Source organism: Aphelocoma coerulescens, chromosome 4 (assembly GCF_041296385.1).
Source record: "Aphelocoma coerulescens isolate FSJ_1873_10779 chromosome 4, UR_Acoe_1.0, whole genome shotgun sequence".
In the NCBI taxonomy this organism is placed as follows: Eukaryota; Metazoa; Chordata; class Aves; order Passeriformes; family Corvidae; genus Aphelocoma; species Aphelocoma coerulescens.
This window is the reverse complement of record NC_091017.1, coordinates 27,203,476-27,476,437: the sequence shown is the minus strand read 5'-3', so window position 1 is coordinate 27,476,437 and position 272,962 is coordinate 27,203,476. Positions and strand designations below refer to the sequence as shown.

The 272,962-nt window shown below is 39.2% G+C and overlaps 1 protein-coding gene and 1 long non-coding RNA gene across 4 annotated transcripts; both read left to right on the top strand.

Annotated features, from left to right (window-relative positions):
• The first annotated feature begins 72,326 nt into the window (after window positions 1–72,326).
• On the top strand, window positions 72,327–253,370 carry PPP3CA (protein phosphatase 3 catalytic subunit alpha). 3 transcript variants are annotated; one of them, XM_069013249.1, is made up of 14 exons: window positions 78,982–79,002; window positions 82,433–82,517; window positions 152,522–152,722; window positions 203,855–203,979; window positions 212,600–212,711; window positions 213,936–214,081; window positions 216,016–216,155; window positions 222,559–222,636; window positions 224,475–224,569; window positions 232,666–232,791; window positions 235,418–235,492; window positions 243,098–243,182; window positions 246,982–247,079; window positions 253,014–253,370. In XM_069013249.1, the coding sequence occupies exons 2-14, from the start codon at window positions 82,457–82,459 to the stop codon at window positions 253,205–253,207; spliced, it is 1,536 nt and encodes a 511-aa protein (XP_068869350.1). In that variant the 5' UTR covers window positions 78,982–79,002; window positions 82,433–82,456; the 3' UTR covers window positions 253,208–253,370. The 3 variants fall into 3 exon arrangements, with proteins under 3 accessions (XP_068869349.1, XP_068869351.1, XP_068869350.1); XM_069013248.1 differs by lacking the exons at window positions 78,982–79,002; window positions 82,433–82,517 and adding an exon at window positions 72,327–72,410; XM_069013250.1 differs by lacking the exon at window positions 82,433–82,517 and having other exon boundaries at window positions 78,379–79,002.
• On the top strand, window positions 74,802–77,903 carry LOC138109585 (uncharacterized). The gene is made up of 3 exons (XR_011150625.1): window positions 74,802–74,869; window positions 75,509–75,602; window positions 76,136–77,903. It is a non-coding gene; the product is annotated as an uncharacterized lncRNA (long non-coding RNA).
• Window positions 253,371–272,962: the final 19,592 nt, after the last annotated feature.

The window sequence follows — 272,962 nt, the reverse complement described above, 5'->3', positions numbered from 1 at the left end:
GGCTTCTCCTTTGGATATAATTAACATTCAATACATTGCCAGTATAATTTCCTACACATATTACATATTTGTTTTCCACAGGTCTGCTATGGTTTGAAAAGCCTTTTATCTGTTAAAGAGCTTGAAATGGTTTTGAAAGCTTTATTCACTGTTCATTACTAACTTAATTTTACTTGCAGGTTTCATTGTAAAATCCACTGACAGTATTGCTAGGTTATACTACAATACAGATAATATTGCTATAATCGCTAACATAATCAGTTGGAAATGTTGTGTGTCAGATGATACTGTTAGTTTTTGTATCTTAGTAGGGGTTTGCATGTATTTTAGATTCAGGCTGTGTAGTCATGTTAGTTTTTCTTCCTGTGCACACAGATACTGCATTTTGATGTTCGATGTTACTGCAAGAATTAACATGGAGTTAGCTGAGTGTCCACTCTTCTTGTCTAGTGGAAAAAAGGAGAAACTAAGTACCTGATATATTTCTAAATATTGGTTAAATTATGAAGATATATAAAAGAATAAAAGTATTACTCAGTCTGTATGATAGCTTTCAAGAAAGCAAGAAAATTGTGCTTGAGACCTTCATTTTGTTATTTAAGTTCACATCCACTAAAATAAAAACAAGTAGATCTGGCAAAGAACATGACTCCAAGAGAAAATGTTGCTGTACACAGTAACACTCTCAGTTAAGGAAAAAATTGGTCAAGTGAGACAGATCTAATAGCTTCTTTCTTTAGTACCATTCTGATTAAATTGGTTAATGACACAGATGAAGCATAAGAGAATATAAAATAGGTGGCCTGGAACATAAAAGCACTGCCAGTATATCATGAAAATGTTTTGTGTCATTCTTTAATTTCATTCTTATATATATATTAAAAAAAAAAATCTGTTTTTCCTCCCATAGCATCTTCAGTGGTCACACCAGTGTTACGTAGTTTTGAAAAAACTTCAGATGGGTGGGTTTTTTAAAAAGTTTTTTATAGGTATAACCGGGAGCAGAAATAAATTCTTCCCTCCCCACTCCCCCATCTATGGAATATAATTTAACGTCCAATAATGTCCTGTTACTGTGATTTAAGCTTTGGAATGCATGCAAAGGTCACATTCATCCTCAAGATTTTGCTCAACAAAAATCTATGTATTGGGGTTACCACACTTAAGCTTTCAGTAGTAATAAACTGAATTAATCATGTTGTGGTTAGAAACCAGTTGAAATGCTGTTTACAGCATAAGAAAGTCAATGCTCCAGTATAATGCTATCTAGTGAGATACTCTTACAAACTTAGAAAGGTAATACCTGATGTGTCTTGTATGTGTTACAGTAATTGTTGGTAAATATTAATTTTTAATGCCTGCCATCAGGGTTGTTTTATACCTCTATTTGAAAATGTGTGTTGAAGAACTATACCACTAATAAATAACTCGATGCAGTACACAGCAGGATGTTAGAAAAATGTAGATTGAATTGACTAAGTAGACAACAGAGTGGTTTATGGATTATAAGTAGAGCTCGGTCGTAAATGAACTGCTGGTTTGTCTTGCCATATACAACCCACAAACAGAGGAATGACCAGGAAGACAATATTTCTTGAGGTCAGTTCAGACCCCCAATAGCAGTGTGTTTCTCCACTCCTCTGGAAGCATCTCTGGAAGCATCACTGGTTGCATACATACTGGATTTGTTAGACATAGATTACTCACTCTCTTTGGGCTGTATTCTTGGCTGGTGCAAGTCAGGTTTATTCCCTCTTCACTCTCCTCAAGGTCTACGGACATATCTTCCTGTGCATCATTCTTTCTCCTTCTTTTCTCATATTGTAATTTTTTTTTCAAATTATAAAAGATTTGCTAGTATTTCTAGCAAAGTAGTCACTGCTTGAACCACACAGGAGTAATGCTTGTCTCATCTCTAAAATTAATTGTTAAGAATGGTCTGTAAGATAGAGGAAGGCAATACTTGAATTGCATTCTTGAAAAATAGCAAGTGGCAAACAGCAAAGAACTAATTTAAGATGACTTAATGGGATGGTAGCAACATGTGGAGATCTAAAACCAGTGAGGTATTGACTTTGATGTTTGGGAATGCAGAGAGAAATATCCAATAATGAAACCAGAGCAAAGGTGATATATAGTTCCCAACCAATAGTCAGCACTCGCCTCTTATTGATCATCTGTGCCTGAGAGACTAAGGTGACCTATTTTTCTTCCCAGTGGCGATAGAACATTATGCAGTCCTGACATTTTATTTGTGGAGAACTATTTGTTATTTTTCAAAGTGTAATTATTGTAATGTAATGGTTTGTTAAAACAATGTTGATTTACAGCCTCTGCCTGTTGGTTCAGTAATGCTCATACCTTTAACTATTGACCATAGAATTCATTTAGTCCAGATTACAGTCGTCATTCTTCAAGTAAGAATTTCCTTTTCAGATACACTGAAGCAGTATGGAAAAAAAATAACATGTCTATTAAGGAATATTTTCTAATAGCACAAAGTTTAAGTAGTTTGTGGTAGTTTTCAAAGACAACTTGTCAGGTGGCAAATGAATGACAAAGAACCTTTCACTGAAATGATATTACTCACTTTTTAATTGGAGTTACTCAAAAACAAGTTCTAGAAAACACTTCAAAATGAACAGCTCAGTCCTGGCAGAACAGACAAAATAGACCAAGTGACCTAAGAGATTTTTTCTGAAATTACAGTCTAATTTGCCAATATTTTGCTTTTCAATTAATGAGAAAATCCAACAGTTCCTATTGCAGAAGCAATTTCAGCATATATTGCATTTCCATTTGCCTGCAATTAACTACTTGCTAAGATATAGTTATTTTTCATATTTGCCTGAGCTAGAGAGCCTGAGGTTTCACAGGACTTTTTTAAAGATATTTTTTTAGAATGGCTGATAAATGTGATAAAGTAGATTTTTGTTTTCTCAGCTTCTTTTTTCCTTCTCCTGACTTAAAAAAGCAGAAGAAACAAGCCACTCCTTAAACAAAGAAATTGAAGAAAGGAGTCAGACAAACAGGAAATGGAAATTACCCAGCCAGACTTAAAATATCGGACTTGCCTGTAAGGAAACCTGAAACTGGGGACAGATTTGAGAGGAGGAATGATGCTAAGGAACATACATGGAATGGTTCTTTAAAACATTAGAACAGAAAAACTTGTGAAGAAAAAATTAGTGTGAAGCTGATGTCTTCTATCCCCAAAAATCACTTGGTCCAGACTCTGCAGAGCATTTGCTAGTGATGCTGTGGGTGTCTCCTAGTGTCATGGCACTGAATCATGTGGATAGAGCCTGAATTTAGGAGCTTTTAGATAGGATTGCTCTTGAAATATGGTCACTGGCCCAGATTTTGCTGGGACATCTGGCTGGCAGTGTTGATTCCATACTCCTGTATGTACTGTCTCTACTGTTGCAGTACACGTGTGTGCATCCTGTACAAATGGCCAACTAAGTGGTGCAGTGCCAGGGAACTGAATGGGACCTTCAGACAAAGTTTTTGTCTGAAGGTGTAATTAAGCCTTTATATGGCTTTTTCCTGCAGGATTAAGGATGGCAAACCATGTATTCAGTATGAATAAGCGGAGTGCTTTATTTAGATTGTTAATGATACTGATTTGGTAAAAATGAAGAAGATAAAGGTAAAATTGTAAAATAATAAAAAGCAAAAGGACAGAAGGTCAAAAGAACAAAAGGCTGTAATCAGGATTATTTACTGCACAATAAAACTAATACAGTGCACTTTTTATTAAATCAATAATATCAGAGCTAGCTTATCAAGTAGAGATCGATGTAACTGACCCATATCATTGACTGTGGGCAAATCTCTTTGCTCAGCCTCGAGGGTTAGCCTTGAGAGGTGTCACCACCCAAGGGAAGGATCATCACACACCTTAGGGAGGAATGCAAGAAATCCCCACTGTGTTAAAGTGGGACTGGTCTGTTATAGTATAAATTGATTGACTGTCAGTCATACACATCTTTAGAGTATGTGTTGTCATGCCTGCTCAGCAAAAGATGCTTTATTGCTTAAAGAGCTGCTACCAGGTCTTTGGTTTCTTCTGCTTGACACTTCTGACTGTCACTTCCATCTCAGTGCCTGCACATCCCTGCTGTTGTTTGCCTAAGTCAGAAGTACCTTGCCTAAGTCCAAGAAGTACCTTTCTTGGACTTCTTGTGATGTTTGTGATTTGAGATAGTTTGTTCAAGCTGGTCTCAGCACTCTTCAAACCAGCAGGCCCTCCTTGCTCAATCCATCACTGTTAAATTATAATTTATAATCATTATCTATTAAGTTCCCGGACAACTCAGCAGCCAAACTACATGCAGCTAAATAGGCTAAGCTGGTATTTTAAAATTGAGCTGTACTGTCTTCAGTCCAAATCAGGTGTTCTGGATGTTTAATGGTGCTCTGCAGCCATTCCGACTTGCTTTTTTCCATCTTTCTGCTGCCAAAATGATTTGCACTGCTTGTTGCTGTGTAGTAGTGAAAAAATGTGTGTTCCTGTACCAGTGGAGGCCATTGTATCCACCTTAAATCCATCAATAGCTCTGGCAGTTCATGTGGCACAAGTGACTGGAAATGGACTGTCCCTTCTGGCATGTTTTTACACTAAGAAAGAAGCAATTTCTTCTCAAGGTTACATTGTCTTACAGATGGTGACATTTTGGGTCACAGTGGGATTCTTCCTGCCAGTTGTAATTTTAACCTTCTAACCTTCAAAATGTTCTTACTGGGTGCTGGGATTTCCCAGGCCTGGCTGGATGGGGCTTTGAACAATCTGGTGGAAGGTGTCCATGCCCATGGCATGGAACAAGATAATCTTTAAGGACTTTTTCAACCCAAACCATTCTATGACTTCATAAAGGAAAGTGAAGTGTACAAATCTCAAGGATTTATGTTTCTCTTCTAGATTGTTTGCTTGTAGGTCACACTGAAATGTTTTGTTTTCTCCAAAATAATAGTGTTAAGGTAATAAAGTTTAGATGGTAACTTTAAATCCACATTTTAAAAATTATAATTTCTATACCTTCCTTCTCTGTAGGTTGATACTCCTCACTTTGCTGAAACTTGTCTTGTGAATTCTGATCACCGTCTCACTACATACAAACATCATATGTCTGATATGATCTGGACATCATATGTCCAGATACATCACAAATATTAATTGATTTATCATCTCCTTGCCTTTATGAGATTGGAAAATATTTCTTATCTCAGTTGGACTGAATCTCTGTTGAGGCTGTATGGTTTTCAGTACTTCAGGAGGAAAAAAAGTAACAATTTTTTAAGAGTGTAGAACATGGAAGACGGGCAAGTCTGAAAAAAATACACGGTGTACTTTGGTTGGTGCCTCATCCACTCCGGTGGAGCTGCAGCAAAGCAATCGTAAATATGAGTCATTTCCCTCTGTCCTGGAAATAAAGAGTCCAGATGGTCTGTCAGACTGCTGGAACTTCCAGCCTGCCAGAAATGACTTCTCCATTACCTGAGGCAGGAGGGAGGGCTCATTTGATCCTGCTGGTGTCTTGTCTACATTGCTTTGCACATAAAAGTGCAAGACTGAGGTGCAACAGAGACTGACTTTCTTTGCACCATGTAGCCTGATATCACTATTTTAGGCTTTGTGGCTTGATAGAAAGAGGAAGAAAACACAAGATTTTTTAGCTTTGCAGCTTGCTAGAGACAGGGAGAAAATATAGCATTGAAAGCAACTTTTAAGACTTGCATGTTTGGTATATACAGTATGCATTTTTTTATTTTTCCTTTTTGAAGTGCCCATAAGTAGGTGGGTGCTTGGAAAATAGGACAGCATGATGAGAATGACTGTTAATATTCAACATGCTTTATATGCAATAGCTTTGCATATATTTGTATTTTAAAAATTACTTTTTTGGCCCTCTATTTTGTAGAACTCTTGTGGTATATTACCATAATCAGTTTTTCTTAAGTCCAGCTTGGAAACCCCTTATTGTTAAATCATATCCTCCCATTTTGATAAACTTCTTTTTCTCACATTATCTGTCCCTCTGTGTACTCTATGGGTAAATTAGCATTTATCCAAGAAGGGGCCTGATCATTTTTGAAAGCCCAATAGAAGAGATTGTGAGATGCTCAGTGAGTAATGCTTTTGCACCTTTAGCCTCTTGTAGCAAAGAGAACCCAGTGGAACCTGGCATTTTTGAGAGCTATAAAGCTCTGGGTAGCACTGTTCCATTTTGAAGGGAACATAGTAACATCTTACACTTTTTATTGGAAAATAAAAGCGAGATAATTTTCTGTCTGAATATATAATGTATGAATGACTGCTTTTGAGACACTGATACATAAATTATAGATAGCCTTTCAGATTCTGCACTATGTATTATTAATTAAAAACTGAAGATCTTCATCTACACCCTGATATCTAGGCCACTGGAGAACATATTTTAGTGTTGGGGACGATATAGCCCAGGCAGAATGCAATAAAATGCTGCCATTTTGTTGTTTATGGGTAGCATTTTGGTAGACAAAATGGCCAGAACCTTCTCCTATTACACTGGACAGCAGGTGTTCTGCTCTATGAAGAGGAGGCGTGAACAAGAATGGAGCTGATGTTTTATTTTCCTTTGCACGCACACAAAAAATATGAAGAAATATTTGAATCAGGCTTAGCCTAAATTATATGATTTACCACATGGCACAGTATGCACTAGGAAATCTGTCTTTCTGTCTTTCACTCTGTTGTCCCATCCTCTCTCTTTGCAACAGATTTTAATGTTGTTTGATGGGTGTTGTAGCTGCCTGTTAGAGTCATTCTGAATTACAGGTTTAGAGGGCAACTGATGAAGACGATCAAAATTGCCTGATATTCTTAATAGCTGAGCTTCTAAAATGAAATCAAAGAGGTACATAACAAGACACATAATCACAGCAAGCCGTAGTTAGCAGCAATTCCATTTAAATTAAAGTGGAAACAGCCTATCATTGACAGTTGAGGTGTTGGCTAGTGATGGTAGACCCATACTGAAGAGTGAACATGGAGAATGTCCATTGCTTGTTTCTAGTAATCTGAGGGTGTGCTATAGCCTTGAATTTGAACAAATAGCCTTTGTTGTGTAAGGCACAATTGAATAAAAGCTAATATCTGTCATATGTCTACAATCACAAATTTAACAGCAATCAGAATATGTCTGCCCAGTTCTGCACTTTATTTTTAAACTAGTTTTACGTGGAGAATTACAGGTGGTTTTGTGTGTTTGCATTCTATGAATCAGTTTTAACTGCTACTGTAATGCATGTTCATGTAGCTTTTCATTCTTACTGACAGAATTGTTCATGCTGGGACTGTTGCACAGCTGGGCTATGAATCTTATGCAAAAGGCAGGCAATACAAATGAAGATAAATGCAAGATAGAAATCCCAGACTAGAATGAGAGTTTCATTCATCCTATAGCTTATGCACTGGGAACAGAGAAATCATTCTCTGAGGAAAGGACCACCTTTAGAACCTGTACAGATCTGTCTCACAGACCAGATCTTGTCACAGCTTCCTTAAGCAAAATTTCCAGAGATCCAGGGGAATTATCACAGCAAGACTCAATTTCCCGATGTGCATACATGATAAGTTACAATAAAAATTGATGTATAATTATTACTTATCTCAGGCAGCAAGAGTAACAACCATTAAATAAATGTTTTTTAGTGATAAGAAGGTAAAATAGGTATCATCTGCTGATGATCCGAACAATTTCCCCCCCATCGAATACTCCTGAGCTTGGAAGTAGCTGCCTTATTGAAGCCTCTCTTAAATGCAGACAGCTTGTTTATGAATTGGAACCCAGCTACCAAACAGCCCTCATGTTAATATTTGAATGAGTTATTTTCTGATGAATAATCTCCTTGCATTTCATTGCTGACTAAATGAAAATGGAAGGAAGGAGTTGGGGGAGAAAATTTGTGTGATTCTGTTGGACTGTAGTGGGGTAGCTGCTGGGATTTATAGGTTGCTTAGCCTCATTTTCCTCAGAGAAGGAGCTGATTCAGCAGTGTCTCTTGTGATTTATGCTGATGGGCTACTGCCTGTGCAGTCAGCACAATCAGAACAATGTGATCACCCAGTGATGCTACTTGGATGGACTTTTAACTTTGACCCACGAGGTACCCACATTTGGTTGCTTTGCAGCGGTTGACAACAGGAGGACCCCCAACCAGGCAAAACCCCCAGGATTTCCAAAGCTTCCAATGATGAAGCACAATAGTTGTCTCCATCCCTCACTATTCTGCTCCCATCTGCCTTCTTTACTCATTCTTAACTGCTACCTCCTTCTGATGCCTTTTAGAGAAACTTGTAGATCGTGGCTGCCAGGGTTGACCTACCCCAAGTGTGGCAGTGCATTGCTGCTTGCAGGTTCAGAGCAAGCTGTGGTGCACCAGGGCATGAGTGTATGAGCAGCTCAGGGAAGAGGGCAGGGGCTGTGTCAGAGTGAAAAAGGATGTGGCACTGTAGGGCAGAGGAAACATCTGAGCTTCTTCTATTTCCAGATTCTGGGAAGTTCATGTTTCCAGAAGGTGTCCTTGTCATACCCTGTGAGTAACCCTCAGAGGCACAGTGATTCAGAGCTACCCCTCTGAGTCATAGGTCAGCAAAGTGACTTTCATTAAATACTTCTCATGCAGCTTCTAGCTAGAATGGCATCAAGGTCAAAAATTATGCAGATCTGAAAACTGAGGGAAACACATCTGAAGTTACAGTACTTAGAAATAAAAACTTTGGAAATGAGATTGAATCTGGGATACTGAACTTCGGACAAGACTTTAGATACAGACAATGCATGGTATCTGTCACTTTTATTTCAAAATTCTGATGCTAACTACTATCAGGGGCAGTGTTCTGGACTGGATGTACAAAAGTCAAATACAGACTTACAGTACCTTTCTTTGCTACTTTTCTGTGCTCCAGGGGACAATAGAAGTTCATTTTTCTCCCTTATCAGTAATACATCACACCTTCTTGTATCAGTTCCTACATGCAGGAATATATACACATATGTATAATCTTGTAGTGGAGCCAAATTTCTCACCCACCTATCCTATAAACAATTTATGTTATTTTCTGTCTCATATGCAGAGTTTTATGGTGCATGTGCAGATACAAAATCAAAGGACTCAGGCAATGCTGACTTTCCTGTCATGTTGCCTTGCTTCAGGATAAATTGTGCCATTTTTTCTGTTAGTATAGAGCAGTTCTGTGGGCCTTGCCTTTTAAATATACTGTTTCAAAACAGGCTTTTTGGAAATAACTATTGTGGCAGCAGGATGCTGAGTGGTGTGTGGGCTGTGTGAAAGTGGCTCGGGGATATGAAACTCCAGCATCATGGCTCGTAGGGATTATTGGACACCAAGCAAATAATGCAATAAAAGCTATGCAGTGAAAACAGTCAGTTGCTGACATTTATGATAGTGAAAAATAATAATTATTCCTCTTAGCCCTTTCACCCATTATGCTTGTGCAGAATGGGGAAGATGAGACACAATGCTCAGCAACTGTATGCAATATTGTGTATTTGAAATCCTCAAAGCCAGGATTTTGTCACCAGAATTAGAATTCTGGTGCATAATGAGGAGCCATTTAGTCGTATGGTTTTTGGCTGTGGTTGTGGCCAGTGCTGTTTTCAGAGAAAGAATAGTAATTATTGTTGAGGTGGATGGCTTAGGTGGAAGCTGTGGTGGAATGTCGGTTTCCTGGTGTTTGACTAAAGCAAGTAAAAATGAAAGATTTAGCTTAAAAAGCCAGGCAATAGTAAACCTAAAAACAATGGCATACTTGTATTCCAGACAGCTGTTCTTTCTGGAATTTTGCTCTATTGATCATTCTATTTCTCTACTTTCTCTTCTCTTTTCTTTACTTTTAAAACATATGTAGTTAACCAAGTCCACTGACAACATATATGTACTCAGAAGGATGAAAAATTAAATGTCAAAATATAAAAAAGTATATTTATGTATGTATGTATTAAAAAAATGCTTATCCACATGCATATATACATATATTTATTCAGATACACTTCTTTAAAACAGTTTTGAAACAATTGTGTAGGATAAATGGTGTTTGTAGAATAATAGTTTTAGTGGCAGCCATTTGTTATAGTTTAATTGCTATGCTGTTCATGAATAATTTGGTGCATTTCTTGCCATCTAAGCTCATGTCACACCACACATCTTACCTATTTTGTATCTGAACCACTCATGTTTGGACAATACCTGGAAAGTGTTGTAAATCCTTGTAACTGATTTTTTTCTTCCTATATCTTTGACTAAATAAAATCAGGGCTCAAAACTGAAACACATTAGAGGTGTTTTGGTGTTTGAATTGACCCCTTCTAAGTAGTTTTATGTATTAATTTTGTTTCTCATAAAATGTCAACACTATATACGTAGATTTATGTTATCTGTGGATACTGCATAGATGTGCTGTACATATATGCACACAGGATCTTTGGTTACACATAATGATTTTGTGTGCCTCTTCTGTTTATCCTCTAAAAATTGAACAGGAAAATGGTTTTGGGTCAGGCAGTTAGAATTATAGATATGGTAGACAATTATGTTTAAGTAGAGATCTAAAAAAGAGAAAATATGAAGGCTATAAATATTGGCCATATTTTTAAATGAATAGACACAGCACTCCTTCCCACATACAAAGCTGTTACTTTATATTTGGAAAGAAAAGTGATACCTTTATGAAGCACACACATGCATCTCCTTTGCTGAGTTACCTCCTTACTAAGTGAAGACCATATTCTGTCCCCTTTCCATTTCAGTTAAACTGTAGGGGAAAATCCTTTCTTTTTTAAGTACAGCAGACAGGTCCCATTATTAGTATGTTGTAATAGGACCCAGCAGGTGTTTCTCTCAACAAAATATTTCATCTCAGTTGGATATTCTTGTATAAATATTAAAAATCCATGCAAATACAATTTGATATCAAAACATAGCAGTACACTGAAATACTCTGGTCACAAGTGGGGCAAAGGGTTTAAACTTGAAGTTTCTCTCTCAAACTTAGAGAGTTCCAGACTCCAGCCTAAGTCCAGAGCCACGAGTAAAATTTGTAATGTGAAACTAGTGCAAGTCTTAGGAGATCATCTTATTATTTAAACATTGCAAGTAACAAAAATTTTAAATTTAAGCTCCAAACTGTTAACTTTTTCAATTCACCTATTGCCATTTTTTCCTGTTTGAAAATTGATGCTTTTTATTTAAATGAGTTGATGGCCGTAGCAAGGCAGGTGGGGATCACTTATGCTGTATGTTATGTGGGACACAGGGACACAACATTTCAGTGTTTTAGTGCAAGGGAAAGAACAGAACGACCCTATAAAATACACTAAATGTGCAAAGAAGCATCATCTGGGTGAAGACATATGAATGTCTCACCGAAAAGTGGCCATGATGTTGGATCTCAAATAGACAGGCTTGTGTTCATATGGTTTGGGGCCCTTAAAATACCTCCTTTACTGCCTTCAAAGTTCTTTTATTACTTGGATTAGGAAGGTAAGAACTGAAGATACCACTTGACTTGTCTGAGTCAAATCTTTTCATCTGAACAATATATGTCTGCCAATGGAACAACTAAAATACTCAGTGAAAAGCATTCTTTGGTTTCTGTAAAGTTTTTTATTAATGTGGCCAGTTGAAATGTCCAACAGAAGAGTGAGGTGGAAGAAGTGTAAGAAATCCTTTGCATGGTGTTTGCCACCCTGGGGAGGCTCCAAATCCTGGACTGCTTTGGGTAAAATATGTCAGAACTGCACCACCACCCCCAACAACAAAAAATGAAAAGCATCAGAAAAGCAAACTGGCAGAGAGGAAGCCCACAGCTTGTGCCTGGCCCATAAGAATCACATGAAACTTAAAGTGCACATGATCTGTTTGAGTCTTTGTAATTGCTTTCTTTTCTAATCCTGGATGCACTTAGAGGTAAGTCAGAACTGCACCATGCAAATCTTCAGTTTTTTGAGAAGTGAAAACTATGATTCTCATGGACTCTACGGACTGCAACACTTGACCCATAAGAAAAAGCTATTGAATACTATTAATATTTTCCAGTAATGCCACAAATTGGTAATGTTGCAGTAGCAATTAAACTGAGGCTGTTCTAGTCAGGGCACAAGGGATGTCCTGTGGTTAAGGTGAGCCATTATTGGACCATTTTTTTGGATTGAAGCTTCTTAGCTCTCATTCTGCCAATCTTTGATGTTGTAGCTAGTGGGAAATGGAAGAAATATGCTTGAAATTATAGTTTCCCAACAGATTGAAACTTTCAATTTGAAAACTGGCCCAATCACAGTGACTATTTCTTCAGAGGGGTAGAAACCTTTTAACTTTCTACAGCCTGTAGCAATTCTTCTAATTACCCGAGGCATTTCTAGTGTGGGATGACATTGGGAAAGATACATAAAGGATTGGAGGACTTATGAAATAGAGTAAGCAAGCATATTTTATGGCACTCCAGGAGCAGCTGGAGTCAAAGGTGAGTGAAGACACTTGACTGTAGGATAGCTCTTTTGTTCCCACTAATTGTCTGACCCAAGACATTTATCTTTAGATTTTTTCCGTACCTCCAACAGTTACTGGATTGAGAAGAAATCATAGCCTGGATGCAGGCCTCTAATGAGCTTAGTTGCCCTCTGGCATGCAGAGGGGGGAGTACTTGGCCATCTATTCATACTGCTCTGTTACAGTCAATAAGAATGGTTGTATTGGCTGTCAAGTTGCAATTCAAGAAGAAAACAGGCCTCTCTCATCAGGTGTTAGAAGCCACCAATAGTTTCACTGGTGGATGTTGTGTAATAATTGAATTCAAGATGCAGACATCTCACATACTCATTGTCCTTTCTGTTTCCTCTTTTACTGCTGTACATAGTTTCTGGTCAGTGGCCTTTTGCCATCATTTCCCTTCCATCCTTCATCTCTTGCCCCCTTTCGTCACTTCCCTTTTGATGTTTCTTCATTCCCGTGTTCTGCAGGAAAACACACAGTTGCCATCATAAGAACCATCAATACTATTAGAGAGATGTTTCTTTGATCTTTTTCCAATAAAGTCATCACAGGAAATTTCTAATTTGTTCTGAAAGAGCACTCCATAAATCTTATCACTTTCATAATCATCAACCTGGCATTTCACAGGGCTGCTTGAGAAATTACTGAATGCATTTAGAATGCTATGGCTGTAAATATAAGGTATTCAAAGGACAAATCTTCTTCAAAAAAGCATCCACTGATCAGTAGATGGTGAAAGTTGTAAATGGATTATTAAGCTGTGTTCAGTTTTCTTATTTTTAGAATAATTAAAAGTATTTTTTTCATTCATAAAGACATTTTTGAGACAATATCAAATATTTGGAGAAGTACAAGTACAGAGAGTCCATTGCTTTGTTTCTTATTCATTCTACCCATACTGTGCCTATAAGAAGTGAGAGAATTCCTTTTCTGAAGTCTCTTCCAGTGTAGGCAGATTAGGCCGTACACAGACAGAACAGAAACAGAAATATGATGGAATTAATGTAATAAATTGTTCTTTTCCTGTTTTACTAATTTTATATAAAGCTGAAATAGTTAGCTGTTTATTGTCTCCTTTTTAAAGTGATTACTGCAGCTTTTTTCACTGTCTTCATTCACTTCGAATAGCTTCCTATCTTTTCCACATTGAAGCAGCAAAATAATGCCCCATGAAGCCTGGGTTCTATGTGAAAGGTTTCAGTGGAAGTGGAACCTGAGAAGACTTCAGTCGTCCTCTTCAATCTAAAGGATCTATAGGAACAACTCAGCCGGTTTTCCTTTTGTCACTCTCCCTGTGCCTGTGCGGTTTGTGAAGCTGTGCAGGCTCCCTCTGGTGGCCCAAGGCCACTGGCCATGCGAAAAATATCGTCTGCAATAGGGAGGTAGAACATAGGAATTTGATAGAGCGGGTTTTAGATTTGGCTTTTTATTTGTGGGGACTGTCGTTAACAATCTAAATTTATATAAGCATATGAATACAAAAAGTATTACATATAATTAAACATAAATATAATAAATTTAAATTTGTCATGATAGTCTAACAGTCTGTAAGTGAAGACTGCTGTTTCATTTAAAAATATTTCAGTATCTTCGTTGTTATCCAGAAAACCAAGCATTGTTACGTCCTTCCAAAGATTGCAAGACCAAGAAAGTTCATTTTAGCAGTTTTTATCATCACACACTGATATGAGGGCCGAAAAGGAAACAACCATCTTGCCACTGATTCACATTTCCATTGCTAGTGCTGTTCTCATTTCTTTTACATTTGCTGTTATGCTTTGCAGAGCTGGAAAGTTTAGTGAGTTTAGTCATTTAGATTCCATATCAGCACATTTGAGTGTTTGTCCTTCCCTCTGAATGGCAGCTGTGTGGGCCACATGCAACCCTTTTTGTTCTTTCCTGCTTGGGACAGACTGTGAGTGGGATCCAGGCTGAGCCCTCACTTGTTCACAGTTTGCAGTACAGATAAGACCTAATTTGTAAAGCAGGGCATGGCAGTATTGACCAGAATAAAGCTCTCAGGGCATCTTGAATGCTTTCATTTTTACACAACGTTTTTCTAACATTATGTTCTTTGTATCTTTTGTTATGTAAGTTTTAACAGCAGAGTTCAAAGTCTGAATCTAAATTATGAACTACTTCTTTTATAGTGTTTTCAGGCTAATTCAGTATTAACATCAGTGGTAGCTATGGTCTTCATCAAAAGTAAATCATGCTCTTATGTAACATATTGAGAACAGAAAAGATAAAAGATCACCTCCATTCATGTTTTTAGAACTACAAAATATGTTATTATTTTTCTTACAGTGATTTACTTTTATTCTTTGTATGGAGTAGTGTAAAAGTCAGTGTTTCCGACCCTCTCCAATACTGGATTGTATCAACAGGTACTTTCTTAATAACTATAAATTCTGTATTGGCAATCACAACAGAAAGGAAATTCAGTCTTAACAGCAAGAAGTACATGTTATTCCAAAAAATATGTCAGGAGTCCAAGGTCCAAGAAAAGCAATTTAACCTAGTGAAAGGTGTTTTGTAGTGGGTTTCTTATTGCTAGTTTTTAAATTTCCCTAAAACTGGTGATGTTAGTCCAGTGTCCTACTAAGCATAGACTGGTGTTGCCTTTCCTGTAGCCAGGACAGCTGGTGGAACAAAGTCTGTAGTGATGCACTTCTGGGAGAGGATGCTCAGCCTGCAGTGGGGGGAGAGGAGGGGAACAGACTCAAGGGCATGACAGAACTGTTAGGGGATGCCAGCACTCAGGCTCTGCACTCAGGCTCTGCACTCAGGCACTGCACTGGCTAGCTCTTTCAGAGCAGCACAAAATGTATGACTTTTGCCCATATTCAGTGGAATTCACCCCAGTTGTTGCCTGCCACCCAGGATCAGCAGCCCTGAGCCTGCAAGGTGGCACTGCACTGCAGGGAGTGACTACACTTTCATGAGTGTGAGGACAGCTCAGCTACCTTTGCCATTATAGCTATCTTTTCCTCTTGTCATTGTCATCTAGAAAAGCAAAAGCAAACAGACAGAAAAACAAATACACGCAAAAAAACCCCACCAAAGCAAACACCAATTGCTTATTTTCACAATTATCTAGTGTAGGGCATCCCTGTTAATTGTTTACCTTGGCTCGCAAGTGATCTGAAAGCACATTGATCAGTACACTGATAAAACTTCAGAGAGTTCATTGGTGTAATGACGCCAAAATTCTGATTGTGATGAATCCATCAGGTATGAATTGACCATAAACCAGACTGAACAGTTCCTGAGGCTTTTATGAAACATTCTTTGAAAGAAATTCTAGGGGGGGGGGGAAATAACAAGACTGAAAGAGTATATGTGACATTTTGAGTCTCTGCATGCTGCAGTGTTTCTGTAATGTGTCTAGGTTTGTTTTATGAGAATTTTTCTTTGCTCCTAAACTCTATTTTTAATGAAGCACAAAGAATTAAATAAACAGACCTAGAACTATACTATATTTTAAACTCTTGAGTGTGGGAAATAACTCTGATGAGTTCTGAGCATTGCCGAAGATTTTAGTGTATGTTAGCTGAGAAATTTTGTTTTCCAAGCATGTTAAAAGATCTCTGGTTGGTTCCTGGACTTTTTTGGAAAAATGAATCTATGAAGCCAGTAAGGCACAGTGTGTCTAGATATGTTTAAAATATGGGAAAACATTTGATCTCCTCCTTTCCTTAAAACAAATGAGACAGCAGCTCTGTGTGGCATAGGATCATCTTCTGTGATGTTCATCAACATGCACCTATACCTACATGAAATCTGATCTGCTTGTCAAAATAATTCAGGTGATTGCCACCAATTTCATCAGCTTCTGGATAGATCCTAAACTTCTTGAGTGAAACTTACTTTTTCACAAGAATAGATTTCTCCTGGCATTTAAAAGCCTGTTGGGATAAGTAAAATCTAATATATTTACTATTATATTCAAAACATTTAAAGAAATTGAGAGTGAACTCCAGAAAACCATCAGCCAGGGTCCACCTGAGCTTCTGTTTTTAACTCCTAGGTCCACAAAAATCTCATCTCATAAAGTAATGAGCTGGTTTGCTACAGACAACCTGTAGAAATCTGAATGTGGTCTACAGATCTTCATCAATTCAAAAAGGAACATTTCCAAATCATTTTAAAGTCTCTTCCACATGCTAGCAGAGGAAGAGCGATCTCTGTGAAGGACTATATCTAACTCATACTGTTTATGAGAGTGAATGCTATCAGCTCCAGCTCTGCTAGGTGCAGTAACTTAATTTACTGCTCTTGCAACACACATCAAATCAGAGTCCAGGTAGAGTGGGCATGTCTTCTTAGGTAATCTAATATAAAAGTAGTTCTCCATGGAGATTTAAAAAAAACCCTGTATGCAATTTATACAGAAGTAAAATTCTTATCTATACTATGTTGAAACCTTTCTTAAGAAAACCCTCTGTGTGGCCATAGTTCTTCATTCTGTGAACAGTGATGTAGAAAGAAGAAAGCAGGGGAAGTCACATCAAAACTGCCAGCAACAGCAGGAGGACTGAGACAATTTTGCAGCTAGTTTCATACACTCATTTCTTTTTTAATTGCTTTGATCTTTTGAAAAGTCCATGTTATGCACTGAAAAGCTGGAAGATAGAGCACTTGCACTACTGCATGAATTTATCAGCTGTAGTAGAGCTGACAGAGATAAGCACTTTTGTGTGCGTGTGTACTTTATTTACAGAAGAGCATGGAAAAGTGAAAGTAAATATACTTTTATTAGAAAGTTAGATTTTGTGTTTTATGCTACATTATGAAAAAATTATTTTCCTGACTGTAACATTGTGATTGGTTAGGAATGTTGTTTGTTAGGGGATAGAAGAACAGGGATGAGAAAGGGATATAAATGCTATGGTGTGCTACTCCAGGAGTGTTTTCCCAGCAGCACAGCAGCACCAGTTGGTTGCTGTAATTGGCCCGGGGAGAAGCACTCCTGGTTGCTGCACGGCCTCTGGAGTGGCATGGGAAAGAGAACGCTTGGTTAAGCAGCAGGCTGAGGGTATTTCTGAGACGTGCTGTGTGGCAGCTTCAGACTTACATGATTTACCAAAAATAATTGCTGTCAGAGTGTTTTACTGCTTGTTTGCTTTGCCCTCTACTATATCCTTCACTGAATTAACATTGTATGACAGGAAGGAAAAGGTGCCGCCTGACAGGTAGAGCACTGTTTATTAAAAGGAAAGGAGAGGCAGACACGGACTCTAGTCCTTCTATCCAGAATTCTGTATTGTTTCATGAAGGTTTAATAGAAAACTGCAGAACAGGGCACTTGAGTGAGAGCTGGGCCTGTACCTGCTGCAGGATTGTGTTTGTTCTGAATTCTCTTTTTCTTGCTGTGTTTCGAAGATGAGAGGCCATGCAGAAAGCGGTCAACTATAAACATCATAGTGGTCAGCACACTCTTAGGAGAGGGGGGCATCTGAAAAGCTTCCCAGGTGTTCAAGAACATAGGAGACCACCACCAAATTTCCAACACGCAATGAGACCAAGGTGAGAGGGAAGGCTTAAAAAGTATGTACCATGTATTTTATGAATTATGTGCCTTAGGAGTGTATTACTTTAAGCAATGTACCTGCAGTAATGCCAGTTAAAGCCAAAAATTTGAGCAGAAATATTGGGCAGATAATACTTTGCCAGGACTTGTCATGATAGCCTTATAGTGCACAACTTACAGAAATGAATAATTACCATTGAAAATCTTTTTCTGCACTGCACAGGTCTGAAGGCATTCTTGCATCACCTGAAAAAGCATTGCTTTCAAATGCCAAGCACTCACTGAAAGAATATAACCATTCAACATATTTTTAGGTCATTGTAGGGACCAATAAATCACAGTTGATAGGTCATGTGGAATTCTTGCTGGAATCACAACCTTTCCACTTCATATAAATCCTCCAACCACATGGTTCCTGGCCAAAGTCATAGAGAACATGAGCCAGGCTTAACAAGCAAGAGTTATGAGGGATCCTATTTCTTTCTTTAGGGAATAAATGAATAAGCCAAGAAAACAACTCAGCATGTCGCAGGAGAGCAGATCCTGGAGGAGTTACCACCTGTCAGCAGATATCTTGGCTCACAGTTAGAAATTAGAGTGTATGTGCGAGATCAGCATTTGGTAAGTTAGCCAGGAGACCACCTCATTCTCTGTCAGCAATTGGATCACTGGATTAGCACAAGTAATTTATCAAGAGTACTTCAAGAAAACCCTTAGAGGAATGTTAGATCAGGAGAGAAAAACAAAACAGGGTGAGATGAGGGTGTTACGTAGTTTTTAGACAAAATACTAAAGGGGTGTTATTCTGCAAGGGGTAGTCTATGGAGCCTGCTCACCTAGCAGGCCAAATAATTTCACAGAGAGAATTATCCCACAGGGAGCAGATATTTTCCTCCAGAGAACAAATGAGAAGGTAAGGACAAAACAGAGTTTCTGAAGTGATATAAAAGAGTTATATAAATATAAATTTCATGTTGATGTATAAATCTTTAGGACTGCTCACAGCTTATGCAACAGACAGCAACATGAGCTAGCAAGAGAAAAAAGCCTTTTTGTAAGAAAAGATGCCTTCCTGGATATGCTCAACCACCTCATGAATCTGGAGCACTAAGAGGAAATATTGCCACTTTAGTAATGCTGAGGCCTCCTGTGTGCAAGGAAGTGGTTTGTAAGCCCGGATATCTAAGTGTTGTCTTGCAGTGGCAGCTTTTTCTTATCTCTTCTCCATGGGCTCATGCTGGGAATGTTTTAGAGCAAGGAATGAGGTGTTTTATTGGCTCAAGTTTTTGGAATGCTTTAGTGGTTTTTGCTGAGGAATCAAAGCCCTGGCAACGAGCTCTGTGTCAAGCTATGCTGAGGAGGTGATGATGCAAACTGGAATGTGGATTGTACAGAAGGTTGTGGAGAGGTGCCATTTTCCTGCTAGATGAAGTATGGGAGAGGACCTCCCCTGCCTCAGGGAGACATAGAATGGAAGTCTTTATTCCTCATGGCTGTCATAAAGGTGTTCCTACATGTTTCCCAAGCACATAAATGAAGAATGGCCTCTGTGATAGGCAGAAACATTGTGAATGTCCAGGTTATAGGAAAATAGTCACATTCATTACAGTTAGTCATTCAGTATAATTCTTTAGTCAGAATTAGTGGTTACAATTCCAGATTCATGAAGGTAATTAAAACTGCAGCCTAGCTAGGTCTTGGTTGCCTTGTCTTCTTGCTCTGTTTGGCAAAATGAAATTTGCAAGATTAATTTGCCTCACACATGCTAAATGTGCTTTGTTTTTTGCACAGCTGGGCAGTTCCTGAATGGCTGAAGGCACTGAGCCTTCACTGCAGCACACACAAAATATAAAGAGACAGCTGGGTAACAGGCAGCCTGTTAGGCCGTGTTGCTGTGTTCTCTCCATGCACTGCAGTAATCCTATGTACAAACCCTTGATAATGTTAGAGGGGCCAGCATGCAGTGCACAGTTTCATTCTGGAAGGAACAGAAAGGAATAGTTCCTTGTATCTAACTTTAAATATCTTGGTTAATGTTTCACAAAAAGAAGTAAGAGTATTAAGTAAGACTAAATTGAACTAGGAATGACTTTTTTTGTGTGTTCTGTTATTAAAGGAGAACAATTAAAAAGGGTCCTTTCTGCAAACTGGTAAAATTATATTGTAATTTACATTCATTATTAAACTCACACCAACTGGTATTACAACAAACTTCATACACTAGTCCACTTGGAATTGTGTCACTGTTTTAATTACCAAACTCATCATGCATTTTGGTCATTTATGTCTGTATTATATATCAGGAAAAATGGGCTTCATCTGAGGTTGCATAACTGATGATTGTTATCTATAATTATTTGTAGTGAAAACAACTAGTGGGCAGTTCCAGTCTGTTACTACTGTAAATCAAATTATTTCAGCTTGCACTTCTCTTGTTCTTGATCTCTGTATTTGGGATGAAGTTTTGGTGTGCTTTTTTCCCAGAATAATTTCCAAAATATATGTTTGTGGGAGGACATGAAATGATAATCCAACTGTTTATAATAACAAAGAAATAATGGCATTAAACCTAACAGAGAAATTCATAGGAATTTAAACTGAGAAATAATTGCAGTTTGCTAAAATCAGGGCAAGAATTCTTAAGCATGTTTTTAAAAGTCTTCATTCACTGCTATGTGGTTATAAATACATTGTATTCTGATGTTGTGATGTTTTCTGACAGAAGTTGCTTAAAATCTGCAATATTAGGAAGATTAGGAAGATCTGTGGGCTTCAACAACCTGGTAACAGTAGCTGTTGTAAATAAACACAGTAGTGCTTATGTAGTGTTGAAGAGTAAGAAAAAAGATGAAATATATATACACCTCAGTTCTATTATAATGCAAAGGTAAAATTTAAATTTATGGGAAGATACAGTTCAGCTCATGAAGTAAGGAGATGCAAAACAGATCTGCGATCTTGCAGTGAATTTGCTCAAGCCAAACAGTGTTACAGACATAAGCATTTGGAAGTTTTCAGAGGTATAATATTTTCTTGCAAGCTTGAACCTGACCTATTTTTTTCACTGCAATTTAAAGCACTTGAGACTGCAGAGGCTAAAGGAAAGGTTAGTGTTTTTTAAATGATAACATTCCAGAGTTGCTGAGACCAGCAGTAAAAAGTAGACCTTTGAGACAGGGCCTATCAGGCTGCAAGAAGTTTCTTAGGGAGATCATTTCCACTTTTGTCTGTCAAATTGCTTCTGCTGCTTCTACTTTCCTCACTCAGTTCACCAGCTCTTTCAGGTACGCAGACCTTTCTGGCATAATAGCTAAAACAAACTCCACACCTTACCCTCCCTGAAGCAAAACTGTATGAATGTGTGAACACATGGCATTAGACTGTGTATGTTTGCTTTATGTCTGTGTTCAAAAGTAAGTGTGGGGATGAAATGGCAGATAGAAAATACTGACCAGTACAACCTGTACAGAAAAAGCAGCTTCCTTGGAGGTGCAAGACAAGAAAACTAATATTAATGCTATGTATGCTCCTAGGCAAATTAACCATGGTTTGTTTGTTTGTTTGCTTCTTTTATTGGACGTAAAGGGTTATTAAAATACTGAATGCAGAGAGAATATGTTTTTCTCAGCAACTATGCCTCCAGAAAAAGGTTTTGGCTTGTTCTCTTGCATGTTTTAGAGCATATAATCAAATTATATCACTGGTAGAAAACAGATACCAAGCCTAGTGATCTCCAATGGGGATCCTGTTTGCATTAGCAGCTGTGGTTGTTCTGGAGGCAAAACCAAAAGTCCTGTTAGAGGCTCAGCTCAGTTGGTGCAAGCTGATTGCCTGAGCCAAAGAGTGTGATCTGGGAGGCACAATTTTCTATTACCTTTAAACCTCAGAGAACACAACCCGTGGTGCTCAAAATGCCTTCCAAGAACCATGATCAGGGTTTAAGGAGAAGGAAGTACAAGGCCTAATGCACTGCTTTTCCCATAGCAATGTAAGTCAGTATTTTGTTGTAATTAAGGACAACTGTCTTGCAGCAGCACTGTGATACAATCTGGGAGGTTAGAATCCTGAAGCATTTGCATTTCAAGTTATGTATTTGGATAAACTGAAAAATTGAGTATTCATCCAAAAAGAGAGAATTTGGAATTATTTAACTAAGGGATTTATTACCCACTCTTAGTTTTTATTTATCTTGACTACTGATTTAATAGCTCAGGCAGAATTCTCTAACTTTAAAGATTTAGTGAATTTATGGATTAAAATATTAAACTAGAATGAAACAATCTACACACTCTGTAATTGCAAATTCTCTGAGGGCAGGCTATTGCAAACAGCTTGGAGGTCTGTTGTGCTGCTTCACTCCTCAGGAGAGAGGCTGTGTTTTCAAAAGTTGTGACTTTCAATACATGGATTGGTAGGGAGCTATTAGAAATAGTGAATAAAACTATCTTCTCTCTGCTAAGCTAGTTCTTTCAAACACAGTACTGATCAATGTATTTTTAATTCCTAGGCTGGGGCATTGGTTATATGATTATACTATCACAGCATTAAACTATGAAACCTCAGTAACTCATGCCACATCCAGAAGATGGATTATTTATCAATAAGCAGATTCCCTGGCATGTTGATTGGCTTTCTGGTTTCCAGTGTGCTCAAAGACAATGAAAACTAAAATCTTAGTATTGGTCTTTATAAAAAACCACCACCAAATCCAACAACAACAGCAAACACCCCAAATCTGCAAAAACCCGCCCAGGGTGTCCTGAGTTGCCATGACAAGAAGGGAGATGAAACCCATTGATGGAGTGAAGTGGGAGTGTGTGTTTAAGGGTGTTTTCTGAAGAAGATATGACAGCCTTCTGTAATGCCCTCAGGACAAATATTTGGCCTCTGTAACAACCTTTTGTTGTTGTAAGAATAGGTTGTAATGAAGAGAGAGGAAAATGAAAAATTCTTCTCAAAAACATTCTAGTTCAGCCACCTTTTCATCACTGGAAAAGGAAGGAGTACCTGTGTGGTGCAACTAACTTGATCTGAATTTAACAAATCCAGTTTGCCACCACAGAAAACCAGTTCAAATACCTCAAGTTTAGGTAATTCATCTATGTGCAGATATGAAACCAAGGCATCTAGTGCCATTTTGTATATTTGGGTGGATGCCTGTTATGTTACAAACCCTACAAGGGTTCTACACCTTTCTTGACTCACAGCTAGAGGCTAGAGGGAAGAATGGATATCCAAACACATCTAATGTGTATTTTTATATTGATCCTTAAACCTGGCTCTAGTGTTTGGGAAACTTGACTAAGTCAACCAAATAGATGAACAGAGAACCTCTTTCCACCTAGTGCATACAAACAGAAAGCACATGGGAAATCTTGGACCTCTGTGAGAAATGCACTCTTCACTGCTTCCTTTGGAAAACATTTTCTGCTCTGCATAATCAAGAAGACAGCAGGGCAGAAAGAAATAGTGGGAATAAGATCACTAGTACCCAGTGGTATCAGCTGTATTCCATCAGTCAATGAAGTCAGAGTTATCCTCCAAGTCTCCAAAATATCAGGGTACAGTTAACCCTTTGTCATAGTCTCCTTTGTGTCAAAGCAAATCAAAGGCTTTAGAGAAGACAGAGGTCTAATTCCAAAATGTAAGCATGTACCAAGGAGTAAAATACCTGGTAAAACTGACATCTACTAATTTGTGCTTAATTGTTGCTTGATTGCCACTTTCTTTGAATAGACAGCTCTGTCTCTTGAAAGCCTTTACAGTATAGTATATAGTGTAAGTATAGTATATAGTGTAAGTATAGTATAGTATAATTTATAGTATAAATCTGATTGAGGAACGGGTATTTTGTATTTTCATTTTTTACCCCTTTCCATTAAGTGCACATGAAGTGTCATTCTTTGAACTTGCTGGTTTTGTTTGTCATATATTCAATGTGATTACTGACATTTTAGGACTCTGAATCTCAAAGCATGGCTTTTGTAACTTGTGTATGCCACTTAATATCTGGATGGGAGATTTTCAGTTCTGTTGTTGATGTTTTAACACGGTTAGTCATGTATGCATGACTGAATCCATCTCCTCTCAGGTTAAATGCCACTAATATCACATCAAGGAACTGATTAACATCCCTAGTAGGGGGGAAAATTTAGAATTCAGCTCTTTAATAGAATTACACTGGAACACACTGAAATTCAAGATAATCCCTTTCATCAAGTTACATTTGAACAGATCTTTTTCTCCAAATCAGTGCATGAATTCTTTATAAGAGCTGCGTATTTACTTGTCCCATTTAAAAAGACTAATTTTAACAATGCATGTATTTATGCTTCACTGGCCTACTAAACATCATTATCTTGCAGTTCAATGACTTTTAGATGTGCATTACTCCAAGACACTTAATGGTAAAATTTGTTCAGTGAACTCTCAGTCCTTTATGAAACTTGTATACATGTCCTAATAACTGCCCTACTGTCTGCCTTACATCACACAGATCAAGGAAAGGTGGAACATTGTTACCTGGAAGGGATACTGTGTGTGCCCATGGTGTTCTGCAACATGACTGAGAGAAATTAACACATCTATAGCTAATGTTTGTGGCCCAATATATGATGGGATAGCCATTTTTTGTTTGTTATGATGCCCTAGTCTTTCTACATACTTCTCTAGTTGCTGGCTCCTGTAAAGAGAGCTGTGAGGTGCATACGGGTGTGTATGCCCTGTATAGACCATACCTCTATTTAACATTCTGTCTAAATTGCTTCTGGAAGTGTCTCTGGGGCTCTGTTAACACCTTAAACATCTGTGAAAATGCTTAGGAGAGCACAAGTTACTACAGGGAAAATCCATGCTGGGGATTATTTTAGTTAATCATCTGTAGAGATGAGAAGGAGCCAGGCTTGAAAACATCCTCTGTCACTTCCTATTGCTTTTAGTATAGATTTAATTTTTTAATTTTTTCATTGACCTGATAGGAAGATTGTGGAAATGTTCTGCCCCAAAAGAAGTCCAGTCTTCTCTACCAGCTTGTGGGTGAGTTCAGAGAGCAGGGGAAAGACAGTCCCTGTATTTTTCTTGTTCTTCTTTATGTTTGCTTATTACCTCATTCGATGGACTTATTTACTAAACTGCTTTAACATGTGTGACATATACAGTCTAATATGAAATGTCAAGATTCAACTGCAGTTGCAAGAGTTAGCAATATCTTGTAGTATTCAAGACATAAAATAGGTTCATTTTTTGTGACTAGCCCAAGCCATGCTGATGCAGTAGCATAAGCCTGATCCTTTGTAACAACTAGCAGGTCTGAAGAGCTGTGGAGCAGTCACATACAGACAGGTGAATAGTGCCAGGCTCTTTCCCGAGGTATGTGTCTCTGCAGAGTAGTAAGTGAAGAATCTGTCTCATTCCTGTCTCTCCTCTGTGCCTCCTACAGTAGCTATTTGTCCACTGCTCATAGATCTGGCATTGAAAGCTGAAGCACTGCTTCAATATCAGGTTTATGTCTTGTTTGGTTTTCACAGGGGTGTGAACCTGTGCAGAGGTTGTTTCCTGGGTGTTTGGATTTTTTTCCCTGACAATCAGTAGAGGTCTGAAGGAATGTATTGTTGAATCTTGCATTACTTCTGCACATCAGGAAGGGAAATACAGTGGGAGACCCCATGATTGTGCTGCATGAAGCATATAAGTGACCCCCTTGCAGGTTTCAGAACAATTATAAAAAATACAGGCACATACTCCTCATCCATTTTCTTATCCACAGATCAACTCAGAAAACAGTCTTCTTCAGAGAGCAGCAACTGGTCTAGTCAAATTAAGAGATCACCTATTGGGAATTTAGGCTGAGAGATTCTCTGTTCAGATTTTTTGGCAACAAGTGAACATAAACTTCCTTAATACACAAATTACCAGTTATTGGAATAAATGGCTTATAGTTGAGGTAACATTTCTTAAGACATTTAGAGGGAAAATGAAAGCATAAATTAGTCCTATTGCCAGTAAAGTTATTCCCTGTCACAGCCTTTCCATTTCTCTTCTCCTCTAAACCACTAATGAACACTCTAGCTGTAGAAGAAGCACAAACATTGTGCTCCCTAGCTTGTACTTTTGGCAGTTCACAATATATCAGTGTCTGCACTTTCAAATTCTGCTTCAGATCAGTTGGCCACAGATCTGGCACTAAGACAAATATGTTTAAGTTGCACACAGTCCAAAGAAGTGAGGAACTCTCTGCAGGTTTAGGTATGAATACAGCCCTTTCTTCTGTCAGGTGTTTTGAAATTAGAAGTTTTCACTAAAATTACTGGTATAATCCCTGCTACAAACAGTCTCTGTTTCCTCTCTGTACTGGTAAGGTACTACTCCCAGTGTATAAACACACGGTGATTCATTAGCACAATGACACAGAGCAACAAATGACCTTGCATATGAATGGGTTATTCTTCTACTTCACTTATGGCAATGAATCATTTCCCTCTTGTGCTCCTCCTTCACTTCTACTTGAGTACATTTCTTATTATTCAGAATTCTCCTCTTGAAAGATCAGTTGTCCCTGGAGGTTGAGAGGGGAAGGACAGAGGAACACAAAGCACAGAGGAACACAACTGTGCAGAGTTATCAGGCAGCCTCCTGGTTTATCAGGCAGTTCTCTGGTTATCAGTACCTATATTTACTCTTTTACATTGGTCCATACTTTCCTTTTAACAGTTTGTGTCCTCCTGACATGAGGTATGTTTCATGGGTGAAAGCATAAATTGTCCACCAAAATTCTTTATTCTTCTCTGGGGATCTCATTGACATTTGGAGACTGGGTGAATGTAAATGGAACGTCAAGATTGTTCACTGGAAAATCCATTAGAATAAATGTCTTTTGTCAGTATTTAGAAAGCAGTTAGCATGTTTCAGTTTTCTTATTCTCCACCCCACTTGAATACAGGGAAGCCTTGTTCTGAACTTGCTATCCCCACAAGCCCTTAAGTTTCTTAAAATACCTCAATGTGTAGATTTCCTGAAGGACTTCCACAGACTGGGACTTAGTAGTATCTGGATATATTTTTTCTGGAACTTTGTTGCTTAGGTAAATGTTAAAAACATAATCTTACATTTATACAGTGATTTGGCACCTGGCCATTTGTCCCTGTTGCATATCAGTGGTAAACAGCTGAGTTGGCTGACTCTAACATACAAAAACATTCTGTTCTAGCTGAACCTGTTAATGAAAAGACTCCTGAAAAGTCTGTTGGTGGAAGTTGGCAATTACAACAATCCTATTCCTAGAAGTACAATGGCTGATATTAACAATGGCTTTGTAGGGCCGTGCATTCCCTTTGGCAAGGGGATATAAGCAGTGTGCCACCCAGCTGAGCAATTTCTGAAGCATGGGTTTACACACCTGGACTGTTTAAATAAAGCTAAGGCTTGAGGTGAGAAGAGTGGAGAATCACTGACATTCTTGAAATGCTCAGTGACTTGCTGCAAAAGGAGGACAATATTTCAGAGTCCATGATGGATAAGACAAAAGTAACAGGTTTAAGTTGTAGTAAGGGAGGATTAAGATAGACCTCAGGACAAAAAATATCTTCCTAAAAATTTTCCTAAAGATAAGGATGAATTAATCATAGGAACCTGAGGGTACATCAAGTCCATGGGACCTGATGAAATGCTAAGCCACTATCCATCATACTAGAGAAGTTGTGTCAGTCTGGTGACGTTCCCACCAACTGGAAAAGGGAAAACATAACCCCCATTTTGAATAAGGGAAAAAAGAAAGACCTGGGGAACTACAGGCCAGTCAGTCTCACCTTGGTGCCTGGAAAGATCAGGAAGCAAATCTTTCTGGAATCTGTGCTAAGACACATGGAAAATAAGGAGGCGATTGGTGACAGCCAACATGGCTTCACTAAGGGCAAATCAAAGTAGTACCTCAGAGGCAAAGATCTTCCTTTACTTCCCACATACCAGTTACGAGCTGCAGTAGTAATGGGCAAAGATAAAGTTGTCATCTCTGCTTTTGCCAAGGAGTGTCTTCAAGTTCTTCACTGATCCTCATTAATATTTTTCCATTTATACCTATTTCATATTGACTATTCTGATACTGCAATTATAAGTCTGTAGGCCCTGAGAAGAATGAAGTGCATCTGAAATGAAATACACGAAAGTCATATTTTAATTGCTGGTAATTAGAATTATAACGATTTGTTGTAACTGTGGGTATCTATCTATAAAAGATTGTATTTACTGTCTATATTGCAAAAATTAGAAGGAAAAAAGCAGCTCTTTCTTTCATACATTTCATAAATGAGGTAACGGTTATGGATTTATGTTGTACATATTGAAAACATTTTTCCAGAGTACCAGGATATCATTCAAAGCAGTTTAAACATGTGGCTACATAAATCCATGAAATTCTTCTGAGAAAACATTAGATGAAGGAATTTTTTATTTTCAAATCTCATGTGCAGCCATTCCAAGAAAAAGAGCGTATTTAAATCAGTTAAAGGATTAATCTGAAGAGAAGTACATTATGTCTGAGGAGAATAGACTAAACAAATACTATTTTGATTGCCAGCATCAGGTTCAAATTCACTTTGCAATTATTTTGTCATCATTTAAAGGTTCCTATGGTTGTTAATTATGGTTGTATGGAGAGCCTCTAGGCAGCTGCAGAACCTGATATGTGTGACAAAGGGTTAGACCAGTGGGTGGAGTCAGCCACAGGAATTTTTTTTCTGGTGATGTGTATAATGTCCTAAAGCATGACAGCTTAGGGTCAACAGATCCTTAACAGACAAATTCTAATGGGTTCAGGTAAACAGGCAAAAAAAGCAGACACTATGTGCAAACAACATCTCAGAATGATCAATAAAAGTCAACCTTTGACCCTGCTATTCATTTTTCTTATGAAGAGTGATTAATGGAAGAAGTTACAGATTGGACTGAAAGTATTGACACCCCTCTGTTTTTCTGTAAGGTCATATCCACAGGTATCTGAAGGAAGAAAAATTTAATTGAAAATCCAGTATGAGAAAAGTCCTGAAGATGAAGCTGGGAAAATCATTGAGGAATATACTGTGAAATTATGAAAAGAACACAGAAATATCCCAAATTCTGCTTTGACTTGCACCCCAGAAAAGCAAAATCATTTAGTGGAACATGCATGGCAGGCTTGTCCCTAGAAGTAAAATTTATTTCAGTTCATAAAAACATCTTTAAAATGTTATGTAAGCATTCAAGAAGACATAGGAAATTGTTCTGGGTTTTTTTTTTTCCTTTTTTCTTAAGCAGTCATTTTGTTCTGTGTAGCAAAGGAGTACCTTCAGAAGGGAAACATGCTCTAACAAGCAGAAAATCAGTTTAAAAATCAACTTGAGTCATACCTTCAGTTTAATAGGGTCCTGATTTAAAGTAATTTGACACTTGCCATGTTTCTAGATAAAATATAAATATGAAATGGTATGAGATACAAAAGAAGATTGTCCACATATGTGTCAACCAGATCTGCTACATTTTGGAGGTTTCACAGAGCTCCCAATTCCTGCTTAGGGATAAGGAACATTTGCCATGTGTCAAATGTTCAAGTCAACTTGTTCAATATTCGAACTCTCCCTTTGGTTTTCAAATGTTCTGTATTTCCTCCAATTTCTGTGACCCCCTCCATCAGTTACCAAACACATATTTTTATCCCTTTTGTACTTCCACTTTCGTTGGTCATTTTCATGGATTAAATACTCACCAAGAAACCTGACTCCTGTCAGATGAGGAGTTCATCACTTGCAGGCTGAGCAGAGTATGGAAACTACAAATGCTGATCATGCTACAGGTAAATTGAAGAACTTCAGGAGACGTGCATGATTAGGTAGATGACAACTGGAGAGGTTGATGGGTTAGAAAAAGAGCAATGGCCAGCAGATCTGTCCTCTTATCTTTCTTCCATGATAGAATGAAAGAAACTACAGCTCAGATTTGGTCATATAGAGTGTTTCTGGCTCTACCAAATCTCTAGGAAGTTAATGCCTGAAAATTATTCTGCATACCAAGTGTTAATGTAAGAATGTGAAATGAAGTGGAGGGGGGGGGCAGGAAAAAGCACATTATTGTGACAAAAGAATTGGAAAAATCAGAAGTAGATAAATATAGAATCAGCGCTGCAGTGGAATAATAGGTGCCATTCTAGGATGATGAACAGCTACTTGGGCTGCTGCTTAAGCTCAGAAAAATTAGAATAAACTTGTACTGTGTTTGTCACATCCAAGAGGAGATCAAAGTATATGCTTGGATGTAATCCAATCAGCAATAAAATCATTACAGTTCTTTTTCTAGCAAATCCAGTCAATATGTCGATCATACAGATTAACACTCCTACGATAGCAGATGACAAAGATGCAGTTGATGAATTCTATCAACAGCTTGAAGAGACATTAATTAAAAATGGAGCAAAGCTATCATCCTTGCAACTGGGGACCTAACTGTGGAAGTTTGGCTGTCAGATGTTTGGCTCACCAAAAGAAGTAATGGGAAATGACTACCACCTCGCTTTACTGAATGAAAGGGGCATCTCATTGAACTTTCTTGCCTTCATGTTCACTACTTCTTCATTTAACACCTAGGCTGAATGTCCAAGATATTTGTATAGATGGCTGTGGCACAATGAGTAAGAGCCAAGCGATGCTGAAGGATGAACATATAACAAGCAAAGAACATCCTGAGTCAGAAGATCAGTTTTTGGCTTCTGGAATGTCAAAATATGGATATTCAGCAGCCCGTTGCTTCTTGTCCAGACACAGAAAAATCTTTGTGATGTGTGTCCAAAAGAGGTTGGTGGTATTGGCATGAAGGAGCAGTCAGTTAACCCAAATGGGCTATGAAATAAAATTGCCAAGTGCAAGCTACCAGTAAACACATCCTGGTAAGCCAGGACTGGTCTGAACATCTGTGAACAGCAGTGTGCAACCATTTCATAAGACAGCATGTGAACAGTAACATATGCTGCCCAGGCTTTTTCAAAGTGTACAGAGGATTTTCTTTGAGAGAAGCTCTGAAAGAATTTGCAAACTAAAAAGAAACGGCATGTCCCACTGCCTGCCACCCCCCCATCCCACCCCTGGAAACAAGTCAGATGTGCCAATGAGATAACAAGGCAAGCTGCAGTCCTAGCTAATCAGCAGCAAATGCTGGAGTTAGTGAAACCCACCAGTGGAAACCATGTTAAGGACCTTAATGTGGGAGGGAATGAAATATCTCTACACTGACCAAAGAGAGGATGCAAGCAAACGTTTCCTAGTGATCAGCTACAGAAGAAATAGATAAGGTTCAGTTACCTGGAAACTTTTACATCCAACTACAAAAGGAAGTGGAGGCAGAATTCCAGATCAGCTGTGTCTTCTCACAGAAAATAGCATGAGAAATCTTAGAAACATTTATTAAAGTACGAGGTTTAACAGGTGAAAATAGGAGTGGCTGAGGGAGCTCAGATTGTTCAGCCCAGAGAAAAGGAGGCTCAGGGGGAACCTTGTTGCTCTGTACAACAACCCGAAAGGAGGTTGTGGCCAGGTGGGGTTTGTCTCTTTTGCTGTGTCTCAAGTGAAAGGATGAGAGGAAATAGTCTTATTGTGACAGAGGAAGTTCAGATTAGATACTAGAAAACTTTTTTCTAGAAGAAAATATTTTCTAGAAGAAACGTTTTTCTGAAAGAGTGGTTAGGCATTGGAATAAGTTTCCCAGGGAGGTGGTGGAGTCACCATCTCCGGAAGTGTTAAGAGAGGTGTGGATATGGCACTTGGGGATATGGGTTAGGAGTGATTATGGGGGTGCTGGGTTATAGCTGGACAACAGATCTTGAAGGTCAGTTCCAAAAAAGCTTATTTTTAAGTCCAAGACAGTGAAGGAAAAAGCAGATAAAAGCTTATTCTTCACCTAATTTTCTTCCCATTGTACATGGATCAATACTTTGATAGCTTAGCCTTTATTCCAGGTCTGTCTTCTAAAACATCAGTGAAAGCACTGCCACAAGCAGTGTCTGCACATAATTTATATAGATCTCATTCCAAATTACTTAAACTGGTACTAGAAGGAAGTATTAATGTCATCAGTGTGCAGTATCCACCTTTTGGCAACTGTCTCCCTAAGAAGATCAGGTTAGTTATGTGCTACATGACTCTAATGAAGTAGTACTGAGAGGCAAACAGTAGTTAGCCTTAACATGGATAAATCTTATTTACTTTCAGGTCTCTGAAATCCAGTTATTCTGTACTTTTTACCTCACTGCTTTCACAGCCTATCTATATTGCCCGCTTGTATTTTTCTGAGTCATGCCTACACTAATTTAAAAAAACCCCAAACAACCCAAACATCTAGTTTAAAAAAAACCCCCTAGTTTTACTTTAGATGGAAAATCTAGACAGAGTGAAATACAGCACATCTCTGTGCTCTGCTGCTCTTATGTCCAAACTGAGAAACAGTCACGCAGTTTATCATGCTCATTACATTTTTTTGTGTCTACTGCCATGCGTTTCATTTCCTGCAGACTTAAATACTATACTTAAGTTCAAGAAACCACAAAGATACCTGAACTCACAGATTCAGTAGGATAAACTGGCTCTTATACTTTTTTGTCTGCACACCCTCCCCCCAAAGTAAAACCCCCAAACCACCCATTCTACTTCTGATTCCTGCAGTACCTTCATCCACCCTTTCCATCTTTCATGCATTTAATTTTACTGTTTCTCTTCTTTTGATGCACAGAGAGATCAAATTATACTGGGCAGTACATCATCAAGACAGTGTTGGACTTTGTTCTATGTATTTCAGTTGGAGCTGATCCCATGTGCCCAGAGTCACAGAATTTTTACATGGAATAGTTGGAAGGTACCCACAAGGATCGTGGAATCCAACTCTTGAGTGAATGCCCATATGGGGATAGAACCCATCACACTGGCACTGTTAGCACCCTGCACAAACCAGCTGAGCCAATCTCAGGGCTGATGTTCATTGCTTATGATCTGATCTAGATAATTACTTTTTTTTTTTTTTAAATCAAACTGTTTTCATGCTGTGAGAAAGAAATTTGTAGATGGGAATTCTGCCTTCCAATCCTTGTTTTCTACATCCTAAATTGCAGGTTTCATGCTGATATTACAGAAATAGTTGGAGAAGGCTTCATGATCTCCAGAACGTAATGCAGGATATTAATTCTCTGTCCCTTCCTCTCCCAGTTACGATTTTTGCAGTCTTTGAAATACAATGCAGCCCTGCAGTCATGTTGATGCTGTTCAGTCTCATCTCTTATGTATTTTATAGGGAAAAAAACCCCACCAACCACTGTTTTTTCTGGATTTATTCTTGAAAAATCAAAACAGCATAATACCACAAAAGGGAAAAAAGGACAATGTTGGATGAGCTGATCAAATGCACAAAATAATAACTTGGGATTTTTCCAAAGGACATTTTCCTTTACCCAGACATGCTTTTTCTCCTTGTTTCTGTCATGATTGATTAGTGAAGCACCAAACAATCCATGTAATTATTCACCAACTGCAGACCATCTGGAGTTAGGAATTTGCAGTCTCTTTCTAGAAATGTATCTGCACTGTACGCTTTTGAGCCTAGTACTTAATCACTACATGTGGGAGGTGTTAACTAGGGAATTGCCTTTCCAGTCTAACTACATTATCATTTATATTGTGCTGTAAATGTCTGTAATATTAAGATGCTTTTCCAAGGGTTAGAAGTGCAACAGTTATAACAGCTTATACCCCAAAAAGCATAAAGTTGAAGTGCACAAGTGAATCCTATGAAATAAAAGGCAAATGATGGGGGAATAGTGGCTGCAAGAGAGGTAAAGGAACAGATGTCAGAAATTTTTTTGGAGGAGGAGGTGAGTGAGGAGGAGGGAAACTGTTCCCATGTGAAAGATGATCTAAAATGGCGAGTGGGCGAAGGAAACGATTTGGAGTTTCTTACAAGTATGTCTGCTGTCCTATCAAGAAGTGTTTGCGCTTTTGAAAGGATAGCTAAATTTGACAGGAAAAATAAACCTTTTAAACATACTAGCGTAAAAAGAAATGTAAAACTGTTGCCCATTGCATGGTTTAGACATCCTATGCATTACAAAAGTAGCTGTCATCAAAATAATGCATGTCTCACAACCAGAAACTTGTAAATGCAACATGAACCATGTCTCTCATCCTTCAGAGACCAGGCAAAACAACACAGCCTTAAGAAAGACCTGAAGGTCAACAACTTGGACAGCAAAGTAAACATTCTGGCTTTATGGAGATGAGGCAGGAAGGCAGGAGGCCTGTTCCTCCATTAGGAATAACACAGTGGGTGCCAGACTCTGGCCATTCTACAGTTAAACCAGGGATTGCCCACATTTTTCACTGTGGTGCTTCACATATGCCCAGTCATGACTGAATGACACACCTTAGCGATACGGTCCTTTTGGCTGAGACTTTAGAAACAGCTCTATCATCATTGTTGAAATTACAAATATGTGTTCAGAAGGAATCATTAAATATGAAAAGACATCTATGTCCGGGATAATGTCTCCTGGCTGGGGAAACATCCACCCTGCTTCGTGCACTAATATGCTTCTTCAGAGCTGCTTTCTGCAGCTCCTACAACACATATAGTGAGGCTATTGTCTGTATGGTCTGAAGTATTTTGTCAGTATTTCAGTACATTATCTGTTCCTCCTTCCAAGACACAACAACAACTTTATATTACAAAGAGGGGATATGGATGGATTTGTTGTATACGCAGTTTGCATCCAAAGGCATGCCATAATGCAAACATACGGGCTGCATCTCCTTATGCTAATAAACATTATAAAGCCATGGCCTGGTGTTGCAGTGCTAGGCTTGGTTTAGCAAGCTGCAGCTTTCCTGGAGAGCACAGCAGGGCTGCTTAGGGCAGGGCAGACATTCTGCCCTCCTGTAGTCCTTTTGGACTTCCCTGAGCCCCTGCTCTGCCTAGCTGGGCTCTGCAACACAGTGATAGCAAAGGAGGCAGAGAAGGGACCGTCATGGAGGCCTCAGAGGACTTTTATTGTTGCATCTTGTCCAGGTGGTTTCCTGAGGCTGAGAAACATCCTGATCCCGGTGCAGGGGGTTTTGTCAGATCGCAGGGGTGGTACATGGGTAGAGTTGGGGTACAGGAACCCATAGGGAGAGCCCGAGGGAGTGGCCAGGGCTAGGGGCAAGGGAAAGAGGGGGAACAATGTAGAATAAGAAAAGCAGTGGGTAGACAGACCACCACAGCCTGGTCTCTGGCAAATCATGTCAGAGCTTATAATGGTGTGACTAAGGTCTTCTCCTGGTAGAGAGAGATAATTTGTCCTTGGTATAATCTGTCCTTGCTACTTACAGAAAATGGACCTTGTCCTAGTGATGAGCCATGCTGTCATTGTGAGGGGGAGCACTAATTCCTGTCGACCAAATTCACACCAGAGAGTGTGCTAGCAATTCAACAATATAAACAGTAATGTGCTGAAATTAATTCCCTGTTTAGACACTTGGTCCACTGGTACAGGCATAACAATAGTATATACCTAATTCAGAACTATTTTTAGACAGCAGATAATGACCAGGTAGCCTCCCTACACACCTGACTTTTTCCTGGTTTCTTACAAACCATACCTGAGGAATAGGAGCCACCAAGCAGGCTGGAATACTCTGTGTCTGTTGCTGTTGAGACAGGTACGACCCATACAGACCCCAGAACAGTTCCAGGCAAAAAAACATTTATTCTACAAAGCCAGTGTCATTTATACACTTTTGTATGTTTTATCATTCGTGTCACTTATCCATTGGTCACTTAACTACTACAATAAACTTATTGGCTATTATGTAACTATAATATACTGTTATTGGTCCTAAGCATCCTAAGCATCCTAAGCATCCTAAGCATCCTAAGCATCCTAAGCATTCTAAGCATTCAGAAAAGCACCAGGTGCAAGTTTGTTCCTGTTCTCTCTCTGTATTGTTTAGATTTCTTGCTTCTGTTTCTCACAGGTACAAAGGGACTGTGCTAAGATCAGTGTTGGAACCAGACAGGCTTGCTGACCTGCTGTTAATTCCCACGTCTCCTATTGGGATGTCAGGTAATACCCATATTTTGTCCCACTGATTGTGTCTGGTTCTCTCATTCATTCACTGTGATGCACTTTAATCTTACCCTTAAATAATTTGCCATCCCTTCCCAGCTTGGAGCATCTTGAGTTTGTTCTCAACAATTTCCATCCCATATCAAATTAGTTTAAAATAGTCATTAATATTAGTCTCAGATCCCTGTGGAATCAGTCTTGATGCTGGGCCACAGTTACTTAATGAGCACATTTTTGAAGCTAGTTGCATATGGCAAATGAAGGGGCAGGAAAATTAGGTGAAGAATGATTCTTTCTACTAATCCTGTAATTAAGAAAAGGTGAGAACCAGTAAATACCACCAAAGTTGTCATATAAGTCTTAGCAATGTTTTACATTCTATCACACTTACTCTGTCTCTCTGAGCAGGCAGCTGCTAGACTTAACTACAGTAAGATAATGTCAGAAAACAGAAGCAAAATATTTTGATCTGGGGACTGCAGAGCTGTGGGTGGTGTTAACTGTGGCCTCCTTGTAGATCAGAGACAAACCAGGAAGAACTTCTAGAAGAGTGAGGAGCTAAACTATGCTGTTACCAAATTAACGTGCTATTCTTGCTAAAGTCAGTGGAAGGTTCATCATAGTCTCCAGTGGAATCAGAATTTACTCCCCAGTACTTAAAACTCTACCAGGTTAACAGAAAAAGACACAAAAAACTACTTGCTGTTCATTTTTGGAGACTAGATATATGTATGTGGTTGGTGTATTCCCCTTAGCCACATTGCAGCTGCATGTTGGGTAAGACTCAACATTCTTTAAGTTTTCCACTCCTTGGTGCCTTGATTTCAACTAAGTGGGAATCTTGGCATATATAATAGGTAGAAATCCTGGTCTGTGCTGAACTTGCCTCTAGTCTGGATGATCACAGGATACCTGAGAACATCATGGTGCATATCCACACGTCACTTCAGATGCAGCCCAAGAAAGTCTCTGTCTTCAGAATGAAAGAGGTAGGTACCAACAGATGGAGAAGCCTATTGACTTCCAGTCAAAGTTCAGTCTTTTTACCTGGAGATACTGCTGTTTTTACCTGGAGTTACTGCTGTTAAGTAATGCTCATTGTCTTAGATGTCACAAGAATGTATTCACTCAACACAGTAGGAAAGTGCTTTAACCAGGCTGAAGGGTGAATGGTAGAATGATCTGCACTAGGAAGATAGTGGGAACCATTTGGTTTTACCTTGTCTGATTCAACCTATTCTTCCTATGTAATTTGTATTATTTTTTTGTTAAATTAACACAGGTCCAGCATGAAAAGGAAAGAGGGGAAAGAGAAGGAGAAACAGAAAGAGTCTTTGCATTGGCCAGTCAGGTAAGAGGAATCCCACCTCTGTTACCTCTCCAGGATGTTTCTTCTCTAATACATATAAAAGTCTCATATGCCAAGGAAACAGACCACTGTTGGGGCCATATCTGGACTGTGTATCTGCCAAATCGTAAAAAAAAGGGATTTGATAAGTAGCTCTACCAAAACCCATGTTTTAGAGGAAACCTCATCACAAGCAAATTAGGTAGTGAGGTGAAAACACCTTTATGTTTTCCAGAAGCACCCTACACAGCCGTTAAGGCAAGTCCTCTAACGTGGTGTTACTCATTCCTAAAGGAGAATTTTTCTTCCTGACACACAGTTGTGTCTCCAGGAGGAAGGGAGAGTTTGTAATCTGACCTGTGGTCAGTAGTTCTGTACTGCACCTTTTGTGTACCCAATGAATGACATGATCACTCTGTCACCTTGGCAAGCTGTGATGAAAGCTGTATGGCCACTGACATTCGGTCTGTCCAGTCTCTTGGAGGAGTCTGTAGTTTTCTGTGCTGTGCTGATCCAGACACATCAGACATGATTTCACGAGAAAGGGACAAGGAAGGTAGACAAAGATTTTTAAAATTGGGATGTTCTCCTGCTTCCATCTAAACTAAGAGTGGTTATCAAATTAATTCATAAACACCATCAGCCACTGACAGTTATTTGCTGCTTCCAGATTAAACAGAATTCAGACCAGTGATCAAGAGACGAAGGGTCTGTCGCTCATTAACAACCCTGTGAGCCATCCGTTTCCCAAGAGCACTAGGTTTTATAGGAATGTCAGGAAATACGCAGTAGTGATGGTGTAGTGTATGCTTGAAATGTTAATGAACTTTCTAGTTTAGATGTACTTGACTTACTGTAATTAGATAGCAGAAGACTTCTTTAAGATGCATTCCTAGAGCAAGTTAAACACTGTTTCTGTTACATGTCATTCTTCAAAGACAGCATCTGAAATAGGTATCTGAAGTGTAGCATTTGAACACTGTTTCATTTACCCCAGACTTCACTGTAGCAGCCTTCCCTGCATTTAATAAGGCTGCATTAGAATGAGCAGTGCCCAGAGTAACCTGAGTCAATGAAAAGCAATTTAATTCACTGTATGGAGAGGCACATGGTATCTCTCTCTCCCCCTGCCCCCAAAGTAGATTAAATGAAAAGCTTTCTTACGCATTGAATGAATGCTTTCAGGACTGTGTATCATACTGTGATCTCTATAAAATCTTGGGTAAATGTGTACATTTGGGTCACTGTCTATTTGTTCGCAGATGGAAAGGTGAGTCGAACGTAAATGAATACACCCCCCTAAACATACAGAAAGACAACTATTTAATTTACTGAAATTGAATAAAAATGAAAGGAACAAAATAGCTGAAGCACAAGTAGTACAAACAGGATGGCTGTGATAATCTGTGTGTATGTGCTTCTATTCTTTGCAGTTCAGTAACACCTTCAATGCCATTTATACAGGGCATGCACTAGGAAATCCTGCCACTACTACACAGAGCTGGGCTCTCTGGGGACATGGCACAGTGAAATATCCTGGGCTAGTGTAAATACATGAGACATATTATTTAACATGACAGTAATACTGTCCCTGACGACTGTGCATTCATCAAGACCACGAAGAGTGGGCCTGTACCTCGCTGAACAGGCATGTGGCACAGCACAAGTTGGTGTTCTCAGCAGAGGTCACTAACAGACACCATCCTTCGCTGCAGGTACAGAAACTGTGTTTTTGTCTTCTTTGAGCTGCAAATACTCAGAAATTGCACTAGGTTGTAAGCTGTGCTTTTATTTCACGTTGGTATTTGATCTCATCTTTTATGTCTATTTCATATATTCCAGTTAGCATGTTGAGGTTTTCTGCTAGCAGTTTGCATCTTCTTGAGATGTAGATGTTAAAATCAAATGCCTGAGTGTGGAGGTCAGCATTTGTTATTATCTGATTTGGACTGTATGTGTTAACATTTAACAGCAAAACTGAAGTACACAGGATGCAGCACTAAGTGTTTGAGTTCTTCTGGCCTAGAGAGCATCTGTACTTCAATTTTTGCTACCAAGACAACAGTTTAGCTTCAGGCAACAATTCATGAAGTTACTGTATATGCTAATAGGAGATCAAGCTTCTTCAGAAAATCAAACTATGTCACCATGTGATTAGTTTTAAGAATGAATTAATACAAGAATTGCAAAGCTAAACATAATCTCTGTAACACCAAATTTATTCCTGTCTCTAATAAACTAAGTTCATGTTTGAGAGACAAATTAAAAACCAACAAGCTTAACTTCTGTAACAGTAGGAAGAAAGGTCAGGAGGAAAGTGAGATTCATTCAAACAGATGCCCATACTTTTCTTATAAGTAGGTTTAGAGGGAAAATATTTCACAGCTGTATTCAGTGTTCGTTCATCAGAAATTATCTCACAATTCAGAGTACATAATTCCAGGTGTTGTTAACATCTGTACATACTATAAACAACTGATGTATAGTTTCTTGATACCTTCTGCGGTTTGAAATTGTTGTGGATCAAGCTTGAGCAGCCATTTTGGAAGATATACAAGGTTTGTGCATCATATATGCCCTGATTCTCCAATCTGCTGTGAAAGTCGTGGATAGAAAATGGAAAAAAAGATTTACTATGTGCTGGGAATAGGTAAATGATTTAAATAAGAAATAGTGGGCTGGAATATTGCACTGTGTATGTGCATGTAAAAGATAGCAGTACTTATCTGTGGAAAGAACTCCCAGCAGCTATTTACTGGTTAAATTGGTTGGTGAGTCAGTCAGAACTTTTATTGCCAGCACGCCATACAGCTACAGTGCGTGCGAATCTCTGTAATTTTTTTTTGTTTGTTTTATTTGGGAAGGTGAGCTTCCAAACCAGTCCTGTGTGTGCTGTGCAGGACTTGAGCAATGTTTGGGCAATGTGTGGGCAACCCTTAGGGGAGGTTGAGTACTGGGCAGGGCACCACAGTGTTGGTGTGTTCTGTAGTGGAGGTGGTATGGGGCTGGTGGCTGTGGCATGTGGAAGGAGCCACATCCTTTTGCAGTGACAAAACTCCAGGCAGAGTGCTGGTGGGGACTCTGAGCTCCTGCTTCCTTTTGCGTATTTCTGCCTGCATATTCCATGGGAAAAGGATCTTTGAGACTTATATTTTTCATATGTTATTATCGGTAGAGCTAAGGTGAAGATAGCAGGAAGAACATTGCTGTATATATGTGCATATATACACACAAATTTATATATAGTATATGTTCTTTTAGACACTTTGTATTGAGCTATTGTTACCTAGAACTAGAATTCAGTTTAATGGCTCCCATCTTCTCTTACTTAGCCTCATGTCTTCTGTGATGAAAGAGCAAAGTCTTTCAGAGACAAGAATTGTTCCCATCAATAAAACAATTGGGACAACTTTTTAGCAGACCCAATTCTTACCCTGGCTTTCTAGCCATCAGGAAAAAACAAAACAGAAAGACAACTCTGGGTCATCCCCATCATCCCCTTTCCACCTTTTTTCCCATCTGGTTTTATTTAAGAGACCTAAGTAGAACTTTGTAGGAGTGGATAGACAAATATAATAAAACATAAGAGCACAGAGACAACAGCAACAGATCACGGAGAGTGTGGGCTGACTGTTCATTCTCCCTTTCGTTTTCATGGGAAAATCTTTGACAGTACCCAAATAGCAGGAAAGTACTAAGAAAGTTCAACAGCAAAAGAGAGGCAGTCAGCTTTTGAAAATATACTTGAAATTTATAATTATGTTCAACCAGCATCTCAATGTACATATGCATCCTGAGAGACCTACCAGATTACTTTCAGAATGATCATCCCTCTCAGCCTGGCCTCTACAGAGGGATCCTCCACATCAGAGTCTGTGATAATGTTTTCATTATGATACTAATATGAGAATATATATGAGCAGATCCACTGCTCTTGTCACCTGGGATTTCCCATGCAGAACCTTCTTCAATCAATTCAGCTTCCAAAAATATTTTCTGACTCAGTATCAGAAGCCTACCCTTTATCTGATTTGTTCTCCCTTTTGGTCTAAGAACAGTTCTAGGAGAGATATTCATTGAAGATTCTTTGCACCAGATACTCTCTCCATTCCATCACACACAACTCTGTGGACCATACTATGCAAAAATTTTTTAAGATGCTTTTGACTGTCCTTCCAGCCTTTCTTTCTTCTTGGAGTGGAGTTTAAGCCTCAGATTTCATAAGTACTCCATGAAGTCCCACACACTCTTAGTGTACTGTGATAAACAGGAAGTGTCCCACTTGCCCTGAAATGAATTCAGGATTCTTATGTTTGATTCTTCTAAAAATTCTCATAGTCGCTGAGTCCTACACAATTTTAACAGGAAGCATGAGTATAATTTATGATGCCACTTAGTCCTTGACAAAACATGACTACAGTAGAGATCATCAAAAATTGGCCTATGTTTTCTTCTGGTTTACCCCACAGTAACTAGATTAGAGGAATTTGTCTTTCTTGTTAGATGCATCTCTGTAGCAAAATCTCATGTTGCAGATACAATCTCTCTGAGGATCATAAGCAATGATTCAATTAACCTTCCTCTGAAAAGTTTGTTGGTAGCATTTGAAATTAAGCCACTATATCTAAATTAGGATTTCTCTTCATCCTGTTCTAGTTTTGACTTCTAATGAGTCAAAAGTGGCTCTCTTAAAATAACTATGGATTCTATGGTTCTAATAGAATACTAGAGTATCTATTTTTTCTCTTTTGAGTAAACACATATTTCACCTACCTCTTATCACAAATCCTTTGCTGAAGAAGATAATGCTTTAAATACAGTAGAAAAAAAAAGAGGATAGCTTCAAAGAAGAGATGTGAAAAGGAGTATCAGAAGAAAGCTTATTATTGAAACAATAATAAAAACAACATTCTTCCTAAGAAGCCAAAGTTTTTATAAAATGTTCTGTTGACTAGGCTTGCTTGGAGAGTTTTTGGTTGCTTACTCTGTCTTGATTCCCAGACTGTGGACAATATGTGTATGTTATATATAATGTATTTATACCTCATTTTTCAAAAGAAGGGGAATGATCTTTCTTGTTTAATTCTCTATGTATATATTCTTCTTAATATATGATAATATGCCTGTTGGGGTTTTTGTGGGGATTATTGGGTTTTTTCCCTCCAAGAATTAAAATTCCTCATGATGTTAAGCAGGAGTCTTGTTTTTAGCATCATTGTCTGGTTCAGCATTTGACCAGGTCAGAGAAGTGTTGAATTTTGGACATGAATGTTTTAGTAATTTCAGTTGCTACTGATTTGTATGCAGAGACAAGACTACTAGAGAAATGAAAATTTGACATTTATCTCCTCATATAAATGGAATGATTTATTCTTCAAATCAAAGTAACCTACTTTGGTTACTTTGAAAGCCTTTCTTCATTTTTTTCAGCATCTGATTAAGGCACATTTTCTTTAGCAAAGGAATTTTATGTTCAGTGAGTTCAAGTTTACTCAGTCCTGACCTTAAAAACTGATTTCTGCCTAGAAAGTTATATTTCTGAAGATAAAGGTTGACTGCCAGTAGAAACCATGGGTAAATCTTAACAGATGGCAGTACATGCTGCAATTTTATGAAATTCCTGCACAGGACTGTATATACAACTTATTATGCATAGTTGTTGGGATCTGTTCAATTGAGTATGAATATATAGTGTGTGGGATTAGTTCTGCATAGAGAGAAGAACTTGTGTGGACTGACATGGTGACACAATTGCATGTGGTTTTTACATGTGCCTCAACCTTGGACAAAATTCCATGTGCAAGGCAATCCAAGCAGTTTAAGTGTCCAGTGTCTCCTGCCATGGCCTTGGGGGCAGGGGGCTGGTGTCTTTCTGAGATGGTTCATGTACACATATATGTGAGCTGAGCCTGTTGCAAAGGTCGTTTATACTGAGATGCGTGTACAGATAGACAGAAAAATCTGTGGAAAATTTGGTCAACAAAAGAGCAAGTGAAGACCAACAGGTAATTTTGTACTGAAATATTTGTTCTTTTTAAAAAAATTTGATTTGTTCTGTTCTGCTACTCTTCTGTTATGTTCTGTGTCCCCAAGACAAGGTTGGGGTAGTATAAAATTACCTTATGTTTCCTCTGTAAATATTCTTTTACAAGAACTCTGCTACCTGATTCATTGCCAAGAACCTACTCTACCAGGTATTGTGGCAGCTGGACCAGAAGGACTGTGTCTCACTCACTTTTCTTCCTTGGAAATGATTTCTGGCTGGCCAGGGAAGAGCTGGATCTGACTTGCCATGATAAAATATAATCAATTTTGAACTCTAGAGGAGGATTGAGTAGATTTTCAGAAGCTTAGGTGGATCAAATCAGCATATCCAAGTTTGTAAAACTTTTTTGTTTTGTGAAATATGAGGGAACACTCAATACCAAAAAACAGGTATTAGTTGAAAATAGCATCAACATTCTAATGTGTACTGAGGAGAAAAGGTTTTAAGTGTTTAAATAACCTCTCCACAAATGAAATAGTTGCTGGCTAGCATAAAAGAGTTAATTACAGCTCACTTTCCAGTAAGTAAGAACTTTCTAATACCTTCAGGTGTCCAGTAGATTCTTTTATATCAGCTAGCCATAAGGGGTAACATGATCCTGCACGATATCCTTTTGAGTGGAAGTAGACACATTTTGTAAGGTAATAGAGAAGATTAATAACCACATTGTTATTGAAAAGAAAATGAACACCACACTGAAATGCCTTTCAACTTTTTGGAAGTTCAAACTGGGCTCCAGCAGGGCTCTAATCTGCCTTTTAACTTAAACTGAAACACTTCAATTGCAGCTGCTTTGTATGTTTGGATCATTGCTATACAGCTGAGCTTCAGCTCCATCCTGTTGGAAATCTCCATGCCCTGTTGGTCTCTGCCTGCTGTATCCTCACTTGATATGGCAATCAACCTTTTCTTGGCAGCTCTCAGTAAAAGCCAGCTACCAGCTGTTTCCTGTGACAGAATGAAGCCAGTGCTCACTGCTGCTGCTTTCTTTAGAGCTTTAATGCTTTTTATCAAGAGTTTTCTTTTTATTAAGAAGACTACTACAGCAGTGCACATTCAAAATTCCAATAGCTTTAGGTAAGGAAGAGACTTCAAATGTTTGGTGTCTCGGTGTCAAAATGAGGACAGCAATGGCAAGTGCATTCAAAAGCTACTCTGAGGTAATGCTTTTGCTGTGCTACTTGTGAACCCATTAAATCATTTGCAGAGGACTGCATTCCCTCTGCTGTATCATGACTTTTGGAGGAAGAAGGGATTGAGTGAAAAACCTTTCTCCCCCTCAGTTACAGATCTAATGTTGAGATACTTCTTTCTCCTGTAGACATTTCTGACCACAAAAAACACTTCTTGAATCTTCAGATGTCCAATATCCTTAGAAAATGGGTTCAGATGTCCAATATCCTTAGAAAAATAGTGCCAGTACACTTTGATTCAAAGGTATATTAAGATACAGCATTGCTAAATTGGACTATAAACTCACTTTGAGAACCTTCTATCAGCAAATGGCTTGATACAATCATCATGGAACTAAAAGCTATAAAAAGTAATTTTATCAGTCATTAAGCACTTCTCGGAAGGGATCACATAGCAAAAACTTCAGCAATGCTAGGATAGCCATCCTACATAATACTGTGCAGAAGTTACTAAATGTCTTCTTTTTGAAAAGTGCAAACTGAAACAAAAAAACAGTGGTGCTTTTCTGCTTCAGGGGTCTGCTGTCCTTTTGCATTGTCTTTTTGGCCTTTGTTCATACAAGATACTGTTAATTATCTTGTCTTATATATAAAGTATATACTGAAATACAGATGCTTGCAGAAGCACTTCTTAAAATTCAGGATTTTATTTAATTAATGAGATGGACTTACACATGCTACTGCTGTGTGCATACATACAGCCATTGGGAAACACTTCAGTAAAAATGGGACCTATGATCAATACCCCAGGCATGTTGTCTTTATTGACCTAAATAAATAACATGAAAAATCTTCAGACAAGTCTACAGCAATGCTCCATTTTCTTGAATGTTGCAACACCATCTGAAGGCATGAAACCTATGACTTAGCAGGACCTGACTCACAGAAGGCATCTAAACAAAAGATCATACAAAGGTCTATTTGTTTCTTTAAAGTAAATACAGCAATCTGTAGATTACATCATAAGCTGTCACAGAGATTCCAGCTTGTCTTCCCTCCAAAACACTTGTCTTCAGCTCCTCCTTCAAAAACTACCAACCATGGATAATTCACCACAGCCCTTGACAATTTGTTCCAGTGCTTAGTTATCATCACCTGCAGAAAGACAACTTTATTCCCCATCTAGACCAGTCCATCTGCCCCTTTTCTCCAGTTACACTCGTGTCTACTAATCCAAAGAGCCTTCTACTCCTGTTATTACTCACAGAGAAGGGTTAAATTGCTTCTTAATCTTTTCCACTATAAGCTGAATAGACCAAGCTCATAGTTCTTCACTGATTCAGGACCTTTTGTAATCCTTTAAGAATTCTCATGGCTCTTCTCTAAATTTTTTGCATCATTTGCATTATCCTTCTTAAATTGTCAATATCAGAGCTGGAGATAGCCAGCCCATAACTGCAGCAGGAATGCCAAATGCAGGGGGTTATACAAGCTTTCTTCTCCCACTAGGTTCTTCTCATTATCTACCCATTATGCTGCACATATTGATGCTTTTTGACAAAGGGAAGTTAGGAATCTTCTATCTATCCTCAAGAAAGCTCTCAATGAGCAATGAGCATTGCTACTCAGTGCTGTGTGCTTTGCTCATAGAATGAGGCAGGAAGTCACGGGCTTTTGCAAACGCAAGCTGGCCACCAACACAGAAGAACCCAGTTTGGGCAGGTTTTAAAGAAACAGTTGTTTTAGGGACTGATGATTCATCTTTTCCTTTACCTATTAAAAAGCCTGACGAAAAGTATGTATTAGGTGCCCAAGGATATGGTCTCAACATCAAGCAATGAATTGCAATAATGTGAAGGGTCGATCTTGAAAGCAGACAGTGAGGAACACATGCTGGAGCTGTGTTCATCCCACCATGCAGGGGGCAGCTGGCCAGGTGTGCCAGAGGGGGACATTCTGTGTGCCTCCCATGTAGGGATTGTGCTGCTGGATGCATCATGTGGCTGTGTGGGGTACCTTCTCAGTGCCAGCTGAGTGTCCGTCTCTCAAGGTTTGGAGTCAAACATCAATTCCTACACATGCAGCTCGTTTGCACAAGGCTGCAGGCCAGTAATGCTAATGAAAAGTCGATAGCTGTTGACAGGTAAGCCTGGCACATTTAGAGCCAAGGATGACAAACCCATACAGTGCACCACTGTGTCCTGGTAATTAGCCTTGGAGATGGGCTGTACGATTACCCTGGAGCCGCCTACGTGCAGGCCCGTTTCAAATCACGCTGATGCTTTGAGAATTCAGGGCTTTTGGAATCAATCTCAGAGCTGGAGCACAGCCTGTGGTTTGAAAGGAGGCAGTGGGAAAGTAAACAAAGATGGAATAAAGTAGATTTTTCGTTCAGTTGGCTGGTTTATTTTTGTTTGTTGGTTGATTCACCCTTTTTTTTTGGACCCCTTTTGCCTTAGTTACTTTTTTACACCTCCTACAATGTGGCATCTTCACAAACATAAGACAAATTGTGAAGTGTAACACAGCAAAATTATGAGGCATGTGACATCAGACAAGGCATATAAATTAAAAACACTGAAATTACTCACTTTGTAGCGCATAGACACATATGTCGGCAAGGGATATATGAGTGTGTGTTTGTGTGTGTGGTTTTAAACAAGTTCCAGAATCTCACTTTTAACTTTGCTTCTATTGTTTTCTGTAGACGCATTCTAGCTTTGGTAATATTTGGGAAATGTTAACCTTGTGTTATTTGGTAAGTAGCCACAAAGTTAATCTGATGCATCTAGAGTATAAATAGAAAGTCCAGTACTCCACTGCACTTAAACTGGGCTGAGGTGATGGTCTAAGAAAAAGAGTTCAAAAATACCATGGAGATGTAATAGGACATCTGATCCCTGCAGCAAAGTGACTAACACTAAGTTTGGAGCAGTAGGCTGAAATGAATACCAAGAGAACATGTTGAGTTTCCTAAGTAGATAATATTTAGGAGTTGAAATTGATTCAAATAAATGGATCAGGTGGGAAATAATTAAAAAGAGAAAGAGATATAGATCATAATTATGGAGGGTTATGGCTGTATAAGCAATTTAGAAGTTTCTGTTTCCCTTTCTAATAGGGAGGGAGGCAGTGGGTGAAACTGGCAAGAGAATTGCTAGAATGAAGCCCTTTAGAAAGGGAGATACAAAAACCGTTCTTCATCCTTTATCACAGAAAGTGGCAAAAATTCTGGGAAAATGTGATTATAAATAACCTGAAAGCTCCAGAGTAGACTGTATGTCCCATGGACTTAGGGATTTTAGAATTTCATTTCATCCTTTCATTGGTCACCCCATAAGCATTTTCGTTTCTAGTTTCCATATGATAACATTCTCACCACATCCAAGAGATTTAAATAATGAATTTACTCGACTTTTGCAAAGACAGTCTTTGAGAAAATATTTTTAAAACCCAATGTAGCTGTCATTTTTCAATAAATGAGAGAAATGATGATGTGAGAGAAGCACATGCAGACAGAGGAAGCATAAGGAGCAACCACCCTCCTTTTACATGTCCAATTTGTCATTCTGATGCCAGATGTCTTTTAAGAAAGATGTTCATTGACAATGAATCTCATTCTCCCTTTGCACATCCACAGTAAAACCGGTGTGCTTACATTTTTCTTCTTGCATGTGTGAGCTGAATGTGCCTGAATGAGCATTACTGAACAAGTGCATAGTATTTGTGAGCTCTTGCTAAAAGAGACAGGCCTTTAACTTCTACGTTGCAAAGGAAACCTGAGTGTAATTTTAGGAGAAGTTTCATCAGGTGACTTCTGCCTGCACAGAGCAGAAGAAGGCTCTGCTAAGGTCACTGTGGGGAAAAGCCAAAGCAGGTACTAGTGCTGCTGCTGCAGAAGTCTTGAGGTGATTCATGTGCATTGGATTCAATCCACCATGGAAGTTTACCCCATTCCCTGTCTGTGAAGGAGGGCTCCTTTAACTTTCTTGCCATGTGGAAATCATGCTGACTTAACCATTGAGGCCTCTGTAGTCAGCCTTTTACAGAAGTCCAAGGAAAATGCAGACTGTGGGAGTAAGGATAAGGAGAGTGGGAGCAAAATTCCAGAAGCATGCTCTATGTGTTAATTGTTTTTGGCTTTTTAGAAGATGTTAGAAAATGAGTGAACTTCCACAGAAAACTGTCTGCACACATAAAACACATTAGCACTCCAAATGTAGGTGCCTTATTGTCAGCCTCAGCAAGAGGGTCTGATGGCAAACTTTCAGTCTTAGTCTGACCATGGTTCTTCCACAGATGTTGTCTGTGCAGCTGGTGTTGTGCCCACCTGATGAACGTCATTCTCCAGTACTTTCAAACCAACCTCTTCTAAAAACTCTATGTTTAGCTCTAAAAATTACATGGAATTAAATACAACCCAATTCCAGCACTGTACAAAATATATGCTATTAGAGTTATAATCCAGTCTGTTACATATATATGTATAAAGTTTGGTTTAAAGTTTGGCTATAACTTCAAGGAAGTTGATATGGTTTGGTTTGTTATGTCATTTTAGTAAACAAATGCAAAATGTTTATTTAACTTTCAGCAGCTCTGAAACTTGCCTACTGTAACCCATAATCCTCTGATATTTTTAGACAAATGCTTTTAGCCCAGACACCCTGAATGCAGCAGATTCTACGTAGCCTTCTGTGGTTTCTTAGCATAAAAATAATCTAGGACTAAACAAGCACCAAGGGGAAAAAAACCAAAACCCCAAAACCACAGAACAGAACTATTTCTACAACTTGAAGAATTGTGTCATGTTGTTAAAAAAAGTTCATGCTTTCATTTTTGTCATAAGGAACTTTTCTTAGCAAGGATCATCTGACATTACTAGAACTAATGTGCCATCTTGCCTGTATGGTATTACAATACCCCTGAGTAGCTAAGTACAGCTGCTTCTCACAGAGATTCACAAGAAAACCCAAGTGGGTCCTTTATACATTTTAAAAATGATGGACTTGCTCACTTGAATAACAAGAAGGATATCTAGCAAAATAGGATAAAAAATTTAGGAAAACACCTTCACTGCCAATAGTGCCAAAAATCTGGAGGTGCCATCAATAACTCTGTCATCACTGACACGTGCCAACAACTCAGGATATAAAAACATACATCTTATACATTTCTTTTCATTAGTCTTCAATGCCCTATTATGTATTTTCCTTTCTTATTTCCTTTTTCTCCCCATCACCCCTCCTTGCCTCTCCCCTTCCCCCACTTTGCAGCTCTCAGAAACGATCCTGTCATCGTTAACACATGCCTTTTTTTTAAAATTTCCTTTTCCCAAAACCTGCATTTCACCTACAAGTGTTCTGCATCTGTGTAGCTGTATAATTAGCTGGAAGACTCATTATTTTATATGAAAACAACGTTTCTGCTCATTATTGTTGTAAAAGAACATAAACCTCAAAGGTTTTAGGTCCAAAATAAATATTAAGAAACCCCTCCAAAGTTCAAGGGTTGTCATGTTTTTAAGCCAACCTTTGCATGTTGGGCGCCTTTTACTCATGTTTTCAGTGTTCATATTTAGAGGTACTGCAAACAGAAAAATTAAATGTTATCAGAGGAGCAACTCTATGAATGAATGTCAAAAAAAATGGAATGCAGGGCTATATCAATGCTGCGACCTGGAAAGGTTTCTTTCTCCCCCCTTAAGTTTCTGTTTGGAAATCTCCGTCCTCCAAAAAAAAAAAAAACAAACCCACAAAAAAACCCAAAAAAACCCCACATGTTTAGAAACAGAAGGCACTCTATGCAGAAAAAAATGTTTTCTAATCTAATAAAACTATTTATTTTTGTTCATTTAAAAGCAACTGAAGATGCAGATCAGTACATACTAATATAAATGCTCCAAAGAGGGAGTGGAGAGTTTTCCATTGAAAATAGAGAGTATGAACAACTTTATCAAATATGTTGAACTGAGAATTTGTTCTATTACTGTGTCATCACAGCCTATCTGCACAGCACAATATCCATCTATAAATAACCTCACTTATACTGCTATTGTGTATTGCCTATTTATGTTGAAATTTCCCTAGAATAGTCACACAGTTTTTCTGCTTCACTGTTCAAACCATGCATGATTTCATCTTTCAGTAACATTCAGAGGAAACACACATTTTCAGTACAAAATTGGCCTAACACGCCTCTTAGATGCATGGAAGAAAAGTCTACTTACAGAATTCAGGTCTATCAGATGAAATACAGTGAAACATTTTGACTTTAATGAAAAAACATGGGAATGCAATTTTAAATTACGTATAAATGCAAATTAAAGGTATCTAAGAAATCCTACATAGTATGATGCAGTTTTTGTATGGGCACATGTTCATGATAGACTCAGCAGAGGCCTGTAATGTGGCAGCTGATTAAGCTGCCTGGTCTTCACTACAGTCTCAAGCATCCCAAAGAACTGTAAGGTACTTCACAAGCTACTAAAATTCAAAAATCTAATCAAATGTACTTGCCCCATCAATACAAGAAGCAGTGAGTACCCGTGCACAGGCACAACCCTTCTTATTCCAACACTGACAGTGGTGTGCACAATGTCAAAAGGCTTTGATTTTGATTTCCCTGGCACAATTATTTTTTCCTCATAATTAACCAACTGGATATTTAAAAGTTTAGCCTGATTTGTTCTGGCACAGAACCAGATTCAACACAGATTTGACTGAAAAATTACTCCCCTAGTTACTCATCTGGATTACAACAGTGTAAACCACCAGAAAAATATGGATCAATACTACACCAAAGTCCATTCTGATGGCCAGCCCAATGACACTATGCATTCATTGATTGAGCAGAAAACATTGACAAAATAAAGCAATTAGTTTAAATCTTGGCGTAAAATTCCCAATGTCTTTCTTCTCATCACTCTCAACAACTCACTTGTGTGTCTTTTCTGTGGAAAAGTGTCACATTCTTCTAAGTATTTAGGTGCTAAACCTATTGTGAAAAAAACCAGTGGGGCTCTGTTCTCTGGGGCTCTTTGCTGAGCTCTTCATATCCTTAACCAAGCAGCTACTCATAAAACATTAGAAACCCAGGTAAAACACTCCCAGTACTCATATTTTGAGAATGCCTAACTGAAAATGTACCACTGTAAGTTTGATCTGCAGAACCGAAGTTCCACTCTTATCAGGTCAACATTTGGTTTACTGATTATTTTTTTCAACAAAATAGTCACATCAAGGTCTTAGAATGGTTTTAGGAAGTAGAACAGGAATTCCAGTGTACTCTAGAATGCTGGTGAGGCATGACAATGCCATTAGTAGTGCTCTTAGGTTTATGCAATGTATTAAGCTTACATTCAAAAGAATATACAAATAAATCATAAGTTTGTTTCTTATGAAATTACTTGTTAACAAAGCATAGAATCATGTCATTTTTTACGTCATTTTTTCTCAGCTGATCATGGAATCTGAGTTTATAGCATTGCACAAAATCGTCCCAAAGGATTTAACATTTTTTATAAGACAAGGGAAAAAACAAACAAAACAAGAACATGCCTTGTATTACACTACTATTCAACACTTGTTTATATTACCTGTGCATCTTCCAAGAAAAAAAAGAAAATAATTGTTCACATTATGGAGGGGGTGATGGCAAAATCCACCTCAGTATCTCTTAAGATTTGATCACACACTTTCAGTTCTGCTAGCACTGCCTGTCTGGCTTTGTTGGAGCAGAGTAGCTCCATGACACACCCTGCAGTCCTGCCTCTGTCACCAAGCTCTTTTCAGCTCCTGCCTGGCAATGGCAGGTAGGTTTCCTCTGCAGGAAGTCAGGGTGCAAAGGGCTGGGAAGAGGGTGTGAGTCTGAACACTCACTCTTTGCCCTTGTGCACCTGGAGGCCAGGAAATACTTTGGTTCCAATAGGAGAGAGGGAGATTTTAGTCTACTTATACAAAGGCTGACATTTTTGGGACAAAGTAGCATCAAATTAGAAAGGAGAAGGAGGCAGAGATGTTAAGAATCAGGGACTGAGTGAAGCACCAAAAAGCAATTAAGAAATGATGACAATTATTATCTCCCATTACTGAGAGATTATAATGGCCTAAAGACAAAGATTAAAAAAGTGTTCCCATACAACTTTTCTTGCTGTGATGATGGTTTTGCTGCATAGATCTTACTGACTCTAGTAGGAGTTAGGCGACTCTGGGATGTGGAGCTGTTTTTAGCAGTATTTTATAATCTCTCTTGATATATGTATGGAAATGTATACTACTATTGCTTTTGTTATATAAATTTAGTGTTAAAATTTAGCAATCACCCTTCTCCCAATTGCTCTTTGATATCTGCAGACCACGAGACAGACCAGTGCACTCAGATGCTTTGCATGTAGAATTCCTTGACCACAGATTATTCTGTAATTACTGCCCTGCTGTAAAATGTGATTGTGCACACCTGGCTCACACATGAACCACACACAGTCTTCTTTGACTTTTCTAGGCCTTGATGAAAAGACAGACACATACTGCTACAATTCCCATAGCTAAAGGATTAATGAGGTTATTTAGGGAGTGTTATGCAAGTTATGATTTATCTGGAAGATAGCATAGAAGTATCGCCTTATTTTACAAGGAGCAGGGTAGGGGAGGAGCCTGGCTTGCATTTACAAACATTATCCCTATTCTGTTGGAAATTTTCTTTCAGTTGGAAATATATTGATGTGATAAGGGGGAAAAGGGGGAAAATCAATCTCATTAACAGTTGTGGCACAGTTGCCTTCATTATGAAAAAGAGGTGACTAAGGGAGGTATGACACAGGCCTGTAAAATGATAGATGGTTCAGAGAAAGCATGTAGGCAGTGATTACTCACTATTTCTTACAGTATAAGGCTTCTTCTACACTCACGCTATGATGTGACTTCAAAACAAACAAAAAGGAGGGAGTTGTGCAGGCAACAGAGTGTTAATTCATGCAGCTTGTTAAATCCATGACATTATGAAGACAAAGAACTAAGAATGCCAAAGAAAGGACTTGAATTTCTGTGGGAGACAGGCCAGTAAGTGGCCATTAAAAGTTTTTTTTCAGGTGCAGTTTTCTGCTTGGGAAGGTGGTTAGGAATATGGTTTCGAAGGTGGTTGAATATTTAAAAGAATTGCTGTTTGTCTCACATTTCTGCCTTAGATAAGTGCTAATGGCCACTGACAAAGAGCGAATAGTGGAGCAGCCTTTATGTCCCTTCCTGAACTTTGTAGTTTTCCATAATGTAAGCTGTTCATAACAGTTAAAAACTGTTAATTTTTCATGGCATTTTCTTGGCTTTTACCATCTGATGGGACTCTAATTTATGCCAGTACTTGGATTCTCATTTTGCCTATGCACTGGCATTTGTGATGAGCTGGATGGACTGTCCTGTCAAAGTCACTCTTTCCTTAAGCAACAGTCAGATACTTGCAGCTCTAAAGTAAGTCTTCTTATAAATTGAGACCTGTGTTTAGTATCAGGAAACCCTGACTCAGATTAAAAATACTCCCCTAAACTGGGATTAAATGCCAAATTTTCTGTGGACACCATGATAATTAAAGTTGAGCTATAAACTGGAGTAGTTTTGCCATCACTTCTAATCCAGGAAGGACTTCAGAATTCCTTCCTGTGATGATGAATCACTAGGAATGGATACATTTTCTAGTGCTACAACAGTGTTGCCAGAGTGGATGGTGTATTTTTCCCCACTTCTAAGGTCAAGTCCATTTGCTGCTTAGCGAACTCTTACAAAATGAGCTGCAGTAAGTATTTAATGACTTGGCAGTAGATAGTAGTAGGTAGTGGGCTTTAGAGTGAACAATGGTGGAAAAACTGAAGGGAAATATTTTTTCATTTGTAGGGCTTCTGCTTCCTGCTCCTTAATTTAGGTACAGAAAATTAAATATCAGCCAACCATGAAAATGTGTGGTGCAAACTAAATATTGGGGTAGGGTGGACAGAAGATATTTAAGTAATTATTTCCTGGAAGGTCAATTTTTAGTAAGTATGCATGCTTAAAAATGGAAGTTAATTCCTCAGCATTGTACATTTTAATCCATGGCTGACCTTCCTTGAAACTCCAAAAGCGGCTCTGGGTAACTTTATTAGGTACACATTCCCCCAGCTTCAAGGTTTAACATGAACCCAGCAAGTGATAAATATATGTAGTTACATCAATTTTTCATGGCCATTAAGCATTAAATGGATACAAGTGACTGTAACTCAATTTATGCCCAATTTATATACCCTGTATATAAGGGGGTTTTTTATATACAAAGTTTTTTACTGCATTTCGGTCACCATTGTATTTCTTCAAGTGTAGGCTTGTATTTCCTGATTTCAACAATGCACCAATGAACAGACCAGAGTGGAATTCTATCTGATACTGTGCCTGAGAGTCTGAAGATACATTATATTAGAAATCTATGGGAGAAAATCAATGCTGTGATCAGTAACTCTACACTATAGATTAATTAAAGCCAGTGGCAAGGGATTAAGGCCAGCACAATCCTTTATTCTGTTTGATTGCAAACACAGTGGTAAGCAAACTTCTCTAAGACTCTTCAAAGCTGAAGGTCGAGTTGCACAGCACTGACAAGGCTTTTTGCCCACCAGAATTTCATAGAATCTCTCAGTCTCTCTATGTAACAAGGTGATACTGTAGCCATGTGAGTAAACCTCCAGTGTTGCCTGTGCTGCTCTGATGTGGAATGGCATGTCATTTGTTTGGTGATTTTCTCCAGATTGGCAATTACATTTTAGATTTATAAATCCCTAGACTAATATCATGATAAATCATTGTTATCAGTGCACAGATTCCCTAGGAGGGAACCTTTCCCTGCTGGATGGAGTTCTACATTATTACTTGTCTGTATGACTTCTTATGGTAACTAGAAGAACAGTGCTAAGTAAGTAGTACCAAAAGTGACAGAGGGATTGATTTGGTTCTTCCTCAGACTGCAATCAACATAATCCCTCCTGCACCCTGCAGAGAATGTCCTGCTGCCACCTCATTGCTCAGATGTGGCAAAACTACTTGCAGCATTAAACCAAATGATCAGTAATATTTTTAATTAATGCTGCAAAATTTTGAGGTTAGAAGCTTGTTTTTTAAAAAATTAAAACCAAAAAAGAGCTGAAGTCTTTTTCCAACTTCAGTCAATTTGAAGCAATGCTCAGAGTCATTGAGAAGCCAGAGTCACTAGAGTAAGGGAAAACACATATGGTGTGAGCATGAATGTTCTGATAAAGCAAATAAAATCCCAGCTGCAAACACATGGCAAACCCTTCATTACTAACCTGATCATCTTCATTTCATGGAAAACACCAACTGCTACAAAGCTAGTTAATGATTGTTATGGCAAATTAAAGTGCATAAAGTCATCTATTGTTATAATCCCAGCACAATTAGGAGTAACTGCATATGTAACATTTTTAATGTCTCACTGAAAATGAAGCATCTCAAAGCAAATGCTGTTCTCTGATGCTTGAAATGCAGTTTTCCAGAACTATGTTCTCTGCTGAATGTTTTTGATAATGGTGGAACAAAGACCTTTGATTTTAAGAACTTCATCAGCACATCCCTGTGCAATTTTAGTGCATTGCTCATCCTCCGTATAAAGTAGAAGCATTTCTATCTTTACACATCCCACACCTACTGTAACTCCAAAATATCTCCCAATTTACAGAGTTTCTGTAATAATTACTCTCTGCATAGTGTTTTCCAGGTCAAAAAGTTATTTTAAAATAATTAATTAGCTCTGTTTTGGTTAAACAATTATTCATGACCTAGTCTCAGTTTCCTCTGATTTTTTTCATTAATTGTAATGCTTACCCAGATAGTCCCACTAAAAAACTATGGTTTGTTTGTGAATCACTCACCTTCACTGTGCTTTTATATTTGTTACCAGTGCTAGTCACCTCAATTATCATGGGATGTTTTTTATTTTCTGATTATGTAGTTGACGTTTTTTATGCAAGGCTTTCACAAATGAGCTCTGCTGTGAGAGATGGGGATATAATTATGTTACGGAAACTATGGGGAGGCTAACAGGGACAAGCATTTAATTAGCAACTAGAAGTAGTTTGAATGCTTCAAAATAAGAAAGTTTTGCATGGTTTACTCCAAACAAAATACATTCTTTTGTTAAAAACGCATTATCAAATTGAGGATTAGATTTGTGCTTTTAGGGGGAGGTTGGAATTGTCTGTCAGGCATGTGACACACACAGACACCACAACGTTACTCTGTTGCTCAGTGATGTCTGAGGACAACACAGAGAGTACTGAACAAATTGTACCTGCAGCACAGAAGGTGCCAGAAACCACCACTGTCAGCTTAACTGAGTGCATAAAACCAGAAATTCTTGAATATATGGGAAAGGAACAGCATAAATAAAATGTTATTTCCTAGGAGAGAAGGCGGAATATATCAAACAGACTTGGAGTGAGAAAGAAACAATCACACTGTGGAATCTCCCAGGAAAAGAAAGGGAATTTAGCTTCCCAAGACTGTTCCAGTATATGGTGTTAAACTCTTATTACAATACATTGTTTTACCCAGCTCTCTTCACAAGTAAATCAGCACTGTAGCTTCTTGGGACGCAGTCTGACTGGGCTAGAAATACCTGTCTCTCGGGTTCTGCCTTTTTATATTGGACAATGTCCTTGGCAGTTGTTATCTTCCTTTACAATAGCTCACTGGGGACCAAGCATCATCAACATCCCTCCGTGGTTTGATTCCCAGAGCTAATGTCTGTCAGTTTGGTTCCAGAGACTTTGCAGTCACTTTTGCAGTTTTGTCAGGTGGAACTCCAGAAGTCTCTCCACCTCTCTGCTCCTTTGCCTTTCCAGTCTCCAGCTACGGAGGAGCCTCTGGACTTTGGAATTAACTTTGCCATGCCCCATTTAACACAGTTATTTTATCAGTCTTGTAATGTTTCTACTGAGTCTGTTTGCAGCTGAGGCATAAGGATCTCTTCAGACACTGGCTGATTATGTCCCAGTAGCTTTTGCTGGTTTGTTTAAGCCTTAATTGTAAAGTCCTAATCTTGGGCCATGCAGATGGTGCAGGGCAGCTCAGGACTGCATCAGGACTGCATCAGGACTGTGGAGCTGCAGAGCCTGAGCCCAGCTGGGGTAGGGAGCACAGCTTTCTCCTAGGCCTGTCCCCTGCCACAGGAACCCCTGCAGGTGTGCCCCTGGCTAGCTCTGTGTAAGGCTTAAAGGGCATATGCTGTTCGTAATAGGGTGAGGAGCTCTTTTATGCTAAGGAAATCACAGATTTTGCAACATTAGGGACTTGTCAAAAGTGTGAGGATGAGACATAATTTTCACATTCATCCACATAAATGTGCAAGCATTTTCTACCTGTATGTACAATAATGGATACAGTAAAATTAAAGCTATTTAATAGCTTCTTTTGTAAGGTACCATCTGCTTCAGTGCAGTATTTAACATTCAGGACTCTATTTATAAACAGGAAGAGGTGTAGACTTCAAAGCTGGATTTGCACATCCCAGCACTATGGCCACCTCACAAGCTATATATATATATTTAACATGATACAGATCTACAGACCAAGCCTTGTATGTTTAACTGAAGGAACAGAATGTGAAAGTGAAGGCTTATACACCCTCCTCCCCAAGCTTAAACTAGAAGCAATCAGTGGGCGATAATTCTTCTTATCATTCTATTTTCATTAAATAGTCACCAGCATGTGAATGTATATTAGAGAAATAGAAATTGCGTAACTGCTTTGCTATGATACAGATGTATTTATAAATAGACACTGCAAAAGAATTCCTATTATATTGATCCAACAGTTTAACTTCAGTTTTGCCACTAAAAATTGTTCTTTACTGGTCAAAATATAAAATAAATTGTCCATGACATGTTTGCACATATGGTATTTGGATTTGTTCCAGTTTCTGCCTAAACCAAATAGCTGAAAGAGTGAAGGAACAGTCCAGAGAGATTTGTGGCTATCTGTCTGAGCTAAGCCATTAAGCAAAGCAAGCCTAGGTTTGTCTGTTTTCTACACAAAGGCAAGAGAGGATGCTAATACCAGCTGAGTAGATTTGGGGTTGTGTTATGTCTTTGTATTTTAATGATAATTTTTTCTGTGAAGAAAGGACCTTTAAAGAACACAGTTACGGTGTTTGCCTCCCTACTTTGTGAAAGAGCCTGCCAGGCATGTCAACATCCACACTGAAATAGTCAGCAATTTCTTTGATTTTTTTTGTAATAATGATTTCTCAGAATCTCCTTTTGTTTTTTTCTACAATAGCTTTGAATTGGGAAACACAGCTATGAATTTATGTTTGAGATATGACCCAGGGAAAAATTAGTAACTTACAGAGATTTACAATTAAAAAGTTGAATTCTTTATAAGCATGCTCTCATGGTTGCCAGGAGTATCATTTGCTAGCAGTTTTGGTTTCAACCTCTTCAGTCAGACAGAACTCATGGATCACTGAAAGAGTGATAAGCATTGGAATAGGCTCCCCAGGGAAGTTGTGGATTCACCATCCCTGGAAGCGTCCAAAAACTGAGTGCATGTGGCACTTTGCAGTATGGTTTAATGGTCATGGTGGTATTCAGTCAAAGGTTGGATTTGATAATCTTGAAGGTCTTTTCCAACCCTAATGATTCTGTGATCTGTTTTAAAAATTTAAGCCGTCTTTTATTACATGTTCAAATAGGTTGCAGATGTGAAAAAACCTACCTTTTTGATACACCCATGAATAAACTTAAGATGAAATCTAAGTGCAAACAAATGTAGTACTTTTTGTGATAGAGAATAGGAAAGCAAAACTGTCTGAATTGTAAATGGATTTATTTTCAGAACTTATGTTTGACATTCTTGGCTGAAAATGAAAAGTAATTTTGACATTCACGTTGAAAAGGTACATTTGCTTCCTGCCATGGTTGGCTTACACTGCCATCAACGTGTACTGCATTTTCCCTCAGGAGGCAATGTACAGTGCAGACCTTCTGCTACAAGCCTCCCTCTCAGTAGACCCATGAATCTGGGCTTTTATGTAGATTTGGGACAGGAAATGATGTAGAACTGCTTTGTCAAAATATTATATTTTGATGTGTCTTTCATCAAAAACATTACATGGATATTTAATCAAAAGTTTAAAGGGGAAGGAGAGTGTGACTATAAACTTACTCATGTATGTGTTTACTTTGTATGTCATTGGATTGCAAACCAGGGAAGAACAGATCTGTGTTCCTAGGAGCTCAAATGTTAAGTAATGCTGAATTTAATTGTTAAGATGAGGTAATCTCTCCACACTGTGTATATTCTGTCTGTCCTAATTGAATCATGGTATTTGACCAGAATAACATTGACTTGTAAAAGTGATTTCCTTGTAAATAAGGTGTGTATCTTCAAGGCAATTGTTACATGATTAAAGACAATAAAATTGTTGCTAAATGCAAAGAAATTGCCTCCAAGCTAGCAAAATAGAAATACCTGTAACTTGGAACACTTCAGACTTATTTCCCATACATTTGATAGCACCGGTTATTTATTTATTTCCTATTTTATATGCCAGAATTGTGTATGTGCATATGCTTATAGGTATGTACTAATCTGTTTATGAAGAATGAAAGTTATTTATTGCCACTCAGATGAACATAAAGATGAGATCCCTGCTCAGTGACTCATAGGTCTTATGCTGCAAGGTTTTGAATGCACAGAAGAGCTAGGGAGTGTCCCATTGAATCAGTGGGAGGGAGAGGTTTTTTTACTGCCTTGGAATCTGCTTGGGTTGTTGCAGATCCTAATAGGAAAGACATTAACATCCATTCAATTCCACAGGTGTATTAAGTCTGTAGACACATTGGCTGAGGAATAAACCTTTCCACAGGTTTGGGGGTTTTTATATGTCTGATGATAGACATTAGTGAGACAAGGTAGGTGGTTGATTGGGTTATTACAAATAATTTCTGAAGGAGATTTGAGTGTGCTGAGTAAGAACTGGGTACAGGAGCTTTTATTGGAAAACATTCTGGATACTATACATAATTTGGGGGGAAGGTTAGAAATACTTTTTTATTGAAAAATTAAAAAAAAAAAAGAGACAAAGAAATGTTAATTGTATTCAAATAAGACATTTGGCCAAAAGGCAAGCAGGATTCATTATAACTGAACAACTGCAAATGCAGAACTGATGGAAAGGTTGCTCTTTCCATGCAAACATTTAGATGATTGGTTTCAGTAGTGGAAGCTACATTTGGGGTCAGTATCTTTATCTGGGTACAAAAGAGAATCTTTTTAAATACTTCAAAACCAATATATTCAGAGTTATAATACTAAAAGCATAGGAAGTACATAATCAACTCTCAAGTTTCAGAGAACCAATAAATTTCAAATTATTAAATTTTGGGAGGAATTTTTTTCTGGAGGCATATCTCAGAAATTGACCATTGTGTGTGTTTTTTGCCGGTATTAATAGCAAAATGCTAGATTAGATGAACAACAGTGTGTCTTGATTACTCAAATGGCCCAAAGCTTTGAAGTAGATGGCATGCCTTAATTTTTTTAAGTACTTGAGAGTCTAAGACTCTAGTGAAATTTCCTGAATTGCTGGAACATCCAATTAATAAAAACATGATCAAAAATTAAAGGGATTGTTTTCTGTAATGTTACACTTCTGGGATATCTAAAGCCAGATTAAAAGCTGATGTAAATTACAAAAATACTACAAATTGTCCACAATTCCTGCTAAAGCTTGTGAGTTACTATTATTTGGTCATGGTCCTGTTATACTTAGATCTAGGCCTAAGATATCCACATGTGTACCTATATATCACGAATCATTTTGCTTGATTCAGCTATTTTCAAATTCTGCATGAAATCCTTTCCCCTTTTAGGAAAATCTTCTGACATCAGTAGACAAGGAGTTCACCCACCTCATTAGTGCAGAATTACTACTGAATGTGTAAATTTGAATTTAAAAAAACCTAACTGAGTTAATTTTACTGTGAAGAGCACTTCATTCATCTCAGCTGCAACAGGCATATACATGCGGGCATAAGTATCACACACAGGTACATGAGATACATGAGAAAGATTTTGTCCAATTTGTTTGTATACCCAGCCTTTTGTCTTCAAATTGATACTTGATCATGAGGGAGATATTATGAAAGTTGTATGGTTGTAAGTAATGATCAACTCAGTTCCACAATGATTACACTTTGAGCATCTATATACAGAAAGCATGTATGATTTCTCTCCATCATCACTTTTCCTTGCATCCATAGCTATCATTTTTTCAAGTTTAGGCACCTGGATAGCTGATAGTAATTTAAAATGAAGACTAAGAAAGAATCCCGTGTACAAAGAGACCTTGAGTAAAGATTTAAATGTGGAACATAAGTGGAACAATGATAATTCTGGACATCTAAAATTTCTTGTTTTAAAATTAAATCCCTTGCTAATTCAATCTGACATAATAGGCCAAATTTTGCCTTCCTTATTTATCCTATATACGTGGAATGTGAAGTTTGAGTAGCAATGAATGGAGAAAGGACAAATCCTAGGTGAAATATTGTGCAGTCTTTACCTGAAAGAGATGGTTATGGGCCTTCTGTGGAATAACTTGGATTTATGAACACTCAGTAGTTGTATTTCTAAAGTTAATCATTTGTTTAGAGACCATATCAATCAAGGAGAATATTTATGAACCATATTAATTGATAAAAATGTGTCCTTGGGACAATATTATTTGCTTTACCATGTAATATGTCCAGCTCTTGCTCATGGTTTGTTTCATCACTTGATAGTCACTATCCTGGGAGGGGACTGTGGCAGGTTCACATTTGCTCTCTGCAACTCCCTGAAAGGAGAGTGTAGCCAGGTGGGGGTCAGCATCTTCTCCCAGGCAGTGACAGGACAAGAGGACATAGCCTCAATCTGCACCAGAGGAGGCTCAGTTTGGACATCAGGAATAATTTTTTCACTGAAAGGGTGGTTGAGCATTGGAACAGGCTGCCCAGGGAGGTGGTGAAGTTACCATCCCTGGAAGTGTTGAAGAGACAATTGGATGTGGCACTCAGTGCTATGGTTTAGTTGGGGTGGTGGTGTTCGGTCAAAGGTTGGACTCCCTGATTTTGAATGTATTTTCCAACCTTAATGGTTCTATGATAAGTTTAGTTTTATAGCTGCACACTCCTTGATTTACAAGTGGTGAATCTCCATTGAAACCTCCTGATTGCTAAATTGATAATACCATCTGATCCTGACAATTATTTTTGCAAACACTGGCCCTCGAAGCCAGTCAGCCTCCTCTGTCCTATCCTTTCTGGCTGCCAAGTCCCCGTTCTTTACTAAATGTTGACAAAACACTGGTGCTACTGAGTGTCTATTTAATTTTTGACTGATTTTCCTGCTGCATGAGATCACTGGCAACTGCTAGAACACATTCTTGCTTTCCCAAACTTTGTGTTTATTTCCCTGAAGATCTTGCCATCTGCTGTGCTCAGCTGCCCAAATAAGTAAAATTTTCCATGTCTTATAATTTTTTCCTAAAATATTGTCTGTTCTCTCAATATTTCCAGTTTTCATCAGGTTCTTTATGATCAGTTCACTGCTAAATAACATGTATCATAACAGGCTGTGTTACCAAAACCAGGAGTATTGATTTTGGCAGCAGGACAGAGGTTACTGAAGCAACATTCAGTAAGTGGCATTCCAGATATTATCTAGAGGTCAGCCAACAGAACTGTGGAGAAGAGATTCATATATGATGCTGTTCATGCAGTGTGTATTTCTTTGGCCTTACTTAGCATTTACACCTCATTTATTCTGACTTGCTTACTGTTGCCAACCCCGAGTGCTCAAAATCATGAAATTGGCTTGAAAATGATAATGCTTTAAGCAATAATACATTTAGAAGTTCTTAACCCAGAGTGCTTGCACTTTTGAGCATTCTTCTATAGCTGGCAGGCAATGTGCTTTCTTGGGGGGAGGGCAAAAGTGACGGGAGGTATTCACATAAAGTGTTGTGACCCCCTTCGAGCTGAGAAAACACCAAATATCTCACTTTTGAGAACTCCTTCATGCTGGCTGAGTGTCTGAGTTACTCTTGATTTATACTAGCATAAGTAAATCAGAATACTGAATAAATAAGTAATAAAATTACTGTGTGCAAGAAAAATAGTGCATTTTATCACCTGTTAGAGCTCAAATGATCACTGCCCTTCCTACTGGTTCCATATTATTGTTTCACTTTAAGAATCAAGTAAGCAAAAGCTCTTGGAGAGGGAAAGGCACACTGTGCAATTCCATAGAGGACTGAAGCAGTGAAGACATCCGTGCTGCCAGAGTGGTTAGTTCTCACATTAATCTGTTTATGCCCATCATCTCTATTGCTTAATGACATCACAAGATTAGTCTGAGCATACCTTGGGTCAGCCTGAGCCACACTTGAAGTCTTTGCACTATCAAAATGGGAATTGGCCTTGACTGAATGAAAGGACTCTGTTTCTTTGCCTTGAAATGTGTTTAGAAATAGAAATGTGGCAAGGAAAGGCAGGGGAAACAAACAAACAAAAAACAAACACCCAAAACCTTGCATACCTTACAGTCAACTCTTTGAAAACTAGAACTAGGACACAGAGCAGAGATTTCTTGTGAATTTTAACTCTAAATATATTTTGTCTATAGCTTCACCAAGCAAGCTTTTCACATTTTTATACCCAGGTCCTCATGTATTTTTCTCTCTTCGATGATTTCTAGTGGAACGAGAGTGGGAGGTTAAGGGAAAGAGCAGTATGAAGAAGAAATGAGTGTTGCTCCATGTGGATCCTGGGGAGTCCCATAAAATCTGAAAAAGAAACAGTGGAGGAGGATGTGGCTGAAATGCCCTGTGGGCTACATCCTGTCTGCAGCTATGGCAGAACCTGCACACCCTTTTAGTTTGTGTGTGTGTGCTGGGAGCTGAGACAACGCTGGCCACAGCAGCGTGTGCAGCTCACACAGAGGCTGTGCCTTGGCACTGCACCCTCCTGTCCACGTGGACACGCTGAGCACGCCTGGTTTGGGAATCGTCTGCTTTACACAGATGGGAAGCTCACGTTAACCAGCACGATCCTACAAGGATGAACTTGGACCGTGAACTAGGTGAAGGGCTTTTCCTCCAAAACAATCTTGAATTTTCATCCTACAGTACAGCATTTTTCTCCAGCTCTGTAAAACTTTTCTGAAATGTCTTTATATCACTTTGTGTAGTTCAGCAGAGTGCAAAATAACCTCTTGGTGTTTGCTTTAGTTCTGTCATATTCTGTTTACAAATTCAAAAGGACCTAACATAAATAGCTGTCAACACTTACATATTACTGTGATTCACTGACTTCACTACAAGAATTTTCATATAGCAGCAGAAAGAGCATCAGTATAAAAATCTTATCTTGAAAGCCACTGCAGTTGTTAATCTCTCTTTCAATGAGTGTGTGCACAGTGAATCTAATTATGCTACTTGAGATATAATTACACAGCTGCCAGAACAGGACATCAAAATGGTACCTCAGCAGTAGTGTGTGGGCCTGAACAACTGAGAGTGAAGGGCTTTCTTTTTCCTGTACTGCTACAATACATGTTGCTTTGATCATCTGGATTTAAAAACTCATATAAATGGGGGGGGAAAGGAAGAAAAGAGAAGAAATTAGTAAAATCAAAGGATGTATGTCTCTTCTCCTGTAACTTTTGTTTATTCATAGGTCAGATTTTCCTAAAACTCTGCTGAATTTTTTGGTGGGAGGATCAGTTCTGACAGGATCCTACTCTGCAGTTTTCAGGATGGAGGAGCTCAGCTTTAAGGAAACACTGTTTGGGGTCTGTTGTTTGTTATAGCTATTTAATATCTAGCCATAGACTAGGAAATCCTGCAGCACTGATAGCTAGCTGCCCATCTGTGGTCCTGTGGCCTATGACATCTCAAACCTTTCACATGGAAAGACATCAGCAGGCAGAAAACATCGCAGACTGGGATTTAAATCATGTCTGCTGTGCCATGGGAAAGGAGAAGCAGAGAGACTTGTTGATCCACTCTTACATAACCACACGGTGGACAAATATGCATCTGGCGTGTATTACATTTTGAAAAAGCACTGAGCTCCAGGCTTCTCAATTCTCAAAATCAAAAATGTAGAAATACTAGAGCAGAGTTTGTATTGCAGAATGATGAACAACTATCTCACTACTACAGGAGAACTGTGCAGCCAGGACTGTGATGTCCCCAGCTAGTTCGGTTTAGTCTTACTGTCTGGAAATGCAATTCTGGGGACCTCAGTTTGACATCTCACCTAAGAGGTCTGGTTTCTCATAGATCACCATGGTATCTTCCTTCAACGGTGGCTCAAGGAGCTCTCAATTGCACAAGGACTATTCCTGGCAGTAAAACTATACTGGGAGACATATTTAGCTCTTGTGGAAGACTGTGAAGCTTCACTGAAATAAATGGACTAATTGAGGAGTAAGGTAAAACCACTGACTTTAATGGCTTGAATGTTGCCTTCTTTTTTTTTTTTTTTTCCCTGATAAAATCATAAACAAGGTGAAATTTAGGGAAAAGTTCTGGCTAAAATACTCCATCTAGCTAGCCTGATTGGTGAAATTCATCTGACAAATGAATGACAATATTCAAATGAATAGCTGGATAAAGTTAAGCAAAATCATGATGGACTATGACCAATAGCTTGTACTAGTATCACTAGAAAGACGTCCTAAGTGTCAGTGCCATGAAGCAGTCAAGACAGAGACCTTGTCACTAAACGTCTAAGAAAAAGTGCTGTGCTTTCATGCATGGCATCTTTTACTTGCCTACAGATAATCAGTGTGGAGTATTTAGAAAAGACTCGCATAGTCAGCAGGCTGAATTGATAAATTTGCTGGCATAAAATGCCATAAAGAACTTTCTGAATTAATTAGAGGTGGCAGGGCATTCAGCATTCAAATATATGATTCCTAGGAATGAGAAGCTGCCATGGATTCTAGCTCTTTGGATAAAAGCCAAACTTTTATGCAAACCAACAAGGCATGAGCTGTGCAAACTGCTTCACTGCATTCCTCCTGCCTGGTCTTGGTGACCAGTGCTCCAAGGGAAAGCTCCATCAGTGGGAGCTGAAGTTTCTTTCTGGCAATGGCTGATGAGAGCAGAGTGGAGTTTTATTCTTTACACTCTGGGACAAGGATTTTGTTTTGCAGGTGGCTAAGACTGATGGAACTGTAATTATGATCAGGTTTACTGTGGATTATACAAATTAAATGATGACACACAGGTGTCTCAGAAGAAATGCAGACTGTGGTGCTTGGGAGTCTCAACAGCTTGGTGTTGGTCAATGCAGGGTTAAGCAGTGCTTTCCTGAGCTGATACCCTTTCATTCACTAGCTGTATCTGGTCACTGTGTTATTTTTACTGGAATACAGTTCTTCATTTTCAGGCTATTAAAAAGAAGTGATTTTTAAAGATGAATACATAAACAAAAATGTTCAAACACAGGGTTCACATTTAACTGGAATTTTGGTTTGATTGCACTTGAAACCACACTTTCTTCCTCTTGTATACATCCTATCCTACAGTATGACTAGTGCACCCACAGAGAGCTAACTCTAAATTTGAGTGCTTGACGTTCTCAGAAAAAGTGAATTCATAAATGGTGTGCATCACCAGAATTTGTGCAAATTGGGTTTTACACTTGGATGTATTTCTGAGTGTATTTCCTAATCGCTAAAGCCATTGGGACCATCTAGTCCAACCTTCTTCATAGCAGGGCCAATTTCTACTCTGAGTTCAGTATGTTGCAACTGAAGCAGATAGCATCTTTTTATAGACACCCTGACATGATTTAAAAGCTCCAAGTGTCTCAGCATATTCCAGGGCAAGCAATTCCTCTGGTTAATTACTCACAGTGTTAAAAATGTGTGTCTTGTTTCCAGTGTGAATTTTGCTGAGTTCAGCTTCCATGCTCTGCATCTTTGAATGTGAAATGTAAAACTTCTTGTTTGTTATTTCTTATGTAGCTTGTCTGCACAAGGAAAGGAAATGATTCTCTGCAACTGGCAAGTAGAGGGGACAGAGGGGTGTTAGTATTCTTTCATCTTCCTCTTCCATTTGGAAAATCAGCATACTCTTAGGAGAAATTCAGTGTAGTGTTTTTAGCATTACTTCATACAAGTTTTCTATATGCTTTTCATAGAATGGGAATATTATATATGAATGATATGCAGAATATGAAGAACTTCAGAGTAAAATGCTAGTGTCTGCTCCTAGTATGTCAGCAGTTTCTTCTTCCTCAGTTTTGTGCTAGTATTTATTTCATTGGCCTCCCTGATTAACTTCATCCATTGTTTCTGCAGGGTCTCGCCACCACCAATCTTTTGATTACTGCCAAGGCTTAGTAGTTTCTGGAGTGATATTATACAGCTTGTCTGGGAAATCTCAATGCAGATGGAAGCTGGCTGCTATGTGTGTTACTGTTGGCAGTGACTATATATTTAGAGCAGTATTAGCAATTTTTTTAAATAGGAAAAACCCAGATTTACCAAGCTCATCTCTGTTTGTGAGTGACCTAGTCAGAGTTAACCCTAATTTATCTTGGTAGACAGTTCAAAGACAGTGGCCAGAGAAAGCTTGAAGACATTCAAAGTACACACTCTGGTTGGGGGAAATTGGTGACCACTTAAAATAGTGGAGTTTAAAATTAAGAATCTCCAGAATACTTTGGAAAGTGCTTCTGGACACTATGAGAGTACATGCTGGGAGTCTATGAAATGGTTCCTTCCTGGGAAAGAATCACTGGAAAATGTCAGAGCAGTGTCTTAATCATCCCTCCCTATCACTGCCCACCATGGGCTACAACAGAGCTAAGAAGATGGGCAGAAAAAGAAGAAGTGAGGGAGGAGGGGAGGGAAGGCAGGAACAGTAGCTTCAATGCAAAGGTTCTTCTAGAAGAATGTGTATGGTTATTGCAAGGTGCAATCTTCATCCTTAAAGAGAAGCATGCTGCTGTAAAACTTTTCTGAAATACTCTTCCAGGCACTTCCAAAATGAGGGAGGAGGGGGAATAAAAAATCCAAACTAAAATGAGAGAAAAGAAGTGGAAAAAAAAGAGGAAAATTTTGAGGACACAGAAATGGAAGGAGGTGAACCAATCTTTCCCCACTGCCTATTCTCCATCTGAGTCTGTGAATATGCAAATGAGTATCTGAACGAACATTATCACTGACACAGATTCCCTTCCACAGCATATTTGTGTTGCCATGCATATGAATAATTGCATTAGTAAGGCAGAAGGTCTGGTTCCCATATTTTACATGCATCTATATTTTATCTGTGGCTATGCTTTGCAATCTAATTGTATGGTGTTGGAAGCATCCATTTGTCTTGTTTCTTTCCAGTGAACAACACTTTTTTTTCCCAGCTGACCCAGTGACTAAAAAAAATTTGAGCAAGAAAAAAAAGTGACAGCTCAAGCTAAGTCTGGACAGGAAGGAGGCAAAAGGAAAGCATTTTAGTGAAGAGACAGAGGTCAGGTTGTCTGCCATCTGCTAGACTTTGTTTAATTGTATATCTGCAGAGCAGCAAACACTTTCCTCTGTCTCGTCTCCCTTCCCTTTCTCTTCCTGTAAGCTCCATGACTAAAATAGGTAGATTCAGAGATGAGATGACATGACACTCTTTCCCAGCTGGGGGGAACATGACACAAGCACATAGTTCTAGCACTCTCTGTGACTTTTGTGTTTGGCATGAATCACGGTGCCAGGGCTGTTCCCAGCCTTCAAGTATCCAGGGACCAATGTACTGTAACAGCATCCAGATCCTTCACTGGTATAGTTGTCATCAGCCCTCTCCCAGCTGATATATTTAAGTGGAAAACTTCTGAGAATCTGGCAGAGCATGCATGTCCTGGGCTACTCAATTTTGCAAGTCTCACCAATCCCACTCTGAGGTCAGGATAAGCACTTATCAATTTTTTAACTCAGAGCAAACCCATTTTTGCAGATATTAGACTAGCTCACTACTGAGCAGAAGGCCAGCACTGTAGTACTTAAATGTCATTTATGCCTTATCTGAAGATTTTAATGGGACTTATTTGGTAGATGATCTTGGCCTGGCCTTGGCACAAGGTTTATTTTCACCCGAAATGAACTACTGAGGGGCTGACAACATCCTTTGGAAGACAACCAGCAAGAAGTCATTACTCTTGGGATAGCTGTGAACTCCAGGAGAGTTAGAGAAATATTTCCATCTTAGGCAGAAAGCAGTGTCATATAAGGAACGAACACTAGTGCTGGGTTCATTGGCAAAGCTAAGAGCAAGAGTAACTGAGAAGTGTTTACTTACACTCAATAAGAAACATCCTAATAGTTTTGAATAGTGTTAATGTCTGCTCCTTGCCTTAAGTTTAAATTATTTTCACAAACCATGAAAGTCAAGATGATGAAATTGTCCCATCCTATAGAGCACATCTATTGATAGAATGGATGTGTTCTCTACCAGTAAGAATCACAGAATCATTTAGGTTGTAAAAGACTTTAAAGGTCATCAAGTACAACTGGTAACCCAGAACCACCAAGTCCATCACGAAACCATGTCCCCAAGTGCTCCATTTACAAGTCTTCTAAATTCCTCCAGGGATGGTGATTCCACCTCTTCCCTGAGCAGCCTGTTCCAGTGCTTGACAACCCCAGCTCTTCGCCGTGTTGACCCTCCTACAACTGGCCTCAGCCATCAATCCAACCTGTCCAGATCCCTCTGCAGAGCCTTCCTACCTCCAGCAGATCAACACTCCCACCATCATTAAGCTATCAAACCACTCTCTAAGATACAGGGCTACCCCACCACCTCTCCTTCTTGCCTATCCCTACATCCATTGTAGTATGCATTACAACACTCTAGTTACATGAATCCACCCACACTGTTGCCACTGATGATGGTAATTTATGTCATAGTTTTCCTGCTGCACCTTGGTTTCCTGCTCCTCCTCCTGGTTGCCTATGCCACATGCACTGGTGTAGATGCACTTCAGCTGCACTATGGATCCTGCCACCTTTTTAAGGGGTGAAGCCTTAACTTCTACATGATCATTCCCAGGCACTTCCATTGTTTCTAACACATCAGTAACCCTCGTGTCTCTGCTGCAAAGGATACTTTAAAAGGAGTATTTATTATCTGAGTGTTTTTTAACTGTGTTCTCCAGTCCTGTGCACTCGATTGTCATCATCCAGAGCCAAAACAGCCTCTGGGTACCACTTTTTTAGCAATTCAGAAGATTTATGTGTCTCTTGCTGTGCTGAATGCCATTCTTTAAGTAAGCACAGAGCACTGAAATTTCTTTTAAGAAATGAGGGAGGAGGAGGAAAGATTAAAGGGGCTCCTGTGCTTCTTACATAAAACTTGAGGAGCTGATGAAAAGCAATTTGATTAAAATATGATTGAAAGGATGTTCTGCGGCGTGCCCGAGGCTGATGTTTTTGAACGACATAGGTGCATGGGGGAGAAGGGGAGATTGGTTATCAATATTTCTGGGTTTTTTTCAAGAGATTAATACCTAATCTTGCAAACTGCCCTGCAGGAAAGCCTTGTGGGACTAGTAGGGCACTGCTACAGTGACAGAGTCCCTTTGCAGCATTTGGTTAAGACAGCAGCACTGAATTTGCATCCTTGGTTGAGAATGTTTGTAGTCAATTAGAAACCTGGCTTCCCTTACATTAGGGCTGCTCTACATCACCCTGGCAATATAAAATGCATTTTAAGTGAGTGTAAGTGTAACTTACAACCATTAAAAAGCAGCTTTGCATTGTACAGCAGTTTAAAGCCTTGGGGTAAGTGAGAATCTGGATTTCCAATGTGTAAATTATGGTCAGTCTGAAAATTAATTGAAGATTTTTATATTTTGTAGTGCTACCACTAAGCCAACCTGAGTAAGTTATTTACTTCTAATTCAATATTGCAGTTATATTAATTGGAGCTTCTTAAACTGTATGGTAATCTCCAGGTTTCAGTATTTTGCTTTGTAAATATTTGGGAATTTTACAAACATGCATTCAGAGATCAGGTTTTTCTGTCCTTTTTTATCCATTCTAAAGTTCCTCAGAAAAGACATAGCACAGGAGGTCAGTTTGGAAAACACTTTCTAGTCCATTGTTCCTTTTCATATTCACTATGCTTCTTTAAATAATACATCAAAAGATACTTTATATTCTGAGAGTTTTGGCAACTAAATTAAAATTTTCCATGTTTGTTCCTTGAGTATCAACTTATTGTGATTAATTATCTCATTCTTAGCACCAGTTATGGTCTGTTACCACTGTGCCCTCAGCTGGCACTGATGGCACTTGAATAAATCATTTACTCCAGAATGTGTTCCATGCATGTTACCTTTAAAGTGGCAGGGATTTAATCTATACTGTTTTCAGGCCATAAAGGTAGAAAAACTAAATAATAAATCATGGCATCTCTATGAAAACAAATAAGGCTTACTCTTGCAAAAGTAATTACACACATTCCTCTTTGTTCTTGTGTCTCTGTCATCAGCATTACTCCTGAAAAAGGAGGCAGAAAAGCATCCTGGGTATTAAACATCCTGAATATCATGTCTTACTTCAGGATCTGTTCAGCTGCTTCTGTCACTAGTAGTTTTCAACAACACACCAGAGGTAAATCAGCTATGTATAGATGCTTATAGTACAAAATGAATATATATCTTGTTATTCTGCTGTTCCCATTTCCTTCAAATATTGTTCCTTTCTCTCAACAGGCATTGGTCTGTCATGATGTTCGCTACTGCAAGAACATCTTTAAAATGCAGTGAGCTTTCCTTCTATTCCTTTCTTAATTTATATTTTCTGGAAGATTTTAATATTCACTGGGATAACATCTTAAAGCCTCTTGCAAAATCTGTATTCTGTAGCCTCCCATTAAAAGCAATATCTAATTAACAACCAGAGCCCGCAGGATGAACTCCCTGGGAGCAAATGACTAATTCTTGATAGCAGGACTGTGTTTTTAAGCTGTTGCCAACATCTTGAGAACAGTTCGATGCTGGAAGCTGCTCCCAAGGGTCCTTTCTTTCAGTTTCACAACGTATTGGCACAGGCAGAGGCTCGGGAATGTGCACACCAGTAGGGGGAGATGAGGGGATGTCTTTCCAGTTCTGGGAACTTTGGCACTGTTCAGATACAACTTTTTTTTTCTTTTTTTTTTTTTCCTACAGTAAGGGATTTTCACTGCACAAACTTGCAGTACTTAATTAAAGCAATAACTTTAAACACATTTAGGCAAATCAGTGCAGTGTTCTTCTGGATACATAAATTGAGTTAAACCTGCTGCTTGCACCAGTAAATTTATAGGGACAAGCTACTCCTGCAGATCGAGTTTTAAGTCAAGGCATATTTAACCACACTGTTGGGCTTTGCCTGGGCTACTGGCCCTGCAGCTGGATGCAATAGGGCAACTGGGACTGTGGCCCAGCTGTGCAGGAGCTAAAGCTTGGCTAATTTCCTCTAATAGCAGATGTGTCAGGCAACTCCACCAGTTGCTCTTGGCAGCCTGCAGTGCCATTTGGCTGTAGTTTTGCTTCTGACTCTCTTGCCTTTCATTCTTGTTTGCTTAGTCTTGATTCCTGGTTCCTGCTTCCTTTGTGTCATGCTCCTATACCTCACCTTGTCCCAGTCCTGACTTGACTTACAATATGGACTCTTTGGTTTTCAAACTCCTGCCTCTGTGACTTTCTGACTATGCTTTTCAGTTTGAGATTACTCTTTCTATCTCTGGTTTTGATTTATTCTTATGCTGGCTTCACTCTACTTGTATCCAAGCTTAGTTCTTATCTGGTCTTCACCTTTGGGCTTAGTGGAGTAGTCTGATGAAAGTACGTGCTTCTTAGGAAATCTGAAACTGCAGTGCAGGAAACTTGCGTTAGGCTGCTTCTCAGCAGTATTGGAATGGGGACAGATATGGAAGTCCTTTGCATGATTGCTCTTGAGTCTGCATGCTGTGAGGGATTACAGGCATGACTTGTGGATCAGTTTTGCACTAGAGGCTTAATGTGAATGCAAATATTAATTTGCAGCCGTAGATGACCACAGTTACACTTCTTTTATATTGAAACCTGTTGTAAGGAGGCCAGTTTTGGCATGGGGTAAACCATTTCCAGGGTTCAAGGTTATTTTCTGTGTTCTTCTCTTTTACTATTTGTTGACTTTTCAAATGTCAGTCAAGCTCAGTATAACTGTTCATGGCACCAGTTGTTACTGTTTTCCATGTTGATTCAACATCTTGGAATTTGTAGCTAACCTTTCTCTCTTCTGTATTCCAGATGCCATTGCTTGCATTTTATTGCAACACAATTCATTTTGGTATCATCCGTTCCATGACTCTCTGTAGAATTGTCTATTTAGCTTTGCTTTCTAAACCAGGCACAGTATCATTAACAGTGTGTATAAATTCTGCTAAAAGCTTCAGGACCAAATCCAGAACCTGCATGATTAGCCAAGCCAAAAGCCCAACAGATGTATCCCAGGAAAAACATGCAAAGCTCCAGAGAGGCTGATGATGAACAGGTTACATGCCCACAGCTGATCCATGAAGACCACTGTGAGGAAAGTGTGAGGGTACATTTAGTGATGGATTATGTGTCTGTGTTTTGCCATCTGAACTTTCCACCTCTTCACAAACATAACCAGACAGCATTTCAATGATACAAAGAATTGTTACTTGCCAGGCTTACAGGGCTTACAGGCCCTTTATCTATCTTCCTATTGTGTACTGAGGTAGAATAAGAGTGGGAAAACTTTTGGCAAAAAAATCCTTAGACAGTGCCCCTTGATGGTGATTTAAATCGCTACGTGGTCCTTTGTCTAGGCTCTCTACTGGGGTGAATTTCCTCTCTTGGATATGATGGAACCAAATGACACGTGGAGTATTGATAGATTATATTGCCTATCCAAGACTAATATACGACACTTGGTATCAAATTTATTTTAGTCAAATGTAGATGAATCTAGTTCTTTTGAAAGTTTTAGGTGCTTGTCATCAGTATTGTGACAGTGAACTGTAACAGAACATTGATTTCACTATGGAGCATCTCCTCAAGACACACCACCAACATAGACTAGTATGTCGTGGTTTTAATCTTGTAGGTAATGATGCTATAGAGGCTATGGCCTAGGAAATAGACCTAGATACACAGATGTTGAGAATCCCCAGTAATTCTTATATTGAAGGGAAGTAAACCAAAACAATTACACGTCTCTCTTAAAAGAAAAACCAAGAAAATCATCAATTAAGGCAGCACCAATATCCAGACTAACCTTGTTGCACATATTTTCTATCCAGCCATGATAATACTTAAGGGCCTTCCCTAATTCCCCCTTACTTCCAAGATACTGTCAAATTTGTATCTATTACATATGAAGCCAGAACTTCCAGAGGCTAATGCAGGAAGGACAGACTCCCTGTAGCTAGAACATTCATTCTCTAATAATAATGATTAAAATTTTAAATGCTATCTCTTGCAATCAGTACTTTAAAACAGTATCTTAATTGGTTGAGTCAGTGGGCAAAAGTATGGCTACATTTTTATAAAATAATCCTCACTTTGCTGCTGAAATAGAGTGAAGACAACTTGATTGCTAATTTTTCATGGGATCTATGACACAGTTTGAAATCCCTCAGTCTGTGTGTCTTTATGAAAGTCTGGCTTAAAATTACTGTCTTCTCACTGTATGGGCATTTATTCCTCCTTCCACTTCAGCTGGATGCTGCTACTTTCCAGAGCTGCTGTGTGCTTAAAAGAATTGTCATGTCTCAGCTAAAATGGAAAAGAATTGCTCATCTGAGGCAAAGAGGTGGGTACTAACTTATTCCATACTTGAAAAAAATCTCTCTCCCCCAGCTCTCACAGAGCTTGTCTTCAAAATCAGTAGTCAGAAGTGACTGCTCTTTGGAAGATCAGAGCTTCCAATGTGTCGTGCTGGGCTTCTATTCTACTAGGGGATGAAATGACTAACAGTGGTACTAGGGATTAGTGATGCAAGAGGTCAAGTGTGTTAGAATTTTCCCAGAATCCACCGACTGTGTTCTTTTCATTCAAAGATGGGATCTTCATATTCTCCTCCTACTGTTAAATGAGAAAAAGGAATCTAATAGGACTCAGATCCCATGAAAAAGAAATCTCTCTGTGACAAAGGAGTGTGAGAAAAACCTGAAGGACCACCTGTGTGGATGGATTTAAAGGACCGATTTAAGTCATAAGGGATGCTTATACAACCTTTACTATGAACACAGATCTGAAACACAGAGTATCTCTAGTTTGCTACCATCATCAGTGAACAAAGACAGTGTATGGTGACTTCTCTCTCTTCCTTTCTCTCCCTCCCAGGATAAAGATTTTGCTCCTGAAACAAGTTAAGGGGTTAAGATTTCACCACACCATGACAAAGTAGTCATGAGGTCTTATACCTGTGATCTGAATCTTGGCTGTATCATACCTTGCAGAAGTGGCATGATATGTGGCATTTGGCTGTGGTACTGACCTTTGTCTGATGAAAGCTCATCTGAACACTCCTAAAGAAGAAATGACCTGAAATGGGGATTCTGCATTGGAAAGGAAGACTAAACACATACTACAGATGAATAATCAAGACCCTGTGCAAAATAAAATGAAAGAGCTTTATGTAGCTTGGATGGCAGATTATAATTGAAAACTAGAAGCAAAGGAAAACCATTAAAAAAAAAAAAAAGAACTCCTATATAGCTTTCAGAATTAATACAATCATGCTGGAGTTTTGACACTGGATGTCCTTGTATAAGCAGCAGCAACAATGATACTTTCTTGTTAAAAAATCAGAGCTGAAGTCTTGTCCTGTGATTAATGGGGGAACAAATGGAGAGATCCAGCATCTCTGTTATTCCAGCCTATCAAGACAAATCCAGATGACTCATGCAAACAGCCTGCAGTCACAGAAGAACGAATCCAAACTGGTCTTCCACACCTCATGAAGTTGGGGCCCACAATGTGTAAGCAATACTGGCCATGCTGCATTCCTCACATGCTGCTTCTCCTGTGTCCAAGCAGCATGTGCCGCTGGGCAGTGTTTCCCAGCAGTGGCGAGGAAGATGTAGGTTTTTTTTCTGTCCAGATTCTTCTGTGCCCTTGGTGCTTCATGAAGTATGCCTACCACATGGGGAGATTTCTGCTTACTTATCATGGGCTTCAAGATTTTTCTGGGCATGTATAAGACGCCCTTGCTTGAGCCCTAGCTCTGTTTCATATTCTCGTATTACCATTGCAATAGGAATCTCAGATGGCAACTTTATTACCCAGCTAGTCTGTGCTCCTGGGACAAGAGGATGGTCACAGCACATGGAGCTCACCACAGTTGTTGGAACAAGCTGAGAACTCATGCTGTTCTGCTAAATGTCAGTCACATACAATGTCTTCCCATGTTCAGAGAAAATACCACAAGGACGGCCAACAAAATGTCCCCTAAAAATGTCAGGCAAATCAAAGCAGAGAGTATGTGTCACAACTGCCATCTTATATTCTTTGTGGCTTTCTAAAGCAATAGTATCTGCTAAGCAACTTGTACATCACCCCAGAGGGAAATGGGAAGCCGGGTTAGGTGTCTGTTGATTCTTGGCTCATCTACACAGAAGTTATTCAACAACAATTCTGTAAACATCCCTCTTCCAGAATAGGTGTGCCCTATTTTCCTCTTTAATTAAAACTCACAGTGTTAAACTAAACCGGAACAGCTCAGCCTTATTCTGGAAATTAGTCATGAAATTAGTCAGGAATAGCTCCCCCTGAACAACATGTATAAACAAGCCCTAAACAATATTTATGTTGTCTGGAATGATGGAGGACACCTTCACAGATGTAAATTACTTTTCAATCTTCTAAGAAACATGAAGTAAGAGTTGTTGTCTTCCAGCTGGGGGCGGCGAACACTTCTCACCCGTGTTTGACGATTCTGTTTGTTCTCGCAGGACCATTTGAGGGGACGGTGGTGCCCCAGCATTGAGGCCGAGCGCTGCAGGCTGCGCCAGCCCATTGGCCAAGTTGGCGTGTGCCAGGTGCACTGGGCAAGACACACAGCTAGGGGCAATGGATGTATTTTCCCCTTATCCCCGTTTGCACAGGCCAGCTCCGGCTGCGCGCGTGCCGGTACCTGCGTGTCACCTCTCCGGGGACGCCCCAGCCCGGGGCGGGCACCCCGCGGGGCAGGCGTTTGGAGCGGCCGGCGCTCCGCACCCGTCCGCACCTGCGCAGGGTGGCCGGGCACGGAGGCGCGGCCACCGGGCGCGGTTCCCCGGCGCGCAGCCGCCGCGGCCGGTAGCGGCCTCTCTCCCGCGCAGCCACAGGCGGGCCGTGCCGTGCCGTGCCGTGCCGTGCCGTGCCGGGCCGGGCCGGGCCGTGCCGCCGCCCGGCGCGGGATGCGCGGCCCCTGCGCTCCGCGCGGCGCGGGCGGGCGGGCGGGCGCACCTGGGCGGTGCGGCGCGCGCGGGGCGGGGCCGCCTGACAGTGAGTGGCAGCGCGGCGCGGGCCAATGGCGGCGCGCGGGAGCGGGAGCCGGGCGGGCGGGGCCGGGCGGCGCGCGGGGGCTGCGCGGCGGAGCGTGTGCAGCGGCGCGCGGGGCCGCGGCCGGTGTCGGTGCGAGCCGGGGGAGAGAGCCTGCGGGGGGCGGCGGGGAAGATACGGATCCAGATCCCGATCCGGTGCGGCGGCCGCGGCCCTGGTAGTGGCGGCGGCGGGAGGAGCCGGAGCGGCGCGCCGTGGAGGAAGGAAGCGCAGGGCTGGCCGCTGCGTGTGCAACCTGGCTGTTCCTGCTGCCCGCGTCCACTCGCGGCTTTTCCTGCCGGCGCTGCCTGACAGCCGCGCGCCGCGGGTGTTGTCGCCGGGGTCTTCGGCGGGGGGGGAAGAGCGAGCCGTCCTGCACAGCCCGGAGGCGTGATTGAAAGCGAGCAATAATTAACTGGAGGAGGAAGAGGAGGACGGGGGTGGAGGAAGACGAAGGAGGAAGGCACCGCGCGGCAGAGCCCAGCCGAGCCAGCGAGCGGCGGCGGGACGCGGCAACTTCGGCCGCAGCGGAGGAGCCGGAGCCGTGACCGCAGCGGCCGCCGCCGCTTCAGCCCGCGCCTGCCCTGCCCGAGGGGGGAGAGCCTCGCCGCCTCCCCGGCCGCCGGACATGTCGGAGCATAAGGCCGTTGATCCCAAGTTATCGACGACGGACAGGGTGGTGAAAGGTGGGTGCTGCCCCTTTCGGCCGGGTCCTCCCGCCGTGCCCCCGGCTGGGGTCGCGTCCGTCCGTCCTTCCCCGCGCCGGGCAGGTACCGCGGGGCTGCCGGCGGCACGGCCGCTGGGAGCAGTGGGCTTGGCCCGGGGGCTTGCGCCGGGCCCCAGTGGAGGGTTTGCGGCTTCCCTCGCCTGCCTGCCCGGCGCTACATTGCAGCATTTCCCCCCCTTCCTCCCCCCGCCGCCTCCCCCCCTCCGCCTTGAAGGCGCTGCACAGGGCTGGCGTGAGAGAGAGGGGGAGCCCCAGCTTCCTCCCCCGCCCCGGTGCCTGGGGGAGAGGAGGGCAGGGCTCGGCCCCCTCCCCCAGCCCGCCTGCTCCTCTGGGCACCCCCCATTTCTCCTTCTCCTCCGGACTGCGCTCCCCGGAGCCCCCCCGCAGGCTGCGCCGCCGCCGCTTGTCATTGCCGTTCTGCTCCTCGCATGCAGCAAGGATGCCTGGAAACCTCCCCGTGCCAGCAGCCGGGGCTCCGCTCCCACACCGAGCGCCGCTGCTGGGGGACCGGTTGCGCCGCCCGGCTCCCCCGTGCCCCGCTCCCGCAGGGCCGCCCCCGCGGCACCCGCGGCGGGGATGCCGGGTGCGGAGGGGCGGGCCGTGGGCGCGGGCCGCGGGCGCTGTGGGAGGCGGCGAAGGCTGCTTCCTCCTCCTCCTCCTTCTCCTCCTTCTTTTCCTCCTCCTTCTCCTCCTCCTCCATCGCCGTCTCTTGCTGACGGCCCGGCCTGCCTGGATGTGAAGTTATCCAGCGGGCGTACCGTGGCCGTGCTCCCGCGTGTGCGTGCAGATGTGCGTGAGGGTGCTCGGCACAAGCACGTATCGGCTCCATGATTTTTGCTCTGTTCCGGAGGTATTCGTGTGCTGCCAGCCTCGGCCGTATAAACAGATTAGAGTTTGGGTTAACAACACATTGTGCCCCGTAGTACAGACCAAGGTTTTATTTACTGGGGTGATGCCTGATGTAAATTGCACATGTGCATTTCTCAGTGTGTAGGAAGTGCACGTGTATTTAATGGTCTGGGTTTTTTGTTTGGTTGGTTTTTGTTTGTTTCTTTCCGCACTGGGCACACAGCCAAGTGTACCCAGCTCTAGTATATTTCACCCAGTTACGTTATAACCCGTATGCTACAGTGGACAGCACAAATCCTAGGTGCAGCATGCATCTGTCCAGATCCTGGGAAGCTAGAAATGGAAATGGCCTTGAAATATGTGCACTTCTATATTTACATGAGTGTATGCCAAAATTAAACGCTCAGTGTAAATATTATTTGGAAATACGTGTTATTTATGGTTTTGTGTTTATATTTACACTTACCTTCTTATGTCTTTTCCTCTCTTACTTCATTTTATGCCCCTCCAAAGCAAACTGTAGATATTCCGATAGAGTAAGAAACATAATTGCAAGAATTTAAAAAAAATTACTTGTAAGTTTACCTTTATCTTGTAATATCTGGAATATTTGCAATTTAAGTTTTGGTCTGTTATATCATGCCAAGAGTAGGCTTTACTTGTCTCCTGTAGAAACAACAAACGACCATCCTGTTAGGAAAACGTCATTATTATGGTGTGTCTCATTTTTTTTTATTTCCTTAATCTTCTTGGTCCTAATACTTGGCCAAATGTCCTGATCTTTGCTGTGGCAGCATTTCCTTTGGCTTAAGACAACGTTTGTCATGAATAGGAATTATTTCAGTATTTGCAAAGCCTTCAGTGGTTTCAGCTCATCTAAATGTGTTTTGTCAGCAATTACTCCTTGCATTTTTCACACACATAAATGTCTCAAACATCTAAACCCGCTATTTTTAAGAAAACTTAGCAGTATGTATAGTTAAATATTTTTATAGTGCAACACTACACTGAGATCAGGTCTTGAACAAAAAGAGCATAGATGGTGCTTGGGTGTCCATTGCCCCTGCTAACTGTTGATCTCATAATGTCAGTGTTTCAGTGTAGATTGGAAGATCTGCTTAACTGGTTCAGTCCTCTATTAAATATTGAAATCCTTTTAAGGTCTTAAAATAGCATCTGAAGAGTGTAGTACACAGTAAACTGATTGTTAATAGGATTATTCTTTGCTGCATCATAGGCACTTCACACTGCCTTCATATGGACATTAAGGAAATCAAGAAAACATCTGGTGGTAAGAGAGGAAAGATCACTGTTGTTTCTGTCATATAGGACATGATTTGTACCCTCTTGAGATGAACAACTGAAATGGGCTTGCCGTGTTAAATTAATAAAGAATAATTAAAAAGGTATTTTGTGAGCACCTTTATAAGTAGTTGAAGTCTTGTTATTTTATTGAGAAACCTACTATCAAAGGCATAACCTGAGAAAGCAAGTTAGTTAAGTTCTTCTAAGTTATTTTATCATATAAAACCTTACTTGAAAAGGAAATGCTTTTAACATGGATGTAGTCTCTGGATTAAATTTTTCCCTCTGCTTGCCTGTGTGGGATTTTTTTCGTTTGTTTTTATTACATTTTGTTGATTTTTAAATTTATTTTGAAACCCCTTCTGTTGCTGGTGTGTGATAGGAGATGTCTCCTAACAGTAACTCTGGGCTGGCTGGTGAAAATCCTGGCTTGGCACCGTTATGTAACGGTGGGACGGGCTTGGGGGGATTACAGTTCCAGCAGCTTGTGGCTGAGAGCTGCTTCTTCAGGGGGTTGCTGTGGGTTTGGGTTGGGTTTTTTTTTTTTGCTTCTCGTGCTTAAAAAGCTCAAATATATGGAGAAGTGGAGTATTTCCATTGGTGATGATTTTATCTCACACTCATTTTGCTTTCCTTTTTTGAATTGTCTGAGTTTTATTTAAACTGATTTGGTTCAAAAATAAAACATGCTTTTGGGATAAGGGGAAAAAGGCTTGGGAGCCCCTAATGTCTTTAACATCCTGGTCTTTGTTATGCAGATCTTACACTGTCACACAATGAGCAGTGTAAAGAAGAAATTCAAGTTTGTGTATAATGTCAAGTTTTCGGAAGCAAATTAATTCCTGTTAAAGTTGACAAAACCATCTGTTTTGTTGAGCTAAAGGAAAAAGTAAAATTAATCCAGAGAATGCAGTTATGGTTTGAGGGGTACTTTCAATTTACTCTGGTGCTCTCCTTGAGAGAGTATGTATGCTGTGATGCAAATTCACCTTTACTCTCTGGATTTTGTCATGCTGTAGAGGAGCAACACTTTGGTCTGTTAACTGCAAATAGGATAAACCATATGTTCAGGTGCATTCAGGCGCTTGTGGGGTCAAGGCTCAGGACAGCATACTGTTGCAGGAGGTGGTGACTTGATGTACTTAACGAATAGAAATTCCTTGCCTTTTTGTTTAGTGGTATGGTACAGCTTTCACTTGAACAGAGCTGTCTTAAAAGTTCTTGTTCTTCTTCAGGACTGAGGAAGGTACTCCTTATCCATGCTGCTTCTAACTGCTGAGACTTGCCAGCCAGAGCGTGGGCTTGGTTGTTCTTGTGAAGGTAGGAATACCTGTCCAGGAAAAACTGGACTGAGGATAGTAGCTCATTCCACATGGCTCAGCTGCCTGATGTCAACAGCTTTTGCTCACTACTGACATTAGCAAGATTTGAACCCCACCAATGGGGAAAGGAAAGCCGTGTATCATGTTACTTGACCTCCTCAAAGTATTTAGTGTTGCATTAGTGTGTCTGAGGAATACTGCTCTGAAGGAGAGTAATCCTAAATAAAAACTTTGAAAGTCAACTGGAGTAGTTGTACAAAAAAGTGAAGTCAGTATTTCTTGGAAATCTTGTGGTTAGTTAGGTACAATAATTGTTTTGATTTTTCTCTGGGCAGGTAAAATGATTGTATGCTTTTGTGTGGGCTTTTTGTTTGTTTGGTGCTTTTTTCTTAAAAGTGAAGTTTTAATTAAATAATTCCATCTCAGCTGTTTAGAAGGGCTGCAGCTTGTGTTCCTTGGTGTTGGCAGTCTCCTTTCCTCTTGGGCATTGCATGGGGAGGTGTACACAGTTATATCAGCAATTGACAACACACAATAAAACCAGACATGGGTCTCTGCTGTCTCTGAGTTTCAAACTGTCATTGTTAATGGTCTCCTAAAGTGCAGGCTGACGGTTGTTTGTAATGTAATATGAATGCCAGCTCATGATCAATATGTCACCGTCAGTGTTAATTTCAGATTTGTGAGAGTTAAAATTGCTGTCAATAATGGAAATTCTAAACTTCATTGCTAATTCCCGTTAGTCCAGGGAAACTGGTGTGTAGCCACCAAACGCTTGTGCTCCAGGCTGGAATCCAGCATTGGTGAATTGCAGAAGCGTGCCTCTGTCTCCCTCTGAATCAGGTTCAATTTTTCCAGCATAGATGTGTCCTGCAAGTGCTTCAGTGGTTTTTGAGTAATTGTGTTGATCTGAGTGTCTGTAATGCTGGTAGATTTCATATATATTTTGCTGTAAATTTGAGTATTGGTAATGTATGGCAAGGACATGGGTTACTTTGAAGTGTTTTAACTGTCTAATACAGTAGAGTAAATGGGGATGTGCCTGTCTTTTGAAGGTGCTGAAGATTGTGTCTACCTGAGCCTCATGAGGAAAAAGAAGGAATTGCTTTGTAGCTGTTCCTATTGGCATAGGAAAGCTGACTTCACTTTACTTTTAATTAATTTATTGTTGTAGCACTTAGGAATATGTTTGCTTGCTCTGAGGAAGCCTGCATCTGGGTTTAAGGTGTGTTATTAACTAGAGAAAACACCCACAGCTATGCCAGAAAGGTGGCACTGGTATAGCTGGGGATTACCTGCTCTCCCCTATCCACTTTTACCTTCATTTGAAGGAACAGGTGTACATCCACCTCAGTGTTAGAAACTCTGTAGTTGCAAATCTGGTACATTTATGAAACAAGCTGTGTGAGGGGCACCCAAGAGCAGGAAACAGCTGAGTATACTTGGAGAGATATTATGGTTGTTCAGGAAAGACAGCAAGGTTGCTGTGTTACGATTTTTTTATATATGTAACCAACTTGTTCTTACCTCATGTCAAAACTAAGTTGATACTTGTAAGACCAGTATATTTTATGAACTGGGCGACACTTAGGTGTTGCAGTCTTTGTATGTTTTACATTATGTAAACCTGTAGGTGTGTAACACTCATGAGGGATTATGAATGGTGCTGAGAAACTGAAACAAAACCAAAGTACAGTCTTTGATGACTATGTGTTATAAAGCTGGTGATTTGTTTAGATTTATGAACTCACTGAGTCTCTTAGTCATTAAGATCATTTTGTAAATAAGCCCTTTAGTGAAACAAGTCTTTTGTTGTATAGGCATAGGGGGAAAATTGTGCACATGCTGAAGGGTGCCTTTCTTACATAGTTATTGCTGCTCTGCATAGGTGGGAGGCTTTTCTCATGCTCTGTATGATGAGCATGGCATGCTGAGTTGTAGGGCTGATATGATGCGAGGCACAAAATTGCCTTGTTTGTGTGTTAGAAAGTTTTTGTATGCCTTTGAATTCCACACTGGCTAAAGCTGTCTGCTCTTGCCTGCTCTTTTTGACTGAGCCTCTCTAGGGAGCTGGTGCTTTTAATACCACTGGTGGTGGTAATCTTGAAAGAGGAGTCCATACTGGATGATATCAGCATTTAACTTAATTGGAAAATATGAGCCAGTTGAGGTCATTTTCCATAGGGGGATGTTGTAGAGAACAGTTGTTTTCTCTCTGCTGTCCATTCTCAAATTGAATGATATTTACTTCCATCACGTGTATCCCACTTGAAAATGACAGTTTTTGCATGGATATGCTTGCATTTCAGTGCAGGTTATGGCAGTAAGATCAAGTGCAAAATATATTTACCTTTGGTTGTATAACTTGATACTTTAAATTATCTTTTTGTAGTTCTAGACTTCTAGAACTTAGCACAGTGTTTTCTGTTTGGTATTCCTAAAGGGATTTTCTATCAAATGTAATTTTGGGTAATGTCAATAAATAAGTACCCATAGCTTGGATACTCCCAACTCATCTTTCCTATTTTTTTTTCCAGTTTCTTCTGTTTTGCTGAGTGGCTCTTACTTACAGTACAAAAGCAGGACTATAAGTTAAATTTTGTACTCCATTTAAATGTGAATATTAATTTATCTTAGGCTTCTCAGTGGTGTTGAAGCAGCATATAGTGGGGATTAGTTTCTTCTTTATAGCTTCAAGGAATGTGGAAAAAAGTACTTCTTCCTTAAGGGTATTTTAAGGTGGAGAGATACTGCTTAACACTTACTGTAAGTGTGCCATAAAAGAAGCCACAAGTTTCTGAAGTAAAAGCCACTTCAAATCATATTCATGAAAAGGTGCCTTCTTATATTCTTTTGTATGTGGTTTCATGAATCAAATTCAGGCTATGATTTCACAATGGTTCTTCAGCTGAACACTGAAATAATTTCCTCTTCTGATAATCAGTCATTTACCTTGACTTTCCCCATAGGAGATAATTTTATGTCTACTCAGTAATGGGGGAAAGTATCATCCCAGTTTTGAAAATCATTACTGCATGTGCAGCCTAGGTATGTATGTTCACCTGAGTGTGTGGCTCACTGAGTGGTCTGCCACTGTAGATTGAGCTGTATGATTGCTGGAGGTAGTACTGCAGGTTCATGTTTACTGTTTTCTTGTAATTACTGAATGAAGGAAGAGACCAGAGATCGTATGTGGAAAAATGACAATCAGTGGAGACAATAAGTGGTATGATGGTAGGTCATTCTTTTAAAGGTAAAAATTGGAACTAATTCCTACCCTGTTTACTCTTCCTTCAGAAAAGCTGCCACTGTTGAAATAACACCTCCAGAGTAGTACCTCCTTGACAGTCATCTGTGTGTGTTTTAAACTGACTGATACCTCTATTTATATGAGAGCTTAGGCATGGTAACGTTGAAACGGCAACACTGTTGTATGAGGAGAACGTGCCTGTCTTATTTAAGGTTGATTTAGGATGCCAACATCATCTCCAGCTAGTTTCCAGCTAATGCCATTTATGTTTGGAGCTGGAGAGGAAAAGAAGCAGAGTGGAAAGGCACCACACATTAAAAATGGTTTTAATTAGAAGCAAGTTCTTGTGTGTCTGGGGGTGCGTGTGTCTAAGGTGTAGATGGCATCATTTCACTTTAGGCTGTATTTAACCAGTTTTTGAAAACATGTCATTTGAAACTTGCCTATCACTCAGACTTCTTTCTACTTGTAATTAAAAGCTGTGCTGAACTTCTGTTGTAGCTCCTTTTTCTTCTCAGCAAATTGAGTTTTTAATGCTTTCTCCCTCTCATGTTTCAAAATGCCCTTTCTTTTCCTGTCCGTTCCTGCCCTGCATTTTTGCAAACTCTTCTGTCCTTATTGCTCTTACACTTCCTTGCTTATTGCTAAATATGATGATCAGCCTAAGTGCTGCCGGGTAGATTTGGGTGCATGTATTTAATGCAAGAAGTTCATGGAACACCATGTCTTTGCTTTTGGTGCATCTGTAGGTGCCTGGGGAAGCCCGTGAGAATAGGGGAAGTATATTCTGCCTCTTCTCAGACTTCTGTTGTAACTCTGCAGCCAGCTGCTGACTGTAGCTTTCTTTTCAGTGAATAGCTCCACTGTCAGTGTGCTGCTCAAGCTCTTCCCAGCTTGTCACAGAAGGATGTCTCTATTCTGCAGTTCAGCTGCTGCTTGCAGGTTTCTTGGTGGTTATGTTGAACATTCATAGTGTGACTGGTAGTTTGAACTCATGTAGTTTGCAAAAAGCTTTAAGAGCTTTTATGGACAACGTGTTTTTTGGTTAACTTGAAAGGGAAGTGGTATGGGCCCTCGTGCTTTGGTGTTTTTGTAAACAGACATGGAAGTTAGTTAGTAATGAAAGGTAAGATTTGGTGAAGTTGGTAATACTTGAGAAAAATCCTGAGGTTCACCACAAATGAGTGAATTTTAAAACCCCCACTTTAAACTTTAGGCTTAGAAGGTGCAGAACCTAGTCTGTAATTGAGACTGTACCAAACCTTTGTGGAAAAGAAAGGGGAAAACTATACTAAAAATATAAATCTTTGTATAAAATCTTTGAAAATAGGAGTAGCTCTATTTTTATCTTTCAGATAGGCATATATGATTAATAAAATCAAGCTCAAAAAGTGCTGTAATGGAGTTAAACATGTACTGATGGAGACAGGTATTGGTATGACAGTATTCTGTCCTATATTCTTTTTCTCCCGTCTTTTAGAGGCATTTGGCTTAGGCATTCTATTGCATCAGATTCCTGTCAGCCAAAATACTTTGAATTATCTTGACTGCTGCACAATGCAGAGCTGGGGGAGTGAAAGGAAAAAAACTCCAAACTTACTATACAGCAAATTCCGCTACAGTGTTTGTCTAATACTTCCTAATTGTACAAAAATATCAAGTCTGCACAATGTTGCCATAAGAAAGGAAGTGCACTTTGAACTTCTGATTGGAATGGTGAAAATAACATGTGTTAATAATGGGTTATGCAGATGTGATGCTACAGTCTTGTAACAGTCACTCTGGGCATTGTTCAATAGGCTTAATTAATGGAATCCAAACTACAGGGTTTTGGCCTCATGTAGTGTGTGATTAGATTTTTATTTAGGTTTTTGGGAGTGTCTTTGAAGGTAGGGTATACGATTTTACTTTTTTATTATTTTTTAATTTGCTGATAGTGACAGATCAGTAACTGTGTGGCTGCATAAAGTTTCAGAGTTGTTTGTGTTTTAAAGTAACCATCATTTGGAAAGAAATCTTTTGCAGTCTACATAGATGTCCCAAAGTGAAGAGGCTTAGCTTCTGACTTGTTATCTGTTGCTATGTTTGGTTATAAGTACATGTTTAGCAATTATTTCTGTCTTTTCTTTGGATAAGGAAGCTTAGTTTTCACTGGTTGTTTGTTGCAGCTGTGTTTGTTACTTGCTACAGAGTCCCAGGTTGGTGGCACAAAAGTGGCTCTAAGCGGTGTATATTTAGGTGGTGGTCTTTCTGAAGTATTTGGAATTTCTTTGGAAGTGTTTTTGTGTCCTAAAGTGGAGAAACTGGTAAAATGACTTTTAGGTTTCTTCAATAAATTACTGACTTTCTTGATAACTATAGGGAAGATAAAAAGCAGGGCAGGAGCTTGTGATTTCTTTCTGGTCTATAGCTCTATATGGATGATCTTGGAGGGGAAGACACATGGCTAGAGAGGAACCTATACTCTCATTTTCCTGAGACATTACACAAAATTACTTGAAATAGTATGTTTCAGGTTTTGTGAAGATTTTATGTGGGAACACATGCTTTCCCCTACCTTTTCCTCCATCTGTCAAGGAGTAATGCTCCATTAAAGAGAGCTGTATCTGAAAATTCTTTCTGCATCTCAATATATGGGGTTTTCTATTTTAACCTATTCTTTGCATTTGAATCTTTATGAAAAAAATCTGATTTGGTTCATGTATAGTTCAGTTAACAAAACAATTAAAAGCTTCTAGATGGTGAAGCCTACCCTGTTCTTGGCTCCAGAGAAAAGATGTTTCATCTTCTTTGAACTTGAGACTTTTAGTCAGCACACCTCTTTTCAACAGAAGAAACCCTCCAGGATTTATGAGTTGAATTCTCTTTTTCTCACTGGAAAAGGCAATTTTAGTGATTTAATACCTGTTATTTACCATGATTTTTAAAGTAGTTTAATATAATTGACAATTTGAATAAAGAACCATTCATACAAGATCCCTTCCTATCCCCTCAGAACACTCAAAACCAACCCATGAACAGAAATTAAAAAATAAAATCCAACAGAATTAAAATAATTTTTTAGTCTTTTTTTCCATGATGCTTGCCAAGTTTCAGTTTGATGTAGATTACAATGGTCATACTGTGTTACAATTTTTAAAAAGTGCAACTGGTCATTAGCTGCAATGACATGAACAGCTGTAGTGTTCTATGACAACAGCTGGGAACAATCTAGTTATCTTCAATAACTTTCTTTTGTTGTTTCTTTCAGGCCATTTTTAAAATGAGAAGGTGAGATTATTGTATTTGTTCTCTATTTTACACCAGGGATTTCTTCTTAGGCAGTGGTGGCAATTATGTATCAAAATACGGCATTGCTGTTTGTGACTTGGAACATTTCCCTCTGCAGGACCTGTTTCATAACCCACTGAAATCTGTGGGAGTTGGAGTCTTTCATTAACTTGAGTAAACTGTGAATCAAGTTGTCATCCTAGGATTTCTTACTTTGGCCTTCCTTTTTCGGTGCATGATTTCTCTTTGGTTTAAACTACTTTGTAAAATCTGATCTTTTACAGCATTAGCTCTTATTTTAAGAGTGAGCTAAGTGCCTTTCTACTTTGCGATGCTCTCATTTACCCAGTAAGGAGGAACTTGTCTGTTTGTAAGTGGCTGGTTTGCCAAGAAAGTTTGCCTTTCTGTTGCTCTCTCTTCAGAAGTGTAGTTTAAAATGTTTCCTGTGTATGTGCATATGGTTGTTCTTTATTGTTGGAAAACCAAGTAGAAGACTTACGTGTACATTTTCTTTCTGTGTCCTTTTACAAAGGAGTTTTCTTTGGTAATGAACACATTTGGGTCACCTTAAATAAAATCTGTTTAACTTACTTTTTGTATATACCAGAGTAACTCTTAAAATCACCCGAGTGGTACTAAAGATGTACATACCAGATAGGTGTGGGAGCATTGTTTACTTCCCTGAGAGACTGCTATCCTGTGTCACACAAGTGGTGGTGTCTGTGATTACTAGAGGGGAACCTAATGGCATAACATGGTGTATTGGGACTACAGTTTGGGAGTTTGGGAAGAGGAAATGCAGAACACAGTGGGCAAGAGTGTGTGTGTTCAGTGCAGTGAAGTGTTACTAAGGGAATTTAGAACTAAGGTAGTTTAGAAATCCAAAGCAGAGAGCTGTTTTGAGACTGCTTTGCCTCACAAGCCCTCTTGGCTCAGCTGAGTATCTTGGAGGTACCTGTGCAGCGGGGCAGGAAGCTGGGTGGTAGCTACTGGAGAATGTGAACAAGCAGAGAACTAGCAAAGGCAGTTGGTGAAATTTTTAGTTAAGTCATATACTCTGTGTGTATACCAAGTTTGGTTTAGATTATCAGAGAATGAACTTTCTGCATATTTTTTTTAAAAAAAGTTTGCTGAGATAAAGGGCTTATATATTCTTTTAACCATAACTTCTAATCTGTCCTTATGTTATCAGTAACAAGGAGGGGAAAATGACTTTAGGATGCTGTGTTTTGAGCATCCTGAGATAAGGTTACTTTTGGTAGTTGGAGGAAAGAAGTGAACTCAATAAAATCCCATACTTGTACTACAAAAGGGGAAGAACCTGCATTCATTGCAGTTGAGAGATCAGTTTTAGCTTCTGGGCTGTTGACTACCTCATCAGGTATGGTTTGATTTGTTTTCTGGTTTTTTCCTCGTTGTTATTTAATCTTCTGCTTCCCACTTCACTGGAGAAATAGTGTATCTATAATTTTTATGAATGATGTGTCAAAAGTACCTTTCTCAATCACTCTCTGTGAAAAAGCACAAGCTCTGACAGCTTCACAGAAGCCCAGAATTGTTATGGCTGGGAGGGACCTCTGGAGGTCATCTGGTCCATTTCCAGCTCTCTCAGCCTTTCATCATAGGAGGGATGCCTTGGGTACCTTAAGTCATCTTTGTGGCACTTTGCTGGGCTCTTAGCAATTGGTCCATATCTTACAGTTTCTGTGTGACACCTGAAAGCATATGAAAGTTAATTTATACATACAGAGAGCTTTTACATTAGGGAATAGCATACTTTTATCTGTTTAATAAGTTACTGCTCCTTCCCTGGAGCTCTGAATCTCAGGTGACACTTACCTCACATGTAAATACTGTTTGTTTACCACAGAGAAGATGAGGGATAGTACTGTCATTAACAGAAGTCTTAAATGCATGTGAATTTTCTGTACACTATTAACCTTACATCTTTTATCCTGTTGTAACAGACAGTATTTTGCTGTGGGGTATTTGGGGGGTATTTGGCTAATCTCAGAAGTACTGCCCATCAGAAAGTTACTCTGCAGATATCTTTTTGTTTATAATCCAGTTGCTGTAGCTTCTGAAAGTGTGTTAGACTCTTTGCCTTCACCCCTTGATTTATGGAGACAGAGGTTTTTATGGGTCGTCTTAGAGAATTTGCCAACAGCCTTCTGGGCTGCATAAGGAGAATTGTTGCCAGCAGGTTGATAGAGGTGAATCCTCTCCTCAGCACTGGTGAGGCCATACCTGAAGTGCTGAATTCAGTTCTGGTCTTGCCAGTATGGGAAAAACATGGACATACGGGAACAAATTCAGTGCTGGTGCACAGAGGTGGGCCTGGGACTGGCACATCTTTCATATGAGGAAATCTGAGAGAGGTGGGGCCACTGAGTGTGGAGAAGGCAAGGCTCAGAGGGGCCTTATCTGTGTGTGTGAAAGCTGGTTGTAGGAAATTGAGAAGGGGCAGCCAAGCTCTTGTCAGTAGTCCCCAATGACAGGGCAAGAGGTAAAAGGCACTAATTGACAGCTCTCACAGTAAGTGAATTTCTGCTTTTCAAACACTAGCACAGGTTGCCCAGGGAGGTTGTGGAGTCTCTGTCTTTGGAGTCATTCAAAAGCCATCTTGGTGGGGCCCTGTGCAGCTGGCTCTAGATGGCCCTGCTTGAGCACAGGTGTTGGCTGGAGCAGCTGACCAACAGAGGTCCCGTTTCAACCTCAACCCTTCTGTGATCGCTTTTTACTCAACTCTATTAAATGGCTAATTAAAATGCTTGATTGATTTGGAGACCTTTTGACCAACCATGAAGTACAGAAATCTCCCTTTAAAAATGAAAAGTTAATGTTTGCTAATAAGATGTTCTACAGGAAGAATGCTTTATGTGATTGAGGGTCCACTATGTAAATAATTATGTTGGCATAGCAGCAAGATACATTGCATTGGGAAGATATATATATATATATTTGAGTTGATGGATACATAGTAGTGTTGCTGGCAAAATATTTGCACAGATCACTCTTGGCAAGTTTCAGAATCTCCTGAGTGTGTGTAGCTCTGGAGTTTGGTGTAGCTTGAAAGCAGGACAAGATAGTATGACCACTGTACTTCGCTTTGGGCAACTGTAAGAAAAAGGGAAAGAAAGCTTTTATATTAATCTTTTGTAGTTACTGCCAGTGCTTCAGACCATCAGAAAGGTCCATTTTCTAATTAGTGGAAGGAAGTAGTTATCTTTCCCTAGTCCTTGGTTTGTCTGATTTTTCCATAGTGTCATGACAATTGAAATTGAGAGTGATAGCAATTGTCTTTCAGCTCTGACACTCTCTGGCGTTTTTTTTTTCTTTCCTGCTTAGTCATGGTTATTTGTTTCTTAATGAAGGTGAATGTTGCCCTTTAAACCTGACTAGGAAATATGTGAATCTTGCATCTGTAAAGGTAAGCTCAAACCTGAGATAAGGGAGTCTCTTGATGTGGGTAACAGAAAATGAAAATAAGCATTGGAAAAGTTACGAGTATGACAAAATTATGCTGACTGCTTCAGAAAAATTAGTAGAGCAACCATCATAGAAGTTTTGAGCAAGTTCTCTAGGTGGCATCACCTTCATGGGTAATTAATCTGGATAATGGAGGTAATTTTTTTGTTTTGAAAGTGTAGCTTCCAGGGTTGCTCAGTTGACTAGATACGTTTGAGGAAAAAGACAGACAGATACTGTAATTTAAAGCATGAGTTGCCTTGGTATAATATAAATCATAATATAAATTAAAATCTAGGGCAACAGATGAAAGAAGTTTAAATGCATTTACCACCTTTGCAACACATTGAACAGTAACTGGGGAGAGGGCTTGCTGGTGCCTTTGACTTAATTTAGTAGTCTTTGACTTAATTATCTGTAATTAGAAAAATGTGGTTCTGGAGAACTTACTGGTTGCCAAAAGGTGAGTAGAGTGTTAAAGATTTGCCTCAAATATACTTAAAAAAAAAAAGAGACAGAGAGATGGGTTTAACATAGATATCATGACCTGGAAAGATGCTCCTGGCAACTAAACTCAACAGAGGAGCTGAAGAGGTGCTTTGAATACATGGAAATGTAGAGCAGATGGGAAAGCCCAACAAGCTGCAGGTGCTGTTAGTGGCATGTATTCACCTACCTGAAGCGTGAATGGCTGTTCTAGGGATATCTGTCTAGTTGTGCTGCAGGACATTTCTCTTGAAGTGGTTATGTCATCATCTCCTGCTCAGCTACAGCCATGCAAAGAGATGGCTTTTTTTAGCATAGTGGGCACCTTCATGGTCGTAAGTCACCAGAAGAAGTTAATTCTATGGATTATGTTAATGAGAAGATATTTGACCATGGAGGAAAGGTTAATGTATAGATTTTAAAATGTGTCTTTATTTCTGATGGGAGATATGTGGTGCTGGGATTTGTTGTTGGGAATCTACTGTATCCTGATGCTCTGTTAAGTTGAACAAGATTAAAAGTGACTTCAGTTTGTGCCTTACTTTGTCTGAACTGATGATGCAAGCTGTCTCAAATAATTTTATCAGCAAGTACTAACAAATTACTATGGTATCATAAGACTTCAGGCAAAAAAGAAGCTTTAGTATAACAAAACTCTCAAAACTAACCCCTGGTTCTGTCACAATTCTCAAAAAATAAAGTGCTGTGGGAGGGCAGTGGATTCTTTCTGAGCCTTGATGCCGGGCCAGGATTTCAACTGCCTCCCTAAAGGTTCAGCAGAAACATTTTTTGGCTTAAAAAATGCAGGTTTTATTCAAAGATAACTGGTGGCAGTAATAATACTTTCTCTAATGTGTAGAGCAGAACAGCTGAATCAACGGTGAGATTAGATTACCTGTTTTGCCAGAGAATGTTACAAATTCCTTTCAGAACTGTATTTTAACTACAAAGTGAATTTTTTTTGCTTGATTTCATGTTAATCCAGTACCATGGATTATTGTGGTGAAAACAGTTTCTTTCAATGTGTTTTTTTTCCCTCCTGTGCCTCAGTCTTCTAGAAAAATGACCTTTTTAAAAAAGTCTAAAAGATCATTTATAAATAATAATCTATAAACATGAGAATAATACATGACAACTATTTGATTGCTGGAGTCCTTTTTGAAAGCACTGTGTTGGGGTTTTTTTTGTCCTTTTTGTTGATCCCCCCCTTTTACCTTCTGGATGTGCAAAAAATCATATTTCTTGATGAGTACCTGCTAAGCTTTATCAGATGCATTATAAGTAAGGTGAGTCTTCTGAAAGTTTCAGCGTAGTAGGGACCTAGGGAGGAGCAAGCTGGGTTAGCTCTGAAATACTCTATATTATAGGAGGCTGGGAAAGCAACAGGCTAATTTATTACTGATTAAATATACAACAACAGTCGGAAAGGATACTGCTTGAAGCTAGGGAAAAGTCACAAGAGGAGTTTGAATTCCTTTTGTTTTCTGCTTCAGCATCTATACATTTAAGTAATTTCTCCTCAAAGGAGAAAAGAGTATTAACCTTCAGTAGTGAGAACTGCTGAGTATGATAATTGGGCCAGAGAGGATAGTTAGTTATTTATTCATGTTTGTGTATCTGCAGCACTGTAGAAGTCTCTGTCACAGGTCTAGTTTCTCTAGAAAACCACCAGAACAAAAAAGGTTCATATAGGCAATGTGTTTGTACACAGTAGGACTGTAATATCCTACAAACATCTTCCTGAGGTCATCCGGGTGCTTCTAGACTTTACTATAGAACTGGAAATAGAAAAAGCCTGGATGTTTGCTATTGACTAGTAAATACAAGGCATGCTGCTAGTTAGTTTCTGACAGAACAGCATCCCCTGTTTGTGTAAGTGTACCTGTTTCTGGTTCACTGGCACTGCAGCAGAAGAGGAGTATGTGAACCAGAACCAGTCTGTAAGGGAAGGGTGAGTGTTAAAAGCTTTTTTCTTGAAACCCCACCAATTTCCTCTGTAGCGTTTAACTTCCCATTCAGATAGGGAAATAGTTGTGGGTAGTTGTGTTGCCAGGCAGGTCTTGCAGAGGCAATAGCATTTAATACTTTGTGCTATGTACTGAGAAGATTCTGAAGCTTTAGAAGACTCTTTACCTGTTTTCAATCCTGTAAAAGTCTTAGGTCACGGGTTACTAACTCTAATTCCTGAGTTAACCAAAATGAATGCCTTTTGATTATTTAAAAAAAAAAAAAAGGCAACAAACCCCTTCCCCCAATACAGCAAACACCTTAGAAAAAATTATGCATCTATATGTGACTTTTTTTCTTTTTTATTAGCAAATTTGGAGTCTCTGTGGAAAAAAAAGGATGTTTTCTTGCTTTGGTGACCTAACTGCTATAAAACCTGTGTTAATATGGACTGTTTAATGTCATGCCTTTCTCCTGTACCAAGAAAATGGTGATGACTGGAATGCATGTCGTCAACTTCTGTAATCAGGGTACTTGAAATATTTACAATACCGTGATTACAGTAAAGCTTCTTATGTACACATACACACACACTGCAGCTGCCTTATATATTTTGGACTTTCAAGTTTACATCCTCATTTGTCTCCTATTCTTGGGTGGGGTTTTGTTTGTTTGTTTTTTACCTAAGGTGCTTGGCAAAAAGGAATAAAATACAAACTTCTTTATCTGCCATGTGAGGTTTGCCATGTGGACACTTACAAAATATCCTAGTGAAATTAAACAGGAGAAAAGAGCAAAGTTTGAAGCTTTTCACAGGCCAAAACCAAACACTCCAATGTCTACTGAAGCTGCCAAATTCTGTTTTAGGGGGTTGTCTGTCAAGAGTCTAAAACCTTTTCATGGGTCTAGTGAATGGAATTGAGCAGCAGGGGAATAAATCTGGAACAGATTTGTTGGAAAGGCTTCTGTGTGGAAGACACCTCAAATGGCCAGGACCAACCTGCAAAAAACTACCCATCCATGTTACTTTCAGTAGGTATGAGATGCAGAGCAGTTTCAGGGCAAGACCTGTTGGTCTGATATGTTTTGTTTCTGTTGTGTGCAAGAGCTGTGACCAGTTGGTGCCATGCTTGGCTAAAAAAGCCAGTGCTCTGTAGGCACAACTCCTACCTCTTGTTTCAGATCCTGATAGTCCAATGGGAAATAATAAGGTATCCCAGAATAATTACAGCTGTAGTATTTCCTGTCTGATGAGCAATGTTCACAGAAAACCTTCTAAAGCATGACTACAGACTCATTTAATTGAATCTCATATTCTAAACTGGGCGTACCTGGACTGAGTCTGGGGCCTGAAACTGGAGAGCATTTGGTGGTGCTAATAGATGGTGTTCTCTTGTAACTGGATTGCCAGGCCTGTCCAGGAAGCGTGAGGGGCTGTGCCCACCCAGTGGCAGTCAAAGAAACTTGGATTACTCCTTGCTGGGGATCTTGTAGAATTTTTTATGCTGGTGCCTGGAGCTCCAAAGTGAGGCTGTTGTAAGTGGTTTTGCTTCCCTGGCACGAGGGCAATAGCCACAGCAAGAGGATATGGATTTTTGCTTTAGTGCTAGACTGAAATTGTGGCATGAAGTCCTTCTTTTTCCTGCTGGGATGAAGGGTGATCTTAGATCTTTGCTCTGTGCACCTGTGTAAAACATTTAGGTTTGACCTTTCCTTTTCTCATGCAGTCTATAGTCTGTTTAAACCTGGGTGGTTTCATGTAACTTGTACCAAAAGTGAAGTGCTGGTATTTTTTTTTTTGTTGTTGCTTGCCCCCCTCCCTATGGAAAAGGAAAGAGTTCAGGCCTCGCATTGCAGATGCTGATTGTTGTTGTTTAATTCAATTCATGTTTGTTGCGAAGAGAGGATGATATAAGAACAAGAAGTGAAGAAGAAAATACTGATAGAAAATCATGCCCTCATGTGTGGATGTGTGGCCATGTAGCTTTCATCTTCCTTCAGAACGGAGTGTTTCTCTTTCATGCCTGGCTGACTGATGTGCCCTGCCCTGTTGGGCTGTGCAGCCTGTCTTCCCTAAAAGGCTGTAACAGGTTTTTTTAATCTCTTTTTGAGAATTTCCGATTTTGCTGGCTTTTTTTTTTCTTTTTAGGTGTACAGTCCCCTCCCCTAAAGGTTGCCTTTTGTATGCTGATGTACATAAACTACCTCAAGGTTTTCTTAAAGAATAGTGGAAGCAAGCCCACTAGTCCTCCCAGGAGAAAAGTTCAGTGAGGCCAGTGGTATTCCTTTTACTTCCCTTTTGGTTTTGTTCACTCCTATGCCTTGTAAAACAGCCAGGAAGATTTGTCACAAATCATGTTTAATTTCTTCTTGTGCAGAATATAATCCATTGTGGACTTTTATTTTCCTTACAGTAAGTCTTCCAAAATCCCAGCAGTAGAGTCACAAATGGCATTTTATTCTTCTCATTTAGAATCTAGTGCCCCAATCTGTTACATCAATATTGCTCTCAGAATAGTGCCACTTGGTATTACTTGTGTGGTGAAAGCATTGGATTTGGCATGCATATGTGTGTGTTCTCCTTGTACAGTTTTGTCTTTTTCTTAACTTAGAGCATATATATTCCCTGCCACTTCCCCTCAGGTGTGGGAAACATGATCTCCACAACTAGGATTCTGGAACAAAAGCAAGGTTTAATCTTTAAATGACAGTATGAATTGTTACTGTGAAGCCTGGACTCCAGGTATAGTCAGTTTTCGTTGCGTTTTCAGTATCAAATCTCTTCTTCATCTTCTCTAAAGCAGTCACAGCTTCTTTTTGTCCCTTTTTTAAACCGAATATTTGTAACCTTTTGTTTACTTGAATTGCTATGGATGGAAAGTAGTGGAGCTGCCTGCAGAATAATATTTAAAAGTTTACAGTGAGGAAAATTTAAGAGTCTGTTGTTTTTGCAGCACCTTTTGTTTTTGATTTGTCTTCTCTCTGATATAACATCACTGAAATCCAGAGTCTGTCTGGCACTGGGAAGTGTGTGAAAGGCTAAAATGTCTCATTCAGACAATGACTCAGATGTGCAGGCACTTAACTCTCCAAAGGCTTTGTTGTATCTTAAAACAGAGTGTACACTGCTCTGGTATATCCTCAGACCTGGAGGATGTTCATGGGCACTCAGCCAAATACGGATTATCCCAACCCTTGAAAACTGCTTGGATCCCAGTATAGTTTGCAGCAATTTGTTTTTATATAGCAGTGATTAATTAAGACAAATACTCTCTGAAAAGCCTCTTAAATTTTAGAAGATATTTTATTTTCTCTAATACATACCTTCCTAAGGTAAAGTGATTATTCTTTAAGATCTGTATCTCCTATGGTGATTTTTCTCCCCCAAGAAAATCTGTGTGGAATTAATAGAAGAGCTGTGTATAGAGAATAAATTGCTTGCAACTTCTCAGAGAAAGTGTTGTTAAAAATTGAAAGCATCATAAATTTACAGCATTAGGGAGGGCTACTAAGAAGTAATTATTCATGTTTTTACCTTGATCAGGTGGCAACAATTAAAAAAGTGGTTTTGCATTTCAGATAGGAGCTGGCATTGCTATTCATAAAGGCTTTTGACTTGTGCATTTAATGAAAAGAAGGACCGAGAAGATTTGCCCTGTTTGCAGAGCAGCTAGTTCTGTGGGTTAGAGATGATGGTTTGGAGAGGGAGTGGTGGTGGTGGTGGTGACCCTGTCCCACTTTGTCTTTCCTTCCACTTTTATAACCTGCCTCTTCCCATCCTCCCCCCACCTTTTTCTTTTTACTGGACTGTGTCAATTTGTGACATGATCCCAAAGACAATGAAAACAAAGCGCGCTGAAAGGTTTGTGTTCTTTGAGATCTGGTGCCAGAAGGCTTTTGGAAAAATACTTAATTCTAGCACGTACAGAAAATCAGATCAAATATTATGTGAGAGACTACTTCCATTTTGGTCACTATAAAAGAGGAGAAAGTGATATTCTTACAACAGTTTTCTAGCTGAGGTGGCCTGTCAGGAGAATAATCCTTATGGGGATATTTGCATACAGAAGTAAAAAAGACAGGTTGTGTATTTCTAAGTTGGGATTCTTTTTATATATATGTCACTTTTAAATTATTGTTGCTCTTTTACATAAACCAACTTTCATCTAAACTCAATTAGCTGACAATAAGCTGAAGGGGATATTTGTGGATGTTTATAGAATTTGTTCAATATTTCATACTGGAGTATTCCTAAGCCTCTGCATACTGGACTGGACATGAGTGGAAATGGACCACTCTCTTCAATTTTGTCTAATAAAGTACTTGCTTCAGCTGTATGGAGACTGTTTTGCTTTTAATTCAACTAATGTAAGAGCCAGTGAAGGCTGGCAAGTGGTGGGATATCTGCAAGGAGCAGTGGTTTGGCTTCTGAGTGTGCAGCCAAATGGGTGGCTTAGCACAGCCACAGTGGGTCACCTGGACTTTGTGCAAGAAAAACCTCTTTGGGGAAGGGTGACAAGCTTATGGTTGAGTTTGTGCTTTAGCTAGCTAACTGAAGTGACAGGTGCAGCCATTTCTCTCTCCCCCCCCCCCCCCCCCCCAAATTTCTTTTTGTTACTTGCTGATGCAGGTTTGCACTATGGCTGAAGAGCCAGTGACTCCACACACTGGCTCTGGTGCTCCCTGTACCAGCAGTCCGTCCTGTCTAAATGTATCAGATAAGCAAAACAGTTTATAGAGGGCCGAGTAATTCACTTAAAGACTGGTAAATACTGTTTGCCTTATCTCTCTTAACCTAAACAGTTTCTGTAAATGGTTGGTGGTAAATGATCTTCACTAAGTTCTATGAAAAGAAAGCATTTAATTTTAGGTTAGTTCAAGGGGCCAACAGGAGTTTACTTGTCTGTGATGTTAAGTTCTCAAATAAATCACAAAATCATTATGGGTGGTCTTGAGACAGGCTAATTGAATGTAATAAGAATCTTAAATTCAAAGATCAAATTTTCTCTTTTAGATTTTTTGTTCTTAAAAGGTTGGTTATTTTTTCCAGAAATATGTAATCTGGTATTTTACAGAAGTTATTACCAAAACCTAAAAACTTTCAGTATGCACTCTGATAGAACAACAGTTCCAGTGTAGTGCTTTTGCAAACATCTGCAAGAGGCTGGCATTTGATACTTTGTTGTTTTGTAGAAGTGGAGTTGGATGAAAACACTTTTTCCCGCTGATATCTCATTTTCTGTTCCATGGTCAGCTGAATGGATAATTACAAGGCATGGTATCCTGTCTGTGAGGGAGGTACATCCCTTGAAACTTTATTGCAAAGCCCAGATGATGACCTGTTTTCTCAGTGTCTTGCCTAAAGCCAAGTGCAAAATGCTGGTTTAGTAACTTAATGATGTATTTTTGGTACTGGTGCCAGGTCTTATTCATCTCATGATGTCTTGCTGATTAATATAAAAGTTGTAGTTCCTTTTAAACTTTGTCATCCTTTTGCTTTGACTTTGTGATATAAAGTACTAGGAACAGCTCTGACATCCCTTTTTTCTTGATCTGTGAAATGCTTTTGATTTTATAATTTATAAAAAAAGCATGTTTTAAACAAATTCTGCTGCCACCTATCCTTCTGGAGGGGATGGAGGGTGACTGCCCAGGGTTTCTGAACTATTGAATACCGGTAACCTGTGCTTGCCAAGGGCATCTTGCTTGTTGTTCCCCTCCATGTGAGAGCAGGACTTGCTGCTCATGGCCTGGTTGCTTCTGTAGTCTCCCACCATCCAGACAGAGCAGCTTCAGCATTTCTGGTGCTGTTGCCATGATTCCTGTAACATAATACAGGTCAGGAGACTCTCACCTCATGCTAGGAAGGGCCTGTGATCTTCTGCATGTGGATCACTTGGTGTAGGATTCTTAAAAGCCTCTGTGCCAATTTGAAATGTTTTTCTTTCTGTAGAAGGAGGAAAGAGAAGCTGAGGGTCTTCAGCTTTTTGCTTCCCAATGTGAAGCTCATTAGCTGATTGCTAAAACTTAGAGTGATTTCCTTTGTGATACAAGTCACAAGTCTAACTGTTTAACCAACTAAATAACTAACTAGAATAACTAACTGAAGTCACTGTTAAATATCTATTCTAAAATGAAGAATCATAAGACCATTTTGTAGAACATCTGATAGCACATCTGAAAATTGTAAAGTACAGCTATGGATGTGCTTGTCCCTTTTTATTGACTTTTGTATATTTGACAAACTGCAGTAACTTCTTTAAAAAGGTTTCATCGGGTTGAGCATTTCAGCTTTTTAAATGACCAAATGCAGTATATGAACTATAATATTCTCTAAAGATGAAGTGTAAGAAAGAACTCATGTGCATTTATTAAAATCAACAAAGGAGGAAGTGGACTTGCTATATTGCCTTTTAAATAAAATATTCTGTACATTTTGGATTCATACAGAAATCTTTTTCCTATACTGGAAACTCCTGAACTGATGCAGAGTTGCCCTTACATTGGAACATTTGTCCCTGTGTATGTACATTTCCTTGCAAATCTCATTACCAGTGTTGTTGTAGCAGAACTTTTCTCTAGCTGTGTGCACAACATAGGCTCTTGTGACTTTAAAATATAATCCTTACTGTTTATGAGTGCAACACTGAGAATGAGGCCTCTGTAAACAGATCCAAATCCATATTTGTGGGTGGGAACATGTGAGGTTTTATGGTGTTTTTTTAATCCGATATCTTGAGACAAGCAGCTGCAGTGCCTTTAACATCGCTCAAAGGGCTGCAGAATTGAATTAATCAGACATGCTTCTTTGACTGATATTTAGAAATTAATAACAATCCTACCACTGTCCATGGTTAGCTGAATTTTATCCAGCTGGAAATCCTAGTGTTCTTCTCTGTTCATAGTGGAGAAAGCCGAACCACTGGCCAGAACTTTGCCTGTTGACCTTCTGCAGTGGTTTCCTCCTTCCCTGGGGAAGGCTTTCCTGCTCACTGAGGGGTGAATTATTTGGGCCCTGTGTTTGTAGGAATCTTCTGTAATCCTGGACATCCTGACTTAGGGTTTAGAGAGTGGAAGATCATAGACCTGGGCTTCCAGGTTGAGCTTTTTTTGCATCCATCTCTCATTTTTGGGACCAAATAATCCAGGGTGAACAGAAGTTACATTTGGCATGATGATTTGTGCCTTATTAGGATCGTCATTTTTAAAAAAACATAGAGTCTACATGTAATTCAAATGTTGGAAATATAGCAAGGGAACTCCAAGGCAGAAGAACCAAAAAATGAAACTATTCAGCTAATCATGAAAGACCAGCACTGTTTTCTGCTGGAATTACAATGCTGGGAAGACTTCTCATAGTCTCTGTATATGAGTTAGCAGTACTCAGCCAGCCAGAAGGGCCACCCATGTCCTGGAGTTTCTCAGGCATAGCATTGCCAGCCATGCCAAGGAGGGGATTGTCTCGCTCTGCTCTGCACTGGGGTGGCCTTACCTTGAGACCTGGGGGCAGTTTTGAGCACTCACAATATAAGAAGAGCCTCCAAAGAATGGTAACGAGGCTGGTGAAGGTCTGGAGGGGAAACCTTGTGAGGAGCAGCTAAGGTCACTTGGTTTTGTTCAGCCTGGAGAAGAGGAGACTGAGGGGAGACCTCATTGCAGTCTTCAACATTCTCACAAGGGGAAGCAGAGAGGCAGGTACCTATCTCTTCACTCTCAGGACCAGTGACAGGACCCAAGGGAACGTTTAGGTTGGGTACCAGGAAAAGACTTTTCACCCAGAGGGTTGTTAGGCACTGGAACAGGCTCTCCAGGGAAGCAGTCACTGCAGCAAGTCTGTGAGTTCATGGAGTGTTTGGACAGTCATCTCAGTCACATGGTGTGTGATCCTCAGGATGTTCTGTGCAGAGCCAGGAACTGGACTCAGTGATCCTGATGGGTCCTTTCCAACTCAGCATATTCTATGATTCTATGATTTTAGTCACTGACTCTCTTCTTTAAAGTTCATAAAAAATGATGACAGTACTTGAATGTCTGCAGGTGCAGTATGAATGTATTTCACATAATATTTTAAAGTCTGCCAGTTTTCCTGTGGGTAGTGTATTAGCTGTTTTTTCTGACATAGTATATAATCTTGGGAGACCTGAATCTGATGGATAAAAGGCCTTATTCCTTATTTCTGTACTGAATTGTTTAAAGATCCATTGGGTTGTGCTAACAGCAAAACAGAAACAAATACATTTATCCCAGGCTAATGTAACATCAGCTTTATGTACAACATATTGTAACATTCCAAAGTAGCATGAAAAGTGAAAAATTCTTGAAAGGCTGGAGGATGCATAGCAGGTATGGGATAGTGACCACCTTCCTCTGCATCCCTGTGCTTCCTACCACTCCGACAGTGGGGTGGAAAGCTCCTCCAGGGATGGTGCAGTGGCTGTCAAGTACTGTCCAGCTGCTCCCAGGCATCTCCCACCCTTCTCTGGACACTGAGGTGTGCTCTGGTGCCTGTCCAGGTATTTGTGCTCCTGAAGTCAGAAGACGGAAATATTTCCCACACCTGGGTTGTGTGGATGATGCTTCAGTAGATTTCCTCACTCGTTTTTCCTTTACATATGGAGATATTTGCAGATTGGAAATACACTGTGTTTCTTGGTACATAGCTTCTTGTCTTCTTGAGCTGTGGCTGTGTGGCTTTAATTATGGTGTGGAAGTAAAAGGGAGGGAGGGAGGGAGGGAGAGTTGCTCCCATGCAGCGTAGTGTAGCATATGGCTCACCAGCAGTGCCAGTAATGTCGGTGCCTTTTGCCTTGGGTATTTATGCCAGGAGGTGTCAAGCTGAAGGTTCTGTGCCCCAAGAGGATGAGCAGAACAGTGGCAGTGGTGTATGGTTCTGCTGGCAGCACAGCAGGAGCCTCTTGCTGCTCTTGAGGATGTTTTCAATCACCTGACTTGTTGAACATTTGGTCTGTCAAACCTTTCAGATTAATGCAGATGCTGACATGCTCTCAGAGCAGTCTTGGATATTATTAGTTGCACATTTGTGAAAGCCTTCCCCTTGATAAATTTTTACTATGTGGGTTTCGCAACTGGGGTGTAAAGCCCAGGCTCTTCGTTAAGCTTGAGGGAGCCTTGGCATGAAGCATGTAACAAATGAAAAACTTGGCTTGATCCAAAAAGTGGGATTTCATGTCTTTTCGGATGGCTCTCTTGCTGGTCAGTCTGTATAAATGTTGTCTCTCACCTTAAAAGTAAAATAAATAAAATCTGAATAATTATTGCAATTAGTGGTTGACAAGAAGAAGCAGTGCTCTTGGAATTTTTGTGATTGCTGAGATGGCTACTTGTTAGCAATTAAAATGAAGTTTCTAGAAACTGAGAATAGAAAATTTATTTAAACTCTCAGCATGCTTTTGTTAGGTGTTTTATCTTTTTTGCAAGTGGACTTCCAAACCCTGTTAAACAGAAGTATAGTGATATGAAATAGAAACCGTTGAAAAGGAAGACCACTGTTCATGTGTTTCCTGTTTTATCATTATTTTGTGTTTAACTTGTCAGTGGCAAGATTCACATGACCTAAAACATCCTTTTGAAGCAAATTTGCCAGCTTGTATGACTGTGCTTATTTGTTCTGAATTTTGAAGAATGCCCGAGTGCTTTCATGAAAAGGCTTACTTTCATTATGATACATTTTATTGTGAATTATCAAATACTGCTTTACTTTACCTCACTTACGGGAAATGAAGTATGGATGACCTTAATTTAGTTAGTCAGTAGTATGGGATCTTTTTACTTCTTGGTATTTAATTTATAGAAAAAACATGTATGACTGAGGTGTGAGAAATGTGCATTTCTCTTTTTGTATGAATAAATAAGGATTTAACTGCTCCCCTAAGGAACAGGATTTAGTTTATACATGTATGCCTCCTTTTAGAATCTAACAGATACGTTACTCTTCTCCCTTGGTCAGTCTTGCATGAAACAGGAAAAAGAAATACAAAGCTTTTGATTTTCTTCAAACTACAAAATTACTGTACTGTATAAAAGCTGTTAAAAACACTGATGTGAGGTTTTCAGTTTTGGAGACTTCTTTGGGCAGTCTCCAAAAATATGGAGAAGGTTTAGTGGTGAGGTGGAAGAATGAGGAGATGAATTGTGCCGGCACTCCTGCAAAGTGGTGGGATCAAGGGGGCTTCCCAGGTCCTCATATGTGTTGCAGTTACACTGTGACTCCATCTTGGGATGAGAAATTATGGCTAGCGTATTTTTCCCTCTGCCAGGCTCTGTTCCGTTGTATTTTCCAGCAAGAGGAAGCTTGTGCATGGTGTCTGGCAGGGTGCCTGGGTGCCGTGCAGCCTTGCCCTGGCTGTAGCTGCTGGATGCTGGGTGGGCTGCGGAAGGCACCCGCAGCTGGGCACCTGCAGCTGGGCTCCTTACAAGCTCTCATGGTTCAAGAAGAGGTGCTCTAGCGTGTCCCATGGATAAAATTCAGGATGTGAGGGAATTCACAGAGCGGGTTTTGAGCTATGGGAAGGGATATTATTCATCATCTTCTTGTTTTAAACCCAGAAGCAAATCTCAGGGGTTGTAGAGTTAAGAAATGGTGCCAGTAATGGGCATTGGAAGGAAGAACTGAGCATTTGTGTGCCAAACAGAGCAACAGGAAGATAAGCATAGCTCCTGAAAAGCCTGGCAGTTCTCCTGCTGAAGCAATCTGTATAATGTTACAGTAGACTGCTGATGCTACAGAATTTTGATAGATTAAACTGTAGTTTGTTTATATGGATTTTCTTCCAAGGTTGTGTGATTTAAATTGAAGATGTAGGTGTCTTTAATTAGATAAACTTATTTCCATCTCTGTTGACAAAGCTGAAGCTTGCATAGTTTTCTGGCTGAAGAGTAGTTGCTCTTTTGGGACTTCAACAGTAAGTGGTTTTTTTTGTATACCTTTGCAAACATGAAATAGTTCCTCAGCCAAGTGAATAGTCTTCTAATCTACATAGGTGTGTTTCTGCTTTATTTGCAGCACATAGATAATTTAGTATAGTTTTATTACCTGTGTTTTTTATGTGCTTGGAGAGAGTGGGTGGTTTTTGTTTTGTTTTTTCCCCCACTTGGGGGAGCACATGGTTTCGGGAGTGTTGCCTTAGGTCTGAAAACTTGGCAAGGGGTCTTGAGCTCAGTAGCTAGATTCATTCCTTAAATAATGACCACTTCTTCAAGTTATTTTTTTGGTTCCTGCTTAGTTACATTCTTTTGGCACTCACAATGTTCTTTAGGACAGTAAATAGGTATATGATTGTAAAAACAGGTCCTGTTTAAACTCTGACCACCAAAATAAATGTTAGCATTTAAAACCCTATCAACAAACTCTGAGAGGAAAAGAAGCATTCACAGAAATGAGATTACATTAGTTTGGTTAAAGCAGATGCCAGAGAAATTATTTCTTTTCAATGCCTGGATGATGACAGGCAGTGCTTCAGTCCACTGAGAAATTAGTCTGAAATGTTGAGCTAGGCTCGGTTGTTTGGTCTCAGACTATTAAGTTAATTCCTGGAGGAGGGTGGCTTAAGTTGTTTACTAGTCGATATTCTCAGTATTCATCATCTATTTATTGCTGTCAAAGAGGATAATTTGAGTATTTTTGGAAGATGAAGCGGGAAGGGATTATAAACAGTTAGGAGGACAGATTTAGAATTTCATATGATGAATTGGAAAAATGGCTTGAAATCAATGAGGTGAAATTTAATAAAGACAACTGTAAAGTGTTATGCTTAGGAGAAATCAAATGCACAGATATAAATGGGCTAGGCAGCATGCAGGCCAGGAAGGACCCAGCAATCACAGTGGCTTTGCAAACTGAGCTTGTCAGGGGGGTTGTGCATGACACTGAGATTTCATTAGGGCTGTGTAAGTGATGAAACACGTCAGATAAATGGCAGAGGAGATAATTATTCCTCTGTGCTTGGCAGTGTGCTTTTAGCCTCTGGTTTAGACTTCTTATTAAAGGAGGATGTGGTAGATAAAGGGGCAGGGTCTCAATGGCACCAGCAAGGCTTGGACACAAGGTTTGAGAAACTCAGTCTTTAGGGAATATGTGAATATGCTTTGAGGTTTTTTAGCCTAGAAATGAAAAGGGTTTGAGAATGTCTAAATATTCAACGATACAAAAAGATGGTGTAAGAAAGATACAGATGAACTATTCTGTATTCGTTTCTCCTGAAGCTAAAATAAATTTTTTTAATTTGCTTTGGTGGCGCTTTAGCTTACAGAAGATTGAAATTTTCCAATTACAAATATGTTTCACAGTCTGAAAAAAATACTTCAGAGACTTACAAGAGATAGATGAAACATTGATACCATTGCAAAGATGCACAAATAAAAGCTGGCCTAAGTAGGGAACCCCATCGACCCCTAGCCATGGTGTACATCATGGAAATGGAGGTCATAGCTGGACTCTGAAAGCAATGGAGCAGCAAGCTAACCCTGTTGAGAGCCTGTCAGCTCAGCCTTAGAGCTACACTGATGTCACCAGGGGTATCTGCTTCTGTTCGTGTAGCTGCCTGCAATGCTTCTGCATAGAAATTGCACTGTGTGTGGTGGAGATGGTCTAAAGATGGCAGAGTGCGCAGGGGCTGGTATTAGTCAGGGTTTCTCAGCTTTTTCTAGTCCATATCTAATTTTTACTATTGAAAATTCGTTTCTTATTATAGTATGTGGTTCTTGGAGTGGGAAGGTTCTTCGTGCCTCACTTGTCCTCTGCAGCGTTCCAAGGGTGAGTTACACCTCTCAAGTTGGGAAGAACAGGCTCAGATGATTGCCAGAGGCTGTCACTAGCCAGCTCAGAAGCAGGTAAAATAACAAAGCAGGCTGTAGTGAATGCCTCTGAGTCAACACAGGGTGAGCTGCTCAGCTGGGTATATTTGCCTATAGGAGGATCTGTGCTGCAAGAGCTAAATTGGTTCTTGTACCTGAGCTAATGCACTGAGAAGTGGCCTGGGAGTCTCTGCAGCAGTGACCTACCTGAGTCTCGGGCATGTTCCCCAGCCCTGTGGTACAGGGAAAAGCAGTCTTTCCTCTGCCCTGGATTTGGCAGGAATACTCATTTTGAGCCAGCCTGGCTGTGTTAACTACTGTGTTTGGAGAGTTATTAGGTTGTAGCTAGAGTCAAAATGTTTTTTCTTTTCCTGTCCTGATCTATCCAACTGCACAGAGCACTGGACTTGGAGAAATGATTAACTTGCTGTTCAATGTGACCTGTAATAGGGGCTGCTTGCACTGATGAGTAAGAGATCCTACAGATCCTAATGAGACTTTTGCTTTATAAATATGGTGTTTTGAAATGGATATCTTGACACTTGCACACAAATGGAGGAATGAGACATTTTTGGGGGGGAAAGGAAATTAATAGTTCTTACAGAAGGTATGGAGCTTCTAGTTTGAGGCATGCTGGAGATTGGCTTTTGAGCTCAGTGAAGTTGCTTTCAATTTAGGTGCTATTGCAAATGAGAAGAATGCTTATTTTGGTAAATTGAGAAGGGAAGATTAATCTGAGCCTTCTGTGAAATTAATTTATTCTTGAGGGGGAGGGAAGTGCATAAAAGTGAAATGATGTTTATATTATTATTATACTCTGATTATGTAATTTGCAGGGGCTAAAATTTTAAAACTCTAATATTTTTGTAAGTTTGTCACTTTGTAAGTGATTGTCTTAAATGCTACAAACATGAAATTCCTACCTCTATTATTCTGTTTTGGTCAAATGAAAGCGTACAAACCCAAAACATTGACTTTCAACATTGAGGCCATTTGGTATTTCATTCTCAGGGAAGTTGAATTAAAATGTCAGGTATGGAAGGGACATGTTCTTGATAATTTACAGGGGATGACTAATTTTATTTTAGGATAGTGTAATTCCCATGCTGCTGCTGTTAATTCCTTATTCAGGTGCTTCTTGTGGAGAAGGGACCATTTCATTTGTAAAACCATGTTCATTTGGCAGCTGCACCTGGGAGTATTCAGACTGAGTGACTTCTGGCATGAAATGAAGACTAGTCTTAATCCCTACGTTTTTCTCTTTATTGGGGGGTGTCTCTGTATCTGAGCTCCAGATCTGAGATACAACACTTGATATAGTTGCCTCTTCAGTGTGTTCCAGGATCTCCCTGAAATTCCATTTTATTGCTCAGATTAAAATTAGTGATGTAAAGATTTTTCCAGGTAGGCTTAGATCTGTTTTGTGGCAGTCTTGGGATGCAGATTAAATGATAAAATGGCAGTCCTCTTCTAATGAGCTTTTTCAGTGCACTTTCAGCAGTGAGGCTTGTTTCACTTGAACTGATGCCTTCTTTTAGCAGCTTGCATTAGCCTAGTCTGTTTTAATTTCATTTCCTTCCCTGACAGAATACCTACAGAAGTTTCTCATGCAGTTTTTCTCCAGTGAAAATAGCTTTGTTAATTAGCTAACATCACTGTGAGGGTTCCCTTTGCTTTGGTCACTTCTTTTTTCTTCACTGTGTGAAAGTATTAGCTTCACTGTTTGCCATAGTATAGTAATGTTTTTTCAGAAAAACTCAAATATTTAGACAGCTGTTTCCTTTAGTCAGTACAGCACTGAAGAGGATATTTTTACTACCCTGACACTGTACTCTTAAGCTAACTCATTAATTCATTTGGCTTGTTTTGCCATTTCTGTGCTAAGATAGTTGGTTTATGGAGTCTATTCTCTTACTTCTTTATGACACCTTCTGCTCTCACAAGGGGCAGCAGGTATTTAATCAAGGGATTTGGCATGTGTAATATCAAATGGTGTCAGAGATGGACTTGACTTCCCTGAAAACCTGAAGTAATAACTTTCAGTGTTGTAAATTCAGGCTTCAAAAATATTTTATATGTATCTGACACAGGCTTGTTGCACTAAAATGAGACTACTTTTCTCTTGCCAGCCTAGGCAGAGCTCTGCCTGGGTTTCTGCACACCAGCACTTGTGAAAATCCCCCTAAACCACTCGGAGCACTTCTCACCTTAGGTGAAACACATGTGTTACTTATGATCTGATAGGCTTGTATGTACCACCAGTGCTTGCTACTTTCACAGGATGTAAATAGACAAATGTCACATGCCTTAACATACTGATTTAAACTTAAAGCTTGAGACACTGTGTTTCCAAGGTATATCTTTGTATGTCCTAAGAGTCTTATAAACGAGGCACTGCCTGGTAGAAGTTTGCTGAAATTCTTTGTGAGTGATGTTTGCTTTCAGTCCCTCTTTGAATATCATGTATTTAACAACAATTTGCAGTCACCACAGCAGTTGCATAGGAGGGCTTTTAAACCTGTAATTCTATGTAGTTCTCTGCAGCATGTCTTCTAGGCTTTCTGAATTACTAAAACTTTTCATATTTTGAGAGAAATTTTCCCATGTTTACAATTCTAGAGAACCTTAAAAATACTCTTTAAGACATGCAGAGCTAGTGTTTGAAATGCATACCATGCTGGGAAAACAGTACAGCACTCGCCTGAATGAGACTTTTCAGTCTACAGCTTTGTGTTTCGAGGTTGTGAAGCATGGAGTGATGCTTCTCAGTATGCAATATCCCTCTTAGAGATTGTTCTGAATAGCAGATTTGTATGACAGAAGTACATTTATGTGAATATAACCTTATGTACATTCATATTCCTTCATTTCTGGGATTACTTTAGAACGGTGGCAAATTTAGATAATGGGTTTTGTAGTTCTTGTATGGCAAAGGTGTTCCCCCAAAGTTTCTCTTCTTTTCATAAGAATTTTAACTATAAATGTTCAGAGGTGAAGAGCAGTATCTTTTAAAATGTGGATTTTTTTGTTCTTGTTTTTTTTTAGGTCTTCCTCATTTCTTGTTTTCCTCACAATTCCCTAGCTAACCTTGTTTTCCCCAGATAACTATTTATAGCCAGTATCTCTGTTACTGGGAGGACTGAGCTGGCAGGGCTTGAGGGGGATTCCAGGAGGTGACATCATCTCGTCTGCACAGCAATCTCCTGCTGGCATGGCAAGAAGGGAAAACCCCTTTACTACAGATGAGATGAGAGAGCTTGTAAAATGCCTTTTATAGAGAACACATGCAAAGGTGTGGTATCTTACCTACTTCTTACTGCCTGAAGAAATAGTGTCTTAAAACTCTTGTTGTAGGCTTGGTCTTGAATTTTTAAACTGTCCACCCACTCTTTTCTGTTCTAAAGACTCTTTTGTATTTCTTTTCAAGTGGAACTTAAAAGCTTTTTGAAGCAAACGGAAGAGAGAAGATACTTTAATTTCCTTGTTTTCCAAGTGGATGGCACTTGGGAAGTTTCATTCCGACAATAAATGTGCCTTCAGTGGCAAGTGTGGCTAAGGGGGATATGTGTTTTATTGTGTCTTGGTCCTCTTGTATACTCAGCATCTCTCCTTTTGCATATCCAATAATTAGATAGTATCATCAGGGGAAGTGAGTGTATATGAAGCCCATATGTAGCTGTTTGCCACCTATATTTCTTTTGTATGAGGAAGGAAGAGGCTTTCTGGGACAGGGGGAGAGGGAAGGGAAGTCAACATTTTTTTCCTATTCATGGTATGTAATATTTTTTTGACAAGAGATATGTATAGACCTCATTTTCAGGGAAAGTACAAGTACCTGAGGCAGAATGATAAGCCGCCTTGTCCTGTTTTGCAGATAAGGATTTGGAGTGAACAAATCCACGGACATTTTATTTTTTCAAAGAATGATTCTATGCCCCTAAACAGCATAGGATACAGATTTCTGCATTTGATGTTTGCTTTTGCCTTTGTTGCAACCCTGAGCCCAGGTAGCAGAGCTGAGCAGTGAGACAGTGACCACTCAGCAAAAGCAGCACTCGGCATCCCAGAATGATTTTTGATTTCCAGCATGGGAGAGCTGGAGCAGCGGCTGCTGAGTTACTGAACTTGACCAACTGTATCCTCGATTCACTTGCCTGAGTGCCAGAATATTTGAATTCTAGCCCACCTTCCTCTTTGTTGTCCCACAGTGGTCCAACAATCTCAGGTTTAGGGTAGTGCTTTCTCTAGAGATATTGGTTATGATAAATCAGGTTAGGGATAAAGCTGTAGCTAAAACACAGAGAGGACAAGTTTTTTTAAAAATAATATACCTAGAGTGACCTGTGCATTTCAGAAATGCAGGTGAGGAAAAAGTAGTTTGGGAGAGGTGCTTTTTAAAAAACAAACTATTCATTGTTATGATTGATGTTATAATACTGTTGCAGGCAGGATCAGAAGGATATAGATATGTATCAAATGGAGAAGTATTTAGGCAGTTACTTGAAATAGCAAGTATGACTTCCCTCCCCAGTTTGGTTCTGTTTTGAGGCACAAAGTGATCTAGAGAAAAAAAAGAAGTTTGTTTTTAGGATGTGTTTTCAAACTTGAAAATACTGGGTATGTTAATTTTTGTTTGCTTTGAAATGATATATTCTTGTATCTTGATTCTTGTGCAAAGCAAATGGCTAAAGGTGGGTAGGGGGAGAGGTGGTCAGCACTGCAGCTGGAGGGCTCCTCCAGCTCCTGTCTTTCCCTTACAAAACCAAAGGGGAAAGAAAGCGGATTTCTTGGCTGAAAAATACACAGGGGTTTTCTAAAGGCAAAAATATTTCAGTCTCAGCTGTCGAAAACTGATCCTGAGATAGGACTGATAGTGTACTGTTGTGTGAGAAGCCTGAACCCGGTTGCAGGTGACAGCTGACCTACTTAGTCCAGCCGTGTGCAGAAGCAGTGGCCAGCCCTGGTGCCCAACAGGGACAGGGACGTGCAGCCGGCCCGTGGGGACCCTGCCCTGGCCGCCTGCCCTACAAGAAATCATCTGTCTCCAGTGTAATTAGTGGCGGTGTTTAAACCAGCACGCTGGCAACAGTTCAGTGCTTTTAATAAAAGCCTGTACCCAAGAGAGGAGAGATAAAAGGGACACAGTTCACAAAATGCTTGTGTGGTTTAAGCTTGTGCAAAAGGAAGGTGTCTGCTGGCTGAGAGTTGGTAGAAAATGCTGTGTAGATTATACCACTTAACACAGTGATTTGCATATCCTTAAAATTTTTTTCTTTAAATGTCAGAATAAAAAAGCCTCACTTTGCTTTATCCGTTTTTAAACTCTTTCAAAATAAGATTTACTTGTGTAAGGTGAAGTCTGTATTCAGGCTCTTTTACTTCCAGTCATGATTAACTCTTGTCTCTTAACTTGCTAATTACTTCAATGAATGTATTAATTCCCATAAATGTTAGCAGAGCTCTATCACTCTGGGATTCTAATTTACTTGTTTTCAGAATTGCAGTGGGAAGGAGGGAGAAGGACCAAGTAAGCACATCACTAGGGGTTTCATTTATTGCTACTTGTATGCCAGTCTTTTGAGTCAAGTGAAATTGTACATGTATTGCATGCCTTGCACTCTGGCAGCCATCCTGAGGAGGGAAAACAATTAATTCCTCTTCATCTCACTGGGCCATGAGTGTGTGCTTGGAGCTAAGTGCTTTCTTCAGCCAGGGCCATTAGTTATACTGTGCAGCCCAGTCATTTGCTCTGTGAGGAAACTGATGTTTTTATGAACCTTAAAATAAAGGGAATAATGGGCCATGTACAGTGCAGCTTCTTAGAATTTTTTTGGTCAGGCTTTTATCCTAGATCTTCAAGAAGAGGTAAGGAATCAAAGAGAGAAGAGACAAATGTAACTGCCCAAAGCACAGCTTTTATTGGTGTGAGGGCCAGCATTCCCTTGCTGGGACCTGAGAATGTGTGGAAACTAGGTTATAATGCTTCCTGACAAAACACAGGTGTCTCCTTATGCATCTATTTTAAAAATAGACCCTAATGTGTATATTCTAATAGATCTGAAATATTTGTTTCTTTAAAAAACTTCTGCTAGTGGTCCTTCTGTCCTTGATGACAATTTTGTGAAGTCAAGATTTTGTGGGTTTGACCATCTTGAAAACAATGTAAGGCAGAAGACAAACGTTTGTCAATTGGGAAAGGAAAAGCAAGAGGGCTAAGTATTTTCAACATGCTTTAAAGGCAGCTCTTCATTGTAGCTGCTTTGTTAATGAAGACATTGTGTCATGTAAGGCAGTTCATGTTGCTGTTGAGGTGCAAGCTGCTGGTCTGGACTCCGGAATTCAGTCCTGGTACAACGTATTAATTTGTGACTGTTCAAAGGGTAGATACCAAGTAGTTTGGAGATAATACATAGGAGGACTTAAAGTTTCCACTTATTGAAGTAATGGTATGGGCGATTGAGGTTTTTTGTTTTGGTTCGGGTTTTTTGGTGTGTTTTGTTTTTTGGTTGGTTGGTTTTGGTTTCTTTGAGTGAAGTTAGAATCTGTTTTAATCTGATTTTTAAGGTAATTTTACCTTTAGAATTAAGGTTTCTTTTTCATTGCTATATCAGTTTTACTGTGAAAGTTCACAGTTTTCTGTTAATTTAAAACAAACCTCTGTATGTTGTACCAGGACGTCAGGTTCTGATTTTGTGGAAGTCACCTAGAAACTGCCATTTTTGTCCATGGAAGTTGAATACCACGTGTAATATCCAGTGTATGTATTTGTGGGAGCTGTGGTGGAATCCTCAAATGACACTTAACCATTCATATCTCTAATATCCCACTTCACAGTGACATTACATAATGAAGGCTCTGCAGCTCTGAATTCAGTGTTTGGCTTCTCCGAATTCCTTGTACATGGTGCATCATTGAAAACCTTTAAGCTGTCAAATGTCAAAAAACCATAATTTTTTCAACCTCCTTCCCATCCTATTTCTTTGAAAAGTAAGAGGTGTTTGTTCTGCAGAGCTGTTGGTTTTGATTATGAAATTGTATAAAGTGAATGCAGTTAATAGGGCTAAGTAAGCTTTTTGCTATTATTATTAACGTATCATCTGCAGTCTGAAATACTGTAGTTAACTTCTGACCCTCAGACATTTGTAGAGTTGAAATTTTTTTGTGTGTGTTTGTGAGTCAAGCTTACTTTTAGCCAAATAGTTGTAATTTGAAACTCTGTAGTCATTATCAAGGCACTGGCTCCTAGTTTTGTGTATCCTGTAGTATTACATCAGCCTTTCAATTTGTGCTGGCAGTTGAAAATCATGCTTAGAATTTCTGATAATTGTTAGCCCATGCATTTTGAACCATCAGGAGTAGTCTTACCACCTTTCAGTAAGTATCTTACTGCAGTTCTGAGCATATTGCTGAAAATAAGCTAACTTGTAAAGAATATTATTCTAATAAATAATACTAAAAAGTGTTCTAATTGCAACTAAGTTCTCTATTTAAGAATTATCATAGAATCATGATATGGTTTAAGTTGACAGGGACCTTAAAGATCATGTAGTTCCAACCCCTGTGCCATGGGCAAGGACACCTTCCACTAGACCAGGTTGCTCAAAACCCCATCCTGGCCTTGAACGCTGCCAGGAATGGGGCGTTCACAGCTTTTCTGGGCAACCTGTGACAGCATCTTACAGAGCAGAGCAATGAAAAATACTTGTTAAATGTTTCCTCTGACTGGGCAAAATTGAACTTTTGAGTGAAGACAGAGTAAGACTGGATGTAGCCCTTCAGAGATCAGCTTCTGAGATTGTTGAGACACTTGACTTTGTTGACGATTAGTTACAGGGAATAATGTTGGAGCTTTAGTACAATTGTTTTCTATTTGAGGACTTGTAAATATAACACTGTACACCTACATTACTGAAGGTGGAAAAAAGCAAAACTGCTTTCTAGAATTTTTTCAAATCACCAGGTTTCATTTCCTTGATGAGCAAATGCTGTTTTGTCCCAAGTGCGTAATGGGAAAAAGGATGTCAGAGAGCAGTGCTGCTGCTGCTGTTTGTAACAGCATCCTTGGAAAACCTGCACAGCTGCACTACCAGCTGCTAAAAATTGGCAAGGTGGGGAGAGAGGATATTCCTTACCTTGACAGGGACACAAACACTGTCTAACAGTGCCACCCAGTGATGTCTGCCATAACAGCACGGCAGAGCGAGGCGCTCCACGTGCCTGTGGCGGAGGCGGCCGGGGGTCCAAGCCCCACGGACATGAAGCACTCAGCCACATGCAGGATCAGCTCTGCTTGTGCTTAAGCAACCTGCTGAGCTGCATGTTTGGAATGAGGGACAAGATAGTCTACTTCCAGCTTGAGAGGGGCACCTTACTTAAGTGCAAACGTATGGGGCGGAGTGCTGGGCCTCAGGAGAGATGATTTGTGGGGTGTACGAAATGCATTTAGTTTAGCACGCCTCGTTCATGCACGGTGGTGTTAAACTCACAGCGCAGTTCTGTTGCTGCGGCAGGAGCTCGGTGTAGCTCTTTGGCCTGGTTCTAGTTCATATGTACTAAGAACACTGTTGGAGAGCAGCAAAATACAAAAAGTTGCAATTCAGCTTTCAGGTGCGGAGTCCAGGGCTGGAGTTAGGCAGAACTGTCACTTTCTGCCTCTGGAAGGCATGGGGAGAGGTGGAAATAGTGATTAAGCTCTGCACAGGCAGGCTTAGCATTTTAAGACTGTAACAGAAGCTAACATATTTTTAGGAAGGTAATACAGGCAAATCAAACTTCTCACAATCAAGCCATTTGTAATCAAAACTGTAAGGGGAGACATTACATAAACCCTCCCTGCGTATTTAAAAGAAAGAAACCCACTTAATAGTGTGGTAGGGGTCTGAAACTAAAAAGATTGAGTTTTATTATTATTCAGCACTTCTTTAATTTTGAGCCAGATGGAGTCAATAAAAGCCACTTTAAGGCCACAGAAGATGAGCTGCTGCCTTTTATGGTTTACACTTTCTAATTGTAGCTGGCTTTGAAACATTTTGGAAAAAAATTGAAACATTCTGAGTACTGATGATGATATTGGTTATCTATTTTGTATTCTTTAAAATATGAAATGAATGTGTTACTGCTTCATATTACAGAAGGCTTAAATGCATTTTGAAATCACAAGTAGGGGTCCAATGTTCATGCATAATGCTTCCTAGAAATAATTTGAGGAAAGGAGGGATAAAGTAGGTATTTACCTTGTTCCTAAAGTCAATAGTGAAGCTACCACCTCATTTTTTGAATATGAACTATGCAGGATGGTAAAAATATTTCTCCAGCTCACAAAAATGATAGTCCTTTTTGCTGGAATGAAAAAGATACAAATGATCTCTTGATAATCTGTGTTTTCATAATAGTCTTTTACAGGATCAAATACTTAGAATTTACTTGGTCTCACTGCCTGAATGCTGGTGCTTAGCTTTCTTTTGGAATTTGTTCTAAATGTTCTATAACTAAAGTTAACCAAATTTTTCCCCCTTGGTTTTTTAATGTCAAGTTTGCAGTAACATGCTGTGCATGTACCAGGACATGAACGTGTGGGTGTTTTGATCTGTGTTTATTCTTTACTCAGATAATTGTTAGCACTATTTAAGTTTTTGCTTTCGTAGCTTAGATTTGCTCGTTCCTGTTGAGTTTGAAAAAAAGGAGACTGATGCCATCTGTTAGTTTCAGACTTCTGTGTAGTTTGACCTTTGTAATCCTTGTCAGAGGTAGCACAGAGCTGCCCTTGCTGGAAAGTATTTCACAAGGGAGGCCCCTTCTCCTCCTTACCCATTTCAAAAGAAACCTGGATGATCTCATTATTTTTGTGGGGTTTTGTTGTTATTGTATGTTTTGTGAAGGCTTTTCCCACAGAAGGGACTTGGTCTGTGTATAGGCTTCAAAACTGTATCCGCTTACAGTTTGCTGCTGCATGCAGGCCATCATTTTAGTCTGCCATTTCTTTTAGTTCATAGAACTGTGCAAAACATGACAATATACAGGAAATTTGTTCCATTTTTTTCTGCAGAAGTATGGTTTGTTTTCCTTTCTTCAACTGGTAAACCATCATCCTTTTAACCCTTAACCCAAAACATGGAAAATCTTTCCTTTTAAATCTATGTGTAGCCCTTCTAGTGAAAAGGGAAGGAGAAAAAGGAGCTAAAGGAAATATGTGAATTGTAAACACAGAAATGCTCAATTCTGAGCAATTTCTGTTTTCTCACTTGCCATCTTATTAGGGGACTCACCTCAGTGTTATTGAAAGGTTCATCAAAATTTCACTTCAGAAAGTGAACTCTCAAACCACTGGGATGCAGTTTCAAATATATGCCACTATTAAAAATTTAGTTAGAATTAATTCAGGTATTTATAGTGATGATACATTGCCAAGGAAAAGAAAATAATAAAAAAGTCTAGCAAAAGAAATTAGTCTTAAGATGCCTGCATTTTCAAATAGGATGTATTTGGGAACTTGAAATGCTTAAACATGGGGAAAAAACTATTGGCATGAATAAATACTTAATAGTTCTATTCCCTAAACCCGAGGTGTTCAGTGTGCTTCAAACTGTTGAATGCATCTTAGTGGTAAAAAAGTACAATTGCTACAAAACTAAACAAAGCAAAAAACCCCAACCCCCCCAACCCTAAACTTACTACTCTCTGAGAAACATGGCAGTATGTTCTTCTATCCAATTCAAAGCTTTTTATTTTCCCAAGATAAATAGTAGAACATTGCACTTTGGTTTTGTTTATTAAGATTTTTAAGCTCACATCTGTTGGAATGTTCTTTATTTTCATAGTTAAGTGTGAAAAAATGTATAGTGGTAGAAGAAGTTCCAAAATGTTAGACTTAAATACAAGTTGGAAGCAGTCAGTTTCATAAACAAATACCTGTATGAAAATGCTGGTCTTAAGATCATTAACTCTCCCTACATCTGTGTGTTAAATTGCAGAAATAACCCATGTGATAAAATGAAAGCAGGAATAATTGAATAATTGTTCTCTTACATCAGATGAGTTTTTTGAAGTGGAAGTACCTAACACATAGCAGGATTTCATATTGGGAATAGTAGAAAGAGTATCTCTGAGGGTAATGTATTATAAATAGAAAAAAAGAAAGACAATGGTTAGAAAAATTATTCTGTTTTTTTGAGCTAGAAGAGACTTGCTGGCTCAAAAAGCGTCTCACTCAACAAAATGGATTCTTCTATAGAAAGCACTCTAAGGAAAGGCACACAGGGCACAATATTATTTAAACCACATTGTAAAACTATCTATAATTTATTCATAGTTTTATACCTAATATAAGCATTCTTCTTTCAGTAAAACAGTATGTGAACAGTCTTCAGCCTTATATTTAATACAGAGGTCACAATACCCTAGTACTTTCCTAAATATTTATTAACTTTTGGATAAGAATGTATTATATAAATACATAAAGTCATTGCATGTGTATCCACACTATGAAATTATTAAAATTGCATGTGGGAAATACTAAATATAAAGATAGTGACTATCAAGTAAATCTGCTAGAGTGAACAGCTGCCTAAGAGTTGCCTTACTTTGGGCAGTATTACTGCAGCCAAACCATACCTGTAAGCGTTGATTTCCAAGGAAGTTCCTGCCTCTAAATCTGAAGCCTCTGTCCTCTCCTTTCTGCTGTAGTAGTGCTGCCTTTAAATTTTTTTTTTAAAAATGTAAATGGTTTGGGTTGGAAGGGAGCTTGAAGATGATCTGGTTCCAGCTCCCTTGCTCTGGGCACCTTCAACTCCACCAGGTCGCTCAAAGCCCCATCCAGCCTGGCCTTGAGCACCTCCAGGGATGGGACATCCACAACTTCTCTGAGCAACCTGTTCCAGTGCCTCACCAGCCTTATGGCTTATAGCTGTTAGGACTCTTCCCTGTGTTTCTGCATATGTAAATCCTTGGTTGATGAGCAAGCAGGTGCTCGTCCTCTGGGAAGCTGCTCATGTAAACTCTGGGGCTTGTTTGCAAAATCAGAGCACCATACGCAGGACACCACTGATGAAATTAGCAGAGTGATTAGTGGCAGCTGATGGGGAGTCTGGAGGGATTATTTTAAAATTGCAAAAAGGAGGAACTACAGGACTGGGAAGAACCTTTCCTGGAGCACTGAATCCACTCATCTGTCACTTCTAGCATTCTTGCAGCCCTCTCCAGAAATGGTTTAAGCTCCACTTTAACACTGTTGAGATTTATTTCTCAGTCTACCTCGTTTCAAAGACCAAGACCTCCTTAGTGATCATGTCTGGCAAACTTCTTATTGATGACCTAGTTAATACAATTAATACTTGTTCTCTGGTCAGTACTGTCCACCCAGATTTCCTGTATTTCTCTCCAGCCCGTATTTCCCTTGTTGTTGCCTGCAGTAGGGACAACAGAGCCAGCTTCTCACTCTCTTCCCCCCACTTTCATTTTTGCCTAGCAGAATGACGCAAACTCTTTTAGCATTTCATAAAACAGACCCAGGGTTGCAGTAATCATCATCACAGCCCTGCTCTGTACCTGTTATGGGTACAAGTTTATTTCTTGATTGCAGGTCACCAAGACTGTGTATGGTGTTCCCACTGATTGCTCACCACAGCCTTCCCAATTACAATATCTCAAACTTGCCTCATAAAGCTTGGACTTGATGATCTCGGAGGTCTGTCTGACCTTAATGATTCTATTATGTTCCAGGGTTATACACATTAAATGATTTGTGTTGTTTACTACCTTTCTTTCCTCTCTCTTAAATTCTTTAGAAACTGAAAGGCTGAATGGATGTCACTAACTTAAGTGAGGAATAACCTCATGCTGGGGGTCTGGAACCAAGGAACATTTTGAAATTGGAAAGCTTCAGAAATAGAAATATAAAATTTTGACTAATGAAATGAAAAGTTTTGGTGAAGTCTATCAAGAAGAAAGCAGAAGACCCTCAAACCTCTCCTGATAAATTGATATCAGTGACAAGAATAATTTTAAAAGTTACTGCTTGATATTTTAAAATTGGACTGTGCAAAACAGCTGAAATCCTGCCCTGTCAGGAGAATGCTTTGAGTGATGCAATCAGCATTTCCTTTTTTAACCTCAGTATTTCTCTAATGTATCATTGATATTCACTTCAGGAAATCTTCTACAGAGACAGCATGAACTAAATAGACTGCAGTGGAAATACAGCTTAAAAAATGGTCTTAGATGTGATACACCAAGTCTCTTAAGTGCAGTAACCAGCTTGAGGGGAATAATCAACTGATTTTTACTGGGATAGAGTTAATTTTCTTCAGAGTAACTGGTATGAAGCTGGTTTTGGGATTTGTGCTGGAAACAGTGTTGATAACACAGGCATGTTTTTGTTACTGCTGAGCAGCACTTGCACAGTCTAAAGGCCTTTCCTGTGCCTCATCCCACCCCACCAGCGAGTAGGCTGGGGGTGCACAAATAGATGGGAGGGGGGACACAGCTGGGACAGCTGAGCCCAAGTGACCCCAACTGACCCAAGTGATATCCCACACCAAATGGCATCTTGCTTGGTATATGCAGCAGGGGAAAGAAGGAGGAAGGGGGAGATGTTCGTAGTGACAGTGTTTGCATTACCAAGTCAGCATTATGTGTGAGGGAGCTGTGCTTTTCCTGGGAAAGGCTGAACTGCCTGCCCATGGCAAGTACTGAATGAATTCCTGGTTTTGCTTTGCTTCTGCGCATGGCTTTTGCTTTAGCAAAACTATTTTTGTCTCATACTGAGTTTTCTCACTTTTCTGATTCTCTCCCCCATCCTGACGTGGGGGGAATGAGTAAGCCCCAATTGTGTGGGGCTTAGCTGACAGCTGGGGTTAGACCATGACAGTCTTCACTCAGGACTAAGCTCAACGCCTAATACCAACTAAGCTGAATTTCCAGTTGGTATTTGTGGCAGAAAGTACAATTTTAGAAATACTAAAGCACTTCTGGGTTAATTTTGATTTTATGCAGTAGTTTACTTCTTACAGAGAGCTATTTTAGAAGTTGGGGAGAATTTAATGTTGGCATTTAGAAATTAAATATTTTGACATGAAATTTCCATTGGTTCAACTTCTCTTAATTGAAACAAAGCAATATTTACCCAAATCAGACTTCCTAAAGTCCTATTTGCCTTGTTTCACTTGTAACACTCTCACAGGAGGTGAGTTTCAGTGAGGTGCGGGTGAACCAAAGCTTGATTGCTGCCATGATGCTCGCACAACCAGTTCTGAAAATTTTTACTGCTGCTAAAATGAGGACTAGAAAGCACAAAGACTGATGTTTGACATTTAATTAAGAAAAAAAGTTTGCAATCTGCAGAAGTAATTTGTTTCTAGTATAATTACTCAGTAGTAATTATGTCTCAATCCATCACGAGCTTCTGGTTCTTGGGGAGAGGACAGAATTTGCCATTTTTTCGGTTTATAACCCTTTCCTGCTCTCTCCCCCAGCATCCTCCAAGCTGGCTCCCCATCCTTGAGGCTCTTTCATACCCCTGTGTCCTGCACCCTTGCAGTTGTGATGTTTCCATGAATTGCTCTCCAGCTGGCTGAGGAGCACTGAGCAGCAGGCAGGGGCAGCTGGCAGCCGGCATCCCAGGGAGCTCAGTTCCACCAGCGCTGCTCTCCCTGGCAGCCAGCCACAGTGAGCTGCTGTGCAGCAGCCTGGTGAGCTTGTGGACTTGGCACAGCTCAGCTGCAGGCTCAGGTAGCAGAGGAAACAGAGCAGAGCTTTCTGACCCATTTTGAAACACCAAGCTCAGGTTACTGCTCTTAAGAGTTGAGCAGGAGTCTTTGCTTCATACACCCGAGTCAGCATCTTGGGAGGACTTCCTTTCCAGTTTTGTACCTTTTTGTTTTTCTTTCCCACTTCTGTCAGAAAAGTTCAGTAAATGAGGGAGGCAGCTGAAGTAAGGCCATAGATAAGAGCGTGTGGGAGCCCCAAGGAGGAAGGGTGGTATTCTAACTTGAGCTGGTTCTTGCAGAAGCAGCATAGGAGATGTAGACTAGATGACAAGAAGGTAGCCTGCTATCGCTGTAGTAACGCAAGAGACCCGCCCATCAGGGTCATCTTATTCCTCATTCACCCTTAAATATTACTTGCTTAAATAGGTATGTAATAAAAGGTAAAAGCTGTTACAAGCTGACTGAATTTTTTTCTCTGTCTGATGTTTTCTGTAGTCCTTTCTACAAGAGTCTTCCACTGTTTCTTACAGTGGTGGATAGATGTCTTCCTGAATAGGGCTTTGCACAGCCTTCTGTGATTGTGGCATTCAAAAAAAGCTGACTTGATTTTAGTATCTTTTTTCAATTCAAATAGAAGATATACAGGTATTTTATGAGTGCAAGTTGTGTTGCCCTTATGATGTTGCAGATTTATGATTGTGTTGGAGTGAGTGAGAACAACCTACCCTAGTTATTTATTTCCAGTCATACCAGGAAAGAGTATGGCTCTGCTTCAACAGTATCAGTCCTTGCTTTTAATCTTCAATTAACTCTGAATTTGACTAGATCTGCAAATAGCAGATGGTGAAGTGTTGTCAAATTGCTGCTCATCATCTGCTTCTCACATACATAATTTGTAAGAATGTAAGTATAAAGAAAATATATGAAAAGTCCTCAGTACAGTGTTCCCCAATAGCAGGAAGTTGCATTTGTTTTTCTTCTGGCATTTAACAGGGAGCAAAAGCTTAAATAAAGCATTTGCACGAAAAAAGACTTTCATAATTGATTTTTGAGAAACGAGCAAATGGGGCAGCTACTCCAAAACTTTGCATTGTACTAAACCAAATGAATAAATGATCTTTGAGACGTTCAAATGAAATGGAGAGTTGCCTACATATGAAGTATTTTTCTTGTTTCCGGTGCTAATAAATGACGCCTTTTGTTACTTGCACTGGTGCTTCTGAACTCTGGGCTGTAGTAATTGAACACAAACAGGGGAAGAAGAGCTTATTAAATGCAAGAATTCTTATGGGAGGCTAGGTTGACTCTAATCTTACGTAGTAGAAATAAACAAAATTTCTCCTGTCAGCTCTGAGGAAAGCTGGAAATGTAGACTGATTTCTTGACAGCATCTATAAAAACTCTCCCTTTTTGCTGAATATCTGTTGTTACCTTTAAAAGAAAAAAATATCAACACAGATTTGAAAGTAAAGCTGACATACTGAGAAAACTTGCTACTTGGCTAGTCATGCATCTCCTGATTTAAAAATATTTCATATGCAAGGATGGTTTTGTTTTGTTTTCAGGGCATTAGCCTGTTAATGGTACAATCCTCTACTTGAACATTACACTTGCTGTAATACAAATGTGGGGTTACATCAGCAGGTCTTTTTAAAGCAGTGATTTGAAGGTTAACAGTGTTGGCTTGACTGTACTGCTTCTACAGTTCTTCACCATCCTCTTTCTGAGGGCTCATTTAGAGTCCCCCAGCTGGGAAGTGTGTATGTGAAAATCCGTGAGGTGGGACAGAAAGCTGCTTCTGTCCTCCTAGAATTCCTTTTGTTGTAGAAGCTTTTTATACCAGAAGAAGAAATCAGCTCAGATTTTTATCGTAGGAGCAGAGCCTTACAGCACTCAGAATTTAGCAAATGCACGATTGAACAAAATATGTCTGTAAAAAAAGCAGCAGACTTAAGGGAAAGACTTGAGCAAAGAAGTAGGGAAAAAAAAAAGAGTAGGTTTTTTTATCCATTATCTGTACATTTTGACAATATTTTATTCATGTTTTTTTATGGCTTCTTAACTTTACAATTCTATCTAATTAAGTTTGCATTTAGAGTGTACCCATTACCTCTGAATGATATTTATCATACTGTCAGGGTTTTATACTAACTTTTGCTGTCTAATAAAGGAAGTGGAAAACTACATCTTGAGTATATGGGTTGAAAATGAGGGCAGTAATTTTGCCTTCCTCACAGATCAGTCTGTCATGTCACTTGAAAAATCTGTTTTCAAAAGAGTAGTCACTCTGAGCAGTGTTCTGAAGCCTTGGGAGGAGAGAAGGAATTCCTGAAAGGGAAAAAGTAAAATATATTTTGCTGAGTGTGGTTCAGGAGGCTGGTTAACTTGAATCAGATTAAACCTCAGAGCTCAGATGGTGTCAGTTGTGCTGGTGGGAGGCTGGTAGAAGTTGACACTTTCTTCTGCTTGTAGGCATTATGCATGTGGGTAGTGTGGTTGCCATTTTCAAAAGAAATTCACAGAAAAATTCATAGATAGGAGGAAAAAAGGCTTCTCATTTCTCTTTACTGTCATGCAAGAATTCAAACCAAATGGATGGACAGCCCAGTTTTTACACTTAGAGGTTTACTGTACTCCTGCCACACTGTATATAGCCAGAGGATGGACTGTGACTGGTGTATTACAGCTGGTGATGGGGTCAGTGGCTCTGACCCAGGAAGAGGTGACCGGTCTGGGGGCAGGGGCTGGGCATACCCCACACTGGTGGGGTTTTGTTCTTCTTTGGTTTGCTCTGCTGACTCAGATCTTCTAACTGACTTGACTGTGGAAAATGTGTGATGGTAGCTCCTTGGCTGAGAGGCCATTTTATGGGGGATGTGTAGAGACCTGGGTCTGGATTCATTTTACCTTTTGTCTCCACCTTATTGCCTTCTTCTCCTTTTCTAGGCTGTGGAGAGCAACACACTCGTGGGGAACAAATTTAACCTATTTAAGATTCATACCATAGAAAGAGCTCAATTGTGCTGTCAAAATTCTAGTAGAGGGAGTCTAAAGATATTGGGTTAGTTATGCACGTTTGTTGGCAGTTGTATGTTAGGAATGAGATTTGCCTGGACGGTCTTGCAGTTGAAGTCTGTGCTCCAGAACATGCTTCACTTTAGGACAGTGTCTCAGCATTTATTACGTCAATGGAAAATTCAAAGAGACTTGAAAAGATCTTTAACGTAGTTAAAAACGTCTGTCATGGTCACCAAGATGGTTTTGTGATATGAGTTATGGTTTTCTTGGGTTCTCACACAAAATGCAGAGTAGGCAAAGAAAGAGCGTATGGCAAGGTGGTGCAATTTGCCTGCTCTCATGGAGCAGCTTCATCTCAGAGTCAGAAATGTTTAGAGTATATGACAGCCAGTCCTCTGACTGAACAAACTTCTAGGTTCATGCATCTAACAAAGCATAAAGAAACAGGTCGGTCCAACTTTGATGTTCAGTATATTAGGTCATCTCTGAAAGTCTAAATATGACCTAACTATAATTTCATAACTGGGTCAGGCAGAGCTAGAGGAGTTCTTTTTTCATCCTAGTTTTAGTATACTGAATGTAATGAAGTCTTCAGTAAAATAAGGAAGATACAACATTTTGAGAAAAAACCCTGAGTGTACCCCCCTACTCCTCTTTTCTGAGTAAAAGAGCTCAGACCAAACCCTTACTTCCTCCACGTTTTACTTGGAACTGATATCTGGTATGTTCATCTGAGTTTCAGCTGCCTTGTCCTGAGTGCTGTGAAAAGATGGTTATGCTCCTTATGCTAATCTATAGATTAGATGCATAATGTCCTATATTTTGTCTCCAAAATATAGGAGACAGAAAACAGACAGTTTTTGCTACTGTTAGACATAAACCCAAACTGGAAACCTGCATTTACAAGAAAGTCATGGGGACAGCAACAAGCTAAACGGATTTACGGTGATGAAAGCATGTTGAAACCAGTGTACAACCGTAATTTTTAAAACCTGACATTTAATTTCTGCTTTGTAAATCCCTGTCCTTAATGAGGGATAACAAGAGATTTAAGAGATAGGAAGACATCTTTCTTGTAGATTCAGGCATAGTTGGGGTTTGGGCTAAAGCCTCCTTTTCTGGTAGCTTGCCTTTCATCCCAGTCCCAAAAAATCTGACAAGGAAAAAGAAAAAATATGACTGGAATGAACACTATGTTAGATGAAATATTTTTATTTGTGCCTTTGTGACTTGTTACATGATCTAAACCTAATTTTAAATGCTAATGTTTGGCAAGAGATGGAAGTGGGTTGTCCTAATCCCTTGTATGTGGGAATGTTATGGAAGTACATGGGAGGGGAAGAGAACCCTTGGCAAAATCAAACCCACATGTCTGCGTACAGGAGGTAGCAAGCAGCTCTGTCTAAACAGAAGAATCACATAAAGACTTGAAGATTATCAACTTCTTTTTCTCTTTATCCCTTGGCTTAAAACCATCAACTCTGACTCCAGTGTAGTCTTAGAGCGGCAGGAGAGGATGGGTAGTAGTAGGTTATTGCTTTTCCTGTTACCTTTTAAGTTTGCCATTGTGCATTTGTAACCCTGCTGGGTTGCACACAGTGGCTTTATCTTGGCATCTGCTTTGTTTGCTGTAAAGCAGATAAAAAGCTGTGTAATCTATGCGGTTGGCACTTGCAGGAGATTTTTAAAGTAGATGTGAAGCAGCTGCCAGAGGCCCCCCACACAGCTTGTTCTCCCCTTCCATGGCTGCAGCATTGAGAGGGGCAGGAGAGCACACCATTCCCTCATTCCTCTCGGTATTGATTTCTGATGGTGGCCAAGCGAAGGGCATGTGCAGGGATTTATTTTATTGATTGTTAATGAGGGACAGTAATGCCAGTGTGTAGTGGTTTAGTTTAAAGTATCTATTACTTACTTTTTTTTTTTTTTTTCTGTGAGATACAAATTAGGAGAAAGAAAAGCAGGCACAAAACTTAAACGGGTTGCAGTATAAAAAAAGAGTTTTATTACTAATAGAATTAAAAGTAAGGAGAAATAACAAGAAATTAAAGCAAACTCCCTCCCACCCCTTCTAGCACTTTTCTCCTTTTACTCAACTTGCACAAAAGGTAACAGAACATGGGATTTTAGTCAGTGTTACAGTTCTTGAAAAGTCTCTTTCTTATGCTTAAGAAAAAAAAGGGTTTTCTTCAGCTTCACATGGTTCCCAAACTGCCACCAATAACAGACCTGCCTGGAAAGAAACAATCTGCTCTGGTGTAAAACATCTCCTCCATGAAAAATCTCACAGTTCCTTCACACTGACAAACATGGGCCATCACATGGGGCTATTAATCTTTTTAAGGATGAGTTATTTTGACCTGAGCACAAAGGCTTTTTTTTTTTTTTTTTTTTTTCCGCAAGTTTCTAAAAGCCTATCACTGCTTCTATGTAGCCTGGCATAGGCACTTTTCATAATCTTCACGGGCCACACGTGAATTCTCCATCCCCCCATGTACTTCAAATGGATTAAAGAGACAGACAGTTTGTGATATTACAGTTTCTTACCACAGCATGCAAGAAGCTTTTTTTTAAGCTATGCGTGAGAATCGTGGCACCGCCCTCTTTCCTGCTGTCACCATTTTCAGCTCCATCTCACACGACTCGCTTTCTCTTTCTCTCTGACTCTGGAGCAGCCATGTTGAAGTGTGTCCTTGTTCAGGCTTTATGGTGGAGAAAGCCTTGCTCCCTTTGTGCTGCTGGCTGCGTGGTGTCTTCTTCAGTTCAGCACGAAGTGTGCTGGCTGCAGACAGGAGGCTACGCCGGCTCCCGTTGGCTCCGCCGGTTCCGCATGGAGAGGAGAGGGACCCGCCGGTCCCAGGAAGCCGCGCTGGATGGGTTTAGCTGTGTGGCAGTCCATGGCTGGGTTTAGCTGTGTGGCAGTCCATGGCTGGGTTTAGCTGTGTGGCAGTCCATGGCTGGTTTGAGCTGTGTGGCAGTCCATGGCTGGTTTGAGCTGTGTGGCAGTCCATGGCTGGGTTTAGTTGCCTGTGGCTCTGGGACAGTTCCCCCCAGCGGCCCAGGGTCTGTGCCGCAGTGTTGGGAAAAGGGGAGGGGGGTAGGGGCCCTGGCCCAGCCCAGCCCGACCCGGTGGGACCCGGAGGCTCCAAGGCCCTCCCACCTTTCGGCCAGCAAGTCAGGACAAAAGGCAATTCCCACCTTTCTGTGCAGTTTAAATATGTAAATTGTGAGAGGCATCATTAGTCTAAAGACTGTCCATCAACTCAGGTTCAGCCCACTACACAGTGCTCAAAGGAATGAAGTTTCTCATGGCTTCTTGCAGCTGTCTGTTCCATTTAAAGAGAAGTTTATGGTATATGGGTAGCAATATTAAATATGATTAGGAGGGCCGTGATGCTCATCATTGAAGAATAAGGATTTTGGAGGGACTGACTGTGTAAAGGCTAAATATTCAAGTGGTAAAGTTTTACTGTCTTCTGTGTGCATTTGCATCATCCAGTTTTGTGCCTTGTTGACACAAGTCAACAGTGTTGAAGAGAGAGGTTTTGGAAGACCACATCTTATTCTCTTGCTAATTCCTGGATAGTAGGGAATACAGCTCTGTGAAATGGTCCGATACATCTTTTAGTTCTTGCTGTAACTGACTGCAAGGATATGTTAAAACAGAGAATGAGAAATACTGACTGGCCTTATTCTGGAGGTGGCAGTATCACACCTGAAACCTGTCATTACCTAATTTTAATTTCCAATAACATGCTTGTTGGTTTCTTATTTCAGAAATAATACTCCCCTCACTTCATTCTTCTGTAGGTATATCTATATCAAAGTGTCTTTCTCTTTGAATTGATTCCTCCCTCAGTCATGCTGAGTGTGCCCTGTGTAGTTTGTTGATACTAATCTAGGGCTTTTGGTCCCCTTGGAATGAGAACATGGTAGAGTCTCCATCCTTGGAGATGCTCAACACCCAACTGTCCACACAGTCCTCAGCTTCAGAACTTTTCCCACCTGTGAGAATCTAACGATATAAAAGAGAAATAATGCAAGATCAATGAAAATGTTAGAGAGTAGGGTTCGAAATTACAGTAGTGCAGGTTTCTGCTTTAGCTTAAGTTGTTTAGTCACATTTATTAGTTCATGCTGTTGTGCAAGCTTTTCTGCAGTCCCTTTGTTTGGAGTGACAGGAGACTGGAGCTCAGGCTGCCACCTCTTCTGGTTTTCTTTCTTCTTGCTTGACCTCCTTGTGTCTTACCACTGCAGTCTCCCTTAGCTGATGTTCCCCTTTGCTACTGGACTGAAGTGACAGATTGGTGTCGCTAGGGCTGTCTCAATCCACATGCAGGCAAACAGGCATCACTGGGTGACTGTTAGAAGAAGCCTTATACTTGGAGCAAGCAGGAAGAGAACTGTGCCGACACTGCAGCTCTGGCAAGCCAAGGTCTGGATACCCCATGCTGCTTGTGTCCTTTGTACTGTGTGCTTGCAATGATGAGATTTCTTCTCCCTTCCTCCCAGTACTGAAGTGCTGAAAATATTCTGCCTATGAAAATGCACTGCCAGTGAGAGACTGTAAAAGTGTGATGAGTGAAGAGATTTTTAATGATATCATGATAAACATGTTTCAATGGGTTGAAAAATCATTAAAATAAGTATTTTGGCAACCAAATGTTTTATGCAGGCTTCTGAAATGCTTCTGAGTACAAGTCCGAAATGCAATTAGTCAAATGAAAAAGGGGCACACAGAGGTGTAGGACCACTCCTGTCTTTTGTAATTAAGGAGAGGGGAAAAACGGGAAAGGTAAGTTGCCTGTGTGAAGAAGTTAGACCAAAACCAGTGTACGGTTCAGAGTTAGAAAAGGATAAACAGTCTTCATCAAGACCATTTTTGAATTTCTAATTGAGGTCTTGCACTGTCTCTTGCATTCTGCTACAAGCAGTAACGTCTGTTAAAATCTGAAAAGGCAGATGAAACTGAAAAACTGCTAAGAAAATCACAGAAGGAAGAGATTTTTTTAGGAAATATTAAATAAACTAACTTGTAACTTACGTTGGTTGCTCATACTAGCCTGTACCTTCTATCCCACATTACCATTATCTTCCTCTTGAAGTATTTCAGGAAATCTCTGCTAATGAATGATGCTATATGGCTACGATTCAGGGAGATGGTATTATGAAACATGATTAATTTCATGTTTCAGTCTTTAAACCAGTTTCTAGCTATGAGACATGATAAGCAGTAGTGAGTTGGACCCTAGCCCTCCAATGTTGGCCTCTCATATTTTTCTTCTGAAATGTCTGTGTAGTGTGAAGAGACAGCAAGGACAGTTTGAATACTTCATTGTATAGGGGAATATTCACTCCCTTGATTTCCCCCTCACACCCCCGACTTATGCAGATAATTGACAAGGTGTTTACTTACGTGCTCAAAATTTTCCTTTTCTCAGTTCATCTGAGACCTCTTTTCCTCCTGGCTTAGTTGCTGTAACATGTAATATGCACCTTTTACTGTTGTGCTTCAGGCAAACCTCTTACTGCTCTCACTTCCCATATTGTTTTTATAATTAGACCCAGTTTTTAGTTTCTGCCTTCTCTTTACTATGTTAAAAAGTATCAGTTGCTGAAGCCGATGAGCAGGGAGGTAAATCCATTATTATCTTTTACTGTAACTAGGGTATTGCATGAAATCCAGATATGCTGACTGGAAGCTTTATTTCTGGTTTCTGTGGCTGTTAATTTCGTTTCCATCTATTAGGTCTTAGGCATTAGTCTAAGCTTTGGCCATGTACTTCAAGTTTATGAGAAGTTTGTCCTTTTTTAATCTTCAGTAACTGAATTGCAGGCCTCACACTGTCTCCTTACTGGGCATAACCTGCTAAGTTAGATTTCTTTAGAAGTGTAAGCACTCAGCTGTTTCACTGCTTTTCCTCTCTCTTACCTACTTAACATTGCTTAAATGTGTGAAGTCTCACCAGGTTTGCATGTCTGCATTGTGTGTTTGTTAACTCCTGATAGCTCTTCAGAATAAACCTCTGTGCTTCAGCAGTCATCAGGACAGGAGGCCCACCAGCTAGTTAGTTCATCTTGCAGTGAGGCTTCTGTAGCAGGTTGACATGAAGTTTTATAAAAATGGAATGTTAGCAAAAGCCAAAATGTGTATTGTAAACATGGAAAAAGCTTTTTTTGTACTGAAATGACATTTAAACGCGCTTACTCTAGTTTCCTAAGTAGCATGGTGCAGTACTTATCCTGAAGTTGGAGTTCCTTATTTTACATTCCCTTTGAGCCAAGTCCCTCGTAATAGATCAAACTGTCATTCTTAATGGACTCAAGAGCAATAAAATAAGGACAAAGTGTGATGTGTTGTAACAGTGTGAAACTGGAATCAGGTCTGTTACTGCAAGAGTCATAATGGCACATAGCTCATTCCTTCACGCAGGCTGCATCATCTCAGAATAATGATCTCTGTGATGAGACAAAGTGTTTCTGAGAGAGACTGCCAAAAATGAAGAGTATGAGTAAGACAGTGGGGTGTTTTTCCCCTGCAGAAAAGCACTGTGTTCTGTAGCCCTAAATGTCAAATTAAACAGTAACTTTCAAGTATAAATAAATTTTGAAATAGACAGTATCAACTGTGGAATGCTGGAAACGTTGTAATAACATACTGGAAAAAATGAGATTTCTACTCCCAGTTGTGTTGGCTGTATAAATGATTTGGAAGAGCAGGGTAACAGTGAGGTAATGAAGTACTAATTTATTCAGGGTAGTTAAAGGCCAGCTCTAAAGAATTGCACAACACTCTTACAATCCTGCTTAACTAAGCCACAAAATTGTAAATGAAGTTGGATGTAGATAAATGTGAGTGCGCCCATGGGAATGGAAAACATGAGAAAATTATAGTTCTACCATGCTAAGTTCTGACCTGGCTCTTGTCCCTTTCTTGTATTTCCAGGATCGTCTTCCCATGGGTCACTCTGGGAAGGCAGGAGCCTGATGCTCAGTAGGCCTAAGCAGTGCACAGCAAATGGAGTGGCAGGTGTCACTAGGGGAAAGGCAAAGGACAAGTGACAAGACGTTGCTGTACAGTGTGTGCCTACATCTCGCGTGTTTGGAGCAGCTCTGGGTTACCAAACAGCATAGTTAAACTGTAAGGCTTTTCTGAGTGCTGTGGTAAACCGTGAGGAAAGTTCGCAAGAATTCAAAAAGTGAATCTGGGAGAAATCCATTGATAGCAAGTACAAAAAATATATTTGGCTTAGGAAGTTCCTCAACTCCAGGTTTTTCTATTCCTCTTGTTTTTAAAAGGAGGAGGTAATCCTAATCTACTAAAAAGCTTGGCTGTATGATGATGATGATTCTTGTTTATGTAAATGTAGTGAGATATTAGATGTTTGTTTTGAAATGTTAGAACACAAGAAACATCCCCCTCAAAAAAACCCAAAAAACAACAAACCCCAGAGAAACCTCATCCAAACCCCAGCTATTCTCATACCATGAGAGTTATAAAGTCCTGCAGGCTGACATGCAATATTACAAATACTTCTTCCTAAGAAGAAGAAAAATATTCTAATTGAAATCCATATATTAAGGGGGAAGAAATTGTTAAGAATTTTCTTGGTGGAGCCTGTGAGGGTGAATGTTGCCTGGCTCTGTGGCAAACCTTGAAGAGCTGAGCTAATGCAATCTACCAGATGTTGGGGTTATTTTCAATTCTGTAAATGAGTAAGCCTTTCCTTGGGCCCAAGCCTTCATGAAAAGGAATTAAGGGAAGGAAAAAACATCAATAGTAAAAAGGCAAAGGCAGGCAATACAGCCTCCCCTTTGAATGGTAGCCTTTTCTGTGCATCATGGATAAACTTATAGAGCTCCTCAGTATTTGTTTGAAATCAGTGTGTTGTCTGTTACTGTTGCAGGAGAGGTTATTTGTTGTTTCTGGATGTGGTTTTATTTTGCCCTTTTCTATTTTTAATTAATTGTACCAGCCTATTATTCAGAGAAACGTGCATGTCCCTGTTCTGTCCTTGCCTTATAGATGTGTTTATTCTGTGCTTGTGTTTTGCCAAGAGGGTTTCTCAAGTATGTGCTTCTGAACACTGAAAGGTAAGGCCAAGACTGTCTTTCAAATACTGCATTGAAATACCATTTCTCAGGTAACCAGGTTGAGTTAAAGGATGCGAATGGCAGACTTCACTTCATAGTGATGGAAAAAGAAAACGGAATGCAGTGTGATTGCAGCTTCATTTTGAGCTCCAGAGGAGAGGCTTTTAAGCTGTTTCCATTAACATATGTATATATGAGTATATATTTTGCATTTTGCTTGTCATTATTTTCCCTGTGGCAAGATTTTTGCAATAAATACATCTTCAGTGTGTTTCTGTGTTGTATTTTGCTGGAAAATGTAAGAAGTTTGTTCAGCTAAGTGAATTGTTAAGTGTTTCATTCAATGCAGCTCTTCCACACCCTATGAAAAGTGATGCTTTATTCCTTACTTACAGACGTGGTTCCTTGCACAGAGAAGCAGCCCTTCTGTGCTAAAATGTCTGTCAGTTACATCTAACTCATTTTGAAGTTGCTGGATTTGAGCATTGCTGAAGCTGTGATTTCACAATGCTCATCTAATTATTGAGTCTGAAATTCCAAAGAGAAGAACAAATTTGGAAGCAGTCCATCGGGCCTCCCAAAAATTTCAGGGTGAAGTCTGAGGTAAGAGGGACTGCTGTGGAAACTAGATCAGTTCTTTTTTGCAGGATCTCTGCCAAGGTCCTTCATTTGTAGAGGAAGGCATAATATGTTTTATCTGTGTTGTCTCAATTTAAAAAAAATCGCAGTCCCTCATATGGAAAAGATGGATATGCAGTATTTTCTTTCCATTCTCTTGGACTTTGTGGACCTCAGAAAACCCATTCATCATGGGCTGCATTTGCTATAAGGAGCAACATTTTCCTCTTGCTTGCTGGATTAGCCCAAACAGTTTTTACTTTTTTTCTTTTTCCCTCTTGAAAACATAGCTTCATACATTGCTTCTAGCCAGGAAACATTCTGGGATTCCATTTGGAAGGTTTTAAGCTTGGGGGTAGATGGGGAATAGACAAACAAGTTAACTTGCTTGACATCTGCTGCTAAAGTTGATGTACGTAAATGTCTCAAGATTATTTTGGCTGCCTGCAGAAGAGGGAAATACTAAGATCATAAATTCAGTAGTGTTTTGTTTGTCCTGTCAGCCAGGGTTGCTGATTCAACTGATGGTTGCTAGTTAAGAGTTTGTGATTTTGGATTACTGGATTTCCTGCGTATCTGCCCCTGACTATAAGCAGGGTAGATTCTGACAGTGATATCACCAATATACAAAATATGAACGTAGGACTAAAGTAATTTAGAAATATCTTTTTGTGTAAGACTGAGATTTTAGTAAGTAGGTGGGGGTTTTCCCCCCCAAAAGAAGTTAAATCAGAAGCAATTAAGTTTGATTGTAAAGCTTTAAATGTAGAATTTATCCTTCTGAGTTTGCCATTACATATTCATTTTAGTATTTAAGTATCTTTAAATTATTAGGGCAGGAACACAAGTTTTAAGATCTTCAGATAAGGAAAAAAGACTGGCTATCCATGTACTGTGTTTCTTTAATGTATTCCACATAACACAAGCATTAAACAGGTTTGAGTTTGAATTCAGCAGCCTTAAAAGTGTGGTAACTGCCTTTGAGCAGCCAAGTCTGTTGGTTTTCAGATTTTCTCCACAGGCTTTTAATAAGATTAGACCTGTACCAGATACCATAAGGGCAGGGCTCTTGAGATGATGCAGGTTTTGCCAAGGCACATGTGTGATGGTACCTCGGGTAGAAAATAGTAAGAATTCAAGAGCCAAAAATCAATATTAGTAAAAATTAATGTGTTTATTTAACTTCTAAGGTTTAATTAGGACATGCTATACTGAACTAGCATGAGGAAGGTTGGAAACTACAATATTATTTGCATCTAGGGGAGCAGATCTTTTAGACCCACATTCCTCCTTTATGGATGATGTTGCAATTAACCCAGCAATCTTTGAGGTTATTGTTAGTCTAATCTTTAAACCAAGAAAAATGTGAAAGTTATTCTGTGACAACATGATTGACAGTGATAAAACTTGAGAAGCTAGAGTTTGAACTTTCTGGCTTGCTTGCATCTGGATAAGGCATGGATTCTTTGGTGCTTTGGGAAATTCCCGGCGGCAGTCTTGGACTTTGTTAATACACATTCAAGAAATTAAGCACAAAGGATTTTGTTTCTTGTGTGCTAAATCCTACTTAGTAAACATTAGTATCTTTATGTTCTTAATGCTAAGATAATATTAATCTTAGAAAAGCCTTTGTGTCATATGAATATAATGTGTAATATATTTGTATTTGCTTTTCACTTACATGCAGGATTTTCTACTCTTTATCAAGTTCCAGAGCAATTTGAGACTGCTTGATTCTGCAGAAAATGATTCAGTTGAAGTGCACTTAATTTAATCTCCTCTATTTCACTGAGTATTTGATAAAAGATAATTGAAAATGCTTCAACTTGTACTCAGAAAGTTGTAGTTAAATCAGACTTTGGTTTCCTCTTTTTATCCTGCACCCTCTTAAAGGTCAGTGGATCTTACTTGTAATGTGAATTATGCTGGAAAGTAAGCCATTTATGGACTCAATTCAGAGCTGATGGAGCACTCAGTTAAATGTGCATCTAAAATGTAGTTGCTACATTAATCTCTGTTTTACAGTGGGAACACTGAATGGGTAATACAAGGAAGGTATTGCTGGCTTCCAGGTGGTTAATATTTGATTCAATATCTGATGAATTCTAGATTTTCTTAACAAGTGTCTTCTAATTCATTTGTAGAAGTAACTCAGGTTGGGACTGGTTTTGCTGCGAATTCAATAGACAGTAGTTTGGTGGAAGGCAAACGGGTACTGGTTCTGACTTAACAGTTCTTGTCCCAGTCATTACCATCATCTTGGCAGTAAAAAGAGTAAAAAAGATAACTCTTGTCTTACTTGCATGTCCACAGGGTTTTTTTGTTTGTTTTGTTTTGCTTTGTTTTTCCTCAGTGCTTCTTTACTGACTAATTCAGCGTAGGGTGTTCTGTATTTTTCCTGCAGAAGGTAATACTAGAAATACTAACCTTCAACAGAGCAAATTTCTTCCCTTTTGTTCACCACCAGATTTGTTAGGAAGTAAAGTTGCTTCACTCTTGTCTAACAAAGTGGTGATAATTTTACTAAAGACTGTTCTTTAAAGCTATTCAGGAAAACAAAATGTCTCTTCAAAAAAGAAAGATGTGGTTTGAGCAGAACAGTCAAAGATTAACAGAGTTTGAAGGAGCTAGATGGGAGAAAGAAAAAAACTTTCAAGCAAATAATGACTGTAATTAAATCTACTATTTTGTAGTTTAAATGAAATCTAGGTTTTTTGCCAGTTGAGGTGAAACATATTCTTCTCCAAATAGGAAAAAAAACCCAAAACAACAACAGCAAAACCACCCCATCAGCAACTTTCTTTTCACAGACTCCCAGCAGATTACGTGGCCACCAGTGGGGTGGTAGGTGGAATGCATGGAACTAGTTACACTTGGAGTGCTGGCTGGATTTTGGAAAGTAATAGCTATACACACCACCACACACCCAGGCCACAGTAGTTTATTGCACTGTAATAAAAAGATATAAATTAGACTTCAGTGTTCAGAAGATACACAGTGACATGTTTTCAAAACCAAATTAGATGAAAATCACTTAGGTCTTTGCAGCTCCCATTGAAATTTTCTGTGTTAGGTGACATGAATCAGTCCTGTTAAATAAGTCTGGTGCAATACAGTGTAAGTGTTGTGAGAAATACAGCTTTCTTTTATAGTAATTTTGATGTTTTAGTATATGGGGAAGGCAGGAAGCAGAGTAAGAGAGGCAGATTCTGCAGTCTTTTTAGATGGATATTACTAGAAAAGTGTGAAGTGAATGGCAAAAGATAGGCTTTGCTCTGTATTAGAACTGGAACCTGATTAATTGACTTGCTGCATTTTGGTCTCAGTCTTTTTTGTTGTTGTCGTTCTGACAGTTACTGCATAGTCTAGAAGGAGCTGGTTTTAAGAAGTACAGAAAAATGGTTTTGTGTATCATAACAGGCTTTAGGGAAAAAAACAAACTTATTTTCAATTCAGACGTGATTATTGATCTGTATTGACTAATTATAAATTTATTTCTCCTTAAGCGATTTTATACTGGAATATTTTGTCTTTTTCATGATGTTCAGGCAATATATTAATAATGTAACTCTTCAGTTTCATTTACAAGGAAGCAGTGTAGGCTGTTCTGGAAAGCTGCTGTTAAGTCAGGAAAAGCAGACATTTCACTCTGCTTAATATCTGTTTTGTCACAAATGTTAAAAAAGCTATAAAAGAAGTGTGATAACAAGTTTAAATATTGTTTCAGCTCTCCAGTAGCATTCCTGAGGAACACTTAGCAGAATGAGAGGGCTGGAAACTGCTACCATCTCACTAATTTGTTCTGTGCTGGAAAACTTCATAAAAAACTAGATTATTAAGTTGAAAACAAAGGCATTTGGTACGTTTTTGATTGTGTTTTGAAGACCTTCATAACAGGGCAAATGTTTTATACCTGATAAACAATTAGTCCTTAGGGTAAGGCAGAGACAAGCATCTGTCCCTCAGTGGGCCCTTACCTGCAATGTCTGCCTGGGTTTAATTTGTACGGGCTTTTTATGTGGAAGAGGGAGGGCTTTTGCAAGACTCATCTTCTCCCTCAAGTTCTCTGGTGATAAAAGATATCATTTCAGTACTTCAATCTTGGAGCTGCCCACTGACTGCTCATAAAGCTTGAGAGACTCCTGCATTCTCCTCTCAGAGCAATATTGCTTCAGGAGATAATGGCTTTGCTGAAGATAACTCTGTGAACAGAGGCAAGGTTGCTCTAGTGATCTGGCTCCAAATGAATGAATGTAGCCTGTACTGAGGAGTTCCTTCTGCCATACGCTTTGGGTATAATGCATTGTTTTGGAAGGTTCTGAGGATCCAAATTGCCTGGGATACTCACAGCCCTGGGATGCATTTCTTCTTACCTATTGCCTCAAAAATTCCACATGGAATAGATGTTTCTGGTGGTTGTGTGCTTTTGGAGGTTTGTGCTTGTATTTGTATTGATCAAGAGTTAGTGTAGTTTAGAAGTCTTGCAGCCATTCAGTGTGTGTGCTAGATATGATCCTTGAGGCTTTTGGGAGCATGTGGATTAGTGTCCATTACCTTTCGAATTCAGATGGAATTTTGTGTAAAGCGGAGAGACTTTTAAGACACATACTCCCCCAAACTTCTACAAAACTAGTTTGATTTCTTAGGGCAGCACTGTGAGAAGTGACCAATTGTTCACATCAGTGCAGTGTAATGTTACCTGGCAGCAAACCTGGAGAAGCATTTTTACTTTTTCAGCTGTGTGTGATGTGGATTTTTTTGTGTGAAAAGGAAGTCCAAGTTAGTACATCCTTTGGTACTTCTTTCTAGTTCTGTATGGCTTTAAAAGTCTGTAATCTTTAAAGTTTTCACTTTTGTGCACGCAAACACAGGCCAGTGAGTATTTAAGATCATTTCAAGTTCTGTAATCGTAATTCACTCTTTTATTAGTAAACATGTAAGAGTGTGTAACAAGGGTGTCAGCAGTCTGTCTTGATACCACCATGGTGTGTATTATTTCCTTGACAGATTGTCTGTTAAATACAAAACATATCAGAGAGTTTTGTTTAGAATCATTGTGCGTAGATAGGTGTTATAAATACTTCATGTCTATGTGCAGTCTCTGTCCTCCCTACATGTACTAATGCTTTCTCTGCAAGTGGTGCAGGGTAACAAGTTAGAAATCACTTCAGGAAGTGTAATCACTGTAATTTTTGCAATTATTTTTAATGGTGTGGAGCAGAATTTATTTAAAAAACCCTCCACAAACCCAGAAAACCTCTTGATATAGGAAATCTGTACAGCACATTGCTCGGTTTGGGATACCTCTGCAGATTGTGAAGGCTCTTCCTTTTGTTACACTGGTCCCCAGAGTAACTGTTGCCTTGGTCACAGCACACGCAGGGAAGGGGTACTGGATGTGCAAATCTCCATGTACCTTTCAGGTCACTAAGGCATAGATTTTGACTCTGCCTCCCACAGGTTGAGCTTACAACCCACTGAGGCCGTGCCAGGGGTTTTGAAGGTGTGCTGCATCAGAAATTTGCCTTTAAAACAGAATGGAAGCGGAGACAGTTCCAAACCCCTAAATATTCCTACATTTTGAATGCCTTGGGAATTACCAGTTTTTACTTTGGTATTGTTACTCCATTTGATTTCAGAGGCCAGCAGTAGACCAGAGGTCTTGAAGATGGTAGTGTTGTGCACCCAAAATCTTTTTGTTTTGTTTCCCACTGCTTGGTCAGGCTATAAAGTGTTCTTTCTTTATAAAGTGTTCTTTTCCCCGAGCATCTCTGACCTTCCTGCGGACTCTCTTGCAATAGTGGGAGATCTGCATGAAGCAAGAACTAATGAATTCTCTGTCCTTGTACCCCATCATTTGATTAATGAAATGTGCCTTTTATCTTCAGGCCTCTATTAGATACTTAGTGCAAGCCCATTGCTCAGCATGAGAAGTAACCGTGCTCTTGGAAAGATGCTGCTTTGACTTGCAAGTAGCAGGAACTAGACCCTTGAATCTATTTGAAAGAAACAACCCCATGTTCCACTTAAGTCAGAATTGTTTTCCTTGGGTCAGGATGATACACTGAAATGAAGTACTGCATCTAACAGAACAGAACAATGCAGCACTCTCTGAGAGAGAAAAGCCAAGCGGCACGTCATGGACTGTAGATGCCAGATGGCTTTTTGGTGCTAGGTTGTGATTATGGCATGCTTCTCCAAGTCCTGCTTTCTTTCATTACTGTAATATATAATAATGTAGCAGGTCAGCTATATTAGTTAGATTAGTAATGTCAGTATAGTGGTATATCACACAGGTAAAGTCCTGTTCCTTGATAAGGTAATTTAATAAAAAAATTCTGATGAACCTTACAGGTAAGATTGTCTCTTGATAATACAGTGAGTGAGTGGTTTTGAGAGATTAAGAAGATTAAGATTGAGATTAAGATTGAGAAATGTGTAGGCTGTGTCTTGTCATTTGCAATCCATTGGTGAATGGATATGATTCTGTATTTCTCTGATATATAGTGTCCAAGCCCTCTCCTCTGGCTAATGGTGCTTACTTTCATGTATAAGCAGAAATCTAAGAAACTTGAGTTATTTTCTAGAGCGCTTGAATCCTGTTTGCTGCTTTTGGCTTTTTATGGCTCCTTATGTGAAAAATATCTTAATTTTATTTGTCCAAACATTCACTATTAGTACTAACTTCTGTTGGTATTAATTCTGCCATGCTGCAGCAATAACTTGCACAGTTGTCCCTCTGTTTTTCTCCCCCCTTAATCTTGTAGCCACACCTTCCTTTCAGGCTAGATAAAACTTGAGTTCAAGGAGGAGTAAAAGTTCTTTCCTCTGGGAAGGTGCACTAATACTCTTTTATTTCTTCCCGGAGGAGAAAAGTTTCCTCAGCTTGTCTTGAAAAGTTAACTGTTCAGTGTGGAAAATAGAATTCAGACTTCTTAGGACCAGAGAAAAGTTATTCATGCAGTAGTGGAATGTTGCCATCAAAATTCCTGACAGATAAAGCCATTTTTACGTCTAGGGAACGACTGAATGTCAAATGTGGAAGTGGCCTTCATAGCCAAAGGCATGAATTTCGTTTCCCTGATGCCTGCATCTGCATTAGCTGGAGCATCACATTTCCTTTCCTTTCCTTCAGTCTGATCCAGGGCTTTTGAGTTATCTGTGGAAAAATATTTTGGTCTTGGTCAAGGTAGGGAAAGATGGCATTGTGCTTGGGTCTCTCAGCCACAGCAGTTCACTGGGTGAGCTGTGGCTGATTGAAACCTTTTTTGATCTTGGTTTGAAATAATAGTGACCTGTTCTGCATTAAGGGATTTGAGACCGAAGATGTGACTGAAAGTCCGTGATGCTACCTTGCCATTAGCAAATGAGAGAGTCCCATTTTCCTGGTGTCTCTCTGGTAACTGTGCTCCTTTGATGGCTTTTTTTTTTTTTTGGGAAGTGTGCTGGGAATCCTGTTGTACTGTGCTGGTCTTCATAGAGGCATCACACAGTCACCAGGACCAACACACGATGATGCATGACAGAACTGAGCACCCCAGTGCTGAGGTCTTTATGTATGTTCTGCATGTTTAGTCACTGGGAAGTGAAAATTGAATTGCTTTTACACAACAGATCTGGGAATAAAGCACAGGTGTCTGATTCTCTCACTGCCTCATTAAGCTGTTTTTTTAAACTCCAATGTTCTGCTTAAGAACAGGATGTTGCAGAGAGTATGAGCAAAATGGTAAATTTAGACAGATTTATTTTTATCTAACGTTTATTAAGCAGCAATTGAGATTTGAGGGAAGATACGGTTTACAAAAGATGTAAAAGCATCTATAATAAATAAAAGGAGGATTTGGGTTAAATATCCTTTTAAATACAGGACTAGAAGCTTTTACTGAGGGCTTTGAAACTGTTGCTGCCATATATACCCAGAAAAAAAAAACCAAACAAAAACCAGTTAAAAAAAGAGAGAGTGCCTATCAAACTACATAATGTTCCAATCAACATAAATTTGCCTTTTAAAAATGTTAATTTTCTTTTCTTACAAATTCTACATGTGTTTCTTTTAAAATAAAAACAACTTTTTGCAGAAGTCCAGGTTAATTGATGGAAATAAATGTGCTTTGGTGATGAGTCCAAGGCAGAAATTCCATGTAGACATTCCATGATACAAGTGCTGGTAGAGGCAAGCCATGAAAACCAAACAAAAATATCAGGGCTGATTTGCAGCCACATTACTTGAGATTAATGCCAGTGTCACTGGGGTTTGGTTTGGTTTGGTTTTATTTTGACATCATGAATAGGCTGAACTGAGTTTCAAACCTCAGTGTGATCCGTTAATGTTGGATTAGAAAGGACATTTGTTTAATGGCATTACAGCAGCATAGCACAGTGATGAATGTGGTCCATAATCTTTAGTATTGATCTATGTGAACTCTAATAACAGCACAGGAAAATTAGGCCTTTGAGCATGTTGGAAGAAGACCAAGTTGTAAATGAAACTATTCGTAACAGTCTCATGGAAGACTTTCAGTTCTTTTCATCAGGAGGGAAAGGTACCATTGCTTACAGGGCCTGTGGAGAGCTGACTTTGCCTTCTGCTCATGTCCCTTCTGTAAACGAAACACTGAACTCCCCTATTAAATGTTCTGGTTTGAACTGGGGTATTAGTTTGGACTGGCAAGCTGTATCTCTGATATCAGGTGAGAAGAAACAAACTGTACTGAGCATGTGCTGAGTGCAGTTCCATCCAGGAGAAACCAGCCATTTCCACTCTTTGAGTATAGTGAAGACTGAGGTGGGGGGTTTGTTTGTTTGTTTGTTTGTTTGTTTAAAATATGACTCTGCATAACATGAAGTGTATGTCCCTAAATCCTAATGCAGACAAAGCCAAACCATGCTGTGAGGACTGTTGGTATCTAGACAATTAACTGCATAGGAAAAAAAAAAATAGTGCCTTTCTATGTTGTTGTTTTTCCAGGTATATGACCTGACCCCTAAATAAGAAAGGGCTTTTATTGGATGAATAATAGGTGTAGCCTAGCACAAATTAGTTTTATTATATAATCAGGTGCAGATTTTTTTTATACCTGTGTTTCCTGTTTATTGATAATGGCTGAACAAGCAGAATTCAGTTTTAGTGGCATTCTGAAATGATGTTTTTCACACTAGTATGTGCAGAGCTTGGGCCAGTTCCTTGTATACCATAAACCAGTGTGAGTCAGTAGAGATTCACTCATCCAGAAGTATGCTGATTTTAAACTTCTGTCAAAGGCAAGAATGCTACTAAAACAAGCAAAGCTCTCTGAGATTAAAAAATTTTTTAAATTTTCAAACAAAACCTGAAACAAACAAAACACCCACATATCAACTGCTGTTTCCATCTTCTTCTTAACGTTAATTTGGCTCCAGCTACACATGGTCATTACACATAGTTATTTTTGTAAGTCTTATTCCTTAGACTTGTCTGACTGATTTATGAGGAGCTGGTGTATATCTGCTACTTACTGCATGCCTCATGATCAGCAAAATAATAAACCAGGTTAACATTTACAGGTCAGCATAAATTTTTGATTTAGTTCACAGGGCATAGTTCAGAAATAATGGTTCAAATCTTTTTTTACATCCTGATATTTATTGACTTAGGTAAGGTGTTTGAGTTTTTTATTTGTTTGTTTTTCCAAAAGTTTGCTTTTAAAAAAAAATTAAAATAAAACTTACATGATTCAAGGATGCTACTTGCAAGTCCTTTGGTCAGCATTCAACAGCTTAGAACCTGAAAGAGACAGTCAGTAAAGTACCTTGGTCTGTTAGCATCCCTACCCCCTTGTCTTTGTTCGGTAGGCTGCACGTTCTTTGGGAAAGTTATCAATTGCTAGGTGCCAAATAGCCCTAAATTTGAAATGTAAGATGCACTTTTTAAACAATTACTTAGTAGTGCTAGCAGGAATTTTCAGTTTCTCTGCCCAGTGAACTTTCTTGTAGCAGCAAGAGGTGTGCTGGTGTTTCTTGTTCCAGGAATCAGCTTTGCAGGCTGACATTTAAGCAGAGCAATTTCTGTAATGTGGCATTTAAGGAGTGGTAGGAAACAGAGTATCTCCAAATAAAGGCTGCTTTACCTGCACTTGCTCATCTCTCCTACTTTTAGGAGTTCAAAGCCAGGCTGGGTGGGGCTCTGAGCAGCCTGGTCTAGGGGAAGGTGTCCCTGCGCGTGGCAGAGGGGTTGGAATGCTGTTTAAGGATGCTGTTTAAGGTCCTTTCCAACCCAAACCATTCTATGAGTCTATGACTTGTTTTAAGAAATTTGTGTGACAAGGGCCAGACTCTGCAGTGGTCAATTTTTGGGAGCTAGATGTCGATTGTATTTAAACCTTGCCCTGATGGAACAGCTTTGGAAAGGAAATGGTGTTTGCTTCCCTGCCCTTTTGTTGGAAATTTTGTTGTTAGTCCTCAAAGATAAGCTGATTTCTGACCAGAAGTGGTAAAGGTACCTCATTATGCTCGGAAGGTTGGAGAGGGAATTCAGTTTGTAGGTGAGGAATTATTTGCAGTCCCCTTTTAGCTACCTTTGTCACATAATACACTGGAATTTGGTAGTGTCAACTGACTAAAGTTGAACCAGAAAATCAGAAGAAAATGGTGCCATAAATGTGGATTGATACCTGAAGGTTTTCCAGGTCTAAAAGAGATTGTTTGGGTTTTTTTCCCAGTAGATTGAAATAATTTCACATGCAATCACTTCCTAATTGCCTCCAATTAGGAACAATAGTGAAGCTTTACCATAGAAAAGAAATTATCCATCACTCAAGTATTTTGGGAAATGGAGGACTGTGCCTGATTCCTTATCTAAGTCTTGGAAGACCTTTGGTATTTTCCATTGTTACAGGGTTCTTTTTCCCCTGACTCTTTTGTCCAAATGAATTCCTATAAAGGAATTTAAGCTCTGGGTAATTATTGTTCTCTGTTCCAAAAGCTAATAAAAACAAAGCTCAACAGTATTCAGTTCGAGGTCTATGGAAAAACTTGGGTGTAACAAAGTAGAAAAACAAACTTTTCTGATGAGGCCAGGAAGCTATGATCACATTTTCCAATTTTTACTGTATGTGTTGGTCCTAACTGGGAATGTTTCCTGTTGAACTGAATTTTTCCTCTCTATTTTGTAGTTGGTTTTTATCCATGAACTGTGGACAGGAGTGGATAGTAAATGTCAAAGATACTTGTATATGATCTCAAACACAAGGAAAGAATACTCTTTTGTAATATTTTATAGGGATGTGTGTTGTTTGTGCTCTTTAAGACTGGTAGGATTTGTTTGTTTATTCCAGTAGTTGGCCAAAAGATATTCTGGGAATGTTGCCAGTATATAACCACATACAGTACAATTTGGTATTTCATACAGACCCATTTCTTTGAATTAGGAGGCTTTTGTTTCATGCAATTCTTTTAAAGTGTACTTCCTTCCCTTCCCCTTTTCAACCTTTACCTCTTCTTAGATTCTCAGGGTTCCTATGCTCTCTGATGTGTCTGTTGCCTGTAAGTGTTCTGGTAAAGTTCTGATGTCTTTTTCTTCCCCAGACTTTTTCTGAGAAACTCAAAAACATTTTTATTGCTAATTGCTTGATAATGATTGAAGAGTAGAGTTAGATTTGGCTTGTTACAGAAATATACACATTTATCTATGTTGCTGATACCAATGCTACAATTTATTATAAAAGTGTTCACAGTGTTTGAGATGGGTACATGTCAATCAATTCACCAGTCAAGAGTCAAACCACCAAGGGAATCTTGTGTGTTTATCCAGGCCTTGGTGGTTTTTATTACTATTCTTCATTTGAGCCCAGAGTAAGAATAATAGGGCACTGCTCTAACCCCTTTGAAGAACCTCTTTGTGTAAATTCTTCTTTAGGGTTTTTAGAGCTTGCTGTGTTGAATATAAAGAAAATCAAATCCTGTAGTAGTGGGTGTTGTTTGCAATGGAATTTTTTTTTTTTTTGAGGTGACTGAAGGTGACATAGCTACTTACAGTTGTTCTTTCCAAGTATAATTTGGCCTGAGTTTATGAGGCAATTGGTTATGCTCTTTTAAAGAGTTGAAGAAAAATGTTGCTGTATACTTTTCTTATTGTTAGGTACTGTATTGTGGAGGAGGCAAGTAATGCCATGAAAAGACCATAGCAGTTCCTGAAGTGGTGGGAAGTTGTAGTACTGTAGCCTTTCATCTTGTAAGAACAGTCACCTGGCATCCAGCCAGGGGCAACCCATCACACTTGAGCTTGGTAATTAGACAGAAATGACAGGATTTCATCCCCTGTAGTTCCAAGTTAATGGTGACTTTTATTGTCCTTCCTCTTTGCAGTGCCACTCATGTTTTTGCAAAAAGATCCCTGTATGTTCATTAAAATGGCAGAGGCAGTTGAGAGGAGATCATCTGTCAAAAACTTACCCATATGATTGAGAGGTACCAACATAGCTTCTGGCACAATGTGCAAGTCCCAGCTTCACAGCTGGTCAGCGGCAGCCTTCTGTAAAGTAACAAGGTGCACAGGGGTGAGACTTCATCCTTCCCTTGTAAGTTTGAGGCTCAAATCCTGCAAAGGTATTTTGCTTCCTGAGGTATCACAAGAGTTACCCTGCGATGAGGACTGCTTGTAGTGTGCTTGAATGGGTTGTCTTAGAGTGGGACATTTCACTGGAGGAGTGAAGGGGGGGTGAAGCCTACTGATTAGGAGGCCACGGCCCTAGTGTCTGGAAACAGCTTGGCAATACTTTGGGATCAGTATATGGTTGACACAGCCCTTTTACAAACACAAGCATAGCTTCTGTCCAAAGTTAGGCAGGCGCGCTTCTCTGAAGCAATTGTCTTTGCTGTTATGTTCCCCAGTTGTGGTTGAAGTGTCACAATATATTAAAAATAGCCATTGGAACTGGGATATTTGATGAAGTGTCTTTCGTTACTTTAAACATTTTTTTAGCTTGAGCTTTTGTACATCAAGAAGCAGTGCTAGCAAGGCTCATCTCAGTCTTGTGAGAAGCGGTTTCCTTGCCAACCTGTAGTACCTTCTGTTTTTTCTAGGCCACAGGTGTTACTGCCTCATCAAGTGGCCTGTTTTCCACGTTGTCAGCCGAGATATCTGTGAAAGGAACTCCTTTCTCTTTTCTCTCTAAATTTGGTACATGTGGGCTTTATTGAGGAATGAGTCTCTTGTCTGCTCCCAGTTCGGTTCACATACAGGTGCTGTTACTCAAAGGTGTCTTCATGCAACATTCTTTTTGATGGACTCTTTCTTTATGCAGCATTGACTGGCTTGCCCAGTGAAAACCTCAGCTTTCTGTGAAGCAAAGGGCCTTGCTCATGAGTGATGATAATTTAATTACATCTTTTAGCAAATATGGTTGTGAGAGCTTCTGATTACACTGCAAGAACTTGTTGGCAATGAAGAAAAATTCATGCTAAATTTCTATAGGAATCCTCATAGCTCTTCTTATTTTATACTGTAGATTTATTTTCCAGATTCTAATTTCCAACGCTTTCACCATCTGGTGAGCAGCAGATTTAGTAAAAACAGTCCTCAAATACGTCACATCTTAAAATAGCAGGTGAAAGCTTGATCTTTTAGAGAGAGATTGCCAATTCCAGTGCCTGTTCTAATAACAGTAGCTAATGTAAAATGAAACCTGATAGTTTTTGTTAGAAAACATCAGAACATGTGTTCCACTTTTATCTCCACTGAGATGATTTTGGTTTGGCTGTTTTGCTGTTGAATAAATAGTTGGATTTTTTTTTTTTTTAATCAGGTGTAGACATATTTTCCTGCCAAGTACACAAAAAGCTAATAAGAACTTGAGCATGTTACAAATGCTGTAGTACAAAATTTTATATTGAAAAGAAATTTTGTCTTCTGAATAACTCACCCTTCTGTATGGTACTCCTAAAAAGTACCTGCTAAGGAAATAATATGCAAGTTAAAAAAGAGATCCCAGTGATTCGGTGTGTTTGAATGGTTGAATCTATCTCCAGAAAACTTGTGTATGGAGATGAAAGCATTGTCCATGGGGTGCCTGAGGAAATCTGTGGAGAGGGGATGTTTGTCACATGAGAACTCCATGTCCTCCATGGCCAAGCATCTTTGGCAGTGCCCTTTCCTTTTTCCACCACTTTGGTGAGCCCTGCACTGCCTGGGGGATTTCACTCTGTTCCCCATAGCAGCTGTGGATGATGGTGACTCATCCTCTTGTTTCTGCCTGTCACCTGAATTAAGTAGAGTTCTTGAAAACAAAAAATTCATCATTCCTTCCCCTTAGGTTCATAGAAACCCTGTAAGCCAGAAGTTCATAGGCAACTGTGCAGGAATTAGGTATTGTCAAACTAACGTCTTTAGGTCGAAAAGTTGATCTTTGGCTGCTTCTTTGTGTTGCAGCATAGTTTTGTCAGACCCAGTGTGGTGCAGAAATGCAGAACTCTGATTAAATAGTAAAAACTCCCAGTATGGATGTTATTGTTCAGCAGGAATGCTCAAGATTATGCTATGTGTTCAAACACATTATAAAATGGGTGTAGATTTTCAAAGTCAGACTGCAGAACCTGTTAGTTAACTATTTAAAATGTTCCTATCTTTAAAAAACACAGTTTTGTTGGAGTTTGAGATGATTTTTATCACAGTTTTAGGAAATTTTTATGCATACTGAATCTGAAGGTTATGAAGAAGTAGATGTAAAATACCCAAAGCTGAAGAGTGACCTTTTAATTTTTTTTGCACCTGTGCCATAAGTGTCATGACAAAGTGTCAATGTGTTTAATAACTTGTACTCTGGGCATTGCTATAGCACATGTGTTTCTCAAAATGGAGAATTGCAAATTGCCATCAGACAAATGCAGTGCATTGGGTTATTGAGATGTTGGCAGTTATTGGTGTGTTCTCCTTACAAATAAAAAGGAAAACATTTATTTGTCATAAAAGTATGGTGTGCTATAAACATAGTTATGTACAGCCATACAGCATAAGTTATATAAAATTACAAGACAAGCATTACAGAGGGAGATAATTTGCAGGGAACTTGAATATTGATGAAAGAATTTTTCTTATGGGAAGCCTCCTCTGAGAGTATTAATTTAGTGTACAGCTTCATTTTAAAATGAATAATATATAAACGAAATAATGCTTGCTTTGCCACATGCTTGTATTTTATTTGTGTGCACACATGGTCCACTCTAATTAAGCAGAGCTCTTTATGGTTTATTTATTTGTTCCAGAGAGGCTGCTTAATATTTGAGAGAAACAGTAATGATGTCTGACCTTTGCAGTGGCTGTGTTAACGATAAGATGGGTTTTGCAGGAGCCTGCAAGAACAGTAAAAGAACAGGTTGATCTTTTCCTCCATTTGCTGGAACATGCTCAAGAGACCTGAAAGCACAAGTGGAAAAAACCCCCACTAATAAGTGGTTAAAGAGTATTTTCTTGTGTTTTCAGATCTCAGGAGGATGTTACTGACAGGCTGAGGTTTAAAAGGGTTGAAAACCTTGTTTCTTTGCATTTGGTTGTGGTCCACATTTTATTACCAAACCACCAGGGTCGTATTTCACATGGTGAATAGTTGTTTACTTGTTTTTATGCCAATATAAGGAAATTAATGTAAGTGAACACTTGTCCCGGTTTTAAGATTTACAAAGTATGATTAGGCATGCATGAGTCTTGTGTGGTGGTCTTGTAGTGAGATTTGTCACTAAACTTCTAAAAATACATCTTCTATGTATATGCACATTTTATTGCCTCTCCCCTTTTTATGGCCTTTGCTTAACACAGATTCTTACCTATTTTTACAAAAACATCCCCTGGGCCTGTGCCCTGGCGAGGAACTCAGGCTGGCAGTTCAGTCCCCACTCCTTCCTCTTCCTGCCTCTCCCTGGTGGCCTCCTCTCCAGCTCCATGCTCTTCCTCATTGTGTGTTCTGTGTGCACAGTTGGTGTCTGATGAGATTCTGGGGTTTCTTTCTGATAACAGTCAAGTGTATTGCATTTATTGTTATTTATTTATATCTGTTGATACCACAGGTTTTAAAAAAGCAGAAAAAGACAAAAGGAATGGAGAAACAGATGGATACCTGTGTATTCAGATGGTAACATTGCTCTCTGTAAAGCAATGGAAGTTAAATGTTTGTTGTATTTATAAAAGGATTTTGGTTGATGCAGGCATTTGTGGGTGTTACCAGTAAAAATAATGTTTAACTGACTTCTGCATGAACATGAGCATTTCTTACGTTGTTCTTCGGTGGAAGCTCTGTGTATGTGTACGTTCAAAGTTAATATTCTCATAATGGAAGATGCAATTTGTGGTCTATTTAGTCACTCATGTTTTTGCTAATTAATCATGAATCATCTGCTGTTAGAACAGTATCTTTTTTTCTTTAATTAGGTACTGGTACGTCTTTGTTAGAGCTCTGCCTGCAGAACTCTTACAGCGCTGCAGCATGTGTCATATTTTTTCTATATCAGCAGGTTTTATGTCATAGCTTTTGTTTGCTATTGTCATTGCATCTATGTTTTGCTGTCTTTCTAAATGTAAAAATGTCCTTTCAGAGTACATACCTCAAAGTAATGGTGCACTGCATAGGTTTGTGCATTATCATACATTTGGGGAGGAACAGTGGCTGTTGTCTTGCTATGGAATGTAAGCTAATGGTATATGCTTCTTCCAGCCAAAGTGATTGCAGATATGTACCAACTTTTCCCTTTTCTCCTTCTTCCATGCTCAAAATGCAGGATCGTTAGGATTAGGTACCCTTCCACGGTTTTGTTTTTGTAAAAAGAGGATTGGAGAACTGCTGAGCTATCATTCACCTTCCTTTTTTTCGAAAAGATTATTCTTTTTCTGTGTTGCATAATAAATTGTTTTTTTCATGAATTTTCACCTTCTCCCCTTTTTGCCCCATGTTGAAGTCTGAGAGCAGTCAGGCTTCAGTGTATTCTAGACACCCACATTCATTAGTCCCCACAGATTATTTCAGTGAATGGACTGCTGGAGCAGCAAAAAGGCCGAAAACAAAGATTGGGGGTGGGGGAAAAGGCATTTTCTAAAGCTGTTTGTGTTAAAAATGTCAGTGGGAAATAACTGCATAAAGTGAAATGTTTTATTTTCTGCTCTGTTACTTCTGGTAGTGTAATAGAAGAGTGCTTGGTCTGAACTTTAAATAATGAGTGTGAGTTATGGGGTTTTGAAGTCTGCTGATGGTGAAATTAGAAGAAAATTGAAGCTAACAGATATATTCATCTTCTGTGTTAAGGTTTCATGTCTTGTGATGGGGCAAAGCTGCCAGTGAGACATTCCACAGGGTACAAGGCCCTTTGGCAGGGACAGGGTTGCACTGCAGATGTGGCCAGCTGAGACCAGCCCTGTGGCCACCTCCTCTCCCTGCTTGGAGCTCCAGAACAACCTGACCCTCTTGCAGCTGTGGCAGGGATCAGGATAATTACCCTGTGGCTGGCAAGGCAGGCGCTGCCTAATGCCACTCCGACTGAACTGCGAGGGAAAGGGGGTTAAGCTGGGATAATGTTCCAGCCTCATCCTGGCAACTGACAGCATCACCTCCAAGCCTTCTCGCTCCAGCTGGCTCCAGGAGAGCAGGAACATACATGTTTATGCCTCTGACCTTACGTGAGGACAGTATGCAGCTTGCTGGTTGCTGCCATGTTGCCAGGACAACCTTCATATTTATTCATTTTTTTCCAACTGATACATCCTCTGCCCTGTCTTTGCTGGAGTTGTCCGTTTGGCACTGAGGTGCGCTTTGGTGGGCTTCACATGTATCTTGTGTAGCAAACTATTACTTCTACAGGGAAAACATCTTACATCCTCCTACCCAAAGTCATTAGAGAGAGCTCTGTCTTGGATTTTAGAATGTCAAGTGGAGTGTATCTATGCATGTCCACGCACAGGTATTAAATATTTGCACTTGTTTGTGCATGTTATGCTGTTAATGGATAACATCTCTCAGTGTTCTCTAGTTCTACCAGAGCAGTTTAGAGTCTATTCCCTCCTTTCCCCAATACTCCCGTGCCTTTTGGGGGACTTGTTTGAATGTATCTACCTGTAATTATGGCTTAAATACTCCTCTCAGTTTTTTTATCAGCATGAATTACTTCTTGCATGTGTGGATAATATATCTTGCAGAATACATGCACTTTAATGGTATCTTTGGGAATCTATATACAATTTAAACCACAAATTGTAAGAGGCACAAATTGTAGAAAATCTATGTTAAAGTTGTTTTGCAGTAGAGATATGTTTTGAAATGTGCCAGTAATAGAAGCTTTGCTGTAAAGAGTGACCACGCGTTTTGTTTTTTTTCCACCTAGCTGTCCCATTTCCTCCAAGTCACCGTCTCACAGCCAAGGAAGTGTTTGATAATGATGGAAAACCTCGTGTGGATATCTTAAAGGCACACCTTATGAAGGAAGGGAGACTGGAAGAGAGTGTTGCTTTGAGAATAATAACAGAGGGAGCTTCGATTCTCCGCCAGGAAAAAAATTTGCTGGACATAGATGCACCTGTCACAGGTTAGTGTGGAGTTATGGTGATGGAGAGGTGTGGTTGCTGGCTGGGACATGTTCAGTAATGCATTAGTGTATGTGGCTTCCTAAGGCACTCAAAGGCAGCTGCAAATCAGTTGTTCTCTCCAATACTTGATTTGCTCTTTGTCTGCTACCACTGGATAATGGAGGCCATCAAGCAGCTTGTAATTTAGTGGAAAGAATTACATCTGCTGAGTCCTTTCTGTTTCTAAGGCAGAGAACATGTTTAGTCTTTAGGAGAAAATAAGAACTACCTTCTGAAACTTGAAGTTACCTGGCCTTTTGCACCAGGTATTAATTCTGTAATTTTATAGATGTTATTTATCATAGTAGGACTGTTCAGACATACAGACAGCATTGGGCTCTGGATGTCATGAAGTTCAACAAGGCCAACTGTAAGGACCTGTATGTGGCTCGGGGCAATCCCATGCACAAATAAAGGCTGGGCAGAAAATGGACTGAGAGCAGAGGTGATGAGAAGTACTTGGGGATGTTGGTGGATGAGAACCTCAACATGTCTTGGCAATATACACTTGCAGCCCAGAAAGCCAGCTGTGTTCTGGGCTGCATCAAAAGCAGGGTGGGCAGCAAAGCAAGGAAAGGGATTCTGCCCCTCTGCAGAGGGAGACCCCACCTGGAGTGCTGTATCCAGCTCTGGAGCTCCTGACATATGGAGCACAGGAACCTGTTGGAACAAGTCTGGAGGAGGTCCACGAAGATGCTCAGGGTGTTGGAGCACTTCTCCTCTGCAGACAGGCTGAGAGAGCTGGGGCTGTTCTGCCTGGAGAAACAAAGGCCTCGGTAAGACTGTACAGCACCTTCCAGTACCTGAAAGGGGCCTAAAGGAAAGCGAAAGAGGGAATTCTTACAAAAGCATGCAGTGACAAGATAAGGGGGAATGTCTTCAAACTGATAGATGGTGGGTTTAGATTAGATATTAGGAAGAGATTCTTTACTATGAGAGTGGTGAGGCACTGGTTGCCCAGAGAAGTTGTGGATGCCCCATCCCTGGAAGTGTTCAAGGCCAGGCTGGATGGGGCTTTGAGCAACATGGTCCAGTGGGACTTGCCCTCCCATGGTAGGGGGATTGGAACTAGATTATATTTAAGGTTTCTTCCAACCTAAACCGTTCTGTGATTATGTGAGGGAATTATGGTGTCAGATTAAGTGGAAATTTTAATTAGATGTTAAGTAAAATAAAAAGTGCAGAAAAAAATAAGCAGAATCCCAGTTTGTATTGCCTGGGGGATTAATGAAGTGTGCCGGTTGCAGAGCCCATCCTGCCCTTGACTATCAAACGCTACCACCCATTCATTAATCCTCAGGAAATGCCTTCTATTTGAATTTCCTTCTCTAATTGTCTCCTGCCTCCACCTGAATTCTGAAGGTATGAATGCATTTGCTTGCTGTAATGTGCCTCCTCCCATATTTTGTTGTTGCTATTGGATATGATGCATTTTTGATAACTAATTGATCTGTGGCATAGAAAGTTAGCTGGGGGGTAAAAGATATTTAATTCCAGCCAGTTTAAACTATGAAGCCAAAGTATAAAACTTGGTTTAAGAAGCTAGGTCCTTTTGTCACTTTTGCTTCTCGAGAGCCCTGACAAAAGTACAAGAAATAGTCATTTGTTGCAGAAGAAGGGCTACCAGTTTTTATTAGCAATACTGGTAGCAGTCACCAAAAACTACATAGAAATAATAAAACCTTCATTTTCAGGAAACCTTCTCTGAAACTGAGTGTAGTATCTGGACTAGAATGATGCACAAGTTATTAAAGCTTGTAAGTTTAAAAATGACGTCCAGCTAGAGGATTGTAGCTTGACCTGGAGAGGTAACGTGTATCATTTTTTAAATAATAATTAGCTTGTCACGCTGCTGTACAGTTCTGATGGAAAAGATGTCAATCATGTTGTGGCTCATGGATAAATAATGAAAATAGAATGAATAAAAGGATCCCCTTAGTCAACTGAGAATAAAGTTCTACAGATATTTTTGATGCTTCAGGACAAAGGAAGAAGATGTAGAGGTGCAGTACCATTGTCCATAACTGAGTGGCAGACACAGAGAAAATTCTACCTTTTTTTTTTTTGGTAATTTTTACTTTTTTTTTTTTTTTTTAAAATCCGTTGAGAGATGTAGACTGTGGGAGGACAGCTCTGGTGTGTTGTGCAGCAGCTGATCTCCATAAGCCCATGTTTAATGTTCTCTCTTTCTCTTTTTAATTTTTCTCTTTAAATTTTTTTTCTTTAATTCATTTGAAGGTGTTGGAATTGTTCTGAATTATATTTTGGGGATTAATCTCCTGAAGTTTACCCCATTGTATAACAGTGGTATAATTTAAGTCTTTGATTCTTTTTTCAGTTAAGCCTACACCTTGCTTTGTTCCTGCTTTTGAAATTATTCTCATGCAGTGATTGTGATACTGCAGCGTTCTTCAAGGTGGCTGGTAGCTACTCTCTTTTAAGCCAGCATAGGAAAGCTGGGCTCCTGATGTGTGTTAGCAGGGTAGCTGAGAAGTGCTAATCTTCTGTATGAACAAACATGAAAGCTGTAGTTACGAAAGTGATCATGAAAAGAAGGAAGAACTTAAATAGTGAGGGGGAGGTTGAGAAAGCTTGTGAGGCATGTTGTTGTGGGCCTGGCAGTTTTCTTTGCATGAGTATGACAGCAGGTGACTGGATAAAGAGAATGTCAATTGAGTGGTGATGTGGTGGAAGTGCCAGGTATACAGGCAGTCAGGAAATAGCTATGCAGTAGAGGAAGCTTTTTTCAAACATTAAAAAGAACAAACAAAACCATTGATAGAGTGGATAAGAAAATAAAGTTTAGGTTTTATAAAAGAGAAGCAGTCTTGTTGAAGAATGACAGTAATAAATCACTAATAAACCCCCCTAATATGGCATTCTTTGTGGGAGAGGCATTCATCTTTTAAAAATATGTTCCTGTAGCTGGTTTATAAGACGGTGATCATCAAAAAAAAGGAAAATAGAAGAGTGTAACTGTAGAAGTGATAGCACTGTGGATTATTAGAGTGATACAATTGATAAACGTTAAAGACTATGAAAAGTTCTTTCTTAAAGCCTCGTGCAGCCATCCAATCATTTGAAATTTCAGTTTTATTTTAAGGGGTGATAAAATTGTCCTCAGAAAAAGTATCAGAGTTCTGTTTATAAGTAAAGTCGTGTGCAATGAAGTGGGTGCATACAAAGCCTGAATTTGAGTGAGAAAATGATAATTGGGCACAAGTCATGCAAAGAGCGTTAATGTGGAATGCACAATCAATTATTTTGCATTTATTCTATTTTACTCTGTGTCCGTGGTTAGCTGGAACCATCAATGTGATTGTCACTTTGAATTAATACATTTTATTTTCAAATTTGGCAAGGTTATAAGCCTTTTGAAGTATTTCTGAAGAACTGTTTGTGAGCTTAGCTCAAATTCTTCTCATTTGCTCCATGGGTGCATGCGTAGTTCACTGCAGGTCTGGCTTACAGCGACAGTGAGCAATTCCTGCAGTTGTTACACTGGGCTGCTGCTCACTGGGTAAGAATGTGAACAGAGCCTGAAATAAGAGACTCCAAGTGCTCTGTTATTAGGACTCTTCTTGCATATGGGAAGTGTTGAGGCAACGTTATCTTGACTGACTTCATCTGTAACCTCTTCTCTTGGAGACTTGTGAACTTCATTTTAAGCTTGTGTCTTGAGTGAGGTTGATCTACCACTAGACTACAGCTGTTCAGTGGAAAGATGTTTTTATGGCAGCCTTACAATTTCCAGTCCTGTATTATGTTCATAACAGTGTGATGACACATGGAGAAATTGGCTTATTTTTAATGTTTGGTTGTTTTTTTTTTTTCTAGAAGGCTAAGGAAATATATCTCTGAACCACTCTGATGGCAATATTTACTGAAGTCACACTCCAAAGTCCACTTGGGAATGCCAGATTTATAATTGATTGGGTAGCTTTATGTAGCCTTATTACAGAGGTTCATTACTCTACAGAGTGATTTTGGACAAGTGATACACACTCCCCTTTCTTTGCGCAATGACTGCATGGTTTTATGGGCTCTCACTTCCAAATCTAAAATATGCTGCTTGAGTATTGGCCATTCTTAACTGCATGCCAAGCATGTGTCCCTTTGACTTCAGTGCATGGGTGACTTTCTCACACTGTGAATGTATGTACATATTTCTGAATATTACAGAATTAGCTATTTTATATTTTAAGTTCTTTAGATTTCTAAATGGATTGTGTCAGAAAAACAAGTTTAGGTAAAACTTGATGGCAGTGTTGTCTTGCTTGGCTCTCAGTCTGTAAAATGGACCTTTAGTTCACCTGTGTTTTGAAGACAGACAGTAAATCACACATCTTTAGGAGATAACTGCCATGCTGAGCAGCGTTGAAAATACGTAAGCAAGTTGTCTTCAGAGTAAGATTTGTAGAAGTTCTGTAACTAAAGCACATTTTGCACAAATGAAGAGAGCAGAACTTGAATTGCTGACTGCATGAGTACGGTTCATTCCATCCACTGCATGGAAAACAATTCATAGCATAATGCATATGCAAGAGAGGTTGTACTTGAAGCTTTAATTCTATCACATCCTAAATGTGCAGACTGGTCCTTTTCAAAGCAACCAAACCTGCACTTTTAGAACATGATAAATTGTTGTTTTCCAGCATGTGCAAAAATGACCAGCTACAACAGGTTAAGTAGCATTATTAATCTCTAAGGGCTGGGATTAAAATGCAAAAACCAGAGAATCATATTGCAGAATTGGATTTTAACAGCAAAGTAGCTAATGAAAACAGCCAATTTCAGCTTTGAAGCTAACATGTTGTGCTGTATGAGCTTCCCACCATAACATTTCTGTGATTTTATTGTATAGCTCCTTAAATGACGTACTTAACTACAGGATAGACCTAGAACTGTAAAGTGATATATTTATCTAATATCTATCATTGTACATCTTTGCTTGTACCTTTTAGATTATTTTCCTTGAGGATATTGTTAGATTTACAGATCCTGAATGAAAATAGCATGGTACCTCTTGCACATATGACTGCACAAGTGAATAAGCTTGTAAGATGTATTTTAGTGCTTTAAGATAAGTCTTTTTTCCCTGTTGATATCTATTTTAAACGCAACTAATGTGTGCTCTTTTTTCTTGTCACATTTGACATATCTCATTTTTTGTGCTCAGTGTGCAGTCCTTTTAGCTAGTCCTGCCCATCAATACTAACAAGAGTGTCCTCCAGTAAACTAAGAACACAAAATCCTAACTCATATACATCTTTATAAACCTGTGCTTTTTGACATGTGGAAATGTACTGTACGAATATTACTGAGGCAGCTATCTGTGTACAGCTGTTCTCGAGTCTGTCTGTGTGGCTGCCACCCCAGCAGTGTCCATGACAGCGGCTTCTGACTTGGTGTCTGTAGCCAGGCTATGCACAGGCACAGGGGCCAGCATCTGCTACTCCTTCATGTAGAAAAAATGGAGAATGGGTAAAACAGCATATACTTTTGTTTTAAACCTTCACATACTTCATTGAGGAAGTCCTCACTCTGTGCTAGCCTGTGTTCAAAGCTTTCTGAACTGCCAGGTGCATGCAGCTTGATAAGTGATGAGGGGAGAGCATTGGGGAAGACAGAATAAAAGCTTATTCTTGCAATGTAGAAAGTGTCTCAGTCTCTGCAGAACTCTGTGGCCATATTGTTTTCCTCTACTAGTCCTGTTTTTTGCAACTCCCATGTTTATGGCTGTGGTAGATGCAAGGAAACCATTGCTATTTGCAGAGCCTTCCTTGCTATTCTCTTTGCATCACATAATGTAAGATAGGGTGTGTGTTTCCAGTAGGTTTGGAAGTACTGACCTTATGCATGCTAGTGGGAAATACGCCCACTTGTACTATTGTTGAGTGTCTTTGGGTAAAAAATTCCATTGGCTTGGTTGATGTCACAGCATTATGCAGACCCAACTTAAATACCTGAATTGCTTGCAATGTTTCTGTCTTTGTGAACACACAGGGAGTTTTTGCAATTTAAACTCTAAGATGATGGAAGGGGAAAGGTTATAGGCATTTGTAGACAATTTGGGAGCAACTGTGGAAACTCAATTGACCTTTGGAAACTTTTGTGCATTACAGGTCCATAAAAATTACAGAAGGAGAGCCCTTTCCTGCCAGCATGTGCCTTTATGATATTTGAGGCTTGCCAGATATTCTCTGAGTACATTATTCTATGGGATGATAGGATGTCCTGAATTTTTCCTCATGTTCCACATACATTTTTCCTTTGCCCAGTTTCTCTCACTTGGTAGCATGAAATAATTTTAGTAGGTTGCTAGTGCTGTGGAAATTAAAACTTTGTAAACAGCAAGAATTTCTAGATAACACAGTCAATGTTAAGATGAGTTAATAAAAGTATTTATGCCTGCATTGTAGTAAAAGGGAATAGTATTAAAAATGACATTGAATTGTAGCATACATGTCAATGATCTGATCCAATCTGAGAGTCAAACTAAACCAGTTCTTTCTGAATTTTACCTTTGAAGCAGTTTAAGATAGAATTTCATCATGGAAAATAAGTGAGATTGCTTATTAGAGATCTACAAGTGTTGCAAGATCTATCCATATTAGCACAGCAGAGTTTGTCTGAAATTAACAGTTCAGTAAAAGTACTTTTATCTAAAATTTCTTCATTTCACCCTTAGGGTTAAGCCCTATGTACTGTGATTACTGTTGAAGAAACTATTGAATTCCCAGGACATGTATAACTAAAATATTTTCATATGAGCCATGAAAAAAATCACATACATGATCAAATAGCAGAGCATTTCTGAATGGCTGGTGTCTTCAGACATACAAGTCTTAAAACTTAATTGCTGGTTTGAAGTCTAGATACCTGTAACTTCTGAGGATAAGAATTACACTTTTCCTTTCTTTGCCATAAGACATTCAGTAAATTAATCTCTAAAAAGCATCTTTAATTTTGTTTGTGATACTAGAAGTGAGCGTGTGATGGGGTCTGCCCTCAGAACAGGATGCTGATTACAGTACAACACTTTTTTCTGTATCTTGGAGATGCATGAGAGTTGAAAATGTTCCTGTTTGAGTTGCTCAAATCAGTTTGATTTGCTGCGTTGTACTGGTGATACACTCCCTGCGTGGACCAGTAATCCCTGAGACCTGGACACATTTCTGCAAATTATTCTCACTCTCAGATTTAATGGCCTGCAGTTAATTCTCCTTCATCATAGGAAGGTTAACTTTGCCTGGAATGAGGTAAATGTTAGAAACAAGTCAAAGTTTACTTCATTCTTAGTATCAGTTCACAATCTCATTTGCATAGGTTAGATTTCAGGAGAACAGATTGGAACTGGGAAGTGGAGGAAAGTGAAAGTATTGACAGCACCATCTACTTTCGTATGAATCTTGAAAACAAATGATAGTCTAGTTGTTTTTACATGCTTTTACATGTTTTACTGTAAAAGGCAGATATGCTTTCTCACATTAATTAGACTTTATGAAGAAATGTTTGCCATAATTTTTTAAAATGTTAGATACACTCTTTTCTCAATGTAGCATAAACACAGTTTTCTATTGCAACCATTATTTCCCATTACGTTATCACTGTTGAATGTCATTAAACTACAGAAAACCTGCATTTAAATTTACATTAAAAATAACTTACCATATCAACACACTGCTAAAGTGAACTTGATTGGATCCTTTATTTGGGTTGCTGATTAAAATTGACACTACTCCAGCTATTTTGCATGCTTTATTGAGAACTCATAATGCATTAAATCACTTGTGGCTTAAAATCTGGGACTTCTGTAAGAAGGTGAAGATGTAAGGCTGTATGTATTCAGATTTTTTTTAATCTGTTCCTTCCCTAAGTGCTTCTGTTGGTTCCAGGTATAAATTGAAATATGCCTGCCTGCATCCCTGGTAGAACAAAGCAATTGTGTCTTGTAGCTTAATTGAGCTGCTTCAGCCATTAGCATCTGACATTTTGGCAGAGTTGATGTTTTCTAGTAGCAGCTGCTTAAATCTATCATTATTGCCAAGACAGTGGATACTACTGATGGTATTCTTTACAACTACCTCACTTGTTCTTATAAATGATCTATCTATGGTTCACTTTTTTTTGGTGCAAAAATTGTAGTCAAATAAGCCAAACTGAGATTGTGGAATCTGAGATTCCCTTCAGATACAGAGCTTAATTTGATGCTGTGAAATGGAAGATCAACTATATATTGGGCTTCAAGTCAGCACAGAAATTGGATTGATTAAAAAAATAACCACCAGCAAAAACACAAAAACAACTGCTTGCAAATACCTAAGCCTTTAGGACTTTTTTCTTGCCATCTCTTATTTAGCATGTGGGCGGTTCATCATGTAAATACTGACAGCACAGTATAGCACATTGGCATTTCTTCCAGGACTTTTCCAAGCAGACAGAGTACATCATAGCAGTGCTGTTTATTATAGCTTCTCAAATATTTTTCTGAAGCTTGTAAATCAGGGTTTTTACTTGCTTTGCAATTTTGTAGTCAGTGGCACAGCTTGAATTAGAACTGGGTCTTTGACGCTTGGGTTCTTTTTTGAAAATAACCGTGATGTTCGTACTGTGTAATCCTCATTAAGAAGAGAGAACCTTTGTTCTTACCTTTTATGTTCTCTTAGCTTTGCCCAATTACTCCTCTTTTTGTTTCTCACCTCGGTTAATTTAACTCAATCTTAGGTCATAGTCTATGTTAGTTAGGGATGTGGGAATGCAGTGGGATCACTGCTGAAATCACAGCCACCCATGTTCCTCCTTCCATCCATTTTGGATGGAGGAGCTACTGAAATGAGTAAGAACTAGAAGGAGGCAGAAGAAAATTCCAGCCTATGTTTGCCTTCCCCCATGGAAAATAAAAAATCTACCAGTCATGCCAGAGTTCCACACTTTGTTTGAGTGTGAAATAATTACAGAATCATGATTTATGTGTGTGAGGCTGAAAGGGAGATTGATTTGGTCTTAATCACACTGTACCTGCAACAGCTGTAGAGTGGCTGCAGTGTAGAAATCAAGAAAAGGAGTTGGAGTTGGAGTATGAGGGGGTGGACTAATAGCAAGTCAGAGACAGCATTTTGTGTCAGCTGATCGTTGCCATTGGAGGTACCACTGTGTTCATCTGGGAATGAATTGGGAATCACTGCAGAGGTGTGCCTCTGTTGTTCAGAGTCTGATTGTGCATTTGAAGCTAACACCAGCTATCTCTTGCCTTCATCTGTGCCTTATTTTTGTGTGTCCAACATTTCACCAAAATCTGCTGAGAAGTACTGGCAAGTGCAAAGGAGATAACTAATAGGTTCCTTCTTAAAGAGATACTATAAACATAACCTGTCATCACTTAGAGCATAAATTAGAGAACATGAGAAGTTGGAAATGATACTTATAGAAGGATGTTATTCTGGGGTGGGTAGTTCTTCTACTTCTTCCTGCCTTTACATGCTTTTTCATTAGCATTTTAATTATTCTAAGAAATACTACCAGAGCTGAGACAGATGCTTTCTGTATTTGGTTTTCTGCATTTATTCAGAGAAAACACTTACAGAATAATTTCCAAATGTATATAATATCCTCTGTGAAGATACTGCCTTTTTAAATGAAAAAGAGCTGCTGTAGTTCAAAACATTTTAATTAGTTTTTAAAAAATAATATTTTAAAATGTTCTTTACACTGAAAAATCTATAATCTTCAAATAAATATACCAATTATGAAGAATAATTTTGCTGAACAGTAACATCTTTTCAATCTGCAGTCGATTTCAGAAAGTCTTGGGAAGTGTCACAGGGGATTCTGGCAATGATGTACATGATTTGTACTGGTAGTGTGTCAAGCCATAACATTTTCTTTTGACATAGGGGTCATTATGTGCATCTTTCAAGGCATTAAAATATTAAATGGTGAGTTTCAAATTATTCCTTGGTGCTCTCTCTGTAATGACTGTGTTTGCTCCTGCTTCTCTCTTCTCTTAGCTTTGGACGTCTAAATCTAGTTGAAATTCATGTATTGATACCACTTGGGGTACTAATTGCTTCCTGATAAAATGTTCTTGGTAAGTTAGGAGGATCTTCTCATCTGCTAAAGAAGATTTAGCAGGAATTGAATTTTCAAGAGGAGTCTATGTCCTATGCCATTTTGTCTTTCCCTTTCTTTATTGCATATTGAGCTTAGCAGTTTTGAACCTTGTGGATTGCTTGGCTTAAGTCAGTGTTGTTCCTTCCTGTGAGATTTTTGTAGATCCAGCTGTGTCATCTTTAAAGCAGGCAACCCAAGGGCACAATGGCAAAGGACTGAGCTCCGGTTTCGGAGCCTTTGTGTGGGTCAAAACCAGCCCTGGTGCTCAGCACGAGGGAAGGTGCTGTGGAGAATCCTCCTTTCTCATTAGGTGTACCAGCATTACTGCTTTCAGATGGTACTTCTGGAAGTTGCCACGTTGAATTTTTTACAGTTGTTCTTACACCTCTTCTCACTCCAAATCTACTTCTACAAAAAATTTTACCTTTACAAATGGAAGACACCACAAAAGTGATGCTTTAATCAGAAAAGGTTGAATTTAGATATCAGAATGAAATGCTTGTGAGAGTTCACTACAGGAGTTTATTCATCCAGACCAAAAAATAAAAATTTCTGAATAATCAAGGCAATAAAATTCAGTGAACTGTGTCAGATTTATTCTTTATTAACCTGTATTAAGAAAGAACACTGAATTGTATAATTTTTAGTCTATAGTCTTAAAAAACCTGAAGAAAACAGCACATAACACGTTTCAGCTCATTATTTATTCATGTTCTCCTTTGTGTTTGGTGCCCTCTCTACATACAGGTCAAGAGCTGCAGTGTGGCGACAGGGGTTTGGGGACATTGCTGGTAGCCATAGAAATGAATCCTACAACTTCAGCTGTTGACAAAGTGGCAGAACACTTTGATTTTCTTTCTGCTTGGCTTGATTCCTGTCACAGGCAATAGCTGGAGTTGTCTAGAGCAATAAATTATGAAAGCTAATGTAGCTTCTTTGTTCCACTTCATTTATTTTGGTTCTCATCAGACTTTAAGCGGGGGGAAGAAACTACCCTCAGTGCTGGGTAAACAACTGAAAGTATAGAGAGGAACACCTAAGAGCTGTTTGTGAGATTGGCCAGCATATGTAAAACAAGGTTATGTTTTTCCCCAAACAGTCTAAAAAACTCCAGTTAAAAGGGTAAAACTCCTTTGAAGAGAGAATCATGTTTAGATTCTAAACAGATAAGAAAATATTTGTCTCTAAAAGGCAGTTAATTAGCAATGCCTGTAGCAGGAGATAGCCAAAAATTTTACTTGAAATGAGATGAGCATGGTAAGAGTGTTGAGACTCAGTTGCTCTCTAAGTACAATAAAACCAGAAGCATTGTTACAGATTTGGGTGTAGTTTGTGTGCTCTATTTTTTATTGTAATGATTGATACCAGATTAAGAATAGGTTTGTAGTCTACTGTTTCTTGTAGAATTTGAGTTAGGGGTGGTTTTTTGTTTGTTTTGTTTTCATTAAGGTATCTGCTAAGGGAAATAGACTTTCTCATTATAGTGGAAAAACTGAAATTTCCAAGCACACGTAGAGGTTAGTTATGGCCAAAACCACCTCTTAACAGGGCACCAATATCAAATGTAATTAAATCCTGTGTAAATCAGTAGTCCCTCTTTGAAAATCCAGAGCATTGCACCTAGATTGTATTGGAAAAATTAGAGACAAATCATTAAGGAGATGTGTGGGGAGATGACATCAAGCATTGTGCAGAATACTTCTATGGCTCTCGGAATCCTTGTTGAGGGAACAAATGTGTTTTCAGTAAAATGATGATTTCAGCAATGAAAAATGACTTTTACATCATTGACACCAATCCAGGTCTTCACTAGTACTTGTTTTTCTAGTATAGAAACTTGAAGTTTCAGAATACAAAGGCTCTTATCAAATGCAGGATCTCCTTTTGAACGCATGATCTTAAAATGTAACTGCTTGAAGATGCCATCAGGTGGCATGTGTTTGGTGTGTCTGGCTGCTTCCTGATGCACCTGACATCAAGGCCATCTCTTCTTCAATATGCAGGAGAGGAAGACCACAGTGGTAAGGCCGGAACACAGAGGTCTCCAGCTGTTGCTATGGGCACCGGCTGGATGACGACCACAAGTGTGGGAGAGCAGATAAGCATAAGCAATTAATGCAAGTCAGCCTTTTACTTTGAAGTCTCATTTTCTAAATAAGCATTTGGGAAAAATTTCAGGTTATCTTACTTGGGGAGGCAGTGAAGAGTAAACTGGATTTCTCTTGGACTGAGGCAGCAATGAAGTGATGAAGATCTGAAGCCTTTGCTTGCTGCAGATTTTTATGGTAGAAGGAAATGTGTTTCAGTTGCATAAACAAAACTTGGGGGGGGGGGGTGTTTCAAAACCTCAAGGTCTGTATATTCTTTTATCTTTTAAGGATATCCGGAGTATGAATGTCACCTTTCCTAGTTTTTTGGTAAAGTTTTTTTCCTTTGAGGAGAGCTTTTCAGGTCTAACATTAATTGAAGGGGAAAGGTTAAAACCTTATAGCAGTAGCAGTTATTCACTGGGCTGTTGAAGCTAAGTTACCCACTTAAGCTAGTTTAAACAAAATCAAAGCATTAGTCTGCCAAAATACATCTATCTTCTCATAACATTTGCAGGTTCTTTGGCTCTTAATTCATCACGCTCTTTCCCTAGGCACCACTGACCTATTCTCCAGACTGCAGCTTTTTTCTGCTCAGGTTTCATTCAGTAATGAAGACAGTTATTTTTGTTTTGTTCTTCTCACATTAAGCCCTTTCCTTAAAATAATTTAGGTTCACCAGTACCTTTGAAAATCACATTGTGCTCCCTCTTGTTCAAAACAGGACCAGGTTCAAAGGTAGATTGGACTAAATTCTGCCACTTGTTTTCTTAACTAATCCATCTTCTTCTTTCCAACTTAAACACATTTGTCCTTCCCTTTCAACATGATGTTTCTGAACAGACTTCCTACTATTCCAACTGTGTAGTGAGGGAGGGAGGTTAACTCCTCACAAAAGCTGTCATATTCTTCAAGCATCAAGACTGTCCCTCGTGACTATGCTTCTTACTGTCTGTTCCTGTTTTACCAATTATCCATATTGTCTGTTTTGCTCCAAGAACCCCAGTGACTCATCTTAGCTCAGACGGTTTCATTCTAAGCCTCTGAAACACTTCTTTGATTCTTCACGGAAGAAGGACCATATGCAGTTTCTTTTACCTTTTTGTTCTTTTCCCTTGGTGATTTTATACTTGAAAAATCTGGCCTTGGAAGAGTTGTCTGAGCACTGAGATGTCTCTTCTCTCAAGACCAAGTCCTTTCATGCTTTGTGGGAAAGACAGTGTTGACATTTAAGCTGTCATTAAAAGCTATTTCTCTGAAATGTGTGGCTGATGACTCTTTGCCATTACCAGAGTGTATGGAGGAGAACCGGGTGTTCAGAGGCTGTTCTGGGTGCCAGCAGTTGTTTCATCTGCACCTTCCTTGGGTACCCACCCTCTGTCTGCCTTTGGACTCACAGACCATTGCTGATGCAAGCATGACTTTGAAGAAAGAGTAATAATGAAGATGTGTTCAGCTGCTGTGTCACCATCCCAACTGAATCTTATCACAGGGATAGATACTATTTGAAATACTGATTCTGTGTCCTCAGGGATACCTAGCTACTGAATCTGACTTGCAAAAGATCTGATTGGTACCTTAATTCAATTCTGAGGTGGCATAAATGTCTTGAAACTTTTGGAAGTGAAGTATTTGGTTCAACTCCTGTTAGTATATTGATATGTGGGGATATAAAAAAAGGACCTCTCCAAAGTATCTTATTTACAGAAGGGCATGGAGAAAGGTATTTCGGTAGGAAAGGTATGTTTCTAGTTGCAGTAATTGAATTCATATTGACAAGAATTTTATGGAAAATACAGATGCTAATGGTCAGAATTTTTTATTTGTTGTCTGTTCTGCTGCATTTTACATTTTTTCTTGTGAACTAGAAACCTTTTCCAGTAAGCAAGTATTTATATCTAGAGCATGTATCATATGTGATCACAAAGCGCAGTTGTTACAGTTGATCAATGTGTTATGTGGGTCCTGTATCGGTTGTGAGGCTCTGGTGTATTTGCATGGATAGGGGGAATAGTGTAATTAACCACATTAAACTGAGTAACACACAGCATTCCCATTGTTTCTTTTTATGAATGTAATTAGATGCTGAGAGAACTATAGCAGGAAATAGGAACAGTTTCCTCCTGCCACCCCTCAAACAAGTTTTCATTTCCAATTAAAATAAATTACATTTTCAGCCAGAAGAGATTACTCACATGATATCTATGTCATTTATAAACAGGCATGGAAAGCCTGGTGTAGAAGTAAATATTAGAAAGGAGAAAGCAAAGGAGAATAATTTAGAAAACCTCACCAACAGGAGTTCAAAAGCTGATTCTTTGCTCAGTTAGTTTTCACTGAGAAATCTACCAGAGGTTGAGTAATGGGGCTTGAAAGCCTTGTCACAAGATTCTTGGTATTAGAGACTTCTTTAGTTCAACTATATGATGTGCTTTGACACTTTGACTAAAGAGCAAAGTTTCATAGTTTTATATATTTTTTAAAAAACCCTTTATCTTATGAGACTTCTTACAGAAGAAGTAACTTTCTGCCGAATACCTTCCAATTTTGATCCATCATGTGTTCCCAATGTGCATTCCTCACTGCTGTCACTATAGAACTTAAAAAACAAACAGAAAAAAACTCTTCATTGTGATGCAGTTAAGTTGAAGGATGGGATTTTTTAACCATTATTTTTGCTGAAATCCCATGTGTTCTATGTCAAAATAAAACAGTTGTTTGGTTTTAAAAGAATCAGTAAGAAATGGGAAGAAAAACCACCTAGTGAAAATCATGTGAAAAAGGAAAACTCTAGTCTTTTCAGCTATGATAAGCTTTTAAAATTAAGACTGTATTTTCATTCTTAATAAACTACGTAAGGGAAACCAGCAATCTACTTACTAAATGTTGTCCAGTACAGGAACTTTTTATCCCCTCCCTAAGAAAAAAAGGATGGGTAAGGTGGTGCAAGAAGGATTATTCAAGAGATGAGAATTCCTAATTCTTTATTATCGTCATACAATTCCAGTGACTTCTAAATCTTTTGATAGATATTATGATGAATGATGGCTGTCTTTTTAGCTTAATCATGCAGAAAAGTTTAATACAATCACAGGAAAAAAATGTTGTTTCCTGTCCTTTCCTTTATTATTCTGTTGAAGAAGGTTTAAATATCATTGTGAAAAAATAATTAGTTTATTAATAACACTGGTTTCCACATGTGGAAGGTCTTCATTTCAATGGCTCCTTTGTCTGGGTCTTTATGATACCTGCTGTGTATCTTATTTCAGTACATTAATCAAACTGAGGGGGATGTGGTGTGGGGAAGATTCTTGGATCAAGCAGAGGGGAGCAAGTATATTTTTAAAATACCATGCAGGTGTGTATTTTTCAGTAGTTTCTTACTCTGCAGATGCAGTCAAGCTGTGTAAGTGTGTCTAGTGGAGGAGGATTTTGACAGTGCTGAAGCTTGGTGGTCTTTTATGGTTACCCCTCCACACTTTCTTCTCTGTTGCATAAGTGCACTTGTGAAGCACTTTGTGCAACACATTTTTGAGTCCCAATTCAGTAGCCTTTGATACTTCTTGCAGGAGAGACGATTCTATCCTCCAAAACATAACATGATCTACTGCCTGAGAAGTACAGTAATTTGAAGGTTATAGCTGGTAGACTGTGTCTTGATTTTAGATATAGAAAAGCAAAAAAAAGCCCCTGTTTTTGGATAGAAAAAGCAGAGAGAGAAACTAGCTGATCAATACACGCTTGTTACATTAGAGTTTGGAGCAACCTCACCTTTCTGTGATTTTTCAGAATGGCTTATTTTGTGATGTTTAATATAAAGATGATAATGAGTTTTGGACTGAAAATCTGAGCTACATTTGGAAGATTTGATAGCAGTTCATGTCTCTGCAATTGTGTGGTAAACTTTCAAGTAGAATCATCACAGTGACAATTCAATTGGAAAATTAACAGCACAATGAGGAAAATAGCTCATTCTCCTCCCACTTCTTCCCCATCCTTTCATCTACCAGAGTAGTCTAATTCCTGGCAATCTTCTTATTTTCTGTGCAATTTTCCAGTGTCCTTGGTGAAATCGGAAAAAGTGCAAGTCTTAATTGCTTCCTTTTTTGAGCTGTATGAAGAGATTGCTCTTCATACTTTTTTTTTTGGTGATACATGCTGTTGCATTCTTGGGGTTTAAAGTTAAAATGCTGAGACAGTTCTGTAAAATTGGCTGTAGTAGTAAATTCAGCTCATTACATAAGGAATTTAGAGCATGTTGTTGTACTGTCACTGCTTTAGTTTGCCAGCCACATAACTGCAAATATCTTTTTTGGTCTGATGCAATCACTGAGTTATTATAATACCATTATACATATTGTCAGTTGAAAAGAGCAAAGTAAGTCCCGCAGAAGATGTTTCCTCAGCTGAGCAGAACTGGGCATGTAGATCCTCCATTTTCCTTTCACCTCTTGAAATGCTGAGCCAGTGTTAAGTGACCCTTTCCTCCCAGCGTGGCTGTTGACCTCTTGATTCACATTTGTGGCCAGCTTGGCTGGCTGGGGCTGTTCTGTGGCAGCAGCCTGAGCTGCCTGCTGGTTGGCCTGTCCCCCTGGGCCGGGAGCTCCCCTGGGCCTGCTCGTGTTCAGCTTTTCCAGCTTGCTAAGCCCGCTGAAGTCTAAATTGGCAGAAGTCACGTAATTCAGTGTAGTTCTGGCTTTTTGCTGGTGTAGTATGCTTAAGCAGTTCATTTAACTCAAGGATATCTCTGACCAGGAGCTGGAGTAAGGGAGCAAGGGGAATTGTAATGGCCAGGAGCATGATTGGCTGCTGCTGCCGTGGACCCCGAGGCTGAAATTGCATTTGCTTATTAAGGAAGCTGAAGGTACTCTGTCATTTCTTTGAAATAAGGATTTTTCTCAGTGCTTGAGAAGGAATACCTGATAGTCAGTACCAGTACCTGGTGAAGTCAAACAGATAGTCTGGGCATGTTTTATATGCTTTAACTGTGCGTATAATGCTTCTTAAATTTTCCTATGTTATGATATGGAAATTATAGGAGTAAGGCAAGATTTCTTAAAAAGAAATTTGCTATAATCCTTAAATTGCTACTAAATGGAAAATCTCCTGATAGTGTTTTGAATATTTGCAGAATAATACTAAACTCAATATTTGAGTCATCCTGTGTCAAATGAACTGTGATGCTTTTGTCATCAAGAAATTCAGTACAGCATGACACTTCTTCGCTATGATTTCTATCTGGTAAACATGCCAAAATTGTACTTGTGAAATTTGCTCAAAACATGAAATGACTGAATAAGCTTTCATGGAAATAATTCTCTGTGGAACCAGTGTAAGGGAGGAGCTGTTCACTTCTGGGCTTAAATAAAGTCAAATTGGTATGTGTGTATGAATATATAGGATACAAAGCTTACACTTACTTTGAGTTGGCTTTCATGCACTTGTTTGTATATGTGCACACATAGTGTACTCTATCATGGTGAAGCATCAGATAGTGTATACATTTGAAAGTTACTTTAGATGGATCTGTTGGAATGGGTCCAGAGGAGGCCATGAAGACGCTCTGAGTGCTGGAGCACCTCTCCTGCAAGACAGGCTGGGAGAGCTGAGGCTGTTCAGCCCAGGAGAAGAGAAGGCTCCAAGGAGACCTTACAGCACCTTCCAGTACCTGAAGAGGGCTTATAAAAAGGAGGGAGAGGGAGATTTTATATTGGCATGTTAGGACAAGGGGCAGTGGTTTAAAACTGAAAGAGGGCAGGTTTAGATTAGGCATTAGGAAAAAATTCTTTGCTCAGAGGATGGTGAGGTGCTGGAATAGGTTGCCCAGAGAAGTTGCGGATGCCCCATCTAGTGGGGGCTGCCCCTCCCTGTGGTAGGGGGATTGGAACCAGGTAATCCTTAAGGTCCCTTCCAACCCTAACCATTCTGTGAATCTGTGATTCTATATTTGTGGTGTTTACAGAAAATAAGCTAACTTTTTTTTTTCAAAAGGAGCAACATTGCATGTGCCAGTGCTCAAAATTATGGTGTGGATTGCAATTGTTTTTGTTACTTTTATACTAAATACTAGCTGATTATATATTAGATGCATCTCTTGATGAGGCATGCCCATATTTTGCTGCAGTTTTCCCAGTGTTTTGAATAGCATCATTGCAAGTTTTATTTTGTTATACTCCAAGGACTATCAGTTTAAAAAGTAATTTTTGGTGTCTTAGCATCCATTTGCTCCTTTTTCTTCTTTTCAAAGATTATGAAGATTTTTTTGTCTCTGGTGATAAAGAATGTGCTTGCTCTAGGTTGTATCCTCCTTGCCATAGAATTAGAGAATTGTTTATGTTGGAACATACCTCTACAATCATTGAGTTAAACCAGTAACTCAGCAATACTGTGTTAGTAATGCTAAACCATGTCCTCAAGTGCCACATCTATACATTTTTTGAACACTTCCAGGGATGGTGTTTTCACAAATCTGGCAGCCTGTTCTAATGCTTGACCACCCTTTCAGTGAAGAAGTTTTTCCTAATGTGTAATCTAAACCTCTCCTGGCGCAAGCTCCTTTCAGGCAGTTGTAGAGTGTGACATGGTCTCCTCTGAGCCTCCTTTTCTCCAGGTTAAACCACCCTGGCTCCCTCAGCTGCTTCTCATCAGATTTACTCTCTGGACCCTTCACCAGCTCCATTGCCGTTCTCTGGACTCACTCCAGTACCTCAATGTCTTTCTTGTAGGGAGGAGCCCAAAACTGAACACAGGATTTCAGGGGTGGCCTCCCCAGTGCAGAGTACAGGGGGGATGATCCCTTCCCTGGTCCTGCAGGTCACACTATTGCTCATGCAGGCCAGCATGCTCTTAACTTGCCACCTAACCTCGTCTAAGGAATGCCAACATGTATTTAATTTTGTATTCAATTCTGGTGGGAAGCCTTATGCTGTATTTCTGATCTTAGTGTGTGGAGACTTGAAGTGGTGATTTTTTTGATGTTGTCTCCTCTCTCTGTCTTCTTCTTTTGCAGAATCCTGAGTTGTTATTGTGGTGTTCCCAGCCTTCCTGGGACAGGCACTCAGCATTATGTCTGTTTCTATCTGATGTCTGGGTGAAGACTGTTTAAAATACCTAGACTGAGAACTACTTAACTCTGTTTAAATTTGTTTATTAAATCCTATTTTCTTGCACCAGAACCTCTTGCTGACAGTATGGTGGGGAGAGGAAAGTTAAACTTCTCTTTCTGGGGACAGCCTGATGCACGTTCTCTCAGGTGCTCTCTGAGGTCAGAAAACGGTATCTCTCAGACAGGAAAATCTAAATCACTCAGAAATATCTGTTTCTTAAAGCATCACGCAAGATGGTTTTGGAGCAATTTGTGTTGTACTAAGTCATCTCATATTGAAAGCACAACAGCTCCTTTGCCTGGTCAAAAGCCCTGTGCAAATTCTCATCCAGTTGTCTTCTTCCACATCTCCCTCCTTCATCAGCTTTCAAAACTAAAAGCAACAAACCTTCTGTTTACTCATCTCTGCTTCCTCAATGCATCTGGACTTGGCTTTTCCCACTGTTTCTCTTTGCTCTCTCTGGAGCTCCCTTCCTCTCTTGGTCACTTCCTTTCCTCAGAAACGTGGAATCCATGCAAGTTTTCACATTATCTCAGCTGTCCTTTAAATGCTTTGCCTGTGGACTGATACATAGATAATGTATAACTTCCTCTGAAAGTTTATTAGATTGGTGAAACTGAGTTGCAGATTTTTGATACCAGTGTGCTAGTTCTTTATGAGCTGTTGTCCGTATGTGAGGTTTAAAACATCAGAGTCCCCGTAGAGAAGGGGGAGATCTTTCACCTACAGGATAAGCTCCTCAGTAGTCTAAAGTCAGGAGCAAGGCAGTAACTTGTGCCCTGCCCCAGAAAGTCAGATCTGCCCTTTGAAGTCTGGGGAATGTCTTTAGAGGCAAGGTGGAAGATAGATGGTTGATTCACCCTTTCCCTGGATGTAGGTAAGTGCCTTGAGAAGCCTCAAGGCATGATACCTCCCAACTGCTGGAGAAAAGTGCCAGCTACCACCTATGGCTTGAACCTTTTGCAAGGCAGCTAGTTGTATCTGCAGCAATGCAAATACAGGTTTTAATTTTTTTTTTAATAAATTTTGTGAAGGCTCATTATAAACAGAGTTGAAAGGACTTGCATTTTAAAAAGAAAAGAAATCTCTTTTTAGTTCTGCCTTTAATCCAGGTCACTTCAATCGGCTCACAGTGAATCTCACAGAGCTGCCTCAGTACCTGTTGAATATTCATCTTCATGAAGGAAAAAAGTTTCAGTTTAACAAGCTGTTTAAATTGACTCCTGGGGTTCGAGGAAATGTGAAGATGCATTACTTAATCTTAAGTAGGCTTGTTAAAAAATTTTAGTAAATTCTGTAGAAAGATGCAACATTAAAAAAAAAAAAAAAAAGCTGGCAAAATCATAATGTGAACGTGAATGCCTGTCTCTTCCCTCCAGGAAAATAGAGCCTGCTTTAGGTGTCTCTGAACTGAGGATAATTAGAGGTCTTTGTGGGTTTGGGGGATTTTTTTTAAGTTCAGTTAAAATAGTTCTGTTCACAAAGGAGCTTAAATTTACTACAGTTTTCATCTCAGACTTTTTTTACAACTTGCACAGTTTTGGAATTAAACAAGTAAACTGCATTAGCTTCTGGTTGGACTTTTGAAACTTCTGGGCCTTTTTATGTGTCTTGTGTCCCACAGTATGAAATACAGTTTTCTGCATTTGGTAGTGCTAATAGTAGTACTGCAGTGGGTGCTGGAGTAATACTATGTAGTGATTTTAGACACTACATCCGGGCTGGACTTCAGTAACAGATGTGACACCACAGAAGTACCTAGTGTAATATCTCATTTAAAGGGATGTTAAATGGTTTTTTTTTCCTCTGGAAATAGATGTTAAAAGACCTTTCCTCCCTCTTGGAAATTGGGCTTTTGTGTTCTTTTCTCCCATCTTAGGAAGAATGAACTTCTAATTTGCTTCCTGAGGTTGATTTTTCAAATAAGAATGACAGCAAGCACTGTTTGCTGTGGTTCTCAAAGGAAACATAAAGCTTGGCCCTCTGCTTAATGGATGGCTGCTGTTAGTCCTGAGCAATGAGTCTTGGTGTAGTTAATATTTCATAACTAGGCAGAGTGTTTGCTGAAGAGTTTTAATGTAGTGGGCTCTGGTCTTGGGAACAGCTTAAGGGCTCTGCACCCATGTGAACTCTGACAGAGGGAGCACAAATCACTCTGTGCTACTGCTGATGTTTGCAGAGCTTTCAGCTGTGCTTTTATTTGCTTATTAACACTTTATTCCAAATACTTTTTTGTCAAACATCTTTTAGGTGTCTCCTAATTCTGTAATAGCATACACACAAATAAGGTTGAAGTAAGTATTCTTTAAGTTACCTCTGTCCCAAGGTACGGTACAGCAGTACAGCCTTCCTGCTTGGTGTTTCTAGAAGTCAGAGAAAGTTATACTGAGTTCTGTTAATTCTTTTATTCCATGAGGTGGCTGCAGTATGTAGCAAGAGGTATCATAGAGACCTTGGTATAACACTGTTTTGGTTCCTATATTAGTGGCAATTTTTTCTGGAATGTAATGTGCCTTTTCCAGTCCTTATTTTGTTTGTTAGCTCATTGTATACTGCCTGGGCAGACTCACTGCTCTTGGCAGCTGTTTGCTGTTCTTAGCATAAGCATCCACTAATTTTTTTTGCTTTGCCACGGTATCCTCTGTGGAAGTGACCATTTGTATTGGTCCCTAACACAGTTCCAGGTGGTAGTATTACTGAACATCTTTCCTGTAATGATATTTTTGTCACTGGATTGTCTCCCAAAGGAGGAGAAAACAGTTACTTCTCACAGGCTTAGTTAAGCCTGTGGTAGCTGTGAGTTCCAGAGGTTGTAGGGGGAACAGTGGCCGAACACCACTGTGGTTGTGTCAGTGACACTGCATCTATGCAGCAGTTTCTGGGGAAGGACAGAAGTATAGGTGCATAGTAATCACTGGCAAAATTAGTGTTTGGTTAATAAACTGATTGAAAGTTCTCTAAGTAAAGCTAAAAAAGACAAAACATTATTTTATTTGTGAGTTGACCTGAGAAGAGCATGGGTCAACCTATTAATTCCTTAGTCTTAACGTGCCTGGTGCTATTTCTCTTTGACATGTTGCTATTCTCCTTCTTTAACCCTGGGGTCAAGCACAGTCAGAGGTTGCAAATGCTATTTTATACTTTTCAGAACAGATGAGTCCTCAATGGTATTTAACCTCTAGTTTTTATGATGTTTCATCTAGTATGCGTGCATCTCTCCCCCCTTCCATTAGTTCTGTTCATTTAGGCTGTTTTTTCTTACCAGCAGAGATGAGTAAGAGCTCAAGACTGACCTAGTTCAGATAACTGTGATGGAACATGCACCTCTGGGAACAGCAGGACATGTTTTCTCTGTAGCATGGCTAGATATGTTGCTCCAGTCTTTGTGCTGAAGACATAAAAACCGTCATATTTTAAAAACCTGGAAAATTAGGCGGTAATTTGTATTCTCTCGAGGCATGTGGAGTTGGAGGCTTTATTCTTTGAAAATGTATGTTAATTTGGTGCTTGTTAGAAAGGTTATGTGAGGAGTTGGCTCTCATGTAGTACTCTGTGAAGGCAGTGGATGAAATACATAATTTGCTTATTTGCTGTTCAGAGGAACACAGTGTCAAACAAATAATACAAGTTATAATGATAGCATTCCAGAAAACAGAAGATTTCGGAGGTTAAAAAGGTAAATTGAAATGGATTATGAACTCCCAGGAAAAAACATCCAAGCAAATGGTAGGATTTGAAGACTGAGTTAATTTCCTTGTACTCTAATTTTTCATTCCACCCTGAGGATTTGTGTATAATGATGTGTGCAGTGGGCTGTCTGCAGCCAAAGGCTTTTAGAAAGTAGTCTGCCTAGGTCTTTGTTTCATCCTACTGAAATGCATAAGGATTTACAGGGGGCAGAATCAGGCAGATATTAAAAGGTTTTGAAAAGCTCCCCATTCATACATGCTGACAAGATTAACAAGGCACTTCCCAGCTCAGAGCATAATTTTTATATGCCAGTTTATGCTTCTCAACTGAAAATGAAAGTTAGTTCCCTTTTTAATTCCTTCTTTTTAATACAAATATTTTGTTTACTTGTTCAGACTTCACTGTTGATTATTCCTTTGGAATTCTAAATTAATTTAGAACTTTCATATGTATATTTTCTATCTGCTCCAATGAGAAGTTAGTAGTGCTGATGTGAAAAGATCCATCAAATTTCTGCATAAGTTTAAAGTACTGTAGAAAAAAAAATATAGTAAATTAGAACAAAATAAAGCCAAGAACTCCTTCATTACTAAACACTGTAGTAACTAGAAAGTGTATATGTAATGTATTAAAAATACAGTGTGTTTTTGTTCTACAGGTGCATCCTAAATGAATAGAAGTACTGTGCAGAAGTACTTTTTTCTTTTTTCTTTTTTTTTCTTTTTTTTTTTTTTTATGTCTTAAATTTTAATGGAGTGCTTCCACCCAGGTGGTCAGCATCTAAAACCTGTAGACCAGATGGTTCTCTCCAGGAGAGTGAAATGCAGAATTGCGGAGTGCAATCTAACGGTGCCAGACCATGCAGGACAATCTGCTGCCTGAGCTTGCCTTAAAAGCAGAACAGGAATAACCCAGAATTAGCAGATGAAAAATGGTCAGAGGCCAAATGGGGGCAGAACATAATTTACTGGATTATTTATTGGGGAACACAAGGCAATACTTGAACAGCAGCAGATGAGAATGAATTTTAAATATATAATTGTGCTTGAGGCTGATTCACTGCTTTTACCTATTGAGTTGCTAAATATTACAGTGGGGAAAGACAACTGCTTTTAAAATCCATGCCTCCTGCTCTGTGATAAATCCATAAATATGTGGCTTGCTAAGCATCAGCAAATAGATGTAGGAGGACCTACCTTCCTGGCCTTACAGCAATCCCTGTAAATCTTGCAGTTTTTGCTTTCTTCTCTTCCTTGAAGGCAGAATCCAGTCATTTTTCCGAAGTCACATGGTCATTTATGTGAGGGATTTCTTTCCTGCCCTTTCTGTTGTAATCTAAACTGCCAAATTTCCTGCAGATAATGTAACTGTACCTTGTATCAAAATGGTGGTTGTTTCTTTCTCAATGTGGGTGCATCTTTTTCTTTAGCCTTTGAGGAAATATCCTTTCTCTTTAGCAGACATGCAAGTATAACTTGAAAGCCTCTGCATAAGAAATTTGGGCTTGCTTGCATAAGCTGCTGCTTTCATCTCCTTCAGCACATCTGCATCATGCTTTCCCTCAGGGGGCTTACAGTGTCCTGTCTGAGAGGAGGGATGGGTTTGCATCTCAGAGAATAGGCTACAAATGCAGGCAAGCGTTCATTTAGTATCTCTGTAGCAAGTAGCTATTCTTGATGGAAGTCTGGCAGCAGATTGAAACTCAACTAGGAGTGAAAGCAAGAAAGAATGTGTCTTGCACCATCCCTGGCTGGAGAGAATTTCTTGACGAAAATTAAAATTAATGGCTGTTCTATCCTAAAATTTAAGATGAGTGGGGCGATTTTCCTTTTGAATTAATTCTCATGGCAGCAATAAAATTCTGGTGTGTAACAGAGTGCTTTGATCTATGCAGTTGTCCTTTTCAAGCAGCTGATGGGGGAAAGAATATAATTAATCTATAAGCATGTGTTGCCTTCTACTTGAGGCATGTTTTCATATTTTGCTTTTATGTATCCTTTTGCTCATGTATATGTGAGACTGTCAGAAAGAAATCCAAGTTTTTATTGTCTTGTTTAGAATAAGACTTTTTTATTTATACTGAAACATTTGAGAGAGTAGGTACCAACATAATTTTTCTTCCAGGGTTGAACTTGGGGCCCTCTGTGCTCTCCATCAATGTTACATGGGACTCTTGTCAAAGCTTTGCTGGTGGTGGCCTATTTATCTGGCTGTAGGTGACGGGCAAAAACCAGGTGGTTGTGGGGAAAATGCAGTGTTAAAACACAAGCCTCTCCCTTGGGGACTTTTTGTGTATGCACTGGGGTGAGGTGACTGGTTTCTCCTTTTGAACAGACCTTTAACTTCTGCACTGGAGCGAGGCTCTGTGGTGCCCAGCCTCTGGCTGCGTGTGCAGAAGGGGAGGGTTTGGGATGACGAGTGGGCTTCATTTTATCTGTATATCCACTGCAGAGGAAGATTGTTGTAGGTGTTTGTGTGTTACTAAGTGAGTGAGGTAGCTGAAATGGATGTGAGGCAATAGGGGTTACTGACCCTGATGTGAGGAGTACACACTGCTGACACGGAGCAGTGATTTCAGAGAAGGAGACTCTTGATGGTCAGCGAACATACCACAAAATCTCTTCTAAGAATCAAATTCGGTCATGTGTTTAGTACCACCTGAATTTACTATAATATTGAATTATTTTAATTTCTGTCATTGGAGAGTTTGTTATTGTAAATTATTATTTAATAAAAGAAGCAGTGAGCCATGCTAATCAGATTGCAGTAGCATTATGCCAAGGTCTCTGCAGTCATCTAGTAAAAGACAATTTCTGCTTCACAAATCAATCTCTCCCACTAAGTCCCATCCCCTCTATTGTAGTAAGGCTGGGGGCAGGGGTGTCCTTATTAGTGCTAAGTAATTGGGATACGAATTTGAGGTAAACAGCATTTGGGGCAAAACACTTTTTGTACTACATTACTCATCAAATTTTGGTGCAGTTACCAACATTATTCTATATAACTAAATTCAAATACAGCACTGTACCAGCTGCTAAAAAGAAAATTAAGTCTATCCCAGCTGAAAACAGGACAAATAGTTATGCAGTTTTTTCAGGTTCAGCTGTGAGACTAGTAATCTGTGATGCTGCCCATGTCACAGAAGAGGAAACTCTGCTTTGAGATCATTACATGAAAGAGGATAAACCTGCAGGAGTGTAAAGCCAGCAAAAAGAATATCTAGCATACATGTAATGGTTCAGTTTCATGTTTTCTAGAAAATCTATTTTAAGCACCTTTGCCATGATTTTTGCAAATTTTTGATTTACAAATATTTCCACTGTCTCAATCAGATTTTAGATCTAGAGCTCCAATATAGGCAGTATCATTAAAATGATGTCAGGATTATAGTATATGGACCTTATGACCATTTTGGTTCTACAAGTGTGTAAGGCAACTTGTGGGAGGTTGGCTGGTAAAGCTGGTACAGCCACAGAAGGTTGAAGAACTGTATATGGAGATTATAGTGATCTTAGAAATGGAATTAAATGGAGAAACTAGTTCCTCAGTAGGAAGCTACTGGAATGACTGACAGTGCATAATTGAGTTTCAGAGTTTTAATGTGCATCTTCAAGCAAACTTTTTTTTTTCAAGAGGCCATTACTGAAGATGATGATTTTTGCTTGCATCCAGATACATTACATTTCTGCGGGGTAATTGGGCATCTGCAAACAAGGTTGAGAGGAATCAAGGAATTTTAAAGGGACTAGTGTGGAACCTAACAATGATCTGTCTCAACAAAATGCATGTATATGAAAGTGACCTGAGGGGTTTCTGAATGGGATGGAAAAAACCAAATCTGTTCTTCTCAGAATATTGTTTTATATCACTCTCATCCTAATTGCTAGTGCGCACTGTGTTATTGCGTTAGGATACGTACACCAAATATTTATGACTAGTCTCTTGAAACTGAAACAATTAAACATGCTGTTCTTGGAAAAATATCTAAGAACCATACAAATAGTTGATTGGTCATTGCTAGCACATTCTTTGAGGAGCACAACTTAGATCCTAGGTGTCTAGCTGAGGTTGCAGGGGTGCCCCAGAATATCAGTAGTGCATTGCTAGGTCAGGACGCCCATTGCGTGGTGCAGATATAGGTGAGGGGGTTTTGAGAGACAGGCATGATACCTACTGAAAACAGTAATTTAAATCATAGAGTCATAGAATGGTTTGGGTTAGAAAGGACGTTAAAGATCATCTGGTTCCCTCACCCCTGCCACGGACAGGGACACCTTTCACTGGACCATGTTACTCAGATGCCAGCAGAAGGATCCCTTGTCCATGACTTCACCTGTGTGGATGGGCCAGTATGCCTATCTGCACATCCACCAACCAGGTCTAATCAAACAGTGGGATTTAAAATACCATTGTTTTAGCTATTGAAAGTGTTTGGGTTTTTGACAAGAATATGGCAATGTCTTTGTACTAAATAGTATGGAGCTGGTGCCACTTGTAAGTTTTTGTATTTCAGTGCAAGCTTCTTTCAAGAAGGGTTAAACTTCTAAGTTGTGAGCTCAGTGGCATGGGAGGGTGGCCCATGCTGCTTATTGCTGCAGAGACTGCGCTGTGGGGTGGCTTGCACGCAGAGTGGGGGGTGAAGATAGAGTCTGAAATTCTGTGCCTGGGTGTTAAGGTCAAGAAAAACAAAACAACCTGTAATTCCTCTCTTGAGTCACCTACAGAGGTGCCTAATTCAGGATATGTAGCTGCTGCTTTTGTCAAATAGGTAATAGATCATTGCTGGTGAACAATACTCTCCCTTGCGGGGGCAGTACTTGGATGGTGTGCCAGGTTTGCCCTGTTTCTGTGTGGTGGCTGTGTCATACCAGACGTCTGATGTGCTGCTAGGGAATTACAGAATCATAGAATAATCTGAGTTGGAAGGGACCTTCAAGGATCATCAAGTCCAGCTTCTGGCCCTGCACCGGACCATCCCCAAGAGTCACACCCTGTGCCTGACCAAACGCTTATTGAACTCTCCCAGGCTGGTGCTGTGACCACTGCCCTGGGGAGCCTGTTCCAGTACCCATCTACCCTCTGGGTGAAGAATCATTTTCTAATATCCAACCTAAACCTCCCCTGACACAACTTCAGGCTTGGCTGGAGATGCTGTGCCTGATGCACCCCAGGGCATGGTTGGCCTTCTTGGCTGCCAAGGCACTGCTGATTCATAGTCAACTTTGAGCTAACCAGGACCCTCAGGTCCCTTTCCACAGCGCTGCTTTCCAACAACTCATTCCCCAGTCTGTACATCCAGGGTTGCTCCATCCCAGCGCAGAGTCCAGCACTTCCCTGGTTGAACTTGATATGAACTTCATATGAACTTGACCAGTAGCTTTAGCAGTAATGTAAGCAGCAATGTCTCTTGTCTGCAGTTGCACCAAACAGAAAATAAGGTTAAAAGGGACAGCCAGCTGTCTAGAGCTGTAGTTGTCTTCCTGAGCAAAGCCTCTCTCCTGTGATAAGTGCTGATTGACAGGAGCAGAGTGTGCATCACACCTCGGATGATCTAGAGCATATGGGTTACAAACATTTGGGATGACAAGGGACTTTTCTCTGCAGATAGTAAAAGAGCCTGCTCCAAGACATTGCAGCAGTGTGCAATTAGGAAACCACCTTGCAGGGTGCTTAGAAGAAGGATGTGGCTTTTGCTGTCCATCTGGACTTTGGTCAGCTGAACTTTGGTCATCCTAATGAACCATTAGCTGATGAACCACTTGCAACCAACCATATACAGGCCTCTGTGTAGGAGCTTTGCCCTACTGTTACAAGGGTTCTGTCAGTGCAGCTTTGAAACCTTGCTGGTGTTCAAGGTACAATTAATAATTTTGCATGTGCTTGAGGTAAAGCAAGCTGTTAATGTTTTTTGGGAACAGGTATCTGGCAGGCAGATAAGAAAAAAGAGGAGCTCCTTCATTCTGCTTCATTGTAGCTGCTGTGGTTCACTGGAATTAAGAGACTTGCTTTGATTTTTATTTTCATTACTTTTTCCTGTATGTATGGTACTCAGTCTGTAGTACCACAGCTAGTAAAGCTTTTTGTTGAGCTAAAGCTGTGTTGACAGTACCATGCTGTTTCCAAAGACAAAGGGACTGATGGTCAATTATTAGAAGGCTTGTGGCTGCCAGTTGTTATGCATCTGAGATGTCACAGCTTACTATCTTTCTAGAGCAAATGGGAGGAGGGGAGATGGAGAGGCAAAATTTTAGGCATTTCTAAGATGTTTAGGGCATCCTGCTCTAATGTTGTCACAGAATGGCTGAGGTTGGAAAGGACCTCTGAAGATTACCCAGGCCAGTCCCCCTGCTGATTTAGGCTTGCTGTGCGTAGATGATTTTTAATGGTAACATTAGGAGATGAACTGCCTTTGTGTCTTGTGAATAGCTGTGTGAACTACAGGTTTCTTACCTAGAGTTTCAGAATTGATGTGATGCTATGTCCTTACAGACTTTTTCTTAGGCTGTGTCCTTGTTTAGGCATGTGTTGAGGGGAGGGTAACCCAGCAATTTTGCACTGATGACTTGATTATATTGTCTGCTTTCAGTGAACACATTTGTGTGATCTCATTTTTCTGTTGTTGTTTGGACACACTTGGCATCTTAATTAAGGACAGAATGCTGAGGACAATGTTGATCACAGATTGCAGAGTTATGGAGAAAAGTTGTTGAAGTATGACTTTGGCCATCAGGGTGGTCTGTTACAAAGCTGGCTGCAGCATCCTTGCAAAGTATGAAATGAATGCCCTTGCAACATGTAACAGGAGGGGTAACAAAGATGTTGATCATAAAGAAGAGGGGAGCCAGGCAAGAAAAGTGAGCAGGCATAGTGTCTAATAGATTATATTTTACAAAGTTATCTACTTCACTCTCTCCAGATGCAAGTGCAGATGTTGGAGACAGGAGACAGCTCTGAGGAAGCACAACAGCAATGGAAAAAGCTGCTAGGTCACATCATTCTGGGCTGGAACTTAGTACTGGGTGTAACAATTCATTCCAGAAGAGTATCACAGGACACCATAATTTAGGGTGAAGATACTCCCTTTGTAATATTGCAATCAGTTTATTCTAGGCCTGTGTGAGAGCTTCAGTGTAGACTGGGCATCTAGGAAGTCAAGTCATCACTGAGGTCACCAGGCTTGTGACTCTCACCAAAACTCTGCAAACCTTGCTAAAATGAGGTGCCCTGAGCCCTGTTGAAGGAAGTGCCACTTTCCAGAAGGCTTAGAGGTTCATCAGGAGACAAATTTTATATAATATTTTCATTAATTATCTTGGCATAAGAGAGTGGGCATGTGCTAATAAATTCTGCTGAGGACACTCTGTGGGAGGCACTGTCAAATAGAGGACTGGAAATGAGGGAAGAACTGGAATGTATTAAAGGTTGCAGTAGTAAAAATGGGATGAAGTCCTTAGTTTTGTTCACGAAGCTGAGTGTTTCTGTTGTTAGCATCCTGCTCATCATCTTGTCTGTGGAGGAGAAAGTCCTGGCTTTCACAGTTAATGGCAGAATGGCTGTAAGTGTGAAAAAAAGAAATTCTGTCTTGTCTGAGAAGACATTTCTAATAAACACAGGCAAGTGTTGAGCTGATTTTCATCTGCGTGTGGTTAGAAGCCCTGGTTAAACTTTTCTGGAATAACGAACATGTTTCTGATTGTGTTCAAGTTGAAATTAAACAAAAGCAAGCACAGACAAAATGCTCCAAGGATGAAGGATGCAGAAGCAGTAGAACAGTGTATACTGAAAACAAAAGGTTGAGGTGAAACAGCCAGAGGAACAATGGTATATTTTCTTTAAAAGCCAGTGGTGGTACAAAAATGGCTGGTCGCCTATTAATAAAGATAAAAGGTCAGCTTGGAATTAGAAGAAAAGTTCTCTGTCTATGATGAGAGGCACAGTTGACTGAACTGTTCTCATTGCATGCATGGTATCTTCCTATACTATGATACCACTGGAAAGTCTTTAGTTAGCCCTCTGGGGACTTCTGAAAGCAGTGTTAGGGTAGAAGTAGCCACTTTTTTTTTTTTTTTTTTTTTTTTTTAATTAACACATGAGCCAAAATTCTTGGTGCTTTCTTTTGAGATTTCATATTGCAGTATAAAAATGGATCTTCAGATTCTGAAGAATAAATTCAAAAGCCTCTTTAGAGTATCTCTGAAATAGCTTTAGAGTATGGTGAGGAAAGGGCCTGTTGAAGAACACCACCACATCTTGAAAGGAAAGTAAGTTTGTTTCAGTATCTTGACAATTTAGAAGCACTAGTCTGTTGTGAAGTCTTCCAGTTGTAGGTGCTGGTGGGAGTTGGTGCTTCTGCCTGATTTACAGGGTTTCACTGGAGGTAGAGCAGAATTAGGAAGAAAACAGAAGAGTCCAAGAGCTGTTGATTTAATTTCACAGGATTTCCTTTTCAAAACTGGTGGCATACTTAGGGGGTTGAATTTCTGTTGTACAGAAAACTGTAGTATAAGCCTTTGGAGGCAGTTTAAAAGACTAGGTCAGTTGCATTATTTTTATTTACTCTTGTGTCTGTTGGCAATATATATCCAGCGAAGAAACAATAGTGCTTTGTCAGCAGAAAATGAGAGGAGCCTGAACATCGTGTAAGTCACTGATATTTGGCTCCTGCAACATGACTGAGTGGGCCAAATAACTGAAGTGGGCACTCTACAAGTTGAGCACGTGGGTAGTAGTGCTGGCATCCAAACCTCTATCCCATCACTTAAGAATATTGAGCATGCTGGGAAGAGGAGGCTGGGCTGGGGGGGGGGATAGGAGACCCTATTGGGAATGTCCATCTGTTCTTCATGCTGATGAGGTTACGTGCCCGTGATTTCTTGGCTGGAGAAACTTGACTTATTAAATAAATTTTAAAAAAGCTTCTGTGACTAATAACAGCAGTTTGTGCCAGAAGAGGATGCTATCAATTTGGGAGTTAAAAAAAACAAAAGCCAAGATGTCTTCACTGTGGATCATTCAGCATCCAAGTGAATTTTTTTTACCCATTAAGATATTTTAACACTTTGGTATCTTATTCAAACTAATAATTGCATGTTTTGAGTATGCTAGTGCACATGTTCTTACAGCTGCTTGTTCCCATGTGGGAAGAGCAGTGCTATTAACACAGTCTCCCGCTGGGGTTATAAACCTTGCTATTATGTGTTGGGAGAATGAATTGCAAGGAGCTTATTTGAAAAAGATACAGATTGATTTCTGCAACTGAACTATGCTCTTGTTTTACTGTATCACCATGAGTCAGAAAGATGCAGAGTTGTCAAAGGTGGAAAGGTACTCAGCTTTCTACAACCCATGAAGTAAATTACAGTTTCGGTATATAATTTGTGAAGTCAGTTCAGTAAGGGGAAAATAGAGGACAAATTCCAATATAAGATTGCTTACTATTAATTAGCAGTGATTATGAGTAATTAAGAGTAGTAAGAAGATGGGTACTGATATTTTTGAAGCATTTTTATTAGTTTTATGAGGTTTTCAAAGTCATTGCACATTTCTAGGCTCTGTCTTGAAAGTTATTTTCTCCTCTTATGACTCTCAGTATCATGAAGTCACAGGCACTTTCTTTACACTAATAGTATGGAAGAAGAAATGTTTTCTTTGGTACTTACATTTTTTTTGTCATTTACAGTAGCCTGCCTAGTCCTCTGTTAGGAGTCATTAGGCAACATGCTGTCTTTTGTGACTTTTTTTGAATCTTCTAGCTTTTGTTTTGGAAAGCCAGCATAGCCTACCAAGTCCTCTTTATGAGTTCAAGCAGAGTTATTACATGAAGATTTGAATTAAGTCTTAGAAGTGAAACAGATATTGCTGAAATTCCTTTACACTTCTAGGGACATATAGTTAGGAAATATCAGGTGAGGAATAGGTCTTTTTGTTTATAGCTCTTGTTTGTTCTCTTTAATGTAGGGGTTTAGGTTAGTATAGAATAACTTGTGTTACGCTGTGTTTTGGCTTGATCCAGATCATGGAGAAACGTCAGTATCTGTTGCATCTGGTGAGTTAATAATTTTCTTTCCTGAGGAAGTACATGAGGAGTACTCTTAAAGAATAAACTCTGCTGCAGCATACCATACAGTTATTGTACTTCTATGTAAGTGCAGCGAAACAAACGCCTCCAGTAACATGTGGAGGCATTTAATTATCAGAACCATTTGTTATTATTATTTGATTTGCTGTAAAGGAAAGTAGCAAGGAAAAAAAGCCAAAGCCTTCCTGGGAAACCAAAAGCTTTTTAGATGTGTTTTGTGGTTGATGTTTCATGCTTGCTAACTCCAGGATTTGGTTTCAAAGCCCTTTTAATAGAAATGCTAATGGGATTCTTCTCCATCTTAGAGTGTGCGATAAGAGACTTTATGTGGGAGAGCAACATGAGCTGCGCAGGGCAACATACCATTCAGTAACCCTGTCCAGATTTCCACAGAGCTGGTGTTACTGGGATAGTATTTCAGAAGACATGGGGGAATGATTCCTCTCCAGTCATTTCTTTTATGCTTGTTTGGGGCTTGTCAGTTTGCTGGCAGTCTGCTCTGGACCATGTGCTTAAACTTGTGCGTGTTCTCTAATAGCAAAAGTATGGATAGGCAAAACCAAAACATGCCCAACAGCACACACTTGAGGTAGCTGCCTCCCTCAGTGTGCACTTACCACCAGTGAGTGAAAGCTCCCACCTGGAAGCCTTTTTCTTCCTACCTGCTGTTGCAGTGATCTGCTGTAGAGAAACCAGGAGTCATTGGCTAAACAGGGTAGCACGGACACCTGCCCTGGTTTGATTGCAGAGTCTGGAGCTTCAGATGGGCTAATTTAACTTGTTTCTTGGGGAGATTCCCTATTGCTGCTGGCCAGCTCCGGTTGATCTCTAATATGCTTGGATCCACTCATGGATTACAGCATCTGAGAGGCACTGACAGGACAAAGGAGATGTGAGCAGGAGGAGCATGTTAGTTACCTCCTGTGAATTCTCCATCTAGTTGTACAGTCTCTTGGTCTGTCTTCAGTTTGTGACAGCTCATCTTGGTTGGTACTTAATCCTATGTGGATTATGCCACTGATGATGTCAAATCTTTGCTTTATGAAAGTAAAGTTTACCATATGGGGCTTTCATTTCCTTTATTTCAAATCTATAAGATGATGTTTCTTCTAGTGTCTCAGGTCCTTCTGGGGGTTTTAGTCTTATCCAGTGTAATTGTTACTATTCTAAGTTAAATAATAATGCTGTTCTAAAGCTATTGTGCTACACAGTAGGTTATATTTTGAGCTGTGAACTTCAGCTTTCTGAGCAAAGGTTGATTTAAGTGACTCTAGGCTTGGAGTTAGTGGATTTTTTTTCCCTTCCTTTTGCTGTCACCCTACCAAAGATAAACCCTTGAGATGAACAGCTAAGGTGAAGGAAAATGGTCTAATAACACTTGTTGGTAATTAGTTGTAAAAATAGGTAGTACTCTGGATGTTTTCCTTAATTCTTGTTCATGCCAAGGCATCTTACCAACAGGTTTCGTTTAGATTTAGTAATTTCTGGTTTACAGTGTTTATTTTCAATTGGAAATGCTGTAAATCCTTTTCAAATAATGACTATCTGATGCATTCCCATGTAGTATTAACATCAGGCATGCTCTCTCTAAACCTAATACAGCAGGAACTACTTTCCCCGGAGGTGAAGAGAAGCAGAATTAGGTTTGAATGGAAAAATCAAATAAAGCTGAATTGAAAGGAAAAAGAATTGGCGTGAGTTTCTGAAGTGAGGGCTAAGTGTGTTGTATTGTAGGCTGTACACCTGCTCAATTTAGTGGCTAGTGTAATAGGGCTCCTCAGTGTAGCATGGTACCTACCTCCACATTACACTGACCCTGCCCTTCACAATCCTTAAAAATGTATTTGAAGTGCAGCCACCAGATACTGCCTTACTTTATTGTATAGTAGCCACCTAACGTTTGACAGCCATTTTGCATTGTGATTACTACACATTGATTAACAGCGCACTGTCTTTCTGGAAGTATTATTATTTTTTTAAACAAGAAGTAAGGGAGATGTAGCTAGTCCTGGAAAGGAACACCACCTGCTGTAGGCCATCAGATGTTTTTCAACAGTTCTGAGTCTACTGGCCATCCATTCTGGTCCTTGCTCAGCCTGGCAGCACAAGGCAGGATAACCTGGCTCCACACCAGTCATTGCAGTGCCACAATGAACGTGTTGCCTGTGATGCTGCAGTGTAAGTCCTATGCAGGAAGGGATGCTGCCTTCATGATGAGGAGGCCTTGGTGCTGACTCTTACACAGGTGCTTGATTCATACCAAATCAGAGTCTGAGCTGATGCAGCTTTTCTTGGTAGATGAAGTATGAAAAGTACAGGACTTCAGCAGAGTTTAAAGGGTTGGAGATAAACTTCAATGCTGTTTTGCAGTCTCATATGCATTTTTTGTATGTTGATGGAGCTGCTATTTTTCACCTTTTTTTCCTGATGGTTTTCAGTGGAAACAGCAACAAACTTCTCTTTTTGTTTTGTTTTCTGTTGAAATAAATATCTCTCTAATATTACGGTGGCGATGAGGGAGAATTTTTCTCTCGCACGCAAAATCTGTATATGACTCATGTATATGGGTAGCATTAGACTGATGATTACAGAGGACCCATTTTCTGTAAAAAATGTCGTGAACTAAGCGTGAAACTTGATTCTGACTTTGAATATACACACTGGTTTTGTTTACTCATTCCTTTCAGAATGGCAGATTTTTTCTGGCTTACATCACTTAAAAATAAAATACAGTGGTAGATTATTAAATGACAGCTGTTGTCTCAAAATTCTATTCGGGACTTTTTTTTTTTCCATCTGTACTTAATTTATTCTTGGCCTCTCAGTTAAGTATGAAGTTGTTCCAGCACTGAGATTGGGAATCAATTCTGTGTCCCAGGTTTTGATGCAGTCCCAGTGTCAGGACAAGCAGGGGCCTAGAAAACTGTGCTCCCTTCCTTCTCTTCTGCTGTAGCTCTGCTGTCTTTGTCCTGACATACTGAAAAATAGGGTGAAATGAAGCACTAGGGGAAGAGCAAAACTAAAGTAGGAAATCGCAGTTCTAAAGCATATATTCAGAAGAATTTTAACACTGTGCCTATACTTTACTTCAAAAGTTTATAGATATATTTTCATGATCCTATTGTTTTCCTTAGTGTTGCTCTTTCTGTAATTTCTTGTAAAGTCTTCATTTGTCAAACTGAACCCCTCAATGTCTTCATTCCTAAACAGGGCAATAAAAGACAGCTAAACTGTGATTAAATCAATATATTTTCCCTCTATTTGTATTTAGGCACCCTTTGTATTTTGCTCAGGATACACATGGTCTTGGAAGAAAAATACAGCCTTTTTTGTTTCCTCTTGAATGCAGAAGATTACCATTCTTTTTGTAGAATGATCTCTTTGTTTGTGAAGGGAGTTTGAGGAACAGGTAAAGTGACCTCTTGCAGCTTAGAAATTGCTCCTCAACACCTTGTGCTTTCCTCTTCTCTTGACATTCCATTTCTCTGGAATGTATCCGTCAGCAATTGCAAAATATGAATTTTCAGTTTCTAAAAGTTTAGTGAATTAATGTATTTTAAAAACCAAGATGCACTCTTAATATTAATTAGCTTTCTGTTTTTACAAATGCTAACAAAACAACTTCATGCTGGTTAGCAGGTCAAAAACTGTGTCAGCAGTTAGGAATGAATATTAGAGCCCTGTAGATAACAATTATAAAAACTAAAGTGAACATACAAGTAATAGAAATGGCCTTTTAAGTTTCCCAATAAACTCTTTTACTGTTGCCATTTGCAGCAGTGAAATACTTCCTGATTGCCCAGCACTAAAGTAGCAAAAGAGGCATGTGTTGATTCTTCTGCTAAATTTTTGATTTGACAGAAAAGCCAGGTTTTGCAGCCTACCACTTGCTTGCATTGCCTCTAATTGAGTTTTAAATGTTGCAGTCTGTTTCCTGCTGTAATGATGATTTATATCTTTCTGGTTAGTGAGCTTAGATCATTAGAGCGTCCATGTTCAAGGGCTGCCTTGAAAAGCACAGCAGTGCTGCAGTCCAGTGAAAAATTATCTTAAATGATGGTTCTTTACCCTTTTATTTTGAAAGGAACTTCACAGAATACTGTTCTTGTAGGTGGCAAATAAAAACCTCTGTTAAAGACAGAACTTCAATATAGAAAAGTATTTTGGCTAGTCAGGTGTGAAATAATCCCACAAATCATTATTATGAATGATCTACAGAAAGATGACAGGGTTAGTCCAGTTCTCAATGACTCTATCTTGTAATGCTTTTTCAGGGGTATGAGACCCCTTTTGCATTTCACAACATCATTAAAGCAAAGCAAGAAAGACAATGATATTTACTAACTTTGAGTACCAAACCCATAAAGAAAACAAGCAGTAAGTGTTTATTTAGGTATTTTGTTCTCTTTTGCAAGCATTCTTGGAGGTGGTTTTTTTCTGAAATGAGACAATAGTTTGTAAATGAGATCTATGTGACTCAGTTTGCAAATGGATATAGATTTTATTGTGAAAGGACTCCTAGAATGCTAATAAGTTTCTTGGGTATACACTGCCCACAAATTTATTTAAATTGCAAAAATTTTCTTCGTTAGTTGAGTTACTTTTATATAAGAGAGCTATTTGTATTCAGTTATATACAATAAGCCTGCCAGGAACAATTCTGAGACAAGCAGTACAGGGAATATTAAGAATCATTGCTCCAATGCAAATTGCATCTGATCCATACTGTTATCCATGCTGCTACTGATAGCTTGATAAGAATGTGTGGTTTAAATAGCATTAAATAGATTTTTTATGGTTTTGTTGCTGTTGTTTGTTGTTGGGTTTTTTGTTTGTTTTGTTGGTTTGGGGTTTTTTAGCAGAGATACGAATACCTATAGGAGAACTTTGTTGTAACAATTTTAAAAGGGGAAAAAAAGGAGCACACTGCTTTCTGGACTTGCACGATTGTGCCTGGTGGAGAAGCCTTGCTAGACTGCAGAAGTCTGATGTAGCTTCGTTCTTTCGATTCCCTATTGCTGCTGTTTGTTTCTAAGAGTAGATCAATGAGAGGGGCTCAAAGAAAGTCCTGAGTCCTTTCCGTCTGAAGCTCAGGACTGGAAATTGTTCCTTGCTCAGCTTGGAACGGACAGCTCAGACACTTCCAAAATTGGAGGAGGATCTTCTAGACCCTGCCCAGATCCTTGGATCCCCTGTAGTTGCATACTTGGCCAGTCCTTGATGGAAGAGATTACAGTAATGTTGTCCATGGCAAGTTTCTAATCCTTGATCCTCTAAGAGAAATTGTCAAAACATTTCCAGAGTTTTAGGTCTTTTCTATGTGGTCCAGTTTCAGTGAGCCTTTAATCAAAGCTGAAAAGGTATTTGAAATTAACAAAGATTACTTTTTTCATGTATTTAATACCTAAAATAGTCTTTTAGACTTTTATAATTCTTAAACAAAGGACTAACATTTATATATCTGTTCTTTGGTGGAAAACCTCAAGTATTTCTTAGCTGTATGTGCATTCTTTTGAGGTAAGAGAATTATTTGTTGGGGAGGGTTTATATTTTTTCTTTTTATTTCAGAATTGGTTGTTGTCTGGGACAGCATGGAAAAGGAGAAAAATGGCTTGAAAGCCTGTTCTTTTCCCTTGGTTATTTCATAGCACATTCATCAGCTCTGCTTCCTATGATGCATAGATATCCCTGCTTTGCTTGGTCACCAAAAAGACACACACACAATTATTTTCTTTTGTGGGTAATGATCTTCTAAAACCCGATTGCCTTACTTGTATGTTTTCTGAAGATAAGGTCCTGTCTTCACTGACTCTCATTTTATTTGTCACAATGATGTGTCTTCCTTTTTTTATAAGAGTCTTCTGTTGATTTTGCTGCTTTCTTTTTTCTTTTGATCACATGCTTTTCAGCTTTCTTGCAGTCTATTTATAGTAGACAGACTGTTGAAGGTCTTTTTTGAATTTTCCCTACCTAGTTGAGTAGTAAGTATTTCAATTTGAAATATAGATACATAAGAATATCATATAAAATTTTCAATGAAAATATAGGTTATAAAACTTCTGGAGTACAAGAAAACTTTTGGATGCAATAAATACAGGTTTACGATCCAAGAGGGTTTTTTTTTTTTATTACTTAGCCAGATACAAGAGGCTAAAAAACAGACAGCCAAGCAATTTCTGCAGTTTCAGTGAAGCACAGGCAAGCTCTAACAAACATATGAATACATTAGAATTTTATTGTTTTTATGTGCCTGAAAGGTTTCTGCCTTTAGGTCACTTCAAATAACCAGATTATTGCAGTCCAAAAGAGGAGCAAGCAACCTGGAAAGTCCATGAAGTGCAAATAGCATATTTTTTTTCTTAGTACACATTTTTCACTTGACAGTAACAAATCCACAAGAGAACTATTTTCCTGAAATTGCTGGACTGTTGAGAGCCATGTTTGACCGATCCGTTGTACTAATCATTACAAAGGAGAAGCAGCAGCAGCAGCAATCTGTGCCTCATAAAGGAATGTATAAAGAGAGCAAAAGATTTTGTTTCATTAAGTCAAGGCAGTGTGTTCTTGGGAATAAAGCTTCTTGCCTGTTTGCAAGCAAGGAATCGAATAGCTAGAAATATGCATAAAAAATAATATAAATGGCATCAGTATAGAAGATACCAGGTTTCCTATTTTTCTCGTGTAAAAAAGATGGTTAGTTAAGCTAGTCATTATAAAAAAAAAAAGGGAATTAGACATTAATAAGGAAATGAATGAATAGGAAATCTGAGTGGACTCATTCCTTGTAGTGAAGGTCTATTGAACTGAAGTTGGAGTTACAATTTCTTTCAGGGTGCTGGAGTCCAAACTTTCTGTCTGACGGTATGTGGATGGTAGTAAGCAACAATGTAAAATTTAAGCATCTGTAAGTATCAATAGACCTATAAAGCTTTATAAATCCAGCGTAGATGCAGGCATGATTGCTTAAAAACACAATGGAGTCTTGTGTGTTGGGTGTTTTCCTCACCAATTACAGCAATTTTGCTGCAAGACAATTAGTATCATTGCTAGATTTACTGCATTGCCTTGACTGTGTGGGGAAGTTGACACTCTTTATTTTGCATTTGGGTTTTGAGGGTTTTTTTTTGTAATACTAAGTTTTTTTCTTGTTTTAGTGAATGTTCAGCTTCCCATGATATTTCACCATTTTGGTTGATGATTTCATTGTTCTAGTGAAGGACTCTGGTCAGAGAGACTCATGGAGTTGCCTTGATAAGGGTCTGTGGTTTTGAGCACTTCCTTGGGTTTTTGCTTGACTCTGCTTTGTTGAACAGAAGCACATACTGCAGAGGTCAGGTTGTCACCAGCCTGCGTGGGATGGAACCTCACAGCCTGTAAGAGGTAGTGGCATTTCTCTCTGAAAGTTAGTGGTAATGAGGAGTTACAAACACCAGACAGATTAATAACATGCTAGATGAAGAATTTAATGTAAGAAAGATACTCTGTAACTGTGAGCATTTCCAACTGGTGGTGAAACATTTCACCAGGAATGTTTTCATGGTCCTCGTTTCCTACAGTTACGAGCTGAATTTAAAGCTGCAGGAACTGCATGCTAAAGAGAGACAAGGAGATAAATGCAATTGTTTTAATATCATGAAAAGGACTTTTTTTTCTTCTTCCATGACAAAAGTAAACTAATCTATGGCTGGTTTGGGGGTTAGTGTTGTAGGTCATTATAGTTGGAAAGAACATTTTCTGTAATGACTTAAACTGATACTATATTTGATATTAGCCAAAAGCAGATAATGTTCTTTCTGAAAAGTGAGTCATTCTAGGGAGCAAGTGAGTTAAAGAGGAAAGTTCTTCTGAAATAAGGCCTTAACTTCTTCAATCCCTGCATAAACATAGTGTTGTGTTTTAAAAAAAAAAAAAATCACCATTACCCAACTTGCATGGAATGGAAACAGGGAAATGCTCATCTCTTACTGCCCCATTCAAGCATTACTTTGCTGTGTGCTCTGATGGGATTGTGTTACATATAATTTGTATTATCTGTTTGGCTGGGGCTCATTCAAGCAGCAGAGTTCTTTATCCTGCAAGTGCAAAGTGTAAGGTGTGGAGATCCTTGGATGGCGATACTGAATTCGTATACACTTAATTCACAAATCAAATGCCAAAGAAATCTTGTTTGATTGATACCATATTAAACACTCACCTCCCCTTGGAATGTCTGGTCTGTAATCATTAAAAATATATTTACTAATCCTATATTAGAAGCCGGAAAGGATACCATATTTGAGATTAGTGGTAGACTACAGACCAGAACAGTGCCATAAATGCCAAGTCAGTGTAACAGAATTCTTCTTCAGTTTTTTTCACCTGATACTTTCTTTGCAAGTTGGTGGCCTTTTCTTCTTACCTCTGTTTCTGAATAGCAGTACTCTCTTACCTCCCAGAACAATTTACTGCTTGTGATGTGGTTATTGGCTGTCTGCTGAAATAATACTTCTTTCCTGTCACTCCCTTCCTCTGACTTTTTTTTTTCCCTCTTCAGCCAGACATTAGGAAAACAATTCTTAATATAGTGTGAGGGACTGGTTAGCTTGCTTGAGGACCATAGTGCAAGAGCTAGCCCAGATCTGCCTGGCTGCCACCCCTGGTGCCACCCTGAGTCCTTTCTAACTTGCTTACACTCATTATGTGCCTAATAACAAGGTTCTACAAAGAAATATAATTAAGGCTATTCAGTTCATCAACATGACTTCTTTGTGTTTGTTTTCATAATCATCATTAAGTGATAGCAGTTTGTTTCTGGAACAAACTGGTATTCTTAAAGGTGTTTTTTAACCCCAACCATTCTATGATTCATGTTGATTTAGGATCAGCGTATGGATTTAACCACCTACTCAAGATCATGTTTATGTTTTCATCAAGAGGAAATCAATGTGGTCAGCTCCTCCTTGCACTGGCTCTCCTAACTAATTATCATGTGAGCTTTTACCAGGACAAAAAATTACTTTTGAGAGCTTTCTCTTGAAAACACCTTCCTCAAAGGTTAAGCATTTTTCACCAGAATTAGATTTGCATAAGACTTTGATTATGGAATTTAGATTCTATAATTTCAAAAAGTCATTTTCTGTGTCTTAAACTAGAACTGGGGAAACTTGCACATTGCTTGCTTTCCTTTACCTTATACCCATATCCTATCACATGAACACTCATAGTACAGAAAGGCTGGATTAAAGTAATGGCTCAAGCCCACTAAGATGGGTGCAGAAACTCAGATTAAAGGTCAGTAGGTCTTCACTGCTGGTTCTTTTCATTCATGCCTCTGAATATAGCCCAAATGCTGCGCTTCACTGAATTTCTTTAAGCTAATTGTGCTGGCTCTTCCAACTCAGGATGCATACAAGTATCCATGTTGAGACTGATGGTAGCTAATTAAGAGCACAGGAATCTGAGAAATACTATTTGTATTTTCCCTTCTGTTTCTGGGAAATACAGAGTGCTATAGATCCAAAGGTAACAAAGAAATGCAGTTTTTTGTGATGAGTAGATGTTTGTTTTCCACTGATAAGACAAATCATTGCACTGAAGGAAGGAGGATGCTCTTTATAATAGTGTGGCTTCTGATTCTTAATAAAACACTTAGTGGGGGTGGCATAAAGCATAAAGTATGGCTGTGATGGCACAGAATGAGGAAACTGTGACAACAAATGTTATCCCCAGGTGAAAATGGAAAACCTATGTTACCAGCCAACATGAAGTTTTTGTGATTGGGTGTTTAGATACTAGGCATTCATATACTGAAGCTTGACATGCTAATACTGCTACCTGTAAAATCTTGTAAGTTTCTGGGTACTTGGAAGGCAATTGGATTGCAGTCTGTGATGGTAACACGGCTCTGAAATTCTGCAGTAAGAAGAGCAAACAAGGATACTATCCGTCAAGCCCCTGTAAATAACTGCGGCTTTCTTTGGGCTTTATATAACTATCACTGTATCCATGTAATACTAGTGCCTGTGTTTTAACTTTACTGGGGCTGGGATTTATGAGAGAAATACTGATTGTAGAGAAACCTGTTCCTAAGAGCTGAATTAAATTATCAGCAAAAAAAATTATCCTGTTATTTCAGCTTCTCCTCTTCAAAAGCCCTTTTTTCATTTTGCATTGTTTCACCTTCCCTAAATTTCATTTGGAGCATTGTGTTTAAAGCCAGGCTGTGCCTACTTCTTCTGCAGGATCTACCTTCCTCCTTGAAAGGGCTGTCTGCTTCTGATGTACTGAATTAGAGGCAGCATTATAAAGATGCATTGTTCCCTGTCAGGCTATCCCTGCCTTCCTACTGACTGAACCTGTGACCTTATAAACTGTTAAAATTCCTTGGGCCTTTGTTTTTGTACATCTGTAAAACTGAGAATAAGAGAGTTTTCCTATTGCTATAAATAACCTTGATCACAGGATATGAGCTGGAAATCCTGACCCAAACACCAATGAAGCACTTTCCTCACAAGTAATCCTTCTGATGGAGTTATTTGTGGAATGTGCCTTGCTCCCTGATGCTAAGGGTGCATTAACAGGAGATAATGACAGTATGCTTGCTTTTACATTTGGTAAGGAGGATGCTCAGGGGCAGTGCTGACCCTGGGAGGGTGGCAGGGGAAGAGCTGTTTGTTTCTTGGATGGGTATGGGAATGAATACTGTTTTAGTCCTGTCACGTTTTGTTTCTCCCTCTGTGACCTAATTCAGCACCTTCTGATATATGTGATAAAAGCAGCTACCTCTGTTGATCTTGGAAAAAAAGATCTGTAAAATATTCACTAGATTACCATCCCCTTTCTACTACCTCTGCTATGTGGCTTTGACCTGGAATTGAAAATTTTCATTTGGCACCTCACTGCTATAATACCAACTTACTCTTCTGAAAAATTCAGCTGGGGTAAGGTCATGGAGAGAAGGGATTTTTCTCTGCCAATGTAGGTTTTGCATTACTTGGTAGAGCCTGTTTCCTGAGTCTTGTTTCTGGTATTTTCTATATACACAAAGGCACTCCTCTGCTTGCTAGGCTTATGTACCTGGTTTTTATTTTGTTTTGAGACACTGCAAATAATATTGTGACACAAAAAGTAATATTGTAGAGCTATTTTTAAAATCTTTGTGCTGAAGATATTTTTCTAGGTTTAGCATTTTGAAGGGCTTCTGCCACGTGGGTTAGGGTTTGGGGTTTTTTTTTTGCTTCCTTCTTCACCAGAGAATATTAATGACTGTTGTCCTGAAGGTCTTTTCTGATGTGATGTTTTCCCTTCTCTACTCTTTTTCACTCTGCCTCTTCAAATCAAGTGTCATTAATTTGTTCTAGCCTTCAGGGGGTGGTGGGAGAAAACTGACTCCTATTAGAAGGAGTGAGCGTGGGTGATCTTTACAGACACTAGAGTTGCAAGTGTTGGCAGAGCAGAACACAGTATAATGTCCTCATGTGTTGCACACAAAACAGATTTTCCCAAGATGCTCTTTGCCTTTTTTTTTTTCCTCTATGCAAAGAAGGAAAGTTGTCAGTCAAATTACATTGGCAAATGTGGCCTTGATGCTTAATTTGTGGTTTCCTTTGCTGTACCTGTATGGTTAATGGTTTCTGGTTTTATCTTTGGTGAACCAGGCCTCTTTATGAAAATACGTAATTGCAGTTTTTTGTTAATGCCAGTTCACTCTGGTAGTATAAACTCATCAATTTGCATGCAATGATTGAAGGGAAAAGATAGATGAAAGCCTATTATAATCACGTTAGATAACCAGATATGAATATGAATGAGATCATGCTTCTTTTGGAAATAGAGCTGTGTTGTTCAATAGACTTCGTATAACAAACATTTATATTAAAGCCCATTATGTTGAGTCTTATAGTTGTTTTCTTAGGGCAAGTTACTTAGTGAGCTGTCTACATGATTCTGACCTTAATTTCAGTAAGTAATGAAGTCTGCAAGTTCTTTAAACATCTCACAAACAGAAATGCATGGCAATGAAACAGTGTGTGTGACTTAACCCACCACAAACCTTGTATCTTGAGCTGTTCTTTAGTGAGCAGAGGCAAATAAAAACTTCTGCAGTTTCGTCTTTTATTTTGTACTTCTTCCTTCTTGTTCTCCAGAAAATAAAGAAGAAAATTGCTCTTTATTTAGTGATTAAAAAAAAAAATATGTGGAATAAAACTGTGGCATTCTGAACATTTCATATTGCTATGGCAATATATAATGTTCCTCAGGTACACGCTTGCATACAAAGCTCATTCAAGCTGTAAGATTGTGTAATTGAAGACATGTGACCTTTATATGTGACTTTGTTATTAAATTTTGAGGAAAATCAGAGCCTTCTGGTTAATAGTTGAACCCTTCAAAAACAAGCAGTAGTTTTTCTTGAAGCACCTGAGAATTTCATGCATATAGCTCTTGTAGTTGTTTTTCCTCGTATTTATGAGTTTTCTGAGGAAGCCCAGTCTTTGATGACTCAGCTACAGAAGTTGTTCTAGTTGATTTTGCTTTGCCTTTGTCCACTGTAAGTACTCCTTCCTCATTTGGCTTCTTCACTTAGCCTTTCGTAACTTTGCATTGCTTCAAACTGCTTGCCCGGAGAAATGTTCAGGACATACTTCTCATTGGACATGCAGCCTCTTTACCATCTTACTTTGTAGATCTGTACAAATGACCAGTCACAAGTCTGCTCAGACACGTGCAGGTTTACATGGTGCAATCATTTCTTTGTCTGTCAGGCTTTGTAAGTACCAGGTGTCTTTGAAAAGCAGTAAGCTCTTGGAAGCATGTGCTCACTAATGGAATGGTAAGCAGCTAAATGCTTCCAAAACATTATACGAAGCAGCCTCCTTTGGGATTTGCAGTCTGCATTCTGCAGTGTAACTCAGTAGGATGTTTTTCTCCCTTAGGTTTTTTAATATTGTGTGCTGCTTTGCTCAAGCACAGTCTTCTGGAACTCAGTGCAAAAACATCCCTAACTCAGTGAATGTAAAGAACAAGTTGTCAAGTGATGGATATGATTCCCTACACAGTGGTTTAAAAGATGTCTTTGCTTGATTGTTGTTAATTGTCATACATGTATGAGTTTGCAAAGGTTGCTTCTGGAGCTGGTGATAGTGTTGCATATCTGCTCCTAATACCTGTTGGTATTTGAAGATGGCAATATAATCTTGCGATACATGGAATGAAAATTCACTTGAAACTGTAATTGTATTTTACTATCAGACTATAATGTTACACCAATTAAGTATATACCTGATAAATGAGAAAATAAGTGCAGCATATCCAAACTGTTGCAGATAGAAAATTTTTGAATTGACAGTGTTTAGTGTGCTGTGAATATAAATTTTGTTCTTAATATCCATTTGGAGTGGGAAGCCATACAGAATAGTCTTTGGACTGAGTTTGTATGTAGTGAAGAGCATTTAGTTATCTGAAGGAAGGTATGTGAAGAGCATTCACAGACTTTTTATTTGTGCCAATAGACATTGCACTCTAAATCACTGTTTTACCACTTTGTCGTCTATAAATAAATTGGCAAACACACTGCTCAGCTTTGAATTTCCTTCACTGTTAGTACCACTTGAAATCAGTGGTTCCTGTTTCAGTATTGCTTGTTCCTTTGACATAAATCAAAGAGAAATCCTCGCAGTGAAGCCATCAGAAACATAATTTAATTTGTATTAGGATGACAAAAATATTTCTTCTGTGTCTCCCCCATGTCCAGTTTCTATTTTTATTACAAAATGGTATTTTATAGACAGTTAAAGTAGAAAAAACCTGCTGCTATAGGTTAAGGTTGTGTAGTAGATGAAAGTACCATCATAACAAGTAGAAAAAGCTGCTCAGAAACATGATTTCTCAGGAATCGCAAGGGCAGTCCTGAGAACTTGAATCTTGTGAAGGGACCCTATGTCTTCCCTGAAAACTTCCTCAATGGAGATAGATTTCTAAGGAGTCCACAAACAATTAGTGTTTCTCAAACTCTCTGATTGTAGCAACAGTTAATTTGTTGGAGATCAGGCTATTAGCTTCAAATAATTTTAAAATTTCTTTACATTTGAAACATTTCTAGTGTGTTGTGCCATGCTGGAGCTTGCTGCCTTGAGAGTTTAGGTAGGGTGTTGACAGGCTCAGAGAGACAAATTCTTAAGCAACAAATTCAGTGCCTGAACTGATTCCTGAAAATAGTAAGCGAGTAGAAAAAGTTGCCCAGCTGGCAATTTCAGGGTACAAAGGAAGTTGAAAAGCACTGTGTAAATTAAGCAACGCTGTCTTTTTAGGGGAGAAAAAATTGCTGTCAGATTACTTTGTTATTATAAATTAATGAGTGTAAAAAGGCTGTGACTTGACGGCACTTTCGGGAAATCAGTAATTTTGGAAAGCATGTGAATTCCTCCTCTGTTGTTTTTTGTTTTTTTTTTTTTCCTTTTTTTTTTGTATGAACGCAGCTGCTTTTAATGTTAATCCTGTGCACATAGAAACCATGCTTTATGTTCCCTGTGTTCATAGTTGAAATCCATAAGTACATTGATCCTTGAGATCTTCATTAAAAGTTGAATTTCCTGCTTTACTGTGATGTGGATTTTTTTTGTTAGTATATGATGAAAAAATGTTCATACCTCTGTGCACGTGTTGTTTAATAGCAAGAGCTCCAGTACCAAAAGAGGGCCTGTGCAGCTGTAAGGAAACAGGATGTGTCTGGCAGAATTAACTGGAACAACAGATTCAATGCTGATGCTTGTAAAAGAGTAAACCTGAATGTATAATAACTAGTGTGCTTTTAATTATTTTTTTCCTGTAACAAGAAGGAGCAAGGTAGTGGACTTAGCAGTGTGGAGTGGATATGGAACCTCTCCTGTGTGCTCTTGGTGGGATGGTGCTGCAAGTTCTTTGTTACTGATATGAAGCTGCAACATGGCATGAAGACTATGGCAGAGTTATTGGCTGGTGGAGGTTTCTGCCTTTATGAATGGAAATATAATGCTGGATCTCTTTTGCCCCCACCTGATGAAAGATAAAGCATTGATTCAACTGCCTGGGAAATCTTCCAGATCTTAGATTCATAGGAATTTAGAGTTGGAAAAGAAAGGTAGCAGAACTATAGCTTTAGAAGCAGTTGTAGTTCTTTTCAAACTATAAATGGAGCATAGTACTGTATGCATGCAAAGTTGCCCCTTTAATTAATTTGTAAATCAGGCTATTCATCAGAATCTGAGTACATGGATTTTACATTGCAAGGACATTTCAAGCCTATACATGCAAACCTGGAAAGTGTAAAGTCTGTAAGCTACACCATCCTATTCTAGGCAAAATACTAATTGGATTAACTGTATTTAACATTGTAGTTTTCCAGTAGGAACTCTGGGATTTGACCATAATAAATTAAACCTCAATGCTAACTCTTTATTTTGAGCATCTTCCTCCCTCTGCTTTTACCTGCTGATTTTAAGCTTCTCTTTTGGAACTACTTTAATTGACAAGGTTAGTTTTAGCACTGGGCTTTTCAGCTTTCCATCTTTTGGGGGGTTTGTTTTGTTTTGTTCTTCCTGGATACATTTCGGCATCTATTGCTAAGTTTAAAAGAAGTAGGCTGCTCTGTGCAAAGTGCCTAGAATATCCATCAAGTACCCATTTTCAAGACCAATTCAGACTTTTGCAACTTGTGGGATTGCAGAGCTTTGCACTTTTTATTTCTGTCCTGTTCACTGATTTGCTCATTGCTTTTCTAACTTGTGACAAATTCAGGGACATGCAGCTCCTTGCAGAAAGCTTTCTAACCTTTCTGGTTTCTCTGTAATGGCTTCAGTGTATTTTCCTGTTCACATCTGCATACCAAAAGAAAAAAAAAAGTCTAGTTTCTTTGTGCTTTAAGTAAAAGTAAAAACGTTAAATCCATTTTAAAATCTTTCAGTCTTGTTCAACTTCAGGTTTTTGCAGTTGGAGCAAATGGGGGCGGGCGATAATTGGTAGAGCTGTACAGTTATGTAACTAAAAGCTTTTCTGCTGGAAGTTAGGAGAGCAGATTGCCTGGCCATCAAATCGCAACACGTGTTTTTAATCTTCCCACAGTGTCCATGCAGAGGAGTACAGTCAAGAAGTGTATATTGGTTTGGTAGATTAATGTGTTCAAATAAAGATGTTACAAAAAATTTTTCTTTGGGGTACAAACATTTTTTTTAGAGAAACAGTGGTGGTGTTATACCACTTGGGGATTTAAATAGTATTTATTTTGCATAATTAATGGAAGATATTATTCTTAGGTTGAAATTGTAATGCTTGATGGCTTTTAGCATGAAAGTTGTCATCTAAAACTCAGCGGGGAATCAACTAGTAAAAAGATTATATGGTGTATCACAGTGATGATAAGATAAAATATGCTATTTTATGGGGAAAATATCATGTTACTATCACAGAAGAATGGTCAGCTAGCCAGCAATCATGAATTGTGTCACCAGTTTCATAAAAATATTCATGAAAGCAGTGACTAAGGTATCAGTGGGTTTTTTCTCTACCAAGAGGGTGGGTGAGTGGTTGGTTTAATTTGGATGGGGGTTCTTTCTGGCTTTTGTATTTAGTTTTTTTTGATAGAATGACACTATATGGATCTTATTATTAGTGTATACATTCAGGGAAAAATGATACACATCTAAAACTATGATGGAAACTGGACTGAGATGAAAGACAATAGCGCATGAGCACTTTGCACTGTGGGTTTGTTGGACTTGGTGTTGCAGCTGCTGTATATAGTCCTTTTGTATCTATATGGAGTTGTGACTTCAGCTTCTCCATGGCATCTTGACAAATGTGAGGTTTGCTTATCTGTGGTGGAACAAGACTGTTACCTGAAAGAGTATCTGAGTTCTACTTAAGGTGGGCTGCTGCTGTGAGACAAGGCCCATCTTGGACTCTTGGTTTTATTCAGTAACTTCAAAATCACCCTTACAGTCTGAAAATCTTATCTGTTTCTTGGGTCACTGAAGGGAAAACCAGTCTAAACTGATCTCAGTTCCAGTCAGGGCTGTTAACATCGCTTTTGTTAAGGATCATTGCCATAAAAACTCCGGCCTTGACCCTAAATGGGATGTGCATGGGGGAAGTTTTCTCTTGAGCAGAAAAAACAAAGTAAGGCAAAACGAAGATTTTGACACTGCACCCTTAGTTAGGCATCCATGGGGTTCTCCAAAAGCGTTCCTTCCTGCAAATGCTTGAAATCACCCCACCAGGGAGTTTGCAGTTTCACAAGAGAGCAGAGCAAACTCTTGCCCCTAAGGCCCAGTCAGAGACATCCTGGCTTAGCCTAGGCTGCGTGTCAATTGTGCTTGGTCTGTCACATTTATTGGGGCTGCTCTTTCTAGGGAAACAGTCTGTTAGATTGACTTCATTGCAATGAAGTTGAACAAATCATAATTATGGGAGGTTAAATAAAGAGGTAGAGGTTAAAGTGTGAAACACCATTGTCCTCTTGTGTAAGGCATGGTTTGGGAAAGCAAGCAGGATGTTTTTCTATTCAGAAACCAGAAGTCGGAAATGTGTTGGTTTAACCAGGCCTACGCAGGACAGGTATGCTTTGCATTTTATGGAAAGGCTATTGCTGTTCCTCTGGGTTTAAGACTAGGAAGAATAGAGGAGTAATTTTAAAAGAAAGAGTAACCTTGCCTTGGTCATGTTCTCTTTTTCAGGGTAGCTTTGGTTTGTCTTACTGCTGTTGCCAGTATTGTGAGCTTTGGTAGCAGTACCAGGAATGGACAGATACCTATAAAAATAATTATAGATCAGATGTACCTGATGGCTCTCCCTTAGTTATTTGGTAGCATTTTGCACACACATATATGGATGTACATCATAGAAAACAGCTTCTGCTGGGCCAGCTGCCAGTCCTCAACCACTGTTTAACTAGTGAATGATACACAGAATTGTCATAATATATCTTGTAACACAGTGACTTGGATTGTGTGTGCCTAAGATGATTTTTGCATGGTGAATCTAAATATTGCTCTTCTTCTCTTCTAGTTTGTGGAGACATCCATGGTCAGTTCTTTGACTTGATGAAACTGTTTGAAGTGGGAGGTTCTCCTGCCAACACACGATACCTCTTCCTGGGGGACTATGTGGACAGAGGGTACTTCAGCATTGAAGTAAGTTTCTAATTTCTGGGTTTGGGTGCAAAACTGCTTGCAGGATATTATGTATATTTACCATCATATCTTAACTAGTTCAGGAATACTAAGGCTCTTCACAGATACCATGTTGATATTGCTGGTGTTGTTTTTATAAAGGTTGCTTGGAATCCAGCCACATCCCACTATATCTGTGCTGGAAAGCTGACACAGAATGGTGCTAACTAGTGGCCATCTAAATATAGCACAGAAGGCATCGTGCTCTGCAGCTTGCGAAAGCTGAACAGCCTGAGTAGACTTTTTAGCTATTAGAAGAGACATACCAGAAAAAAATAAACCCATGACCCATAGTTTAGTTTGACTTTTAGGTTTATTTGATCTGAGTTTCCTGGATGTGAAATTTTAGGAGAATGGCAGGACTAGATGAGAGGTAAATGGGACAGAAAAGCCAGCACACAGCATGCTGTGGTGGAGAGAATGAGTAAATTCTGTTTAGATATGGCATGCAGGAGTGCATGGTCTCTGGCTTTTGATGCAGCACTTGAATCCACAGAGAAGCAATGCACGAGTGCCCTGTTGGTGGTGCTGAGATCTGATGTAGTCTCCAGGTCAGGCTGTAGAATGTGGAGGTCAAATGGCATCTTTAGCTGGCTGGTGATAAAACCAGTATGCTATCCAACCTGCCAGCTTTGACCAGAAGTGAGTCAAATACCAAGCCCAAATCTGGTCTTCCAGTGCTCATAAAGCAAATTAGATTTTTTTCTTCTGTCCTGTGTTACTGTTTGATTTTACAAAGTGACAAGATGAAATGCACCGCTATTGAATAAAATCGGATGTGGATTTGTTTGTCTAGGTTATAGTTGATCCAGTCATTGAATAGTCAATCAGAAACCCTTGCAGCAGCTCTTGAGCTACAGCTTGACTGTTTCTGTGAGAAGTTCAGACTTGAACTCCGAGTCAGGGCAGAATGCCCATTACCTGTTGGAAACAGTATAAATCCTATTGACGAGATCAGATGGCATCATGTGAGAACACATACACTGCTGTTTCATTCTACATCCCACATCGAAGTACACTGTTGCCACATTGGTATAAAAGTATATAAGGCCAAGCAGCTGAGTTGTTCATGTGTTTGGAAAATGGATCAGTGCATTATCTTGTCAGTGTTATGCTTATACTATGAAGTTTCTGAAAAATTAGGTTCAGTAAAACTACTTTTGCTTTATTAGTTCATTTTAAAACTTAATTTCAAGTGTTAACAGAGTCTTTTGGCACATTTTACAAATAGAAATATGCTATTCCAAGTACAGATGCCCTAAAAACTTAAGATTTGCAAGGTTCTTTCGCCCACCTGCTAAAAATCAATATAGTCAGGATTTAGTCTCATACTGAAGTCAGCACTTTGATCATGATTTTTTTGAGCTTGAGTTCAGGATTTTCTTGAGAACTGATCCACAGTGGGCTGTGAGCTAAATCATTGCTGTGGATTACCATGCTGGATTGTTTGGAAGATTGGGAAGGAGGAACAGGGGAAGCTTCACAGACTTAAACCATTGTGCAGCTCTGTCTTGAACTAACATTTCTGAGTTGTGATAACCTCATTCGTATCTGCTGTAGTCTTCAGTTGAGACAAGATGTGTCTGGAAGAGGAAAGTTTTGTCTTGACTTCTATATATGTAGGCTTATAATAAAAGAAATATAACAAATGGATTTGCTACAGCTTTAAAGTGCTTCTCTGACAGTTTACCCAAATCTGTTCCAGGGCTATTACCAATTAAAGAAATAGCAAGCCATAGAAAACAAAGAAAATTGCTTATGTGTAGGGAATAATCCCCTTAAAATCTCTCATTTAGCAACCTGTGCATACATACTAAGCAAATTGTATTCTGAATTCACTTTTTCCATTCAGGAACACTCCTTTTTCACTGGTAGCAGTATTGGCTTCTGCCACCACCAAGGAAATACCTCAGCTGTCACTTATATTATTTTGTTTGTATGTAAGGTTCTCAAATCACTGCCTTTTTTTTTTTGGTCACATAACTTATTTTCCCCACCTGTCACCTTGATTAAAGAATGCCTTTGAAAGGGAAGGTTTCTGTTTCATAAGTGTATTTGGATGTAGAGCTGTGCATTCAGGCATGAACTCAGCACAATAAGTAGTGACAAGGAAAGGAAAATTGTGAAGAATGCAGCTTGGCATTTAGAGGGGGAGGATGTTTTTGGTGGAGAAGGGGACCTGAGTACATAGATCAGGCACCAACTCTTGTCAGTACTTTGTGCTGGGGAGGTCATGCTGGTAAACAGCCCTAGCCTCAGCTCATATTTATACCATGTCAATCACATACTAAGCTTTAGTCCATCAATCTGCTGGCTCCCCTTTCTGCTATGGAGACATGAGACTATTGCAGTTCTGGGGTCTTTCCAAAGGAATTAAGTAGCCTGCTCCAAGATACTAATCATGAGTATTAGAAGCTTTAAAAAAAATTCCCCTTGATTGTCATGTGATCTCTAGTGTAAAAGTGACACCATTGAGCTTAGACCGAGCTGGGTTCTGATAGTGGGCGAGATAATCCTTCTCTGTGGGCTGCAAAGCATTTGGGATTCTTCTGGATGAAAGGTACTACATAATGCAAGCTATTATCATTAAGAACAGAGAAAGAAATTGCATAAGGTAGGTGGAAGGCATTTGATAATTCAGAGGGAAAAAGACAAAAGTATTTGTATAAGGCACTCAGCAGAAATGTCAGTCCTTGCCCTATGGAGCTTTTGATCCAAGGGCTCAGTTCTTCATGTGCATGCTCCATTTTTACTGGTTGGCTTCACCGCTTGAAGGGGGTGCATGTTTTGTGTCTCTTATATTAGTTCTAAGCAACAAGTCAAAGGATGAGGGACTGATAGAGAACTTAGAACAGGCAAAATTTAAAAATGTCAAATTGTAGGTAGAATGAGACGAGGTTTCTTGGCACAGACGGAATCTTTATTCTGTATCTGTGTTCTCTTTTCCATTTGACCTTTTGGCAGAGCCTTGGCATTTATTCACTTAAAATAACAAATTTCTGCAATTTAATACGGTGCATTTGTTTCCTTGGCTATATAACTGATAACATTTCCCTCTTGTGCTTGTGCACTGTTCCAGGGGTTTGATTCCAGAGGAGAAGAAACCTCTTGGTTTTCACTTTCAAACAAGTTTTATGGTCATGGAGAGTAGAAACCCAAATGATCAAAACAGAGGGCTATTTTTATATCTAAAGAATAGTTAGAGCATAAGTGGTTCTGCAGGAATAGGTTGTAAGGGAGAATGACTAATCTCTTTACCTGAGTCTGAAAACACTTTTTTGAAAGGCAGACAAATGCTGTGCAGTGTAGGGAGGAATGTACATATAGGCTGTATTTTCATCACAGTCTTAGAAAAATTACAGATTAAATACCAACTATAATGCATTAATAATAATATGTAAACCAACTGTTGGAATTATTTTCTTGCTCAATCCCATATAACAGCATACTGGCTTATATGTCAGTTGACCATCATAAGGTATATAGTGATCATTTTTGACAGAGGAAGGAGTTAAAATATGGAGAATTAAACCAATGTTCAAAACTAACAAAACTGGAGTTATGTTTTAAGGTTCAAAACATGCATACGCTTCCCTTCCTGAATGCAAAGACTGACATTTCAGATGGTGAAACTTTTTGTGGTATTTCCAGCAAGAACAAAGTGAGGTATTTGGAGTGAGTCTGGAATTTGACTGCTGGACCTTGCACCAATTAAAAAAAGCATCTGGCAGTCGAGATGCTTCTTAACTCAAGGAACTGTTGGAAATTACTTGGTCTCTTTCATGAAAACAATTCTATATAAATATATTAATGTTAGTAAACTGTGGGGGAAATTAGTGCTGGTGAAGTTGAGTGTTTATTATCTCTCGAGTCTCTGTGAATATTTGAGGACTTCATCAGAAGAATGAACACCTTTCTGCATCCTCTATTACTGTAGTGTGTTAATGTTTTCCAGTAAACAGCTTGATTTAAAATCGTTTGGGCTTGTCAGGAATAGTTCACCAGTGAAGTCAATAGTTTTTTTCAGTTCTTTTTAAGCAAAGAAAATCCTACGACTTTAATTACCCTGAATTTCCTTGCCCTTTCCTTTCATAGACCAGTAGTAAATCTTGCTTCACAGCAACAATTTGTGTCTTGTGAGAACTGTCTTTTTGTATGGCACTGCTCCTCAGAGCTGTGAATATTCAGTAACTCAGCAAATTCAGATTTTTTTAATATATATTAGATTCCCAGACTGGAACATCTGTTTGTGTCAGGGCTGTCCTTGCAGCTTGACTGGTCCTGTGCCAGCTGTTCCCAGTGTGAGTCCCCAGCATGCCGAGAGTCCCTTTTGGCTGCAGGGGGAGAAGATGTGATGGCACCATTTCCCCTGCACTGGTGCCATCTCTGTGTGGAACCCATCTTCTCAGAGAATAGCTGTGGCCAAGACACAAAGTCCGAAAAGGAGAGGTAGGAGCCACCACTTAAATATTTAGAAAGTACTAGCTATAAGAATTAGAGTAACATTTAAGAAAAAGAATTTCTTAGTCACTTCTTGGTTGAAAAAGAGGTACTTCTTTTTGGATTTTTTTTTATCTTTTCAGATATTCTTTTTAAAGACTGAAATGGGAGTAATGTGGTCTAAACATCAGCAAACAGTATATTGCAATTTTGCTCCTAGTTGTAGTGAAAACAATATAACTTTTTCTTTATTTGCAGTAGTGTTCAGAATTTTCTTTGTCTGTGCTCGAGGGATAGTAGTTCAGAAATGGCAGTAAGCTGCATCTTGTGTGAGTATTCTGGTTACAGCTGCAATGTATCTTCATTTGTCTCTGAAACCATGTCATAATAAATAGTCATCGCAGTAGCGTGAATGCAGCTATGTGTGTTAAAAGGTACATGGTTTCCATTGGGATAGTTACTCCATTTTAGGAAGCTGTATCTGTATTAGATACTGTGATGGTATCATTATTTCAGTGCACTTAAAGTAATGCAATTTTTGTATTTAGGTGAGGTGTGTGTTAGAGAGTGCAGGAGCTATGCCAGTTCCACAGGTCACAGAGCATAAGTGGAGACCTTAGCAATGTGTAGCTCAAATTATCCTTTCAAGTATGAATTACCTCACACTTACTCACACTTTATTTCATCTGCTGGAGGAGTGCCTAGTGCTGTCAGTCATTTGGAGGGGGAGTTCATCTTTTGTGGCCCCTGTAAAGCCACACAACTGGCAGTGAGTTGCATCTCTCTGTTCCTGGCACTACTAGTGCCAGAGCACCCAGAAGTGAGCACTGTGTTGCAGGTGGTGCTGGGGTAGCACTCGAGTGGCCGTGGTGATGACTGTTCAAGGCTCCTTGTGTTAATCACATGATTTGAGATGCATAGAAGAACTGTGGGGCCTTTGGTTTTCCTTTTCAGGATGGGCTAAGATGCGGAATGGTGCAAATGCTCAAATTCAGCATGCAACAGTAGTGTTAAATCCCAAGTCTGTTTTGAAAATGTGGGCCTTAGGCTTACACAGTGCTTGATTGCACAGACCTTTTCTTTCCTGAAGCTGAGGCTGCCAGAACCTCAGCAGGAAAACAGCTTGACTATGGGAGCTGGGAGGTGGACAGATTACCTCTTTGTTACCAACTTCACATATCTGCTATTTCAACAGCTGGAAGGCACTAACCAAGTGAGCAGGGTTTTGAGGGCCCTCAGTTAAGGGCTGTAACTTTTTTCTGTAAATAGTTTTTTTGATAGGATGAAATGAAACAGGCAAAAAATACCTTACAGACGTCTAGATCGCAAGGTCCCCGCTGAACATTTTGCATAGAGTTACAGCAGAGCTGGTGTTTAGTATGTTCTTAATGAAAAAGTTGAAGGAAAAGAAGTATTTTAAAATTTTACGACTGGGAAGCAGTATTATGAAATACTTAAAGACTGCAAGCTCAGGTTTTCCACAAGGCAAATTTACCATAAATCTTTTGACTTTGGTAAGAATTATGATATGCAAAGCACAGGCAGGAGAAAAAATCAAAACCAGAATGTTTGCTCATGATACGTTGTTTGGACACAAGGGTTTTTTGTATGTAAATGACTGTAAGTTGAAAAGCCATGAAAATCACTGCCCTCATATTTGCTGTTTAGTTTGCCTTGGAAAAATAAATCTGCTAATTAGTTCTTATTTACTGTTACAACCTTACTTCACTGGACTACTGAAAAGGGAGAAAATTAAAGTAATCATCTAAACAAAATAAACCTTTGATACAGTACTACTGAAATCAACACAAAATGTGAATTGGTGGGCTTATGTTGCTTGAATAATGGCAGAGAAATACAAACTTCTGGACTGTATTGATTCTCTGTTATCTTCTGTCTGGTTTTAATGAGTACTTCAGAGGAAGCATAGAAAAAAAGAAAAAAGGAAACCTATGATAAGAAAATGTAGAGACATCAATGAAAGCAGGTACCTAATGTCAAAAAGATAAAAATTCCATCTTTCCTTATTTTCCCTGCTTTCCAGATCTGGATAATATTTTAAGTGCAGAGTGCTTGTTTTAATCTTGCCAAAGCTTTAGGAAAATGAAAAACTTAGTTACAAGGGCAATGTAAACCACCTTTTATTTTTTTAATATGTCATTTCATGTAATCACCAATTGTGCTTTTCCAAAGGTGTTTTGGTGGGATTAGAAGCTCTAAGGTAACTTGAATATGACTTTAAAAGCTGGAGCTTTTCTTGCATGGATGGGGGTGTCACTTTAAACTTCTTGTCTCACAACATTTGCATCAAATTTTTTGCATTAGTAAGTTTAAAGAAGTGGAAGGTTCTGGAAATTCTTGGAGGAATGAAGGAGTCATCATCAAAGAGACTGAGAACTGCTCTGATGGTGTGGACAAGAGCAGGTTTCTTGCCCCATTGGAGTGAAACCCTCAAACTCAAGTCTGCTGGAGGTTACACAGAGACAGAAGACTTTCCCCAGGCACACCCTTTGTTTTGGGCCACAACACATGATTCCTGTGACCTAACACCACAATTCCATGCTGGATTATGTTAGCATGATTTCCCTGGCATTCTGACATCTCTTCTCACTTCGTGCCGTGGCAGTAGCGCCAGGGAGGCGGAAGAATTGGCATGAGCTGGGAGGCCTTCTGTGTGTTTCTAAGGGGGAGAATTAGTTTTGCAATTCCTGGAGTATATTGCCTGTGGTTTTGGTGTTTTCCTCTGGCTCTAGAACCTCTGAGTAGAACAGAAATTACAGATAAAGAACAGACAGAGCATTCAGAGGTTTACATGTAATAAATTCAAGACAATGAGTAGTAGTATAAAACCCCTGCTGCTGTGCGATTATCTATGGATAGTGTGATCACAAACATTAAAATGTTGAATTCCTTCTTTTCCTTTTTTCTTATAAGTTGACTGTGTAGCACACAGGGGAGCTGAATCTACATGTTGAGATGATTTAAGTTATTATTCAACTGTTTTTCAAGACACTTTGAATTGTAGAAGGGAATTCACACTATAATGTAAAGGCGTTACATTGGTAACAATGCTGATGTTCTAATCTGAAACCATAGAGTACATTCTGAATTTCCAATCTATTGATTATTAAGTTAAATAAAATGGTATTTTTTTTCCAGTGGAACAGAGGAGAGTGTTAGGAAGTAGTTGTAAATGAAAGTGGGGTCTTTTTTGACACTTTTTATTTCTTGTGCAGCATTTCTGCAGTTCATGGACATATAAGCAAGGAAAGGTTGGAGGAACAACCGTTCCGACAGTTTTCTAGCTCTTGTTTTTGAGAGGACATTGTGGTCTGTACAGTGTCCTTGCAAGCAGTGGGCTCATCTCATGGGATGAGTGGGTTTTATTTCCATCAACTTTCTTGGAACTGTTAATTTGTTTTCAAAACAAATATTTTAATTGGGTGGTTTAGAGAGGTCTGAGCAGAGTTTAGCCTCTCCAAATCTTTTTTATCTTTAAAAGCATGTCTAGAAGAAATGTAATCTCAAATAGAAATCTTTAGGAAAGAGAAAAGGCATTATAAAAGCTTTGTAATAACTTCATTCAATGCAAGAGCTCTGTGGATCTTTTTACCCCAGTTGTATGTAGAGAACAATGTTAAGTGAAAAAGGAACAAGCTTTCATGTAAAAAATGTGTAATTCTGAAGGCTGAGGTATTTCCTGAAGTGTGAGTTAAATTGTTCTGAGGCAAATTTTCCTTAAGCCAGGAAACACAGGCCTTTGGTGAAATTGTTTCCGTGGAAGGTTTTTGCCTGACCTTCCAGGTGGAGAGTGTATGCTTCATTCTAGAGATGCACTGCAATTGATGTGTGAGAGCTGGGGCCGCTGAAGGCAGTGCACAGCTGACCAGGGAGGTGCCACTCAGCAAAAAGTGTAAAATTCTATCAGAATATACCCACACAAGTTTTAGCCAGTCCACGTTAAAGTGCAGAGAAGAGTTTGAATGTACTGTGAAGAATGAAGTTAATCAGTTGAAAATAAATGCTTTACACAGATTACTTTTACTTTTTCTGCTAGTTTTTTGTGATAGAGGGGAATGTAAATTGTTGTGTAATGTCACTAATTATGAATTCTGTTTTTCTTTCTTGTTCTCATTCACAGTGTGTGCTGTACTTGTGGGCCTTGAAAATCCTTTACCCCAAAACACTGTTTTTACTTCGTGGGAACCATGAATGTAGACATTTAACAGAGTATTTCACATTTAAGCAAGAATGTAAGTCTGTTTTATCTTTCTCCTCTCGACTCCTTTTTCACCAACTGAATTTGTTATTTTGCAAGTATTTGATACTGGCTCACTATCAGTAATTTTTCATGTACTTTTCATGTTAACTGCCATTAATTTTAAATTGTAATCCCTGTTCTCAGAGGGGGCAATCACCTCTCATTGGTGTGGAATGGAAGGGCTTAGATCCCCCCACATGTGAGCTTGCCAGCCTGGTGTGGGAGCATCCTGGGGCTGCTGTGGGTCCATCTGGGCATGGATGCCTTGGTAAACATGTACTGCTGCTGATGCTTTTTGCAGCAGCTGAGGGTTTGCTGCCCCACGCAGCAGCTTGGCAGGCAAAACCTGCTGTCACGCCAGCTCTGGCGGCTGTGAGAGGTTCCTGACTGCTAGTGAAGGAGGTGGCATCTCACAGGGCCTCATCTCATGCAGCAGGAGAAAAACACAAGGAATTTTTATTTTGGTTTTTCTTTTTCCTGTAGGTATAGCATTTTCACATTTATCCTGTGTGTAGGCTTAAACTTTTCAATATGCTCTTTTTATATGAATTCCTTTCTGCGTTGCAAGAAAGGATGCAGTGACACATAAAGGCTCATTAGATGTAGACCTTTACCTGCACAATGAAGCTTTTTTTTTCCTGTGACACTGTAAGATGAAACTACTGCCATAAGTCTATGTTTCCTTTATACACTGGGGATAAAGGAAATGTTAATTGGCTCAAAGGCTTCATGGTTTACTGAGTTTAATATGCATATTGGTAAATTAACATTTCAGCTTCATTGTACCACCTCGTTCATTTCATAATGGCATTTCTGTAGATAATTAATTATAAGGGACTAGGCTAAAGTTCTGACTATTTCATAGAGAGTATATTGAGTGATAATGATGATAATCATTCAGCAGATGTTTTAAGGCTTGCTCTTCAGATTTCATACAGAGTGGAAATGGTAGACTATAATGGTATATTCAGTTGTTTATTTACAGTTTCTTAGAAAAAATATTATAAACTTTTATTAATTTCACCTCAGAATAGGAAGAAGTTTTCCAGCGATGGATAACAAAAATCCTGAAGATACTTTTGTACGAAGCAAAAGTTTGGGTACAGTCCTCAATACCAGATAGAGTAGTGCTAGAACAAGTTTGAGATATTAAGCATATTCCTTTTTCCTCTTGAATATTGATGGCACTTTCTGTTACCATCTTAATCTTTAAAAGGTAAAATCAAATATTCAGAACGTGTATATGATGCCTGCATGGATGCCTTTGACTGCCTTCCCTTGGCTGCTCTGATGAACCAACAATTCCTGTGTGTACATGGTGGCTTGTCTCCGGAGATCAACACCTTAGATGACATCAGAAAAGTAAGTCGTTGAGGTATTACCTATTAGCACAATGTAAGCACACCATCTGATGACTCCTTGTGCCTTGTTAAGCATTCTGTGCTTTCTTGGAGAAGATATGAAAATAGCTCTAGAAAAACCTCACAGCACTTAGAAGATGTAACAGAAAGGGATCATAGGATTGCAATGAATGTAGTCAGCATTTTTTTTAAATAGTCAAAGCTTCGTTCTCAATAGGTCCCGACATATTTTAATAGTTTCACACTTGAGTGCCTTGCAGATTGTCTAAGTGAGGCTTAGTAAGTTCATGCTTGTTGTACACCTATGTTCTGAGAAGTTTCTCTGAAATCTCATGAAAGTTCACAGAACAATGTCAAACAGCTTCTTCACATAATCGTGTTGTTGCATGTTATCAAGGATTAATTTTTTATTCACATGTTTTGTAGAAGAGATCTCAGTTGATACTTTTAAAAAGAGATATTTAAACCATTCATTCTTAGTGTTCCCAGCAGAAAAAAAAATAGCTTACTTCTTGTTTGCTGTTTGAGACTTCCAAACATGGATATATATTTCTGAGCTTTCAAGTTAGTAAAAGGTAATTTATATTCTGAGGTTAATTTGTAGTCTACTAAGAAATTAATACAGTTTAAAAAACCCCAAGTTGAGCCACTAATTGTTTCAAAGCAATTAGCTTAAGATATTAACTGCACTTAAAAAAATTACTGAATGCAAAGTTTTGTTTCTGAAGTAAAGGTTCACTAATCTCAGTAAACAAAAATACTCTGCCTAAAAATTAGCTGGCTCTGCAACAACATAATAGCAGAGTAAAGTTGTTTAGCTCTCAAATTCTAGATTAGGTTCATTAACACCTCCACCTTCCCCCTGCCCAACCCAGCAGGTTTATTTATCTTTGGCAATCAGCAGAAATTGGGTTTGCATATTTATGAACTTTTGTTTAATTTAAATGAATTGTAATTACATAAGCGTTAGCTGGAGAGGGCTGAAATAAGAAGTGTAGGTATTCTGTGAATATGTCAAGATGAGAATGCAAAGGTAAAATTGTAGAGGTCTCTTACTAATACTTTCTGAGTGTTGAAAATGTATAAAACCAATTTTTTCTGATTTAATTTTTTTTTTTTTTTTGAGGGGAGAAGGTATCTACTAGCTACTGAATCATTGCTTGATCTTTCTGGTCAAAAGAGAGAATGTTTCAGACTGCAAGCCTTATTCATACATCCATCTTAATAAGGCTGTTCTTGTATGAAAGAATTATTTAGATAACATATGGTGGTTTTATATTAAAGAGTTTTGCAGGAAAATACTGATTTTTATTATTTTGCTATACTTCATTTTATCTGGAGTATGATTCTATGTAATTTGAAGCTTTAAATACTCAGTAAGACCAAAAAGAGGAGTTTTTTGCTACCAAATTAGAGTTAAGGTTATGGGAGCAACAGGAATGTCATGGTAAGATGCTGTAATGCAGAGATATTGTCTTGACATTTAGATACAATTTTTTGTGAAAATATACATAAATCTAAATGGGAACTTGCTTTGAAATAACTACTGTATTTTCTTGAGGTGCTCCACTTACATAAATTGAATGCTATAAGGATTGAAAAATCATGAAATACAGAAATACTATATTCTCCCTTGTCCACTGGAATGCTTGCAAAAACCAGTAGAAAAGGCAAAAAAAAAGCAAACAAAAATTCATGTAGAATGGGAATCTACTGTATCTTAATTTTCAGTTATATCTCTTGCTTCTACCCCCTGTCAGTGTTAGCAAGGAATGTTTTGCTGTTACTTAAACTCCATTGCTTTAAAGCTGAAGAGCAGATTGCTATGGGGCTCGTTTTCCTGCTCATGGATTGAACTACAGTAATTTTGCTTCAATGTTTCTGTGATACATAGTTGAAAGAAGTTAGTATTTCTTTGTCTCCTATTTTTCTTAGTTAGATCGATTCAAGGAACCACCTGCATATGGACCTATGTGTGACATCCTGTGGTCAGACCCACTGGAGGACTTTGGAAATGAGAAGACTCAGGAACATTTTACTCACAACACAGTCAGAGGGTGCTCGTACTTCTACAGGTCATTATTACTACTTTGAATAGATTTCTGTAGGTGAACTGGTTGTGGTTTTGCAGTGTAAATGTTTGCTTGAACTTTGTGGCACTACTTAGCTAATTAGGCCTTTTTTTTCTGCAGGCTAGCCTTGTTTTCAGATAAATTCATGCTTGCTTTATTTGAATCTCTTTTGTTAAGCCACAGTGGAGGAACTCTAGATCACTTAATTTTTTTCACCAAAGCCCTGTGTATTTTACTTATTTTTGTTCTTGTAAGTTAGAGAATGAATGTGTCACTATTAAAAAGGGGTACATAAGTGCATTTCTAGTTTGAAAATTAAAACTTAATTTCCAGTGAAAGATGCCTGCATTGAAAAGTGATTACCTATTGTTCTGCAGAGTAAATAAGAATGGTGATTTTGCCCACAGGGGTACTTTTTTTTCTCTCAGTTTGATCAAACTTTTTTTTATGTTTGGGAATAATTCTTCTTAAGAAGTTCAGTATTTAAAGAGCATTTGTTAAATGGGACTTAATAAGAGCTGAAATGCAGACAAATGCCTGTAACATTCTTGCAGAAACATGTATGTACCTTCCTCTGACAGTGTGGGGATTTTAAGGAATTTGGGCTTTTTTAAAATTTTTTTTATTATGGTAGTTAAGAACAACATACAAGGATGCCAGAGTAGCAAAACTAGGAGGAGAGGAGGTTAAATGGCAAAACGAGCAATGTATTCAGTGAAATATTAATTAAAAAATCCATTTTTGTTCAGGAGAAATGTGAAGATGCTATTGAAATGTTAAGAGGTTGTTGAACTTTTTGAAGTGAGGTAGTACTGCTTCAGCCCATGCTAGTGACACACAAGTCTAAGTTTTCTCAACAAACTCAGCAGAAGGGAAGAATTCAGCTCTTTCACTTGCCTTAGAAAATCTCACCTTGAGCACAGCTGAGGGTAGCTGTTTAGTAACATATCAAAAGTAAATCAATGGCTTCCACGAGTAACCAGGTGACAGAGCTGCTGGAATCAACCTCCTTGTTGGTAATGTTATCAGGAAGGTAACAGATGGTTTGATGTTCAGAAATGAGATATCCTGCTCCTTCCTTGGAGCTGTAGTTGCTGCCGTGTGGGGCCAGCTAAGAACAGAGCAGTTTGCACTGCAGCCTGGGCTGCTGGCACCAGCCTCCGGTGGGGAAGTCTGGCCACGCTCGGGTCCATGACGTCTGGAAGGTGCTCAGTAGATGTGTTTGGGCTCATCATGAAAGGGGTGTCAGACTCCTGCAAACAATTGATCAGTGCAGAAATGTGCTATGGCTGAAGGGCAAAATCATGGCTCGTTCTCTCAGCAGCCGTAGCAAATGCTGGACTGTACCTGAGACTCCCAGGCACTGCACACAGGAGGAGTAATAGTGATTTCCCCTCATGGACGGCCTGGCAAACATGGCTTATGCTTAAATACAGAGCTGCTTATATACTGGAAGAACTTCCAGATTTTAGGTTGGGGTTTTTTTTCAGAGGTCTGCTTCATACAATTGCCATAAAATTTCCTTAAAATATATATCAGTTTCCTCCAGAAAATATATCAGACCTAGTCTGTCCTGACTCATGTTCAGAAAAGTGCATGTTTCAGGAGAAGAGAAAGTACTCGGAAGACAGCTAATTATCAGGCCGCATGTGAGGGACATATAACTGCTTAATGATTCAGTCAGAAGGCTAGCTTGGAGTCATGTTATCTGAGATGATATAAAGGCAAGCATTCCTTTTAACAGAAGTGCCTAGTTGCCCTGGAATATGAATAATTGCTTGTCTAATAATAACACCTGGTAAAAAAAGGTATCCATCAGTGTGGAATGTCTAATTTTCCTTGCCTTTTCTAGTTACTTCCTGAGTAAAGGAACAAATTTCCCTAAACAGGCATCTCAGCTTGTAAAGGAAGGACTGAATTATGCAGTCCTCCTTCAAGAATGCCTGTTAATAGAATGATTGTGTTTATTCTTCACTGAATAAAATTTCTTAAGTTTCTTCAGTCATTTCCAGAAAGGAAAGTAAAAAGTTAGCAATTAGGATTTTGAATGAAGGTCAGGAAGATTTCGCTTGTGCCTGTGAATCAGCAAAAGGATTTCTAGATGATTAAGATCTCCTAATCAATTTCAGGAAATATCTTTGATAAATAACTTTTATTTATCAGAGGTGTTCATTATAATGACAAGTTGCAAGTTACTTTGCTCTGACCTAAAGTTATTTCCTAATACAAAAATGCTATGAGGAAAATAACAGTAATGTGGCTTTCTAACTGTTCATGCAACAGCTTAACCAGACCTTCTATCTCAGTAGAGCATGAAATCCTCTGCATTCAGCCAAAAACCATTTGTGAAGTGTTGGGCCACTTGTATGAGAAAGTATAAAGACTGTAGCTTACAGTAGTCTGACAAGCTTCTCACTGCATTTCTTACATGATCACTCTCATAGAGCCTAGTGAATTTCAAACTGATCCAGTATTTCTTCAAGAAACTTCTCTTTATGTAAGAGTTCTTGAAACTGCTATGGCTAGCACTGGAAAGTGTTAGATCTTGAAACCATAGGCGTAACTTGTCATTTAGAGATGTAAAAAATAGCCTGATTTTCAGAAGTGCTCAGAGTCAACACTTAATGCACACTTTTAGCATCTAGCAGCATTTTGCACTGTGGATTGTCAAAATAGCACAATGCCAAAGTGAAAAGTTAACTGTGGAATATAAGGAATTCTTGAAAATATATTAAAGTTTCTGTACCTTAAAGAGAACAAAAAGTGATAGGGATGGGATTTCATTTTTCCTATCTGAAATTTAAAATTGTATGTCCTTTGTAGTTGTAGTCATGTTTGATGCAATTTTGTGAAAAAGTAGACATTATTATTGGAGGGCTGGTTGTTTAAATTGTTCTTTAATTATGATTAAATCCATACCCAAAATTAGGTTGTGTTCAGAGTAGGTTATAAACAAGAGGGAACTAATTTGTCCCAGAGTGATGTTAGACCCACAGAGACACAGTTTTTCAGCTAATACAGCCAGTAAAGATATTTTCCTGTTTATCATATTATCTAGTTCTTGCCTTGAATTTTCCTAGCAAACATTTATTTGCACTTAGCAGTTTGTACTGATCCTGCCAGTGACCCTTAGCACTTCTTTCATGAGTTAGTGATACAGTAACTCTCAGGCATTTTTATAAGAAACAGGTTGGACACTGGGAAGAACTTCACTTCTGGCTGCCCAGAGAGATGGTGGAGTCACTCTCCCTGGAGGTGTTCATGAAACATTTGTCAGCCTTGGATAGCAGTGAAATGGTTCAGCCTTACAGATACTCTGGGGTAGAATATTAATTTTGGCCCACAAGCACATGATTTCAGTGGTGTACTTGATGTGCAAGTTAAGTTTGTCAATATGCAAAGACTAAAGAAATGTCTGTGGAAAGCTTTTGCAGGCTGTAATGTGTTTAAGTTCAGGGTGGGAGGCACATTTGTATGAATTTTTTTTTAGTAGCAGCATTTTAGACAGATTTTTTTGCCCACTTTTCCACTCTTCCTTCTCCTGGGCCAGAAACTTTTTGCTGCCCTCAAATTATCTGCCCAGAAATACTGGTAGAATTGCTTGTGTGCTCCATCAGGTCTGGGAACGCATCCAATTTTAAAAGAATGACTCTGCAAAAAAAGATGTGTTTATTTGTTCTAATCCCATGCAGTTCCCTGTTCCACTTCCAGTGCAGCTCTGCAGACAGCACAGCTAAGAGCAAGAAAAAGCAGGTGGAAAGGGATGTTCTGAGAGCTGCTTAGGACAGCACAGCAGCAAAAGCATTTGCCTTTGGAAACTCAAGTATGAGACCAATGGACTTTGCAGGAAACCTATTTTATATGTGCATGTAATGTTACAGAAGCTTTTGGACTAAATTTGAATGTTCTCTTTTGAAAAAAATGCTTATGCCTCTCTTTTAATGGCATGATGAGGGATATGAAAAAAATCATGTTAATTCCATCTATTTTTTCCAGTTAGTGGTGGTGGAAAAACAATTTGAAAACATTTGCCATTTCGGTTCACGTTAGCCAAGTATTGCTTCTCTTTTAAAACTGTTGAGAAGTAATCAGTGATCATGCAAAAGAGACTTCAGAACCAGTAAATGCATGAGGCAGTTTAATGAAAGAAGGATGCCAAAGTAGGGAATATCACAGTCACATACTCCATGGGGAATAACATCTTTCTAGCTTAGTAGAGAGGTGTTTTGTTTTCCCTCTGAGTCACCACTCCTCCGTGATTCAGCACGACACATGAAGGCAGGAGGCTGGGTCGCTCTGGAAAAGCCTGTTGCGTGGGGGATTTCTGTTTGTTTGTTTTCCCTCTTGGCCAACTGCTTTATTTCTGGCTCATCTGAATTACAGTCTGGGCTCTGCAAAGCAGTGCAAGAAGGAGATTGTTTCTGGAAGGGTAGTTGTCTGAAAAACTAGCAGAGAATTTGATTGCAAGTCAGTTATTTTAATAAAAAATATTAGAAAAAAGATTTCCAAGCAGAAGTCATTTCTGTAAAAGTTTGTTTCTAATAACTTTTGCCATAATCTCTGTTTTGTTGGCTCTTTGTAGGACTTCTTGTTTTCACCTGCTTTTTAGGGCATGTATTTTTGTGTTGAGGAAGATTGTTTAATATAAAGCAAACAGATACTAAGGAAATGCTGGATAGCATATGTAAGAGCTGCAAATAGTGGAAACTTTGCTTCTCCCCAGCCCCTGCTTCAACAAGAAGCTCAAGAAAAATGCCTGCAAGTTGCTTTGCCTTTTTCAAAATAAAATATCCAGGTAGACTGTTCATGGGTTGTGGTGGTCTGGGTAATGGGGCAGCTGGCACATTGAAGGTCCCATGCTATTCACTTGCAAGAAAAGAAGACGGGCAGATTCTTTTTTTGTAAATGTGCATGAAGCACTCTGTGACATCTCTGCCTTTGTAGATGTGGGCCCTGTAGAATCAGCCAAATTCTGCTAGCAGAAGTCTTATTTTCCACTGATTTATGAAGAATAAGATAATTAAGCAAGAAAAAACCCACCACTTTTGTATTTGAAATTGAAAGAAGAACCTATCATATCTATTTAGGAGCATTTTTTACCACTTCATTATATCTTCTTTTAAAGCAGTACTTAACACTGGATCGAAAGAATACTATGGAGGAGAAAAAAAGTAATAGCCTAGACATTTTGAGCAGCTGCACTGATAATGAACATAATCAACTGTCTAACAGATTTTTGTGATAGACCCTAGTTTTCAGAAGTTAATGTAAAAATTTCTAAACAAAATGTACCATAAGTCTACATTTAGTCACAATTAATTATGAAAAGAAATGTATGCAAATCAGTTCTCATTTGCCAGTGGTTTGAATGGCAGCCTGTCAGCATTCGAGATCATTGCACTTGCCAAAACAATACCCCACGTAATTTGGGAATTGAAATTGTTTTATAATGGCAGTCTTTTTAGACAATTCCAAATACCAGACCTGCATCTGAGAATATATGCTATGTGGCTCAAGTCCAGAAACAGCAATATAGCATTTCACTGGGTTTGTAGCCTCTAGCTGCAAATTATATTTCAGCTTCAAAATATCCAGGAAGGTCTGGAAGCAAGTAGTATAATTTCTCTTGGATAAACTAAAGGAAGATGATGCATTAGATTGAGGAAGGAGGGTGTATATGTTTTCATCCTTTTTGCATGAAGTTAGAAACTGATGGGGCTGTTAACTGATTGCAAGTGAGCTCTTAAGGTGGTCCATGAAATCATGCCTGGGACAGCAGTTTTTTGTGTAATGAATAGTTGAGATTTTTCATTTTTTATCTTGCTCAGTATGTTTAGCACAGATGTATTCAATGTGCACATTTTTGGGCTTTCAGAAGTCACAGGATTTACATTTTAAGTTGCCCAGGGGAAAGATAGTTTGTTTATTAAGGAGATAAAGTTCAGGAAGATAAATACCCCCAGTCTGAAGATTGGTTTGCCTTTCTTCTTTCTGTCTCTTTCCCTCTCTCTCCACTTACCACCTTATTTTCTGGTGTCCACAAGCAGCCAGTTCATACAGTAGTCAGTGGGTGAGGTTTTCTGTTACATGCAACTGTTGTATTACGTTTTGCTTTTTTGGAATACAGTAAATCTTAGAGTAATAAAAGAAAGTGCCTTTTTTCTGACAAGCTATAGGCTGATTGTTGTTATGTAATGAATTGCAGTTTCTAGCATTCCTCTCCAAGAAGTTATGGAGTGGGATTAAAAAAGATACTGCTGGTAGTGTTGTCTCTACTGAAATCTGCCTGCAGAGCAGGCACTGATTTCATGAATGATGCATGTTTTATGGTATATTTTTTGAAAGCTAGAGCTCTGTGTGCTACTTCTGATAATGCCATAACAGGCACTGTTGTTTTTTCCAACAGTTACCCTGCTGTATGTGAATTCCTACAGCACAATAACTTGTTATCCATACTCCGAGCTCATGAAGCCCAGGATGCTGGGTAAGTATGTGTGGAGAGGGGGTAATAATAATAATAGTAATAGTAATAATAATAATAATAATAATAATAATAATGAACAGAGCACAGAAATTAAGAACAGATGAGTAAGAAAGAACTGGAAAATATAAGTTCCAACAGCTCTCACTTTTTACTTTTTACTAATGCTACAAAAATACACATTGGCACTACAGTGTCTTTTGCATTATTATTAGTGAGTTACAAGACTTAATGAATCCTTATATATGCCACTTACTTAGCCTTAGTGATTTTAAGTCATGTAAAACGACCAAATTTTTTTTTTTTATGCCAGACTTGGAAAGAAAACCAAATTCATTTCAGAAAAAGATTTGCAAATGTGCCAGTCTTTTGACACACTGATTGCCATGATGCAGGGAAGTGATTTGGCTCATGAAGGCCAGAACTGACATTTTTCAAGTCTTTCACAGCTACCTGAAACTTTTGGGCCTACTGATTTTACACTTCATAAAAAAAAAAATCATGAAACTCAATAGGCACATAAATTTTTCTGCAGGAGTATCATTAATGAATTCAAAGAGTCTAAGCCATTGTAAGCAAAAAACAGTCCACGTCAAGCATCAGGCAGTGTTGATGGTTCCCCATGAAACTATTGTCATTATAACGATAGAATTTTTTGTGCTGCTTTAAAAAATTACTTAAAAAATTCCTCTTATTTAAAATGTACCATACTTGTGAAATATTAATGAAGGATTGGAATCTGAATAAATAACTTTGCATATCATGCATAAACTATTATTATTGTGTTTGTTTGGAAGTAGAAACTTTACCCAACTTGAATGGCAATAAAAGATAAATTAGCAGCATTGTAGGAATAAGGTCAATATTCACTATGCTTATGAAAAGTTATTCTGAATGTTTGAATTGTCACGACTTCAAAATGGTAATGCAGTTAAAAGCAAGCTATTACTAGGCCAGAAACACCTAGCATGAAATACACAAGGGTAATGAAATTTCATTTTTGTTGTATTGCTTTCCAATAAAGGGTGAAAAATAAAATTTTGTAGAAGAGATTGCATTGAAGCTATACAACAGTTTCAGTGCAACTTTTGTGGGTGTTTGCTAAATTCTTAGGTTACTTGTGGCCTAGGACTAAAGAGCAGTATTTGGCGTACTTGTGTCTAAGTACTGTTTGGTTGGTTTCTTTCCAGTTACTTGCAGGTTTAATGCTTGATTGATAATTTGTTGGTCCAGTAAGCCTTTCATTTTTCATAAGGCAGGTTAGGTAATGAAAACATGCAGATAATTAATAAACTGACTAATAGAGTGGATAAGACACAGCACTGAAAGTAGCAGATGCCCTGTTTCCCCTCTCCTTCTCACATCTTCCATCTCCCCGGCCTTGCCATCACTTCCATGCCTAGAGAGGGCAGGCAGCGGGAGAGTCCTTTTAAAGGCAGGACCCTTCCAAGGCACCTGCTGGTGCTTGCTTCACCTGCAGTCCCACAGAGGGAAAGTCTGGGAATGAATGTCCTGGGCTGCATACCTGTAGAGGCCCTCTGGCTCCAGGGATAGGCACTGAGCAAATTCACAACAAAACACACTTCTGGCTCACTGAATTTCAGACAGAGACACAACTTCAAGCATGGATCCCTGCTCACGTCAAATGGTTATAATGAGAAAGTCTGCAGGAAATACTTCTTTGCCGTGGCTTTTCAATCGCTCGTGTGCATGTTTTTCAGTCTTGGCATTTGTTAACAGCCAGAGCACTAATGTACTAGGGGTTTTTTGCACTGTATGTAGTCAGTGACAAATATACATTCAACACTGGATATTAATTAGTATCTTCTCTTTCCTCTTAGGTATCGTATGTACAGGAAAAGCCAAACAACAGGCTTCCCTTCACTAATCACAATTTTTTCAGCACCAAACTATCTAGATGTATACAATAACAAAGGTAAGACTTTAATTCCTGTTGATGTGCAGTAGACTGTACTCCTGTTTACTCAAATATGTTGGTTTTTCACTCCTTTATTTATCAGTTCATGCCCATTTTCCTCCTCTATTTATTTGTGCCCATTCCACCTATTACATAATACAAACCTAATTAAATTTATTACAGGCAGATGTATGCCTCTGAACATAACTGTGTATTTTAATATGCCTTAGGATATTTCTTAGTTTTGACTGCAAGTTATTAAGTAAATGTTACATGGGAAGCAAAACTTAAAACAGCTCTATTAACTAAGAGAAGTATGTTAAGAAATGCTCTGGGAGATGTTTAGAGCCCAGTGTTCCTTACAATTAATTATCTGTTCCTTGCTTCTTTCCAATAAAATTATTGGAGTTTGTATGTGCAAACTGTCTAACCAGTTAAATTTTGACAGATCATCAATGGATAAAGCATGGGATGGATATGTGAGTTCCTTTACGTCTTGGGTTTTTTAATCCTTGACCACTGATATGTAGAAAATTAAACATAAATAGCCAAAAAATAAAAGGTTACTGCAGAAATAAGAGTCACTGGTCACTGTATAAAGGCTTCACTGAATATAAGTCTTTGCAGCTTCTCTGAATTTATTCATTTATTGCATTCCTGGAAATCTCTAATGAACTGGAAAAAAGAATCATGTTTCTAAAAATGAAGTATTCTAATAAACCTGTCCTCCTATATTTTGAAATGAGCAGTATTGTTTACTTTCTCCTAGTCCCCATAATGATAAAATTATTTGTGTTCCTCTGTGAACAAAGTAATTCTTTCTCAATTATATTCTTGAAAGTCGCTCCCTTGCAGAGATCAGTTTCTCTTGCAAAGGGATATTTTTAATCTGGATGTTTGTTTGCAGAGGAAGCAAGCAATACTTCTTTTTAAAATTGCAAAAGAAAACTTCTTCAGGCATCATTTTGCATTATAAAATTTATAGTCTAAAAGCTTTTATGCCATGAACTGTAGGCAAGGGAAGGAAATACTTCACTGGTAGATAATGGGGTTTGTACACCTCAGTATTCTCAATATTCCTGTTAACTTATGAAAAAATTAATATGTTATTCTGCAAAACCATGCAAGCAGAACTGTCAGTAGCTACTTTTGTAAAAGTTAATAATGTAGGGGCTCTGCTAGCAACCTAAAAAGTACAAGTTGAAGCAAGGAATATGTTAATTTTCTGGGTAAGATCATTGCTATTGGAGGAGAATTGTGTTTACTCTCCTGATTGGCTGCTTTGGGTCGAAGGCTGAGTGATCACAAATCTGTACAAGGAAGGTGACAGAAAGTATTCACCTTTTGTTTCTTAGGCATGGAGGCAGTTTTGTGCAGTGAAGGCAATGGGTGAATTATGTGAAACTTTGTCTTGAAGGCAAATGTTTAATGTGAAGCAATGATTTACAATGTTCAAAACCTTGAATTTGAAACCATGGAGTTAGGGTGGTAAAGAGAAGTGCCTCTCCGTTATCTCCATTTCAGAAGAGAGGGTCATCTCCCTTTTTCCAGGATGCCCCACTGTGGTGGGCAGGTCTTACATGTGGGGGAAGGCCTATTTTGATGGAAGGCTGTACACCATTTGCTGAGAGGTGCTGGTTGTCTGTGGTCACAGCTGGTGTGCACTGCCGGCAATACCTGCTCAGAGCGAGCTCAGGCAAATCAGCACTGATGCGACTTCAGCACCCATGTGCCACTCCTTAATATATGACTTGTTGTAAATTCAGAGGCTGACCTTTAGCAGCTTTGTAATGCATCTGCATTGAGTTTATTTGCCTCCTTTTCTCTCACTAGAAGTTTTGACGCTTTATTTCATGTGACTGATGGCACTGGCTCTTGGCATTTAAAGTACATCATGCATAGTTTTTCATGCTGCATTGCTCATCCATCTTTATCTGGGTAATCTCTAGGTGCTTGCTTCCCACTTAAAGGAAAATACCCACTGTCATACAGAATTGAGTCCAAAACGTGGTTACTTGTTGGCTTCCTTGGTTTGCAGCAGATGAATTCACTGAGAGCACAGTTTGACTGATTTCAGGAGACAAAGGAAGGTATTTCCATCCAGAGGTGTTGTCAGTTGTTCTAGCTGACTCATCGTGCACTGGTACAGAACCTGATTGATTTTTACAGGTCGTCTGGAGGTTTGGTTACTGTCAGTCCTTGGAAAAGGAGTTACTCTCCTACTACTAAGTCCCTTCTTGTCTAGTATGCATTCGCAGTGTTCCTCTGGTTGTCAGCCAACAAAGCCACCCTGTGTAAATTCTTGAGAGGCTCCACCTCCCACTGACATGAAATGGGTAATTTTTAAATGCAGCATTGTTTAAGATAAACACAATTTTTAAAAAGCTGCAAGAGGCCAAGAATGCTCATTTTCTACCCCAGGTTTATAGTTCTTGTACCCATTAAAGCAGATAGATGTACTTTCTTGAGCTTCTTCAAAGCACTTCAGGAGTAGGTCTGATTGCCAACTCTATCCAAGGGCTCCTTCAGTCCCTGCTGGAGAGCAGCCACTGGGATCAGATGTCCTCAAAGAGCAGTAAGAAGGCAGCGGTCTCAGTGCAAAAGAGGGTTTAACAGGAGGAGCTGAAGAAAGGCTACCCAAACAAGCCCATGTTCAGTGTATCTGCTGCTAATAATGCTGCCAGGGAGCCTTTGCATGGGCTGTCTCACAGTGCTGATCTGCCATGGGAACCTCTTCTGGCTTTGCTCCGCTGGATTCTGGCACCAAAGGGAATTGTCTGTATCCTTTGGTTCCTGGCTGTTGCCTCGTGCAGGCTGTGTGTGTCACTTGTGCACCACATGGCTGTGGGTCCTGTCGCAGCCCCGGGCCACACACACGCAGCTTCGGGTGCCAAAGGGAGGTTTTTCAATTAGGAGGCTCCTGTCAGGGCTTCCCTCTGTAGTTAATGGAGACAGAGAGAGAGGCTTTCGGGGGGGATTCAAAGACTCAGAAACTGCCGATATTGGGAGCCTCATGTCCTCCGTTTTCCATTATTATCCTTCTCTGTTACTGTTATTAATTCCTTCCATATTCATTATAATGGAGAGCATTGGCAAAGGGAAGGAATTTTTATATGGTTTTTGGCAACTTCTGAGCTACTGTCCAGTGTCTTCATAGCTTTCTCAGACATTTCTGCTTTCATTTATTTTATTAAAAGGCATAAAGATAAAGATAGTTTAAGATTATTATTAATACTTGTTGCAAGAAATACCAGTGCATTGATGATTCTTCTAAGACTACTGCTTCTGGAGAGAAAGCTTGTGCAAGAAGATAAATGTTAATTGGATTGTGGTGGTTACCAGTGACTTCAGGGCCTCAGACATCATCTGTGCTGATCAAGAAACTCTAAGAAAGTTGTGTAAGTACAGATTTACCCCTGTGTTCCAGGGTGCCCATAACTAGGAGAAATTCTCAACAGCAACAGTAAAAGAGGGTGCCAAATATTACCGTATGGTATGATCTGGCCTTGTGTCATGTCTAAACTTCTGTTCCTGCATTCAGGATTTCTTAATGCCTTAACTAGGACTTGCTGTAATGCTGCTTATGTAACCCCCCACCCCCCAAAAGAAAAGAAAAAAAATCAAGTGAAAGATTCTGCAGAAGTTCTACAGAGGCAGAAAAGTTATTTGCAAAACACTGGTAATGCTGGCATTTTCGTGTCTGGTTGTCACTTCAGTAAGTGTGTGCTTTTTGTCTGAGTGTGCAATTTTAACTTGCTGTTTAAAGACACTATTATCTTTTGAACACTTTTAAAAGATTGGAGTTTGTAGTGGAGAGAGAACCACCAGAAAATCCAAAGTTATTAAAAAAACCCCAGTGTGAAGTTTCTTCCAACATGCTGCAACATACATGTGTTGTTTCTGAAAGAAAAAGCAGGAAAAGAAAGTATGCAGGAGAGTTTGGGACAGTAGAAAAATAAAAACCATCTGTACATCTGTATTCCTGTTAATGTATCATAAGTAATATGTCAGTGAAGTGTGTGTAAAGTATCAGCATGAAGTATACCATGGATACACATTAAGAAGTGTACCTGGTCCAGATGGATCTAATGGGAAAATTATTTTCGTCTGGAAAAAGAGTAATATACCTGGAAGACAAGGGTAATCTTTGAGAAATACTAGCACTTTGAGGGGAAGAAAAGAGATGTAACCTCTGTTTGCCCTGTCAGTTTTCTCTAATGCCTTATCTCTGCTGGTGTAATGAGTTCTTGTCAGGGAAACAAAAGCCTTTAAAGAGGAGTTTTCAGGGTATCTAGGCCATCTCATTGCTGATGCAGAGAAGTTTTCCAAAAGTGGTTTTTGCAGTCTGTTGATAAAATCTTGAATGTTACTTCACAGTTTCTTTGCAAGATGCAGTTGAACAGGTAAAATAAAAATCTTCAGAATTTTATAAGGAAAGATTTTTCCACCTGCAATTATCCTCTCTTCTGTAGTGGATTATTTAGACCATTACCTTGTATAGTAAATAATTGTTGTCCTTTGATAATGTTTAAACTCCTTGAGCATTTTGCTAACCCTTATCCCTGACCTGACTTGGGCAGAAAATGCTGTGGTTTCTTAGCAACTCGTCTTGAGAAGGCAGTGTTCCCAGCTGCACAGTTAATGCTGAAGTTGATTTGGCATTAAATCAGAAATTTCAATTCTTTCTTAGGTGTGAAGAATTTGTGGGACTTTTCATTGATTCATTTTCTAAATGCAGGATGAGTTTTCTGAATGAAAATTACAAGAAAATTAGTTAAATGGTTCACTAAAAATATTTTTAGGTTGTTCATATAAAAATATTCTGGGCTAGTATTTCTACCAGCTCATTATTTTTTTCCTCTGATGGAAATGTTATCGATTGATTTACACTGCAAAATGATTTGGCAGATCATGAAGCAGGATATGTAATGTCTTTGAGAAATTCTGAACTATCTGTCACACAGTTTAATGTTGTTCACATTGCTTAAGGCCTTAACCTACCTCCAAATATATAATCTTTTAAAGCACCATTTGAGATGCCAGAGGGTCTGAGACATCCACTCAGATGTGACAGGTGTGATACAGTTGTTCCAGGTTCATTTTTAACTGAGGAAGACCAAGGAGGCACTAGGTGCTGTATCTAACCCTGAAAAGATTAGAAGAGCTGTCTCCATTTCTAGCCAAAGGAAGGAGGTTTCTTACCTGCACAGTTTTCAGCATCCATATTTCCATCTTTAGGCAGCTGTGTGAAATGCTTAAAGCTAAACTGTACCAATGCCCTTTGCCTGCTGCATTAGTGCTTCATTTCACTCTGATGTCATTTCAGCATCCAATATCTCAGTTTACTAGGATTGGAAAGAAGTGTAATGTCATTTGGGCTATCTGCACATCTTCATTTTACAAAACATTAGTTTTTGCAACTTACTTACAACAGCAGGTATCAGAATTAGGTTAAAATGTGTGTGTCTGTTAAGAATAATAAGATTCTTGCCCTGGTTGGTGATTATACACAATAATGGCTGGAGGCTTGGTCTGCTAGCATCTGTCTGAGCATGCGTTTGGAAAGAAAAGTATTGAGGTTGCAGACTGGAATAATAAGCAAATGTTGGAGAGAGTCAGGTTTTCCACTCTTACGGGTTTCATAACCAGAAGAACCCATCCCACTTCTGTCTCCTCCATCAGCGACTTTGTGACCTCCACTCTCATAACCTTCAAAAGCTGTGTACTCTTTCAGGGCTGCTAGTTCACCAGTAGCTTCTTAGGCATCAAGATAACGTGGACTAAGAAATGAAGCAGAGGTGAAACCCCTAACCTTTTCTGAGCCAACAGAGAGGGAAAACAGAGCTATGACCAAAAGAAAGCATGCAGGCACATAAGCTCAGGGAAAGTCCGACTGTTATCTGTTTCCTATGTGATCCAGAGGAAGTTTTCCTCTTTTGACTACTAAGTCAATCATAACAAGAGCCATTTTGCTTCATGTTAAATATCATCTTCATTAGGTACGTAATAAAAATATTTTATGTGCATTGTGCATGTAAATTACAGATTTTTAACTGAAAATGCCAAAAAGTATTTGTGGTACTGGTAACTACCCTAATTTATTTTATTCTTTCAAGAGGACAGTTACTTTAGAAGACTTCTCTGTTATTACTCTGCTTTATTGTATATAATGTTATTTTGAAGTGATTTGTTGAGGAGATGTAAAGGTCATTTATGGGGGAGAATTTTTTAAAATACAATAATCAGAACTTTCTTTTGTAAGGTATTCAGGTATTTAAATTAATAAGGTTTGTGAGGATTTCTTTGTTATAGTAATCTTAAAATAAACTATCTTTCTTTCAAAGAAAGCAACCCAACTAAAGCCATTTTTATTTAATTTTATGTTTTCCAACTGTTCTGCATATGATTCAGGCTTTTTCAGAGGAACTTTTTTTAAAAGTTCCCTGTAAAAATTATTTATTCAAATTTCACAGAATTTAGAAATAGACTTAATAGATGAATTGCAGTAGCAGGAAGGGGAACTATGTCAGCTAAGATGGTGAATTTGAAGTTTTAGTCCTAAATGAATCTTCACCACCATTAAGTAGTCTTTTTTGTGTGGTTTTGACTCATTTTTTTCTGTAAAGCCACAAACTATTTATTTTATTATTGCAATTGTGTCACTGTAATAGAAGAAGAATGAATTTCGATCTGCTGCATGTGATTTCAGCCAAAAAGTGTTGGAAATATTCAGAGCATCAACACTACTTCGCTCATTTTTGCTAATAGCAGTATTAAGCCTTTTTTTTCTTCTGAGCAGCAGAATGACTGCAAGTTGTCAGACTGGGATGGGCAAGAGTCAAATGTGGTTTATTTGAGTGGAGGATGTTTGCCTGGCAAAAGTTCACATTATTGCTAGCAAGCTGTTTTCTGTGTCTGTCAGTGAGTAGGTTTCAGAAACTCCCAAGTCACTCCGGACTCTCTCATTGGTCACAAAATGGAAGACATTTAATGTCTTACTAAATATTTGTGAAGCAACAGCCTAGTGCATAAGAAAACGTTTATTTTCTGATTGACACACAGTCAGTGAAAAGAGATAAATAATTGGAAGAAATTGTTCATCCCCTTCAGCTAACATTGCATTTCTTTCAATGCTGTCTCACATTGCAGTTGTGCAACTTTATTCCTGGTTATTAAGTGATAACCAGTCCCTGGAACTATATTCTTCCTTAGGGAACCACAAGTGGGAAGGCTGGAGGAAAGGGGAAAGCATAGAATGATACACCTTCTTCTTGTGTTGACTGTTCTTGTTGCTTGTGTTGATTAAATATCCTGCATGCAGTCTTCTGTAACTGCATTGTTTAAAGACTTTCATGTCTTTAAGTCACCTTGGTGGTAATCTCAAAATTACCTTTTCAGATTACCATTTCAGATATGAGCCTGAAGACTATTAACAAAAGTTAGCATTGAACTTGGTGCAGTGCTTTAAAAAGTGGCTGTGGCATAAATACCTATATTTCTGCCTGTGAGCAGACGTAGTCTGCGTGTTTGTGTGTTGGCAAGAATGATGTGAATGTTAAATGGTGCAAGACAAATTGTATTAGTATTGATTCATATTACAGGGGGCACAGTCTTGTGTGCCTAGAGTTTGAATAATGTGAGAAACGTCATCTCCTGTACAATACTGTGAATGAAATACATTGAAAATGTCCATCAGAAGAGCAGCATTCAAACTCTGACTCATAAATGCTTTTTTCTGTTATCTCCAAAGCATGGAGATATGGTTGTGAGGAGCTTAGATAACTGTGTGAAATGGGGGGCTCTGAATTCTCTGCTTCATTCCTCACTGGTGGCAGATTGCAGAGCTTACATTCTTGACTACTCAGAGATCTTAATTCACTTACCAGCCCATCTTAGTGCCAGGGAAAGCTGATGACAGTGCTTTCAGACTGAAAATGGCTTTCCACTTCACTGACACTTCACTGTAACTAGCATTCAGGTGCTGCCACTGGATCAAGAGGGTGGAAGCTGGTGAGCAGCTCTGTGGGCTGTGCATGCTGTCAGTGTTCCTGGACTGGTAGCCAGTCACACACATGGCTGATGTCTCTTTTATTTCTTTTCTTTCTCCCTTCTAGCTGCAGTATTGAAATACGAGAACAATGTTATGAATATCAGGCAGTTCAACTGCTCCCCTCATCCGTACTGGCTTCCAAACTTCATGGATGTGTTTACCTGGTCCTTGCCGTTTGTTGGTGAGAAGGGTATGTATGGAAATTGGTTCTGTTCATTAAAACTGAAAAATTGTGTCATAGTCACTGTGCATGTGGCCTCATTTATTTTAAAGGGCAAGAATAGTTTGAAGACAGATGTCTTGCTTTTGAGGACAAAGTTGTAGAAACGGGCCTGAGAGGGACAAGCAATTACCAATGGTTAATCACACTTCTCATATATTTTTATAATTTCCACTCCTTCCAGGTGATGATGCCATCATGTTTCTGCTGCAGAAATAGATCTTATGGCATTGCAGGCCAGAGGTGCATTCACTTAACAAAATTCTGATTTGTTTTTCTGTTATAAGCTCTTGAACATTCCCTTAGGTATTGCTTACTGCTCAAGGGACATCTCAACAGGCTTCACTACACGTGGCTACATCTTTACTCACATTACCTTTATGGGTGGGTTGCTTTTTCATCAGCAAACACAGAGCTGGTGATATTAAGACCCAGTCTAACTAACTGTTCCTGGAGAGAGTAGAGGGATGCCAGTAGGAAGGAAAACCTGCTCCGCAGCCCCTTCTGTGCACGGGACACGTGGTGCCTGATCACTGGCAAGAAGAGCCTAAAGAACACAAATGATGTTTTATTGAAACATGATGCTCTTGATGTTACCTGAATGCAGCTTCATGCTATGAATGGCAAGCACACAAAAGGCATGAAAACACTTTGGTCTAGCATATTAAATGAATACAGAATGCAAACTGCCTAAACCCCAAGTCATTTTATTCAGTGCCCAAGATGAGGCTTGCTTTGATCCATCCATTATAGAGTATTGCTGCAACAGCAATTACTGCCAGAAAACTATAATAAACTCTTAAAAGCTGCTTGGAATAACAGTTCTCTCTTAATCGACAACTGGAAATACAGCCAGCTGTGGCTCTTACCTGCAGTCATGACCAGCTTTGTTGTGAGCTACTCTTTTGTTTGAGGAAAGCTGCTGGTGAGACACCTGAGGTCTCTGTGAATAAGGCAGATAGACAATGAAACAGGGATTAAGAAAGAATAGGCAGCTGTTTGCACTAATGGAGACATGACATAATCCTCACTGACGCGTGTTGCAGACTCTTGTGAAGCAGATAAAACGTTTTAATTTTCTTTGGCCATAAACTCAGCCAGGCTGTTTTTAGGTTGGGCATGTTCTCCACACATGTTGCAGCCCTGTAAGATGTTCTGTGAGGTCGCTTGTTCAGAGGCTTCCCATCAGCAGCCTGCTCAGGTGAGGCTGCAGCATGCATGGTCAGAATTGTTGAGGTTCTGAGACCATGGTGTTCCTCATTCTTCTTACATCTTGGGGGTGTTTTTTTCTCCTTCATGTCTTCCAGTGGTCACACTTACCAATTTCTTGGGAATTTTAGAGCCCAAAGAAGTGAAATCAGTGCTTTCCTTCCTATGCAAAACAATATTCAAAGATGTAAGCTTGTTATTTATTTCCTTTTTTTTAATATAGATTTTTTCCCTCAAAGGCCAACCAAGGTAGGAAGCTATTAGTTTCGCTGGTTGTTATTAATGTGGAAAGTCTTTCCACTAATACTGTCAAAGGAAAATATTAAATCCTTCACTAAAATAGGAAAAAATCTAGCTTTGTCCCACCCTTCTAATGTTCCAAGCCTTCATAGTAGTCACAGAAGAGAATTTTAATAACTACTCGACTAAAAATTTTAAAGTTTCAGCCTGTGTAGCTAGTACAAGGCTAGACAAGCCTAGTAACACTTTTAATGTTGCTTACTACATTTAGGTGTAGTGAAGTTTTTCTTAATCTGCTAATGGCTTCACATTTTACCTCATAACTTCAGCTTTTTTTTTTTCTCTAAATTGCATTTCCTTGGGTTTGATTTTTGGTGGAGTCATTTTTTTCACTGTTCTTACTCTGTGTGCTCTCTGGTTAGTGTCTCACATTTGTCTTTCTGGAAAGAAAGGAGGCCAGGGTAGGGACAGCCTGTGGCTGACCCTTTTGTGCCCAAGTTGCAAAGTAAGAAAGCTGAATATAGTCTAAATTCTCCAGTAATGATATATCTGTTGAATATAGGCTAATTCCTCCTATAAGGAATGTACACTGTCTGGTCTATTTGTCCTGGAATTCAAGGACACTGAGGACATCTTACAAAGGTTAATGTTTTCTTGAACTGTAAGTAGTGTCCAAAACCTGGATCAATAGAGAAATACTCTATGATTCCTCTTGTTGCACCTTTTTCCACTAGAATGTTGTTCCCATTCACTGGGCAGGGAAGTCAAATCCTATTGTAATTTAGGAGCAAGAGGAGAGGGGTCAGTTCTGTTACCCAAGTTGAGTGAAAGGCAAAAAAAGTGTTGAGGGGGAGCAATCAAATGTTACCTACTTCACTGACAGTAGCAAAAAGAGAGATCATTAGCAGATTTTTTTTAAGTCTCTTTGTTGTGGTGTTCATAGTATTTGGAAAAATATTTATGGAAACTTGTACTTTTTATTAGCTACACAAGACACTTTCAGCTTTTGTTACTACAAGTCCTGTTGTTTAAAAAGTGGGTGCTGTTATTGCACTCAGTTTTCATTGACACTAGTACAGCTAGAGTTGGCTCTCCGACAGACCAGGGAAGCTTATTATCAACATTTTGCACTTGTTTTCCATTTTAGTGACAGAGATGCTGGTAAACGTGCTGAACATCTGCTCAGATGATGAACTGGGAACAGAGGAAGATGGATTCGATGGTAAGAGCCTCTGCCCTTGGTTGAGATGGTTTGCCTTGAAATTAAAAGTTTATTTACTAACCATGAAATAATTTTCTGAGTCCCAGTTGAGTTCTATGCCACTGAAAGCTGCTGTTGTGATAGACTCCAATGGATTTGCTTACTGTGCTTCAGAAAGAATTAATGGATCTGCCCTGTTCTAACCCTTTTCTTCATCTCAGTCTTCTAGTTAAAAACTGTATGTTCCTCCACAAAATGTGGCTTGTGTTGCCACAAAGGGGTCAGATGATTTCATGCAAAAGATCACAGATATTCTCACAGTGAGTTTAATTATGTCAATGAAATATTCTTCCTACAATGAAGTAAGCTTCTTGCAGAGCTCCTTCCCAAAACGTTGGTACTGTGACTTTGGAGGACTTGTACTTGAGGTATTTCTTTAGTCACCTCTTTTGATATGCTTGGGTGTCTAAAGGACTTTAAAAAGCAATAGAATTGTTAAAAATAGGCATGTAAACACAGATAGAAAATGTTCTAACCTGACATTTCTGCTAAAAAGAGAGAAATGGTCAGTTCTGTTACCCTTTGGGTTGAAGTTTATATGATGATTAGTTGCCTTATACCTGTTGGTTTGACTGTAAATGATACTTTGTATCTCACAACTTGTAGATTCTTAGCGGTCAATTTACTTTTTAGACATAATTTTCTGTTAGGCTGTGCAAGAGTAAATAGCAGTTCTCTAAAATGTCCCTTCTCAACTGAGAAAAGCTGAAAAAAAATCCCATGCATCCCTGACATTCTTACTGTGAATGCTTTCAGTGTTTAAAAAAAAATCTATGAAAAGTAATAATAAATAATCTATCTAATAAAAATAGTCTATGAAAAGAACAGAAATACTAAAACTAATTTTAAAAAAGAAGAACCTGGAAAACTCTAGCACTACTGAATATTCTCTAGATGTTTTTAGGCAGAATGAATGAACAAGGAGAATGAAGAACTTTCAAGTAAGACAAATATTTAATGAAGTTGTAATTAATAATTAAGCTTCTCTTTCAAAGTACTTATTTTTAATCTTTGGAACAGGAAGCTAGATCACAGGTTTTGCAAAATGTTTCCTTTGTGATGGAGAAGACTGGTATGGATGATAGTACTTCGATTTTATTCTGAAAAACCAGATGGAATTCCCTGTTCTGCATCGGCCATAGAGTGTGGACATGAGCAATTATCTTACAGGATGTGGGACAAAGACTGAATTATTGAAACCAGTAATCAGTGAAGAGAAGGAAACACCTGTTTGAATATTGTGCCCATTTTTTTTCTCATGAAATTTAAATAAGTCACTACTGTGTAATTAAAGTAGCATGTGAAATTGTATGGAGGCATATGATGAGTAAAAACTGTGTCAAGTTAAATACAGTAGCAACAAACCATGTGCTTAAAATCCTTGGCTCAAGAAAGCACTTAAGCACAGGCTGAAATCCCACTGAATGCAATGCCAAAGCAAAGACTTTATGGGAAAGATTTTTAAATTAATTCAGCCTTGGCCTAATACATCCTTTTAAAGTTGTACTGTAAGCTTCCATTGAGCATAGACAGGCCAATGCCCGTAGTCTTTTTCTAAAATTTTGGAGTGTCATCATTCCCAGCCCCTAAGTGACAGTTCAGGAGCACATTTTCAAAAGCAGAATCAGAAATACAGAGGTGTTAGGGGTCTTGGGGAACAGCAGGCCTCTCCAGCTGTAGGAGGTTGCTGCATCTACTGTGTTTTTTCTGAGAGGAGAGTGAACCCCCATCCCACCTCCCCCCTCCCTGGGAGTTTTGCCATGGCACTCCTCCAGGCTTGCAGCATTGCAGGTGTCTGAGCAGGGAGACAGGCTGAAATCCTCTGGGCTCGCATGTGTGTGTACTGCATAGCGATATCTAACAGCAGTAAAGTTTCAGATGAGGAACAGCTAAGCCATTCCTGCTACTGTAACACTAAATACTGTTATCTAAATCTGCTTTCAGTTTTTTCTGTATGAATGATTTCTCTGTGTAAAACATTATGGTAAGGAAGATACTAGAAATGTAGCTGTCTTTAGCATGTGTAGCTAAAAATTATAGCTGGCATATGTTCATGTCTGCTTTCCCAGATAAGCCCCTTACAGCTGTAAAATGGGCTCTGTAACACTGGTGCTGCAGCTTGCTGTGGCCTCACACTTTTACCTGCAGCCCACTGGACATGTTAGGCTCATGGGAATCATACACATGGAAGAGACTGAAGGATTTGGACATTAAAGTAAATTTGAGGTTGATTTAAATTTAAATAGAAGCTGGTATCTGTGATGATTTCTTAGTGGGTTCTGATTTATTATCTATACAGCAAACAAAAATCCTCTTTCTCTCAGAGATAGCTGAGTTCCTTCTCTTTTTTCTTTTTTTTTTTTTTTCCTGATAGCCTTGCCTTTTGGGGGAGAGAAGTACAAGATGTATTTCATTTGTTTTCTCAGTGAAACAGACCAGAATGATTACCAGCTCAAAACTGTTTCTGTAAGGACTGTGTACTGACAGTCTTGTAGTGGCTCAATATTTCCACTTTTGTTCTTCAGTCATTTCTGTCCAGCTTCCTTGAAGGACTAGTCCTGTTTACCTGCTGACATTTTTTTAAGCAGTATTTCCCATAGAAGGAAGTGCCTGAGATCTGCAACAGCAGATGCATTTTGTTTCATGGAATGATTCTTAAAAGTCATTGCTATTTTTAGATCATCAGTGGTTTGCAGGGCTCGCTGCTGATTTCCTTTCTCTCCTTGCAGTTTGAACATGCCCTGACCTGGGTTCCCACATGTAGTGAGAATGGTCCATCACTATGGTTTGCACTGATCATTCATTGTTCCCTTTTTTTACACTTTCTTGCCCTCTGTCTTCCCCTCTCACTCCTTCCTTCAAAACAAAGCCCCATTAGTATTGCCTGACTTCACTGCATGGTGTTCTTGTGAGCCCTTTCTTTTTTTATTATTATTTTTAGTTTTGAGTCATGTATGTTGCATCTAGCCATGAGCAGGATGTGCAACAGCATGTATTCCTTTTTTTCTTCCCTGCCCCCCACCTTTTTTCTTTCCCCTAAGGAAACACGTCATGGAGATCTGATCAATTAGTTGTAGGCAGTTTGTATGTAAGCCTACTGTGAAAAAAGCCTAAATATCATAATGCCTTTTATCCCATATGTCCCTGCTGGCCTGTATTGCCCTTTTGGTTTCACTCGCTTTAAAAATGAGAGAACATGATAGGTCAAGTTTCCTTATCTCTGATAGTTTTCTCTTGGTGTACTTTCTCTTTCCTGTTTGCTGTGGTGGTTGCAATATAATCTGATCCAGAAAAAAATGTCTTGGGCAAATGTTAGTTCATGTGCTGTATGTTTGTGCATCAAACATATCACTTAGCAACAGGAGCTGCAAATACCTCTACCTAGCCAGAATATAGTCAGAGTTCTGTTTTGTTTTAATTAGCAACATTTCTGGCCTTATGCATTTGATTAAATAAACTAAACTGCTAATTAAAAGGGTACAATAATGCAATAAACAATTTGACACAAATGCACTGCTTGCTTTGTATGCATCCTTATCATGATTTGGCATGAAGACACTCCTAAATTACCTACATTCTTTTTTTGTATTGCCTTCAACATTATGGCTCTCAGCCTTCTCACAGAAAAACCACTGTCAGAGCCATTAGCTACAGCATTTATTCCTTCATTGGAAAACAGCTTCCCAATACAGTGCTGTAGTTCCAGCCTAAAGAGAATGCCCAAGTCAAACATCTCCTGCCAATCACAACCTGGTTGTGCTGTGAACAGTAGTATATGACATTTGCCACATCACCTCAGTACATTAAACTGTGCCTGGGGCCAGCTCAGCAACAACTAACAGAGACTGATAGAGCGAAAGCAAGGGCCTTGTCCTTAGGTCTGTTATTTACCAGTGCCTTGATACTGGTGTTCATGATACTGCCTGATGAGAGAGTCTTAGCTTGCCAATGAGTTGATTTTTAGCTGGGAGAGAAATAGAGGGGTTTTCCCAGTGGTTTTGTATTTGTTCTTCCTCCAAACCAGCAAGGCTGGGCTGCAGTGCATACTTAATTTCTGTGAGCTGGTGACAGAGTGGCATTTTAATGTGATCTTTGTATTTATTTATTTGCTCTGTGATTTGGCCAGATGCGGTTGTTTCCATGCCCAAAGCATTTCTCCTGTGGGCCGTATGACGGCACGTCGGTGTGCTCTGCCTCTGGACCAACCTAGCAGCACGTACTAGATGCCCAGTGTCCCCAGAGCATGTGTCGTGGTGCAGTTGTGCCTAGGCACCAAGTGCTGCACTTGTCTTGCCCTCAAACAGTTAGTTTTAAAATGCAGGACCTTGTACAGTGGTGGCATATGAATTTGCTCACTGAAAGGTGCTGGAATATTTGGACAAATGCAGGCATGCAGTGGGTAGCACAGACACTGGTAGGAGCAGCGGACAGCTGTGATAGTAAGCTCCTCTGTGAGATACCAGGTGTAAATAAACTGAAGGAATTGGTTTGATCCTTTTAACAAAAGAGGCATCATCATTCAGGCACACCTCATATGGCCATGGTGGGGCTGTTTTTGAGAAGTGGTTAAGCCTTATCAAAGCAGCAGCAATAATGTAGGAGAGTCTGTGTTTGAGAGGTGGTAACACCACTGCTGGTCTTCTGCCTGCATGTCGATTTCCTGCAAAACCTACTAACAAGGCTTTAAGCTGAAAAGCTTTCTTCTTTTCTTTTTCCTATCATTTTCGATCTGTTCCTTTCCTTGGGATGTTCTCTGCTTAATTTGTTTCTTTTCTGTTTTTCAGACTTTACTTAAACATTACATTTCCATTGATGTTGTCAAATGTTCTCTGGTTTTTTTTTTATTTTCATTCTACAAACATCACTGATCTTTTTCTTTCCCCCTCTTTGGAATTCATAAGAAGATCCCATTTATGCACAGAAGAAAGGTATTCAATAAGTTGGAAGGCTTAAGTTTTATTAATTTTCCTAATGCTTAACTATGTAATACATATTAGGATTCCAGTGCAAGATTTGGGGTTGACTTTTTTACTCAGCATTGTTTTGTATCTGTGCAATCCTATATCTCAGAGTATTGTCAGCATTTATAATCTTTTTTTTTTCCCTTGTTATGCTTCTTAATCTGAACATTTAAATTACATTTCATATAAATCCTTTATATCCATCTTGCAGAGTCTGTGTTTGGATGATACAATTCCAAAATCCAATAGAACTTGTTAAATTACTGCAGTAAGATTTCAAAGTTTTTATTTTATCCCCCAAATAATTTTTACACTTCAATTTTAAACTTTAAAAAGAAATTCCTCCATGCAAAAAGGGTTTGTTTAAATATTGGAAGGTCTTTTAGAGATGGTTTCCAGCCTAACTGAGTCTATGATTGTACGAAAGAAAGGTAAAATCTTAAGAGGATATCAGGTAATATTTGCAATGTTTACCCGTAGCCACTTCTCAGGTTTTGGCCTATTTACTTTCACATAGGTGTGTGCTTAAGTGTAGCTCAAGTAATTCATAAGGATTTGCAGTAATAGTGAATTTCAAAATATTAAACTAGACACCCTTGGAATGTGAGTCTGAGATTTATGTATAAATAGTTAAGAAATCCAAATACTGTAAGGTTAGTGATATTCCATGAGAACTAACAGCAATAAAACATTTGAATATCAGATGTGGTTTTTAACAAATTATGTTAATAAAGCCAAATAGGATAAATAAAATTGTTACTAATATTTACTAAACATAAGCCATTTTCACAAATTTGTTGCATTAGGAAATTCAGTGGAGACCAAAATCTTGTGAGTGTATTTTTTAGTAACCTTTATGTATATCAATGAGATCCAAAATACTCCCTTTGAGCCTTTTGAGTTTTATGATTAAGGGTTTTTTTTCCATTTTTTTTGTGTTTAAGTGTAGGACACTGTATTTCACTTCAGTCGTAAATTATATTTTCAGTTCTCAAATCTTCTAGACTGTAGTCTTAGTTGCTGTTCAACTTTTTGAATATCCTTATAAGATATACCAGAACAGTGTGGATCTGTAATAGAACAAGTAGGGATGGTGATACTTGTGGGGGAAGAAAAAAGGACAAATCATCCTTAAGTGTTTTCAGAGTAGGAAGGGCTGAAAACCATGTCTTGTGTATCTTGAGAGTACAGTTCTGTGAGATCGTAGTAACTGAGGCAGGAAGGTACCCCCTACTATTCCTGAAGTACCCAGCTGAATCAGTGCTGTTTTATTTAAATTTTTCATTAAGCTGTTACAAGTATATTTTATTTAATTCAGTTACAGCTGTTTCTCCCACTCCTTATTGTCTAGAATTAGACATTTATGCCCAAGTGTTCATATCTGTTTTTATCTTTATAGGTTTTATATATTTTCATTATATTTTTATCTTTATATGTGGGAGATTTGAAAGCCATCATTCTGAATATCTTTTAAGGAGAAAACTAACTCTATTCCACCCAAAACCAGGACAGTATCCTGGTATTACATCATACCAGGTCCCACATTTTCCAGTACACCATCACCTTTCCTGTTTTTGGTAGATAAACACACAGCTATCATTCCCCTTAGTTTATGGGCTGTCCCTTAAAAAGTCCATTGAGTTCATTAATTCCATGACCTTGAGCTCCTGTCATAACAGTTTTTCAGGGCAGGAAAGATGGTGTTTGGTGGTGTGAGGTGTTGGATTGTTGCATGCTGAAGCCAGTTCTGATTCCATCACCACTTGTCCAGTTTCATCAAAGCTTATTCTTCACTAATTGTGGTCCTCCTCATTTTTGCCCCTTTCTGCTTATTTAGCTTCCCTGACGGGCTCTACAAAATGGATCAATTTGCTAGGATTTGAAAACAGAAATTTTCATTTTTGCCCTTGAATTCTGGAGTAACAAAGAAGGAAGCGTTATTGTGATGTGCAGTGGTGTCTGAAGAGGCAGGAGTTGTCAGGCAGCATCCATACAAGTCAAGGTTACCTGTCCTTCAAAAACCTTCAGGAGAAATCTTCATGATGTATGTGGTTATGATTGTGATAATTAAATGAAACTGGTTTTCTGAGTGTAACAGAGCATTTTCTTGAGGATGTGGGGGATCCTTATTAAAAGATTCTTTGTAATAAGTACTACTTTCTTTTTCCATTCAGGTGGTTCTCTCTTGCAAGTACAGACTTTGATTATATCCAAGTAACAAGTACACCTCAAACTCAGCTGAACTGTAGTCTGTTGCACTATACTTTTTTTTTTTTAAGGCAGAATATTGTGTGAGTTCACAAATTACAAAGCAATTGTAATTTTGAGCAGGCCATAGCAGTACTTAGAAGGAAGTTGCTGCGTGGAACTTTCTTAATCGCTGCCAGCCAACACAATCCCTACCATCTCATGATGGTTTCCAGGACTCTGCCCTTAGGTTTTATTATCTTTTGAATAATTTTTAACTAGGAGTGGGAAAAACAGTGTTTTCAGTTTTGACTACAAATGTGGCTTAGTTTGGCAAACTCTTATATTTAGTGTTGAGAGTATTTAGTGGTGAATTGTTTACAAATCCCTATAACTGTTTTTAATGTGTTCTCCATAGGGGCAACAGCTGCTGCTCGAAAGGAGGTTATAAGGAACAAGATACGAGCAATAGGAAAAATGGCTAGAGTTTTCTCAGTGTTAAGGTAAGGTTTTACTCTGGTTTAGATTTTTTTAGTGTTGGGGGATACCTTTGAGTGGTTACTTAGAGCACTCAACTGTTAATCAAATCAAATTTGCTATTTAGTATACCACCCAACTGAGTTCTACTGCAACCTTTTAGAGATGGTTTTATTTATACAATGCTGCTATTTATTTTGGCTCTGAATAGTCTTCTTCCTCAGGCCTTTTGCTGAATATAAAACAGACAAACAAAAGACATCAGCAAAAAAAAAAATCCAATTACTATTTTTAAAGACTTTGCTCACCAGGTGTACTAATTAACTTCTAGCCACTGTGAGGCAAGCGTTAGATGTGGAGAAAGGGTATCTCATACATCACCTCTCTTGAAAAACGAAGTCAAATGTCACACTTCGTCACCCACAGATGTTGCTACGGCCATGAGTTAAGATGACTAAAGATGAAAGTATTAGGGTCATTTACCTAGAAATCCAGGAAATGGTTGTGCAGGCACTAGCAGCTCGTTCCTTTGGGCTGCACCCCCCAAACACATGAACATGAGTAACTAATTGTTACCCAGTGTTTAGAACTCTCCATTTGATGTCTCTGAGCAGAAGAGAAAACATGCTGTACTGTGCTGAAGTCTAAATATAGAAAATACAGTTCTCCCTCCCTTTCAGCAGAGGGATTTTTTCCTCAGGAAACTGTATGTTGGTCTGTTGTAGTCAGTTGATGGTTGCTATGTTTAGTGGAAAATCATGGGAGTTCTAAAACTTTTACTGGTATGATTGCATGGTTGATGTAAGAAGAATAAATAAAATAGTTGAAGAATATACTGTTTAATTTCAGTGGAAACTCTCCAACTTGCTTGCTTTGAATGCAGCGTGTCAGCAGTCGGCAGGTTTTCTGTGGGGCTTTTCATGGGCACACGCCCATGCCTTGCAGATTGCAGGAGCGTAGCTTTAAATAGCAAACTGAGATGCAGAGCTTTGTACCTGGGGCTCCCAAAGTGTTGCAAGTGAGTTAATGGTGATGCACGAGCTACTTCAAAGTAGTGCCCATGAAAAAATAAAAAGGTTGGCATCATGCCTTTTCCCTAAACAAGATAGGGGAGTAATCAAGTGTTTCTACCTTCTCCTCTGTACCAAATCTGGCAGAGAGCCTGGAGGTGGCTGCTACCACGTTCATAAAACAGCACAACTATTTTTCTCTAATGATAGCAAACAAAGTTTGGGAAACGTGGCTTTCTCCCATAACCTTGAACCACACCTTCTGGATGGACTGTAATTTGTTGTGAACCACCTTTTTAAATGTAGGATTAATTCAAAAGAAATGTGAAGTTCAGTAAGCAGAAGGATCTGAAATTGGATGATCAGCTGATAAATCTGGGGTTTTACAACTTGCAGATGATTGACATCAGCTATGTGTCAGACTTTTTCAAAGGGATCTGTGGGGCAGAAGCTTTTCTGTGGTTTCAAGGATACAGAAGAGGGATACAGAATAATTCCTGCATGTGCTTTGTCGAAAATGATATGCATTAGTCTCATATCTTAAGTCTACCCCAGCCAAGACCAGCACAGCCTTTTACAATTCTTGATTATTGATGGTCCTGAAAACTTTGCAGGAAAGATTGAAGATGAAGAGTAGATTTGTTCTCCCTTAGCTTTAACCAGCAAATACAGCACATCCTCACTGTGATCAGAGGCATATTCAGCAAATAAACAGGTACCTCCAGTGCATAGTTTTGGTGACCAGTCTTCCAGGGGAATGAGTGACATTTCATCCCAGCCTCCACTGCCCCCCTGGGAATACCTGATCTCTTTTCTGAGAAAGGCTGGTTCTCCTTAGCTAGTTGCCAGGCTTCTAGACAGCAAAAATTTCACAAGGTTGATCTGGCAAACACTATTCCTATAGAAAAGCCTGGGATATTTTTTTTGTCTTGACAGCATAATCTACATGTAAGACACAAGTATCAGGTAACGGTGTGTGACCCTAAGAAGACTGCAGTGGCACCATCAGCTATCATTTATCTATTATACCAACCTATTTTGGAGACCTTTGAAGTTCCTGTTGGAGTCATTGTGTTTTATGAAGTTTATTTCACTGATTCTTGAAAAGCTTTCTGAATGATCAGCACCTGATCTGACCACCTGCAAAGGACTTAGTCAATCATCTCTTCTTCACACTGGAGCGGTCCCTTTCCTTGAGGATGCATCTTGAATGTTAAGCTGAAATAATTTCAGCCATTTTAGTTTAAAAATTAGATATCAAAATAGTGTTGTATTGAGTTTCAAATGTTAAAAATTAGCTTTGCTAAAAATAGCCATCATAGGAAGATTTGCTTTAGCTAAATGGAAGACTTCACAATTTCTTGTCATTGCCTCTCTTCAACTTTGTTTCTCAAGTCTTACTTTTCTTTTGGTATATTTAGACAGGAGAGAGGTAAATAAAATATTTAAACAGTCTATTATCCTTTTTTTGAAATGGAAAGAAATGACATCAAATATAAATTAAGGAACACTGATGGCTAAAACATCTCAATATTTGTGACACGCATCTTTCTTGTGTTTATACAGTTAAGAGATAAAAAAAATACAGTCGATAAACTTAGCCCATGAGGGTGAAGCTAAACGTGCCACTGCTGTTTAATTAAAAAAAGAAAAAAAAAAAAGATCTGTAATGGACTGAATAATTGAGAGAAAGCAAAAGATTAGGTGTGTAACTGTTGATGATAAAAATACTGTGTTAATTCTGAAAACATTTTGCTCTTGTATTAGTTCTAATTGCTTGGGAAACTTGCAAGGAAAATGGTCACACTTTGAATTTGACTATTACATAATGAAAAGTGAGTGCAAGCAGAATTATTTTCAAACTAAAAATAGAACTTGAAGAGTACATGTAGTAGGTAAACAAGAGTTGTTTAAAATACGTGAGTCATTCAGGGCATGTAGGTCTAAAGAAAATTGTAAGTAGCAGAATTGCTGAAAGACAGTTTTTATAGACAAAACCACATTATCCTCAAGTGAATGTGGAACTAAATTCTGTCTTTGTGTTTGCTTCCTCCAGCTTAATGTCATTATATGCTTCAAAGTAAAGCACTTCAAAATAGGTTCTCTTAAAGAATTGGGGTCAGTTTTGCTGCTGAGAAAGTATGTCATCACAGGCAGCATTACAGTCCTTGTAGAAAGCTTTACTTAAAGGCTTCTCTGGATAGAGCTGTTGTATTCCTCTTGCCATGTATTTAAAAACTCTATGTATTTGGAGACCAGCAAAGCATATTTCAGTTTCCTAAAACAATTTTCTTGAATCCATATTATTTTTAGCATACAAAATTATTAAGGACAATACTATAGCAAGGATGGAAGTGCTTATTAATTTTAATGAGCTTTTAGCTGCCTTTCTTTAAGTGGCTGGTGATCATCAATAAATAATGCACCTGCCTGCTAGTGTAGACAAGAGCAAACTAACAGTTTAAGTTGATTTTGGACCACACAGTGTAAAATGCCTAAATGCATTGTTGGCAATATCTGATTCTTCTAGTCCTCCTCCTCTCGGATTAACAGACATATTGTTCCATAGGTGCAGGGTATACTGTTAACTATAGTACAGTCTGCATATGATGTGATGCAAAGGTTAAGCATGTACACAGCAGTGAAGGGGATGTTATCACCAAATTCAGTCTGTCTTGGGAAGGAGATGGGAGATGACAAAATCATTGCTGGGCATGTGTAGCTTAAGGTGTCTGAAACATATCCCATGTTTTTTAAAACGACATTTCCTTACTTTTGGTGGTTTTATTTTTCATTTCTTTTTCAACTTTCGCAGAGAAGAGAGTGAGAGTGTGCTGACACTGAAAGGTTTGACTCCAACAGGAATGCTGCCCAGTGGTGTGCTCTCTGGAGGAAAACAAACACTGCAAAGCGGTAAGCCTGTTTGCCTGTGTGTCTTGTCCTGTGTAAAAAAACCAGTTGGTTTTCAACTGCAGAACCTAAGAAAAGTAACCACAGCTAGCTCAGAAAAAAAAACAATGAACAGAAGAAAACTGGGAAGTTTGTTGTGCTGGAGCATTTGTGAGCAGTTCATGTAATGCCACTTCTCAAGACTTAATACATACCACCAATTTTCAGAGAAAGGGGGGAGGAGGGAGCCCCTGAAAATCAACTGTTCAGAATGGCAGCTCAGGATTGTATGTGAAGTGCACTCTTCCACTGTTTGGAGCATCTTTTGGGGTGTTTTTTTAAGAGCAGCCCTTGATACGTGAAGTATTGAAGGTTCAACTTAGATAATGACACTCAAACTCTTATTTTATCTGATTTGTTCTTCCTCATAGAGAATCACCAATGGAAAATGGCTCTAGAATTAGATTTTCTCTCCTAGAAATTCTAGGTGACAACATGAGCACAATTCCACTCTGATTTAAACCCAAGTGAAGGGAGGCTCTTACGAACACCGTGTTTGCCTTATACACAAACACAGTACAGATTGACAGTTTTATACCAAGTGCTTCTTGTTACAGGAGATTGGGAAGTCTATAGTAGGGCTGCCATCGTTTCCTTTTGGAATAAGGAGTGCAAAGTATTTAATTTATTGCTGGAAGCTCTCCTTTTTTTTTTTCTGTGTGTACTGCTGTGGAGTATATTGCAGGCACACATAAAGGTCTCTCATTTATTGAGGTTCTGTTGGCAGTAGATGTAAGAAATAGAAATGCTTTATAACCTTAACAGTCTCAGCCTCTTGTTTTCCTGTTTCCTTCCTGGAACATTCTTTCTCTGTATTTTTCCCTTTACTCTCTCTTTTACCTAGAAGATTCAGGTACACAGTGGTAAACCTCCTTTTCCCCTTTTTTTCCCTTCTCTTTTTTCTTGTTGATGACTTCTGTGTTACGGACATAGTAACGTTCTGCTTTGAAAATGCTGCAATATGATTTCACAGGAGGCCTTTCTTAATGGGTTTGTGGTCTTCACCTAGGCTTTTCTCCACATAGTTGCTTTACATTTGTCCAAAAATTTGGTCCAAGGAAACTGTTATTGTTGCCCTGGCAAAATGTTACGAATAGAAATGAATTTGAGAAAATTGCCAAATGTTCTCGTTAGAATGACTAAAAGGAAAATCTCCTCATACTGCAGTATTCTGGCTCAGTAAAACATTACTATACACAAGCTTCTGCATTAGTTAACACATAGTAGCCCATTCACCAAATACTCTGAAGTGCATATAGTTTCTGTTAAGCACACATATTGCCATATGTATTAACAGAAAATATGAGTACTATGTTCTGTTGTGGAAGTATACATTTTAGTCGTCATTTTTTCTAATGTGTCAGTGCTGGTTTGGATCTGGTTATTCATTTTAATTTCTCATCCTAGTTACCATGTTTCCTTTTCTTTTAAGTTTGCATTGGTTTTGTTCTTTGTTTCTTTGCTATCTCTCTTGCTCTGCTGCTTGAGAGGCGTAGGCTTACCTTGGTGCATGAGGGTTAAATCCTCTCATTTCCCCATGCAGCAAGATAATAGTATAGATATTTTAGAATATATCTCAATCCATATTTAACATTCTAACTGGGAAAAAAAACAGTTTGGGTTTTATGTTGGGGAAAGCAAGAAGAAAAGTTGGGGAAAAAAGAAGAAAGGACTTCCTAAAAATTTGACTTCTTGAGCTATTCTCTAAATCAGAGAAATTCTTAAAAATCAAAATTTCTTTTAAAATATTTGCTATATTGGATTGCATTTAATGATTTGCATCAGCTTCTAAATCTCTAACTATAAAAAAAAAATGCCTACCAAAGCTGATGGGTAAAATTCAAATGAAAGAATGTCTTTAAGAACAATTAATGGTTTCACAACAGTGGTAACATGGTATTCATAACATTGCAGCAATCTCCTGGTTACAAGCTTTGCTCTCTCTGACCGGGCTTTGCAACTTTGGAGGTCCAGCAGTCAATCTTATGTCTGTATCCATTGATTTAAGTAAAATATTAGAAAAATGCTGCTTTTCAGAGGCTAGTTTGACAAAAAGAAAGCTTACAGATGGAGCAGACTGGGCAAGGTTGCAAGCAGAGGCAAAGCTTTCTGAGTATCCCATGCTGTGGGGATGTTTCTTTTAGTCAGGAGAGAGAAAAAAATAATTCTGAAAAGTCGTATATGGAATTCCTTTGCATTGTACTGGCATTAGTACTTTTCAGGCTGATGATGTAAGTTGTATGAATTTTGTGTGATGGCTTTATGCCATTTTTTGTTCTCTTTTGACAGGGCAAATCAAACTGCTCTTACTCAGAGCTGGGGGAATTATATAATGACCTTTTCAGGTCAGCTGTGCAATATGGAAGACATTTACATTTTGTAGTTCTTTTGAGTCAAAAGAAAACTTCTTAAATGTGTCTTTAAAAATGTTTAGTTTGTGAAACTTCTGCTTTAAAACAAACTCCAGCTTAATTCAATCTGCAAATTACTGTTTTTGTGTAAACATTTCTCTGTGTGTCTGTTTTGCCAAAATCCAGCACTTACAATAACATTAGTGTTATAGCTCCTTTGCTGTTCACTGACTTGTTCTTGGAGTTGAAATCCTCTGCTCATTTTTCTCATTCGTTTTGCTACCCCTTTCTTCTCTTCAGCTACTGTTGAGGCTATTGAGGCTGATGAAGGTAAATTGGCCAGTCCCCTTTCTGTTGGTGCCACAACAGATAAGGGCTCTGCTGGGTGTATTCATTTTGCTGTAGCTTGTACAGATTGTGTGGGTGTTGGGCTAACAATTGTGGCTCGGTATTAACCAAAATGTAATTGCTTTAAAGGGGAAAGTGTTTTTTGGTTTTTCTTTCTGTTGCTGCTGTTGAGGTTCTTCTCTTTCTGTAAGTTAGAAACATGTTGGAATTGCTGTATGTTGAACTAAGCACTGAGTAATGCCACAGGAGGAGATCAGGGAACTTGGATTTCATGGGACATAACTTGGCAGCAGCTTGTAAATACTTTGTGACACGTAGCTCAAAAGCTGTGTGCTGGAGGCTGGCTCAAACTATCCTCAGCAATTTCTGGTTAAGGAAAACACGTAGCTTTTTATATATTCTCTCTTTTTGTTGGTTTTGTTTCTTTTTCCCGTTTTCCTTATTTTTCCTCAGTTTGTTTCCTTTCTTTTAGGTCACTAGTAAAAAAATCTTATTGGTCCTTTGTTACAGTTCAGCATGTTTCTGTTTCCCTTTAAAAGTAAAACAACATGAGACATTTGTCTGCAAGATGTCTGCTTCCTTTGGTAGTGGCAGTTTACACACTGGATATTTACATTATAGCAACCATTAACACAGGCACCATTTTTGCTGCATATAAAGTGACTGGCTGCCTTAGAAGATTTCTGAACGTTCAGTATTGAAAACTGGTGTTTTGTTGACAGACCTCTAATTTAACCCTTAACAATTTTTAACACTACAGTTAAAATCGTAGTAACCATGTGTTGCAATGCAGATGTACAATATTTGTTCAGCATTATAAAGTTTTGGAAGAAGAATTTTCAGAATTCCCCTTTAAAACAAAATTCTTCAGTTGTATTTTGTTCTTGCCCCTCTCAAATTTTCAGTGGGAACTTTTTTTTTTAGTTAATTAAAAAAAAAATCTGGTGATTGTTGTCCTTTGGTAAGATGTGCCCTTTCGGCCAGTTGAATTTGGTTTTGAATTTTGTAAAGCAGTGAATAAAATTACAGAACAAACAAGTAAGAGAAAATACAACTGCTTTCTAAATAGCAGTGAGTAAGCTGCTATTTATGTTGGAATTATCTATTCCTATCAGCAATCTCCAATCTGCAGTGTGCATTCTTGTTGACAGTTTGGCTGTTTTCTGTGATTTTCTGTGACTATGTGTTGTGTTTTAGTATACTCTCAATGTAACCTGCTAATACTCGTTGTCCGACCAGCAACTACAGTAGAGCACCTTCCTTAGTGTTACAGACAATAATGTGTCTGTTGGAAATACAGTCCCTTCAATGTGCCCCTGTGCCAGAAATATGCACCCCTCAAGTTAATTCTTGATTTGCCATCCTTGCTAGTTAGACACTGTCACCATAGGCATAACTACTGCTCTACACAGGTGAAGCTTCTGATGGAGGAGAAGTTTCACCATTGGCCAGTTGTCCCTCAGGGCCCAATAACACCAACTGGGCTGTGCTGCTGGCAAGCTTCAGGACATGGCAAGTGCTTCAGCTTCAGTGCAGCCATCCATTAAATTATTGCTTTAAGGGATTGGCATAGGTGCTTGTTAGACATCTTCATTTTGTGGTAGAAGGTAAATAAAAAATAAAAAAAAGTGCCAACCCAAAAGGCAAACCTTAAGAAAACTCACTGTATGACCTGTTCTGTTTTCACTGCTCTGTCCCTGCTCACTTGACTAATCACCATTATGTTGTTGTTTCTCTGAGCTGAAGTATAATACATGTTAAAAACCATGCACTTCACAAAGTTCCAATGTAACATTTGTGAAACTGGCTAAAGAGCTAAATCCTGAGGCAAACAGAATCTATAAATTTTCACAGGAAAAGCTGGCAAAATCAACATGAAAATGCCTTTTCTTGCTCCCCCCAAAATACAAGGAGTGGTAGCTTGGCACCAGGGATCTTCTGTGGTTTTGGGTGTGTTAGCTTTTTTTTTTTAAAAAGAAGTTACCAGCTTGTCCAGAGTCAGAACTGCATATTGGATGGAGAGCAGGAGTTCTTGGGCATGAAGAGAAGAGGGGAGAGGGAATACTGATCTCTGAGGGAATACTGATCTCTGAAACTCCCCTCCCGTTTTCTCCCCAGGGAGTTTGCAGTTTCCTGGTACTAAGGCACCATTTCTGCTCTATGGCATGTTACAAAAGATGCTTAGCAGAAATTCCAGTTCTGGAAGTGCAGTGCATTGATTTGGTGCAGATAAGAGAAAAAAACACACAGAAGGCTATGACAAATTATCTATGGAGCTGTGACCTGCTGTTTGCCTGCAGTGCTTTTTTTCTCTTTTGCTTTAAATCTTGAGATCGTCAACACTTCAATTAGAGAGAGAATAAAATTAAATGAAAATCACAGTCTGTGAATACATTCCTCAGCCTGTGGCTTCCTTCTGAGGTTGGTGTGGCCTCACCAATGTCACTGCTAAAAGGCAGATCAAAAATCCTCAGGATCAGTTGGAACTTTGGTCCTTTGTCAGTGCGTTTCCTAAGCTAAACTGTACAAATATGCCAAAATTACAATATCCCTGATCTGTGTTGCATGGTGTTAACTGCTGTTTGACTCAAGCTGCTGTCTAGAAGTTCAGGGTTGTATCAGGGAGGGTAATTTCCCCAAACAATCAACAAGCAGCTCACCTCTGTTGAGAACAGAAGGCAACTTGTTGTAGGGTCACCCCAGATCTTCCTTAGCTGTAATGTATATCCCACAAAGTGACTTCACTATGTTGTCACCATCTGGAACTAGCCAGCACTTTTTACATGATCTTTGAAGGTCAGGTGGGAGTTTTGCCTGCTAATGGGCATTAGGGCACAGTGTCCTTAAGGCTGTAGGCTATGACAACAAATGCCAACTCACCAGCTCATGGCTGTGCCCACTGCATGGTTCCTAAGTGCAAACCGTAGTTTCATGTCAGTGTCTTGGCGTTCTAAGCTTGAACACCAGTGGACAACAAAATACTGGAAGTTGATGGTATTGAAAACAATAGTTGTATTGGAAGGGACAGTGGTGGTGAACCCCCAGCTCCTTCTGAGTATGGTAAGGAGTTGGTGGTGGTGTCAGATCTTCTCACTGCCGCCTTCCCAAAGAAGGACTCTTGCACTTGTTGCTAAATCGGGGGAAAATCTGCTGATAATTTTATCTTGCTAATTTTATTTTTTAATAATCCTTTATTTAGCTATCAAAGGATTTTCACCCCAGCATAAGATCACTAGCTTCGAAGAGGCCAAAGGCTTAGATCGAATTAATGAGCGAATGCCTCCGCGCAGAGACGTGCCATCCGATGCCAACCTTAACTCCATCAACAAGGCAATCTCCACAGAGACTAATGGCACGGACAGCAACGGCAGTAATAGCAGCAATATCCAGTGACCACTGTCTGGGAGGGGGGTTGAGCTGCAGGGCGCAATGGGGTTTGCTGCATGTCAGCACTGGGATGTTCTTGCCTCTGATAATAGCTTACTTGCTCTGGGGGCCAGGTGTTGGATTCAGTTTACAAAATTCATCTACAAAGAGATCGTCAACTTTAATTTGGTGGGAGGGCGGGTGGGGGAGAAACACCTCCTTTGGATATGCCTTTAAATGCTTGTAGAAAAATGAAAGCTCATGCTGGTATATATTGCAAAGTTAGGAGAATGAACAGGTTTTCCTACTACATTGGGAACGTCTAGCTATGTTACTGAAAGGCCTTTTATTATGTTACTGGACATGAAAACTTTGTTTAATTTCTTACTAACTATTGTAAGTTTACAGTTGCAGCACTCAACATCTACAACATCGAAACATTTTTAACAAAATGTACAAACTAAATAAGGACTATTTATTGATAATGTTTTGCTACTCTTGTCAGACAATGGCTATGAAATAAATTAGGCACTCTTTAAAAATACAGAGAAAAAAAGAAAAAAAAAAGAATGTTGGAAATTTGTTTAAAATGCCAAAAAAAAGAGAGAGAGAGAGAGAGAGTGAGAGAGAGCGAGCGAGAGCGACAGTTTAATTTTGTACAGATTACGCTTACCTCAGGTTTCTTTAGTGTGCTTCAATGCCCTTCTTTAAATACAACACTTACCTTACTAATTTGGCAGCAATTATCTTTTTCTTTGTTTAAAAAAAAAAAAACTGGAATAATAACATTTATCTTTTTTTGCTGTTTATATTTAGGGGTTTGGTTTGGGAGGTTTTCTGGGTTTTTTTTTTTTTTTTGGTAAAACAACTCTTGGTTGTGGCTTGCTGAATTTAAATATTTAAGAGTGGTGCATTTTTAAGTATAGTGAACAAGACACCATATTAAGTGCAGTGAAAAGCATCTATATTCTGTAAAAATCTGCCTATGCATGTTTTTTAAGAAAAAATGGCTGTATAGGCCTGTATGGGACTGTAATGCGCTTAGTGGTCTGACTTATACTGGAAATGTATGTATACTGGCGTACTTTATATTCTCTAAAAAGAAAATGCTTAATGCCTTTGAAATTTTGTAATCAAAAAAAAGCTTTGAAAAATCTAAGGGGGGAGAGTATTCTTAAAGTTTTTAACATAAGCTTGTCAGTGCACATATAGATGGGTAGCATGTTTAGCAAACCTTGTGAAATTTAAATAAGTTTGTAGTTACATGTGAAATTCTAAATGCATGATAACTGTTAATGTCATAATGGTTTAGTCATTTTGTTCTGTTTTGTCATGTGCCACAAAATGTGTAATTTTTTCACTTTTTTCCCTTTGTATATCAGTTACGGGTTTCAACTGGTTCATTCTAAAAAAGAAAAGGAAACAAAACAAACAGTCCATTGATATTTTTTAACAATTGTATAAGTGCCCAAGTAATTCACTACAGCCTACAGCCTTGCCTTTGTAATTTGACTTCAAAATGTTGGCAATCAAAGCATGCACTTGTAACAATGAAAGAAGCATTTTATATTACTACTCAATAAAAATGTGCATGAACTTAAGCATCCTTCCCTTTCTTGCTGTCTCAGTGGCAGAAGCACACAGGCACTGCGTGCATGTGCTTCTTGCTCTCTTTTGCTTTGGACAGGAGAAGACCGCCAGTGTAAGAGATGAGGGACTTGTTTCACGATTCAAGGTCAGTTCTTTGCTAAGAAATAAACCTGTATATTACCCAGCTGTTCTGGACTACTGAATGTCCGCAGACTTCCTCCAAGGTCTGGTTAGAACATTGGATTTTCACTGAAATGAGTAGGATGTAACCTACAGGTAGAGTGCACAAGAAAACAAGTGCCCTCTATGTGCTTTCCCCTTATCTGGAGTGCTTGAAAAGGTCAATGAGTATAATTTACAATGATTACAATTTCACATTTCAAATGCTCTCTCTTTTAGTCAGAGAAGAACTGTCAAAGCTCTGCCTTCTCACTTTCTCCCTAACTGTGCTCAGCATCCTTCCCCAGTCCATCATCCTGCGAAGCACTGACAGATGATGCCAAGTGATGCAATGATGTGGGTATTGCCTTAGTCCTCCTTTCAGGTATCATTATTAAATATAGGCTCAGTGCCTGCTTACTTATATGTTTTTCCCACTTTAGCTCTCCCTAATTTTGCAAAATATGACAGGTGGCAGAAATAAAGAGGCTTCATAATATCTGGGAGTATTTCAGATGTAATTTTTCATTTCAGATTGTGCAGAGGTACAGCACAGACACATAGAGTCTGTGCGTTCATCTGGCGGGTGAAGCTGTTTGTCCCTCTGCTTAACGGGCACGATGTGTGCAGAGAGGAATGGTGACAGTTTGCGTGGCCACTGTGCTGCCAGCTGAGCCCAGTGTGTGTGCTCACTGAACACCACCAGTTACCTGAGGTAAGTTCTCCTGTGTAGATGCCCTGTGCCACACACGGCAGCACTGCTGGGCAATACAGCGGCGTGTGCTGTCTGCTTGCATTTCACTTGGGCCCTGGCAGTTCCACCAACCAACCTGACAGTAAGAAAGGGGGTTTTTTGCTCAGTAGTGACTGCAAAGGCCTCTCAGTTGGTAGATTTAACGCAAAAGATCCATGCTACAAATCAGAGGTGGGGCTAGAAATGTCTGTTGTAGTTGCTGAAGAGTTTAATAGATAAGCAAGTCAGCCCAGGCTGAGTGATCCACCAGGGAATGTACAGAGTGTCTGGTCACAAAGGTGATTTTGGAACTTTTTATATCTCAGAAGAATTAAAAGTGTCCGGAGCATGCAAAATAGCAGTGTCCTGTGTGTCCAGGTAAGATGGTCTGGCTCCTTCCTGGAGCGAGCTCCATCATCCTACCATGGGGCAGTTTCTGAATGGTTCCAAGGGATAGTCTAAGCTGTACTCAAATGTTGCTGGAAGGACCAAAAACAATTTCCAAAGCTTATCTTGTTTCAGGGCATCCAGTCTCTTCTAACTTTCCTTCTTTTTTCCTAATGCAGAAGAAACTCTGGATGAACTTGAAGAAGAACCCTGGTACCACTAAGGCTGAGCTTTGGATTCTGTGGCCTCAGCAGTGATGTGTCATGCACTGGACTGTGTCTCCCAGTACAGATTTCTTCCTTCTTACTGAATACCCCACCTTAATGCCCAAACCGTCACTGGTGCCTACGTCAAGATTTACTGTATTTTTTAGCCACTTGAATCCTGCTCTGTGAGATAGTGTTTGATACATGTCTTATATTTTATGCACTACCGTAATTTTGCTTTTCAGCTATTAAGCAGGAAGTGCATTAGTTCTTAGTGTACATTTTCTGCAGAAGACAACATTCAAATTTTGTCTGGGTTTTCCTCCAAAACTGTGGTAGATCTAACCCTGCTTAAGCTTGTGCCAGTGTTGGTAACTGTTGGGTACAGATAGAAATTCTTTCAGCATTTTCCTCTTCTGAAGCTTCTAGACGAGTCCTGATCTCTCTCCTCCCTAGCTTTCATTTTTAGTGAAGTGGCATTCAGAGTGTAAAATAATGAAAATTTGGGGACATCTTTTGGGTGCAAGCTGAATTTGCAATTCTAGTCCTTAGAAATCAGTTTCCCTTCTTTTTTTAAGATACTGTTGCTCAGATTAGTCAGATTGATGAGTCTTCGCACTTCTTTGACTAAGAGAGGGATGTGAGAATCAGCTACTCAAAATGGTAAAAAACCACAAGCACCAAAACAACCATTTGAAAAATAGCTTGCAGTTTGCTTTCTTAGTTGCTTTTGGAATGATGTTTAATCCCCTTAAAAGTGGCCATTTTGGGCATGCAAAAGGATGAACTTTCTTGGTGTTCAGTGCTTTAGGAAAAAATATATCTACATTCACGTTTTCATATGTAAATGTTCATACTTGTAGGCACTTCCATGGTGGTAAAAAAAGATGAGCTGATGGAGCTAGAGATACGGGTTGGGGTTTTGTGTCTTGCTGAGCTGACACTGCAGTATCAGGCCTGCTGAACATTATAAATGTTTCATGAGGCCCTGATACTTTTTTTTAAACGTATTTTTTAAATAACTTGAGAGCAGTATCAGTTTTACATGTGACACCAGGTTTCATCAGGCTGACAGCTGTGTGCTCTGGGCAGTATTCTGCCAATGATTGCTAAGGAGAGGGCTGCCTTGGTTCTGTCATCCCTGTCAGAAGCTTGTTTTAGGTAAAGTAACTTGGCAAAGAATGTGCTAAAGGACTGATTTTGCCGCCAGTGGGAAGCCTGCAGGCATGGTGACAGACATGACAGTGTCTGCTCCTTTGTAAAGCCCTAGTAGTGGCCATCACTAGTTGCTCTGGGGTTCCCCGAGGCCCCCTTTCCCTTTTGGGCAAAGCCTGGAATGGTTGTTTGCTGGAAATTTGGGTCTGGACACCCAGTTAGGCAATTCTTACAGCAGTAAGGCTTGAGCAAGAAGCGCTTGTTTCATATTTTAGCTTTTGCATTCCTGAGGTAGTTTATGCCGATGACCATGCTGTGATTGAGCAAGCCCATTGCTCTCAGCATTTGGGTATTTAATAATCTCTTTTGCTTTAAATGAGTAGTTGAGCACTGTGACCTGAGCTAATTTCCCAGTGTTCTGTGGCTTTGTCGAGACGGACATAACAGCACGACGCTTGTTGTAATCCAAAGCCGTAAAAGACTTTTTCTTTTCTCTACTGCTATTCTTATACCTCTTCACAGTTGCTGTGGCTTATTGACATTGGCTACTTAGCACACAATGACAAGGCTGTCTAACAAACAATGACCATTCAGGCAGTAAAATAATTAGCTATACAAGCAAAAGTATAGTTGTTACATATTATCCTCAAGTTCTTCCTTGTACACACTTAACGTCCCATAATAAAAACATTTTCTCCTTATGTCCAGAACATCTTCTCTCACTGATAATCTTCTTGGCTTTCTCTGTGGGTTTCACTGAAGCTGCAAAATTTCACTTTAAAAAATCTCACGGGTAAATTCTGACTGTCTTTAGGTCTGACTCTGTGAGGCCCCCAGACCAGCTGTCAGCCTCAACAGGTCCCCTCTTTTGCTTTTGTATTACAAAGGCAGCGTTTATTGACTTTTGCAGGGCCCTTTGCAAAAAAGACAATAAACACGGCACAATGAGCAGGATGCAAAAAATAACCAATAGGATCAGGCATCCAATTTTAAGTTGATTTTTGATCCATCCCACAATTTGCCAATTGCCAAACAAATTAGTAAGCCAATCAGATTCTGATTCTTCACACAATTTTGACACACCTGTTTGTAATTCTTTAATGTGGGCATGAATAGATTTTGAATGAGCAGACAAATTCATACAACACATTCCATCAAAATCTTTCACATCCATGTCCATGTGCTAGTCGCAAAAAATCAATAGCAGCTCTATTTTGCAGTGTAGCATGCCTTACTGAACCAACACCTGTTAATAATCCAGCTAAAGCAAGTGAAGTGGCGTTAGTCTGCCGAGCTAACCAACATCCTAACTTGTTTAACAGTCCCAATGCTTTAGCAGCTGCTACTTGTGGAGAAAAGAAGGAAACAGGCCATCGAGTAGCTGGTGGCCAAAATTTGGTGCTGCCGTCACAATCAGGGGCAAGCACATGGGTGCTGCGTTTTCCTCTCCGTGGTTTATGCTATAAAATCATAAATGTGTTCGGTGTTAACAGTGAGAGTTGTCCGAAGCTGCAAGGACCTCCCTTGATGTGTGATGGAATCGCAGCCCATGCTCGGTCTCCACAAATAAAAAACACCCCTGATGGCAAAGCTAGAGGAACAGTAGTAGAGTGTGAAATATGTGGCAAACTGTAATTGCCCCAGGCACTTTCATTTGCAAATATGGGTTGGTTAGGAGAAACATCCCGTACTTTGGACTGATTAGATCCAGAGTAATTAAACTTAACACAAAGGTCCATTTTCATGGATCCTAAAAGCTCTATTTCTTGCAGCTCAAGAGTTGCACGGGGAAGGTATGAAACCCATTGATCCCAAGCATCAGCATGATTGTGTGATTGTAAAAGCTTGCAAACTGTCCTAGGCTTTGGCCAGTCCTCTATTGGCAAGCCAACAAGGCAGGTAGAAAAAGGACTGTCAGGAGTAGCAGTGGCTAAGCAGAGAGTATCTTGCCCCGTCGCATTGGCCAGGGTAACCCACACATTGGTTCTCCTGTGACTGACAGGCCAAGCAGAAACCGCATGCACTAAGCTCAGCAAAACTGACAAGGACCATATTGGCACCTGCATTTTTCTGTTATTCGTTGCCATTTGCACTCCAGTACATCCACTGCAAGCCAACACCCCTTGATCACAGGGATATACAGTGCAATAGAGTCCTCCTTGGTCACCGGTGCTCAGTGTTCTCTCTGGTCGGACTACACTGCCAAGGTCATCAGCCTGTGTTGCTGTTACCCTCAGGATCTGGCTGAACAGGAGTTGGGATATTCTGCTGCAAATCGGGACACACACACCTTGCTGGCACCCACCGTGCTCCAGTACCTGTGGAAACACAAGCGTATCCATGCCCCCAAGTGACAAGGTCCCAGGGGCCTTCCCGTTGGCTGGTAAGCAAATTCCTTACCCGTACTTGAGCTTGAGGCAAATGTGTTTCACTGGTGGACTGCAAGGAATAAAAATGATTTAAAATTGAGGGATTGTTTGAATGAGCCAGTATAGTTAAGTGATTTATTGTATATACAGCTTTCAAAAGTCTGGACTGTGGGGTTTCCCCTTGCATTGTCCCTTTTTGTTTTTCTGAAACAGTTTTAAGTGTGTGATGAGCACGTTCAACAACAGCCTGACCAGTGGGAGAATGAGGAATACCAAATTTGTGAGAGATACCCCACAGATGTAAAAATTCCTAACTTTCTGAGAGGCGTAGGCTGGCCCATTGTCAGTTTTCACACAGGCAGGTATGCCCAAAGCGGCAAAGGCTTGCTGCCGGTGCAAAATTACATCATGGGCCTTTTCTCCAACATGAGCAGAAGCCCATATAACAGAGGCAAAGGTGTCAATAGATACATGTACATATTTAAAACCACCAAAATCTGAAATGTGTGTAATATCAGTCTGCCAAAGCTCTAGGGCCAAAAGACCACGGGGATTTACTCCTAAGGGCAAAGGTCCGTTAAAGTTATGACAATCTGGGCAAGCACTAACAATGGCACGAGCTTCTCTAGGTGTTAGTGAAAACTGTTTACACAATGTGCACTCATTTTGATGAAAAAAGGTGTGAGATGTTTTAGCCTGGGCTAGTTTATCTGTCTGAGGAACTGCCCAAACAGGATTAGCTAATGCTATCAGCACGAGCATTACCTTCTGCAAGAAATCCTGGTAGGTTTGTACGGCTTCTAATATGCAAAACATAAAAAGGATAAATGCATTGCAAAACAGCTGTCCACAAAGCCTTTAGCAAAAGAAACAAATCAGCATTATTAACTTCTTTCAAAAGGGAACAATCTACTCGTTGTACAATATCTGCAACATAAGCAGAACCAACAATTAGGTTAAAAGGTTCGTTAAAATGATGAAAGGCCACAGTAACTGCTTTTAATTCAACCAGTTGTGCAGATTCAGTACCCTGACCCTGCAAAGTCTGCCATCCGTCCTCGTTTTTCCAGGTGATGCCTTAAGAGGCATCACAGGTAACAACTGCTTTGCCTGTTTTTCCTGACCCATCTGTAAGTACTGTTGTAGGCCCATTTACAGGAGTACAACTTATTTTAGGTTTTGCTGATAATGGGGTGGTATTCAGTGATTGTAGTAGTTTATGACTGGGAAAATGGTAATCAATTTGTCCTGTGTAGCTCTGCAGCATGCTCTGCAGTGCAGAACTACTGGCCAATGACCACTCAAAATAATCTTGCTGAATAGGAATAGTAAATTTAGCAGGATCTTGGGCAGCAATTTGCAGGCATCAGTGTTGACACTTAGTAATTAACTGAGCAATCAATTCAAAAATTGTAGTGACTGATTTTTTAGGCTTGTGAGGTAAAAACATCTATTCTAAAATATGCAGTGGGTCAGGGGACCAATGATGAGACCATTGTGCAATAATACCTGTTGGATGAAATTCTGGAATTACAACAAAAACAACGACATCAATGTCAGGGTCCACACGGTCCACATGGTGATTGGAAATAGTTTGTTGTACCCTATCTAAGGCTTGTTGAGCTTCAGGGTTAATCTGTCTTGGTGAGTTTAAATCTGAATCTCCTGCTAATATATTGTAAACAGAGGAGAAAGTTGTGCAGTGGTGAGTCCTAAACAGGGATGCAGCCAATCAATGGTTCCTAACAATTTCTGTGCATCATTTAGAGTATGTACTCTAAATGTATGTACTCATATGTACATAGGGCAAATGGTATGTTCAAATATTTTTAATCCCAAATATTTCCAGGGTGCTTCTGTTTGGATTCTTTCAGGTGCAATCTGTAATCCATATTTGTGAAGAACCTTTAAAAGCCTTTAAATATGAGAAACATTTAGGTACATGGTTTGGACTACCAAAATCAGGTTGTACCCATGAGTAGACACTTGGTTTAACAGAAGTAAAAATCTTTTTTTAGATAATTCTAGAAGCTTGAACTGCCCCCTGTGTTCATTAGTCACAGTCCTGGCAGGACACATAAATGTGAAAGAAAAATCTTCTTAGGTGTAAAATACAAAAGGAGGTTAAGAGACGGCCCTATCAGCTTGCACTTGTGGCAGCTCACTGCAATCAACAGCTGTGGACTGTGGCCTTTGAGCAACAAATTTGCTGATCCCTATGGAAGCCTAGTATTTGCATGTGGTGTAGGTGGACCATGGCCAGCAGCCAAGAGCTCCTACAGCCACTCCCTCCCTCCTGTCTTCTGTGGGATGGAAAGAAAATAGAAAGGAGCTGAGGAGACTTGTGGATCGAGATAAAAATAGTTCAGTAGGTGAAGCAAAGGTGTGCATGCAAGCAAAGCAAAGGAGGAATTTATTCACTACTTCTTTCTCAGCAGCAGCCAGATGTTTAGTTGCTTCCTGGAAATCAGGGCCTTTGAATGCTAGTGGTTATTTTGGATGACAAGTGCCGTAAGAGTATTTTTCTTTTCCTCCTCCTCTCCATGAGTTTTGATTGCTGAGCATGGCATGATGTTGCAATGAGTATCTGCTTAGTCAGTCTTGGTCAGATGTCCTGCCTGTGTCCCCTCCCAATTTATTAACTACCCAGCCTACTCTCCAAAGGAGACAGAGTGGGAAAAAGATGTATTCTTGACATTGTGCAAGCACTGCAGAAATAGCTGAAGGCTGGTGTATTATCAGCACCTTTTTAATCACAAATCCAAAACCGAGCACTCTAAGCCTGCTATGAAGAAAGTTCACTCCATCCCAGCCAGACCTGGTACACATGGATTCATAAGACAATACCAAGCAGGGGAAATAAGGAGAGAACCACAGAAATTGTGTTGTCAGTAGGAGCTAGTGAGGAACAAACTCTTAACATTTTCAGTCCTAAACCAAAAATTATAGTGCTAGGCCCAGAGGAGTATAGTGGGTGATACTTCATTGCAGGATATGGAGTGCAGGTCTTGGATCTGAAATAACACCACATCCAACCACCATAACAAACTAGAGAGTCAGAGATGTATATTAGGCCATCCTGGGAAATGCCCATTAATAACAACTAACTGCATTAACTACAATAAGTGCATGTGGCATTTTAATTTTGTTCTTGTTTTAATGCTAGGTGGAGTTTTCAGATCATGAACAAGAAAGCATTGCTGATCTAATTCAGCAGAGCATAAGATCTGTTCATTTGCTGGAGGTTCTTGCCCACAGATACAATATCCTGGATCTGCTGATGTATCAGCATGCACAGTTCTTCCCCCATCTTCACCAGTTAAGACTAGACAATATTCTGTGGCTCTCAGCTTAATGATAGCATCAAAAAATTCAAAAAGCCTGGCAAATTATTGGTAACAGTGTTAAGACCCAGAGATTGACATAGAAGCTCAATAGGAGAGCAAACACGATGCTGTATTTAGCAGGTAAAGTCTGGAAATTGCAAAAATTTAATATCAAAGTCTTATCAACCTTGTCAGTCACCTGCTTTGTTCTCCCAGAAGGAATCAGAGTAAGGTGGCATAAGTCCAAGAACATACTACTATTGAAACTTTGTCTATCCTAGACAAGGAAAAGTTGCCAGACTGTTCAGCTGGACGTGTCTGCAGAACTGCACAAACATTTGACATGTCCTCAAGTGTGGTATAAGTAAAAATGGCACATAATATTTCATCTAATACACTAACCTTCTATACATTTTAGTTTTATTTTTCCTATTTGCCTAGCTTTTCTGCACCTTTATTGCTTTGCCACCTTACTTTCATGGGATTCTTCTGCTTAAATAGGCTAATAAAAAACATAACAAAAGTTGTCAGTTTTGGTGGATAGAACATCAGGGAATTTTTTTCTTCAGTCTGTTGTGGAGTTTATGAACAGCTTGAGTGACTCCCTCAACGTAATCCTCCCTCTCTGTGAAACACGAAGTAGCATCTCCCACTTGGCACCAAAAAGCCTTGGCCGAGTTCTTTAAACCTAGCCCTTTACTTCAGCACTGTCTTTTTCCTTATGTACCCAAAATGTCCCCAGAAAAACCCCATACAACCTCAAACCCTAGGACTGCTCCCTTCCTGTGAGTTTTACCTAAGCTACAGTGTTCATATCAGTGCTATTTAAAATTTGCAAGGAAAACTTGATAAGCCTTGGAAGCCATGCTTGCCATTAGGAGAAGGATTATCCTGAAAAAACTCAGCAAAGACTGTTTCTAATTCATTCAGGTAAGTTTAGAGGGAGTGCCCTTAACAGACTGGCAAAAAGCATAATAACCCAGAGGAAGATGCCTACACAGAGGTGCAAGTTAGGCATAGGTAAGTGAACAACAAAGATTTAGGAAAGTTATTTAGGACAGATCAAGGTCTGAAACACAAGATAAGGGGATCTACCTGGGGAGCCTTACAGCAACCTCCTTTTCTGAATGTGCTGTGGAAGATCTGCAGGCACCAGCTGTAAGCACATAAATCAGCAAGCAAACATTATATAGTGTGGAGTATCATTTCTACTAGAAGCAAACCTCTGTGCGTGTGTGTGTGTCTGTGTAGAGGAAAACATCAGGATTGAACAACATCTTCTGCTCCATAAATCTATGGAGGAGAAACCATCAGTTTTTCTTTCCCTATCAATCCCATTTTTTTGGTGGCAGCAATGAATCAGTAGGGAAATGGATCCCTTGAACATTGACACTTTGCACAGTTTAGTAGCTTTCCTCCAGTCCTATTGCTGTTTTCTTCATCCAGCAAGCCCAACCAAGGCTTCAGATGCATTCCGGATGTTTTCACCAAGCACAAGGTCTTTGGTAGGTGATTTATCTTCATGATCTGTTTTCAGCAAAATCTAATTATAAGTGCAGCCTCCACACCTATGAGACAATGGTTCGAGGCTGCGTAGCTGAGTTGACAGTAAGGCTTATGGAATTGCCCATTATAGAGGGATTTTGGAGGAGTACTGGAGCTAGACACCTCTTCAGATTGCAGTGCTGTTGCTCTGTTCTGCACTGTCATCCCCTGCTGCACTTGAGGCAAGAAGGGTCATTGTGTAAAATATGCCACTGTGTGACAATCTTAAAAATTGAAAATTTTCACTTTTGTTTCCTTGTAAGAGAATAGTTTCAAATAATTTTGAAGAAGTATGAACTTATTACTGCAGTCCACTGGCCCCAGTATAAAACTATCTCACTCATTTAAATTCTTTCCCAAAAGCATCAGAGTAAGCAACAGTTCATCACCTTCATGTATTTCTTTTAGATCTGCAATAGTAAGTAACTTAAGTGTGCTTACTTAAGACACCAATAATTTAAAGCAATTAATTTCTGTGAATTTCAGCTTTTCTCTAGACTTTATTACCAAAGATTGAGATTGACTGCATGCAGGCATGTAAAGGAGGCAATCAGTCCCTTTACCTCAAGGACACCACACAGCAACAGCTCAAATAGTAACAGTTACACTGCATAAAAACACAAAGCAAACCAGAGCTTTGCATCTCATAACTGGAACATGACACAAGAATGTAGAAATAATTTTTTCTAACTCCTAATTCCACAGAATCTTATTCCACAGAAACAGTTCTATACATGTGTTGTGGGGCAAAGCTAATCAAATGGCAAACTGTGAGTCTTCTTTGGTTGGAGAATCCTTTAAACACATGAAAAAAAATTAGGGGATTTACAGTTTTCTTAGATCATCCATACCATGGACATAGCTGGGGAAAAAGCTGATCCACCTTTCCACCAGAGGACTCCTCAGCTGCTGGGAGGGACAGCTGTAAGAATTTTGCTGAGTGGTGTGGAGACTGACGAGATCTCCAAGGCTGATCCAAGCCACATTGTCTGATGACAGAAGAAGGGACTGCGTTAAAAAAAGGCAGCAGCATCAGTTCTGCATCAGTGCAAGACTCTCCAAAAGAGGATAGATGCCCATTAAAGGCAATTCAGGAATTTTCTGGAACAGGCAGGAAGATCTGTGCCAGTCTAAATTTGCAAATAAAACATCAGAGTAAAGTTAGTTTTTGCCAAGGGAAATGCATTCCCTACCTTAGCTGTGTATTAATTAACCAGGCCTTTTACTTCAGGGAATAAAATATTGCCCTTTGCTGTTTACAGCACTTTCTGCTAACACACTCTCTGTTCACTAACCAAAGTTTTAAATTGACTGCTAATTTTGTGTTGGGTCAAATTAATTTTGAAACCAGATTAATTAAAGCAGATGAAGCTTTGTTTATCCATTATTCATGAAGCACATTGGAACAGGAGAGAGTACATTAGTTTTATTTAGGATATTACTTTAATGAACTCTATTTTTTTACTCTTAGTGCTCCTTTTGAGCAGGAGTTCAGGTTTGTGTTTTTGGGTGGTTTTAGCTTTTTTTCCTTTGGTGGTCTTAGTGCAAACAATGGAATTAGCTGATTTTCTGGTTCCAGAATCTACAGCTGACAATCTCCAGCAGTGACTGCCTCTTGCCGTAATTCTGCAGAGGGAGAAAAGAGCACATGTGCATTCTGAGCAAGGATCTCCTGCTCATCCTCTCCTGATGCAGATGGAAACTGAAGAGAGGAGAGAATATGTTCAGTCAGCATCAGAGCCAGATAACCCACAGATAGTCAGAAGAGGCTGCTGGATAATTAAAATAAAACTACCTAACTGAGAGTGTTTGAGTGTCCATGTGGATGATCCAGTGAAGAATTCTGTTCCGAACAGAGCAGTGATTTATAAAAGCTGAGCTGGACATGAGGGGGTGTGAAGTATGGGCTAGGAAGGATTACAGGAGCTATTACAGTGCTCTTTGCACAAATGGTGTATCCCGGCTGCAAGTGGTTTGGTTCTAGTAGCTCTGTCTAAAACGATGTATTTAGACCTTAGGTACTACTTGTCTCAGAAACTAATGATGTTTCTAAGCAAGTGGAAGGCTGGAGTTCCTCAGAGTATGCAGAATAAAAGTAGAGCTTTGCTCAAAATTTGCAGTAACATCATATTTGTAAATAAAATTAGCCAAGCAAATATAAGTTAAACAAAGGAAAGGTTGTCTTCACAAAGTGAATTGGACAAGATTAAACAAAATACCAAGATGTCAATTAAGGAAAATACGAAGGTAGGTCTGTGTAGAAAGATAAAAGGATAGTTTGCAAATATGGAAGGCCAAATATTTAAAACTGCTAAACCTCAAATCTTGTTCCTGCAAAACAACTAACTGATTGACAGATCTCATTGCCACAGGATGTTAATGAGAACTGATAAAATTAAAGACCGAAGTGGTTACCCATGCAACTTCGGAAAACACTTAGGTACAATAGTGAGAACACTGTAAAGGATCCAAAAATATATTTCAAGTTGTGAAACAGCAACAAAAAATTAGGATGAAGCTTTCATAGAAATAGAAATACATTTTCCTTTTACATAGCTTGGCTGAAGATATGATATTGGCCACTGAAAAAAACCCAAAACAGTATAAGAAAACGCACGTAGCAATCACTTGATCCTCTTAACTGTGGTATCCAAATATCTCATGATCTCCATGTATTTATCCTCACAATCCTCTTGTGAAAGTGGGAAAATAAATTGTGTTTTAAAAATGAGGAACTGAGTGGAAAGAAACTAAGGCTGTGATCCTCAGAAGTATTTAAGCACCTAGTTACTCTGGTTTCACACAAAGCTGCACTAATAAGGAACTGATCTTTATTCCCAAGCTCTATTTCCCTTTTCACTGCTGCTCTTTTTAAGAGTAGATGGTCCAAATTGACTTTTATAGCTATAATTTTTTGTGTCTAACAACAAGAAAAGTATTTTTTATTTGCTTCTGAAAAGAAGGATGATTGCTGAACAAAATCATACCCAGCAAGGGGAATGTGAAGTGGATAGAGAGAGCAAGGCAAGAAACCAGAATGATGATGTGAGACCTTATGTTCCCTTTTATTAGTGCTGTATTTTCAGATAGCTAAAGTGCTGTTTTAATGTCACCACAGAAAGCACCAGAATCTGGTGAAGAGACAAGAAAGAACAAAAGACTGTCAAGTACTGAATAGGGGGGATAAACCTTAGACTAAAGCTACTAGATAGATTCGCAGCTGTTGAAGACTAAACCTCATTTAATGGGGCTGTATATCTGTTTTAGTTACCATTATGGTCAATGTCATCCAATAAACTTCTATTAAGTAGATGTGTACTGGAGGGCATACTTCCTGTTTATGAGCTGGTAATTACCACATCTTCAACTAAATAAGCTTGGAACCGGAAGGCTGAAATTTTTATAGGGAATAAATTTCTTCAGCCTTGTCATTTTTTAGCTCTGGATACCGTGAAACCAAGTTAAGTGGGGAACACCACAGTTTGTGTACAAAGATCTGATCACCTGGCTGCTCCAGAACAGCTCTGCTCACTCTCACACTGTTTCCAGATGCCAGCACACTAAAGAAAAGATAGTCAAGTTAGTTTTATTTAGGAACTGCTTTGGCTTTCCCTCTGACCAATAATATTTTTCATCTGGTAGAACTGGACTGAAGGGGAGCAGCCCTCAGGTCACCCAGCTGCTCATCTGCCATGCTTGGGGTCAAGAAGGTGATGGGACTGATGGCCACTGACTGCCCAAAGAGAGACTATTTTAAACAAGCTTTAAAACTAGCTGAAGGGAATTTACTTTGAAACAAGTCAACGCCACTAGAAGAGTTCAATAAAAGTACATCAAAGCCTCAGCCTAGAAGGTCTGCATTTCATCTGTCTCATGGCCCCTTTTGGTCAGACTACCTTTTGTCACCTAAGACTGAAGGTGAAACCTGGGGTGAAGTGTTGGCTCCTCTGTAGTATGGAGGAGATTCACTGCCGATTTAATGGAGGAGCAATATTGAATGAGAGCTTCAATGGATTGATGCTGCCTTTATTCCTGCAGGATCCCTCGTGGAGACGCTCAGGCGGCGCTCTGCCAGCACCCACACGTGCACACGATCTCACCTTCACAAGTAGTCACGAGCAGCCACTCACACCCACAGCTGATGTGTGAACCAGAGATGAAGAGGCGAGAGGGGCTCTCTCCATGCAATTCCGAGGCGTTTAATCACAACACACCCGAAGGGGACACAGGCAAGAAGAACCCAGAACTGAAAGCCCGTGCGGGTTTTTATCCCGAGATAAAACTGTTCCCAAAGGTGGGCAGAGCATCCAAAACCAATAGTCTGAGGGCTAGGGGACAGAGGCAAGGTTGAGTGACATAACAGGGGCCAATGGGAAAAGGGATGGGAGGGGGGAGAGGGCCAGTGACCAGCAGAATCTAGACAAAGAACTTTCTAGCACAGTGTTGTAGGGAGAGATCACTTTTAGGGTAACTTGGGGGGTGTAAAGTGGACTTAGCCACCGCAACAGAGCGAGTTAATTCTGTGTATCTGGCAGGGTGAATTGAAGTCAGGCAGTGGCCTGGCTGGTATGGGGCAGCATGCATCACCAGAATAAACAGAATTTTTGATACAGTGAAAAGTAACTGCACTATCTGTGTAAATTGCAGCACTTTGGTTGGCTAATGCTTATAAATAGTTAAATTTATAGGTTCCTCTTATGAAAAGAAATGGAATCTTGAAATGAGAGAAAAAAGTCTAACAAACACTCTGGAAAGGAGATATGATGAAATCAAATGCAGTTGGAAAAAAATAAAAACTTTGGAAATGAAGTGAATGCAAAAACATGGATTGGGATGAAATGAGGTGGAGTGAAAAGAACTGAAACTGGCCAGAATTATATTTATTGAAATCTCAAAATTAGGGAATGAAGTGAAATGAAGAGAGAGGCAAAGAAAATGATGAAATAAAATGTCGTTAAAAAAAATTTCTGAAACAAAGTGAAAACAATAAAATGGCATGGGATTATATGAAGTGCCGGGATGTTGGACTGAAAGCTCCTCTGGACTTAGGCCCAGAAGGAAGCCAAAGCACAGGGGTTGAATTAAAGCCTTTAAGCTGACATAGGCTGAGATAAATGAAGTCACACCAAAGTGAAACAGAAATACAGATTTTTTAACTTTTAGTAGAAATATATGCTAAGTGCCTTAAACATTAAAAAGCTGCAGCAGAGACCTTAAACACAGTTCTTACTGCAGCAGTGTTACCTTTTCATGAAATTCTTTACTTTAGACAAAATATGGATAGAACTATACTGTTCACATTTTTTAGTGTTCACATAAACAATAAGAACTGATAGAAACTATATATGCAAATCTGTGTGATACCTATGTAACACTTGTGTAAGGCTTACAACTGTTAGAATTAGACCAGGATAGGTCAAGAAAAGGAAAACTAGAATTGTGTGTTATTCTTATTGGTCAATTAGCAAATATAATCCACACTTCTATAAGAAAAATACAGAGCATGTAGAAGAAGCTGTTTTCTGCCTGCTGTTTGCTGTTGCTGCTTGGCTTTATCATGTAACCCCCTTCGAACTCTGCCTTCAAGAAAGCTACAAGACTATGAAATAAAGAACTTAGCAGAACAGCAGCCTCCTCTGCTCTCTTACCCTGGTCCAAGAAGGAAGAGTACCACGTCAAAAACTCAGTAGACCAAACCTTGCCAAACTGATACTTGATTGATACTGTTCTCTGATTTTGAGATTTCATTTCCTTTCATGAAAGCAAATCCTTCATTTCATGAAAGGAAATGAAATCTTGTGATTTCAATGAATACCAATTCGGCAAGGTTTGGTCCATTTCCCTGCATTTCATGTCATCCCATGCCATTTTACTAGTTTCACTTTGTTCAGAATTTTCTATTTTTTCTTTTTAGCATTACATTTAATCACTTTCTTTGCCTGTCTTTTTGTTTCACTTTGTTCCCTGATGTTGAGATTTTGGGGAGTATCATTTTGGCAGGTTTAGGTCCATTTCATTTAGAACAAAGAACACCCCACTGCCCAAATATTGTTCCCTCCACACCTTTCTTCTTGGCACAATCCATGTGCTGGCCACCTAGGCAAGGAGCTGCTTTTACTGCTCCACTTTGGATTAAGCATACGCTTTGGTTTAGGGTTGAGAAAACCACAAAGCCCAGAGGTCCAGACACACTGCAACTATAAAAGGCATGGCAAGGGGAGAACTTCATGTCATCTCATTATACTTGATTACTTCAAGTCCCTTCATTTCAGAATATTCTTTTATTTCTTTAAATTGAATTTCATTTTTTGTAAGTCTACCGTAGTCTGATTGTTTCACTTTCTTCTCTGATTTCAAGATTTCATTTCCTTTCATGAAATGAAGAATTCCTTTCCTTCATGAAAGGAAATGAAATCTTAGGATTTCAATGAGGATCAGTTGGGCAAGCTTCTGTTCATTTCTCTGCACTTCATGTCATCCCAGTCCATTTTATTGTTTTCACTTTGTTTCAGAATTTTCTCTTTTTTTCTTTTACATTTTATTTCATCCTTTTTTCTCCCGTCCGCTTGTTTCACTTCATTCCCTGATTTCAGGATTTCAGTGAGTATAATTTTGGCAAGTTTCAGTCCTTTACACTGACCCTCATTTAATCCAAATCCATTTCATTGTATTCATTCCCATTCCAAATTTTCTTTTTTTTTTCAATTGCATTTGATTTCATCCTATCTCCTTTCCAGGGTGTTTGTTACATGAAAAGGATAGATGATAAAATAAAATGCGATTGAAAATAAAAGAAAATTTTGAAGAGGAGTGACTACAACGAAATGTACTGAGATGAAATGAGGTGCAGTGAAAAGGACCCAAACTTGTGAAAATTATTCCCATTGAAATCCTGAAGTCAGGGAAGAAAGGTAAACAAAAAGACAAGAGAAGAAATTGAAGAAATGAAATGCTAAAAAAAAAAGTAAATTCTTAAGCAAAGTGAAACCAGTAAAAGCGAATGGGATGACATGAAGTGCAGTGAAATGGACTGAAGCTTGCCCAGTTGATCCTCATTGAAATATTAAGATTTCATTTCCTTTCCTGAAAGGAAATGAAATCTTAAAATCAGAGAACAAACTGTAACAAAGACTCTGAAAAGGATATATGATCAAATAAAGTGCAATGGAAAAAAAAGGAAATTTGGAAGTTGAGTTAATACAAGGAAATGGATTGGGATGACGTGAAGTGAAGTGAAGTGAAGTGAAGTGAAGTGAAGTGAAAAGGACTGAAAGTTGCCAAAATTATACTCATCGACATTTTGAGGTCAGGAAATGGAGTGAAGTGAAGGGACAGGGGAAGAAATTGATTAAATGAAATCCAATTTTAAAAAATAAAATTCTGAAACTAAGTGAAAACAATAAAATGGAATGGGTTGACATGAAGTGTATGACATGAAGGGAAATGGACCAAACCTTGTCGAATTAATACTCACTGAAGTCACAAGATTTCGTTTCCTTTCATGAAAAGAAGCATTTTTGTGGCTTATGTCTTTGTGACTGCTTGTGTCTGACTGTGTTGGTCTTTGTTTGCCTGTATGTGCCTGTGTCTCCCTGAGAGAGAGCATGTGTCAACTGGTTCTAACACTGTGGTGTTTTTGCCTTTCAGGTTTTTCAACTAATTTTTAAGTTCAGAATAAAAAAAGCGTAGTTGGGGGATTTCTTCTTCCCCCAGCAGGGCTTTCCCTCTGTTCCAGCCGGCGTGTGAGGTGATGTTCATCTCCAAGCTTTGGGTGCAGACCGTGCTGGGGCCAGGATTTTGTCAGGCAGGAGGATTTTGAGGCTCCTGGGAACTACGTTCCCGTGGAGTGCTGCGAATGTCCGCCAGTGGCCTGTGGTGGCCTCCACTCGCTGCCCCCAGTGACACCCCTAACCACGCCCTGGGCACCACCACTAATGATGCCATTTAGGGTTAGGGTTCTGCCGGTGGAGAATATTAAAATGGAAGAAGGATGTCTAACTAACACTCTGGAAAGGAGATATGATAAAATAAAATGCAACCAAAAAAAAAAAAAAAAAAGATTTGGAAATGGAGTGACTACAACGAAATGTATGGAGATGAAATGAGGTGCAGTGAAAAGGACCGAAACTTGAAAAATTTATTCCCATTAAAATCCTGAAATCAGGGAAGAAAGGTAAACAAAATGACAGGAGAAGAAATTGGAGAAATGAAATGCTAAAAATAAAAAGAGAAAATTCTTAAGCAAAGTGAAACCAGTAAAAGCGAATGGGGGGACATGAAGTGCAGAGAAATGAAGCGAAGCTTACCAAACT

Excerpts from the sequence above, each read along its gene's own strand:
- PPP3CA (XM_069013248.1), top strand. The coding sequence starts at position 72,347 with ATGTCTTACTTCAGGATCTGTTCAGCTGCTTCTGTCACTAGTAGTTTT. Across the intron at positions 152,723-203,854 it reads CATAGATGCACCTGTCACAG|TTTGTGGAGACATCCATGGT; the intron begins GTTAGTGTGGAG and ends CTTCTCTTCTAG. Across the intron at positions 247,080-253,013 it reads AAAACAAACACTGCAAAGCG|CTATCAAAGGATTTTCACCC; the intron begins GTAAGCCTGTTT and ends TCCTTTATTTAG.